Here is a 288,358-nt window from a genome sequence, read left to right on the forward strand (position 1 = left end):
TCAGGTCTGGCCACCATAGCAGTACTCTTGCCTGCATTTGTGGCTTGAGTAACTTTATTTAAGGCTGCATTTGGATAAACACAATAAGATCATTTAAAAATATTTTTGGATCACACATTTTGGTAATTTCTAAAAGTTGCCACTGCTAATAGTAAAAGTATTAATTTCTGAATTAGGAATCAATTATGCTAGACAAAACAATACAGCCTAGTCAGTCTATATTTGTCTTTTGTCACTGTATTGCCCCTTTTTGTATCATTATTAATTTGTATTGTAATAGAGCTTAACAGTCCCAGATAGGAATCAGGATCCACTGTCTTAGGCAATATAGAAACACACAGACAAAGATGGTCTATGTCCCACAGACCCTACAGTCTAAATATAATCGACCAGCAATCTGCATCCTAAACCAGAACTGGAATTACTGAATGCTTTGTGACAGACGGAGGGATGGTCTGTGTGACATGTGATGGCCAGAACCAAAGAAATTAATAAGCAATAAATATATGCTTCTTGGAGGCATTTGGAATTTTTGCCTAATATAAAGCTTGTATTTTTGTAACTTGCAAATGTAACTTGTAACTGTTTGTGGAACTAACTGAGCCTCAAAGAAAAAGCTATAGCTGTCAGATTAGCTGACCTAACGGTTTTTGCTCAGAATTCAGGCTTGATGATAAAAACTGGATTCAACCGCCTGGCATACCTAGCACATTCCAGGAAAGCAAGTCTCAACAAAGCATAGTTAGGGAAATCTAAAGGGGTTGGATTTTGGCTAATGTTAATTTCAAACCTGAAGATGCTGCATTGTAATTGGCTTATTGGATAAACCCAAGTCTGGGTAGTAACCTTTTATGATAATTCTTAACATCTTTTAATCCCATAGGGTAACAGCTATAGGGCAAGATTGTGAGTGGCTCTAAAGTCAACAGATTAGCATAAGACTAGATACAAAAAAAGTGTGCGTCAGGTAACCAGCAGGAAGGAGGGAACAGAACAGCAATTGCTTTTCCAAGGCCGGACCCGAACTCTTGGTGTGAGTGAGTATCAGATCCTGATCAAAGGACCTTCCCTGGTAATCCCTCCAACAGCATTGATGGGGGACACTTGACATCACTGGAAAAACTTGGCATGCACCTGGCATTGAGGGACTATTAATAAGTTGCCAACCCATGTCTGTCAATTTGTTGTATACCCTCGCATTGCCCAGTTAGCCTGTGACAGATTGATCTATCTGTTGTTATTATCTGTTGTTATTATTTACTATTAACTCTTTAATACTGCATTATCTGCTTATGGCATTTTATCTTTCTGTTAACTGTTGTGTGTAAGCTACAATAAATTGCCATTGCTTCACTCCCAACTCTCCGTCTTTGATCCCAAACCAAACAGCTCAGTGGCTGATACAGATGCAGCACCCAGTCAGCTGCAACTAAATTGATACACTCACAGGGCCCATCTGGCCTGTAACAGTGATGTAACCAAAAAAACCTGTCTGACATGGTAAGATCAACAGTAATAGGAAATCTGAAATTAGAAACAATTTTTTGTTGGTTAAATAGTCAAACAACGGCCCTAATTGTTATTAGATGTAGTGCAGCCTTAGGCACTGAAATGACAAAGTCCGGTTAGTTACAGAAAGTTGAGAGGAATGATACATTTCAACAGTACAACTTATGTAGAAATCATGTTTCAGCATTTTACTAAGCTGTTTATAAGAAAAATGTGCATGTAAGCAGAACTATCTGAGGAAAGTGGTCACATTTCTCATATGGGAATCATATGGTTAGGCTGCTCTAAATTAAAGAAATTTGTATTTACCCTGCAATGCTTCTAATGGATCCCTTCGATGTAAGAAATGACACTATATTTTGTTTTCAGAAAGGATCTAGTAATGTCAACAGCAGGGGTAAATTATTTCAATATTAAGCTACATTTTCTGCATTTTAATATCTGAAAAGAAAGTGTGCCTTTTTCAACCAATACAGACAATGCAGAACACATGTCCTATTAAATGTTGAAAATGGAACTTGTCTTGTTGTTCTAATGCTGTTTGGAAACATTCTCTTTGTTTCATTATGGACTCCCTCATGCAGGGCCAATTTTCTGCCTATATTACAATTCCCACACTCCCATTGGGAACAAAGAATAGCTTGTCAGATACCTAGGAAAGCAGACAAATGGAACTGTGCTCCACTCTAATAACCGTCCTGAAGAAGACAGATGTGTGAATTGCAAAAGTTTCACCTCTAAAATCCCTACTGGTGTCCTAATTAAGGACCAAATCTTTCCAAATTCTGCACAACTTGTCTATGGATGAGGGATAGATAAGGGAGATGATGAGAGAGAAATTATAGATGGATTTTATCTTCTAGTATTGCCTCTGGAATATTCTGCTGAGATTATATTTACCTTACAGCGACACCATGCATTTAGTGCTTGGACCGCTCAGATTTTCTGACACCAGTGAAGGTCTTTTAGGCTCTTTTAAAGGCATACTGTCTTCCACAGTCAATCATTGTGGTGTGGCCTACTTCTAGCCCTTCTTCAATTTACAAGATACCCTAGATAGATTCTCCTGCTGGTCAATATTTTTTGCATGAAGTTTATAATTTTGGCTTCAGCTTGGAGGATTTTGCCCATATACACCAGGATTTAAAAGTTAAACAATTAAACTGAAATAGTTGGTATCCAACTCCTTGGACTCTCTGCCATAAAGAGAACCCAGAACAATATAATGTGATTTACGTGACCAGGGATAACCAAGCAGTCCAAATGAAAGTGCAAAGAAGAAATGCTAATAAACTGTTATATAATTTCTGCACTCCATGAAAAAGGAATATTTTCCTAACATTTTCATTAAAAATATTTCCAACTTTGAACCCAATTATTGAAAAATGTACATATATGTATGATATACATTTTCCAATAAATGGGTTCAAAATTGGCACATACACATGTAAGACATACATATTATGTATTAATTTACATTATAATATATACAATAGAATATATTATATACATATTATATATACACATATACACACATATACATATAGATGATATATATATATATGTATATATACACGCACACACAAATACAATACATACATACACAAATATACATAATAGATACATACACACAATACATAATACATACATATATACAAACACATACATATATATTACACACACATATTTGTTCCTATATGAAATAATCTTTATGAATATTTTAGTCACCTCTTATGTGTCATTACACATTTTCATGTCAACTTTAAGTCTGATCCTCCTTAGCAGCTTGTAGACAATGTCCTTTATGATTTTGAATACAGTAAGATTAAACTTCATACATTCCCATGGAATAATTTCCTACCCCAGATGCATATTTTGCTCAGTATATTAAAGTTAATGAATTGTTCCTTTTTAGGACAGTGTCACTGGCACTGCAGTGCACAATATCCCCAAAGAACAGCCAGCTTACATGAATGAATGAAAAACTGCCTAAGATAACCTGTTACCCCAGGTGTGTTTCTCTGTATGGGGTAATAACTTACCTTAAGCCCACGTTAATGCATTGGGGTGAACTTGTTACCGCAATGCTATTTCTGTATGAATGACAGGCCTAGACCTGTTTGCCCACTTTGGGTGGATACTTCTGAAAGGTCAGCATTCATTCATGCCTCATTCACGTCCGCTTCAGGTATTTGTAGTAAGTAGTGGGTGGCCTTCCTCCACTCTGCTTTTGCCTGTGATGGAGAACTCACCCTAGTTTCCTATGTTCCAAAGAAGGCCAAAGGTGTGCTGTTGCTCTCAAGCATGCACCATGACCTGTCAGTGGGTGGAGAGCAAAGAAAGCCAGATATCATCCATGACAACAATGAAAACAAGGGTGGGGTAAATAACCTTGACCACTTAGTCCATATGACCACCTGCAGGCGGAAAATCAATAGGTAGCCAATGACATTATTTGTCAATATGCTGGATGTGTCTGCTATTGCCAGCCTCATCATTCGGTTAAGCCACAATGTAAACTGGAAGCAAAGATCACATTTAAGAAGACAGCACTTTTTTGTGCAGGAGCTTGGAGAACAGTTGATCGATGGACAAATAAAGAATGATGGATACACATAATCTGTCTAAGTCCATCAAGTCTGGTATGACAGCTCTAAATTACAAATTGCCACAACGCACCCCAGTAGAATCTTCTGCAAGCATGAGTGGATGTTGTGCTTTTTGTCGAAAGACAAATGACTGTAAAACCTGGAAACAACGAGAGGATTGTATGCAATTTGCTTGTGTGAACCACAGTACATTACTGCTGCTTTGTGAGGAATGTAATATTTATTTAAAACAGGAAATGTTTTTGGAAGTAACTGTTAGTTTGAAAACTGTGTGAACTTAGCAAATTGTTCATTCACGTTTTGAAACGAAAAAAGGTTAAAAATGTTCATAGTTCTAGCTAAATAACATTTTGGGTTCAAATCATCATACATGTTCTTTCAAACAATCTGCATGTTTAATAAATAATTTTTGGTACATTTATGCTGTTGTCTCTGGTTCCATTTTGTTCATGCAGGTGGGGTATACCCCGTGAGACCAACAACGGTTACAGTTTCATGAGACTGGATGAGGGTCAAGGGCCTTTTGTATCAGCAGTAGGCTCTTCATGAGGATGCTAGATATGACTTCTGAATGTCATAGCTCTATTAAATGAAATGAACAAAAAGATAAATCTGAAAAACTGAAGTAATGGTTGAATGATTTAAAGAGGCTTGATTTGAAATAGGCTCTTTGTAAATGGCATTAAAATTTGAATAGCCATGCCTGGAGTGCATTTTGGAAATATCATTGCATTTGGAAAGCTTTCACATCCTTATATGTCTGAAAATGGATTTCTAAAATTTCTTTTTTAGTCATGAAAAAGAAAGGCAATAAGAGTCCTATACACTATTCATGGACTCTCTAGCAGTACTTACACATCTTTGTTACAATTTATTAAGCTGCTACTTGAGTTTGGCAAATAGAGAAAATTGCTGCTATGTATAGTTGAAAGGAATATCAAGAAGGGTCATATTTTCAATAGATAAAAATCAACTAAGGTGTACACAAGATAGATCAGATGATATACTCTTTGTAAACCTCTTTATAAAGATTGTCATCAATTTCTTCTTAGAAAATTAAGAAATTCAACTGAGAACACTGAGTCCCACTGTAACACTTTGCTGATCTTACTCACAGATATTACGGTGAGTTTATCTCCGATGCACCAAGATTTGCATTGATACGCATTATTAATTCAAAAGCTACTGTGTTGTACCGGGGGTATTAAACACATAGGTACATTGGCCTTCAAATGAGCAGTAAAACAGAAGGTTGATATATCTGGTTTTATTATGCAGTCAGTAGTGAATGATCCCACTGCAGTAATCTACATTATTTTCTCATATTTTCATGCACAACTTGAGATATTTGGCAAGGTTTATATATTTGACTAATTTGTGAAATAACATTTCTGCCTCTGAAAGATGTATATTTTCCTGTAACAAAAGTAAAATTGTGATTATTTATTTTTGTGTCCCCTTTTAAATCCTGCAATTAAAAAAAATTGAAATGTAAGCCCATATTAACCTCACAATTGTATTATTTTTTAATCCATGAGATAGATTCACTTCCATGATTTGCCACAGACTTCTTCTGTGGTGTTCAGCATGCCTAAAAACCTTTACAAATCTAGCTCTCATTCTCTCTGTGCTTCTATTCCCTCTCTTTAAAAAGAAGATACCACGCTTGACAGAGTTGTCATAGGAATAAATAATATTGAGCGAATGAGGCACTCTAGTCTTGTGATGATGGGACCTAAAACAGAGGGCCTATACATTAAATAAACATTTTCTCATAATAAACATTTCTGTGTTTATTAGGAATGGAGCTGGATACATTTATAATTAAAACATTTTTTAATAAAGCTGTGGCTTGATTTTTCTCATAAATAGAGAAACCAGGATATGGACTTGAACATTCATCAACAGATGTAATCAGTTTATCTTAATAATACACCCCTCTAGAAGTGATGATATTCAGAGATTACCTGAGTGGTATAGATGTAAATGGAACATTAACAGTGTCTTTAAAACAAAACAATTTACACTGATTACACACAGGCACTGCTTTATTAGTAGCAATAGCATAGCATTAACATTTGATATTATAATAGTTCCCAGAGCTTCCATCTTTAGCATTCCCCATTGTTTGCCCAAACACAGAAAACAGACCATCCCAAGAAGAAAGGTCTGAAAAGCACTACTGTGTACTGAGCCATTTTCCTCTTATGTGCTTCTATTATTTGTGTGTGTGTTAGTCTGGATATACTCAGGGGCCCCAAATAGGAATGAGATCCCATTGCACAAGTTTTCATATAGACATATAATATGCTCTTTACTCCAAAAGACATACAGTCCAAAATGATTGTTGTATTCATGGCAATAAATAAATAATTTCTGAGGGGGGATCCCAGGATTTTGTCTTTTAGCTCATTCGGCAGCAGATTCATAAAATCTCCATGTGGTCTAGCTACAAAACTCTCTCACTATGAGGGCTGCGAAGCACTAAAACAGGTTACCCAGAGAGGTGGTAGAATCTTCATTCTTGGAGGTTTTAAAGGGCCAGCTCGACAGCCCTGGCTGGGGTGATCTAGTTGGGGCTGGTCCTGCTTTGAGCAGGAGGTTGGAGTAGATGACCTCTTGAGGTCCCTTCCAACCCTAATTCACTAGGATTCTATGAATTGGTCCTTGTTTGAAGCTACTCTCTCATTCTTCAAAATATCAGCTTTAAATTAAGAATAAATAAATAGATATCTCCCAGGTCTTTAACTATTAAAGTTTCAAAGAAAAAGAATGAAAGGAGATATGAGTTTGGAACTGGACCGCTGAGGGATGAGCACAGTCTCATTCATCACAGTGAAGATGTAACCTAGATCCCCAGCAATGTTAATCTAAGTATTGATATATTTTAGTTATTGCTCTTAGGGGGGAACAGAAGGGCCTCAACATATCTGATTTCCTGAGATTAACTTTTGGTGCCAAAAAATAAAAAATGCCACCACTTTTTCCAACAATCAAGAAAAGCTTATCCTAAAGAGTCTTACAGGTTTTTTGGGTATAATTTGCCTCACTGAGGTGAAATCAACTTAAGGGAGCACAATTAAACTTTGATCCCAAAAGCTTGCAGAAAAGGACAATTTTCTTGTGATTTCTCAGTTGGTGTAATAAAAAATATTTTGGAACAAAAATTCTAGTTTTTTGTATGTCTTCTTGTCTCAGACCAACACAGTTACCGAGTACACCCAATGAAACCAGGTGTACATGTGGTTGTATATGGAGCATCTACACGATATTGTACATATGTGTATTAATGAAGCTTCTACAGTGATTTTTGGAATGGGACAGTCTTACCTTGTGGATAGAGCTTAGAAAAGTTATTGCCATTTCCTCCAATTCTGTTCTAATAATGTCTAATTCTTATGTGAATGTGAAGTGGAATGAGGACTTCACAAGTTTGCTCCAATTCAGTTACTTTGGCATCTTATCTAATCACTTACCCACTTCCTTCACCAGTACTGTCAGGTCCTTTTGTCAGTTTGCTTGTTTCTCCCTTAAGTGTTTTCATGTTTTCTTTTTTGCTGACCACTATGCATTAGATATCTCTCTAGACTGACTCATGTAGTCATTAATTTCTTGTTCAAATTCCTGCTTACACTGTACTGCTTATAGGACATTGCTTACTAGAAATGGTTAATCTGAAGGTCAGTGGAGAAGGAATGGAATTTGTTTATTTAAATGTGCACTTTGTCATTTTATGTCCAGCTTGGCAATTTATGGCCTGTAGATTGGATCCAGATGATAGAGATGAGATATCACTCCAGGCCCTCTCCCCATGCTGCTGAGAGGAAAAGTGTTGGCTGTGGGTGCTCTCCCAGTGCCCCTGTGGGGAAAAGCAGAGATGGTGGAGGTGCTTTTCCCATGCTGCCACAGGGACATTGCAGCAACTGGGTCCTGGTATCCACCTGCCTGCCTACCTCCGACCTGAACTGGGTCACTCTGTTCTGCATCCTAAAAAGATTACCAACTAATGTTCTAGGTCAGTATAATCCATGTTAACACACTGGGAACATCTACATAATCATCCTACGATGATGTAGCGATATGCTACATCACCGTATGGCACACTATGGTGATGTACAGATCATCAAGGTCTACACATGATCATTAGCTATGCCACTGAAGCAGTGTGCTCCCCACTTATACCAAGCCACTACGGCAATGTACTTGGGCAATGTAAGTGTCCGCTGCCCATACAGTACGGTACAGGTGGTCACTATGCTGTTTTTTGTACTTCCAACCTAAACCTCTCTTGCTGCAACTTGAGACCATTGCTCCTTGCTCTGTTTTCTGTCACCACTGAGAACAGTTTAGCTCCATCCTCTTTATAATCACCCCTCAGGTAGTAGATCACACTTCAGTCAGTAGCTTTAAATCCTCCCTCAGCCTTCTCTTCTGAAGACTAAGCCCACTTCCTTCAGCCTCTCTTCATAAGTCATGTGCTCCTGCCCCCTAACCATTTTCACTGCACTCCACTGGACTCTCCAATTTGTCTGTATCCTTTCTGTACTGGGGGGCCCAAAACTGGATGCAGTACTCTAGATATTGCCTCACCAATGTCAAATAGAGGGGAATAATAACTTCCCTTGATGTACTAGCAATACTCCTACTAATGCAGTTCAGTATGCTGTTAGCCTTCTTTACACCAAGGGCACACACAGTTGGCTCATATTAAGGTTGTTGTCCCCTTTAAACTCCAAAAAGAGTTCTTTTCTGCAGAGATCCTGCTCAGCCAGTCTTTCCCCAAAAATTCAGCTGCTTTTGAGTCCTATAGTTCTCAATTTGATCACACATGATTAATTTTAAACACAGGTATTGGTGCTTTCTGGAACTGGTCCTTCTTGAGTAGTCCAATTTCAACCAGTGAGACTATATGAGGAGTAACATATTACTTTAATATGAGTAAGGGCATCAAAATCTGACCTTAAATAAACAAATATTACTTGTCTGTAAGGTAATAGGCAGCAGGATGGAAAATAGGTCAAAGATGTCTAATAAAAGAATACAAAAGAGAGAGAGAGTGCAGCCCTCTAGTAATTACATGGTTAGTTCTCAAATCCTTGACTGGAACCTATTTGGAAAGAAGTGGAATTGGGAGGGCAGTAGGGAGGAGCTGCTGAGTAAAAGGAAAAGGTCTAAGATAAACCTTATGTTACCTCATTTGTTTAAAATTTCAATATCTATCTATCTCTTCAAAAGCTCTTATTTATCCATATCCATATTACTGCTCCAGTCTCACTTGTTAGAACAGATACAATGTATTATGGATATGGGTAAATGTGTCCTATTTACAGACCATTAAGAGAGTAGAGGGGAGGGGAGGGACAGAATGCAACTAGATCTAGACAGTCATAGAGGTGGGCACATAAGAATAGGATGGACTTCAATGCAGACAAGTGCAGGGTACTGCATCTAGGGAGAAGGAGCCAGCAACACACCTATAGGTTGGGGAACACCCTTCTCATCAACACAGTGGCTGAAAGGGATCTTGCAATCATTGTTGACTCCAGGATGGACATGAGCTGCCAATGTGAGGAAGCAGTCAGTAAGGCTAGCTGCACCTTGTCATCCATCTACAGATGCATCGTAAGCAGGTCCAGGAAGGTGATTCTTCCCCTCTATGTGGCACTGGTCAGGTTGCAGTTGGAGTACTGCATCCAGTTCTGGGCACTGCATTCAAGAGGGATGTGGCTAACCTTGAGAGGGTCCAAAGGAGGGCCACTCAGAGAGAAGACTGGGAGGGGATCTGGGGGCTGTCTATAAATTCACCAGGAGGGACTAGTGGAAAATAGGTGAGGCTCTGTTCCCCCGGGCACCACCTGGGATAACAAAGAATAACAGCCACAAATTGATTGAGAGCAGGTTCAGGTTTAATATCAGGAGGCATTACTTTATGGTTAGGGCTACCAGGCTCTGGAATGGGCTCCCAAGGGAGCTGGTGCTCTCCCCTACCTTGGGGGGTCTTCAAGAGGAGGTTGGACAGATATCTGGCTGGGGTATTATGATCCCAGCATTCGTTCCTGCCCAGGGCAGGGGGTCAGACTTGATGATCTGTCCAGGTCCCTTCTGACCCTAGAAACTATGAAACTATGGAGGGAGAGATCCACTGTGGACCTTGTTACACATTAATTTTAGGTGATTTTAGTGTCTCTTAACCTTTGGATTGTCTATACATTAAGAACTGAAACTAGTTTTAAGCACACATTAAGTGGCTTAAAGTTATGCTGCTCCAGGCAGGTTTATCTCTCACCCCTGTTACCTAGCTCATGTTCCATTAATGTCTGACCACACCCCAGAAGTGAGCCACCCAAGTTGCAGTCCTCCAGCATCCCAGGGTTCAGTGATCTCTCCCCCACCCTTCTGTTCTGTGTGGACAACTTTCCACCCTGTGAACTTCCCAAGGGGCAATTCAGTTGGTAAGCCATCTCCTAGCCCCTGGAGTGTAACCTTCTGAGCCCCAGGGGTGAAAACCTATTCAAACTCCATGCAGCTGGGAAAGCACATGCCAGGTAGCCAGGCTGCAAGGCACAGATGGATCCAAGAGTGGTGTCTAGGAGAGATACGGGGAGAACAAGGTACAAGGCTGGATTGGGTGCCCATGAGTTGGGGCTTCCTTCCCAGGGCAGAGGCAGTAACTCCCCCAAAATCTCCTTCCCTCACTGCTCCCAGCAACCCAGAGAAGCATGGCCAGCACTCCCCACATTCCAACCCCAAATCCAAAATTATTAAAACATGAGGTATTCTTTATTTCCCTTACCCTCATTTCTTTTTCACCTCCCATTTCATTACCCATCCCAATGCCATTAACACTCTGCCTTCCAGCTTCATATCCCCACCCTCACCATCTCTCCCACACCCCAGTCAAAGCAGGAAAAGAAGCCTGTCCTGGCTCATCAGCTGTACTAGAAGTAAAAATAATAAGTTGGAACCCACTGCCCTCAGCTGGGATCACACCCAGGTCCTTTCAGTTACTAAGGTGACTGGAAGGACCTGGGTTTGATCCCATCTGAGGCCAGTGGGTTTCAACTCATTTTCACTTCTAGTACAGCTGATGAGCTGTACCAGGACAGGCTTCTTACTGACTGAGCTTCACTGCTCCACTTATTATGGTTAAAAAGAGAGAGAGAGAGAAACCAGCAGAAAACATAATTAGAAGTGATTGGCTAAGATGTGGCAGTTAACACTTAAACTTAACGATCTCTGTTCTGGTTAGTTCGGATCTGTGTGTGATGCCATTGGATGGCAGCCATAATTAGTAGACAATTATTTAGTGCATACAGCTGGGCATGAAATTTCATTTTGCTTTCCCATGTGCTACACACTTAACATGTCTATGAATCCGTTTTCTGAGAGACCTGATGCAATTTCTTTCTGAGGGAAAATGTTCTTTGTCTTCTTTTTATGCTCTTTGCCATTAATCTAAATGAAGTATGCAGCACTTCCACAATCGTGAATCCACAAAAGAGCACCTGGGGAACTTTTCTACCAGTATAAATTACTAGTACTTTCATGGTCGGCGTAGACAAGATCCATGACTGCTCTTGTTTATCTGGTTCTTGGGACCAGGGTCAGGAGAGTGTCAGAAAGACGGCAAATAAGCATGCTGTACCCCCTACCCGCTTCTATCCTTGCCTTCTTTCCTGATATGGGTGTGCTGAATGCTGCTTAGATGTAGCTGAGGACCTGTATGCTTGTGTATAGGTGCAATATTTTGTCTGTATAGTATATAGTAGCTGCTTGCTCTTGCAAGAAAGTCTGTGTGACATTTTGTTTCAGAGTGCACTTTGAGGCTGCTGAGAGTTCACTGCTACCTGCCGTTCTTGGAAAGAGCCTATCAGGATGGTGTGCCCTTGGAGAAGTGGTAGAACTCACGTGTGATTGCTCCTGGGAGCTTGTTGGAAGCAACAGCCCATTTAGTTACAGTACCAGTGCTTCCTATAAATATATTTATGAACGCAGCTTGTATGCCTTACTGTAATCTCAGGAGAGTGACTGTTTCAGAGAAAATCATAGCGAGAACTGTAAACTTTTATGTTTGCCCTCCCTAAAAAATGTGCTGAAACTTTTATAACCAACATTTCTCACTTTTCACTTGCTTCTGAAATCTTACTCACAAAGCAGTTCAATAAAGAATGTTAAACCGTGTGATATGTACCCAAGCTGTTTTATTGTCTGCACCTGCTACAACTTGCTGTCTAGACACTTGACTACAACAGCTCAGTTGTCACTGTATAGGAGACATGTTTCTGGTAATAACATTGATGAATAATATTTTTGTCATCCTAATTACTTCCTTTTGTGTAGAATACTGCTTAAGAAATCCTGTCTTTATACAGAGATGTCACGCTTTCTTTACAAATTATCTGAAAAGAAATGAGAGTAAGAGAAAGCAGAAACACTTTAGAGCTATCTGTGCAACTGTTATTTTCTAAGGTTTCTCCTGGTTTTTGGAATGTGAACAATATTTATTATAATGTAAAGCTTCTCTGGTTCCCTTCATGAAAGTTTTGCTGTTAAATGAAATATGTTGCGAACTTTGCTTTTTATGTGGTGTAAAAAGGTCCATTCGTTATCTGTTAACTGGTTGTCTCAGAACTTGGAGAACTTACTGGAGAAGGTATACTTTATTCTGAAAAAGTCATAGATTTCATAGACATTAGGGCTGGAAGGGACCTCGGGAGATCATCGAGTCCAGCCCCCTGCCCAAAGGGCAGGAAGTCAGCTGCGGTCATAGGATCCCAGCAAGATAAGCATCCAATTTACTCTTGAAGGTGTTCAATGTAGGTGCTTGAACCACCTCCGCTGGCAGACTGTTCCAGCCCTTGGGGGCTCGGACAGTAAAGAAATTCTTCCTTATGTCCAGCCTGAAACTGTCTTGCAGGAGTTTGTGACCGTTCGACCTCGTCATCCCTTGGGGCGCTCTGGTGAACAGACGTTCCCCCAGATCCTGGTGGTCACTCCTGATAAACTTATAGGTGGCCATCAGATCACCCCTGAGCCTGCGCTTTTCCAGGCTAAAGAGTCCCATGGCTCTCAGCCTGTCATCGTAAGATCTGTTTTCCTGACCTCTGATCATGCGCATGGCTCTCCTCTGGACTCTCTCAAGCTTCTCCACATCCTTTTTCAATTGTGGAGCCCAAAACTGGACGCAGTACTCCAGCTGCGGCCTCACCAAGGCCGAGTACAAGGGGAGAATGACATCCCGGGATTTGCTCGAGAAGCATCTATGGATGCACGCCAGCATTTTGGTCGCTTTACTAGCCGCAGCATCGCATTGCAGGCTCATGTTCATCTTGTGGTCCATGATGACCCCCAAGTCTCTTTCTTCTGTAGTGCTATCCAATGTAGCACTGCCGAGCCTATAAGGGTGCTGCAGGTTTTTCTTCCCAAGGTGGAGAACCTTGCATTTTTCGGTGTTAAACACCATGAGGTTCTCATCTGCCCATTTGCTGAGCTTGTCCAGGTCAGCCTGGATCACCCGCCTATCTTCTGGTGTGGATGCTTTGCCCCAAAGTTTGGTGTCATCGGCGAACTTGGCCAGTCCACTCCTGACTCCAATGTCCACATCATTAATGAAGATGTTGAACAAGATGGGTCCCAGGACAGAGCCTTGAGGGACCCCACTGGTCACAGGGCACCACGATGAGTGACTGCCATCGATTACAACCCTCTGGGTCTGACCACGGAGCCAGTTTCCCAGCCAGCGGATCGTGGTGGAGCCAAGGCCACAACTGGGCAGTTTGGCCAAGAGGTGATCATGGGATACCAGATCAAAGGCTTTTTTGAAGTTGTCCACGGGTGCACCTGTGCGTCGTCTTGGGGCCTGCCCCGCCCCTTACATGGTCTGGAGTGACTCCCGCTCCCCGTCTGCTCCCGCCAAGTCCGCCTGCCACAACTTTGATGATATTGGTTCAGTAATTCTCCTTGGCGGGTGCACGTCCGAAAGCGGGTCTCCTGTCCAGTCTGGTCTGGGGACTTCGAGGGCTCCTGCCTCCCCTATACCCTCGCCCGAGCCTCCGCACGGTGAGTCCCAATATTGTCCCCCTTTACCTTGGCGAGGGTCGGGGTCTCTTTTCTCCCAAAGAGAAAGTCCTTTTAGCGAACGCCGGGTCGCTCGGTAAGTCCTGGCCGGGTCCCCTATGTATAGCTGGGGTCCGCTGTTCCTACCAGGGGTCCGGCTCCCAACAGTCCTCCCTGGGTCAGCCTGCTGCCGCTGCCTCTGGCCACGGTCCGCCCCAGCCGGGGCTGTGGTGGGGGAGCTTCCCCAATCCCAGGCTCCACCACTTGATCAGTGGCCCTAAGGGCCCTCCGCCCCTCGTGGCTCGCCCCGCGAGGCCCTACCCGGCTCCAGAAGGTCCTTGCCGAGTTCCCTCCTGCAGGCCGCCGGGCTGCTGCTCCCCTGCCGGGAAGCTCCTCCTCCTCTGCCTCCTTCCGGCCCCCGCTGCTCCGTGCCGGCACCGCTTTTGAGGCCACCGGCTCCTCGTGGCACATGGGAGAGTTAATTAAAGCACGTGCCACTGGTCCCTGCTCGGAGATTCGCTCCCGGGCTTCCGCGCTGGCTCCGGGGGTGCCGCGCCTCCCCCGTCCTGAGTTCCCATGCTGCCGCCTATGGCCGGGTGTGCTCCGCCCCGCCCGGTGAGTCCCAGGGCTGCCTGGGGTCGGGGGTCTTCCACAGAAGTCAAGATATATGACATCAATCACTTCTCCCTTGTCCAGGTGATAGGTCACCTGGTCATAGAAGGAAATGAGATTGGTCAAACAAGACCTACCCGCAACAAACCCGTGCTGGCTATCCCTTAGGATGTTAGCCTGGGCCAGTCCATCAAGGATGGCCTCCTTAATAAACTTTTCTAAGATCTTCCCCAGGATAGAAGTCAGGCTAATGGGCCTGTAGTTAGCCAGATCCACTCTCCTCCCTTTCTTGAAGATCGGCACCACATTGGCCTTCTTCCAGTCTTCGGGCACTACACCAGAGCGCCAGGAGTTTTCAAAGATCCATGGCAGGGGCTGGGCTATGATGCTCGCCAGCTCCTTGAGTACCGTGGGGTGCAGATTGTCAGGGCCGGCTGACTTGAAGGTATCCAGCTTCTCAAGGTGTTCCTTCACGAGGTCAGCATTTATGGAGGGTAGGGGATCCCCATCAGCCGGATCTCCCTGTCCCATAGCAGGCATGGGCGTCCCATGCGACTGATGAAAGACTGACGCAAAGTACCTATTTAATAGGTTGGCTTTTTCCTGGGCGTCAGTTGTCAGTTGCACCATCTGGTTTAGCAGGGGTCCAACATTGCCCTTGCTTTTCCTCCGGCTCCCCCATATCTGAAAAAGGACTTTTTGTTGTCCTTGATGCTTGAAGCTAGTTGGAATTCAGTTGCAGCCTTGGCTTTCCTGGTTTGGTCCCTGCAGGACCGGACCAGTGGAGAATAATCCTCCTTGGAGGTGAATCCCATCCTCCATCCTTTTCCCGTCAGTACTTTTCCCATTTGCCAATAGTCATATGATCTTATCTAAGCTACTACAGTAGTTTTTTTCCCCCATTGCCAGCAAGAAGATACTCCTACATTATTGCTTTTTCATAAAAACTGAGTTTTTTTAAAGAACACCCACTATAAACAACTTTATCCTTACTGTACTGATATGTTTTCACTAGATAAAGGGGTGGCAATCCTAGCTGAGGGTTTACATTAAAGCTCAAGCAGAAACTTATGAAAGCTCACTTACATAGATGCAGAACCTTGCTAAGGTTCACGTATACAGAATGTAACGGATGTGTGGGAAAGGAGACTATTTTGTATGTTCCAATTAAATTCTGGAAGCCCACTTCTTTTTTGCTATCTTTCTTTCTTCACTGTCCTCCTATACTGTCCCCGAGAACTGCATCCCAGCAAATGATTCAGGTACTCTTTCCATTTACAAAGGTAATTTCACCTAAGAGAGAACAGCCAGAAGACATGACCCAGGTGAATACTCCTGGGAATAATAATATTTTTGTACATCGCATTTATCTAAGCAGAAGGTGCAGCGGTAAAGGAGACATTGACAGCATAGGCACTTTGGGTATGAAATTAAATATGGTTTCATATGTTATGGTGGCTTACCAGTTGAATAAATATCCTTTACTGAACCTCGAGATTCCCCATTAGCTTGAGAATACTGTATTTCTTTCACACAGATGAATTTCAGAAACCTTGTAATGAGCACTTCAGGCACAACCCACAAAATGAAATTTGTTCCTACAAACATTTGATGAATATACAGGCAGCTATAATAACCAGTTCAGTCAAGCTGTGGACAGAAACAAAGATGGAAAGATGGATATGTTTTATTCCTCTCGAATAAACAGAACTACATTTTTTTAAAATCAAGCAACTAAGCCATGCTGATAAAACAAAAGGAAAAAATATTATACCTTTATTTCCATGTAATAAAAGACATTTCTGGTTTCAAATTAAAGACAATAGATTTTTATCATTCTCTTTCAGGTAAAAATAAACAGTGGTAACATCTGAGCAGTGGTGTAGAGCATCTTAACTTTAAAAGGCATACACATGATCTTTTCTTTCCCCTTTAAGGCTCATGAGAGGACCAAACTCTTGGAGCAGAGCTTGCTTAGTCCTTGCTCTCTCTAGGATGAAAAGGATGAAATGAAGAGGAAAAGCAGGGGCTCTTGCTTCTCCCTGATTCTGTACTGGCACAATGAAGGCCACAATCTGAACCATCATTATATATAGGTCACAGTACTAGTTTCATAGTTTCTAGGGTCGGAAAGGACCTGAGTAGATCATCTAGTCCCACCCCCTACCATGGCAGGAAAAAGTACTGGGGTCAAACGACCCCAGCAAGGTGTACATCTAACCTCCTCTTAAAGACCCCCAGGGTAGGAGCCAGCACCACTTCTCTTGGAAGTTGGTTCCAGATCCTAGCTGTCCTGACCGTGAAGTAGCACCTCCTGATATCTAGCCTGAATCTCCCCTCTGCCAGCTTGTGGTCACTCCTGGCAGTGCTCGGAGGAACAGGGACTTCCCCAGTGCCTGCTGATCCCCCCCTGACTAGTTTGTAACAGGCCACTAGATCCCCCCTCAGCCTTCCCTTCTGGAGGCTGAACAGGTTCAGGTCCCGTAGCCTCTCCTCACAAAGCCTTCCCTGCTGCCGCCTGATCATGCGAGTGGCCCGCCTCTGGACCCTCTCCATGCTGTCCGCATCCCTCTTGAAGTGTGGCGCCCAGAACTGGATACAGTTCAGCTGGTCCAGCTGTGGCCTGGCCAGTGCCGCATAGAGAGGGAGTATCTCCTCCTTGGACCTGCTTGAGATGCATCTGTGGATGCATGCCAAGGTGCAGTTGGCCTCCGTGACTGCCTTCCCACACTGCTGGCCCATGTTCATCTTGGAGTCAATGATGACTCTAAGATCCTTTTCTGCCTCTGTACTGATGCCAAACAGATCAAGAGAAAATAGCTTCTGTGGTTCACAGTCTCTCTCTGTGAACCTCCCAAGGTCATTTGTTTTCTTGTAAAAGATAGAATCTGGCCCAAATGTTTGGAATCTCAATGATATACAAGACAATTCACTTTCTTCATTTCTAGGGTATATAGGCAGAGAACCAAATGTCTCTTTCCCCTGTTGATATTCTGCTCTTTTGCCTGTCTCTCATAAATTAGCTTCATGGACTACAAATCTCTCTCGGCAATCATTATTAATATTTGTCTCAGGTCTGTTTGCTGAAGAGCATTAGATAAAGTTAAGGAAAAGAATCCTACAAGAAAGACTTTCAATAATCAGTCTCAAAGTATTTCATCTATCTTTCCACCATAACTACACTTCTCTTCCTACCTACCAACTCCTGGTTTTTTTACTGTATTGAGCCTTGTCTCTATTCATACCTATTCCAACCTTCTTCTTATTGATTTCTCACAAATATGTCTGTGATTTGTTCAGTACATTCCTAATCTATGGAATGTCCTTCTGAGTCTAATCTGTTAGGCTATTACCCAATACCTCCTTCAGATTCTTTTTTAAAATTTATAATTTGATCAGTGTTAAATAAGTTGCCTTTCACCATTATAGTGTATCAATGTATTATATCCTTGTATTATAAGTAAAGGGTAAGTAGGAGCACATCATTAATATTGTAGATTTGGAATTACCTATCATTTGTATACATTTTACTACATCATTTATCTCTTCTTTACAATAACTAGGGTACATTCTGCTGTGACTTACAACCTGAAGGACTGCTTGATTTCAAATAGGCTGCAGTTTGTAAATCAGAGAAGCTGACCCAATAATCTTCCTGAAAAGGTAGTCTTTCAAAGCCTCTTTCCTTTGTCCTTCTGATACTTACTTTTTGAGATGGAGTGATAAAAGAAAGCACATGGTTCAAGGTGAACTGATACACTGATTTATAGAATAGTTTTATAGGATTTTCAAAACTACTCTCTAGCTTTCTTCTTTAACACAGTGAAACATCTTGTTTGGTTTTTAATCATTGCACAGCATTGAACAAACACTTTCACTGAGCTGTTCACAATAACACCTAGGGCTTTTTTTCTGAGTGGTTATACTTAATTTAGATCCCATCAGTGTATCAATTGTTCATTCCAATGTGCCTTACCTTGCAGCTGTCAAAATGAATTTCACCTCCTATTGTGTTTGTGAAATACATAGCTTTGTTAGGATCTTCTGAAGTACGGCTCAGTCCTAAATTGTTCTCAGTAGTTTTGAGTCATATGAAAATGTTGCACTCTCACAATTTCCCCCCTTTTTCAGAGTCATGTACAAATACCCTAAATGACACCAGCCCCACTACAAAAGGTACACTAAAGTTTAATATAAAGATACACACACATGCACACACCCAGTGTACAACACAGGTAGGTAAACCAGTATGCCAATCAGTTTTGGGCAAGCGTGCCTGGAAATCAGATGAAGACTCAGAAAATAAAGTTTGACAAAAAGGCAGAAATAGAAAATGGCACTAGTAATTTCAACATTCAAAAATACTATAAAAGCATTTGCTTTGGAAACAGGAAGAAAGTCAGATTCTGTAGAACTGGGTAAGATACTCTGAGCTATGAAATTTATGTTTATTGTTGATTATTTAAGAGACAAAGGGAAGAATTTCCTGCCTGAGAAAGGTCTGATTGACTGACCCCTGTGCTCTCTCACCAATTAGTTAATCAATTTAAGGCATGTTATTCCTTCATAAAAATTCTACTTGGTAGTGAGCTGATTATACCAACTTTAACTGCTCCGCTTCCTCACTTGCTCAGCCTTTTTTGCTCTTTAGATCTTTTTCAGGGTTTAAGGTGACCTTGCAACTTATAAAAGAGAATAAAGAATTGTAGTTAAACACATTATAAATGATTGACCTATCTGGATGGTAGAGAAAAAAAAATAAGACGATTGTGTGCTGGTGGCTGTAAAGTTCAGAAATCAGACTTCATTCTGAATGATAGATGCTATAAAATGGAGATAATTCATATTGTATCCATAGAGGTTTCAATGAGATGGAAAGACAATCAGGGGATTGTCTTAGAGCCAGACAGATGGCCTACAATAAACTACTGAAAATGTACAAATTACTCCACAGTTAAACTGCAGTATTTTAAAATGATCTAGTGAGTTCAGGGAACATTCGGACTTTGTCCTGCCCCTCAGGAAGAATGAGTGTAGCAAAAAAGGATTGTCAGGAATAATACATTCTATTATATAGCATGCCCCAGAATATAATATACACCTTGTTTTTGAAAAGCAGAATGAAGGGAAACAATACTTTTCCAGCACTATGAAGGGACCAGCCCTAATCTTCAGCCTCCCTTCCCTATTTAACTAAAGCTGAAACCTGAGCTGCTCCTGAAGACTAGTTTCCATGGTTGGATCTGTGATTTTGAAAAGAGTTAACAAGTTCCTAAGGCTGTGAAATAGGGAGAAAGAAAGACTAGGAGCAGTGAGTAGATAGAACAATTGCCATAAGAAAGAATAACTTCATCAGAGGAAAATCAAGGTCTTTAAAAAGGACAGACAAATGTTAACGCCTCTGGAATGAAGAACAGTGCGACATTAAAGGCAATATCCCAGGCAGAAAGACCAGATTCCCCACATAATATACATGCCCTGATTTTATGGGAGAGAGGAAAGGTGTCTGTTATATGTGAAAAAATATGATTGTGACAGGGGGCCATCACACAGCTAATCATTGGCTCATCCCCCTGTCTAGGGCAGTTCGCCCACCTGACTTGCCTACCATGCTTTTGTTGTAAGCAAAACAGTAGTTGTTTATAAGACAGGAGGGTGCCCATTTACTGCCTGATGCCAAGGGTGTAAAACACAGCTCTGAACCTCCCCATTATACTGTGTTCAATGCCTTGCCGATGTCATCCAGAAATTACTTCCAACTCTCTTGGCTCCATGTTTGGGCCACACTCAGCCTCTGCCCCAAACTTGGTCTCAGGTGTCTATAGACATGTCTGTGCCACATGTCCCCTCACTGGGCCTCAAGTCATGCCCCTTTACTGGGGCACACTGGACTGCTTTACTTCAGCCACCCTATGTGCAGTGGTTCAGGTCCTTCCATACAGACCCTACTGTATGCATCCTACTCACACAATCACTCTTATTTAGGTCAGCCCATGCACAGTCCTTCAGGCACTACACGGGCTCTACTCTACATGGCCCATGCACAGTCCTTCAGGCCTCACATATGGACCCTACTCTATGCAGCCCATTGCTTTCTCACATGCCCCCTGCACTGGAATCACTACATCACTCCCTTACTGCAGCTACTATTCTACCCCCTCCCTGGGGCCACTACTCCACTCCCTCCCTTGGGCTTCTGGCCCTAATGGCCCTTGGTCCTCAGGAATCTGTCAGCCTACCTGGGCCCCCAACCCAGCCTACAGCCTCTTCAGGCCTCAGGTGTCTATTGACATGCCTGGATCCTGACTGTCCCCTCTATTGGGTAACCCACCAGGTTGTGGGGGCTGAGGCTATATGGCACCCCATATTCACCTTTCACTAGAAAGGGACTGGTGTGGCATTTCCTGAGGACCAACCTGCTACAGGCACACCCACCATATCATCCTGCCCTAGTAGGGTATAGTTCAGGTCATTCTCCAGGACCAAAAATTCCCTCCATCCCCATAGTTCCTATTCTTAACCTCCAGGCTGTTCTGGGAGCAGATCTCCAGCTGGGCAATGTTATCTCTCTAGCTCCTTGCAGCAACTGTCAGCTCAGCTCTGAGGGCCTAGGTTTATATTGAGGCTGCTCAGCCCTATCCTCCAATCCAGAATCCCTCCCGCAGTCACATGATTGCTATGCACCTGCCAGCTGCTCCACAGCCTGCTCAAACCTCTTAAAGTAGCAGGCATCAAAGGTTTCCTGCCACAATGAAATTACTTAAACGCACAATCTGAGTACTCGGAGAAAGACTTATGATAAGAGGAAAAGGACTATAGTGAGACAGGCTGCACAATGATATAATGGTTCTCATACATGTGTTTAAGAAAAGTACCTAAGTTCATTTGTTTCTTCTGTCAATGTGCACCGAACCATTGAAGATCATCATGGCCCAGAGAATGGTCTAGGTGGGCTAAGCAGCTTAGAGATGATCAGCTTATTTTCTTATCCTTTGCTGAGAATAATATAATTGCATCAAAATGTAAGCCAGAGTTGGACAGAAATTTTTCAACCATTTCTTCAATGAAATTAAAATATTTTATGTGGCATATCTGATAACATAAACTTTTCAATAGATTAAATGTTCCATATTCAGGAATAATAGCTGGTATGTTTGTGAGAGAGACTTCCATCTTAGTGGTTAGTATACTTACCTGGAATGTGGAAAGATTTTGGTTCAAGTCAGAGTCAGAGGGAACAGAGACTTGACACTGGATAAATCTCACGAAAGTATCCTAACCACTGGTCTTTGGGGTGCTGAGAAGGATATGCTAAGTCAGTAATGTAATGCAACTCCAAAAATGGAAAATGTAATAGTAGGTTGCATCAACAAGAATATTTGGTGAAAGCATGGGAGATGGTGCAACCACTCTACTTGGCACTACTCAGGACTTATCTAGAGTATTGTGGGCAGTTCTGGGCTCTGCATTGGAAAAAGATAGGGTCCAGAGGTGAGTGACAAAAATTATAAAAGGATTGGAAGGCAAACTACAGGCGAAAGGGTTGAACTAAGTTTGTGTAGCTTGGAGAGAAGGTGATTATTTGAACGATTGCCATAAAGAAAAAAAAGATAACAAAACATGAAGAGGGAAAAACATGAAAAAATAGCTTTAAGTTGTAGCAAAATAGGTTCAGAGTATATCTCAGGAAAAAAAAAATCTATGCCTTTTTAGAACTGTGAGGTAGAGGGGTAGGTGTACTGGGGGAGTTATAGAATCTCCTTCATTGGGTTTTTCAATTCAAAGTGGGATAACAATTTAGCACTAGCATTGCTTCATTCATGCAGGACACTGAACCTGATGACATTTGAGGTCCCTTCCAACTTCTTAGATTTTACATCCTGTAGCACATGTCCTCACATTAGAGGTCTTTTTCCCCATGCTTATTTTATTTTATTCATTTTAGGTGAAAACTTGTGAAAGGTCTTAGTTTCATTTCCATGCAATTGCTTTTGGTTTGTCTCCTTTGTTAGGTGTAACTTTGTGACCTCTTCCATACTACCCCTTAGCCCTAGATTGACCCACCCAGTCAATCTATAGCAAACTCCACCCCTTCTTAAAAGGTACAATAGAGCAAAGGCTCTCTTTTTGATTTACAATGCATATCTTGTAAAAGCAAGTCAGGTTTCTTGAAGATTTTGCTCAGCTATAGCAGAATGTCATGCCCCTTTTTCCAGATGTAAGTGACCAGTCATGGCAAAAGATAATGAATTATCAAGCTGAATAAGCTACACTTGATCTAACTTCAGAATTATGTCTTCTTTTGACTCTAAAAATTGTGTTAAACTCCATGTCTTTTCTCCAAGAGCCTAATTTAAGCTCCAGGACTCAGGCTCTGCTCCTTTTTCCTAGCATTTACAGCCAGGTAAGATATTAGCAGAAAGAAAGATTAGCAGTTTCTTGCAACCTAATACTCAGGTCTTCTTTTGGAATGGCACAATTGCTTGGCAAACCCATGAAAAGTTTTAAAACAGCAAATATCTAATATCCGCTACTGAAGAATCAGAAGAAAAATGCTTCCAAATTAGTGGGCCCTTCTGCTGTTTCACAGAGCATGTTGTCTGGCCTCTGTAGAGTTGTTCATTAATCCATCCCAGCATCTACTATTGATGTGGCTTCTATCTCATCTGGAGGTAGACACTACTGCAGTACAAAAATAGAGTTAAATTATATGTAGAAATGTACATTTTTATGATAGGTGGTATTAGGTAGAACTTTGCTAGACTTAATATACTAAAATATCAGAAAAATTCCATTTAGTATTATGAAAGACTAAAACAAATATTCTTTGACTTTAGGGTATACTAACTTCCCCCCCATAGTCGAAGAACAAACACATATTCAAAAGGGCATGTTGGAATAAGTTTACACAGAGTTACCAGTTAACATATGGAATAACAATAGGTACCTTTTTATAATATATCCAGTCTGTATTTCATAAACAGGATGTCTGCACAGTTGCCATATGTTTCTTCATGACTGATAATGTTTCCATTAATGCATTTTTAAAAGCAGAGTAAATGTTTAAAGAACTTTCTTATACCTACACACTAAATATTAACATAGGAAAGCCTCCAAGAAACAATGAATTGAAATTGCAAATATTTTTATCTCAGCTTTCCACCTCATTAACAAAAGAATAGGAGTCCTAAAATTTGGAAAATTGTGCCTTAACAATGTCTGTTCCATGTTTATATTCCTTCAGCAACTTATACATCTAATTTCTCTATGAGGGCTTGAAAGATGATTTTGCTGAGTGTCAATTTAACCTCAGTTTTGTGTCTAAAAAAGTCAAATTATATTTTTCAAACATCAATCTTAGTTGGAAATGTTGATGATGCTTAAAACTGAACAGAACTAAACTGTTAGTCTAATATTCTGCAAGGCCTGAAGCAGTACAGTGTATTAGTCAATAAGATAATACTGGATAATAATAACAATACCAAGGTTGCGCCCACATGAGTGTGGATGCGTGTTTTCTCAGGGATAAAAGAGCAGCAGCACAGGGTGTGCCATTGCTACTTGTTCCTGGGGGAAAGCCTGTGCCACGTACCCTCTGGCATACCTCCTGTTACACTGATTGGGTAAGGGAGGTTGGTGCCAGCACTGGGCTGGCCCTGGGAGCCTCCTAGGGCTGCAGTAGTGGTGATCCTGCTGTTAGAAGCCTGGCCAGCATCCAAAGCATGGCTCCAGCCAGCCAGGCTCTCCTACTGGGTGGCATGTGCTGCCCCACGTGTGCCACTCTGCTCTTTTTCCACAGTTTTTTGTAAACCCAGGATCTACCAGAATGAACCCCTTCCACCATCCTGCTACCTTGCAGGATACAGAACAGCTGAATGTGTGGTACGTGATGCCACAGATGCTTCTGCAGCGCCACATACCTCACAGTCGTGCTCATCTAGATGTGGCCTAATTATATACAATACAAAAACATACGCTGTGGATATAATACAGTAAGAACATGAATTTTAGATTCCCATTGCTAACTGTAAGCAAAGTGTAAGCAAAGTTACCTTGAAAAAAATATGTAAGAGTTGTGTCTGATGAATACACAGTGCCCTTTTTGTTTTACAATCCTTCCCGCCCCCCTCCCCACCCCAGTACAATAAAAGCCATGTTATCCAGCATTTTATTAACTGGCATGCCGGTTGACATGGCAAAAGCAAAACTGAAAGTCCCACTTCTGGTTTTACTTAGTCCTACTCTGCCATGGCCCAGGGCATGCCATGATGCCAGGGAGGGAAAGCATAGTGCATCAGATGCGGAAGTAGGGGCAGTGGCCCGACCAGGCAAAGACTCCTCTCAGGTAACCAGCATATTTGGTTATCTGGCACTCCCCATTCCCCATGGGATAACAGAGTGTATAGGAATTCCTGCATAAGAGACTGGACAGAAGGGTAAGAAAAATGTATAGTTGAAATCCAAGCCCATCAAGTGCATAGGAGATTTACAAATAAATTCAATGGTGACAATATGCATTTGAGTGGCTAACGTTAAAAAAAAAAAATTCGTAGAAAATACTGTATGTGAATTATACAGTACTGTCTGCACATGCACATCAGGTACTGTCAATGTAAGTTAGTTAAGTTAAAAGACCCAATAAATTAATGCTTAATACTTTCTATAGATTCTTTTTTTTAGCTATGTGTTGACCAAAACAAATGAGAATCTTTATTTAACATGTGTCTTCAACATAAGGCAATATTTATTAAAGAAAAAGTGTAATGTTTCCAGATTGTATAATCTTTAGTTATATATAACCTTACTTTTTAAATGAGTCTCCTTGCATGTTGAAATCAAGAAAATGCATACATATTTGAAAGACTGGGTCCTTGTCTAAGAGTACTTGTATTCTTTTCACATTTTCCCTAAAGTGATAAAACATATGGGCATCAGCCATAACAGCTCATTGCACATTCCCCAAAATATTTATCTGTAGTACAGTGGTGTAGGTTGTAGCCATGTCTAAGAACATAGCAGAAAAGGTTCTTCAGGTAAATCTGATATCTTTTTTTGACTAACTAAATAGTTGGAAATGTTTTTCTTAGCAAGCTTTCCGATTTAAAAACCCTTCATCAGGCTACAGAAGAATCTGGAGTTGGTGTGTGTTCTTCCTGGATGGACTTCTTTAATATTCATTCCATCCAGGAAGAGCACACACTAACTGCAGATGCTTCCTCAGCCCGACAGGGTTTTTAAACCCAAAAGCTTGTTAAGAATTTTTCCCTCTCCAACTATTTAGTCCGTCTAATAAAAGATGTCAGATTTACCCCCCCAAAATCTTGTCTGCCTTTATCCATATTATGAATTCAGTGATTTTGAATTGATTGACATGTGAATTCAGCTATTTGTACAATTCCAGTAGTACAAATTTGATCCCCAGAACTGGATAGGAACAATAAACTCCTTAATTAGCAAGAATGTTTCCAGGAATGAGAATATAATTCATTCTCCATGCTTTTGTCTCCATTGTTTCTGCTCTGACACTGTTAAAGAGAAGAGTGATGTCCACCAAGCAGGATTGGAATAAGTTCCTCAACTGATTTAAACTAGGGTAACACAGAGGTATAACTGAGAAATGTTGAACCCTGTTTGAAAGTGGCTTGCAGGACAGTGGCTTCATCCAGGCTGTCAGTGATGGTCAGGAGAGAAGCAGTGCCAGCTGCTATTTTTGTGTCCTCCCTAAGTCAGCATCTAGAGCTAGTGCACTGCTTTATTCCCCCTTTGTTACTCTACTAGGGTATAATAAGCTTTTTGCTTTCCTGCATGGAGCTCTACTGCAGGTGCTCCAGAGGTGAAAGACTTTTCAACCTGCTACTAACCCCCTGAGCTATTCAGTCACATTAATCATCTTATAAGATGTGTTTCCTTTGGTAGAAGGGCACTGGGTTACCTGGAGATCATTTCTTAGCTTAGGGACTAACTGCTTAAAAAGTAATTCCCTTGCTTAATTGTTTATGATGTGTATCATTTCACACAGCTGTGATTTTCTGGCCCCAGCTGAAGGAAAAGCAGCCTTCTGGTGCAGCTGCAAGCACATTGTGCTTCTATGCAAAAGATAAAGTAAAAAAAAACAAACAAACAGGAAAAAGATTTAAAACCCGAGGCTGCAAGCTGGTAGAGGGAAAGTACATCACTCAGGTAAACTGAGTAATGCCTACAGGGAGAGAGTTGACTGAAGTGTACTTACTTCAAGCATTGCCAAAAAAAAAAAAAAAAATATATAAGGATAACTGTAATAGAAAAGAAAAAGGGAACTCAAATTAAGCTTTTGTTTATATTTTCTGGGCCTACTTTTCATAAGGCATTATTATCTCCCTCCTTGATAACACCGATCCCAGGCATAACACATAACAATGTGCAGGCCCCACACCCAAAGCCTGTGCCTTCCCTGCCACATGTCTAGTGCTGCCTACCCAAGAAGCACCTGCCCCTGGCATGCCAGGGCAAACTGGGTCTTTACTGCTGTTGACAGCAGGCATGGGGAAGCTGAGCTTAGAAGACAGTGGCACTCTTGCAGGTGGATCTAGGAGGCAAGCTAAGTACCTGCCACTAGCAGTCTTGAACTGGCTCTGGTGGAGTGCTGGGCCTGGGACTGCCAATCAACAACCAATTGCTGGTCACATTTTCTGCACCATACCAAAATCTTGAACTTGTATTATATACCTGGAACAGTCCAACAACAGCTAAATCTGTGTTACTTAATACGATCTGGAAATACTCCTCTTGTGAAAAGTCGTAACTTTGCTATGATACTACTACAGCACTTAGCATGTGTCTTACTGCTTGAGCATGTGGATGCTTGCAGTTAATGTGTGACATGACCTTTACTTCAACTGGTCTTCACACAGCTCCTAGCATTTGAAGCAGAATTCTGTGGTGACTCCTGGAAGGCAAATGGACCTTTACAGCATGCTTAGATTTCCAGCCACAGGTTTCATTTCTCCCAAGTCTACATGAAAAAAAAAAAATATTGACTCTGCACACTATATAGTATTATCCACAGATGTCCTCATCATTTCTTCTATTTTCATTGCCTTGTACAGGCATCTTTCTTTTTCTCTCAGAAAAAAAAAAAAACCACAGGTGCCTTTTAATATTTTGCCACTATCAAGTAATAGACACTTTCGAATTCCAAAGGTATTCGGTTTACAACTAAGACATTTTCCCCTTTAACAGTTTGGAAGCTACATATACATCCAATACAATCAGGATCACTTCACTCTCAGTGACTACTGATGACACCAACTAATTAAATTTTGCACGGGTAGAAAAAAATGTGATTTTAGAGGACAGAAATTGAACAAGGAAAATACTATAATGCTAGAATTCTACCAACTGCATCAACAAGTACTACAAAAACCAATTATTTTAAAAAAGGGCTTTATTCTTTTCATAGAATAGCTCATTAACCTCCCCTGCTTTTCTTCAAGGAAACTGATATGTAATAGACATATTGGATCCTTTAATAGGTATCATTAACCATTTAAAAATCAGATTACAAATGTGAATGTAGTAAAAGTGATGGACTAAATCAGAGCTGTCCTACATCTAAATGTGATTTGGAGGAAATATGTTTGTCCTAATTGGTATGCGTTTGTGTAGTGTATATAGGGCGATTGCATAATCACTCAAAAATCAAGTTTTACTTTTCTATATTATGCATGTGGGGGTGGTTGGGGGAGTAGGTGCAGGTGTATGGTAAGGTGTGGGGTTTATAAGGGGGCATGGCTGTGTGTGGGGGAGTTGTAGGGTGTGTATATGTGGGAAGCTTGTGGGGGGAGTGTGTGGGCAGGGTATGGGGTTTGTGAGATGTAAGGGAGAAAGGGGGGTGTGGGGACATGCTCCTCCATAAGGCACAGTCCCCACCATCAGCAGCAGCAGCAGCGACTTTGCCAGGAAGCAGGACAGAGGGCTCCCTGCCACTTCTGGCAGGGTCCTGTGAGCTTTATGTGGCAGCAGACAGCATGGCAAGGCTGCTGGGTCTATCATGCAGGGCTTCCTCCTAGTGGTACATGAGTCCTAGGAGCTGAACATGAATCCCACACTATAGATACAGACCAGCCTGGCTTCTGTCATGTGCAGCTTTCTCAACTGAGCTCTGTACTTCCACCATCCTGCTGGCCACAGGCCCTGGGCTCTGTGTTCCTACCAGTCCTAGCCCCACACTCCGTGCTCCCACCCAGGTTTCCTAGCCGCTGCTTAAGTAAGAGCTGCAGCAGGAGCAGGAGGAGAAGCCACTAGAGGCTAGGGCAGCAGTGGAACCAGCAGCCACACCTCGAAGGTATGCATACTGGCTGGAGCTTTCCTGCATATGGGTGTGGGAGCAAAATGAGCAGGCTGGGTAGGGTACAGTTAGTTCATGGGTGCCCAGGGGCTGGGTGAAATCACCCAGCAGGCCAGATCTAGCCTGCAGGACATGTTTATGAGTTTGAAGTGTAATAGTAAAGCTATGGGCTGAGAGATGGGTAAAGTAAAGGAGAAAAAAGCAAAAATTTAGGTACCATATAACTTTGAAAAATATGCTAAAATGCTGTGTCCTTGTAATATGAACTGTTTTGGGCTGATAATACAGGATTCCTGCTTGCCACTGGGCTCCAACCTCCTCACCCATACTTCTGGGCTCCTGGGTCCTGCCCCTTCATGATCGTCTCACCTGCCATGACTTATTACTGTAGCTTTATAGGGAGGCTACCTAGGTGTATGCAGGGTTTGGGGTGGGTCCCTGTCTGAACTCAGGCCCATCTGGGCCTTGGCTCACTTTTATTCTGGCTACTCTCACCCATAGTCTGTGGTCCACTACATGAGGACTCTACGTTCTCAGGCCCCAGCTCCAGCTCAGCCCTCTGTGGGCTCTGGGCCACTCAGCCGCTATGTCCTCTCGCTTTGCAGGCACAGGGTTTACAATACCCTCTTCTCCACCCCTAGTTTTGCAGCCACATATGACATGCCACAGTCCTCTTTCTTGCAACGTATCTGGGCTACTGCTCACACACAGCACTCCCAGAACTCCAACCCCCAGCAGTATTATAAACTGGGTATCTATGTTGCACCCCAGTGGCCTCCAATCCATCCTTTACAGCAGAGGTGGGAAAAATGTCCCACAGGCTGGATCCAGCCTGCCAGGTGGCCATACCTCCTCAGAAACCCCCCACACACTCCAACTCCCCCAACCCCTCCCCCCACATAATATAGAAAAGTAAAAACTTGATTGTTGAGCTATTATGCAATACACTACACAAACATATACAAATCAGGACAAAAAGATTTTTGGAATAAGAGTTAAAATATGTTATAGTAGATGTTTGTCTATTAGTACATGATTTCTATTTTATTCTAGTTCCAAAATGTCACCCCCGCCCCCTCCCCCCCCCCCAAAAGAAGTATTTCTGGGGACAAGGGAAAGGACTTCCAGTGGCAAAGGTCAGGGGTTAAAGGTCAGGACCTGTGGTTCAAAGATGGAAACCAGGGGGTGGGGCACCTATCAAGGGGTGAGACTACCATTGCAGCTCTCAACAGCTCACCAAAACTCATTAAGTGCCCCCTGCCCCCAGCCTAAGTAATTTCTCACCCCTGTTTCACAGCTACTCAGGCTCAAATATAAATCAAAGTATGAACATCAAGTCTGAAACACCAAATACAAGCTCCCATGTCGGAGTCTCACCCCAGCGCAACACAAATGCCAAAAGGTGTAGTACTTACCTCATGTTTGTAAAGTAGGGTCTTTTCCACCCTTCTGTGGTACACAGTCCTTGCCCCCAGCAGTCCTTGCCTCCAGGCTGTCCAGACTGGATCTCCCCAGGAGCTCTGCCTCCCTTGGCTCTGACGGCTAGATGGCTTGTTCTGAGCTAAGCCATGGCTTTTAAGCCTCTCCCTGGGTCACCTGATCTTTTATTTCTGCCTTGGGCCTGCCAATCACTGCTTACACCTGTGGTAGACAGCCATCTTATTTAGATCCCTTTTAGCATTAAACTCTTAACAATTAACAATTACACCTTAGCGTGCTGGATGTACTGCCCCTATAAAGACTTTGGATGATTGACACTCAGTGTGGGTGTGTGGGGCTTGAGAGCATGAGTGGGTCTGTGCACATCAGCATGGGCCTGTTAGTGTGTTGGTGGTGAGAGGATCTTGTGAGACAAAAAGAGACTGTCCGTGTGGTGAATGAATCAAGTGGAAGTAATCTCATGATGTGTTGATATGTTGGTGTGGGTGATTGTTGTGTGGTGTTGCATATTATGTCATGCTATGACCATGGAGGTTCGGTGGGCAGAGCATACCCTTGACAGTGAGGCTGCGGTAGAATTGGCCATCATCCCTCGCAACTATGATTACTGGGGCTCCACTTGTTCCCACCCTCGCTGGTCTCCTGTGTGGGTGGTCAGGGTTGGCTCCCCAGATTCTTCTCCCTGGTATGTATTAAACTTAAGCAGCAAACTTTTTGTCCTGATTTGTATATGTTTGTGTAGTGTATTGCATAATAGCTCAACTGTCAATGCATGGTCCTGGGTGTAATCTATCCATGTGTATTTTGAGCTGAGGTGGCAGAGATCCTGCATTTAATAAAGATTTACTCTTAGTGTAATAAAGGTTGTTAGGTTTCCAGTAGAGGTTAATAGTTGTTGAAGTTGTTGTTTACATTACCTGTTTTCATTGTTACTTACCTGTTGTTAATTAATAAACTGTTATATTTGTGAACTTTAATTCTGTGTGGAATCTCTTTACTTAAAGTATAAATCAATTGCCAGGGTTGTCAGAGTGGTGATAGATACACTCAGTCAGCTCGTTAGCCGGGGAGGGGGAGAGTGGGGGGATAATTTCATTTGGAACTGGACTAGGAGACAGCTGTTATTTGGGCAGTGCTAATTAGGCACTAATAAAATCTGAGTCCAGCAGTCCATTATAACTTCAATACCTTGCAATGCCTTCAAACTGTAGCATTGTTCCCTAAAGTAAGCCAGAAGGGAAATAATCCCAAATAGTATTTGTTTAAAGTTAATGATGTATTTAAATTAATAATTTAGAGATTGATTCTTCACAAGTAGAGCTTAACTCTACTTATGAAACTGCATAATCTGCTTCTGATAAGAATAAATTTGTTTCCAAAGTCTCTATCCTTTACCATTGAAGTAAGTCAATGGTGAATTTTGCCATTAATGAAAGGGAACAGGATCAAACTTTTTGGCCAATTATAATTTTATCAGATTCAACTCTCATTGTCCTATCAAAAATCTCAATTTAAATTGATTCTTTATTACCAGTCAGTCATAGCAGAATTAACTCTACCTTCAGAAAGTTCTTTCTTTTTAGTAACTCAGCCCCTGAGAGAAACACCACCAACACTGCGGGCAGCACCTTCAGGTGGTCAGCGCTCGCTGCGATCACCCCACCACTGACACCACCGCAGCCGCCTGTGGGAGCTCTCTGCTTGGCCCACCCCACCCTCCATACAGTCACAGCTGCCTGTGGGAACTCTGCTTACTGCCGCCATGCTGCTGCCACCACTGCTACCACTGCCGCCTATGGGCAGTCCCCATGCCCCCTAGCCTCTGGGGTAATGCATCATTCATGACAGCAACTGTGGCATCCCTACCACAGGGACCCCTGGACTCCCCCCCCCACAATGGCTGGGAGCCCAGGTCAGCTGAAGGGGATCCTAGCCATGAGAGTGCATAGTGTGCTCCCACAGATAGGAGCCTTGTCAGATGACTGGACTCCCACCTGGAGGAGCTTGCTTCTTGCCAGTACAGGGGGAGCTCAGGCTTCCTCTGCACCAGCAATAAGGTGTGTTGGGATCTAAAGTTCAGTCCACACAATTGTGCTCCTGTTATGTATATATATATGTGGCATGCCAGAAGGTGCTATTATGTAGATCTCACATTAGATCCCATTGCACCTTTATCTGTACATGTAGAAAGGGCCTCAATATGGCATCCTTAAGTTATTTTAAAGATTAATAACGTATGTATTTCCTCTTCACAGCCCGTCTGTATTTATGTAATTCTGTGGCATTTACAACAAGCTTTTATTTAAATTTATACATTTTATGGAATTTTTAAAATCTTGACATCTTCATTTCAATGGTAGAATAGTAAAAAGAAATGATACTGACTTTTTCACAAGTTACTAGCTCTTTTACTTACAGTTTAAGTTCCCACAATGAAACATGTTTTGCCTTTAGTGATTTCCCTGGATATAATATTAAATATTATGCCAAGAAAAATACACATTTGTCCCTCATTTCCATTATTATTTAGCTGTCAGTTTGAAGCATCTGGCTTTGTTGTCACTGTATCTAGATGACCTCTATGTCATTTGCTTTGCTGTTCCTCGAGTACTAAGATATTGTTGGCTGTAACCATGAGATACAATTTTTAAAAAGCTATTTCCCAGCTGCGTATGTGACACCCATCCAAATACTAGGCAATTTTAGAATCCTGTTCTCAACCATATTGTTGTCTGTCAGAAAACTTGCTATTGCTATTTTAATTGTCATTTTGCTTTCTTTTATTATTAGATTTCATTTTTTGAAATGGTGCTCTTTGGGCCAGCTGTTCATTTGGTACTGGGTGATGGAAAATTTGAATCGGCATTTCACAAAAATCACTGACTGTACAAAGTTTTATAGCTCATCATGATTATAGTGTAAGCAGTTTCTTTCAGAATTGTGCTCACACACAGCTCCTAATCCAAGACCCATTGAAGTCACTGGGAACCCTTCTAGTAACTTCAGTAGATTTTGGCTTTGTATTAAGAAGACATAAAATACTAAATCCTCAGGGATGAAGCATGTGCCTAACTTAAAGCATGAGTTCATTAAGACTACACACATAGTTTAACATAAGTATGTTTTCAAGCACATTATTGTATCAAGTACATGTGCTATCTCATCATATTTTCTGATTCATAATTTAAAAAAAGTATTCCAGAATGCTGATGTGCATTGTAAAATTGTTACCATTAAAGAGAAAAACTACTTTAAGATTAAAAGAGCATATGGATTATTTTAATCTATACCAGGCATGCAAATTACATATCCAAAAGTTTTAAGGCATAAAAATCTGATGCTAATATACTTTTATTCATTTCCCATGTTGTGGAGAGGCTAATCAACTGGATGTAGTTCTGACAGTACTGATATGAAGTATGTTGCTGTTGCCAAAGTTGCTTCCTACCAAAAATTTATAGTGCTGAAGAAAAATAAACATTTGGCTACAGTTTAGCAGACCTTGTAAGGCCATCATATTTCCATTGATATATGATTTATGGTATTGATTTTTTTAACCTTGCAGAAGATCTTCTGAAGAAATAGACATAATTTTTGTGGAACAAACTACACCAATTATCTTGTTGTCTACAGGTGACAAATTATGTATTTTTCTTGGTCCAACAAGATGGCCTCTAAAACATAAAAGTGACTAGGACTATAATCAAAGGGTATTTCTGTAAATCACTCAATGACATTCTGGGGCAATTTTCAATTACTCCCAGGACAGATTTTTCCAATTGACTAGACAGAAAGTAGCAAGAAAGATTTAAGAAATGCCTTGTAAGTGCTGAGCTCAGAACTTAGTACTGAATATCATCAATCTGTATCCTACTGAGACCCAAAGCTTTACAAAATAGCTATTCTGAACTTATATAAGCATTCAATTACAGAATTATACATTGCTTAGTTTGATACCTTGGGATTTCTAAATTTACAGGTACTGTCTATTGGCCTCAGGGTTTGACTGTGCTTGTAATAACCATCTGCTTCATCAGATTAGTGATTGATTGTCAGGAAACAGATTACCCCTATCCCTTGTTATCTCATAGAGGCACTAGTACTACCACTAATACTACTACCACCACCACCACCACCACCAAGTGTTTCACTGGATTGTGAGCAGCGATCAGGATTTCTGAACAGTATCACTTTAAGAAAAGCTGTCAAACTGATATTAACAACGTATGTATTTTCTCTGGTCTGTGGAACAGAAAAAAACTAGACACGAAAAGGAGCTATAGTAACAGCCTCTGCATAAAATGCACCTAATAGGTTCATAAATATCTACCAAAAAGTTGTAGAGGAAATGTACCAAAGGAATACAATCCTGGCTAAAATTGAATTTAGCTCTTGTTTTCCAGTCTTTTAAATTCTGCCAGACATATTTTAAAAGCGATTTTATACCTTTAATTTTATTGTTTTTCAATATCAGCATAAAGAGAAAGATACAACATAACAAATAAGTCTGATTTGCAATAAAGTCTCTTTACACTCCTCTGTTAGTATAAAGGGTCTCTACAATATGTGCAATTGTTTTCTTTTTTGGGGAGGGATATTTTGGGGTTTTGGTTGTTGTTTTTAATATAACCAAAGCATTTGAAGGGATGTCAATTTTCGACAACGTACGAAAGGTACAGATGTCTGGCCAACAAGTCTAGAATTCCCTAGGTCCTTCTTTTTGACCTTTTAAAAAACTGATATCATGTTAGCTCTTCTTCAGTTGTTTGGATCCTTTTATTTTCACTGATGTCTTTACCTTTAAGTATGCTAGGGTGAGCTGAATAAGGCCTTGCTGACTTGATTTCATTATAATTAATCAACTGTTCTCTGATACATATTTGATCCATCTTTTGTGTTTATAACAACATTTTGGTATATTTATTTATTTAGAGGAGGGAAGACAGAAGTAAAGTAGGCATTGAAAAGGCATTATCTCTTTTTTGAGATAAGCATTAGTAACTACTACTCTTTTTGCGCAGCAAACCACCTTGTGATTTTTAACAGCTCTTACTAGTGGTAATTTTTTTGTATTTGTTTTCCTGATTTTGTACCTATATGTTCATCCTATTTATTTACATACTTCTTTACTGTTGTGTTTTTCCTTCTACATCTCTTTTCATGCATATCTGTTGATTTTTCACGTACCTGAAAAGATTGCTGTGCAGCTTCATCAGCCCTTCCTTTTGTATTGGACCAGCTTGATTATAAATCTTGAACCATCCTCCTTCCTGCCTGCCTTTCTGCCTGCCTATTTGTTTGTCCATAGGAAGCATATAATTAAACTGAAGTGGTTGTTGCAGTGGTTCCATGATTTTTTTGCTGTTCTCATGTCTTTCTTCTGCATCAGTTGGACTGTTATGGGCAAGACATGGGAGGTGATAGTGCTTCTTTACCCACAACTGATTAAGCCTCATTGGGTGCATCCAGAAAAACCTGCACGTACCTCTTACCATGTCTTAAAGTAGTTTGAGACGTGACAAAAAAGTATTCCCTGCATTGCATATTTGCAGTGTGGGATCAAATTTGATACCTGGGTATCTAGGTATCAATGCCCCCCCCCCCAAGAAAAAAAGTGGGGTAGGACATGGTTCAGGACCATGCCCTGTGACAACTGGAGGCTCAGGTCCTCCAAACAGGTGCTCTGGTAGCCAGCCAGAGCATGTCTATGCCTACCTCTTGCCCTGATGCTGCAGTACACTGCCTGCCCCTGCAGAGCAAACAGTGATGCAGGCTGAAGGGACCTGGACCCAGGCTCCATTCCAGGTAACTAGGGGGTGGCGGGGACTGGAGGGCAGGGCTGTGAGGGTGTGGAGGACCATGGGATGGGGAAGCTTGGGATGGGTGGGTCCCCCGCCTGTCCCCTGCAGGGTCCACATGTCCCCCTGCACAGTCCCAGACCCCTCTCCCACATGGCCCGCAGCTCAATGGCAGTAGCAGTGACCATTGAGGTACTCAGAGCCTCATGGCACAGCCCCCCTGCATGGCGCAGGGCAGCATGGCTCAGCCCTGGCCACCCGGCACCCAGCTCTGCATGTGCCATATTGTACGGGCCCAGCCCATCTCAGGGCAGGGTCATGCCTTTGGGCCCTTCTGTTCAGCTCAGGGTGTCACCCAGGGCCCTGCACCACTCACAGGAACCACTTGTCACACTGGGCTGGGTCATGCATGCATGAGCCCTGTGGGCAGTCAGGCTGGGCCATTTCTGTGCATACAGAACCCATCCTGGTGTGACAGGCAGTCCCCATGAGTGGCCTGAGGCCCTGGATGACAGTTCAAGCACCCCAGAGCTGTCCAAAGGCACATGGCACTGTGCTGCACTGGGCTGGGCCTGCATGATAAGGCACAGTGCTGCCCCATGCCATGCATGAGGCCCTGAGTGCCCTGATGGTCACTGCTGCCATTGAGTTGCAGGCCATGCAGAGAGGCTTGTGGACCATGTGGGGGCTGGGGTTGTGCAGGAGGGCTGGGACCATGCAGGGGGCATGTGGGCCCTATGGAGGGGGCTGTAGCCCTGTGGTGGAGTAGTCCATGTGCTTTGTGGGGGGGGCTGCATCCTGTGAAGGCCAGGGGATCCACCCCTCCTGAGAATCCACCTCCACAGTCCCCCCACACCCACATTCCCCCCATACCTACCCACATGCCCCATGCTCCCCACCCCCCATCACACACTCATTGTGCCCAAATTATGTGCCAAAATTAAACCCCCACTCCTTGCAGCCCTACTGGTGCCCCTCATCACTCACCCTACAGCCTCTCCACCCCTGCTGGTGCCCCTCACTCCCCCCACAATGACTCCCCAGTCTCACAGACACACACACATGCAACCACAAAAACACACACAGGCATAGATATGCAGGCACAGACACACACAGACACACCCCAGCAGGTAAGTGTGTGGTGGGAGAAGAGGCTGGAGGGGCAGATTGAGAATGCAGGGGTGGAGAATGGGGGAGGGGTATGCGTGGGAGTGCATGTGGGTGGGAACAGAGTGTACCCTGGGGCACGGTGGTGTCATCTCCCTTGGTACCTTTGCATACTTTCATCTTTCCTGGGAGAGGGATTTTACCTTTTAGCACAGGAACCCACAGATTTCCTGCTTTTGCAAAGAGCTCTGCAGGAAACCCCCCAGCCTGCCTTTGTCCCTCACTTTTTTTCAGTCCTTCCCCAAAGGTATCTTTTTTGAAATAATGTACAATGCTGCCTCTTGCATTCTCATACATATGCCCAACAGCTATAACCCTCAACTGCTGATATTCTAGTCATAAGAATTACCACAAGTCTTTGACATGCAAATTAAGTCATAATTTTATTTAGGTAGCATATAAATCCAGTTGCCCTTGCTTGCTTCCAATATTCCATGGACTGATACATAGATATGATGCTATTTTGATCTTTTTCGTCTTGCATCATTTAACCCCTTAATAGAAGGAACATATGCTGTAATAAAGACAAGGATTTGGTGAAGCCAGGGGGAAGGAGGTATGAAACGTTGTTAATATTAAAGGAGTACATATAAGCCTTTAGCAAGGCCTTGTTGTACAGAGAGTCCCTGACCCAAAGGCCTTCCAGTAGAAACATACAGCTATGTTTCTTTTCTTCCACTGTATTTTACCATTGTTTTACATAGTGGAGAACTAAGGCACAGACAGATTACATGTGACTTGATCAAGGTCAGAGGAGAAACAAATCTGGGCTACAGCTGAGATTTGAATTCACATCTTTTGAAACCCTGCCCAGTATCTGGACCACAACATCTTATTCATTCTGAAACATTTTACCATTTTAGAATTCCAAAGACATATTCTCCTTTATATATGCTAATAGTAGACATGTGACAAAATGCACAAAAAATAGAATAGGTTGTATTCATTTTGGCATTTGACTACCACATGCAAACAATGCTTGCTGATCTCCATGTGTCACTGCCTTGTGGATGCTGAATGGAGTTTATCATTCTGGGAGTACTCTCTAGAATCCAAAATAATATTCAAAGGAGCCTCAAATTGTTAAGCAATATAAGGAATTATAAGGAATCTACCACTCAGGAATCTTAACTTCAGAAAGGGAGGGTCTTTTTACATCCAGGAAGGGAATGCCTCTTTTATAGAAATCCTTAGCTTCTTAGGAGGGTGAAGCAGTTTCTTAAAACCACTGTTCTTGGAAAAAAATGCCATTGGACCTTAAGGGCTCAGACAGAAATGACATTTTTTGCACAATCAGCCTCTTGAAAGCACTCTAAAGCCATGCCCAAATAGGAGAGCATAACTACAGAGTACTCTGATCAAATTAACCCTTACTTTATGAGTGTGTAAATGAAGAAAACCAGAGTACCTTCATTAACTTCTGTCTGCTCTGGCTGCAGCACAGTTGGCCCCAGCTGCTGTCTCTGGATGGGAGGGGGAGGAGGCAGGGGAAGGAGGTCCATTCTGGGGTTTTCTTAGACCCCCTGGAGTAAGGGGGTGGATTGGACCCCCTCACTTTAGGGGGGGAGGCTCCCATCTACCTAGCCCTCTACTCCAGTGAGGCTGAGAAAACCCTGGAATGCATCTCCTTCCCCTGTCTTCTCCCACCTCTCATCCAGAGACAGCAGTGGAGCTGTGAGAGGTGGGGCAGAACTAGGGGTAGATGCTGTGCAGATGCAGCATCTCTCCCTGGATCAACTCTAAATTGGAGCTGAGCCTCCACCCTCCTGATCCAGAGCGCATGTGGCACAGGCATTCCTGGGGACAAGTAGCAGCAACACAAGCTGTGCCACTGCTACTTGTCCCCAGGGAAAAAAGTATCCACGCGTATCTGAATGCACCCATAAAGTCCTTTCATTCTTGAGTTTTATAAAGGATCATCTAGTGACATAACTTACCTACTGATATCTTAGACGATCACAATTTAAATGGGTGTGTGTATGAGAATGTTCTTATAAAAATTACATAAGAACATAACCCTATACTAATGTAAATTGTTATTATTCTTATACTTTATTTCTTTCAAAAGTAGTTCCTAATATACCAAGATTATTATGAATATTTTCTTTTGAGATAGTATTTTAATAAGATAGCTATAGTTTGCTCCTAAGGCTAACTCTAGAAATCATTAATAAGTCTGTTAAGATTCTACACACATGGGCATTTAGCTCAGTGCACTGAAGCAAATAACGGAATAACTTACAATGCATTGATATGGAGAGGAGAAGAATTTGCCATAGCCAGATACCATGCAGTGTATCAATAATTCTCACTGATTTGTGTTTTTACAAACACACCATACAAAATGAACATTTTAACACACTGTGTGTCATATCTTTAATTATTTCTGCACTGACAAGCTATTTAAAATAGTAATTTGCATTCACATCTCTCACCACTATATGTATATTCAGAACTGCCAAAGATACAATAGGTGTTTCTTAAGTGAAGGGCCTTAAATTTGATCTGAAGCTACGCAGCCCACAGTCATATTCTAATTAATACGATTACCAGTTAATAAACTTGTAACTTGTAAGATTACTTCAACTGTGACACAAAAGAATCTGTATATTTTAAAACAAAGCACAAGTAGTTTACACCCCAATGCTATAAGTCAGGGATTTTTTTGCCTCTTTGAGTAAATTTGGTGGCAGTATCATTTTACCCCCTACATTTTGAAAGTGATGCATGTGGTTATAAACACATGACTTTCATTAAGAAAATAGGCATTTTGTGCCAAATCTGCATGCAATCCTTTAAACGTTTGCACTGCTTCTCTACAGTTAATATGTGTGAAATAATACCAGACAGCTATTAGAGCAAATAGAGTAAATGAGTTCAAGAAAACTGGTTATTTTTATGGCAAAGTTAATTGAAGAATGCATGGAAATTATATGGAGAAGGTTGAGATGAGATAAACACTGGAGAGAACAGGCTGGATAAGCCAAATGGCCTTTTCTCACTTTGCTAATTCTTTAACTCTGTAAACCAATTTGAGTTGTGAATAATTTTACTCTTCAAGATTCTAGTTTAGCCCTGGCATCAGCAATTCTCCTGGGAAACTCTTGTTTCACTTTTTAGCCAGATAATGCATGAAACAAACCAAAGAATTTGTGATAAACAGAACGAATAGAGGAGGAGGAATAGCAGCAGCATTATTCTCTGACAAATGGATAGGATACTTACTTGAATGCCCCTGGGTTTCTTAATTTTGTTGTTGCTTATCAACAAATTAGGACATTTAGCCTGGAGAATAATTACTTTCAAATTAAAGTAACAAAATTGCATAAATGTTTGTGTGAAATTCCTTTCCCTATTCTGCATTACTCATTTCTTATGCTCTGTAAGATCTCTGTGGCATATACAGATATCAGTCATGAATATGAATAGGAGCTTTCCACATGGAATGAAGGTAGAATATGCATGTGTGAGATCACAACACGATTTTCCCTATGGGCTGAGGTTCCTGCATCATAGTGAAAATTATGTGCCTGATGAAAACTGGGAGACAGAGTGTCAAAGGTTTCTCTTCAGACCATTTGATCCATACATTTTTCATACTCACTTACCTTTAAGCACACAGGTAGTATTCTAGTATTAATGCTATTAATGCTAACATTATCCTAGTATTATGCTTAATATTAATCAAAGCTTATGCCTTGAACTTGCTGGGAATTGTTTTGTTATTTTGCTTCTAAATTAACCTTGATTTTTTTTCAAGTCAGTTTAAAGGAAATAAAGCATTGTGATGATGGATTCATTTGTAACAATTATAGTTTTGATCCTTTTTCTCTTTTACAGACTGGGCTTTTTGGAAGTCTGCATCTCCTGGGATGCATTTATTCCATGTTGTGCATCCTAAGTGTGTATATATGTTATGGGGGATGTAGTTCAGCCAGGGATCCTGAACTGCAGCTAGAACTACAGCTTCCATAGTACAATATGTAAAGGAGCTGGATGCTGAAATACAAGTTAACAGCACAAATGAAACATTTATATTTGGGTAAATTCAAAAAGTTATGAACTGATCAACAAAACCTTCAACATTTCCATCGGCATCTGTCTATGTAGATATACAAATGGCAATTTTCAAAATTCAAGTTCTGGTCTCATTTCAGGATAAAAGCATATATCAACATTTTACATTGCAAATTTTACTCAATTCTATTTAAGTATTTTCAAATTTAGGTTTTGATATAGAATTGACAAATTTTGTTTAACTATCTACTTGGACCCACATAGAGTAGACAGAACCCACATGGAGTAGACAGGTTCTCCAGTAGGCAGTACAATCTAGTAGGGATCATGGAGACCTGGTGGGACTACTCAAATGATTGGTGCATAGCCATAGAGGGCTACACCCTGAACAGAAGAGACCAGTTAGGGAAGAAAGGTGGAGGTATTGTTTTCTACGTGAACAAGCAGTATACCTCCTTGGTGGCCAACATCGGCTCCAAAGAAGAACACTTGAAACCCTTTGGGTCAAGCTGTGGGAGGAAGTGGGGGGACCCTGCACACCTACAGGCTTGGCAGCACCAAACTGGTCAGCACCATAAATGAAAGGGACCTGGGGGTTATAATAGAACACAGTATGAATATGAGCTGGCAGTGCATGCTGCAGCCAGCAGGACAAATAAAACACTGGCCTGCATCAATTGATGGATCTCCAGAAAAACCAAGGGAGTGAGTCTTTCACTATACTCAGCACTGGGGAGACCACAGCTGGAGTACTGCATGCAGTTCTGGGTGCCGCACTTTAACAAGGACATTGACAAGCTTGAGAGAGTCCAGAGAAGAGCCATTTGTTAGAGCAAAGACTTGCATGGCAAGCCATGTGAGAAAAGGCTGAGGGACCTGTGACTCTTCAGCTTGAGAAAGATAAGGCTGACAGGGGACTTGGTACCAACTTACCACAACATTAGGGGAGTACATCAACGGCTCAATGAACAGTTGTTCACCAGGGTACCTGAGGGGAAAACCAGGAGTAATGGCTGCAAAACTCCTGGAGGACCATTTCAAACTCAACTTTAGGAAAAAATGTCTTCACAGTGAGGGTGTCCAGACTGTGGAATAAGTTCCCTCCAGAGGTGGTACAATCACTCCAGGGGTGATACAATCCAGAGGTGGTGCAATTGCCTACCTTGGAAATATTCAAGAGACTGGACGGTCACCCCAGTTGTCTTTCCTGTTTTGGGCAGGGGGCTGGACACAATGGTCTTCTGAGGTTCCTTCCAGCCTTACAAGCTAAGAATCTATAATTATACAGAGGATAAGTAAAAATAAAAGTGTTATGCTCATATGTGGTCCAACACATTGAAAAATTCTCTTATATCTGCTGATTCTTATAAGACTCTGGTTAAAACCAGGGCTAAATTTCCATTTGTGTGCATAGCGCTAAAAATAAGTGTCCTTCCATTAAATTAGTTATTAGACACTTAAATACTATTACAGCTAAAATACGAGAAAAAATGCAGTAACAAAAGTCATTCACTGAATGGACAGATACCCATATGTATTTCATCTTTATATTTGCTAAGATAACATCAATAAAAATCAATTTTTACATTAAACCTTTGTTTGAATTAAACTTTCTGGGCATAGAGGAAGGATGGGGAAGTGCTAATATTAGTATTTGATTGCCAGGAGGGTATAAGGAAGCATTATACCATTAAACAATCTCAATGTAAGTTTTGATACAATGTAAGAGCTAAATGGCATAGAAATAAGAATAAGATGACTCATGTTGTAAAGCTGATGATAATGCCAAAGTGATAAACACTTTAAAGAAAAAATACTATAAAAAGTGTAAATTAATGGGAAAGAACTAAGTCAGTAAGAGCTTCTGAACTGACATTTATTTCCAGAAAAACCAAAGAAGATTGTTTTTTCAGAAGAAGGTCATTAATGAGATTGCTTTCCCCAGTGTTGACTGATATGAGCAATATCAATAGCTATGTACAGTGTATCCAATAAAAAGTTTTGTGGTGCCCAAAGTGCATGTTAGCTGGAGTTATATAGTGGCTCATACTTGGTGTTAGGCAAGAAGACCAAAAATTCCTGAACTTCCTCAGGGTATAATATAAATTCACTATAAAGGACAAGCTCATGAGATAATTAGTGAATTACCAGATTAGACTGTTCTTCATTAACTTCTAGAATGTGTCTTTATGTATTGTGAATAAGGACAAGATCTATGGGCTCTGTTGCACATTACACTTTTCACATATTTTATTTATTTATAAACATTACTATGAATTGGGCGCTTGTCCCATATCACACTTAGACTGTGTTAACCATATTTAAAATGCTAGCATTCCAGCAATCAATCAGGAAAATGTGCTAAGTGCCATTATACTGTAGCAAAATTAGAACTTTTTTGGCAAGGATTATCTCTAGGTTATATTATCTATCACATGTTGAGCTAACATCTGACTGTTCCATGGAGGTAATACAATCATCCCCCTCACCACATGGGAGCCATTACAGGTTTCCAGCATGGTGCAGTGGGAGTGACAATTACACATTCAAGGCTCCAGTGGGTGAAGCACCTCTAATGTGGTTCAGGAGCTGGGACCAACAAACAGCTGTTTGTCACTTCCAGTCCCTGCAACACAATGCAGTGCATCAGAGTCTTCAAGGGCTCCAGTGCCTAAGATGTATTTTATTAAGATCACAGTAAATGTTACTATGAGACTACTCAGAAAACTGTACCACATACATATAATGTGATCTTGAAGTCATACGGCCATTCTGTGCCTCTGTTCTTCATTTGTAAAATGGGAGTAATATTTCTTTTCTATTCTTTGCCTTGTCTTGTTAGAATGTAAACTCTTCAGAATTGGTACTGATTCTTATTATATCAGAAGAATGAGGCTCTGATTAGGTTTGATATCTCTGTGCACTACATCAATAGAAATTATTAATAATTGATTTTAAGGCCATAAGTGAATCGTATAAGCATCTTTTCTGAACTTCTCCAAAACCAATGACATATAAGTTTACTTAACAAACTGAGATATTGATTTCAGTTATATTGATCCTAATATTTATACTAGATATGACTATATATGACAAACAGAATTATTTTGCTGTGTACCTTCCAGGCACCACCAGGTCTTTCCCATGAAAGATGACTCTTTTCCTGGTAAGTCTTGGTCCCACCTGCCCCTGCCTAGATCTTACAGCCTAACGAAGTAGAGTACTACCCACTCTGAAGTTTACCAGCATTTGCAAAAGAAAATGAAGATAAATCCCCATCTCCACAGAAATGTTATATCTATTAGAGTCACACAGTCATAGAGAAAGTAGGGCTGGCAGAGACCTTCAGAGATTATCTAGTTAACCTCCTGCCTAATGGAGGATCAACCCTATCCAGACTATTTCACACAGCCATAATCTAAACTTTACATAAGACCATAGGTGGTGGAAGGGTGGGGGCTTACAGGGCTCAGCCCCTTCAAATGTAGGACAGCAGATATAGCTGGAGGGCAGCAGCCACAGACTGCTGCAGCAGGGGGGAAAGGGCTGCACTGGGTTCTGACTCGGGGTTGGCAGGAGGTCCCAGGGGCTCCATCATCTCTGGCCTGGCAGTGTGGCTGAGGCTGGCCCCAGTCTGGGCCCCACTTGGCAGTCCAGAGTAACAGATTCATGGGGGCTGCCAGCACTGGGCAGTGACCCCAGGCATGGGGGAAGGGACAACCTCATGAGCACACCAGGTCCCAATCCCAGTACAGCCTGGCAGCTCCTCCAGAGCCAGCATGGCACCAGGGAGCTAAGGGGGAGGAGCACGTGGGGCCTGATCTTTGCATAGGCTATAGGTGGGTTGCAGCTGGGCTCAGCGTCTGCTCCCTGTGTCTGTGCCCTACTGCCGCAGCCTCCTCCCCTGCCCCTTTCCCTTTCCCCCACCTCTTCCCTCGCAGACTCTCCCACCGGGGGGGCACCTGTGCACAGGTGCCCAGACCCCCCCCCCCCCATTTTTTTACTGTCTATGTCTATGCATAAAACTACCCTCAACCCTGACGCAATATAGACCTAACACCCTAACCTGCCACCAATAAAGCAGGGGAACTATGGCACTCCTGCTTATATAAAATGTTGTCAATATATGCTCAAGAGGTCCCAGGTAGAGGGCCACGTCCCCCACTAAAAAGGAAGGCAAAAACTCCCAAAGTCAACCTCAATCTGACCATAAGGTAAAATTCCTTCCTGGCCCCAAATATGGCTATCTGTCTGACCCTGAGTGGAGGGCCAAGAACCTCTAGTCAGGAACCTCTGACTTTACTTCTAGCAGGAGAATCAGCAGACCTCAGTTGAAGTCTCTGTCCTTAGTTGTGGCCTTATCCTTAGAACAAGCTCCCCAGCCCCCACTCCACCATCACAATTGTGACCACAGAGCAGGGGCAGGGAACTCTCTGCATGGGGACAGTTCCCCACTCAGCCTGGAGCTGGCTGGGATCATTTCCCAGGCAGTCCCAGGCTGCATGGGGAAGCACATTCAGCCTGTAGGTGACTGGGGACTGTCCTGTTTTGGGCAGTCTACAGCCAGCTCTGGCTGGGATCATTTCCCAGGCAGTCCCAGGCTGCATGGGGAAGCACATTCAGCCTGTAGGTGTCTGGGGACTGTCCTGTTTTGGGCAGTCTACAGTCAGCTCTGGCTGGGATCATTTCCCAGGCAGTCCCAGGCTGCATGGGGAAGCACATTCAGCCTGTAGGTGGCTGGGGACTGTCCTGTTTTGAGCAGTCTACAGCCAGCTCTGGGCTGCACATGCAGACTTCTTTATGAAACCCAGGGCTGTCTGGGAACTGCCACTGTTGGGGGCAGGTCCCAGCCCCATGTCCTTATTGGACAGGGCTTAGATAGAGCCATGGGGGTGAGGCATGTCTCAGCCTCACCCCTGGGGCCACAGGGCTTAGAAGGAGCCACAGGGGTGGGGCATGTCTCAGCCCCCTTCCCCAGTCCACCAGTGGGGCAGCTAGCAGTGAGCTAGCTGTTAGCTGACCCACTGTAGATGTGCCCAGAAAATTTAAACTGAGAAAATGCTACAGGAACACTTTCATGTATACTGCAGAAGGAACCAGTAGTGGAAGTAAGGGTGTAAGGGTGTAAGTCACTGTAAGGGTGGCCAGAGCCTGGAATAGGCTTCCCAGAGAGGTGGTGCTCTCATCTTCCCTGGAAATCTTCAAGAGGAGACTGGATAGGCACCTGGCTGGGGTCTTATGACCCCTGCCACCCCCAGTGCTCCTTCCTGCCCATGGCAGGGGATCGGACTAGATGATCTGTCTAGGTCCCTTCCGACTCATTGATTCTATGATTCTATGAAGTGTTAAATTTGCCAATTGTTTTCCTTTTCAATCTGAAAAAAATATTGTAATCCACCAGTTAAGAGTTCACTATACATGTAATGTTTTTTGCCTACACAGAAAAGATGAAAAAATAGAGGGGGGGAGAAGGAAAAAAAAGGAATGATAGTGATAGCCAATGTTTTAGTCAGTATTGCATTAAGCAAGGAAACATAAGAAAAGCTTAGCATTTCAATGAAGTAGGCAGGTCAACTAGAAGCAAACTCATGTAACCACAGAAGCAAGAGAACAGACAGTATTTAGATAAGAAAGTACATGCACAATTGCACTGACAAAACATCAGTAGCAGCAAAAGCAGCACATAAGTCTTTTTGTTCCCCATCAGCATCCAGAGCTTACTCCAAGCATTAGTCACTTATCACCTGAATTGTTCAGCCAGCCAGTCAGCCAGCATAATGATGATGATCCATAAAAAAATTCAGTTTATGAATGCCGATAGGCAGTAGCTGCAGCAGCTTCAGACCTTCTGGCCTGGATCCCAACATAAAAGTGTTTTTTTTCCCTTGCTGTTGTAGATGAAGCATTAAGACAGCTGAATTGTTCATTCACAGGCAATTCATAAGCCACACTGAACACATATTCAGAGCAAGGTTGACATACCCACAATATAGAAATATTGTTACCTTCCATGGGAAGAGCTTTAGGCTCTTTGAAGTCCCAGCCTTCTGGTGTTCTTTATAGGCATATCAAAATCAGAAATAAAAGATGAGTCACAGTTTGCCAGCTCTACATTCGATTTGCCTTCTCCCCCTGCTGGACTATTTAATTGTTTCTCAGGGATTCATTCTAGACCTCAGCATCTCTTTTCCATCCCCTCGGAGAAGAACTTTAAGTGGATTTGAAGCACCTGTGAATGGGACAATTTATTCAGTATTTGAGCACAGAAGAAGCTGTCTCCACTCCAGTCCAGTCCCAGACTTGTCTGACATCCTGCATGCACTCTTAAAAAAGTTGAGAAAATCTGAACACAGATTTTCCACATACAATAAATACACTGAAAATCTCAATTGGAATTTTAGACATAATAACATGAGAACAAACTCTCTTTGTAGCTCCCTCCCTTTTCCATCAGAGAAAATGTAACATCAACATGAGATATTTAACACTAAACAGATACAGTGCTACCTATTGGTAGAGATTCTGCTTCATTCACCATTCCAATATTATTTTCCGTGAGCCCAATTTGCAGAAAGATTTTTAATATTTTATTTTAATAAAATATTAATTGGGATAAAACAGCTACCCCTAAACAACGTCTGCTTTCCTGCCCAATGCCAATATGCTAAACATTTTTGTCTAAATTACTGTTTTTAAGAACCATTGGAATATTATAGGATTTGGCCTTTCCTGAGGCTTCCTTCATAATCGCAGCAGGTGAAAAGTTGTTGCCAATGTACTTTCTTATCCATCCCTGTTTTTCTTCACAGAGGTATGGTACATTGCTCATCATCTTTTTCAAAGGAAAACAGTTTAGGGAGGAAATGCACTATGGCTGCATCCAGACAAACAGGGGCATGTACTTGCAGTGGTACAAATAGTAGTGGTACTAATTTGTGCCGCTGCTTTGTGCCTCAGGGCATGCCTCTGCACATGTATTTTGTTTGTGGGACAAATGGTCCTGCTGTGGACAAACCACCTTTGCCCAGCTCCCGGCATGCTGGGGCTGCTGGGGCACAAAAGGAGCATAGCGACACTCAGGCTGGCTGCCAGAGCACCTTGCTGGAGGACCAAGCTTCCATTTAGTCCAGCACATGCTATCGTAGCATGCTCTGCTTTTGTTTGCTATTGGAAAATCCCTGTAGCAAAATTTGTCCCCATTGGGACAAATTTGCAGAGCTGGGAACCTTTTAACATTCCATATGGGCAGCCTGTGGCACAACAAACCATATGCCCCTACTTGTCTCGATGTGGGCCCTGGGTTTAATAAAGTATTAATTTATTTCTTTCTGTTTGAAGAAAGCCCAGAAAAATATTCCATAATGTAACATGCCTGCCTTTCCCCTACCATGTTGGCCTTTTATTTTCAGGACTTTCATTCACATATATTTAAATGATCTTTTTCCTAATCTGGTAGAAGCCCATATAGGGCTTGCTAAAATGACATTTACATAAAACATGTTTTGCTTCTTCACACATCTGTAATTCACAAAAATCCTGTAAAAACACATTTGTATCATCACTTCCCCCAATAGAAACATTTCTGAAAAGTAACTGAAAAAACAATAAATGCCACTTATATAACAAATGAAATGCATATTTCCATACAATGAATCATGAAATAGATTTTCAATTTATATGTCTACTTATCTTTTCCTTATTTACCTTCTGTTTCTTTAATAACTTGTTCATTGGGCTTTGATCATTCAGTGTACAAAAGGCCATCAGTAAAAGTCAACGACAGGGGAAATTGATTAAGGCTGTGTGATTTTACACACTTGGGTAGCTCACAGTCATATTATTGAGTCCAAAAGTGTGTGTGTGAGTGTGTGTGTGTATGCGTGTAAAGAATTAAAATAGATAAGCAATGTAAGCTCCCATGCTTCTTCATATAAACTATAAATAAAATAAGTTATTTCTCCAATAGGCAGGTTATTATATCTATTATATAGATTTTTGTTTGATGAATTTAGTATTCCCTCCAGTCAGAAACTGTATACTCAACTAGATGGACCAGTTATTTTATCTAGCAAGATAGATCTTAGTTTCAAATATGAGAAGAATTTCCTTGTAATTTACTGTATTTCCTTGTTTATACGGATATATTTTAATTTTTAGAGTCTATACGTGTTAAACTGAGACTTACAATACTATTTAAGGAATGTGTATGGCATCTTTTCATTGAGTATCTAAATTATTTAGATCAGGGGTGTTCAACCTCTGGCCTGTGGACCAAATGTAGCCCACAGAGACACCACATCTGCCTTGTGGTGCTCTCTGCAGGACAGGACATTTGGCACTCAGGGAAGAGTAGTCATTAATATGGCCACCCTGCCCCCTGCCAAATTCCCAAACCCCAAGGCCCATGAGGTTGACCAGGCTGGGCTGTGACTCCTTCCCCCATGGGTCTTGGACATACCACCCACTTCTTCTGGATTGGGTGGGGCCAGGTCATGCCCCCTTCCCTTCCCACAGGGCCAGGTTGGGTTCTGGCCATATCCTCTTCCTCCACAGGGCTGGGCCATGACCTCTTCTTCCTGTTGGGGCCAAGTCATACCCTCTTCCCCCATGGGTCTGTATTGGGGCTTGGCCATACCCCCTTCCCTTTCAGGGCTGGTTCACACCTTGATCCCTCTGTGGGGCTGAGTTGGATCATGGCCACATCCCCACTCCCCGTAAGCCACACCCTCTTACCTCTCTGTGGGGCTGTGTTGAGGCCTAACAATTGCCCCATTCCTCTGCCCTTTTCCCCCTCTCCCCTGCCACAGGGCCATGTGCCCTTCCCTTTCTATGGGGACAGGTCAAGTTCCTTTGACCAGCAGGGCCTGTCCCCCACACTCCTCCATGCAACCATATAATGCCTGCCGTACCTGCCTGGGTGCCAGATCAAGAACACCAGCTGGATCTGGCCTGTGGATGGCCCAAGTGCTGCCAATGCAGCCTGCAGTGCAAAAAGTTTGAGCACCACTGATCATTATGAAATCTCAGCCAGAATTAGTATCTTTCATGAACATTGTACTTTCACTGGAGAATTTCCAAGAAAGCTAGAGCACATTCTCTGTGTCGGAGGCGTTACAAATCTGACCGTTGGCTGCACCTTCACCTTTACTCTTGTGGTGAGTATAAGGGGTTGTAGATCTCTCACTGACTCCTATAATACAAGGGGCATAACTGATGGGCATAGGACAAAGAAAACTGCTTCAATTGCTCTTCATACATTGTACTTTATCAGAAGCTGATCCAGGATTTTAGAAAGGGGGTGTGGGATCAACAGTTGGTACTGCAGGTGTGGCTGCACTAAGCCCCCTCCCCCTTACACTTCCAGCTCCCTCCCTACCCACCCTGCCTCCCCACACTGAGGTGGTCAGAATGCACTAAGGGAGAAGAATCAGGATAACATCTCCAAAGCAGGTAAGACTATATTACCTGCTTCCCTTCCCTTCTTAGAAGCATGAGCCCTTCTCTCCACCCCTTCCCCCCAGATGCTACTGCCACTGTCCCTGCTTTTCCAAGGCTGAGGGGAGTTCAAGAGCTACTCTAGCAGGGCTGCATGGGGGCTGGGCTCAGCCCAGGACAGAGATCATGGCAAGGTGATTACTCAAGGTGAGTAACCCCTACCCATGCCTGCTCCCAGGCTGGTGGGGGACACCTGGAGGGGACCAGGCATGGAGGATCCACCCCTGCACTTATTCCCTGAGAAACATCAGAGTTTTGTATATGGCATATCACCAGAGAAATGCCCCACGATCAGATATCACCAGTGAAATACTTTGGAGCAGGAAGTGTGTGATCTTTGCTACAAGATATTGCATAGTCAGCACTTGGTTAACTCTTCTGTCACATAGCTTGGAACTTTAGCATCAAGTCAAAATCATTCAAGCTTAAAGCAAAGTGGCCCTTCAATACATGCTCAGTGCCACCATATTAACTTGTAGACAATTGACAGTGTAAGAATAAATCATGAATGAAGATGTTATTTTTATAGATAGGTCATTTTTTGACCCAATTTAGTACAGTTATAAAATACATTTTTGAACACACCCATCTACCAAAAAACAATTTTCTAGTGTATGAAAATCAGTGATTTATCTAAGATAAAAATAGAATCTTATTTTACGGTTTCTCTTGCCACTTCAGCTCTAACCTTAGGGTATTTGCACAATGTTGGAAGACTGAAATTTTATACCGTTCAGAATGAGTTATAATGCCATTTTCCCCTCTCTTAAACCTGCCAGTAGAATTTTGTTCTACACATTGCATTTTAATTTAAATCACTTGTCCTTTGCTGTTTGTTCTTTTTTCCCCCAGACATGTTCAATTGATTTCTCAGTTATGTATATATGGGTCAGAGGTAGGGAAAACCTTTTGGCTTTTTGCCAGCTAAGTATCTGGCACCTGATAATGCAAAGTACTTCTTTCTTTTTAGAATGTATTTTAGGAGTAAGCAAATGCCTGATTCCCCAGGGTGTTGTGTGAAGGTGGATCATCTCTCTATGACTTCAGATGGGTTCTGCATAGGTCTTGAATTTCACCGAAAGCAACCAGATTGGAGGATTGAGGCCAGAATTACATTCAAAATCAGAAAAAGAGAACATGTTCCCTCTGTTTGGTTCCCACACTGGAAGATAAAAAGGGATTATTGTGATTTTCTAGTCTGACCACTTGAACAATAGAGCCATAAGACTTCCTTGGATCAATAATTCCTTGTTTTAACTACAACATCTTTTTTTAAAAAACAGAATTAATCCTAACCTGATTTTTAAAAATCCAGTAATGGATAATCTGCTATGACCCATGGCAAATGGTTCTAAACAGTAAGTAATCTCAGTGTTAAAAATGTGCCTGATTACTCATTGGATCTTCTCCATTAACTCGATAAGCCCTTTATAAGGAAATGTCTAGTCCTCATGCAAGTTTTCCTTAACCTTCTTTTTGAAAAGCTAGAGATGGTGCACCTTGAGTTTTGTACTGTAAGGCATGTTTTCCAATCTTTTACTTATTCTTGTGACTTTTCTTTGAACCCCTTGCAAGTTCCCAGCATCCTTTTTCTATTGCCTATTACAACACTGACATAGTATTCCACCAGCAGTTACATATGTAGCAAATGCACAAGTACTATAATCAGCCTAGTCCTACTTGCTCTTTCCCTGTTTATACATTCAAGGATCATATTGCCATATTTACTTGCATACTCCATATGCTTTTTCCCCAAAGGTCAGCCCTTTAAAAGTGGAGTGTATGCCTTAACTAGGGAAACTGATTTTTTTCAGGAATGATGGAATGAAAGCATTGAGATGCTGCAAAATGATTACACTGCTTCTCCCAGTCAGCCTTATGGAAGGTGTGGGGTGAGAGATACAGCACTAACCCCTTTCACATCTGCTGTGGAATTAGCAATAGCTGTTGGCTGAGTAGCCAGCAGCTGCTACCAATTTACCACTGGCTCTGAGAGGATTAACACTTTTATTTTTGCCTGAGCAATGCTGGTCAGGATTTGCCTATGATGCCAAGAGTCCCTGAAGCCAGGATTCAGCTGTGAATCTGGAAAAAAAGTATTTCTTTATTCTGCCTTCCAAAAAAAAAAAAGGTTCAGGCCTTATTTGGAGGTGTGTGGTATATAGGAAAATATGTTAGGTTGGGTTTTCTTTTCTTTGGTTGCTGCAGTGTCATGGTTACAGATTGGAGGCACAATGGATAAGCAGCTATAAACAAAGTCAGTTTCAGAACAACTGCCTCCCAGGATGGAGTCCTTTGCCTTTGCAGCAGTGCTGTAGCAAGGTGGGGCAAGTAGGGTGACCACCCTGGATGCTGAAGCCAAGGGGCACCAACAGGCACTGCCCAGCTTTGGTGGGGTGTGGGACAGAGCTGTGAGTGGACTGTTTGGGGGGGGACACGGGGACAGGGGGAAGGTGGCTCCCACCACTGCATACACTACTAAACAAGCCTGTGCTCCCTGGATCTGTGCACAGTGTGAGGGTATGACTGCTGCTGTGGGCTGTCCCAGGTGCCAAACTTCCTTGCCATAGTATTGCTTTGTAGTATGCAAATATAACTTCAAAGAATTATCCATGGTATGATAGTATAAACAGTTTCAAGAGTTATCAAAGGTCATCTGAAATAAGTAATAAATTGAGTTTTATCCTAGTCTCTGTGCACATACGTAAACCTACCAGGAGATGACCTTTGGAATATATGAATATTTTTGTCCTTATTGAACCCAAACAGATAAGGCAGCTGCTTAGTACCCAGGCAGAAATTAAAATGTGGGTTGGAATCTCAGCAAAAAGAATTTGCAGTCCAAGCAGGAGGCAACATTAGGTAATATGAATGCAAGGCAGAAATCAAATTCAGCAACCAGAGCAAACAAAGCTGCAGGAGAATGTATACATCTAAACTAAAGGGAAAAAATAGTCCCAAAATATCAGGCCTAGTCTAATATGAATTAGCTACAGACAGAACTCTGCACTGATAAATTGTTAATGGCTGAGGTAGGCTACTGATTATTAAGTGTTTCCCAAATCTGTTCATTGCTCCACTTTACTTTGAACCAAGATAATAAATACATATGTGTAAAACCCTTAAACTGAAACCTGCTCTTGTTACTGCTCTCCTGTGCCTGGAAAAATGGTTACATTTTGTTACATTATATTTGACAACTTCCACTCCTCCATCAAACTGACTCCGAAATACTGTTCCCAGCAATTTGTTTCTTGGATACCACTGTGAAAGTTTTCAATGGCCAGCTCACCACCACATTGTATAAGAAATCAACTGATCACTATAGGTATCTGTAAATCAGCAGCTCTCATTTTAAGCACACTACTATATCCACTGTCTACAGTCAAGCTCTATGCTACAGTAGTATCTGCTCTGATCCCATTGATCAGGATGCACTCTTAAAGGATCTTGAGTACAGTACCACCCTAAAACAAGCCACTCAATCACCAGGGCAAGATGCAACCCCCACTCCAATCTACTACAATAGCAATCCCAAGAGAAGAGCCACTGAATACCTTTTGCTGTAACCTCTAGCCCTCAGCCTGAACACCTAAGACACATCAATAATGACTTCCAACCCCTCCTGGAAAACAACAGCCATCTGGGGATGTAGGGGGGCAGTTAGGAAGGCCAAGGCAGAGATGGAACTGGGACTGGCTTCCCAGATTAAGGACAATAAGAAGTCTTTTTTTAAATATGTAGGGGGTAAAAAGAAGGTCCCGGGTAATGTGGGGCCCTTGCAGGATGACATGGGTAACTTGGTCGTCACACCAGATGGCAAAGCTAACATGTTTAACGATTTCTTTGCCTCTGTCTTCCTAAGTAGAGACCAGAACAGCCACCTCCCTGCTGGGCCCCCCTCGGGCCCCAGGGGAGGCACACCTGGGCCACGGGTTAGTGAGGATTTAGTTAGGGAGCTTCTGGAGGGGTTGGACATATTCAAGTCAGCTGGCCCAGATGATCTCCACCCTAGAGTTCTAAAGGAACTGGCCGAGGTCATTGCAAGTCCCCTGGCACAACTTTACGAGCACTCGTGGTGCTCTGGTGAGGTACCGGAGGACTGGAAGAGGGCCAACGTGGTCCCCATCTTCAAAAAAGGCAGGAAAGAGGACCCGGGAAACTATAGGTCAGTTAGTCTCACCTCGATCCTAGGCAAGCTGTTCGAGAAAATTATGCTAGCACACATCCAGGAGGGGCCAGCAGGGGACTGCATGCTTAGGGGCAACCAACATGGGTTCCTCAGTGGAAGGTCCTGTCAGACCAACCTGGTGGCCTTTTACGATCAGATCATCAGATCATTAGACGCAGGGGTAGCAGTGGATATAATCTTCCTAGACATCCGGAAGGCTTTTGACACTGTCTTTCACCCTGTTCTCATCAAGAAACTGGGGGGCTGTGGTGTAGACACCCACACAGTCCAATGGGTCGCCAACTGGCTGGAGGGCTGCACCCAGAGGGTGGTAGTGGATGGGTCCTTCTCAACCTGGAAGGACGTGGGCAGTGGGGTTCCGCAGGGCTCGGTCCTTGGGCCCGCATTGTTCAACATCTTCATCAGCGATTTGGATGAGGGGGTAAAAAGCACCCTGTTCAAATTTGCTGATGACACTAAAATGTGGGGGGACATGGGAACATTGGAAGGATGCAACAGGCTACAATCAGACATAGACAGGTTACAAGGGTGGGCGGACGAGAATAGGATGGGTTTCAACACAGACAAGTGCAAGGTGATGCACCTGGGGAGGAACAACCGGCACCATACCTACAGCTTAGGGAACTCCCCTCTTGTCAGCACGGAGGCGGAAAGGGATCTGGGGGTCATCATTGACTCCAAGATGAACATGGGCCGGCAGTGTGGAGAGGCAGTAAGGAAGGCCAACCGCACCTTGGCATGTATCCACAGATGCATCTAAAGCAGGTCCAAGGAGGTGATCCTCCCGCTCTATGCGGCACTGGTCAGGCCGCAGCTGGAGTATTGCGTCCAATTCTGGGAGCTTCACTTCAAGAGGGATGTCGACAGCGTGGAGAGGGTCCAGAGGAGGGCCACTTATATGATCAGGGGACAACAGGGCAGGCCCTATGAGGAGAGGCTGCGGGACCTGAACCTGTTCAGCCTCCAAAAGAGAAGGCTGAGGGGGGATCTTGTGGCCTGTTATAAACTAGTCAGGGGGGATCAGCAGGCATTGGGGAAGTCACTGTTTCCCCGAGCACCGCCAGGAGTGACCATGAATAACGGTCACAAGCTGGCAGAGGGTAGATTCAGACTAGACATCAGGAGGCGCTGCTTCACAGTCAGGGTGGCTAGGGCCTGGAACCAGCTTCCAAGAGAAGTAGTGCAGGCTTCTACCCTGGGGGTATTTAAGAGGAGGTTAGATGAACATCTTGCTGGGGTCATTTGACCCCAGTACTCTTTCCTGCCATGGCAGGGGGTCGGATTAGATGATCTGCTCAGGTCCCTTCCGACCCTACAAACTATGAAACTATGAAACTATGATAGTAGCCATGGAGAACAACCTTGTCCTGGCTTCTCCTCCCCAACCTCAAGCACCATTTCTCTAGCAATGGATTTCCGAACTCCTATTCCCACCAAGGCATCAGACTTTGCTTTGGACCCAGATGCCAGCTCTGCCCCCTCGTCACCACAGATCACATTATCACTGGCCCAAACAACATGGATTATATCTTTCAAGGTTCATGTACTTGCACCACCACCAAAGTCATTTAGGCCAACATTTGCTTATAGTTTCCCTCTGCTGTCTACATAGGACAGACAAAATGATCCCTACATGTAAGAATGAATGAACACTGATCTGACAACAATACTAGAAAGAAAGACAAGCCAGTGGCAGAAAACTTTAATCTATTTGAACATTTCACTGCTGACCTTAGTGGAAACAGGGAATTGCAGAACAAGAAATCATCCCCAGTCTAAGTTGCGCTATATGAGGTCTAAACCCAAGCTATATATTCTTATTCCATTATTTGGATTAGGTTTTATAAGCCCATGTCACTCAGTGGGTTAACTACTTTGTTTTTCTGTCTCCTACCCACCTTGCCTTTCTCAGTAGCGCCCCCTCCTTTTTACTCCACTTCTTTCTTGTTCTCCACCTTTTGTATTCTGATCAGTGCTTTCTGTTTAGCAGCTCTGCTTCCTGCAATTCCTTCATAGCATCTGATGAAGTAAACCCTCTGCTAAGGAAAGTTTAGGCTATATCTGATTTAGTTCATCTATGAAGTGCAAATCTACCCTGCCTTCTGCTTAATTGTAGAGGACCATGACAGATTTGGAATTGTGTGTAATAATTAATGAATATCCTATGCTCTATATATAGCTAAAGGGAAAATTATTGCTTTATCCTGACTTATTATCATAGTGTTTAGTGCATGCATATATTGACATAATTCAATTGAATCTTCTTACATGACAGGCTTTCGGAGAACACTTGGGACTATTAATTTAATGTTGTTGTCCCAAAGCTCTAGTTAGCTGCCTGAACCAATTTAATCCAGCCCAGAAAATGGAGAAGAACAATAAGATTAAATACATTCTCAGAGAGGGACAGCTAAGGGTTTCAGAGTCTGTAGTATGTGTATTAATATAGACTTATTTAGGTTTCCAGTTAAAATGTTAATATACATTTTTATAAGCTTTTTGGTTATTTAAGCATCCTTTTCATTTAGGCTATGCTTTGTTCTGCTGTTAAGATTAAACTATACTTGGCTTTATGAAGATAGATGTGGTTTACTGTAGTCATAACTGCTTACAAGTTCAAGGGTGGGCGGTAGGACACATTCTTTAACCTGTAAGCCCTTGGGCTAATACAGTTTATCTAAACCATATTGTGGACTAGATTGAATGGCTTCCACCCTGAAAAACTAAGGTTGTAAAGTTTCAGAGAACAACATTTTGACAATATAACAGAAATTTCATCAATACAGTATTTTTTTTTCAGGAAACAGAAGAAGCCATACATTTTGGCCAAATCTCCACTTTGCTGACAGAGGAAAGGTGGAATAATGATGCAGAAATTGTTGCTCAATACAAATGAGAAGTATGAGAAAAATTTTAAGTTTACACACAAAATGAAAACAGAAAGGGTAGATTTAGTATGAAACAGGCTGTTATCAGGAAATTCTGCAGTGTTTAGTAAAAAAGGTCATGCTTCAGGAAAGCACTGAAGCATGCTTTAGTTTCAGCTGATTACCTCCAAAAATGAAGAGGAGGAGCCATAAGGAAACACTATAAGGAGGGAAATATGTGGTAAAGCTGTGAAAGTATTCAAACAGAATAAATCTCAATAAAGAATATTCAAGACTTAAATATGAGCAGGTAAGTAGAGGAGGAGGACACTACATTGTACTTAAATTTCAAATGAACTACAGTCATCTGTATTGCAGCAGGATCAAATACAGACGTAATAGTTGGTTTCACTGACTGTTCTTATTCATTATTTATTTAGCTGCTTCATGTTTACTAAATATGCAATGGTGACAATATACAATTAGTTTAATTTAATTCATCTAATCACATAGCAAAATCAATTGTTTCTGAAGAGATCTTAGAGTTTTTACATTCATTATTTTTCTGTAAATGAAGCAATAATATATTAAACTTTTCAGGTTTTCATATTTATTTATATGGTCTTTGTAACAATACAAAATACTATATTTTAAAGGGAGATACTTTATAGATAATATTATTTACAGACACATACATACATATATATATATATAAAACTCTGTCCTCTTTCCAGTATAGCACATTATTCTTATCTTTCAATGTGTTTTCTGTTATATATTTGAAAGAAAAAAATGATATATAAATCTGTTTAATTAGAAATTATTAATTAGCAGTAAAACCCTGCAATGACTTCATTCAACTTATTTTTCAGCTTAATGTACCGCCAGTTCCAAAGAATTTTCTTAGAAGAAAATTTGCAAACACATTAAGAATTTTATTATGGCTTACTGATGAGTGATGTCTGTATTAATAATAATACAATTATGTCTCATTAAAACACTAAGTAGTAATAAATGGAAAAAATGAAGCTGCCTTTTCTAATCAGAGCTCAGGATTATCATTAGCTGTGTTGGACTGGAAGGCCAATGGTAAAGGCAAATTGCAGCAGGTTTTCACTGCACTACTGAATAAATAAAGAAAACAAAATATGCAAATTCCAGGCATATTTGCATTGGTTCATCTAGTTTAAACTCAATGTATCCTAGAATTACTTTATTTAATATTATTAAAATTAGAATGCCTGAATGAACACACAGAAAAATGCCAATGGCACTGAACAATCTGAGACTCAAGTCTCACCTAATAGATATACAATTATTTTATGAATTTTAATATCAGGAAACCGTTGATTGTATAGTTAGGGATTGAAATTTTTGTTACAGTATTCCCACAAACTTCCTTAGGGTTTGGGTTTGGCTCTTACCTGGTGAACATAAGAATACCCATAATGGCTCAGCTCAAATATCCATGTAACCCTATATCTTTTGTCTGAACAAATGGACAGGCATTATATTTTTATACACACTTGTAATGCCACAATAAGAGAGCGTAAAGTCATTGACGTTTTTCACAGACAGAACTGGTAGTTCCATTAAGAAATATTAGTAATTTAAACCTTCAAATTCATGTCAGCAAGAAAATGTCCAGTGCCTCTTATAAAGTTTGTCTACTTACATGGAGCACCAGAGGACATGCTCCTGTCCTCCAGCACCCCAGCTGTATTCCTAGTTCCTTCTTTCCTCTACGGCTCCAAGTCTGGGTTGCACCCCAAAATATGCTGCTCCAGGGAGGTGGAGCTGGGTTCACAGATTGCCACATAGTCACACTGCTCAGCTCTGTCTTTCTTTGTAGAAAAGATAAAGTACTTCCTGCACAAGAAACAGGGCAAGAATCCACTTCCCAGACCCACCTTGCCACCAAAAATATCTGTTTCTGTTGCATCTCTGGCATTATGTATAATCCAGGGTGGAGGAAGGGCATCACGCAGGGGGTTATTTCGGTCTAGTCTTGAACTAAGGATATTTGTAAGCAAATGCAATAGGTGTTACACTACAGAAAACAAAGGTACTTCAGAAAATGAGGTCATCATTCAAGAACTTGTGGGTGTTGAGCTTGTCTCTGGTCCTTCAAAAGTCAGCTCTCAGCTTCTACAAGTATCAAATGCCAAGGTTTGGCCAAAGCAGAGACCCCTCAACATATCTTTTGAAGTAGAAACAACATCAGAGCCTTGTGGCCTGGTAGCAGAGCTAGGAGATGTGTATGTACTTGGTGTGAAGACTGGTAGCTGTAATTTGTAAAACACATTGCTGGGATGGAAGTGAGTCCTTGCAGCCACCTCTTCTGAGATGGAAGCAGTGCCAAAGCCCTCCCCCTGCAAGTGACATGCTGGGGATTAATGAGGTAGGTGAATCACAGGCACAATCCAGCGCCCACTGTAGAGCCAAGGACACCTCCTGCATTGCCTCTTCCACTGTGGACGTTCTACACCAAACTGATTGGTGAACTGTAGACTGTGTGGTAATGCCCTTTGTCATCTATGAGTCTTACATGGCATTACACATCAGCCTGCACAGAAGCTAAATGAATTCTCTGTAAAAGACAACTTTGATGCTGTGCTGGTAGGACTGTGGCAGGCAGCTGCTACATTGGACTTAAAGAAATCCCAGATACTTTTTTGATTCATTTTCCTAAATTCCTCATTCCTCATGACTTCAGTAACTAGTTCCCTTATTTTGTCAAAATGTATCCTTTGGAGATAGATAGATATATATATATTTGAGAGAGAGAGAGACACACACACACCCACACACATACATACACACACAACAAATAACAACAAATTTAACTACAGGCCTGTTTGTCCCTTCACTTATTTGAGAGTGAATCAATTGATGACTTGGGTTATTCTCCATGGCATCTTATTTATTTTCCTTGGTGGGTGTTGTTCGCCAGGCAGCCATCCAATCAGGGCTTTCCTCAACTGTCCTTGGGAATTTCTGTAGATGGGGACCCTCAAAACACATTGGGATCTCTGCACACTGGCCCTCTGCTGCAGATCATCACCAGTACAGGCTGTTTTTCACCATTCTCTATGACGCTCTGGATGACTTGCACTTCAAATCCTTCATTTCCTGCTATGTTTTATGGTGCTGCATTTTTTAGTGTTACAAGTGATTGTCTGTTCCTACCCCGACAGTGCTAAGTAGCAGATGCTTTAGAAAAAGAATATCCAAAACAGGGCATCTATAGAACCCAATCTCACTTTTCATATAGCTGCATTTATAGGTTGCAGGACATCATGAGCCTGAAATTACATCCTTGGGTTTCAGGCCACTAAGTCGTTATTAATACAGTTAAAAATTAAATCAAAGGCAAGTTACGCTGGAAAGTTGTGGGGTATCACTGAAGCTTGTATATTCATTCAGGCTAAATATAAAAACAGTCAAACTCCTTTCGAGGAACAGATAGTTGAAACAATAGGAGCTAATAACCAAGCAGAAACGTATGACAAGTAGAACATGAAGAGATGAACTATGTGTCTTAACAGGTTGCTATGGAGACGGGCAGAGGAAATTCAGGGTTTGGTGCATGCATTTCTGGGGCCATGGGGAAGAAAAACAGCAGCCACAAACAGAAGGACATGGAGGACCAAAGATGTCCCAGGTAAAAACATAATCTTAAGAATAGGCACTATGGGCGGGGGGATTTGGGGGGTGGAGCAGGAGAGGAAAAGGAAGGGGGATTAAGCAAGTGGTTTGGAGTCAGCTATTTCCGGAAGGATACAGTGTTAAGAATTTTGAACAAACTACTGACCTGTTTGATTCCAGTATTCTTCAGGAAAACAGAACTTTGCATATCCTTTATTCATTAAAACACTATATTGTAGAAATAAGATGCAAATCTACCTTGTCTTCTTATATAAATATTGCACTATTATTATTTAATTTCTCTTCTAAATGGAAACAGTGCATTAGACCCCAAAATAGACTATTGGAAAAAATGGGAAAAAGCTTTGGGCAGATTGGTGCTACAGAGGTAATCCCAATGGCTCCATTCAGATGCGTGGTATGGGCAGTTTTTGGTGCCACAGACCTCTTTGAGGCACCACAAACCACATGATCAGACTGTTAAAACATGCCCCACACTGGAAATTTGCAACAGTGGGACAAATTTTGCTAACAGAAAATCCTGGTTGCAAGAACAACAGCAACAAAAAAGGCACAAAAAACCCAGTGCAATGCACACAAGAGGAGTATGTGCTGGCAGACACGGAGGCTTGGTCCTCCTGGTAGATGCTCTGACTGCTGCCAGAGCATCTTCACAGCTTTAGTTGTCCTCCAGCTCCTCCAGCATGCTGGGAAAAGCAGGGAAAAGGCAGCTTCCCTGAATCAGGGCAATTTGCCTCACACCAAAGTGCACTTGCAGACACGTGCACGGAGGCAAAAAGTAGCAGCAAAAGTTGGGCTGAAGGACATCTACTATTTTTGCTGCTGCAAGCACATGCCCCTGCATGTGGTGATGCTCTCGATTAGTGCATAGGGAAACAATAGTAGCTTGTCCAAGGTCATACAGCAAGTTACTGGCAGAGCTAAGAATAATACTTATACAACAAATGCAGTTCAATGCCTTCTTCCTTATGTCATGCTGCCTTTCATTGAAATGTTTGAATTTTTCCAAGAACATTTTTTCATAAGATGAAAAAAACAATGTTGGGGATTGAAAAGAAGAGAATTAAATTTGTTAAAATAAAATCATTGTTTTTTAAAATAGGTTAACTCTTATTTATGGAAATATATTTAGTCTGACATAAAAAAATGTTTTCTCGCTAAACAGATAATCTCATTTCCAGGAGCTTTATAGAACAGTAGCAATTAAACACAGAATATATTCACAATCTGATGGGGCTGCCAGTGCTAGAGCCTTCACTAATCCTCTTACAAGCATGCTGTACTGCTTGTTGCTCAGTCCTGAAATATGAATTTTCAAAAGGTCAGAACTACTTTACACCATCCAAAAATACATTGAACTACATTAGATAATAGCTTTTAATCATAACTGGCATTTTTGAGCCTAGGGGTGACAGCCAGCTTGCTGAAAAGCAACATACTGCCGATAAGGCAGTTAAATAAAACAGAGAAAACTCTAGGTCTTATGTCACTGTATTGCTTTCTTAAAGAAAAAAAAGGAACCCCAACCCCACAAATATATAATATTGAAGGTATAGCTCAAATCACTTTAATCATTTTAAAATATTGTTATGTACTTTCCACTTACTTTCACACCTGCTTTACTTTATGCATGTGGAGCAGTTCCACTATAGTAGCTGAAGTTTGGTGCTGACACTTGTGCAGGATTATCTCCCTAGTTTCTTTTCTGACCATCCAAACAGCCATTATAGATACTTTTAATGTGTGAGAAACATTTTAGATAAAATAGATTGTATTTTATATGCATACCTTTACAGATTGTAACTCACAGTCTGGACATTTTGGACTCACTGAGTATATCAAGATGAGAGTGGTTGTGTGGTTTGTGGCCACATACCGCACAGTCCAGTGTTCTCCACACTGCAACAGGATGCTACCCCAGTATGCACTATGCCAGGATTTTTTTTTTTTTTGCACAGGTTTTTTTTGGCCCCTGGATATCCAGGAGTCAAAACAAAATGCAGAAAAAAACCCTGGAGCGATGCATGCTTGACTACCACGTACTGCTGAAAAGCAGAGCTGGGTCACCTGGAGCTGCAATCTGCTGGCAGCCAGGCTCCATGCAGCAGAATTGCCAAAACTGCAGCCCCAGGAGGCCCCAAGACCCCAGGTAAGGCTCCTGGGGCCAGCCCAGTGCTGGCCCCAGCTTCCCCTACCTCATCCCGGGCAACTTATTATGTGCCCAAGTGTGCGAGTCACAGGTGTTCCCTGGGGACAAGTAGTGACAGCAGAAATGCACTGCTACTACTTGTCCCCAGGGAACCAAACATTCATCTACGTCTGGATGTGCCCACTCAGCACATCTACATGAGTCACTATGTCACCACAGCAATGAGCTATGGCAATGTACTGTCAGTGGGCACTAACTGTGACACCTCTGCTACTGCACAGTAACAATGAGCTACTGCATAGTAGGGTCAAAAATGACCTATGTGTTGCTGGGACAGCACAGTATAGACACATATAGACACTCCCACTGGGAATAATCCTGAGTTGGGGGGCTGCCTATTCCCATCAAGGTTGCTCTACTACCCCACAGTGGGGCCCAGGCCCTGAGTATAACCACCAGGAATGTAAGAGCACCCCCTTAGACCTCCAGGTGTAGTGATGGATAAGCTGGGGCCAACAGGCCACGCTGCTAGAATCTCCCCCAGTGACTGCCTGAACTGGTGGGCTGGTGGGTTGCACTCTCCTGCACATTCTGAGTGCTTTGGTACCCCTTTGGAACTGGCCTGGGACCATGTGGGGAGTCTGTGCCTACTGGATAACGGCAGTGTATATTAACTCTGTATCCCAGTGATGTGACTCTTTCAGATCTGCTGCACTGCAGGGTGTCTCCCCCAAACAGAAGGTAACCATCTGAAGCCCCATTCATGTGACTCAGAGGACCATGTGTAAATGCCTCTGGGCTGTCCATTTCCCCTGTGCATGGCCTAATTTGTTCCCCCTGACAGTCTTGCAGTCCTGGGTGACACCAAGCCATTGCGTGCAGCCCAAGCTCAGACTCATCATGCCAGCTGCCATGAGCCGGGCTTCTGCACATAGATGTGGACCCTGCAGGCAGAAAGGACTGGTTGCTTAGCTTGAAGAAGTGGTCTAGTTTGGGAGGGAGGGGCAGGTCTGGGGCCAGGATGGGCATATTAAGACTGGAAGGAATTTGGGGAGTACCCTCAGGGGTCAATACAGTGAGTGCCTACTTCATGAAAATTGAAATCCAGTGGTACCCACTGACTTCACCCATGTATCAAATCAGAGGGGAAGGGAAAAAGTGTGGTTGGGCCACTTGCCAGCATGTCCAGGTGAGGAACTCAGGGGTCATCATGGCAATGAGAGCTGAGTGACTGAGATAACAGTTCCCATGTGGTCTTGGTGAGACACTGCTCCTAGTCTCTGTTGTGGCCCATCATCTGCATCTCCTGAGAGATGTGCTTGAAGACATCTGTGTTTTGATGCCCTATCTTGAGCTGGTGCTGGATGTCTGTCACAGGCCAGCTGGGCACTGTGAGTATATCAATTTAGCCACTCGGCTGCTTAGTTCAGGATCGAGGAGGCAGAGTTGGGAGTAAAACAATGGCAAATTTATTATTGCTTATACACACACAACAGTTAACAGAAAGATAAATGCAATAAACAGATAATGCAATATTAAAGAGATAATAGTAAATAATAACTGATAATAACAAGATAAATAGATCAATCTGTCACAGGCCAGCTAGGCACTGCGAGAATATCAGCCCCTGGGCTGTTTAAAACAACAAATAGACAGACATGGGTTGGCAACTTATCCGCAGTCCCTCAATGCCAGGTGCACACCAGGTGATTCCAGCGAAGTCGGGCGTCCCCGATCAATGCTGTCCAAAGGATTACCGGGGAATGTCCCTTGGTCAGGGTCCAATCCTCACTCACACTGGAAGTCTGGGGTCCAGGCTTGGAACAGCAATTTCCATCCTGTTCCCTCTTTTCTTCCCTTTCCTGTTGGTCACCTGACACATGCACTTTTTACACTTAGTCTTACGTTAATCTGCTGGCCTTACAGCCATTCACAATCTTGTTTTATAGCAATTACCCTATGAGATTAAAAGTTGTTAAAATTATTATAAAAGGTTACTACCCAGACTTGGGTTTATTCAATAAGCAAATTGCAACACAGAATCTTCAGGTTTGATATTAACATTACCCCACCTAAATCCAGCCCCTTTAGGACTCTCTGACTAGGCTTTTTTGAGATGTTCTTTCTGGAAATGTGCTGGATAAGCTAGGCAGTTGAATCCAGTTTTTATCATTTTATCATGGATGGATGGATGGAAGCAATGGTAGATTCATGAAGGTGCAGTTTGTAAAACATGGTTCTTGTTCTCACTTCAGAAACTTGGGGCCCCTTGTCCTGCTTCACCTGGGCTCAGCTACTCAGGTCACCTGCAGAATCTCAAATTGTCCAAGGGCTTTCAGTTGAAGCCCCATGATTCTGGCAATGACACATACCCTCTCGGAACTGTAAAATTCAAGGATCCATGGCCAATGTGGTACCTTAGGATCACAGGGTGTCTCTTTATGTGCCCCAGCTTGGCAGTTTAGTGCCCCCCCCCCAACCACATCTTCACACACCAAATTATCTCTCTGATCATCTACTAGCTGTCTGAAGAGGCAGAAAGAAGAAGAGGAATCAATCTACACTAAAAAAGAATGAAGCATGTGGCAGGAGTCTTCACTCCAAAACAAAAAATTAAAAACAAAAGATATACCAAACATTTAGGGAACTTTTACATGTCATCCAGAGGTGGGTAGGATGCCACTTGAATTAGGGTGGCCATGCCATAGCATCTCATGTATCAGAATCCCCACACTTCAAAATGGTGGTGGGGGCACTTGAACTAAAGCTTGTTAAAAAACCTTAGTTCAAGTGCCCCCACTGCTATTTTGAAGCACGGGGATACTGATATATGATCTGCAGGAGGCTGATGGAGCATAGTAGTTGCCATGCTTCAGCAGACTCGATTAATTGAGTCTGTTCCAATGTGCTGTAATTACAGCATGTCAGAGCAGCCTCCGCGCTTATGTACAGGCACCTTTTCGGCTCAGCTCAGCCACCCGTGCTTTACATCCTTATCTTTAACAGGGAGAACTTTAGCATAGTGGATTCTATTAGTTAGATGTTATGAATTTCAAACCCATATAGTGCTTGCCAAATTTTATTAAATTTCATTTTTTTCACTTTTACTTTTTCTTTCCTCATTCCCTAACTGGCACTGTATAAAATCCTGGTTTTGAGGAGATTTCAACATAAATATAGATGTCACAAGTGAGGAAGCACAAGGCACCACAGTAAAGTGGTTGTTTTCCATTATTATGAGTTTATTTCAATATTTATAAAGAAATAAATACATCTAGATTTGTTGTTTATAAACCTGAGCAAGGTAGAAAGTTGGGATGACTCGTGGTGGCAGGTACCATAAAGAAAGGCATGAGATTTTTAACAGAAGAAAATTACAGAGGAAGTCTGAGATAGAAATAAAGAGGAATCATCTCCTCCCATTAGTTTCCATAATCCAGAGCTATAACCCTGCAAGAACAGACATAAGTAGAATTATTCTAGTTTTGGAACTAACCGTATGCCAGATTCAGATCCAAGACTACAATGCAAACACTCCCCTATGCACCTAAATTGAAATTTCATATTTAAGACTTTATCCCTTCTCACCATGAAAGTGATTTTTCAATAGGGTAGGCAAATTCAGAGAGTTTTTGGTTCAGAGTTGGTTCCCTAAGTCTTAGGGAAACACAAACTTGGTTTGACCAAGACACTGTTTGCATCAGGATATTACAAAATACTTCTGAGTGTAAGCAGCTCCTTACTGCATCAGAAGCATCTGAAATCACTTCGGAGAATGCAAGCTAGAGAGACTAGATATTATAGATCGTAGATACTGAAAGTAGGAAATTCAGTTTACTTTTGTGATATTTTTACCCCCACAAAAGCCTTCAGATGAAGTGCTATTAAAATATTTTGTGCAAGGTTTTGCTTTTTGTTTTGCATCCACACACATAACTGGCTCCGACTCTTATTTTCTTTACATAATATAAAGCTCATTGGCTTCTCTTAATTGGCTTCATTCCACGTGAATATGTTGTCTTCTCCTTCTCCTTCCCCCAAAACTGTAGACTTTTTGCATACTTGTAATGACTGTTAATGATTACCCAGCTGGGAAGTGATTTTCCCCAGCTCAGACAATTTCTCTAATTCATTCCAAGGAGACAAAACAAGGGCAGGCTAGAGATGTGCCTTATAAAGTAAACAGTACAGTACGAAGGCCCCAACCTGCTCCATCTGAAACCAAGGGAAAATTACCCCAATTTCAGTTTTAAGTGTTACTACATTAAAAAAAAATTGCATGTGACTGAAAGACTGTGAGCTAACCCCCCACCCCCAATAACTCTCCTCCCTCATCAAAGCCTACTGAACTATTCATCGGATCACTTCAGAAAACACATAATGGGAGTGTAATTGCCCTGAGTGCAAACATTCACTGCCTTTTAAAATCTTTGAACAATTTCTTGGTACAATGTATTCTGGTACTGCAGGGTGTAGCTTCACTGCCCACAAACATACAATGCCTATGATTGTCTGGTAATGTTATGACTCCAGCTAATTAGGTAATTAAAAAAGAACTGGAATACTGACATAGTGGGTGTCTTTACACAGTCATTAGTATGCCATAGTTTCTGTGGATTAAGTTTAGTACTTGCATATCAAATACTAAATCAATGCACAGTAACTGGAGCTACTGTGCAATAACACTAGTGCATGGCTTTTTGGTGACACTAATGTCAGGGAACAGGGCCCCAAGGTCACGGTGGGCCGAGTGGTTTGGATACGGAACAGGCGGGATTACTGGCGAGGAGTCTGAGTGGTACGCGGACTCATGCAGTTTCAAAACAAGATGATTTATTGCTTATGCTTTGGAGCGTAGGCACAGAAGCTTGCTTCAGTTACAGTTACAACAAAAAACAAAGGAAACTGTTGGCCCACGGGGTTCCTGAGTGAGCCCTTGCTTTCTACCCCGAAGGATAGGTGTGGCTGCCCACTCGTTAGTCCCAGGGCTGGTCAACAGCTTATTGAACAGGTGACAAACAGCGAAAACTGTGACATGATGAACGATGTCGTGACGCCAGTCCAAAGTGGACGAACGGGTAGTTGAAGAACAGTGCCGAGGTCGAATGCCGAAATGAGATGAAGATGTCATCAGTCGGATAAGTCAGTCAAGGTCGGAAGCGAGGTCGGAAGCCAGGAGATGAGAACGAGTATCAAATACGAGATCGAAAATGAATCGCAAAACCACACGGTGAGAAGACCGGTGGGCTTTAGGCCCTCCTGAGAAGCAGTCCCTGCAGCCGCAGCCTCTGCTCTCAGGATCAGGTTGATCTCTCCCTGCGAGACAGTCTCTGCTCAAAGCAGTCTCCACTCTCAGGTCAAGTCTCTTCCCTGTCTCTCCGGTCTCTCCCCTTGTAGGGGGCTCACAGGTTTTTTCTGGCAACCAAGCGGCCAATCAGGTTGTTTAGCTGTTAGAATGTTCTGGTTTAATTACCTCATTCTGTTGGTACAACAGAGCATGTGCGTACCAGATGGCTTCATATCTCTGCCAGTACTGAGCATGTGTATGGTGGAAAAGTAGGTCAGGCATGATTGACAAGCCTTCAGGTCATCAAGGGGCACGTGCTGGGCATGCTGTGGAATTTTCCATTAACCTGGCTTGTTCGCGCATGTCAAATCCAACTCTCTGTGTTGTCAGCAGTCAATCAAAAATTTTGCTCTGACAACTAACTGTGTAGTAGCCTAATACTACTGCACAGTAGTGTATTAGCAGGGGTTTTGCCCTGCATGAATCAGGTTACTGTGCAGTTAGCATCTTGTGTAGATGCACCCAGTACCACCAGCTACTTAGTGATCCTAAGTCATCCATTTTGAGGTATGAGTCAGCAAATGGGAACTGACTGCCTCCATTCACTTTAGAACAGGCATCCTGTTTGTCTAGTAGCTTCCAAAACATTATAGATTTTAGGGAATTGACTGGGTTCAGAAGGGAAATTTGAATCACTGCTTCTTTTGCAGGCAGCAGATTGGGAGGGTTGGGAAAAAGTTTTTTCTCCTCCCACTGAAGAATGTTAGGTGTTTCCTAAGGGGAATATCATAGACACTGTGTGTCCCAGGGTTGGGGGGGGGGTTGTTGTTTTTTTCAATAGAGGGTTGCTTTAAGAAGGGAACACTACATTAAGGCTAGCAAAGTGATTGGATATTATTATTCATATATCCAGGAAAAGTGATGACTGTAAAATGGTAATTAATAAAACAAACAGTGTTGCAGCCTGACAAAACCGGAGTTCCTGGAGCTAGCTGCCCTACATGTGTATCTGTGGGACTCCCAGCAGCATACCTCAAACTCTGTAACAGACTGTCTGAACCAGCTTTCTGTCATGTGTCTGTGGTTCCAAACCATTACTCAAGTGACCAGAATAATCAGAAATTGGCTTTAAGACATGAGAAAAAAGAAACACTTTCTGCTTCTGTATGAATGCTATTAAATGTATCCAAGATTGTTGGGATATTTTGTCTGTGAGGTGGATTCATGAGTTTCTGGTCCTGCCTTCTGTAGTGAGCACAGCAGTGTAAATACTTCTCACAGTCTACATTTTGCACATGCATTCAGTTTCCTCAGGCAAGTCAGAAAGTAGTGATGCTACATATTAGTGTGAATAGATTTGCTGATGTACATTTTGGGCCAGTCCTAGTACATTTTTTCTTCTGTTAGGGAACTTGCTAAGTGCCAGGAATAAGTGCAGAATAATCAGTTCTTAAGACAGGTCAACTGTGAGCAGAGGCAAAATAGCAGCAGACCCACATTCAGCACTGGCTTACCTGCACCTGTGACAATATTCAATAAGAGAAATTCATCAATAAGTAGTTTTCTTTGTGGGAATGGATCTGTGCTACCTGGAGGGAGGATGTGGGTGGCCCTGGGGACAGAGGTTTCCCCAACTCTTGTCAGTGGCAGTCTAGTGGTGGGGCTAGCCCGGTACTCAGACAGCTGAGGCTAGAGTGCTGCTCTGAGAGGGACGGCTAGCAGAGTTGGACAAAGCCCTATGAGTCGCCAGTGGAATGCGACCTAATGTGAGTTGGGATGGGTGTCAAGTATTGCAATCCCTTGTGGACCTGAAGGACGCCGCCTGCCGCTCGACTAGGGTGTTATCAGCTCTTATTGAGGATCTTACACACCCATGTTCCCCTGCCATGACTTGATGTTAACCGAGTTGGTTCATATACCTTCACATGTAGTCCAATTAGTAGTCTCTCCAACGTCTCCCGAGGTCCTGAGTTTGAGGGCTCCACCACCCCTACACCCTTGCCCGTTCCACCGGGAGGTGGCCAGCCAGTTGGTCCAGCCACGTGTCCTCAGTTCCTCTCAAGCAATCAACAAAAAGGAAGGGCAAAAGGAAAACACAAAAACAGAGAAGGCTCTCCTGGCCTGTGTCACTGCTCCGGCTGTCTGCAGCCACACTTTGACCCAAAATTGACCTTCGTGGGGTCAGTCCCTCTTTGTTGGTTCTCGCTCTCTTTCTCTGAGAGCCTCTTGTAGAGCTTGCCACGATTTCTTTTAACAGCTTAAGTCCATACTATTAGCGTGCCACTATTACACGTACTACGGTACCCCAAAGTCAAGAGTGCCCCTCTATTAGGGTTATTATGGTACCCTTCTCACACCGGGCTCAGCCAGCTCCTGGCCAGTAAACAAACAGTTCTCCTCCCCCCAGGGGCTGGTAAACTGGCTTCTGACCCCCGGCCCCCCGCTGGGGTTTTGCTCTCTGCCAGAGGCTCCTGCCGGCACTCAACGTCGCTTTTAGAGTTCCCTGCAGTGAGTGCCAGCTTGCTCCACCTCCTCCTCCTCCTCTTTCCGGTTCTGCGTTGTTGCCGCTTGCCTGTCCCTGGCTCTTCTTTATACCGGCGGGGAAATTCTCGGCCCCTCCCTTCCTGACACACCTGGGTGAGGGGAGTTTCTGCCAGGCTCCTTGGGGCTGCGGACCTGGGGCCGCTGACCCTCTGCTTAGCCCTGGAGCCTGGTGGCTCCTTCTCTTTCTCACAATGGGACCTGGTGCAGATGTTCATTATGGCACTTTAACCTACAGTGCTGAAGTCTAATACCACATCCATCCAGGGTTATCGCAGAGTAGGATTCACCATTTTTACAGTGCTGTATGTGCCCTGACCATCTGTTCAGTTCCAGCTGTAGAGCATTTGCTATGTGCTTACCACACAATAAATGTAATTTCTGCACCTGGCCAGAGATACTACCTAAGCCTATGGTTCGGTCTGAACCACTTCAAACTATGGTTCAGTTCCATTGACTTCAAAGACGCTTTTGATATGCGCTAACATGTTTTGCCAAATCTGAACTTTAGAGCAATATATTTGTTAATTCTATCTCTGTTTTACTGGGTAAAGGTTTAATACACAATAGGGTAAAATACTCTGCAGAACTTTTAATTTCACAAATATGTTATAATTCTTGTGTGTTGCTACCCGCTGTATCTCTAAATATATACAAGTATATGAAAGACTTTCTTAGCCTTACACTTGTTTTCCCCCCTCCCAGCACGTAATATTTCAATAAAGTTGTTGTTTAATATATCTGAAATAAAGCTGGAAAGTGATAAGATGAAATATATGTGAATGGAGACTGAGTATGTGTAATTTTCATTACAGAATATGTTAAGTCTAGTAATTGGAAAACATGCAGCTGAGATATTTTCTTCACCAGCACCTTTGACCTACTTTTGTTTATTCAAAACAGCCTGACATCAAGTATCCTCAGCACCAACTGACATTTCATATTTTTAACTCAATTCAACTTTACTGCTCCCTATCCATTTGTCTTTGACAGGGAAATATATGGTCTGCCATTATAAATCCTTTATGATGACCCTGTCTCCCATACCCTTCATCCTAATCGTAGCAGTGCCACTTACGATTCATGTCATTTTGGAAATATATAAGAGCTATAAAAGTAAAACCTCCTCTCCCTCCCATCTTTGAATTATCAGTCAAAGAGCTATAAAAATAAAACTGAACTGGATTCATACAGAAGTTCAAAATACAATGAATCATTTTTTTCTTCCCCTCTCAACGGTGCTTGACTGGACAAGTGGAATGATGCTTTCCAATTTCTGATCAACAACTAAGCAGTTGCCATGTCCAGCTTATAAGATTTATTTAATGCAGTCTTTTAACCAGCCCAGAAAAAAACATTATTTTTTCTTAGCTTTCTGTTACCCTAGTTTTCTTAAACAAACTTTAAAAATCGTGTATCGTATTATGAAAGATATACTATAAAAGGTCAAAATTTGTCTCTACATTTCTAATTTAAACTGGAAGCTCTTCAAATGTGAAAAAGTAAAGTGGCCTTCCTGTAGAAACAGTATACAATACCAGCATAGGTGAACGAATTCTTATATGACATCTCCTTCATAGCCACTTAATCAAACTGAAATTCCTATCAATGTCTTGGTGATAGAGGCAGACAACAGGATCAGGCAGCACTTGACAAGACCCAAGAAACAGATCTTTCAAAGATCACCTTGGGTTTCTGGGATTATGTTGCCCAATGATACCAAAATATGAATGAATTTAAAGGAGGAGAGAGCAAGCGATGTGATGGGGTGATATTTTTTCCTCTTTGATAGTCACACTAGAGAGTAGGAAACAGAATTGAGACTTTAATTACCATAGTATCTGCTAGAACGGCAATACACCAGTGCACTAAAAATTGAGCTAACTTGGATTGTATAAGAGGCAACCAGAAAGTATAGGTGTTGGAGAAACCAACTGAGAGAAAACTCTCAATCTGCTTCTTACTCATAAGGAGGATTTTGCAAAGGATCTGAAGGTGGTAGGCAACTTAGGTAATAGTAGATGCATCTACACATGAAATTAAGGTGAAGCAATAAATTCTGGAGCTGTTAGAGCCACAGTAAACTGTTCCCAAGTGCAGCATTTGTATGTTCACCCAATACATCAGCAAATATGAGCTGGGACAGAGCAGGCCTGAGGTGGTAGGGGACAAGGGGGGGGGGGTCAACTCAGGCTCTGTGTGGTGGCTTGGGGCAGCAGCAGGGCTAGCTGGGGCATGAGGGTGCAGAACCCAGTGAGCCATGTGGCTAGGCAGCAGTCAGGAATCTAGCCTCTGCCTGGTAAATGTCTGCATGTACTTTTCAGTGCAATTAATTGCTCCACCATAAGATACTGGTGTCCCTGACAGTACTATTTTACAGAGAAGGTTTAGTTTAGTTTAGTGCACCCTAATATTGGTGCACATGTAAATACTGATGAGTTACTGTGAAGTTAGTCTACTCTGTAGTGACAAAATCTGGGGATTTGAGGAAAGTAAAGCGGAAGAGTGGCAAAAGAAAAGCTTCAGAGTAAGGGGTTGGGGGGACTGGAGGAGGGGGGAGGGGACTCCCGGTGGCCCTGCCCACTCCCCCAGCCCCCCAATCCCTGACCCACCTGGCAGTCCCCCCAATCCATCCCCCACTTGCTCCCTGAGTCCCCCCAATCCCTTCACTGCCTGGCCCCACCCTCCACCTGCCCCCCAAGCCCTCTGATCCTGCCCCACCTGGACCCAGCCCCTGCCTGTCCTCCAATCCCTTCCCCACCCTGGCAGGGTTATTTTGCTCTAAGTGGCACAACTAGCCGCACATCAAAGTGTTTGTCTGGGCATGCGCACTGAGGCAAAAAGCCCTGGCTCAAATTTGCACCACTTCTATTTGAGCTGCTGCAAACGCATGTGCCTGCATGTGTGGATGTGCCCCCAGAAGTCAGGTGACATCCTAGACTACTGAAAAAGGGAACTATATACTGGCCAGTCTAACTTTACTATCCAGAATGATACTGTAATGTCATAGATAAGTTTTACAAATGCCTAAAAATAACAAGGTGACAATGAAGAACAAAATAATTATATCATGAGCAAAAAGGCAAGGTAGTTACAGTGTATAGACTAACTAAATCAGAGATGCATACGCTTTAATAAGCAACAGTTTATTTTATCAGATGGGACTTCATAGCATCTGATGAAGTAATCTGTTGTTAACAGAGAGCTAATGCATCTCTAATATAATTAGTCTATACACTGCAACTCTACCTGGCCTTCTGCCTGACTTCAGGCTATCATGGCTAATTGCCTCTCTCTTATGCTTAATGAACCTGGTTTCCTTTTATGGCAAGATAGCAGGTTTTGTGGATGGGAAAAAATAAATGTATGTGATAAAACTCATTTTCACAAAGTTTTAGGGTGCCTATAAATGAGCACAGAGGCTACTCCGATGTTCTAGAATTCCTGTGCATTGAAGCAGACTCAATTAATAGTCCAAGTTTAAGAAGTTTAAGAAAACTAGTCTGCTAGACTATGGTAATTACTGCACTCCAGTAAGTCTCCTGTGTCTCATGTATCAGCATCCCTGTGCTTAAAAATGGTGGCACTGGTGCTTGAACTAAAGCTCATCAAATGAGCTTTGGATCAAGCCCCCCTGCTGCCATTTTTCAGTGCAGTGATGCTGATGCAGGAGATGCAGTGACAGTGTAATTAGAGCAGCTCCAAGAGTTTTGAGTCTAACTGTGAGGAGGTTTCAAGTGGGGTTCTTCAGGAGTATGCCCTATATCTAATATTATTCAGTATCCTTATTATTACACTTAGAAAATGTGTACCTAACCCAGATAACATTATTCTGGGTTAGGCATTAGAGACTTTTGAGACTAGGATTAGGATATAAACTGACCTAGATTAATTGGAAAAATGGCCTGAAATAAATTTGATGACGAATGCAAAATGCAACACTTAGAGTTATCAGATATAAAATGCAAGTTGGGGAACAACTGACCAGGCTGAATTATTACAGAAAATAACCTGGAGATTACAATGGACCACAAGATGAATGAATAACAGCACGTTACTGTTACAGAAAAACAGCAATAGCATACTGGGATGTATAAATGGAGTATCGTATACAAGTCATAGGCAGTGATTGCTCCACAATATTCAGCACTAGTGAAGACTCTTTTGGAGAAACATGAACAACTTAGGGCATTGCATGTCAAGAAGCAGGCAGACACATTGACAGAATCTAGAAGGAGGTTGGTAGGGGTGAAGGGGAGGGAAGAAAAGACAAGAGCTCTAGAAAATATGATTTATAAAGAAAGGCTGACATTATTTAAATATGGAGAAGAGAGGAAGAGGGTTGGTAACAGTCAACAGGATAGTTACCATTTTGTCCCATTGGAGACAGGACAAAAATTAAGCAGCCTACATCACAAGAGAAATGTAGGTTATATATTAGGAAGGATTAACTATAAAGTGTGTTTAAACCCTATAACAGATTAGCTAAAGAGATTGTTGGACTTCCCATCATTGGCAGTTTTTAAATTCAGAAATGGATTAGTTGGGGATGTTGCCATGAGCAGAGCACTGAAGTAGAGGAGCTCCTATGGTCCCTTCCAGCCCTATTATTTTGTAATTGTGTGTCTGCTTACTCTTAAAAGTGCTTCGTTTATCATTTATATTGATATATTGCTGTTGATTCTTTCCAATGTTGAGGCGGCCGTTCTTCCTCTGTAAGTGTCTCTTTTCATACACAGGCTAACTGCTGAGGAGTAATTCCAGGGAATTCAGTGTTCTAGGAACACTCAACGTTCATGCCAGTTTTGTCAGATGTAAGGGAAATTGCTAGCTTTTTGAAGGTGGTCCTTGCTGCTGATATCTCCTGGCACAACAGCTACATAAATAATATTGCATAAACAAGTATCACTGGGTGGAACTTCCCTTGACCTTAACAAAAATTGAAACAAGTCATCCTTCTGTTTAAGACCTGCATACAGTAATACTGCATACATTCCTCATTAAGAACTGAGATTATGTTGAGAATGGAGTATTGAAATGTTATGTATGAAAAAAATAAAATCATTTTATAAATCTTTAATCTTGTAAATATATCTGGATTTAATATAGTGATTAATCTGATTTGATAAAGAAAAAAAAGAAGATAATGGATATGAAATTGAAATGGAAACAGGGGCTTCTAGTGGAAGCTGAATTCAACACATACATTTGTGTCTTTTGGAATGGCAACTATAGAAATGTAGTATCAGTGATCCAGATTTTTTTTAGACTTGGCTGAGTCACCTCATTGAAAACAAGAGCAGATGCTATCCTTTGCTAAATTAATTCCTGAAACTAGAAAACAATTTTGTTGGAAACAAGATCTTATTTGCCAAGTTTCAGCATATATTTAGTGCTTCCAATACTATCTAAGGTTTTATACATGCAATCTCTGGCAAACAAAATCTACCTTGAAACTGAAAAAGGATTTAGCAGAAAAAAATTGCCTATCATTCAGGTTTGCTTGGCTCATTATCAGTGTAGCTGATAATGCTGTCTTACACTTTAGGTTACATTATTAGCAACCAAGTAAAATGCAAGAGACTTTGCTTCATAAAGACACTAGAAACCCAAGTTCTACTCCAACAGGTAACATTTCTTGCTCTTCTGTATATGTGAGAAGTAGTTTGTCTCTTACCACCCCTGAAGCAAGACATATAATGGATTTTTCATGTCAGTGAAAATGATAAGGCAATTTTTTTGCTAATGAAACAAGGAAGAAGGAAAACAACATTACTGGTTAATATGTATTATATATGTCATATATGTATCACATTTCACACACATACACATACATATAAGATTCCTTAGTCCTTCCACATTTGAATCTGATATGATCTTTAAGAATGTTTTAAGTGCAAAGAAATCAGATTCATGTTCTGTTTGTCCAAACTTATTGTGCTTTGTTCCCTACTTTGGATATCAAAATACTTATCAGTAACTTTTAATGGGGTAGGCAATATCTATATAGATGAGGCCTAAATAACCTAAAAGGTAGCTTAATCAGATGACCTCCTATTTGATTTACGTATTTAAACATACATTCAAGCTGATACATATCTTGAAGGTAAGGTCCATGGAAATTAGAACCAGGATAGTTTTGGCTATACTTCCAGCAGAAACAGATTTAGATATGACTTTACCAACCTATAAAAATAACTTCTCTTTATGTAGGCTTCCAGGTTTAAAGATTTTATAAATTGATTAATTTTGACATCTAAAAATAAACACATAAAGATACAGAGAAAATAACTTTTTCAGCTCTGTACACACCAAAAGCAATGCACTTACACATTTGCTCACTTTTGCCCAACATTTTGAACTACTAAAGTCATGCCCAGAAACATTGCTACACAATCCAGTGCTTAAACATTACTACACAGTCCAGACTCAAGAAACTGGATCCTTAAAAATCATTATGTTCCCTTCAAAGTCTAGTTCTTTGATTTCCCAGGCCTGGAATATAGTGTTTGTAGTCATGTCTGAAGGTGGTCCCTGATGAAAAGTGGAAAACTGTGTAACTACTTTCAGAAACCCTATGAAAGGAAAGAAAGGAGGATCTTTTTGGTACCTCCTACTCCATGTCTCTGACTGGGAAGAAATGAAAGCTCATTATGTCCAGAGCAATAAATAACATGGAAGTGAGTGAATAACCATTCACATTCCCCTACAGCAAGCTAAGCAGCATGCACTTCATCTAAGACTTTCAAAGAAGCCAGTATATTCAACAGATAGATTTAAAGAACAACATTGCTGTTAGAATACTTCAGCATTTACTGATAACTGTTTTACCACACTGCTGCTTGATAAACTTTGTTAATCTGGAGCTGACAGAGTTACAGAGCAAGCAGTATGCCACCACCAATGATTTCATGTTTTTGTGGAAGGGTTTACAGTTTGGCAGCTATAGAAAATCCAGTACTGCATAACAATTAATTTTTTGAGAACAGAATTGAGTCTGTAAAAATAGTAATATTTTATCAGTGCTTTCCTCCTTTATTGAGAAGAGACATGTCAGTTACAAAATGGAAAGGAGAGAGATTGGACTGGATGCCTTTGAAAATTAAGAGTATAGAAAAGATTCTCTGCCTCTAAATAGTTCAGCCAAGTGGGGACTTTGTTACATTTCACAAAAATGAATATGCTACCATTTTGCAATTATGCATCATTCCCCAAGGCCCCCTGCTCACAAAGTCCAACTCCTGGGAAAATCAGAACTGACATACATTTTCTAGAACAGCGCTTCTCAGCATCTTTAGACTCAAGGCCCACCTTGCTAGATTCAAGGTTCCCTTCAAGAAAAGGCAAGCTTTTAAATTTAACTTATTTCTTGACAGCAACCAAATAGAACAATTCTTCTGTTTCAAATAACTCAGAAAGAACACAAGAGATCAGAATGTTTTTGAACCTATTTGAAATCTCTAGATTTATCTTGTGAATTACATACAGGTATTAACAGACTTAATAGTGATACTATTGTGCAGCACCCTGCATTGCCCTCACAAGGGTTTCAGGGAATTCTCACAGTTAGAATGACTGTTTTCAAGGGAAAGAGAACAGGAATTTATTCTTTTAAATCCTAACTTTTCTTTCTTTAGATACCAAGATCCTAGCGAGCTTCATGGAGTATTTGAAATATTGAGAAAGGGCAGGGTGGCACCTTGTTCTAACTATGGGTGAGTCTACATGTTGCCCCCTGGTTTTTCCAAAAGACATCAGCAAAGTCTCTCACTAGAAGCTTTTATAGTAGCTAAATAGTCATGATGTAAGGAGGGAAGTTTTGCCCTGGATTAGAAACTAGCTAAGAGATGGAAAACAAAGCGCAGGAATAAATGGTCAATCTTCAAGGTGGCAAAAGGTTAACAGTGAGGTTCAGTAAGTCTTGGAGAGAGAGACTTCTAGGACATGACTTACTGAACATGTAATTTACCAACAAACTGAAATAAGCAGGGGAGATTCTAATATAGATGGCATTTGGAGAGTAGCCTTTTCCATATAGACTCTGACTTTTAGGTCAAGACCTCAATTTCTCTCTTCTGTGCTCTCAGGTTTGTAGGCAATACAGACATATGCTTTCTGACTCCTCGCTGATCCACTGTGATTTGACTGTTTGGAAATTCTTGAGGAAAAAGAAAAAAAAACCCAACAGGTTTGCAACATCCCTCTGAGCAAACTTTAAGTGACTCCAGAAGGACTGTCATTTTACGCTACATTGAAAGAACCTACTTATCCTCCTGAACACTTGTGCCACAGACCTGTGATACTCTTTACACTTCTCTTTTCCTACTGTTCCTCAAGATTAGATCATGAAAGGGTCTTCCATGACATAGAAGACAATAGGAATGTTTTCTATGCTTTGATATTTTTATTGGCATGTTTCTGCCTGCAATAGAGTTTAACGTTAATTTTTTTTTTCTTCCCTATAAGATATCCAAAGGGTTGTTTTGAGCATGATTATCTACAATTGTAAATGTGTCACTGCCAAAGTATTTCAGCTTCATTTCCCTAATCCTAAATTGTTCTAGAAACAACAGATCTAGGAACCATTAAGCTATATTTGCCTTTTGCAGAAAATATAGTTCATGTATTGTTATTGTTCATATTTTTATACAAATCTGTTGCAAGACCAACAGATTTTATTATTTATATTTTTAGCTGATGCTTAGTCAAGTTTTTATAGAGAATGTTATATATATATATATATATTTCCTGCAGTATCTATTTCTGCAGTCTTTATTCACAAACTGGAAAATTTTGTACACATATACTTGGACCAGTACAGGCATTACACATAAACTGGTATATGTGTTTGAAACTGCTCTACACCTGTAATCGAACATAGTTCAATGCACATAGACTGGTTTAAAAATGGTATAATCCAGTCTAAGATATATGTGGATCAATTTGGTCTCACATTTAATCAGTTCAGTTTAGACTGGTATATTGAACTTCTGTCGAACAGATCCCCTACCAATTCAAGTTAGGTCAGTGTCCTTTGACATCCCAAGGTTGCTTTGTGGCTCTCTGCTAACCACCCCTTGCAGGGAGCTCAGCTAGCAGCTGGCCTGTGCTTGGCTGCTCCAGCCAAGGACCTATCTGGCCCTGCCCCCAGGGCTCTCACAGAGCTGAGTCAAAACAGCCTCTCTACCCAGCCCCACCTCTGGTTTGCAGCCAGCTGGGGGCAGGTGGAACAAAAGGAAGCATCTATAGCTCAGTATTTTTCTATCTTTATGCAATGTCTCTAGCAGGGGGGAGCAAAGGGGATGCTCAGCAGAAGGAAGGATTGGGTTCCTTGGAGCTCCAGTGAACAGCAGTTGGCAGTAGTGGGCACCAGGCATAAATTGCAGGAACTGCATGTTGTTCACTGGAGCTCCAAGTCCACCTGATCCTTCCTTCTGAGAAGAGCATCACCACTACTGCTGCTACCTAGGCTGCCAGGCATGCCATGATCCATTCTGGGACTTTTCTAGAGACCTAGGGCTTGTTGGAGGATCCATGGTGACAGTGGTTGGGGGCATGCTTGCCCATGCCTGGCAGTCAATCAAGGGTGGCCCAGCCTCTGAGATCCCCTTGGCATTCTCCAGCAACCTGTGGAGTCCAGAAGGCAGGAGGCATCATCCCAAACCTGCTAGCCTCAGCCAGTGCAGACAACTTGCGGCACCTTACCCCCTAACCACCACTACTAAAGGGTGACTGTGTGTTCTGTTTATTCCTGATCTAACCTATGTTGCTTACAGAAACTTGCATGGGTTAGATTGATTCCACCTCAGGCTTTTTAAATCACCTGTACTTAGCCTATATGTGTAAGTGTTGCTGCCACATTAGGGTCAGCTCCTAACACTCATGCTAATTTGTAGAATTTTTCTTCTTAATATTTTGTGTTTTTATATCTGGGTGTAAATGGTGGTTGGAAAACATAGTTAGGTTTGACAAGAGTTTTTGCTTGTGTGAGTGTTTAGGAAGGGAAGGATTAGTTTGAGGTGGAGTGGGAGGGTGGAATTGGAGTTTTCAAGTTTTGAAGGTTTTGTAGGGTGCATCTTTGGGGGGTGGTTCTCAGAGTCCCTGGAGTGTTCCAGTCCCTGGATCCGCATGTGGTGGCAGTGAGCGGGGCCAGCTTCACCCAGCCCCATAGCACATATATTCTTGTGCTCCCATCCTAGTCAGTGGCCTCAGGTGGCAGCAGCGTGCAGGTCTAGTCCCAACAAACCCGGCATGATGAACCTGGTGATGCTGGTCATGAGGCTCAGCCAGGGTGTCAGGGAGAGGGGTGGAGCCAGCACATCTCCATAGCTCAGAGCACCCCGCTATTCTCCATGACCTGTACATAGCAATGAGCAGGGTCTGGCCACCAGCTCCATTGTGTGGAGCTCTCCCTAGAGGCATGTGGCTCAGATGGACTGGATGCAAGCCTTGCATGGAGGAGCCAGGAGGACCCCAGACTTTGTGCTCCTTCAACCCCACCCAGAACCCCTGCTGGCCCTGGCCCTGGGGCACCAGTGCAGGTCCCACGCTCCTGCCCAGCTTCCACTTTACCCCTGCCCACCACCATCACCACTTCTGCACCCGACCCTGCCACTCCCCTGCTACTGGCACTGCCACCGCCCCTGCCACCACTGTCACCGTTCCCCTGCTGCTTCCCTACTTTCCTGCCCATCCACCGCAGTTGTTGCTGCTTTCCACCCACCACTGCTACTCTTCCCTGCTTGCATACCACCGCTACCACCACTGCAATTCCCCCCCCACATGCCACCACTGATGACGCTCTGTCCTGCCCACCCACAACGGTCACTTGCTCCCCCATCTGCCACTGATGACGCTCTCCCCCCTTCACTGCTGCCACTTCCCCACCTGTGGGGCCAGGGTCAGGCCTGTCCTGTGGGTGAGGGTGGAAGTGTAGTGCGCACTGCCCACCTGACAGTATGCAGGGCTCAGCCCCATGCAAGCACAGCAGGGGCAACCTGGCACTGGGCTGGATACAGTGAATTAGTAGGCACTTGCTAGCAGGCCAAATGAAATTGCCTGGTGGGCCAGATCCAGCCCACAGACTGTATTTTGCCTACCCTTAGACTAAATTATACAGAATCAGATATCCTACTAAAGCAGGGGTGGGGGATGGGAAGGGGAAGAGCAATATGTATTCAATAGAAAAGTAAAAAGCGAGCCTTGGCACATTTACTTTCCCTCCCTGTTAGAAGACATCAGCACCCCTTCCTTAAGGAATTTTGATGTTACACTTATATCTTGGCAGAAGAAAACTACATTTATGATTATAAGAAATTAATCCAAAGTAAATACATTTGAACTATTTGAATACACTACAAACTGTAATCTTTTCATTATGAATTCAATTAAACACATTATGAGCCAAATAAAGCAGAATTTACACCTCCAAAGTATCTAACCTTCAGGTTCATTTCATTTAGGTAAATCCATTATTAAGGGCAGTTAGGAGAAATAGAAATTTCAGTATTGCCTGTAAAGGCATTCTGCTTCTGAGCTTCCTGACATATTGAGGGGGAGCATACCCCAAGCAAAACAATATAAGGGAGGAATAATCTTATTGTCTTTCCTCCTCTATTCATTCTTACATGAACAACCTATTATGGCAAAATTAAATTTTTCATTATAAAAACCACAGCACTCAAGACTATACAGATTGCTGGATGAGCTTGGCTAAATTTTGCATAGTTGAAACACCATCAGGAGAGGTAATCTATTCAGAACTCTGATTAAATCATCTTTAATAACTTTACAGCAATGATTAAAATTTGTTAACAACTGGACATAATGTAGGCCAAAATTTAACTGACTTGATTTGTGAAGGATCATCTATAGTACTTTTCCCCCAGTTGTTGATTTTTCACTTCATCTGGCTTCAAATCCTAAAGTAACAAACATTAAAGTCTTAGAGAGAGACAATAAACTAGTAGGCTTATTCCAGATACACCTTTTTCAGAATGAAGGCCAGTCTGCTCTGCATTCACTTCAGGTATTGTCAGGAAAAAATATAATCTATGAATAAATTTGTATAGACTCTTGGAAAGAGGAGTAGACAGGGAATAAATGAGCTGCCAAGATTGTATCGTGCCACTTCTCTGGAGAAATATTTTAGCCCTAAGATCCAATCCCTTAAATATATATATATCCTCCATCTCGGGGGAGACTTTAGTTAATACATACTGTATATAGAGTAATAGACTGCCTGAGCAAGAGAAGGTCATATACCTACAAACTTTCCTCCAGGCATACAAGGTATGACAGAAAAGTGGGTCAAATTTCAAGGTTACCGTATCTGCAGAGTTTGCTTGTTATAAAAGAGAAAAGAAAGAGACAAGAATAGCAGAAAGCAGAATTGAACTCTGTCTAAATGTTCTTTATGGGCAAAGAGTCTAAGATTTTGGAGCTAGATCTAAAGGAGGAGTTATACACCCAAAACAGAACTGAAGAAGACTTGGTGTGATAATGCCCAATTCTGTGATCTAAAAAAAAAAAAAGTTCCTGTTCAGCAGGTGCTTGAGCTCTTTTCACTTCCCTTCTATGATTTAGAAATTCCATAGGTGCCTGCACTCTTCCTTCTGTTCATGCTCAGAAATGTCCCCTTCTTTTTAGCTGGATGCCAACCTCATTCTGAAGATTCGATGAAATGTACAAATTGGATAGATCAGCATCTAGAAAGGCCCAATCTAGTATGCATGCTTTGACCACATTTCACATACACCAGCAATCTGGAGTTCAACAACTAACTTTGGCACTGTGGGGATTATACTCCAAGGGGAAAATCAGTACCTAATTGTCACTCAGTGGAAGATGGACGCTGGACTCCTTTAGGACCTTTTTGAAAATCCAGGTTTATATATTGCTAACAACTTCAATTGCCAAGGCTAATTATTTAGATTCAGATTATCACATGATGACTGGAGTCAGAGCTGACCCAACCAGGGTGCAGGACCTGGGGTAAATCAGCTCATGTGGGCCCTGCACCTGCCCCGATCTTGCGCACCCTGGATGTGAAGAAGCTGCCAGCGGCCAGTGGTGGGGAGGGTGGGGGTAGCGAGTGGCCAGACGCAAAGCTGGTGGTGGCACCGCAGAATCACCATGGCCACTCTGCCCAGCTCTGTGGGAGCCCAAAGCATGGGCCCTGGGGAGGTCACCCCAATTGCCCCCACCCAGGGACAGCCCTGACTGGAACTATGTCAATTTACAACAGCTAAGGATTTTGGTTATTGTTCAGTACTGGGGGATACTGGTACCTAGGAAAACCAAACTTTGTGCTTTCCACTGAGACAGAAGATGTAGGGTATATTTAGGCTCACCTCTCTTTCATCTGGTGAAAAATATTAAAGTATATATCGATGAGGTATCCTCTCCAATGTGGAATAGCAGGAAAAAACCCAATAGATTAGTAAATTTCATGCAGTGGCAGATGTTATCACCTGCTTTATGCCTTGTGATACCTTTCCTTAGACAGGCTCATGAAATCAAAGAGACTTTGAGAAGACACTTTTTTTCCCCTTTGTGGAGGAAGAAAGTCACTTAGAAGTTAAGCTTTCACTTCAGATGTTTTGCTAAATCCTCAGCTGAAGTAAATGGGTATGCAGTTTCATTACCTTCAAATGGAACAGTGCATGTTTACATCTGTAAAGGATTGCCCCTTCTTTTTAATTTAAAATTCTTTAATCTTTTCCATTCTAGTCACAATACAGACAACATCATACTTCTGAGTACATTTTTGTCACTTATGTTTATTATCATTTCAATGATAAATATTGCGTGAATTCTCATTCTGATGGAGAAACATTGCATTAAACACTTTTCTCCCATTAGATTTATAATCGAAAGCACAGAAGTAAACACATTTGTACAGTGTTCTTAGTAATATTTAAGAATTTCACGACATTTAGACTCATGATGATGGTCCTTGTTAAAATATACAGGTGGCTCATTATGTTGTGGAACATGGCAGCATTATTTTAGTCCAGGTTTATTTTTCAAGGTTAGCACACAGCAGACATAATTATATAGAATGCCTGAATACATCTTTTTCTCCAGCCAGCATTTTCATCTAACTTTACTTGGATACTACTTAGTTTTTCCTCATTAAAAACAGTGACACTGATATAAAAGCAAGGAAGTTAAAACAGCCAGATATGACAGACAATGCTAAAACCAGACCAGTCTAACAGTTGCCCTAGTCACCCGTATGCTTGACGGTTACAGCAGAATTTTGGGGGGGTTCTGTTAAAAGATGCTGAATTTTGGGGGTTCTTTTTGGAGTATTCCTAACATTTGCCCACACTGATGAATTATTCCAATGCTGGGAAAAAACTGTCAGTGGCATTAGACATTCTGAAAATAAAATGGGGGGAAAAAAGCCCTGCACAGATTTTGTTTTCAGTTAATTCAGTTGAAAAAAAGACTATTACTTGCACTTCAAATAAACCCCAGTATCTGATATAGGCAAATGTATTTCTTTTATTCCTTTTGTGCATTTCAATCCTCAGAAGAAATAATCAGAGAAGCTATCCATGGGCAAGTGCTGTTGGTAGCAACCAAGGACTGGTTCCAACAGGTAGAGGTTACTCCTAAAACTAGCAAATAGCAATGGTTTCAGCTCCTGATAAGCATTTCTAGATCACTTGATACCTTCCCTGAGTACTGGTTAAGAAGCAATCATTCCAAATTTGCAAACAAGAATGTATTGGGATGAAAAAGATCACAGCAAAAGTATAACTACATCTCTTAAATACCATGCAGGAGTTGATGCAGTCCCAGAACCCCGAGGTCCAGGCAGGCAGGTCTGTGTCCAGTCAAGTCAATGATTCATTATTTCCCTTCTAAGAGCCCTCCCTACAGCATACTTTACTTCCTATGAATTAAGGACCTATCAACAACACGATCCCTGGACAGAATCCTTGCCAGAAAACAGGAATTCTTTACCCTTCTACAGGTTAGTTTCACTATGCAATCAGTCCCAAAATTGTATATGGTGGTATTCAAAGTGTCATTAAGAAATGCTAGATAGAAAATTTAGGCAAATGCAGCTGTCTCTTTATCCAAACTTCCCCTGTTCACCTGCAGATGGATATGGAGAGCCTTTGCCCCTTTGATACTTTTATTCATACTGAGTGGGTAAGTTTCCAAATACTAGAAACAAAGAAGTAGGCTGAAATCCACAGCCTACTTCCTTTAAGATCTTTGCATTAGTTAATGTATGCAGATAAAGCAGCTATGTGCCTCTTCCTTTTCCTGTTCACCAAGAGATGGAAAGAAAGGATTCCTTATTCCTTCAGACAAGGAACATATATACAGTTAGGGGGGCCACTGATGTATCCCCAGATTTGCCTTGGGTGGGGGAGAGGGGGAAATCACCATCTTCTTCAACCAATCAGCAGTGAGGGGTGAGGTTGTCACCTCCTCAGCCAATCAGCAGTGAGGGATAGGGCCACCAGGCATCTTGGCCAATCTTCAGCAAGGGGTGGGGCCACCACAAAAGGCCACCTTTCTCCCTCCCTCCTTTTCTTCCCGGCTGGCTCAGAACCCTGTTTCTCCTACCTGTGCACTACTCTACCTCTAGGTACAATCAGTAGAATCATAAGGACAAATCATTGGCATGTATGTGTACCAATGAAGTGAAAAACAGAATTTTTGCAGTCCAATTCTCATTTAGAAATGGACAGGGAACAAAGGGTTTAAAAACATGATGGTCTGGTATAAAATTAAGCTCAGTACTGTACATGCACAGAGATTAGAACCTAAACAGATAAAGCCAACAAAAAATGTAAAGAAAAAAGAAAAAATGAGGTATAGAAACATGAACTGACAGGACCAGGGCTACTTAAGAAAGTCAGTGACAGAGCAAACTCTCCTGGCAAAACTCTTATCGACATGACAAAGATTTTGCTCATTTGGGGCTAAAATCTGCCTTAAGGTATATGTACATGTTTGCCTTTAATACCAGTGGAAGCCATGCATATGTGACTGAGGAAAGGACTTGGCCTAATAAATACAGAGAAAACATGCACATATTAACATGCCTCTGTACACACATAGCCAGTGCAAATGAATATTCATAAGCATCAATTCATCTAACTCCAATCACATCTCATTTTAAGCTCTGAGGCACTGATAATTTTTGCCTTTATTATGAAGAAAGAGCAATCACATTAGAGAGCCTTGTCATTCTCTTAGTAATGAGTTTAATATGACATTTGGGAAAGTGCTTTTCTGTGTCTTGCATAACAATGTTGTTTGTACATTTTTAATAGAAGCTGCACAAAGACATACTGTACAAGTAGCTTCTTGTGTTGATTTTTTTCTTTAATTTGAATACGAGTTAAATGTTAAATTACAGTAATTGTGAACTGTTTTAGTATTGCTGTAAAGTTGCCTATTATGTACTAAGCTTCATTTCAAAGATAGCTTTCCCTTAACTGAATAGAAACTCTGAAGCTGTTACACTGTATTACATCAGAAGACCAACATATTCAGTAGGGCTCTGCAAAGCTTTGCTGCCTGTTTCATTTCAATGCTGTTTTGACTCATTTCGAGCTTGAAACAGTAAAACCAAAGTAAAACACAGGGCTTTGAAACAGCCTTGAAACAAAACAAGGCTAGTCGAAACATTTTGAAAGTTTCAAAATGTTTCTTATTTTGAAGGAGCCCAGTGGTGGGAGGAAGGCGAGAGCCAGGGCTGAGCTCCACGTGGCTCCTCAGCCCATGTGGCTCAGCCCCACAGGAAGCATAGCCCTGGCTATCCCTGCCTCCTCACCTCCTTGGATCAGCTCAGAGCCAATCCAAGGAGGGTGTGGGGCCCAGGGCAACCCATGCTGGGAAGCTCAGTGCTGCCACTGACCCCAGCCGGGAGCACCGGCTTCCTGTCATCCGGCAGGCAGAATGGGTGCTCACCCACATCCCTGGGAGGGCTGTGGGGGCTGTGCCAGACTGCTCCTGGGGGTGCAGCTCCTGTTCTCCCTGCCAGATGACAGGAAGCTGGTGCTGCCTGCTAGAGCCAGTGGCAGCACCAATCTGCCCAGCACTAGCTATGGGTGAAACATCAAAACAGTCAACGAGTTTCGATGAAACAAAATAAAGAGTGCTTTCAAAATGAAATGAAACTTGAAATGAAACATTGTTCCATCAAAATGTTAAAATAGAAGTCGAAGCAGAACAATGCCGTTTTGCACACCCCTTATGTTCAGAGAACTGCTGAGTTTCCTGGCAAAAAGTTCAATAGAGATCTCCCAGTTATGGATTCAGTAAAACTTCTAAAAATGTTAGACAAATGCTAGAGCTTGGGATGGACTTACCGACACATTCTTTTATTGTCAGAGACAGCCTCCACACTTAATTTACAGCAGGCTCATAGGTGTTCTAAATTACATTACTGGTATAGAATCCAAAATGGACCCTATGCCAGTGACGCACTTGTAATCAATATCCTTATTACTTTTTGTCTGTAGTTCTCAAAACACTTTATAGAGGAAATACGTATCATTAGATTAATTTTACATCTCAGAGAACTGAGGTACCAGAAAGTGACTTGCCCAAGGTCACCAGTCAGCCAGGTGCGGATCAATAAAGCTCTAGAAGCATAGCCCAGAGACCCAGACAACAGTATTTGCCTCTCCAACCACAATTTGTTCATGTACTTAAGAACTAAAAGTTTTCTTACATTCTGGAGCCATCTGGGGGTGGAAAATGCCCAGGATAGATTTCTGGCAAGGGTTTTTTGGCCTGGAATATATCAGGAAATTAAATAATATTGTGTGCCGTGTCCCAAGTACCAGCTGGTTGGGCCCTGGCTCAGCCATAAGAGCCCACTCATGTTTCGCCCACTGTCAGCATACCATTTGAGCAGGTTGGGGCAGACTTGGTGGGACCACTAGAGCACAATATAAGGACATACTGGCTTATTTTTGTTCTGGTAGATTATGCCACCCACTATGCCAAGGTAGTTATGATCTACTTAGCATCAGCACAAATGGTGGCCATGGAGCTACTATGGATTTTTTTCTCAGGTGGGCATCTGTAAAGAAGTTTTAATGGACCAGGGTACAGCCTTTATGTCCCAGTTGCTAGGACTTATTGAAAGTTCATTCACTAAAGACTTCAGTATATCATCCCCAAACAGATGGATTCATCAATAGATTTAATCAAGTACTGAAAGGGATGTTGAGGAAGTTTGTTTCCAAGGAACCGCAATATTGGGATCAATTGCTACCATACCTGTTGTTTGTCATATGAGAGGTTTCACAGGCCTCCATAGGCTTTTTGACCCTTCGAGTTACTATATGGGAGGAAATCCTGTGGTGTGTTAGACCTCCAACAAGCGTCCTGGCAGGCCCAGGGGACAACTACCAAAAACGTAGTTCAGTATGTTTTGAAGCTTCAGAAAAGTTAGGCCAATGGGGCCTCTGTAAAGAAAAATCCCAAGGCCACCCCAAAGGAGCAAGAACAACAATACAATAAAAAATGCTTGGCTCCTGGTCTATCAGTCAGGAGATTTAGTCCTACTGTTATGTCTTTCATCTGAAAGCAAATTACTGGTAAAACGGTAAGGTCTTTTTACATGAGGGTTGCCAAAATATGGAATATGCTTCCAAGTGGGATGGGGCTGTCTCCTTGCTTGGAGATATTTAAGAGGAAGTTGGACAAACACCCGGCTGGGGTCATCTGACCCCAGCACTCTTTCCTGCCCAGGGCAGGGGGTCAGACTCTATGATCCATTCTGACCCTAAAATTTATCTATGAGGGTTGGCCAGATGAATTAGGAGGTTTGCTTAGAGGGGAAATATTGGGTGGCACAGACACATCACTTTAACCTGTTAAACTCTGGAAGGCGCACAAGGCCTGTCTAGATTATATATATTCTGTGGGAGAGAACTAGGGAAGTACAGAACCCATCCCAAATCCAAAAACTGGCCTCATGCTGGCTGAGACTTTGACCCCAACTCAAATGTCTGAAATCCAAAGCTTCTTGGAAGACAGTAAGAAGTGCTTTTAGTGATTCCAGGCCGCACTACATCAATCAAATACCAGATTACCCTCAAACTGGACTGGGCAGTTCAGAAGGGACACTTAAGATATCCAATGTAGTTGAGGGTGAAACAAGAAGTGACTTAGGGGTAATCAAGGAATCAGCCAGAGAGTGGAGTAGCCCAACTGTATTGGTCCCCAAACCTGATCATTCCATCCAGCTTTACGTTGACTTTCACAAAGTCAACATAGTTTCAAAATATGACTAATACTCTACACCAGAATGGATGAGACAGTGGAGAGCATAGGGGATGCAAAATATATAATCACCCTTGACTTGACCAAAGGATACTGGCAGATTCCTTTGGATCCAGTGTCCCAGGAAATCATGGGCTTCACTACACCCTGTGGGCTATATTACACGTTTGATGGATAAAGTACTTCACCAGCACTAGACATATGACACTGCCTATCTAGATGATGTAGTAACATTTAACAACACATGGGCAGACCACTTCCAGTGGGTAAAGAAGACATTGAAATTAATAAAGGCAGTAGGTCTCATGGCTAACCTGGCTAAATGTCACCAGTGTTACACAGAAATTAAGTATCTCGGATATGTATTAACCAATGATAAAATAAAACCATTAGCATACAAAGTGAAGGCCTTGATGGAATTAGCAGTGCCCACAATCAAATGATGAAATAATTTCTGGGCTTAGCAAGTTATTACTGGTGTTCATTCTTCAATTTGCTGTCATCACAGCCCACAAACTGATCTGCTACAGAAGCAAGCACCACAAAAGAACCAGTGGGTGCCCAGGTATGATGCAGTGTTTGGGACATTAAAATGATTACTGTGTAGTGAACTGGTCCTGTGCAGCCCAGACTTAAGAAAATATTGCAGACCAATGCCTCAGAGTGAAGCCTAGGGGTGGTTCTCTCCCAAGAGTTTTAGGATGAAGAACACCACATCCTATACTTCAGTAAGAAGTTAGAATCATAGAAAGTTAGGATTGGAAGGGACCTCAGGAGATCCAACCCGCAGCTCAAAATAGGACAAGCCCCAATTAGATCATCCCAACCAAAGTTTTGTCTAGCTGGATTTTGAAAACCCCCAAGAATGAAGCTTCCATCACCTCTCTGGGTAACCTGTTCCACTGTTTTACCAACCTCCTAGTGAGAAAATTCTTGCTAATATCTAACCTAAACATCCCTTACTGCAACTTAAGACCATTGCTCCATGTTCTGTCATCTGCCACCATTGAAAATTTTCTTTCAAATTCATTCTCTTTCAAACCCCACTTTAGGTAGTTGAAGACAGCTATTAAGTCTCCTCTGCATTTCCTGTTCTCTAGATTAAATAACCCCAGTTCCCTCAGTCTTTCCTCATAAATCATGACCCTCAGCCCTCTCACCATTTTTGTTGCCCTCTGCTGGACTCTCTTCAATTTGTCCATATGCTTTTTGTAGTGAGAGGCCCAAAACTGAATACACTACTCCAGATGTAGACTCACTAGTGCTGAATGGAGTGGAATAATTACTTCCCTTGATCTACTGGCAACACATCTACCAATGCAGCCCAGGGTGCCATTAGCCTTCTTGGCAAGAAGGGCACACTGCTGACTTATATTCAGCTTATTCTCCACTGTAACCCCCAGGTCCTTTTCTACAGAGTTCCTTCCCCAAGAACAGAAGTATGTGATCATCAAAAAGGAGTGCCTAGTGATTAAATGGGAAGTTTAGGCCCTTTGCTACTACCTCATAGGGGACCAGTTTCATGTGGTTACTGCTCATGCCCCTTTGATGTGGCTCAATGCCAGATGGGAGACCACCCGTTGAAAAAGTGGTACCTGTCCCAGTAACCCTTCAATCCTTTCAATTTTACAATAGAGCACCAGCCTGAGTTTGCACACACAGATGTGGTTATCTTATCTTGAGGGGAGGGTGTGGGGATTAAAGAAAGGGAAGACTCTACTCTTGGATGGGAGGATGTGTAATGAAATGCAAGGCTCAGGGATGAGAGAGAAGCTATGGCTGGCTAAACATGATAGCCAGCCTGCTCAGTGTAGTGCCAGCTAACAGCAATCAGTGCCTGCTTGGAGGAAGTTAAAAGCTCTCATGGAGTGGAGCTGTTTGGAGAGATGGAAGAGGACAATGCAGAGAGCCACAGGGTTCCTCTGAACCACCAGGTTCCTCGCTCCAGGTCTGGGAAAAGACCTTTGCTGTGAGTTAACCCTTTGTTGGCTGTATGTTTGTTTGTTTATTAATGAAGCTGTGATCCATGGGGTAAGGCTGCCCAGAGACAAATAAAGTCAAGTGAAAACCCGCTAAAGGTACAAATTATGGATATAAATTGAACTAAATCAGGATAGGCATTTTCAGTATTAGATGGATAAGATTTGTGAACAAAAAACCTGAGCACCCCCGACCCCCAACAGAGCTACTTTTAGGATAGAATGCAACTGTTTTATAGAATTATAGAAAATTTGGACCTCAGGAAGTCATCTAATCTAAAACCCTGGTCAAAGAAGTAACTAGATCACTCTAGCCAAATGCTATGCTGCAGTTTCTCCCTGCAGATTTTCTAACCCTACATCCATAGCAGCAGCAACAGTCCTCTTCTTCATTCCTATTCTGCATTTGTTCCCCTCCCCCAGCATGAATGAGATAATATATTACAGACTAGACTCTGTTATTCAGGATGTCTCTTTCAGTTCCATGTTTGTAACAGCTCTGAACATGACAAAGTCTGTCACTACTATCTTATTTTTTCTTGTCTTGTCAATATGACTTCTCTGCTGTCAAATTTTGACTACTACTGACCTGAAGAAGAATGCTTTGCATTCAAAATCTTGTCTAACTTTTTCCCAACTATATAGTTTCTTCAATAAAAAATATCATCCCCCAAAAGTGTCCTTGCCTCCCAGGTACTACAAACTATTTCTGAAGGCAACATGCAGCAGTATAGCTGGAAGGGGCATTCTTGAGTCATTCTTCAGTTTCTACTCACAAACATCTCTCAATCTACTTCTGGAATTGCCTTCATCATTTTTTGTAGGACCTCTGCTCCCACAATTGTGTAGCTTCTAATATGTCATCTTATTCCATTATAGAAAGATCTCCAGAGAATTTGATTATTGTTTTCCAAATCATATTTTGTCAGTTTACTTCTGTCTTCCACTTTCCCATAATGATTCTATAAGGTATAATTGTGTCAGACACTGCATAATTGTGGTGTGATGTCACACTCACTTATTTCTATTATTTTTTTATTTGCATACGAGTTCTCTTAGCTTGAGAAATCTCAATAGAATTGTGGACATCTTTAATATGTGTTCCCTTGCTATTTTGTTCAATTTTCCAGGTGAAATTTCTGCTGCCTCTTGAAGATGCTAAGGAATATTGGAAACTGCCTTTTGCCACATTCAGAATTGTGCTCCAGGAAGATTATTGCAATCGTCACCCATAAGGGTAATTCTTTTTCCTTTGGTTGCTGAATGATTAATTTCATTTTAGTAATCTTAAGATTAGGCCTAAAACTTTCAGTCCACGCCTAAAACTTGGTAGTCTATGGCCTAAACCTTTCAGGCCATGCCTTTGGACTTGATTTCTCACCATGTCTATTCTTACAATGTTTGTTCTGTGAACAAATAAAGAAAAGGCAGGTTACAGAAAACTACTGCAATGGAAAGAGAGAAGGAGAACTGAAAATTATATTTACCTTCATAGAGTTTACCGTAAGGTCATTCTTGAGTCAGTTTCATCAGCCACCTGCACTGTAAAACCCATCTTTAACTCCTGGCAGCAATCCAGCCTGACAATACTGCACTGTCAGGTATGTGTTTGACATTGCTTCCACTTACCTCCTAGCCGACCCCTTTCTACAGTGTGCTTGGAACTTACCTATATATTTATCCTTTAAGCACAGGCAGTCTATCAGCAGCTATCCCACAATTCCCTGTTCCTCTCTTCTGGCCCTTCCTCATTCTACATTTCCTTCCACTGCCAGTAAGTAGACACAAGTGATCTCAAGGTGCTCCACAAGTAAATCTTGTAGTTGTCTTAATACTGTTCTCAGGAAAAGAGAAACACAATGGGGATGGTTTTCATGGGGGCTAAAAGTGATGCTATAGATATGGTAGGGCAGCTCACCTAGTTTAGGCCAGTTGAAGGCAACCTGAAGTTTTTATGTTCCAAGGCAATCTCCTTGGTCAACTAAATATCCACTGTATCCCAGTCATCATTCCCCTATTATAAAAACCTAATTAATGCAAATTATTTTGAAGAAAAGATAGCTTAATACACTTTATTACAGAAGACTAGCATAAGCTATGGAGTTCATTGAATTATTATACCCAATACTTAGGAGCAATTATAATGCTGAGGTGAGTCACCTGAACTGTAGTTCTGCCCTCGTCTGAAGTGAAAGAGTACTAAGAGTTAATCAATGTACATAATCTAGCATTTTCTTATGCCTCTGCTTATTAATTTAAAATGACTTATTTTGGATCAGTGGACAGGATTGATTACTATTTGCATCTGTTAACTCAGAGTAATCGAGACTTCTCAAAAGAGTGGCAAAACATGCCTTTAAGAATTTGTTTGAGATTTTGAATGAGTATATTTCATTTGGTGTAGAAGAAAGGCAACCATCGTTTCTTTAGAGGACCCAGAAGTTTTCATTTTGTCCCCAAGCATAAGAAAAATTCCCTAGGCTTAAGATGTCAGGGAAAGAGATACATCAGAGAAGCTTTCAGAGGAATATTTGTTCGGTCTCTAAAGACATTCCCAAGAATGGAAAGATTAGAAGAAGCTGTGGCAATGGCTTCCTTAAATCCCCTTTATCCTAAAAGACAAAATGATTTCTATAATGTAGCATGTTTCAAATCAAAGAATGTGCTGGTCTCAGCAGGGCTAAAGACACAGTTCATTTAATACAGTTAAAAGTTATATAAACAGAAGTAAAGGGTAGACTTCAGCACTAGACTTCAGAGGCCTCCAAAGAAATGTCTCTTGATACCAACGTGAGAGTTGTTGTACATCTACTTTTGTAGCAGTCTTTATGCCAGTGCTATTCACACTGACTGTACCAGTAAAGACAAAAATTGTATGATTAAGAAAAAGATCTCCAGCATGTGTCCATTGATTATTTTTTCTTTGCTTAATGAACCCTTGAAGTTTTTTTTTACTTATTTTGGTTTACAACACAGACTATCTTTAGACAGCACTGGTATATATTTGCTAAGATATTAAACAGGCCTTTAAGGGAGAAACAAACTTTTCTGGTCTTTCAGATTACCAGAAATAGGTTCGCTTAATGATGCTAATCATTCCTCCTGTCATGTATTGAAGTTTCTCTTCAGAGTCTTAGTAGAAAGTGCCCTGAATGGAACCAGCTTCATTTCCGTGGAAGCATGACATGGGAAGATTATGGTCAGTAGTTGACTGAGGTGCTTCTACACTGGTGAATCTAACACAGGTTTTATTAAGTCAGCTGTAGACAAAACAGTTCTTGTATATTAGGTCTAATAGGGCCAGTCTTGAAGGGATCCAGGAAAGTCATGAGACATCACAGTCCATGCAGAGGCAAAGGGTAAATTTGAGTATATAGTGGAATACCTGGTCCACAACATTTATAGAGGACTTGCATTTTATGGGATCAATGTGACTATTCTTTCATTAGAGGCAAGGTTAAGGGTAAACACTTGTTCCTCCTGTAAGACTATGTGTTCTTACTAATTCTGTGTTAATCATTAAGTATTCAAAACAGTATGCATTTAATCATAATTTTAAACATATGTACACAGGGCCGTGACATAATGCTAAACGACTTGGAATTTTCTATGGCATAAGCATATTGGATATATGTAGCAAAAACGTCCAGATTACATTAGCATATCATTTTATACATAGTACCCTGTATCTGTTGTGCTCTGATAGAAGTTGCATTTGAAAAACTGAAAATCTGCATGCTATTGCTATTTAATAATCTATTCTTTATTGCGCTATTGTTCTATAAACTTAAAACAATATTTCTGATTAGATTCATCTTTCCTTTTTCTTTAAATAATCATGCATATTATATCTAAAATATTTCCTGAGTTCAGATTTCATATTAGGTTATTTATACTACTTTTCTTTATAACCTGCCTGTCCCAGTTACCCACATGTTTTCATTCACAAAGTAAAGCTGAAAAATTATCAGGGCATGAAAACTGTGTGGGGCTTACTGCTACTGCTGTATATCAAAAAGCAAGCAAATGCAGAGAACTGTACTCAAAATTAATACTGGATGTTGTATTTGATAAGCAGAGATGCTTAAAAGGTTATAAGTGATATATTTCTTCCTATAACAGATAACTTCAGTTTCCTGTAATTTTTTCTTGTGAAGTCTTACCGAGATCACAAAATGGGCTTGATTTTCTACCTTTTTATACTAGTTTTACACCAATTTACCTGTACAGTAATTTTTTTTGGTACAAGAGTTTTAGAAAATAGTTCTTTTTCATTCAATGTGGTCATTAATTCTAAATCTATTGCAATTTCTGTTCTTCAAATTTGCCTCAGTGTTTTCTTAAATTTTTTTCTTATTCCAAAGTTGTGTGTTAATCAGCTGTGTGCTGACTTACAGGCAACCAATCTCATTTTGCTCTGGGGCAAAATTCAAACTCTAATTACAGAGGTTAGGAAGAAACTTTCCCTAGTGACAGGTTATTCCATAATTGCTTACTATAGGTATTTTTACATTTCACATAGATAACACTTGAAGTTAGGCTACTCTATTAGATGGACAAATGATCTCTCCTAACTTACAGATGTTCCAGAATCCTTAAAGTTCAAATGGAATTTTATAGGTATTTCAGGTAGAATACTTTGCAGTTAAAGTGCCTACCAAGTGATTGCTTGTTTTCAGTTGCTTATAACTGCAAATTTAAATGCAGTTTAAATGTCCCTGACTAAGGTGGCACCAGTCGCCCATGCTGGAAACCTTAATGACAGTTTTTTAACTTTTGAATGCTTGATTTCTCCACCTGAGTACAATGCTTAAGAGAGAGAGAGAGAGAGTGGCCTAGTTTATATTGGTAGCAAAAGGTATACATGTTCACCCTTTGATGGGGAGGGCACGCCGGCTGCCTATATTGGCCAAGGCCCACAGTTTGGGGGCACTACTGACTGCTACCCAGTGTGTGGGCTCCCTGGGCTGCCAGCAATTGCTGAGCACAGTTGAGTGCCTGAGATGTCCCTTACTGGCTGTCAAGTATAGGCAAGCACACCCCCAAACCCTGTCACCATGGACCCTCCCCCATGCCAGGCCTAGACTTTCAGAGTCAGAATCTGTGCAGCTGTTCCAGAGAATGGGAACATTGGGTTCCATGGCTAGGTGTGAGGGAGTCAGGTTTGGGCTCCATGGAGCTGTGCCCAAGCATGGGGTAATGGGGGTCCCTGGCTGGATGAGCAGGAGCCAGTGTCTGGCTCTGTTGAGTTGTGCCTGAGCTCAGTGATTCTCCTGGGCTCAGTGTCAGGAATATGTCTACAGCATGGGATGCTTCAGGATAAGGTGGAGAGTCATGGTCTGGGGACATGGGTGCCTAGGTCCTAGGATCTGTGCAAGGGACACAGATGCCTGCCTTCCCCTGCTCCCCTCCACTCCCCACTTCCTACCTGCAGTTAGCAGATGACCAGAGGTGAGAGGTAGGGCAGGGGAGAGGGTCTGTGCTGGCTTAATTCTGGGAAAGCTTGGGGGTGGGGACCACTGGGCACTTGGCCAGAGCAGCCAAGGGTGCTAGCACACCTCCCTGCAAGGGGGGGTGGGGGGACTTTTGAGAGGGCACAAAGGAGGCAAGGATTCCAGAGGACAGTGATCTAACTTGAATCAATAGGGGAACTAGCACAGAATTTTGATTCACCACTCTAACCTGAATCAACTAGATTTGAGTGCACATTGAACGAGGACTATCTTAGACTGCATTCTGCCATTTTCAGACTGGTCTATGTGCCCTGAACTTCTGTGCAGTTATGGGTTTAGGTCTATTTCTTATCACCAGGGATCCCTGGTTTTTCCTGAAACAAACAAAAAAATCACAAATTCTCTAATAACCCCCCTAAATCTGTGATTAAAATTAAAGGCCCCTCACAGCCCCTCTGGCCCTGATGGAGCCCCTCACTTCCCACCCACAGCTCCTTGGCCCCACTCATGCCTCTCACTCCCCCCTGCAGAACCCTCACAGTCTTGCTGGTGCTCCTTGGCCCACCACCCACAGCCCCTGCTCCCCCAGCCCTGGCAGAGGGGACTTCAGCTGCTATTACTGGAGCCCCCTCTGTGGTCTTAGGCAGTGGGGGTGAGGGGCAACTCCCTGCCATGCCGCGCACTCCCAGCAGCAAGGGGGACCCATGCCCCCCTGATCTGTATGCCAGGCAGGCACAGGACATGGGATCAGGTTCCCACCCTGTTTACCTCCCCCAGGGCCTCTGCAGCCCAGTGGGTGTGACTAGGGACAGAAGGGAATAGCATGCAGAGAAGTTTCTCACCACTCTAACCTTTCCACCTGGGGCAAGGAGATCCCCACATGGCTCATGCTTGGTCATGCCCGCTGGGCTACAGAGACCCTGGGGGAGGGAAGCAGGGTGGGAGCCCGAGTGTGCAGCCGTGCCCACCCCATTCACAGATCTAGGGAGTGCAGGTCTCCCTTGACCCTTGAGAGTGCACACAGCATCAGGAAGCCATCCGTCCCCCAGATGAGCCACCCACAGTCCCATCCCGCTCTCCGCTTGGGCCCTGCAACCAAGCATTGTGGTCCCGGCCCCCAAACCACATGCACTGCCCAGGTGGGAAGCAGGCCTAGCCCTGCCAAGCTCCCTCCCTCCCTACAGGGGCCTTAATCTCCCTATTCTCCCCCCCCCCATACACACACACTTACCTGCAGGAGCTACTCTCCAGGCTGCTTGGGGCCATGTGCATGTAGATGCACATGGCACCCCCTACCTGACTGTCCTCCTTCTGCTGTCTCCCAGCTCCCTGCAGGCTGGAACTCTACCATTCTGCAGGGATCTCATTACAAAACTGCAAAATCCATGGGTTTCCCTGGTTAAATGAGAAATCCATGTTTGTCTCCGATAGAAGTTAAAATCCACAGTTTACTCTGTTTTTCCATGGAGAAGGGAAACCCAGATACCTGATGATCACTTAGACTGGCTTATATGTAATATCTGTACCAGGCCAAAAAAATCTGTGGAAGAACTATGCATGGAGCAAGAAGTCAAACTGACATGTAGTGTAAAAGCAACTACAAAATTAAGAACTTTGCAAAAATTGTAATGTATATTTAGGACAAATATATGGACCTGATTCCCCACTAAATTTATACTGGTTTTGTGCTGTTAAATTCAGACCGCCAAATCCTCAGCTGGTAGAAAATAGGCCATAGCTGTATTATATCCATATATCACAACTTAAAATCTGGCCTCTGAAACTTCTGACATTTTAATAGGCAAGGAAGAAAATAGCAAAAGAGAATTTGCATGTTTTCACACAGAAATCTGTTAATTAGGAATATTCCAATAATATTTTTCTTAAACCAAAATGGTATCTGGGTAACTGAATGAACAAGAGACAGATTTCTCAAGAGCTAGTTACTGAAGAAAGACAGGAAAAGAGGCTGATACAGCACTTGTACTATGGATAAAAATTCAAGTCAATAAATAGAGCTTGAGGATTTTTGCTTCAAGGTATGGCTGTTAATGACTATGGAAGAGAAAATGTTTTTGCTTATGACTTAGATTTGGGGTTTTAAAAAGCTTGGGTGCTTTAATTTTTTGAAAGTAAGGAAAGTCAGTTCCATATCAGTGTTCAAAAATCAAAGCCCCTCACATCAAAGTATGGTATGATTTTTCCTGTGTTTATCTCTACCAGAAGTCACAGAACAGAGGAAAGTTATTTCAATTAACTCTCACATTTTCAAAAGAGAGGAACAGAAATACAAATTAAATACTTCAGAGGTTTCTTCAGACATTCTCACACATGCGAACATTTAGATACATAGAACTGGTTTTGTTTGTTTGTTTTTGTTAGGTTTACAGTGATTTCCTAGTTAGGAATTGGATCTAAATTTTTTTTTCTTTCTTTTTTACCTCTGCCATTGGCTACAATATACCACATTGTTTTTAGATTCATGTTTGCTTTTCAGGAAAGACATGGAAACTATTTTACATTATAGTTTAGGCCCAGGTTTGCACAGTATTGCAAAAACTTGACTCCTATTTTTTTTTTAGATATATATTAAGAATATATCTGTTAATGTGATGTGGATCCAGAGCACTACACATTGTGTCCCTGAGGAAGGCAACAAATTAATGACCCAGAACCATCATGATTGGTTTGACACAAATACTAACACCATCCAAAAGCTATTAGATAAAGAGAAGTGATCCACTGAAAACTGTGTGTCTGATTTTCCTATCTATCAGAGGGATTATGGAGAGATTTAACATGAAGTTTCTGGTCAAACCTGACAAATACAGGGCAACCAATGGAATGCCAAGCAGATGAAATGCAGTAGATTGATTTGTGTGACAAAATGGCTATGCTTTGTGGGACTTAAGGTTAGATTTGGTCCTTCTTGTGACATATAGATGCCAATGATGTGCAGTGATGATCAAGAGATGATTACTGATTTTGTCAGCACCCAATGAAAATTAGAACAGAATTTTGTGGAATGAATCTAATGTTACTGGTAATGTGCTGGTTGAGATGATAGAGACAAGAGTTCTGGTGCCTCAGACCTTGAACCTACTCTAGAAATAGTTCTGTATGCCATGCAAATGCTGAAAAATAGAAAGTTTGAAGTCCTGATGATTTTCCAAGGAACATTTATAATTTATGGTGTGTAGCCCTGACTGAGGGTCTGTACAAAATATTTTTACAAATCTAGGAAGAGAAAGTTGTTCTACCCAAGAATTTCCAGATGGGACAATAATTAATATGCTCAAGAAAGATGATTGTAGGGAAGTAAATATTGGGTTATCTCATTGTTAATGACCACTGTAAAATTTTGAATCAATGCTTTTTAACTGACTTCTTTTGCACTTGCTAGTCCCAGGGTAGCTCAAAGCTGGGGGATGATAAATCACATTTTCAAGCAAGAATAATGTGAAAAGAATTGCAATCTCTAATTTTTCTTGACATCACAAAAGCTTTTGGTATGGTCAGTTCATGTGAAATTGGTAGCTTGCTGGGCAAATTCTGGAGTTCTGAAAAAGTTTTCATAGTACTATGCAATTTCTGTGAAAGAATTCATGGCAAAGTAAGGATAGGTACTAATTTCTACTTATGTTCTGCTCTTGCAACTGGTTCATTGCATACAGACCCTATCATGACCTTAAAACTTTATTAAAATCCAGTGCCATAGCAAAGAAGGGTGTGGGGGGGGCAGGAAGTGGGGTGACTGCCCAGAGCACTGAAGAAAAGGGGCACCAACAGACACTACCCAGCTGGGGTGCAGTATAGGATGGAGCCACAAGTGGCTCATCTGTGGGGGTGGGGGGGAAGAAAAGTGGGGGGAGGGCAGCTCGCACTGCTATGTGCACTCCTGGCCAAGCATGGGCCGCTGTGTGCTCCTGGATCTGGGTGTGGGGCAAAGGCAGGCTGCCACTGTGAGCTTTGCTCTGGGCACCAAACTTGGTTGCTATGGCACTGTTTAAATCAGTTATACTCTGTGCAGGAATCCAATGGGTATGGGAAATGTAGCAAAATTGTTACTCTTCATGAATAATTGCACAGAGTGGACAATTGTATGGAGAAAATCATTTGAAAAAGAAGTTTAATAAATACCTATAGATGAATTAAAAGACTAGATTGAAATTTCTTTGAATATTAGAGCCTAAATATTCTCTTTGCCGTGTTGAGACAGAAACATAAAAGTTAAAAAAATTTAAAATCTTGTAAGAAAAAAATCAATTAAAAAATATTTACTATTTCAATGGAAAGGAATCAATTTCATGGATCAAACTGGGCTATCATTGGGCATGTCAACACATGTCCTTGACTGCACATTCAGTAATATACCTATGCACCTTCTCGTCGGCGCTCAGTTATTTTTAGATGCTATATCACTGTAGTGATGAGCTACAGTGACCTAACTCATTGATATGGCAATGTAGCTTCAGCATTACAGTTTGTGCCTGCCAGTGCTATGTCACCACAGTGATGAGCTACATTATCGTAGCTGCTCGCTATGCTAATGTAGCATCTCGTGTAGACATGCTCATTGTCATTAATGTATCATATAACTTACATCTCTTTCTCATCTAGTTTTGAAATATCTTAAAGTTCTGCCCATATTCAAAGATTCTGATGCTATAGTTTTCAGCACTGACTCTGGGATAGCTCCTTAAGCCATCTAGAAAGAGGAATAATTTGTGAATTCATCTACTTCAAATAAGCATATTATTTAATGGAATGCCATCAGCATCCAGTCACAGTCACAGTGCTCATTTTTGTTTATTCTGATTCTGTATCAAATTAATAATTTCTAGTGAGTGCTCATATGGAAGCTGTTAAGGTGGCAGATCCCTTACTTCTGTGAATATGATAACAGCATTTCATGGGGTTAGAAATTACACTGATTTCCCTAAAGTAAATAAAGAGTGTGCATTTCCAGTAAAACATGATTGAGCAGGCAGGATATTAGAAGGCATTTCTACTTCAATTGGAGTAATTAAGAATCAGCTTTGTCTTTGTCTCAGGCTTCTCTCAAAAGAATTTAAAATGGATTTGCAAGGTTACAACAATGGTGGAAAATTTCTCAGCTTTAATCAGACTTAAAGAAACAAAATAACTTAGTCACTGGTGTAAAGAGAAGAGAATTCAATTCTGGTTGTGATTCTATGTTCTTTTTGACAGTACTCAGTTTTAAAACAGTTTACTCTGGGTGATTCATACTAACAAAGTACATCCATAGCAACTGAATCTGATGGTCCATATGGGATCTGATAGTAAGCCACTGTAGCCAATAAGAGTTTTCCCATTGACGTCAGTTGGAGCAAGAATAGGTAGAATTCAAAACATGCAAGAGAAGCATGTAGCAGTGTTGTGTAACCTTGGATGTTTAGTAAAGGTTTCAGATGAAATCTTTTAGCATATTGATTGACATTGACAGAGATAGGTGGTGATGTATTTGGGATACAGATTGACAAAATATAGTGATTTGTGTTTCCCCTTACCTAATCAGGTGCAAATTCTAATATCTTGCCTGCTCAATAAACTTCTACTAGAAATGTAATAGTCCACTCTCCTTATTACTTATGGGAAATCAGTTTGATTACTAAAGCCATGAATTGCTATTACCATAGTCATAGGAGTAAGGGATCTGCCTTCTTAGCAGTTACTATATGAACACTCATTAGAAAATAGTACTTTTTTGTCAAAGAATTTCAGGCTGCAAAAATGAAATAGGTTGGATATGATAATGATTGCATTCCAATTCTCGCTGTCTCTCTCTATACACACACACACACAGACAAAGAGAGAGAGGAGAGGAGAGAAAGAGAGAGAGAGAGAGGAGAGAAACTTTGAAATTTTTTTACTTATTTTGGCTAACAACACAGATTATCTTTTGACTGCACTGGTATATATTTGCTGAGATAGTAAACAGGCTTTTAAAGGGAAAACAAATTTTTCTTGTCTCACAAATTACCAGTAAAGTGTTAGGTTAATGATACTAATCATTCCACCTTTCATATATATAAGTTTCTCTTCTGAGTCTTAGTAGAAAGTGCCCTGAATGGAACTAGCTTAATTTCTATGGAAGCATGGAAAGATTGAAGATAGATAGATAGATAGATAGATAGATAGATAGATAGATAGAGGGAGGAAGAGAGAGAGGGAGGGGACTGGGGAGTTATAAGCTCTCAGAGAATGGGGTAGTAATGGCGCTTTATAACAAGAAGAAAATGCAAATATGAAGGACATTAGAGAATGATTCCCTGTGGGGTTTTGACAATAATATTAAAAATAAAGTCACAAATCCTGCTTGAGCACCCCTTGTCCCTCCATATAGTATTAAACCTAAAAAGTCTTGTTTTAAACAGAAGTAGACTTTTTGAAAGACATTATTTATGAAGAAACCTTACCTCTCCAAGGTAAGGTTTCTTCTATAGACTCTCCAAATCTATAATTTAATAAATGGAAGGGTATGGGGGTTCATTTTACATTCAGGATCAACTTAGATTTGAGTAAATATGGTAATTTTAAGAAAGGTTTTAAAATTTGTTATTGGGATACTTACAGTGAAAATACAATTCAAGAGTATTTTGGTATCCCTGAATTGCTCACTGGTTGCATCTACACATGTGATTAATGTCCATGGATAAACTTGGAGATTATTGTTCCAGAACTTTTTGATCCTGGGCACATTGTTTGAACATGCACCTGGAAGCAAAAAACTCCAGAGCATATTGCTCTGGATTTTATTTGTGCACAGCATGTAGAGCCTGGTCAGAGCAGCCCAGGCTGGTAGGTGACACAGGGAGTCTGCCTGCCAGCCCAGGGCTTCTCCAACAGGACTCCATGTGCTGTGGAGGGGCTGGCTAAAGCACAAGGGTGCTTCAGTGTGGGTCTAGCTGACAGGCAGCCCTTCACTGCCCCAGGCAGCTGCTCTGCAATCCCAGAGCCCAGTCAGAGTAGTCCTGGGATGGCTGTTTTGACCAGGCTTCACGTGCTGAGGAAAAGGTGGCTCCAGTGTGGAGGCTGCCTATTGACTAGCCCCACACTGAAGCACCCTGTGCCTCAGCCAGCTGGGGCAGCATCTACCCACGCATTCTGGGCACTAAAAATTTCTGTATCAGGGTAGTAATTGTATTTTGCAAGTACTACCCAGCTGAGGAGTTTATTAGTTTCATGCAGCCTAATAGAGTTCACGTGTAGATGCTGAGACATTTGCTGCACAATTAATTAGTTATCATCATTCTACCTCAAAATATGAAAATATATCACATAGCTATAGATGAAATAATGGCTATGTAAAGTATACTATGCCATGCTATAAATGCCAGAAATACACTGTGCTTTAGCACTAGTTGACCATTACCCAAGTGGATTTTGTTTGCTCATTTTGACTGGTGAAATCATAAATGTTTTAGGGTACATCTATTTCAAGATTCTGCCTCTCCTAATCCTAATATAAAAGTTATATTAGGGGAGATAGGAGAGACACATCTGCTCTCGCAAGGGAGATCTGCATTCTATAATCTATTCTTCCCATAGGAATGAAATCTCTTGAACCTATTGCCCTTCAGGACAGATTATAAACCCTATCTGTTTTCACAGGCCTATAGTATATGTAAGTGTAAAAGGACAAAAGGGCTGAAGCTATGAAGAAAGGACTTGCCAACACCATTGCTCTTTTTAGGGTCCCAAGTCAACAATATGTTTAAATAACTATTTATTTCTTGGCACAGGTCTTGCTGTACAGGGTTGAAATTATATGCTTTTGTTTTAGGGCTTTGCTGGATCAGGGCCTATAGTATTGTCAATCTCAGCTGAAAATAGCACATAGAAAAAGTTACACAACAACATCTCTTGCTTTTCTTCAAGGTTTTCCTTCTTTAGATTTAGCAGGCATTGACTAGTTTCTTCAATAGCACACTTCTAGTCCAATACCATGAAAGTGACCCATAATTGAATATGTCTGCCTGAATTAAAGAAATGTAGATCAGGGCATCATATCTAAATTAATTTCCTGAGTTTGCAGTTAGTTTTATCTGCATTACCAATTATGAAAATGAAAGATAGTGCACTTGAAAACTGAAAGGGACACTGGTAAGGTTGCAAGTCCTCTAAATTAAGCAGACCTTGACAGTTGTCCTGCCTGATTGCAGTTATACTTCAACAAGTTTCTGTTTGTTGAAGTGAATTCTGGGACAATGCTTTAATCCTGCAATACACTGCTTCCTAAGTAACATTAGCATGCCTAATATGTCAGGATGTGACAGGATCTATAGTTCAATATCAAGGTTAACATGGACCTGGGAGCACCATGCCGAGCTGATTCCTATACCTACCTTTATATTGTTTCTGCCAAGACAGGGAATAATCTTTGAGAGACAATCCTGTCTCTCAAAGGCTGTTTGAGGGACACACCTAGAATGAGAAACACTCTTCACGGCTCCTGTGGAAAGCATTCTTGGGTATAAGACATACATTTTCAGATGAAACCTGGAGAGAAAGAAAAACACAACACAGTTCTATAACCACAGAACAGGTAAAACTGGGTATAAATGAAGCTGAACCTAGTCTCCTAGCATCTTTGTGGGTTTATGCACGTACTCCAGGAGTAGGGGGGGAGAGGGGTGATGCTTTAATTACAGTGGCTCTAATTAAAGCGCCCAGAGCATCATGTATATCAGTGTTCCCATGCTGAAAAATGTGATGGGGGCTCTTCAGCTACAGCTCATTCAGCAATTCAAGTTCCCTTCTCCTCCCTAATTTTCAGACATGTAATAAAATAAGGAAGTGAAACAGAACTCATCAATGAGCTTTAGTTAAAGTGCCCCTGCCACCATTCGTCAGCTCAGGGATGATGATACATGTGTTCTTCCCTTAATGTGACCACACATGACACGAGTCTGCTGGAACACAGAAATTGCCACACTCCAGCAGGCTCAATTCAACACAGTGTAATTACAGTATGTTGGAGCAGCCTCACTGCACATGTATAGGCACCCTTTGTGACTTACTAAACAAAGTTCAATTTGTAAGGCTTTCCTGACATAAGAGACTATTTAAGAACTTTCTACACTGTTTTAGGGGAGCAAGAAGAGTGCTATACTGATATGGTGCATTGGCTTCCTATACACATAAGTTGCTGGAATTCAGCTTTCATGATTTTTCTTAATGCTGTTCATGGTACTGTTGTCACTGTTGAGAGCCACTTTACAGATGAGTAGTGAGATTTTATACAAGCTCCAACTAAGGAGGAAATACAGCTCATTCATCTACTCACCCATACCGTGCTATGTTGAGTTTTTGTCTAGTTGTGGATTTCATCTTCAAATAAATTGATCCTATTTATTTAGCATCACTCTAAAAAAATGTAAATGATCACATTCAGGCAAGAACAGAAGTTGACAATATAAATTTGCAACTCAAACTATTAGTATTTTAAAATAACTGAAGTATTCTTAATAAGTCACCAGAATAGAGGCAGTCCTACCTTCTGTAGAACATTCAGCTTCTAGAGCATTAGGGATAAGAGCTGAATAGAAAGAGACTTTGAACAACACATCAGGACTACTTACACATCAAAGGTAGGGGAGCTACAATAAAAGCTGGAAGAACCAGATTGTAACACTTCTTCTAAGCCATAAAAATGCAGCTTGACTTCCAATTCACATTGGGCTCCTGATATTTTATTTCATCTGTTTTTATGGGGGGGTGGGGTTCCCACCCTCTCCCTAGCCATTTCTTTTGGTCTGAACACCTTAGATCTGTACAAATCATCCAGATGATTCTCCTTCATTTCTCCATGGGAAAATCTCTTGTCTGCCCATGTCAGCTGAACAAGGAAGCAATAGGGGAGAGAGGGAAAGTGGCCAGACCTCCACCCCCCACCCCAGGTGCTACCTGGCTCAGCTGACAGTCCCATGTGGCTCTTAGCCCCGGCTCCTGTCTTCTCATGTCAGTCAAGCTGGGTGGGGGTTGGGGAGCAGATGCCTCTGCCCCATAGGTCTGGCCCTATCACGAAGCAGGCATAGCTGGGGTTGGGGAAGGCTGTGCAGCTGTGGGCCTCTGCTCCCCTACCCTCCTTGCCACTGCATGGCTCTCAGATTGGCTCTTACCATCTGTGAAAGCCTGGGGTGGGGCCAGCCAAGGCTAGGTTGCCTGCCCTATGTGGGGAGGTTGTAGGAACATACAAGGTAGCCTGGGATGCCAGGGAACTGTGACCTAACTTGAGTTGGGAGGGGATCAGGGGCAGAAGTTAAATAGACCAGTCTAACATAAACTAATTAAATCTGATACTATATCCATCTAGGTATATCATAGATTGGGTTCCACCATTTTGAAAAAGGTCAATGTGTGCTGAACTTCTGTTTTGTTATAGGTGTAGACCACCTTCCTATCAATTATACCAGTTTATGTGTAATGTCTGTACTTAGCCGTAAAGCTACTGCCTATGCCCAGAGTTCTTCACTGTTTACCAAAATGAAGTCTAAAACAATATACCATCTTATTAGTACAGACTATTAGTGAAAATGTTTCTGCTCTATTGTTAAAAAAAACCTGGGCCTTACTATGATTAATAGTGTTTCATCTCCAAGGTATAGCTGTAAGGTCAATTTTTGCATAATGACAGTTTGCAGTAATACTCTTTCCAACAACATGATAGAGATTTACTACCCATAGTTAAATCTGAGCCGGGGGTTTATAACTTCCTCCCAGTAGAATCTCTTTTACCATAGTTTTCAAAAATGGCTTTTAATCATGATGTCTCCAAGGTCTTTGTGTAAAATATATAGTTTTAGTAAAACATAAGTTACTTCTAGTCAGTTGTAGTTATTTGGCTTAGAGGGAGAACTAGGTTAAATTTAATTATGAGGGATATGGCCAATCAAGATGTTATAATGAGCTCTTTTGGCCTTCAACTCCATGCATCTTGAATTCCCAGCTTGAAAGACCATCTAAGCATTGCTGCCTTTTAAACAACAGGTATCTAAAAATGTCTCAAATTGGACATGCAACTGTGGTAACAAGGAACTCTTATCCCTGTTTTGAGGATGCTGGCAATGAGTGAGGGTGGAGGGTCAGGCAGATAACAAGCTTACTGGAAACACTGGGCTCTGGTATGAATGAGCCAATCAGATTTGAAGAGGGACACAGACTCATACAAGTTCCCTCCTATGTGAGCAGTGAGGATGGGAGAGCCAGGAGTAGTCTTATGCAGCAGACTGCATTACTGCAGGAGAAAGAAGCTGTTCTGTGCCTGAGGCAGACTGGAAAGTGAGAAGGGCACTACCAGGGGAGTCTGGCAATAAAGTGGGGCAGTTGGCAGCTGTGATTCAGAAGGATTGTGTGTTTCTCTGATCCTGTGGGCTGAAGTTTGTGTGTGGACCTGGTGTGGGAATAGTCTGTGTTGTAGCTGGAAGGCTTGCCCTTTTGTTACAGCTTGGACGGGTGGTTTGTGGAAGGGACTAAGGGGAGGTAAGGAGGTTCCAGCTTGCCTGGATGGAGAGAGGTGCCAGAGGGCTAAAGGGCCCAGAAAGAGAGAGAGAGAGCCAAAGGGCACAGAACAGAGTAGAGTTAGGGAGATCTGAGAGAGACTTCCCTTAGCAAGGGGTTGCAAACCACTTCCCTCTGCAGGGGGTGGTATGAGGAAATAAAGGAGTGGGATGACATAGCATGCATTTCCACTGCTCAGATGAAGGATATTTAGGAAGTAAAAGTGGCAAAGCCTCACATACTGGGGCTTGCTTCATGGATCCAGTCAGAAGGCAGTGCCAGTGGGAAAAAATGGGATTGGACCATAAGCAGGTGAGATTCCAACATGATCCCCATGTGTCTCCTTAAAGAAACATGAGCTTGAAGAGAAAGGGAAGCCCACTGGATAGAAAGATCTCAAAAACCCACAAAGACTTCTACCATGAAAACAAATATCAAAGGTGTGGCAGGAAAGTAAAGAGAGTGAAGGTGAGCAAAAGACCCCTGGAGGACAAACAGATTAATTCCAGATACCCATGTAGGGACTACAGTATCCACAGTTATCACTAGTTATTTTAAAAAATAGGAGGGTGTATATAGCATCTCTTTTTCTTTTTGTGGACTTGCATTTAAATCAAATGAAAGTTTCACTCATTATTAAAGGTAGATTATGTATATCCATGAATATCTCTTCATATCATCAAAATAGTTGACATTCAGTAGCTATTTCATAATACACAGCAAAAGTATATAGCAGTGTAGAACATTTAAGTGAAAAAGTATCCATTTGAAACTGGAGATGTCACTGGAATCCAGAAGCACTAAGCTTCTTATATTCATTTCTATATATACCCAAAAATGTTTTTTTAATTTAATTTAAATGTAAATTGATGTGATGATCTTTCACTGAGCATAATCCATATGGGCACTGACTGCCTTAGACTGTGTGTGGAGGGGTTGCTGTTGATCATCTGTTCTTCAAGCTTCAGACATTATTTGTTCTAGTTAATGTAACATGAAAGCAAAAAAAATTTCATTTACTATTTTCACTGCATTTGTATTCACATTTGTCTGCATCAGCAGTTTCTTTTTCCCCCAAAGATATGGAGATAACTTAGAACTTGCAACTTTGTGGTTTTTCCACTTCAAGTATTTATATGCATAATAACTCTGTAAAAGTATCTCAGTTTTTGATCAATGGTTAATGATTTTGTTTCATGCAATTACATACCTTGCAGCTTGAAACAGAAAAATAACTGTTAAGGCTTCTTTTAATGGAATTTTAAGCTTACATCAGATATTTCAAAACTCCTTTGACAAACAATGGTTTGGTTTTTGTAATTTCTTTGATAGTTCTGAAACTATAACTGTTACTGAAATGCAGAAATGTAAATACTGTGCTCTTTTCACTGTGATCAGCAAACACAGACATTTTTAAAGAAAGAGATGTAGGTCCGTGGTTTAACATGAACAAGAACCTAATTCCACCTCTGTATATGACCCCCCCACCTTTTGTTTTAACCTTTTTTATTGGCATAAGCATGTTTAAAAACAGAAAGAAAGGACATTTCAATTCTTCAATAGTGCTGTTTGTAAATCCAACAAGAAAACTTTGTGTTGAAAATAAAAAGTACTCTTCAGTTGACTTCCATCACACTAAATAATTATCTTGTACTTCATTTAAGATATGTATAATTTTTAATGTAATATGCCTCAATACATGAAATATTTTAAATACTTTTGAAAAGAAAATCTCTAATAGGCCCTGATTTTCTTAAGTATCAATTTTAGTCCCAATCCAGTAAAGCAGTGGTTTTCAACCTGTGGTCTACAGACCCCTGGAGATGTTCAGAATATGTCTAAGGGGTCTGTGAAAGATGACTGTGATCAATCAAAAGCGTGTGAATACCCACACTTACAATCCAAAGGGTTCTGCACCTCTATTCAAAATTTCCAAAGGGGTCTGCACTTCCATTCTAAATTTCTGAGGGGTCCACAAATGAAAAAAGGTTGAAAATCACTACAGTAAAGCATGACTTCAAGGAGGTATCTAACTGGCTGATTATTTTACATTGTTTGACTTCAGTGAGACTATTCATGTATTTAGAGTTCAGTATATATTTAATTGCTTAGTTAGCCTGGAAACATGGTGCTTAGCACCTCGTGGGATCAGGTATTAAGAATAATATTTAAGAACACTTTCAAAGCATTGAGTGGAGCTGATAATTTTTTCAGGCCCTTATTTTTTCACTCTTTTTAAAAATGCCTGAAATGGAATTTTTGTGTCAGGTTAAACAAAACACTTAATTCAAGGCTTAAGCAATTTTTGTGTTGGCTATTTATTTCTGTATGAGAAAATACAAAAGGAAAACAAAAACTAAATCCAATTTAGGTTGAACCTTTTTTTCCCACTGCCACAGTTAGAAATCAGTTATTTGTATACCTTCATGCTGAACACCCTTCATTCCTTTTGTAATGTACTGAATACCTAAGAGAAATATTATTTCCTGTCACTTTACTGTTAGGCAGTGAGACAGACACACGTGCACACACAGATATACACACAAACACGCATCCATCCATCCTCACCTTTTATAATACTTTAAACTTAAGAATCAATCAAACGCACACACTCACTTTAAAAATCAAGGGAAAACAGTCAACTTTGAAATATAATTACTGTGTACATTGGAACTACCATATTAAAATGACTGAAATAAAACAGGCAGACTGTAAAGAAGCTAGACTGTCATTTTGTGTCATTGTTACAATTCTATTTATCAGCTCCATTAATGGTCAAAGAGTGTGACCCTTCGTCCCTGTATCTCCACTAACACACACAAAACACATGCACAGTTATAAGATAGTGCTAACAGAACAAAATGATGTTATCAGCATTATTTTATGGAGCCTTTATTGTTTTCCATCAAATTTTGTCACTGGGATAAAACTAGTGATTTTGTACATCTGGCTTAACCATAGGAACACTTCTTGTTTTACTTATTTTAGTTTCCATTATACTCCTACGTTTGCATCCTTCATAGAATAGTCTAGGTTTCACATGAGTGGTAAGATAACAGATGTGTTAAGAATGTTTGCGATGTAAAACTGGGCTTGTTCCAATTTTGATTATTATTTAGTGGTCCAATTAAATACTCTTTTTTTTCTTTATCCTTTAACACTATAACTCAAATGTTGTGCCATCTATAATATAATCTGAAGGACCACATACTCATATGCCCATAGTAACTGCTATAACTCCATTGATTTGAACTGAACTGTTTTGATTTACATCAGTGGAGAACATGACCTTCATGTCCATCTCACTGGTTCTCCTGTATGTGGTCTGCAACTGAAAAAAATGTCATCCTCTCAGTAGGCAGCTCTAATTCAACCCAGTAACAGGAAGTTAACTGGGAGCTCATCAACTGGGAACTACAGAGGAGGAGAAAGGCCGTCAGTGATGATCATAGGAAAACATGAGCCACCAATATGAGATATCTGTGAAAAAAGGCAAATGTTTTGTGGCATGTATTAGGCAGGGTAATTTCAGTAGAGGCAAGAAGTGTTAATGCTATTCCAAAGGTTTCTGTTGAAAATCTGGATTACTATGTATCATTCCAGTCACCCATTTTCAAAAAAAAAAGAATTCAAAGTGGAATAGTTGCAGAAAATGTCTACTGGGATGATCAGCAGATTGGACAAGCTATCTTATGAGAGAAGAATGAAAGAAAGCAGTTGGTTTAGCTTAGCAGAACAAACAATGAAAAGGAATATGATTATTACCTACAAAAAAAAAATAAGGAGGATAAATATCAGAGAGGGAAGAGAGCCATTTCAGATGAAGGACAATGTTGACACAAGAACAAATGGCTATAAAATGGCCATGAATAAAACCTTTTTTGTGTGAACCAGAAGGTGGTGGGTGTCTAACCATTGGAACAGTGAGCTTTTGGAATATCTTTCCAATTTATAGTACTGAGGCCAAGAAACTAACTAGTCTTAACATGAGGCTTGATCAGTTTATGAACAGGATTATATGATGCAGTCCTCTGTTTCTATGGAATGCTGATGCATCAAGTACTACACTGCAGTCTCCTGTGCAAGCTGATTTGCTTGCAGATGCTTGTAAGAGCTATAGATTTTTCTTCCCTTCAGATAGAATACCTTGTTTTATGTATAAAACACCTCCCACAATGAGAGCATCAATAACTCATCATTTTCTGGCTTTGCCATTTTTCTTTGTATATTGGTTTACAAATACAGGCTTTGACTTTTGATTACTCTGTTATACACTCAAAACCCTGTAAAGAATTTCCCAGGATAGAGCGGTTGTTTGCAGCATATGTGAGTGAAATGTTTAAATTAGTCCTGACATGGAGTTTAAGGTCATAAATCAATATGCCACTCCAGTAGGTACATGACAAAAGGAGTTAACACACCTGTTTTGTAAACACTGGATTACTTTATATACACACTTGTATCCAAATAATTTCATTTGGAACAATTTCCTGAAAAGATCAACTTTCCTACACAAAATTATTTGTATCACATTCCAAAAATCACATTAAAAGTGACTTTTAAATGATACATGCCATATTCCGAGTGGGAAAAACACCCTGTCATTCCTGTAATAAATTCAATTATTACACAAATATTTTCATTGCAATAATATTAATATAATCTTACACCCTTCACAAAACCATGGAATGGTATTGACACAAAAAGCCCTTGTTTATTTATGGCACATGCCTTTCAAATAGATTAGTACTAATTCATGTAGGCATACTATAGCAGAAACAAAATATTATTCTTGAAAGAAAAATGTACTATGATACTGCAGCAAGAAAGTACAGTTTTCTCCAACCTGTGTATGATGTAAGAGTTAAGCTTTCACTGCAGAAGTCATGTACTAATCTAACCCAGTTGATAACAGCAACTGAAAAAGTAAGTTATGAGCCTGTCAAATGCTGTCTTATTGTCTAACTCAGGGATGGGCAAAATGGCAAATCCAGGCTGCAGCTGGACTCCACTTCCCAGAATCCCCTGCCCAAATGGCTGGGGCCAGTCTCCATGAAGACCCCAGATGCAGCTGCACTGTGAAAGCTCAAGGCTGGAGTTTCCATGAAGTGCTAGCAGGACACGCACCAGAGCAGGGCAGGGGGCTGCTCTGGAGCTGTTGGGATCTTGAGACGGGGGCATCTTTCTCCAGACCCAAGGCAGAGCCATGAACTATAGCCAGCATTCTCCAGGTAGGGGCATGCAGGCAGGGGATCACAGCTCTACCCTGGCTCTTTGCCGTGGTTACCGCCTGGTATGGAGCGGGGGCAGAGCTGTGATCCCCTGCCTGCGTGCCCCTTCCCAGAGCATGTGCAGGCTACAGATTGAAGCTCTGCCCTGGCTCCAGAGCAGCTGCCCCTATTGCAAGATCCCAGTGGCTCCAGAGGGACCCCCTGCCCTGCTCTGCCATGTGCCTGGGACTGTCTTTATGGCAACTCTAGCCTTGAGCTTTCACAGTGTAGAGGCTGCTGGGAAATAAAGTCTGACTGCCAGCCGGATCTGGCCTGTATGCCAGACTTTTCTTACTGGAAGAATCAAGTATCACAGCATAGTCTTTGCCATCACGGTGAAGTCAACAGGCTCCTTGAAACAAGAAAATATTCAAGATGTCTTTGATGACAATATTGTATTCCAAATGAAGGCTAGTGATGGGATCTTTTAGTATGCATTTTCAGGCATAGGTTCTTTTAGAATAAAAATGATGACTTCCTATTTTCATGTTGCTCTTGCACCACTAGGATTCGTCAGAGTTGGAACTTGCTAACACTCCAGAAAATATCTAGGGTATTCTGTCTAGAGTGCAAACTGTGAATGGTATGCTAGCTACAAATCATATCTCAAATATAATTCTCATCAGAGTAGGAGAATTCTCATGTAGAAGAATACAGGAGATCTTTTTTTTCCCCACTGATGACCCAAAAGAAGAAAAATTCTCTTTTGTTTCATAACCCTAGATTTTCAGAAACTTAAAAGTGTTGGACTCTTATATGTCCATTTTCCACAAACCAAGTGTCTGCAGGTAATTCAATGTGTACTACATTTTCAAACAGTCACAACTATTAAGATACTTCATAATTCTAGTTGTCTGTTATTTAGCAATCAGATGTAAAAATGCAGGAGAATATTGTACATTTCATTCAAAATCAGTCTTGAACTAAAAATAGAATAGAAAAAAGTGATGTCTAACTAATTTTCCCCCTTTTTAAGCATTTTATTTGCAGTTTTCCATTTTAGAAAGATTTGGGCAAGTTATTTCTGGCATAGATTACAATACTGTGTTAAAAAAACCCATACAAACAAAAAGTTGAGAATACAAAAAAGAAAAGCAAATAGAAAAATGTTACCAGCCCAGAAGTCACTGTAAGTCCCTGGTAAGCTAAAATAGGAGTGGTCAACATTGCGCCTGTGGGCCAAATCCACATGGATAAAAAATTTGGCAGCATGAAACAGGAATGTTCCACATCCTGCCTGGTCCATTGCTGAGCAACAGGATCAGGTCCAGGATCACTCCCCTCCCCAGCACATCTGGATCTGGCTGGATTGTTCCCTCCTCCACCTTGCACATCTGGATCAAGGCCAGGCGGATCCTTGTTCCCCACCCCAGGCAGACAGATTAGGGTCGGGCTTCACATCCCGCCTCCCCACCAACATGGCTGCATCAGGCCTTTGCTGCACCAGCTCAGCATACCAGATTGAATCCACTGTCCACATCCAGTCCAAAGATGAACCTGGCACCACCTATCTGGCCCATGGGGTGAAAAGGTTGGGCACCCCTGAGATAGAAACTAGAGAAAGGAAATCACCATAGACAATCACCTATATTTCCCATTGAAGGTACAAATGAAAGCTTCTATGACTATGATTCTAAATATGCAGTTGTTCACCACTGCTGGAAGTGGTACAGGGAATCTGAGCTAAGTAACTTGAGGTAATGGAAGGGGCTGGTAGGTTGGGGAGGGAGAGGTGGTATGTCTGAAGCAATGTGGGTTACCTGGTTGGGGAAGGTTGGTGGCTAATAGCCAAGTCAGGGGTGGGGGGCTAGGAATAGTATAGCCCTGGGGCTGGGGTAACTAGCTGGGCTTTCCCAGCCCTGGGCTGGGGTGCAGACATGTACAGGAATTTGCTAGATCAGGTTAACCCTTTCTCAGCCTTAGTGCACCTCCTGAGGTCAATTAACTTAAATTGTGTGTACTATTGTTTGGCTGATTTAAACCCTCCTAACACCTGCATGGGTGGGCATTTAAATTGACCTAACTTTGGTTAGTTTGATTTAATATGTAACATATGTATGTACCGTAGGAGCTTAATAGCATACTTGAAACAAGAAATCATCTGAAGCTTTTACATTCAGAAAAAAGCCTTAGGTTTTGGGGCCTTGAAGAAAATGAAAACAACAACAACAACAACAGTGAATTAAATGAACAGAAAATAATGGATCTTGTGGTTATGATGCTATGCTTGGAATTAGGAAATCTATATTTAAATCCCAGTTCTACTACATACTTTTTTCTATGCTATACAAGCCAACTAAGCGTGTCTTTGTTTTCCATTTATAAAATTAATATTTTTACTACCTTTCTTCTTTTGACTGAGAGCCGTTTGGACAGACCTTCACACTGGATGCACCTACACATGATGCTACATCTCTGTAGCGACACATTATGGTGACATAGCTTTTTGCTACAGTGACATAGCATTAGCAGGCACAAACCATGGTGCCAATGCTTTGTCACTGTAGCAATGAGCTACCTGGCTATAGCAGATTTCTATGGTTACATAGCTGCTAAAAATAACCATGCACCTCTCGAAGGGCACAGTAATGGCTGTTACTTTGCCATCATTTAGTACTTCCTAAAGCAAGTACTAAATAACGGCACAGTAACAACTGCACTTTGGGGGGATGTGTAGATGTGCCCACTGTGTAGTAATATGTGTATATTTCACCCATAGCATATGAGGTCCCAGTCTCAGATAAACCCTCCAATTATTACTCCAAAAATAAAAATAAAAATGATATAACTGAGAAACCATTTTTATTTTACTGTTAGTTCATACACTAAATTACAATATTGAATAGTAAGACTTCTCAAGATCAAAAGTATATAACATTCATTAGTTTTTTTGGGAGGTTTTGTTTTTTGGGGGTCTTTTTATTTTTTACTGAGTTTGCAATGAAAGACTCGTGAATTCTAAATACTGGATCAGGAAGTAGAGCAGTTCTCTATTTTGGTTTCAGAAACACTGACTTGATTAGAAATCCATAAAATTTGATGGTAGGACTTACAGTTGTTGAACAAGTATTAAATTTGATAAAATATTTTTCAAATCCTAGCACAAATGGTGAAGATATGACTGAGAAATATGCATCCCTGTGACTCATTGTATAATTGCTTGAATTTTCATTTACTAGATACAAGTACAGCTGGCTGGAGGTTTTGTGGTAAAAGTTTTAGACTGAAAAAAGCTTTTAATGAATACCTTATGATTTTTTTTCCTGCAAAATATTTTACAACTTTTAACTTATTTAAATGAAGATATTATATTTGCATGTTTCACATTGAAAACATTATTCATTTAGCGTCTGAATTTTTTGACAGGAAAAGAGCCGTTGTTTTCCTCCCCCTTCCAACCCCCCCAAATTTTTACATTCAATTTATCTATTGCTTTTGTCTCCTTTTCTCTAATCAGATTCCCCAAACCTTAAAAATAATGAATATTTTTGCTTTGGTCTTCATTTTTTATGAAGCCATCCATGATAGATTTTGAGAACAAATTAAACCTCCTACCAATACTAAGCACCTGCAGCTCAAAATAAAATAAAATAACTGAGAGCAACAGGTTCTCAGTACCTCAGGGTACAAAACCCTTGATGACTAAAATAATAGGTTAACATTATTTTGATATATTTAAAAATGCATTAAAGAAGTTGTCTCTAACTTCTTTCAAATTGGTGCCAGCCTATTAATAGGCCAGAAGGGCCCACTAAATATAATTAATACTTTTTCTCATTTATATTATGCACTATTCTGTCACTAAAATGGCTGATAAAAAGTAATCAATATACTGTTCTTCTTTGGTGAGAAATCCCATGAGCTAAGTGAGTAGCTGTCTTGTATCTTGAAAGATATTCACACAGGGACTTTACATCTAACACAATTAGTTTCCCAAATACAGTAAAATGTGTAGAGCATCATTCAGAAATAAATTATGTATGTATTACTCTAAAGAACATTGGTAATTTATGAATTTCTATTAAGTCTGTTTCACTCAATTTTTATTAAACTTGAGAGCTGTGACCTATCTAGAGATTTCCAGTTAAATTAAGCTAATTAAGGACTGGCAACAGCTAAGATGGGAATGGGATATATGTAAATCAGTTAATGCAAATTTGAATTAATAAGTAAAATGAACTTGGAAGTGTCTTTTCATTCCACTGTATCATTTCCCTGCTTTAGCTATAGTCAGATCACCAATGTCTTTTTATAACAATTTTTTCATGTGTGACACGGCAGTACACTTTTACCAATTGATATGAGAAAATTTTAAAGGATTTTTCATAAAAAAGAATCACAATTTTTCTATTATGATGTTTTTACCCATGGCTCATGTTCATGTCCTTCATTCCACACAGAGGAAAGGATATAGTTGATTTTTTCAGTGCCATAGATATCAGAGAACTCTCCCTGTTCCAGTGACTCCATATATTATAAGGTGATAGGTTTAGGGTTGTGGTGTCTAAGGAGGCACATCATTCTCCTTCAAACCCATTGAGAATATTTTAGTATGATACACAGCTGAATTAACTATATGGTGGAATCTCCCCTCTACCCCCTCAATGGAAATCTTAAGGAGATTCCAGAGAAGCCAAGGTAAACTGAGATACTGTAAAGTTGAGGAAAAGAAACTGTTAAACAGGGTACTGACAGTACTTCATGCACTTACCATAACTTAGTACACATGGATTCAGTTTCTAGCTTACCTTAGACAATTTGCATAAAACTTTGAGTTGTCACTTAAGTTTCCTGTGCTTTAACTCCTCTTCCCTAACATAGGAACAAAATTACTATAGATTTTAGGGTATTTGCAAAGAGAAACTTCACTAATGCTTGTAAAAGTCTGAGCTCTACATTTAATTTGCTGATTTGTATAGTGTTAGGGCATACCATCAGAATCATGAATTTTAGGCAGCAGTAGCCTAAACAACATTACATATATATTGATCAGTCCTGATCATAAAAGATATTTTTTATATATGAAGGCAAGAGTAAAATATCAATGTGCAAAATTTGACATTAGAACATCAACATCACAGATCCTAAACTGCGAGTGAATTCATACATTATTGGAGCCTCAATGGAAGTTATGAAGTGATTTTAGATGAATAGCCTTCACATTTTATTACTTTTCATGATGTGTAACACCCCGTTAACAGTAAGAAGTTTAAAATAAACATTTTAAAAAAATATATTGATTTTTGTCTTTTTTCCACTTGGAAAGCATTCTCCCCAACTGTATTTCTAATGAAATTGAAATCAATAAAACTGTTTACTTCTTTGTTTGGGCACTAGCTTTCAGCCTTGTCACTGACTATCAACCCAACAGGATATGTTGTAGCTATAACGAAAAATATTGAAAATGTTGAAGCTTTACAAAGGAGACATAGGTGTAGTCTTCTCCATTCATGCACCTCACTCCCTACAAGAAAACAAAATAATTTTTTACTGTGTAAACTGGTGTGACTGTGAAATATTTTTCCATCATAGCTTTTACTTTCTTTAAGGAGCAGGGGATAATGGAAAAAGTATGAAACTTCAGCTAAAAATCAAACAAAAGTGAACTTGGGAACTCATAAAAAAGCAAAGTGTTTCAATGGTAGTAAAGCTCTATTTCTTTATTTGAGAATTTGATAGTAATAATAATTTGTAGGATGGAAAGAACAGGCTTTCTATATCAATGAGTTACCTCTGTCTCCCAGCCTTTTAGTTACATGTGTTTTGATACAATGTTTTCCTCCAGAGTTCCCCTTTACCAAACTAAGATAAGAAAAACTCATAGAGCAGTTCATGATATTATTTGCATCCATGGATGCTATTTAATTTGGACTGAAAATGCTGAAGTTATTGTTATAGGACAAAATATCATTGTGTAGAAATATCTGCAATTAACAAAGGAAAACATGCCTTAAGTTACACGACCAAAATAGTTAATAGCACATAATAAAAAATTTAAATGCACATCATTTATGCTACCGTATAACATCAACCTTCCCCTGAGCTCTACTCATGAGGTCAAAGTACCTCTATGAATCTGTACAATGTCTAGTACAAGGGGTTTTACTGTATGATCAGGTGTAATATAAAGAATAAATACTCTATTAGAGAAACTAAAAATTGTATGTATTTCTCCATGAATTTCAGAAAACATCATAAACAGTCATTACTCTTACGCAATTGCAGATTTTTCAACCAAGTTACATGCAAGTAATATATAAAACTATATTGTAAATTAACATATTTCCCAAGAGACTACTGGTGTTCCCATCTAGACTGCTGTGCACACTGAATTAGCTAACAGACTATGTCTTCTCTAGATAGAAGCAGGCTCTGCATAACAAATTATTTAACTATCATTCCAATTTCCTATAAACCAATTTCTGTTTTACAGAGCTAAGCAATATAATTTAAATGCTTTATTTAGAATCCTTTAGAAATAGAACACAGTTTCCAAATATTTCACATTTGTAAAAAAGTTATAGACTGGTAATAGATAATCTACTACTGCTATAGTGCCTCCAAAAAAGATCTATATGTCCAACCTTTCCTTCACTAAATTCACTGGAAGAGTTCTCATGTGGATCCAATCAGCTGAAACATGCATAAGCAATGTCTTATAATTACAGAATTATTATTTTGTATATGAGAAGGATCACGAAGATAAGCGGCTTAAGTATTTACTGGTTTAATGCTAAAATATTTGTATCTTTAGCTAATAGAAGATGAGTAGCCAGCTATCCACTTCCTTTATATATTTTTTTACATTTCTTCTGTTCTATTTGAATTACATTATCTAAACAAGGTGTTTACAATTCTACACCTTTTAAAACAAAAAACCAAAAAAAACCTACTATAGAACCCAACAGAAATACCAGTGAAGACAGACACTATGAGAATTTGCAAAATTTGGTTGGATTTTGCAGTCATATAAATGTGCATTTATTATAAATGAAACAGTTAGCCAGAATTTGGGATTATAGTAGTCAATATTAATGTTTTATTATATATTTACATATACACAGTATAGGTATAGGTATAGGTATAGAAAGAGAGATCCTTGCATTGCAGGTCTGATTTCTATTTCAACACACACACATACACTTATGCACACATATATACATACATATATACACACATACATATGCATTCATATATAAAGATCAGACTCACAATGCAAGGGTATTTCTATTTTTGGGAGGGTGGTGGGGAGCAGGATGGGTTTCAGTAGGTTAGTGCATAAAAACTTATACATCTTTATACTCTCTGCTCTGAACACATATCAAACTCAAATAATCTCAATAGCCAATGTGTACTGACAGCGCTCATTGCTCTCCACAGGTTTTCCAGAATATTTCATACTTGATTCTTAAAGTTGTTTATTGATGTACTTGCACAGCTTCTGTTGCAATTTGTGCAATACTTCATCTAAATTCAGAGCAAAATATGCAGTCAGCTAAACATCATTTCTACAGCGGCATGAACCCATGTATTTTGTATATGTCTATTAATCACTTTCAGAACTATGCACATTAAATCTATCAGGGGAAGAGAACGCAAAGGCACCAACTTTGGTAAAAGATCCCTAAGTTTTATATCCCTGCCAGAAAAACTTTTGTACTTAAGTTTCATGAATAAATTTTACATTATTAATTTATATTACAAGAGATTCTTGATGGCATACATGTAATTAGGTCTTCAATTAAAAATCTGGGTGTATTTTTGTCAGCTTATACATATAAAGTTATAAAGGCAAATTTTGTACTTGGGTAAGTACATTGTCAAAAGAACGTGCTGGTTCATAAGTAGCAGATGTTACCTATCTAAATGATGTATTTCTACTTTTACAGATAACTAGATGCATTATAAAAGATCAGAGTAAAAGTTGCTTGAGCATCACTCTCAGGAGTATAGACTAATAATTATGATGTGGGTAGGTCTTGCCTATCCTTAAAGTCTAATCTTGTCTAATTCTAGCTATGATTTATTCCCATATCTCAGATTTCTTCTACCATACATACTTCAGTATAAGACAAGGTTTTCCACCCCCAGTCAACATGGGTGAAAAAGCCCCTCATCTTACATTCACATACAAGGAAACCTCATTAAATACCTTGTCTATCATTAACCTTCTGCCAAAAGCAACATGTGCTCTGTAATGGAAACCAACAAGGAAGCTGATTAAACACAAGCAAAGTTAAGCATGACTATGAAGCATGTGGCCCATGGGACAAACATAGGAATCTTTTTTTTTTTTAATTCACAAATTGTATTAAAAACACATATCACCCTACATTATAAAGCTACACATATTGAGCATCCTAGTTTTACCAAAACATCACATAGCACAGAAACAACCACATAAAAAAACATTCAATTACATATATTAAAACCTTAGATAACATACACCAACTTCCACAAAAAAATCTTCAAATAGAACCCCATGTAAAAAAAAACAAAAATCAAAAAAACCTATTACCTCATTAACCACTTGAAACTCTCCAACCATCCCATCAGTCCTCTCTGTTGGCTTAGCAAAGCAAGTGTGTCCAATCCTTTTTATTCCACTTTTTCTCTGATCTCTTCCTTGTCCCAGTTGATGCAGAATTTCAGTTCATACAACCCCAGCTTCAGCCACTTTCAGTAAAAGTCAAACCCTTCAATACACAGGGTGCATCCAAATGAGTGTGCATGTGCCTCTCACAGCATCCCAAACTAGTTTGAGATGCTGTAGGAGGCACACTGGGAACAAAAAATGGTCCTCACGCTGCGTATTTGCAGCACAAGCTCAAAGTTTGATACCTGGTGATCCAGGTATCAAAAAATACCCTGGAGGAAAAAAGTGGAGCAAGGAACAGTCCTGGACCATGCCCTGAGACAACCAGAGGCTTGGGTCCTCCCTTAGCCCCTATCACTTCTCCATACCCTGTTGTATAATTTAGAAAGAGACTTTTGATGGGAAGGGTGCATTCATATTACATTTATTTATATTACTATCCATGTATAATATGCATTTTACCTCACTCCTCCCAGTATCTTTATTCTGCTTATGACCTTATATATATATATATATATTCTTTGTGCTAATGGTTCCATGCTGCAACCAAGCAGTAGTGGTGACAGGGGGCAGTCTTGTCTCATCCCTCTATGGATTTTAAAGGCCCCTCTTAGATGCTCGTTAATTTGCACTTGACTCTGCTTCTCTATACAGTAACCTGATCTAACATAAAAATTTATCTGGGAACCCTATTTTTCCTAGTACCAGGAATATGTAATCATGATGCACTCTGTCATATGCTTTTGGTTTGCTAGAACTGTGTTTGTTTTCCTCTTTTGGATGTGGGACAATGCATCTCTGATCAGTCTGATCACTTTGGAGATTCTTCACCTGAAACTGCACATACTTGGTCTATATCTATTATCTTCTTGAGGTTCTTCCTTATCCTCAAAGCCAGCATATTGGCCATTAACGTATAGTCCACATTAAGGAGGGTAATGAGTCTCCAATTTTCCAGGAGTTTCTTCTCCCCTTTCTTGAACAGTAAAATCACAAAACCTCTTATAAAATCTTTCTCTGCCTTTTCTCTTTCCATTATTTCCTCTTACACTTCCATTATATCTGTCCCTATCTATACCCAAAGCTTCTTGTAAAAACCCATAAGCAATCTATCTGCTCCTGGCGATTTCTCTCTTTTAACAGTTTGAAAGCACTCCTCTGCTTCCTTTAATCTTATATTTCTTCTGTCTTCTTTGGTTTCTTCTCCTCTACTTTCTCTTCAATCTTTTCTGAGAAATCCTTCATCTTCTTCCTATTTCCTTCTTCTGCTACAGGTTTTCAAAAAAACTTCTCATCACCTCCAACACCATCTCATGCTTTTCCATCTGGGAACCCCCACCTTTCTGCACTGCCTTAAGATCTCCTTTTGCAGCTTTCATTCTGGCCAAAAAGTATGAGGACCACTCTTCATTTTCTCCTACCCAGGGTTTCATAGATTTCATAGATTTCATAGACATTAGGGCTGGAAGGGACCTCGGGAGATCATCGAGTCCAGCCCCCTGCCCAAGGGGCAGGAAGTCAGCTGGGGTCATAGGATCGCAGCAAGATAAGCATCCAATTTACTCTTTGAAGGTGTTCAATGTAGGTGCTTGAACCACCTCCGCTGGCAGACTGTTCCAGCCCTTGGGGGCTCGGACAGTAAAGAAATTCTTCCTTATGTCCAGCCTGAAACGGTCTTGCAGGAGTTTGTGACCGTTTGACCTCGTCATCCCTTGGGGCGCTCTGGTGAACAAACGTTCCCCCAGATACTGGTGGTCACCCCTGATAAACTTATAGGTGGCCATCAGATCACCCCTGAACCTGCACTTTTCCAGGCTAAAGAGTCCCATGGCTCTCAGCCTGTCATCGTAAGATCTGTTTTCCTGACCTCTGATCATGCACGTGGCTCTCCTCTGGACTCTCTCAAGCTTCTCCACATCCTTTTTGAATTGTGGAGCCCAAAACTGGACGCAGTACTCCAGCTGCGGCCTCACCAAGGCCGAGTACAAGGGGAGAATGATGTCCCGGGATTTGCTCGAGAAGCATCTATGGATGCAAGCCAGCGTTTTGGTTGCTTTACTAGCCGCAGCATCGCATTGCAGGCTCATGTTCATCATGTGGTCAATGATGACCCCCAAGTCTCTTTCTTCTGTAGTGCTATCCAACGTAGCACTGCCGAGCCTATAAGGGTGCTGCAGGTTTTTCCTCCCAAGGTGGAGAACCTTGCTTTTATCGGTGTTAAACACCATGAGGTTCTCATCTGCCCATTAGCTGAGCTTGTCCAGGTCAGCCTGGATCACCCGCCTATCTTCTGGCGTGGATGCTTTGCCCCAAAGTTTGGTGTCATCGGCGAACTTGGCCAGTCCACTCCTGACTCCAATGTCCACATCATTAATGAAGATGTTGAACAGTATGGGCCCAAGGATAGAGCCTTGAGGGACCCCACTGGTCACAGGGCACCACGATGAGTGACTGCCATCAATTACAACCCTCTAGGTCCGACCACAGAGCCAATTTCCCAGCCAGTGGATTGTGGTGGAGCCAAGGCCACAACTGGGCAGTTTGGCCAAGAGGTGATCGTGGGATACCAGATCAAAAGCTTTTTTGAAGTCAAGATATATGACATCGATCTCTTCTCCATCGTCTGGTGATAGGTCACCTGGTCATAGAAGGATATGAGATTGGTCAAACAAGACCTACCCGCAACAAACCCGTGCTGGCTGTCCCTTAGAATGTTAGCCTGGGCCAGTCCCTCAAGGATGGCCTCCTTAATAAACTTTTCTAGGATCTTCCCCAGGATAGAAGTCAGGCTAATGGGCCTGTAGTTAGCCGGATCCACTCTCCTCCCTTTCTTGAAGATCGGCACCACATTGGCCTTCTTCCAGTCTTTGGGCACTACACCAGAGCGCCAAGAACATTTTCTCTCTCGTTTTTCTTTTAAACCAGGTTTCTAACTCTTGCCTTGTTTCTTCTGGGTCTTCTCATACTCATCTTCCTTCTGTGGCTGCTTTTAGTAGCTCTTGCTTCTTTCTGGCTCTCTTAGCACCTTCATTCTTTTTCCCTGTGCATCTTCAGCCCTCCTTCCTGAAGAATTCTCCCGTCCTCCTCTTCACCATCACCCACCATTCTTTGGTACTCCCAAAATATTTATTTCAGTGTTTGCCACCCCATATACTGTCTTGTATAATAAGCCTGACACATCACTTCATCTTGTAACAGCCATACATTTAACTTCCACAGTCCCTTCCCTGTCATGGGGCTCTGACCAAGACTAATTTCCACCTTTAGCATCCAGTAATCACTACAAGTCACATGTATGTTTTCTTTCTTCCTTATCCCTATTTCTGTTGATATCTGCCCAAAGTCAGCTCTTGTTGTTTCTTTCCACTGGGATCTGTTCTAGTTTAAAGCCTTTCCCCCTGCCCACACATCTCTTAGCAACTCTTCTTTTATTATATTTGTTAACAGTCTGGATGAGCTGTCTAAAGCTCTGTTTTCTTCTTCCCCTTTTCCATCACCCACTTCAGTTATACAATTGAGATTCCCAACTACTACTTGCAGCCTCCCTCCAACCATGTAAACTTGTAAGAGTTGCATTCCTTCCCTCCCTCTCCAGTGCCACATATATATTAACAAATTCTAATTCTGTTTCCCCAACTGACAGACACATACATTGCAATCTGCCACGGATGAGTTCTTCTATCCCCTTTGCCCTCAGCTATGGGTTCTTGAATAATATTGCTATTATAATTATTAATACTGCTTTGTTCTCATTTGTCTCTGACCACCAAAATGACTCCCATTTCCATCTTTTCTCAAAGTGTTTATGATCCCTCTCTCCTGGTATACCACATTCTTGTAGGCAGATTATGTTTGCCCTTACTTGGCTCAACACTGGTTCAATCTGTTCTCAACTTTTTCTTGTTGAGATCTCCTGATTGTAAGTGAACCTATAGTCAATGCCATTTACGTTTTGTCTTAAAATGAGGTCTCCTACCCCTTTAAGGTTCATCTGTGCTGCTGCTTGGGATGGTTCACTCCTCCCCCTCCCTCAGCTGAATTCCTGTAGCCTTTAGAAGTTGCTGGATTGCTTTTGTTTTTAGGAAGACTTGCATATTCCTGCTTCCCCACTATGTCTCTACTTCTGGTTTCCACCCCAGGCTGGAGCCCAGAGGCGTTAATGGCAGGAAACTGCTCTCCTATTCTCCCTCCAAATCACCTCCCAGGTTTCTTCTTCCTGGTCTTCAGCCACTGCATTCCCTTTCTTTTCCCAGTCTATCACTCTGGTTCTTGCTCCATCTCCACTTCTGTTGTTTGTAGGGTGTCTTCTTTCTTCCCCACCCCCAACTCCAAGTCTGAGCCATTTGCCATTCCTGTCATCTCTTCCACTCCATCTCTTATCTGTGCCTGCATTACCCCTATCACAGACATTTTGCTCCCTCATTCTGTTTCACTGTCTTGCGGGATTTCTTCTACCATTTCTACCTCAGTTGTCAAAATGCCCAACCTTTCCTTTCCTCCACTGTCTTCCTCCCAGTTTTGCTTTTCCTCAGAGGGTCTGACTATACTAGAAAAGGTTTTTGGGCACCTATGATAAAAGTGCCCATCTCCTTTACAAACAGTGTATTTTAGGGACTCCTGATGCTCTTCTGGTCTATTCCCCAGCCATTCAAATCAGTAGCACACTGTGAGGGGACAGTGTTCAGACAGGTGCCTCACCTTTCTGCATTTGCTGAACCATTTTGATTGCCCATAGTACATTATAAAACCCCAGTATACTCCAATCCAGTGGTGATGCATAGGGGGCGCAAATGAACCCTGTGAGAGTGCCAGTGCACTCCTTGACAGGCTGCATTCACCACTTAGGCAATAGGCAGTGGGGGCAGGTGGGAGCATCAGTGCCCACCCCTGCAAGCACCGGCTGATTGGTGCAGTTACTTCCAGAAGTGGCTACAGCCACTCCCAGAAGCGGCTGCAGTGATTGGCCATGGCGATCAGCCATGGGGGAACTTCTCCTGGGCACCGTTATCAGCCACAGGGGGACCCCACCGATTGACAAGATCAGCCATGGTGGGTACCATCCTCCCATCAGTGGGACTGGTGGTGGGGGGAGGCACATGCTCCCCGACTAAGGTGGCACCAGTCGCCCATGCCCCAGTCTGCATTACTGATGGGAGGTATAGCACCCCACCTGGGCTCCACACTTCTGTTTGCAACACTATTCATGGCCTCCAAGAGCCCATCCAGATACCATTTTTATCCCTTATTTTCTCTACTGACATTACCCTTTGGATATATTCATCCATCCATCCTTCTACATTTTCTGCCTCTAGTAAATTCATGTACATTAGAACTATAATCACCCTTTCTCTTAATTTTTCCCCCTTCTATGAATGTTATCCTTATTAATTCCTCCCTCCCATGTTTCTCTGCATATTTCTTCCAAAAGCTCTCACTCCCTCCTCCATCCCAGTAAGTCCATGTCCACGACCTTTGGTTTGAGAAAACAATCAGGCTGGTGAGATGCTCCACCTGGAGCTCCAAAATCTCATGCAGTACCTTTTTCAGGAAATCATATCTGTTCACCATCAATCCTGTCTGCCTCCTATCACCAGTTAAAGTTGCCTTTATCCACAGCCTCTACTCATCTGTAGCTGGTCTTAGTGCTTGCCCCATCTTTTCTTCTTCATCTTTATTCATTTTCCATCTGTCCTCTGATCTTCATTTTCACTCTTCAACGTTTTCCCCCATCTCATGCTTACTTACCACCACTGCTATTTTTCTGAGTTTTTCTCCCTTTTCCACTTCTCACACTCCAGTGCTAGAATACCTCTGTCACTATCTCTCTCAGCCTGGTGCATATGGTTAGTGTGGCCCTGCCCTCCATGAGATGGAACCAGACTAGGTTGCTCTGTACCTCATCTGTATATAATTTTTTTGGAGGATCCCAGTACTTGTAACAAAAACACCCAGTTCTAGTCATGAGTGGGGGGCCCAAATAATACATGGATCCTTGGGGAGAGAAGGGGTATCAGAAGTATATACACACAGTGAGCAGTTCTGAGCTGTGGGGTCATCATGACTTGAAGCACTGTTGTCTCTGTTGGGGCCTAGGTCAATTAACTATGGTAAATCATGAGCTCTTTGGCTTCAAACTAATGTTATGCATAGGTTATAATATATAGAAGTAGGTAGTTGCTTAAAATAAGTTTATAGTTTACCTGAGCTAAAACTTGCCATGCTTTAAAAAGAGGTAAGCTGAATCAATTCTGGATGGACTAAGGACATACGTACCTATAATAATTGCCTTATATGCAAATTATTGCAGGTATGTTTATTTGCTTCTCACTTCTATGTGCTCAGGAAGAGCAGGGTCTGACAATAAGGAAAGGGGTCACAAGTGAAGAAGCTGAGGAGGTGGCAATAGAGCTACCTGACCCCCCCCGCCACACATTTATCTTCCTTCCTGTAGCAATGGGAAGGAGACAAATTTAAGGCAAGATTCCAAACATTACATTCTCTATCAGGCAAATTATAACAAATTTATACATTTTCCTTATATAGAATCTAATTATTGGAGTGTTGTCGTATAATCAGGGTCATCTTCTATTCAAATAAATATGGCAATTTATACACTAGATCAAAAGTGAATAGTTGTTGTTGTCTGTTGTTCCATCTTTGAAAAGGCTGTAGACCTTTCAGAACATTACAAACAGGTCTATTAATGTATCTAACCATCACTTAGGTGCTCTGAATTTTCAATATATTCCCAGGGAGCAAAAAAACCCAGAGCATTTTGCTCTGGAGTTTCTTTATGCACAGCACATGGAGCCCAGTTGGAGCAGCCTGGTCTGGCAGGAAACCCAAGGGACCAGCCTCCCAACCCAGGGCTGTTCTGACTGGGCTCCCTGTGTTGCAGAGTAGCTGGATGAAGCATGAGGATGCTTCAGCACAGGGGCTACCTGCTGGCTAGCTCTGCACTGAAACACGCTGTATTCCCGCAGCATCTGCACGTGTTCTATTGTGCATGAAAACACTGCACAGCAAAGTAGTATTTCTTTTTCTTAGTTTTAATAGGGGCACGTGTGTAGATTTTGAGATGTTTACTGCACAGTTAATTAATCAACTTCAGAGCAAACGTCTTGTGTAGACACACCTACTGTTCATGAAAATGGGTAAAATGTTTATTGAATTCATTAAATGAATTTTTAGGCATGTTGTTAGTTTCATATCTGCTTTTCTAAGATTGCCAAAGCATTTGTGGCTTTTTTGATTTGGGAGAGGCTTCCTGTGACAGCACTGAAAAATGAGGGCAAACTCTTATCTCATATCTACAGTTATAGTTCCAATATTGTATTTCCTCTACATGGACAGAACATTCAGGTTCCACTGTGCTGATCAGAGAAAAAAAATTGCTTTTTGTACCTAAAGTGACTGTCTATTGCACTGCCTCTAATTGATGATCCTTGATGCTGATTTGCAGGTGGAACACAGCCCTTGCCAGCTGACGGTTCATACATTGCTTCTGTTTTCTTTAATCTGAGTATTCTTATTTTGCAGGAGTTGCAATGTGATTGCTGATTAGTTACAGGTTGATTGGGACTGTGCCAGAAGTGCATGAAACAGCTTGACAGATCCTTTTTATTTTTTATTTTGGCTGATGCTGTAACAAGAAGCCCTGTCTTGCCTGCAAACTCCCTCCTCCATTTTGTGCATTTCTTCTACCTTCTAAGTATTGGCAGAGACCTAGCACACACGTTGCATGGGCATGGCAGGGCTCAGAGCAAGCCAAAATGCTGAAGTGGCTTTCTGTAGGAGAAATATACAATCTACATTTACGTATCAATTGAGCTAAGTGTCACTAAAGAAAACAAAAAACCCTAAAATATGCACTTCAAAGCACAGCTTGTAATAGACAAGAAAAACCAAGATGCATTGAAAATATAACTGTAAATATATCCTGGTGAACACATTCCCCCTTTCATTAAAGCCTATTTCCCAAAGCAAACTTCCCCCATTTGTCTAAAGTTTATGTTAAATCAGTCTACTGCATCTAACCTAACTCACTTAGTGTCCCCAGTGTTTGATCCTCACTACATCAACATCAACATTTGCATTTATTGAAGGTATATTCCTTTTTATATTTCATCTGTCTTATATCTGTCTCATCTATACCCTGGCATTCTGGGTATGCCCCCCTGCATGAGCAGCCCTGGCGGACACTGCTGCACTGGAGGGAACGCCCTCCCCCGGCACCACAGGGGCCCATTGACAGCTTGCCCCCTAGCCCCGGGATGCATGGGGAAGCTCTGCCACCTTCCCGCACTTCCTGCATCCTGGGCCACATTCCCACTGGCTCATGCCATTCTGGGCATCCCTTGCACTGCCACCAAGGCCAGACAGGCCCTTCCCCAGAGGCCCCTAGTCTCTTGGCAGAGGCAGGAACCATGGAATGAAAACATGGCCTTGGACCCAATGCAAGTCTCTGCAACTCTCTGGCCCTGGGCCAGGCTACCAGGCAGACGAGCACTTGCCTGGGCAGTCTGGATCCTGATCCTTTCGCCCAGACAGGGGAACATGAGGCACTTGGGGTCAGGAGTGCTCATGCTGGTCCCTCCCGCCCCACCTCTTATCTGAATTTTCTGCTCCTGTGCAGGCATGAGCAGCCCTACAGTCCCAGGCCAGAAGCCCCTGCTAGGCAGGGGCTTCTGGGTGGTGTGGGTCAGAGCCAAAGCTGGGTGAGCCCTGCTATTCCAGGGGCTTGCTATGGCTTCCCTTGAGTCCTACTGTCCCTGGCAGGAGCCAGGGACAAATAAATATTAATTTTCAAAATTTGGGGGGGAGGGGCATGGGCCAGATAGAATGGTGTGGTGGGCTGGATCTGGCCCACAGGCTGTATTTTGCCCGCCCCTTTTATTTTGTTTGTGATTAGAAGAAGTCCCTCAAAACCACACATACAATACTCTAAGAACACCTTCTCTTTTTTCAAAGGTCATACAAGCTATGTTTTGGTGAGTGATGATTTTACAGCTGCTTGAAGAATTCGAATGTATAACAGGTGAAACAAGAATGTCTGTTTTCCCAGCCCATTTATGCCCCATATGAACCTTTATAAACTGGAACTAGCTGCTTGTTTCTTTGCTCTGGTTTACAACTGATTATTCTTTTTTCTGTTACCACTCGGTTAATAATAACTACAAGAGTAGTGATAGAGAAATAGCTAATATTTTGCCAAAAAAAGATAAATAAAAGATAATAGGATTTTAAAATTTGTAACTCCTATAACAGATAGAAACATATGTCACTACTTAAAAAGAAAGAAATGTAGTCTGAGACTTATAGCATAACATGTCATCTTCACCCTGAAACAGAAATGGATTTGAAGGCTAGAATATAGGATACTTTATTGAAAAATTGTAATTGCTCTACAATAGGATTTAATGATAGGACATTCAACGTACTGATAACAGGAGCATCAGAAAAATGATCAGCTAGTAAGCAACAAAATAAGGGGCCTTAACATCTGTGAAACTTTGTTGAAGCTCTTTAACAGAAAATACAAAAGGAAATTGAATTAATTGCCAAAAAATGTAGCATTGTAAGAAATACTGTGCTTTTTTAAATGTCTAGAAGTGGAAGAAGTTGTCAGCTTGATGCTTCCAAAAAATTTTAAAGCAAACGTCTTCTTTCTTCTGCAATAAGTAACTGTAGCTATGACCAATATGACAGCTTCAGATGGAACATACCAATCAGACAGAGATGCTTTCAAGAACGTTGAAGTTTCTACATCTCTAGCTGTTAACAGACCGTCACTGGAGATGCCTTCTTTCAATAATTTAGGTATGATTTTGGTATGAGCAAATATTATGCTTAGATGCAACTGACTGAAGATTCCAAAACTTTGAACTTCAAGTTCGGTCATTAAATGAAGTTAATGCAGAAGGAAACATAGAACTGCATCTAGTGGATTAGTTGAATAAGAGTCAATGGGGAAAGCAAACTGTAGAAATATACAGTGCCCCTGTCCAGGAGAAACAAATGTGTGAAGTTGCACTATCCATACAGAGATCATGTATGTGTGTGATTTTAGGATAAACTCTGCATCAAATATTCAATATCAATTTAGGAAAAAATCAAATGAAAGAAATATAGATCTACTTTGGAAGGACAGGAATGAGACTTAAAAAGCTTGAATAAAATCTATGAATGGCATCTCCTAGTCCATTTCGCATCCATGAGACAGAACAACCCAGCCTAGGTAAGAAATGAGAAATTTTGAGGGTCATTTAAGACAGTGAATCTTCACAGTAGCTCAGTACAATATGATTTCCAATAACTACAGCTAGATCTTTTTTTTCCTTTGAAAAGGAACTATAACCTCTCATCTGAGAGGGAAAATGTACAAAGCCATTGCATTTAAGTATTTCAGGAGTCCACCTGCTTGACAAAGGCTGCTTTGCCAACTGGTCACTGTTAGAACAGAAATGATCTGACTCTGTAGGGTGATTTTTGCTATGTGTTTTGTTCTTCTTCATTATATTGAATAGAAGCTTTTACTGGAAGGCTATCCTTGAAAGTCAATGAAAATGTCTCTTTTACTTAACATATTATTATGGGGGGCCTTCTATGTTTTAAGTGTGTGCCCATCATTACCTCATACAATTAAACTGCTACTTTAGGCTTGCATTTAAGAACCCAACTATCATTCACTTTCAAGTCTGTTTTAAATTTTAGTTTAAATTTGAATTCCATGGGTTTTTTTAAACCTGGTTTTGTCTTTCACATTCTTGGAAATTTATTTAACCTTTAACTTACTAAAATTTACTCTTGACCTTGATTCAAATTTATTTGTCTAAAAAGATCTATTTATCTGTGAATTGTGTTGGATCCATTCACTACTGTTCTACTTATACTTTTGTCATGAAATTAACATAGGCATTCAAATTCTACCATATGAAATGAATCAAACACACAGTGTGAAAACTTGTAGAGAAAGATATGGGATCTGGTAATTTGGGAATTAAAACTATTCCCTGTTTCAGGAACATCCACCATGCCTACAAAAAAAAAAGAAATTCCAAAGACCTTTCTAGGACTGAAAGAGCTCTTGAAGGAGAATGCTGGTAAGCTTTATTGTCGCCCTAAATTTCTTCCTACCAAGGCTGGTGGAATAGGAAAAATAAGATAAATATGAAGTTACCACAGGAAAGGGAAGCAGGAATTGAAGACTGACAAGAAATTGTATATTTCCTTTGACTGAGCCACGGCTGAAGCAAGCAGTATCTTCCCACTGTGATACTGGACTAAAAGAAAACCTCTCCTTTCCTCTCCCCTTCCTTCTGTGCTTGGAGGGAACTGCATGTGCAAATTCTTTTTATATCATGTGAATACTTACCTTGACTTTATAGCCTAACAATGTGTCATTGGATTACTATGGACGCATAGCAAATCTACTTATTCATTGCTTTTCTCTTTTTCTGGATATACCAAGTGGCTTCTGTGACATGTGAAAATGTTTATATACAGTACACACAAGAATCAAGCTCAACTGGCACATATTAATCTATTATCTTTTACTCATTTTCCACTTTTATTTGAGTCCTCTTTGTGCATTGTGTTAAAGAAGGCTTAACAATCTAGGACTTAAAAGAATGAATCAATGCACTTAAGGGTGTACAGTAGCCTTACTATTTAATATATGCTGCAGGTTTTACCTAGATAAAAATTGGGTTTTAAGGATGTTCTTTGAATGGAGAAGATAGTCTCAATGGGCATGTCTACATCAGATGCTACATCACCATAGGATGAGCGATGTCACCATAGTTCATTGCTACAGCAACGCAGCATTGGTGAGCATGAACTGTGATCCTGTTGCTACTAAACGGTAGCAACAAGCTATTGTGTAGTAGCATGCGGAAAAAACAAACTTGTGTGGCATTGGTACCGCATAATAATGCCAGTTAATGCACAGTCGACTGCGCAGTAACAACTGCACAGTCCAGCCAGCACACATGTAGATGTGGCAAGTATAGCAAAACCCGGAGAAGAACAGTCTTAAGAGAAGTATGATACTTCAGAGAAAAGTCATGCCTGCTTAGTGCAAGTAAGAGTACTGCTTTTCCTTCTTTTACCAAAAATGTAAGAACCAAACTTTTCAAAATTGTACAATGCATTAGCCTTCTAATTTATAATTTCAGATAATGAGTCCCCAACTATATTCCATAGCTAGCAGTTATTAATGACCTTTCTCTCCTCTGAAACAACTGAAGGCTAACTAAAAAATAATTAACACATGCAATTTTCAGATAAGTAAATTAAAAGAAACCCATGAAAAGGTGTTGAAATCAAAAGGGAAATTTATAGGGTAATCCCATGAATTTATGACTGAAAATGGAGTCATGTTGCCATTAACTATAGCACTTCTCAGGTATATAACGGCACTTATACATGCACCTGACATCTGCTCCGATTCATTCTAATCCGAACGTGTCACAGCAGACTGGATTATCGGAGTCTGCTGGAGAGTCCAGCAGCTTTGGCATCACATGCATTCAATGTCCCCACCTTTCAAAATGGTGGCAGAGGTGATTTAACTAAAGCTCATCAAACAAGCTTGAGTTAAAGCTGCTATTTTGAAGCTCAGTACGATGAATATACCAAATGCTGCAGGCATTTTAGAAGAGCTCCTGAGAGCTCCTCTAATTAAGAATGTGCCTCCCCCTCACCCCACCCCTGAGCATGTATAAAGATACCCATTATGGTCAGGTGTACAGAAGAGGTATGATCCATCTATGGAAAATATAATATCATCATTGCTTCAATGATGTATATTATATAGTATATCCAATGGGATCCACCTGGGAAAGAAGACCACCTGGTAGAATTAGCAATGAAAAAAAGAGTAGCTTTGTATTTCAGGTCTATATTCTACTTTAAGTTTTTCATTCTACAGAAGAGGGTGCAGAATTGTGAAGAAACTACATGGGTGATAATCTTATTCTTTGGCTTCTTCACTTTGCATATTCACCAATGAGAAACACATTCAAAAGCAATGAATATTTCACATATCTTAGAACCTTGAGAATGCGGAGATTAGTTTAGGTTCTTCAAGAGTTACTCAAACTCTCTACCATTATGTTTAATTTAATAACAGGTTTTTGACTAGACTTTTTTTTTTCACTTTAATGTTTTAACAATTTTTTAACTATTGAAACTTTTTAAAGAAACATTGACATTTTTGTAAGTATTAAAGGCCCAAATATCTTTTTAATGTTAAATTCCAGACCACATTCCTGTGAGAGAGGAGTACAAACCAAAATGCTCTGGCCAGATATCCTCAAGCTTTACAGTATAAATCATTCAAAATATGAAACCAGATCTGTATTTTATAGCTTACACCTTCTTTTTGCAATTGAGAAAACCTAAACTCTGAAGCTTAAAATTCCTCAAACTCTTTTTTGATGATTTGGCAGATGCAATGAAGGAGGTTGTTGTAATGTGGATCAAGATTATAGACAAGCTGCTCTTAAGCCTATACCACCAAGAAACCTATGTAACATTTTATTGAGATGTCGTAAAAGATGCTCATTCCTTACTTAATACAACATGAACTGCTATCTTCTGCAGAAAACAGATGTAATTGCTATACAAATCATGCACATAATTGGCATGCTGGGGGTAGAAGTCTGACTCATTATTTAAAACACATTATTTAAATCAGTTCAGCTACAGCAACATTCCTTTATCTGGTCACAGTAGCAGGCCCCTTATCTTTTCTGTGGGCCATCTGGTAAAGATCATATATTCACTGATAAAAAGCCTGCACAGCTGGACAACAGCTGCTACTCCAAGCATCTAAAGTTTATGGAAGTTCAAATCCAATGGCAATGTAAGAACCCCTAATAAATTCATGTACAGTACCACAGAAAAAATAATTATATAAATTGCATATATACAAACAGCACTTAGAGTCAAGGACTTGTTCTTCACCTGCCTTTTTGATACAACTGAAGGGGAATGGTAGTATGTTCTCACTAAATTAAATTTCTAAAACAAGTAGCAGAAGTAGTAGCGTACTTGTTTCTACCTCAGCACAAGGTGTTTACTGCAGAGTTGCCCAATTAGCTCTGCAGTAATTGTCTCAGTGTCTACATGTGCAGTCCTATTAGGATGAAGTAAACTAATTAACTCTACTGTAGGTTAGTATTTATAAACAAAAGTACTATCCTGTAGTGGAGTTTTTTACTCAGTGCGTGTGTAGAAGCTGATGGGGCTGGCTGGGGCACATATGCTCATGCCCCAGCCAGCCCTACAGCAGCATGGTGAGCTGGATCAGAGCAGCCCTGGGCTGGCAGGCTGTCTGCTGGGGTGGGTCTGACTTGGTTCAACATGCTGTAGTCCTGGGTGCACATAACAGCATGCCCGGGAACAATAAACTACAGCATGAACTGTGCCAGAATGTAATTGTTTGCCTTAATTGCACCTGTTCGTGTGCTAACTGTCTCCTAGTCGTGGGTGATGGCACACACTCATATAACCTCACAAAGTCAGGACATCGCATATTCTTTCCCCATAGTCACCCTGTTACATAATGTTCATCCCAAATGAGATCCGCAGTTGTTCAAAACAAAAGTCAAGAGTCAATCTATACTCAAAAAACATGCTTGCCAGACAGCAGCAGATGGGATACCGGTACTTCATTAAGACCTTTTGATCTAAGGGAGAATTTGTACTGTGACTGCTCCATCATGGTGTGGAGCATTCATTATTAAATGAAAAACCAGCTTCTGAGTCATATGTCCTAAATTGTTGTGCAATATAATCTGCACTTTCACAGACTACAAGGGTTGCTAGGCATATTCTGCAGTGGGTTATGAAATTTGCTGGACTTAAATGCTATATGAAGAGGACAATGTTATATGAACAAATCTAGTATATTTCCCTTGCATTGTTCTGGATTTTTGGTGGGGTTAACCAGAAAAAGATGTATATCAAAGTACTACAAGGCAAGGAACTAACCGCTGGAAAACAGCATTTCAGATTATAGCATTGTTGAATGAAATCCTCTTGGGCAGTGGCTTTCACCCTGTGGTCTGCAGATCCATGGGGGCCTGCAGACTATGCCTAAGAGGTCTGCAAAAAAATGACTATGATCAATCAAAAGTATGTGAATACCCACACTAATAATTCAGAGTTTCACACCTGCACTCAAAATTTTTTAGCAGTCCACAAATGAAAAAAGGTTGAAAACCACTACTTTTGTGTAGAAAGTTGTAAAAGTAGTGACAATATTTTAAGAAAAGGGGAAAGGCAACTAGTTCAAAGGGAAGACTGCTTTGTACAATTTGTTATTGTTGTTATCAAGCCCTTTATTATCATCCTAAAGTATTTACATATAAAGTGTTTAAAATACTGTATATTTTTAAAAAAACACTTAAGATGCAGGCCCATTCCTAGTTTACTATTTGAGTTTCAGCGAGCCAGGTGCAATAAGATAGCAGACACATTGCTGGTTACCCAGCATAGGAACACAAGAAAGCAATTTCTGATTATGATTACACACTTTCTGTTGTCAGACAAGCCAGGAATCTATGCTGGGATTTTTTTCCACATAACATCTCATAGTATATTCCTGAACCCTAGTGATTTTATGGTGACAGAACAGCACCTTCTGTTTTAATTAATCAACACAATTAAAATGGTAACATTTAAAGCTAAGTAACCAACCATTCACTACTATTTCCTTTTATACTTACTCTTATAATAATATATTATCATTATCCCTTCCAGCCCGACTTTTTAATGATCCTGTTAGTATGGTTAGTCAGGGAGTCAGGGGCTGGATTAGATGGCTTCATGAGTTCTCTTCCAGCCCTACTTTCCTACAGTCCTACTGGGGTTATCTTATGAGTGTATTCATTTAAGGCTGTAGGGCCCCTTTTCTGGTCTGTCCTTATTATACATATCATAAGTATCATGCATGGGTGGAACAAACTCTAAAAAGCTGTTCCTCTCTGATTTAAGGAGATGACTGGAGATTTGGTTCTGTATAGATCCTTCCTACCCACTAGAGAACTGGGCTACAGAGCTAGGCTGTCACTACAGGGAAAATAGAGCTTGAGGAGATAAGAGGTTGGCATACTTTTCTTTCCTCCTCCAGAGCACAGAGAAAAACTGAAAGACTCTTAGTCACAATTTGGATCACTGACAGTTTCAGAGACAGCCCAGAGATGGCCTGCAGCTTGCTAAGAGCTTGTAGCAGAGTCACAATACTGGCTTTGGGAATGTATGTGTTGTCTGACATTTTTGGGATGAGAGGAAGGTATAACATTTATTAAATGTTATTTAAAAAAAGAAATCAAGGTGCTTTAAAAATCATTAGTAAGCAATCACAAAAACACCCTTCTGATGGGACTAGTGGAATATTCATTTTACAGATGGGTTAACAGATGGGTGGAGCAATTTATTTTAAATCATTATTCTAAGACTACATTGCAAGTCATTGGGCATAACTGGAAATATAAGTCGGCAGTCTTGTCCCCCAAGTTCCATTTCAGTGATGTACTTAATTATGTTTAAATCCATCCTTGTTCCATAAACAACTCAGGTGTGTTCTTAATTTCAAAGGGACTCAAATACTTTGCTGATCAGATATGGACTGCAGAATTGGGCCACTACCCAATCCCCTTCCACACTTCCAGAGAAGGCGAGATAGAGTTAGATTGTATAAATTAGCATAGGTTAGTGATTGAAAAGTGTTTTATATCAATAGGGGACCAATATAAATTAAAAACTTAGAACTGAAATTTTTAGCTTGGTTTGCTAATTACTATAAAAAATACAAAAAAGGGTAGTTTTTTGTTAAAAATGTGGATTTTTAATGCCTTTTTTCAGACCAGTCTACTCCTGTAGTAAAATATTATTAAAATCTCATGTTGACACAGTATGTTATTATGCCTGGTCTGGGAGTGGATCCTGTTCTCATTAAGGCATCACAATAGTTATGTTTAGTTTTGCTTTGGCAATAATGAAAATATTTGTTTTTCTACAACAATTCTAATAATTCTGGTTAAAGATACAAATAAACTTGAAGAGGGTAAATATAATTTCCAAAATGGGAAAGGAGGATGAGTTCCTTTACAATACACTGATGCCTTCAGTTTTTGACAGGTTGACTCTATCCAATGTTGTAATATGGCAATCCCACTCCGCATAAAAATATTGAGCTGGCTAACCCTGGACATTCACATTAAGTATTTGTTACATTATTGCAAGGAAAAGTAATGTTTGATCTTATTCAATATCTTTGAAAACTAAGAATGATTGCACCCTGCTTAGTGATGATATATCAGAGAGGGAGACAGAAGGATGAGTGTGGCAGAGAGGAGGTTGAAATTGCTGCCACCTGAAGTTAAAACAACCAGATAGAAACAAAAAACAAAACCCCCCTTCAATATATAAGCAAATTCAATGCCCATTATTAATTAAAAAAATAACACTGATTTCATTTAGCTAATTTCAATTAGCTATACTTAGGCAAGTAATGATTACATTTTCTCTAATAAACTGGAGTAATAGGATACCACTAGTTAAGATAGCATTTTTAATAAGCTATTTAAAGTTCACTTTTGCCCTTCATCTATTTGGCCGTACTTATACAGTTGTAGCTGCATTCTGGTTAGTCATAGTTCTTTAAAAAAGTAGTTTATAGGAGGTTTTCAAAAGGCATCTTGGGTCAACCAAAAGAACTGGGGGAAAAAAATGTCAAAATTCTTAGCCGTGTCCAGGAACCAGAACCATTTTCAAGTCCTATTCTCAAAATTGAAATCAGAATGAACCTTTTGTGCAAGGATATTTATAGCTGGATACCTGACAAGACTGGGATAAAACATGAAAAATTTCCAGCAGTACAGACAGATAGCTAGCAGTTAACATTTAGTACTAAAGCAGTTATACATCCGTTTTAGATATGAAGACCTACATAGTAATGGAAGATAAGCTCTACTTCCTGGGAGTTTAACACGGGAAAATTACTGTTTCATGGGTCAGTAAAGCAGCTGAATGTGTCAGTCTCCATTTCAAGAGACTCACACAGGAGATGATTCCAGCAACATTTTTGGACAAGTAATTATATTAGAAACTTATTATAAAAATTGCGCTGAAGGAAAGGCTCCACCCTTTTGTTTCTAAAACAGATAGCTTGAAAATCTAATTCCAAGAGCGTATTTGATGAGGAATCGTCTAGTTGCCAGTTTTATATGAGGACATTTTAGCCCACTTTTAGCTATATGTTCTAGTAATTATGTAACCTACAGCAATATCAGTGAAGAATGGTATTGTCATCTTACCCACATAGAATGTAATAGCAGATATTTGGATTTTGACACATTGTTAATTAAATATTGATTTGCTGGAAGATGAACTAAACTATCAGTATTTTCTTTCCCAATTAGAATAATGGCTTTTCCACATGCCAGCAGTCATGAATCTACCCCCCAAAAATAATTGTAGAGGTGGAAATGTAAAAACCCCTAAATTATGTAGCAAGCTGCATCTCAGTTATAATTAATAAGTTAGATGTATGATCATAGTTTTAGGCTAATGTTCTCAGTTTCCTTGGATTGTGTTCAAAAAGGATTGTGTACTTCCACCTCGCTTTGGGAATGAATGTTAGCAATCAATTGTTAACTTATGACCATGTATTCTATATCCTAGTCTACCATGAATTAGGATACAGTGGGTGCACCTACACCTTCATTAACATGCTGTAGTTAGTGAGCATTAAGTTTAGTACTTCATTAACCAAGTACCAAATCAATGTACAGTAGTTCTGGTACATGTCTAGTGATGCTTACTGTGCAGTAGCCTAACACTACCATACAGTAGCTTATTAGCACATTTTTTGCTCAGCACACTATTGTGCAGTGTTATTAGGTCACTGCATGGTTACCGTTTCATGTAGGAACACCCAACAAGCAACAGTCCACCTTTCAGCAAAAGGCATGGGGTGCCTCCTAGCCTAGAAGCAATAGAGATACACTCTTACAGAACTTGTGGGCCCTGCAAAGAAATGGCATGAAACAGTTATATTATTTCTAGTATGATGCAGCCAGCTCAGACTAGTGTAATGTGCTTCACAGTACTGATGTTGATATGGTACATTGTAGACACAGCATTTGTTATTTTAAGTGACAAAATTATGCATGGTACTTGGTCATCTGAGCATTGAAGGGACTGCAATATGTGTACCATTATGTCACTAAGCCATATAATTATTATTAATATAATGGATGCAGAAAGACAAAGAACTATTTGCTTTTTCCTTAAACCTTGTTAGAATCTGCCATAAGATTTGCTGAGCTTCTGCTTGTCCAGGGAAATAAAAGTCAAGGCCTGCTGCAAAAATGATACTTTTTTGCATCTCCCACAATTGCATTAGAGAATTAAAAATCATTTTCAAATTACAAATGAGCTGAAATCTGAGGAGTTAACATAAGAGTTATAGAGTACATGTAGATATTACATTTAAATTGACCTAACCTTAAAAGTCAATCTAAGTGCAGATCTGTGCAGATGCTTGGCAAGGTTAAATTGGGTAGAAGTTGGTGGGACCAATCTAAGTTAGCTCACCTAAGAAGGATAACTAATTTACATCAGGAATAGGTTAGCCTTATCTATTGAATATCTGTACACATTCAGAGTGCAGCCCTAGGGCTAGGAAATCCCAGCCACATGCCCCAGCCCTGGGGCTGTTTTCTTCCTGCTCCCTCAAGTCTGAATGGGCTGTTTTCAGATCCCTGACTCTCACCCCAGAACAGACACCCGCCCCATTGCACCAACCCCTGCTCTCAACAATCTGATAGCCCCCCTGAACTCACTCACCCCTTCTCCTAATCCAGGTTACTAACACCAGTTTTCCAGGTGGCTCCCAGCACCAGCAAACATCTGCATACATGGCTTTTGGTCTACAGTCATGTAGCTTAAAGTAAGCCACATGTTTGTAGACCAGGTGTGGTGAAAGTCTGCACATACCCATAATCATTAGGATCCAAATCCTGAAAAAAATTAAAAATGAGTACTTTTACAAGTATTTGTAGGTGAAGGGCCTGTTTCTTGATTATTTGAATGATTGAGTTGTTTAACTGTCTCCTACTGAGTTTATATTTTTATTTATTTCACTTCTTCGTAGTTGAATTTTCTTATACTTCCATTAGTCCTTATGTGTAGGAATAAATGTGTAAACACCATTTTGTCTCTTAAATAGATGTAATGGAAACCAGCAGGGAGCTAAATAACAAAAAACAATCTGCAGAGACAGAGACACTGCTTTAAGCATCACACTGCTAACGTAGGGATCAGTTCATACATACATATTAAGCTATTTGCTTATATTATTGCAAGATCAGAGATGTATTGCCATCTGTAGACTTCTAAACTTTTTTAAAAAATACTTTACATAAATACAAAGTTATTTCCTTATTTTTACTATGTATTGCATATCGTTTCTTTTTTTGCAGTGGGAAACTACATGTTTTCTCCAAACTTTTAATTGTTTGTTCCCATCTGCTTTGTTACACAGTGTGAATACTTATTCTACATTCATTTGTACTTATTCTACATTCATCTCCTATTAATGATAATGAAAATTTTGTATACAGGTAAAGATGAGATGAACGTATGCATTTAAATATTTTGGAGAGTTCAAGGTACTCAAAATTGCATGTACAGTTGTGATTTAGTCCACTTAGAAAATAAAAAACCTCTGCTAATTTATGTCAGGTGAAGGTTTCACCTTTTTTATTATTTTATAAAAAGGAAAGTATATTTGTCTTTGTTTTTTTCTTTTCTTGTGCAGAAAAATAAAAATCACCAGTATATTGGAATATTTCAAAGAAGGAGAAATGCTAAAACGAAACAAAACCACAAAAGCTCCAAGAACTTGTATTGTAATGTGGACAGTGAAAAGAATAATATATTATTGTAATAGAAGCTTTGTCTAGACAAAAGACTCTGGAGGAAAGTGTATTATGGTAGAAAAATATCACGGAGAAAGATCTAGAACATGGTCTTTTCATCCTAAAGAGACATGCTTATTGTCATAACTTTAGGCAAGGAAAGGGAGGTTTTATTTCAGCATAGTAAGGTAGCTCAGCTCCTGTAAATCAGCTGGATCCACTGCAATCAATAGAACTATTCCAAATTAAACAAGCTGGAGATCAACCCCAAGAATGATGCTTCTTTACTCAAGGATCATTGATTGTGCCCTAATCTACAACAAGAAATAGCAAGGGACAATTGTATAAAAGAACAAAATTTAGGCTGTAGACTTATTTGCAGATGTAAGAAGATATGGGTTCACTATAACCTTATATTCCTACCATGAGCTGGTATTTAAAATGCATATAAGCAACCGGTCTTTTAGTGCCTCTAATTTTATGATAATTAAATTACATCTTTAATTTTATTTTTTTCCTTTTTTACCTCTACTGTACGTTGAGGTAATAATTTGATGTAGTTCATTTTCATTTTATTCTGACATAAAACAGCATACTTCCCATCACAACTCTTAAATTCAAGGTAAAGATTTTCTTTCATAAATAGAATGTTCATGAAGGTATTGAACATTTCATTAGTGTTCTTGTGTTTTAAGGTAGTTAGATATATGACTATATATATTACAGAACAAGAGGTATGATTTAATGTTGTGTCACTGGGATTGTTCAGTGATTTCACTGGCATTTTACAGGTATTAAATTGGAGCAGTACAGTGGTGAATAAGGCTTAATATGTATATTACATTAAAGTGGAATGTTGTTCACTTAACCTTTTTTCCCTAGGAGTTTTCAATAAAATTAATTTCTCTCTCCTAGAGGATCAAAAAAAAAAATCTTTTGAATGAGTTTCTTTGTAATATAGTGTAATATATAAGTACCTTAATTAGTACCCATCTAGCTAACCGTAGAGTGATATCACAGATCTGAACTGATGGGATTAACACAGAAAATGCTGTATTATGCCAAATTGGCAAATAAATGCCTAATATGAATCCATTTTGAAATGCTGGACAAAATTGAGGTGGTCAGTGACTCTCTTGACTGTGATGTCTAATGAATTCATGAAGCTAAGTGCTTCTATATTTCCATATAGTTCTTTTGACTACATCTGCAAACTCTTTGGGATTTTGCATTACTATAAGGGGTTCGTTGTCCTACTTTTGCCTCCCTTCCTTAAATATATTTCCATAACTAGGAGATTTTGCGTACCCTAGATTCTCCTGGTATATGATGAGGTAGCTGCTGTTCATATTCACTGCTAAAGCATGAGCTCCCCTGGAGGTGGGGGGAAGAGTCACTAAAGTGAGGAAATTGATCCAATTTCATTTGTACACTGAAGTGGAGTACCCTTCAGGGGTGGCCATGAACCTCTGGAGTCCCCTCAGCCCTTAGCCTCTTTGTTGTCTTTGGGTAGTCGCAACTTCATTCAACCACAACACCTTGATATTTTGCTTTTAGATATAAATGATGCTTTCCAGGCCTGATCTTGCTCAAATGACTACCAGGTGTCTGTGGTCACTGTCTTCAAGGATAATTGCATGGCTCAACCTACCCTATGCCACACCCCAAGGCTCATAGGTGTTATCACTTTTGATGTTTGTTCCACTCATTCCGTCTCCAGGCTCTTGGATTCCCTGGCACCATGCTAAGCCCCCTCACTGAGCTCACAGACCCCCTGGTCACCCATGCAGCTCCCCTGGGCTCATAGACCTTCCCATTCCCCTTGAAACTTCATTTAAGTGCTTTTCTGTCAGTGTGTGCTCCCCTAGCCTTTCCCTGCCAAAGGGTAACATATAGGCAGTAGGAGTTGGGACTTTCAGGCATCCCATACTCACCTTTCTCTTTTTAGGGGCTATCCCTCCATAAGCAGCTCCGCCACTGTGACCCCCAGCCCCAGTAGGGTACAGTTTCTGGTCTTACCCAAGACCATGGACTTGGGCCCTAGTCTCCATCCCTAGAGCTAAGCTGCCCTGCACAGGCACTTTGCCTCTCTCAGCTACTCTTGAGCACAACAGCTTTGCCTTTACTCCCCACCCTGGCACTTAGTCTACATGGGCTACTTCCAGGCACTTCATTCTATCCTACCAGGATCTATCTCTACCCCATCCTGGGCTTCAGGGCCCTGGTCCTGTTGGTCTCCAGCAGTGGCCCTTTCCAGATCATTGGCCCCTTTTGGGCCTTGGCCCCACCCTCAGGGCAACTGTGATCTCCAGGCTTCCCAGTCCTGGTAGTCTCTAGCTCTGGTCCCTCATCAACCTTCGGCTCTTCCTGAACCCTGGCCCCGCCTTAGGCCAGTTGAGACCTTCCAGGCTCCCAACCCTACCTGCCCCTCTGGACTACAAGTTTCTGTGCCCAGCTCTCACCCCTGTTGTAGGCTATGAGCTTTCTCTGATTCCCCAGTCTTCAGCCTTTCCCTGGGGCCCTTAATAAAGTTTAGGTCAGACACTTGCATAAACAACTCTGTCCACCCAGGTACTACACACTCACTCACCCCCCAATGCCATAGCAATTTCAGGCATCTGGTAACAATCCTACTACCAGGAGCTCCTGTGCTCAGGGTAAAATTACCTGACTAGCTCAGGCCGTGGGCTTGTATGACTCAAGCCCAACCCTCTCCTGATCAGGTGACCTTCTCATTAGCCCACTTTGCCACCTGCGGGCTGCTTCTCAAGCAGCCTCTCCTTTTAAAATGACAGGTGTGCTAAGCATCCTGTCACATACACCCTTAACAATCTTGGCTGTGCCAGTGATTTCACCATCTTCCTTACCTGTGGAAATCTTCCTTACTACTTTTCACAGTCACTACTCTGCAAAATTGGTGATTGCTGCTGGTCTCAAAGCAAAACAGTGTTCAGGTAGTATATTATATGCAACTGTAATAGAACCAGATGCGTGAAGGGAAAGGCAGCACTGCCTGCACTTTCCTTTGTCATTAGAGAGAGATTTTTTAGATGAACATTTTCCTCTTGTGTTTCACTTTCATGTAGATACAGGGTGCATCTACATGCAATATTTACTGCAGAGTTGCCTAATCAGCTCCACAATAAAGTCTTAACATTTATATGTGGCCCTTTTAGTCCACAGTAAACTAATAAATGCCGCTGTAGGTTAGTACTTCTAACACAAAGTACTATCCTGTGGCAGAGTTATTTAGAGTGCAGGAATGCACATGTAGATGCTGAAGGGGCTTGCTGAGACACATGAGTGTGTCAGTGTAGGGACTGTCTGCCTGCTAGCCCCATATTGGAGTACCCTTGTGCCCCAGCCAGCCCTTCCACAGCACATTGAACAGGCTGGAGCAGCTCTGGAATGGCAGGATGACACCCCTGGGCTCACTGCCATCTGGGGCTGCTCCAACCTGGCTCAGTGTGTTGCCATCCTGGACACATGTGTAAACATGGTACCTGGGAGTAATAAACTTTGGCACAAACTGAGCCAGAGTTTATTCAATTGTATTAATTGCATATGTAGATGCACCCACAGTTGTTAAATAACTACACCTGTGAAGGTTTCTATAAGTGTAGCTTGAGTTCTGTCATTTTATTTTATTGAGGGTGTACTATGAGACATTGAAAAGCAAATACTTTGGGATCATTGTGGCTTTGCTTCTGGTTGTTGAAGCAATAGTTTAAGTATGGGTGCTGCCAATGCAAGAACCTGCTGGCTGAGAGTGGAAAACTCCATACAGGGTCAAAGCTGCCCTTTTCATGACCTTTGGGCTTGTCAATCAAGCATGACCCAGTTTCTGTGTTACTCATGCGCAGAAACAATCAAGCCCCAATCTGACGCATGCTCAGTTTCCTTGAAACATGACATAATCTGGCTAGAACATTCTGTCAGAGGATTGATTTGATTGGTTAAAGAAATTCATATTTAAGGCTAGTGAGCCCCTCCCCTGGAGCTGAAGACATCATTTTCCTACGCACCTAAGCATAAGTCAAATAAATTCCACCTTGTTTAAGAAACCGCTACGCTTCCCGTGCCTCAGTTCTCCATAGCCAAAAGAACCCGGCCTGTTTCCGTGCCTAACTGCCACCCCGGCCCACCGTGACACTGGGGTTTGGTTCATCCCCACGGGGACACTGGTCAGTGTAGCACTGAGACTCTTTAGCCATAGCAGATCAATCAAAACATTAGTATGTAAAATCCTAATAGCAAAGACAGAGGTTTTTTTTTCAAGGTATCTAGTTACTGGCTGTGGAACAAATGACATAAACATTTGGTACTGCAAAAAATTAAATTCCTTTGTCTTTGATCTCTCATCAACCACGAAGGCACAATCTTTATAAAAACGAGGTGAATTCCTAGTCTAGAATCTCATTTTAGATAATAGTTATAGAAGGTGAAGCTACGACCATTGAGTCAGTGGGAAGTTATGTTATTAATTCATGTGGAATCAGGTTTTATACAGTTCCATAACAGTATTTAAGTGGAGGAACTAAAAAAAGTCACATAAAATGGCAAAGAATAATTCTGTTGTAATAATAATCAACAGATATAGAATACAGGAAAAGAAATTTAGAAAATGCAAGATGGTTGAGAGCAGGAAATGGCAGCAGACAGCTGAGTTTGGCATTTTGAGCCCCAGGATCATGTAGAAAATGATGAATGTGTATTCCCTTTTTGCTCCCCTATTGTGCAGGGATATAGAACTGTTGTTAGTAAGGGAGGGACAAAGAGGCTGTTTATATAGCCACCCAGTGTGGTAATGAAATAACACAGCTGGAGGGGTTCAGCCGACAGTTGAAACTGTGGAAAACTGTAGGAAGGAAGGAAGGGAGGGTTGAGCCTGAAGCGGAAGACTCTTTTGGGGTTTTTTATTTGAATTTGTTTGGAATCTGAGATCTCAAAAGGGCTGGACTTCATGCCTAGAATGGAGAGATTAATCATGTGTGAACTAAAGAATGATTCTGAATGATACAGGAGGAAACTGAAGCAGTGAGAAGGCATGATGCCATACTGGATAGGTCCTCATTACAAGTGTAATTTCTAATTCTGTATCAAATATTCAAATATTATCAAACTTCGTTTGGTCTTCCTTCTTGTTGTCATCACAATCTGATTTTATAGGAAAGATAGAACAAACATATAACATGAAGGAAGCCCAGATGATAAATTAAACAGTAGTATTAGGCTGATGTTGTGGCTGTGATGGTCTAGGAATTATGCAAGAAGCAAGGATTTGTTGGGGGTGATGCCTTTTTTTGGACTAACAGCATGGCTGGGATAGAGTCAAATAAATTTTCAAATGCAAGGCATTCTTCATCATATCATCAAACGATCAGGGCCTGATGAAGAATATATTGCATTCAAAACCTTGTCTATCTTTATCTATTGTCTATCACTATCCCATTTATGCCATTGGTTCATAAAAGATAACACCCTAAGAAATCCTTACTTATTTAAATTAAACTGTACTCAATTTTAGTTATTGTTCTTGATTTTCCAGTCTTTTAATTTCATTTTAAATTGGTGACATTTCTAGCACTTACCTATGGAAAAAATTCAATGACTTCATTTTAAATTAATCCAGTGGAGAATTTGGTGCATACTATCTTAAAGTGTTATCACAGGGAACAGAACCAACCCATGGGTTTGGAACTTGTCTATTTAAGTCTTTTATCTTATAGCCTAGGGCCTAGTTTTTAATGCCCCCTTAAGGAAGTTCTTTTTTGCTGACTATCTGACTGAACACATGAATCAGAAAGAGCAGGGAGAATGGTAAAGGCAAGGAAGTTAATGGTTTCCCTTTGTTGATACTATAGAGATAAACCATCTATATGAAGTACAGGCATTCAAGAGTCTAGCACTCTGTTTCTGTTTGTTTTATGAATCTAGTAGGAAAGTGGAATTTTGCTAGGATTCTCTCAATGGGAGTTAGGTATGAAGTATTTGTCAGATTCTACATTTTCTCTTCATAGTCTAATATTAAATTAGGAATGATCTTTGGAGTCTATGATAACCCATGCTTGGTTAGCTCATTACTGAAACAGATCTGAGAGAAACTAAACAAGCCTATAGTAGACATTCATTTCTTTAAGTACAAATTTGAACATTAAAATACTTTTTCCTAAAACATGGCTCGTTTTATTAAGCAGATTTGTTTTTTTGCTTAAATACCTTGGCAACAGCTTCTGAGTAGACACTTTTTGAAAATTTAAAAAAACCAAGGCCAAAAACAGATAACAACGAAACAGTTTAATAGATGTACACAAGGAAATTAATTGCTGCTGAAATGTAGAGAGTAGCTATAGTGAAGAGAGTAGCTTCACAGGGACTAGTGTTATTATGTAAATCAAGTATGTAGATATTTAGGATAAGCACATAATTTATGAGTAGGTTGTTTTAAGAATATTCTAAAGCCTTAGACAATGCAGTTTGGAAAATAATTTAATAAGATGGAAGTAGAAGGAAGACATTCAGTGAATTTTGTTTATTTGTCATCATATATTGGTACTAAAACAGATGACTACTATGAACAGTTTAGAGGATCAGATCCTAAATATATGTCTAGAAACATGACCAACAGTTATCAGACAAAATATTTTTTTAAATGGAAAAAAGACATGTCTGTAAAATTGTAGCAATCTTTACATGCTAACCTACTAAAACATAATATCTTAAAACTTTCATTTCAAGGAATAGAATATTATAATGTATGTGAATTACTCAGTAAAAGGTGTACTTATATAAATGCTTATCTTTTTTATTTTTCAGTTTAAAGTGATTTTAAAAGAAATGAAGATATCAAGAAATGAAAATGACTATCCTATATTTCCATTGCAGAACTAAGATGAGGGCTTTCTTTATTTCACATATTACCTGAGAAGCAATACAGATATATGCTATTCATTGATGTATAGGCTTTATGCAAGATAGTGTATAATGAGATTTAAAGTTAGATTTCACTCATGACAATCATGAATTTAATGACCTTCATACTAAAAAATGCTTTAAAATAATTGCATACTCTGACTTCATGTAGTTCAATGTAGTTTTGCATTTTGCTAGTTAATTTGAGAAATTTCTCTTAAATTAAGTGAAATTATGTGTCTACTAAGCCATTAATGTAATGGCTTAGTAGACACAGAGTGTTGATAGTTTTCACTTGGGAGTAGGTAGCTGAGGTCAAACCAGGTGGGGAGTACAGCTAAGACCTGTAAGAGCTACCCAGATTTTGGATGAAGTTAAAACTTACACTTAGACCATACTAAATCTGTGGAATGTTAAGCAGTGTTGAAGTTAAAAGGTGCTGTGAGCAATTGCATGTTAAGGGTTAATACAATTTCTTGCCTGCACAACTCTGACTTGCCACTAGCAACTAAGGGCATGGCTAGGAGCCAAGACAATTAGGCTCTATCCTTGTTCGGCAGGTAAGAGAAGAGTGGGACCAGTGTATCCTGAGATACTGGAGGAAGACCAGTTATTTATTTTATCACTGTGGAGCGGCTTAACACTAAGAGGGTAGCACAACCCAGAGTTAACCCTTACTTGAAGTAGTGTAACTTACTGTAAATTCAGAGGACACTTAACCTCTGAGTTAATGAGCTTTAATATATGAACATTTGTGTTTTAAGTGCTCTTAGGATGGTCTAAGTCAGGGTTGGGCAAAGTCCAGCCTGTGAGCCTGATCTGGCCAGCAGTGGACTCTATTCCCCACCAGACTCCATTTCCCAGAAGCCCCTGCCCACATGTCTGAGGCCAGTCTCCATGGAGACCCCAGCTGCAGCTGCACAGTGATAGCACAAGGCTGGGGTTGCCATGGAGACAGGCCCCAGCCACACTGGCAGGGTGCACGGCAGGGCAGGGGGATGCTCCAGAGATGCTGGGTTCTTGTGGCAGGGACACCTTGGTTGGGGCCAGGGCAGAGCCATGAACAACAGCCTGTATGCTCCAGGCAGGGGTGCAGCTCTGCCCCAGCTCAGGACCACACTATCACTGCTGCAAGGAGCCAAGACGGAATTGCAATCTGCTCTCTGTGCGCCCCTGCCCAGAGTATACAGACTGCAGGTCATGGCTCTGTCCTGGCCCCAACCAAGCTGTCCCTACCGCAAGATCCCAGCAGCTCTGAAGCAGCACCCTCTGCCCTGCTCCATTGCCCACCCTGCCAGCATGGCTGGGGCCAGTCTCTATGGCAACCCCAGCCTTGTGCTATCACAGTGCAGCTGCAGCTGGGGTCTCCATGGAGACTGGCCTCAGACATGTGGGCAGGGGCTTCTGGGAAATGGAGTCCAGCTGATGGCAGAATCCACCATTTTGCCCACCCCTGGTCAAATCTGGAAATAAATGTTGCATTTGTCCTGGGACCAGTTGCACCTGTGTTTGTCCTGGAACAAAAAGTCCCAGGATCAGCATGTACACTTTTCCAATCAGTGTTTAGAGAGTGGCTGACTGCATTGCAACATTTCTGTCATTGATTCGATGGTGCAATCCCAGAAGAACCATTCAGATGAATTTTGCAGTGTTCTGGAACATGCTTCTTATTCCATGGACTTTTGGGGGCTTTATCCTGGGACAACAGATGAGGATGTCTGAATGTTTGCACTTTGTCCTTGGAGAAAATAGTTTCTCCTGCATCAAATATGATGCCCATTTGCAACCTAAATGATTTGGAATATAAATTTAAGGTGGTAAATGCTAATAAAAATTCGAAATAGTGCCAGGGTGTCCCGCTGAAAGCTCACAAAACCCCATTCACAAACACATACAATTAAGATAGATGAAAAAGCCATCCTTCTTCCACTCCCTCCCATTCCCCAAATCCCCAAAGGGAATGTAGGAAAGCTAATAATGTGAAAAACACCCATATATAAATATGCGGGGGGAATGGAAAGTAAATTGAAATGAATAAGTGTTATAATTTTAAAATGTATGCAATTGATACCTGAAATGAAGGGAAACCATGCAATATTGGAGACAGTCAGACAGTGTCCATATACAAGTATTCATTTTCAGCAATGGAAAATTATGACCACTAAACATTATTCCAGGAGATAGAGCACTACAGGTGATCAGGCTGCAACCACCCTTTCTGAGGTTTCCAAGGACAGATCCTGGTCTTGGAAACATGTGGACTGTTCCAGTCTCTCCCTTTTCAAGTGGATGGAGTAGCACGGAAAGCCCCCTACCTCTTCTCACACTGGGGACTCCCATGGGTGGCTGTTTCTCCCTTCCCATCCCAGTCTATGGAAAGCAGCTGCCCCTCTTGCCTTCTACAGACTAGGACGATCCCAGTCTCTGGAAGGTATAGGAGTCTTTCTCCACAGCTCTACTCCTACTGGTTCCCATGAGAAGTTAAGCCATTAGGAGGTATACAGAGGCTATTTTTCCCAGGATAAACTCTTTTTTTGCCTTGATGGTCTTCCCTAGCTGCTGACAGATGTGGTGGGGGGAAGAGAAGGGGTGGGATAAAAAAAGGACTAAAAGAGGCAGTGCATTAGTTTGATCCAGCTTCACAGAATCTGTATAGATTGTGTACCTCAGCAGGGCTTTTTGGCATTTATATCTAATAGCTGATTCAATCAACTATTAGATAAAAGTACCAAAAAAGCCCCACTGAAGTGTCCTATCTATAGATCTATAGATGTTAGGTGAACCAGGTCAAACTAATATTATACCTTGTCTGGGAATGTGCTGGACTTGGTGTGGGGGCATGCCAAATGTAAAGTAAAGCACCATTTTGGAGGGTTTTTTATGTCAGTAAGCAACAAGAAGACTGTGAGAACATGGGCTTAAAAAAAAATGAACCCTGTCTTTTCTGAGAGGCTTCAAAATGGGTAATGAGAGAAAAGTTTCCCCATCACATTTGCTGATTGTTGCAATCTGATTTTCAGCATGTTCCTACCTGATTAAAATGGCAGCAAAATCTGTTCCTTGGAATTCGTTGTAAAACTTTACTTCCAAATGCCCACCTTTACCTTTGAAAATCTTCATCAACATCTTTAAACATCACTGAAACTACCAGAGTAAGTTTTCCTTTCAGGCCTCTGAAAGGTCTTAATTCTTTCTCACCTAAGACATGACAAAGTCACAGCTTGTTACATGTCTATGATCTTCCAATAATAGGATGTTTAAGAGCAGTGAAACCTTCTGTGGACAGAATAAGGTTCACATTCAGTCTCTGCAAAAAATCTGTATAGCACCCTGCAAGGTGTCCCTGCTGTCACAGGAGGCCCAAGTATCAATTTTTTATGCTGTCTTCACACTTCATACTTATTTTAAATGTAGTATAGAAATTAAAAATAATGTTTTTCAGCATAGTTTGTAAAGTTTTTTAAAGTCTGAACTGGATCTTTGTACATGATGGATGCCAAAGCTTGAAGTTTCATAGATTTCATAGACATTAGGACTGGAAGGGACCTCGGGAAATGATCGAGTCCAGCCGCCTGCCCAAAGGGCAGGAAGTCAGCTGGGGTCATAGGATCCCAGCAAGATAAGCATCCAATTTACTTTTGAAGGTGTTCAGTGTAGGTGCTTGAACCACCTCCGCTGGCAGACTGTTCCAGACCTTTGGGGCTCGGACAGTAAAGAAATTCTTCCTTAAGTCCAGCCTGAAACGGTCTTGCAGGACTTTGTGACCGTTCGACCTCGTCATCCCTTGGGGTGCTCTGGTGAACAGACGTTCCCCCAGATCCTGGTGGTCACCCCTGATAAACTTATAGGTGGCCATCAGATCACCCCTGAGCCTGCGCTTATCCAGGCTAAAGAGTCCCATGGCTCTCAGCCTGTCATCGTAAGATCTGTTTTCCTGACCTCTGATCATGCGCATGGCTCTCCTCTGGACTCTCTCAAGCTTCTCCACCTCCTTTTTGAATTGTGGAGCCCAAAACTGGACGCAGTACTCCAGCTGCGGCCTCATGAAGGCCGAGTACAAGGGGAGAATGATGTCCTGGGATTTGCTCGAGAAGCATCTATGGATGCACGCCAGCATTTTGGTCGCTTTACTAGCTGCAGCATCGCATTGCAGGCTCATGTTCATCTTGTGGTCAATGATGACCCCCAAGTCTCTTTCTTCTGTAGTGCTATCCAACGTAGCACTGCCGAGCCTATAAGGATGCTGCAGGTTTTTCCTCCCAAGGTGGAGAACCTTGCATTTATCGGTGTTAAACACCATCAGTTTCTCGTCTGCCCATTAGCTGAGCTTGTCCAGGTCAGCCTGGATCACCCACCTATCTTCTGGTGTGGATGCTTTGCCCCAAAGTTTGGTGTCATCGACGAACTTGGCCAGTCCACTCCTGACTCCAATGTCCACATCATTAATGAAGATGTTGAACAGTATGGGTCCCAGGACAGAGCCTTGAGGGACCCCACTGGTCACGGGGCACCATGATGAGTGGCTGCCATCGATTACAACCCTCTGGGTCCGACCACGAAGCCAATTTCCCAGCCAGCAGATCGTGGTGGAGCCAAGGCCACAACTGGGCAGTTTGGCCAAGAGGTGATCATGGGATACCAGATCAAAAGCTTTTTTGAAGTCAAGATATATGACATCGATCTCTTCTCCCTTGTCCAGGTGACAGGTCACCTGGTCATAGAAGGAAATGAGATTGGTCAAACAAGACCTACCCGCAACAAACCCATGCTGGCTATCCCTTAGAATGTTAGCCTGGGCCAGTCCCTCAAGGATGGCCTCCTTAATAAACTTTTCTAGGATCTTCCCCAGGATAGAAGTCAGGCTAATGGGCCTGTAGTTAGCCGGATCCACTCTCCTCCCTTTCTTGAAGATCGGCACCACATTGGCCTTCTTCCAGTCTTCGGGCACTACACCAGAGCACCAGGAGTTTTCAAAGATCCATGCCAGGGGCTGGGCTATGAAGCTCGCCAGCTCCTTGAGTACCCTGGGGTGCAGATTGTCTGGGCCAGCTGTCTTGAAGGTATCCAGCTTCTCAAGGCGTTCCTTCATGAGGTCAGCATTTATGGAGGGTAGGGGATCCCCCTCACCCAGATTTCCCTGTCCCATAGCAGGCATGGGCGTCCCATGGGACTGATGAAAGACTGACGCAAAGTACCTATTTAATAGGTTGGCTTTTTCCTGGGCGTCAGTTGTCAGTTGCCCCATCTGGTTTAGCAGGGGTCCAACATTGCCCTTGCTTTTCCTCCGGCTCCCCACATATCTGAAAAAGGACTTTTTGTTGTCTTTGATGCCTGAAGCTAGTTGGAGTTCAGTTGCCGCCTTGGCCTTCCTGGTTTGGTCCCTGCAGGACCGGACCAGCGCGGAGTAGTCCTCCTTGGAGGTGAATCCCATCCTTCATCCTTTGTAGGCTTTCCTTTTTATCCACAGTAGGTCCACTAGGTCTCTGGAGAGCCAGGGGGGCTGCTGTGCCTTCTTGCTGCCTTTCCTCTGTGGTGGGATATATTTAGCTTGTGCACGGAGGATCGCTTCCTTGAGAAGCAACCACTCTTCTTGAACTCCCATCTCCCTGGGGTCACGGTCCCTGAGGGCCTGACCGACTAGCCTCTTGAACTTATCAAAGTCGGCTTTTCTGAAGTCAAGGACTTCTGTGTTGCTGACTGACTTGCCAGCTTTACGGCGGATGGTGAAGGTGATCAGCTCGTGGTCGCTGTCACCCAACTTCCCATCAACCACTAGGTCGCCGATTAGGTCATCCCCCGTAGCCAGTACCAGGTCAAGCAGCGCTTGAAGTGGCAAAAAGAGTCCATAACAGATCTATAAAACAAACGGTAGAGGAAATATAGGGAAAGTCTAAAGAGGATTAAAAAAACCAAAACCAAAATAAAACATAAAACAAAGAAACCAAGAAACAAAACACACTACTATGTGTGCCTTCCTACCAGTCCGAAATTGAGAAAAAAAATGGTTTATGTGATCAGTAATTGAAATCTGTCTTGTCTGCTAAGTTCAGAATCTGCCACTTTAATAAAAAGAAGATGCATAAATACTTCCTTTGCTTTACAGAGGAAAGAGAAGAAGTTATTAGGAATGATCACTCCACACACATTATTTCATGGCATGACATTTCTTTCTTATAATATTTCTCATTTCATTATATTCTCAGTGTATCAACTATGCAAATTATAAAGTTTTCATTTGAAAGGATTTTTAGATTATGGTCCATACCGACTAAATAATCTTGCAATGTTTAGCATTCAGACAGTTCTCAGCATGATGTTTTCACTACTGTAGTTATACACTCTTCATAATTTATTAATATTTCTAATTAGAAATCTAACCAAATAACAATGTTGAAGACAGGCAGGAGGACTGAAATCTTCCACCAAGGTGAACATATACTACTACACTGTCCAAGTAAATGCACAACGTAAACTATTTTTGGTTTTATAAACCTGTTGTTTCTTATTTTTATATTAGTGTAAATTGTAAAGCTATGATAAATCTGTCCTTTTTCAGTTTGGCAAGGCTAAAAGGCATGGCAGAAAAGAAAAGGTGGCAAGACTGTAACTCTTTCCCTTTTTTTTGTTCACCATTATTGTCGACCTGTGCCATTCAGGTCTTGGGGTTTAGTCCATGTAATTGCTTGGGAGGAATATGTAGTTTCAAAGGACATAATGAATATTATGCAATATTGGCACAATGTCAGATGTGTCATTTCAATCCTCACATAGCTCTCTTCAGAACTTTACAGCATACACACAATATATCCATAATTATAATTAAATCTATTAAATATATAAGCTTGGCTTTTGCAATAGGGACATTAGTTATTAAAGACAAGCCACTCTGATAGAAGGCCAAAGTTTCCTTTTTTTTTGTTTTTCCTACTTTTTTGTTTTTGAAAGACAATGTGAACAAAAAATTGCCTTTGGGCTAAAACATCTTGTGCTTTGATTGCTGGAAAGCAGTTTTAGAACAAAATCTATTTCATTAATTTTAAGTTGTCATAGATTTCTTCAGAATTTTTACTTGATTGTTACTTGTTACTATGCCCAGGGGATAAAATCACTACAACATACCAAACCCAATTACAGTAAAAGCTCTGTTATCCAGCATCCCCCAGGAATGAGAGGATGCTGGATAACAATATATGCCGGTTAATTGAGCGGGTTGGACCACTGCTTCTCCTGCCATGTCTGGGGCATCCCGCCACCCTACCTGCCGCATCGCCGCCCCTCTTGCGGGTCCTGTGGGCCCCATGGGACAGGGAGGCGGGTCCCGCACAGCCCCACACAGTCTGTTATACCCCGGGCCGTGGAGACTTGGCAATGCAGGCTGCTTTGCCCCGGGCACTTCCAGTTTTATCTTAGATGCTGGCATGCTGGTTAATTGAGCATGCTGGCTTGTAAGATGCCAGTTAATAGAACTTTTACAGTACATTATCTTTTTGATTGGCAACCAAACCTTATATTGTGTTAAAAACATGTCTGTTCTGAAACAAAAAAGAAAAAAAATATACATTTGATTGAATTCATGTTTCCATTTTCTCACCAAAAGGAAAAGACAATCCAAAACAAAATTATTTCCATTTTGGGCATTTTAATAAATTGTGAAAATAAAGAATTATTATTCACAGAAACACCCTGTTATTTAATAATAGTTACTCAACCAGGGTATGGAAAAATTTGGTTCAATTTCTTACTCTCTCCAAGGGAACTTGAATTGTATTAAACCACAGGATTATAGATAGTTCTGGCATCAATTTCTCTGAGTCTTGAAGTTATTATACTTTGTTTAAAACACTTAGACATTTAGTCATACAAAAAACTAGATCTCTTGGTTCCAAAATGATACCTTTTATTAGACCAACTGGAAAATAGCAAGAAAATTGTCATTTTCTGGAAGCTTTTGAGATCCAAGTCCCTTTGTCAGACCTTGGGAAAAGTATAGATGGTACAAGATGGTAAAAAGTCTCCATAGGTTAGACATAAACTTAATTTTCGCACAGAGGAAGCTGAAGATGGAAGGCTGTCCCTCTGGGTCCATGAAAGTGTCTTTGTGAGCTGTGTTGAGTAAGTCTTTCATGTATTGATCATGTAGAATTCCTTCTGTGGAGGTGTCAGATGGCAGGCAGGGAGGTAAAAAACTTCCTTGTTGTTCTGCAATGAAGTTTAAAATCCAAAATCAACTAAAACTGAGCATCTCCCATGTTCTAGGGGTGTACTTGGTAGCTGTGTTGGTCTGAGACAAAAAGACATACAAAAAACTAAAACTCTTGGTTACAAAATGAAACTGGAAAACTTTATTTTCAAGAGTTTTTAACCGAGCTATGAAAATATGATTCAGGCTTTAACTTGTCAAGTATATTTTTATTATTATTACCTAAAAAAAAAAAGGCATTAAGTCACAATTAAGATACAAAAAATGTCATACATAAAAGCACATTTTCCAACATTTATTTTTTCATATTTGTAATTCCAAAACTACAAACTGGTCCTGTCCCTAATACAAATAATGTATTTTCTCAAGAATTATTTTTAATACAGTAAAAAAGAGGATATCTTTTTTTTTTAAGTGAAAAATATTCATTCCTAAAAAAAACTTTTGAAACTTTGCATTTCTAAAACTCTCATTCCAAAGGAGAAAAAGGACATGCATTTTAAAAATGCAACACAAATAGTTAACTAAAAACTGGAGTTTGGGCTTTATATTATTGGGCATGTTATCTATGTGACTAAGATGCTTTTAGCTTTCAGTTATGACCTATGCAATAGTCTTTCCAAGCAAAATGAAAGCACCCTCCTTATGATGTCCTTGGAAAAAATGGTATGTTCTCATGCATCAGAACTTCTCTACTTTAAAGGTTTTTTTTTCCATTTCACAACTTTTCTTAATTGTTCTTTAATTGTATTTTAACAGTATATATGATTAGAAAATACTATAATTTCTCCCATTTAAAAATAGTATTGTTCATTAAAAATTCCTGGCTTTCAACCTTTAGCAGTTTATGCTTTATTGTGCATAAAAATTCTAAAGAGTATTTTTAAACTTTATTATGAATCTTTGGCTTAATGACAGTAAAATAGACAGGATGATTAGGTAACCTGAAGAGAGAAAGAACAAAAAGGAGAAATATAGAGAAAGAGGCTACATTGCAGAGACATTTTGAGGTTTCTTTTCTTTCATTCTTTTGATAAAATTAGTCAGATATTCTAAATTACTAACCAAAGAATAAATGCAAATATGACTTAAATATGTCTGCATTGTATCATTTAACTCTTTTAAAAAAAAGAATGTAGGGTGGCATTCTATTTCCCAGTCATTGTTGACTAAGGTAAAAGACTTGCTGGTTGTCAACATGGCTTTTTAGACTGAGGTAGCAATTATTTTCCTGGACTTACAATTCTATCTGCATAAATTATTGTGTACTGCCTCCCATAACCACCTTGGGAGGGGCTGACAGGTCTATAGTGGGGGAGGAGGAGGACGGTTGTTCATTCAGGGGTGGGAAGATCAGGGGAATAAAGATAGCTTGGTCAGGGTACAATCAGGGTAGGAAGAGCACAAAACAAGGGCTGGGGCAAGTAGCATGGCTTTACTATCTCTGGGGCTGTGCTCCAAATGTGTAGAGGTGTTCATCTCCACAGGTGAATTGACTTAGATGAGGGCTACCATTTCGGGTGCTTTAACTGCCTCCCCCCACCCCGAACATCTGTACAGATGTACATTTAAATTGATCTAACTCTAGTTAGGTAGACCTGAACATAACTGCTTTACATGACCTAAAAAACTAGACAATTGCAGGGGAACAGAATGCCACCTGTAAGTCCACATTTTAAAATGTAAGGCAGTGACTATTCACATAACTGGACTGAGTCTTTTGCAGAGGGGATTACTTGCATGCCTTTTGGATTATAGAAACAAGTTTCAAATGCATAATGTAAGTAAATTATATTAAAAAAGTCACTATTTCTTTAATAGCAGAAATCATTCATTGCTAAGCTCTGAAACTGGGAATAGCTCTGCCAAGATGCAACAACATCATAAAGGTTCAATACTGAGAGGCTAAGCTATCTTCTCAGTGTAATCCTATTGTTCCAGCACAATATTTTTCTTCCTTATGACACTATTCATTAAGAAAGCATCTCTCCATTTCAAAGTCTGAGCACAATATTTAAAAATATAATATCCCTTTGAATCATCAAATGTGCAAGAGACCACAAACAACAAGACCACATTTTTTTCACAACAAAATCAAAATCATATTAGTAAATCTTGGTGGTTGAACAACATTAACATTACTCAACCCAAGGACACTGGCTGGGTTCGATAAAACCAGCCAAAACTAGGTTTTTCAAAGATCTGGAGAGCTTTGAATTGATTTGGACCTTTTAATTGGTCTCCTGAGTCGATTTGGATTCAGAGATTCGGCCACCGAATCGGGCCAAATCTCCAAATTGAATCACCAACCAAAGCTTCATACAGCCCTAATAAATATCAAATGCTATCATATAATCTACATTTTAATAATTGTACACCCAGTATGCTTTGTGTCTGATTACCTATATTGTAATGTGACTATAGAGAAGCATTTTTAATTTATGATTCCATATCGTAAATCTTGTGCAGAAACTATTAGCTGTACTTCTGAAATGGTATATGTTTAAAGGATTTCTGTTTTATTTCTCTGCATCTCAAGAAACAAAGTAATATTCATATTCCCCCATCTAATTTGATGGATCATGAAAATAGAAATAGGTACCATCCTCTATTTATCATCAGTACAGAGTATAATTTACAAATGTGAGAAAAGGAATAATTAATGCTAAAGTGAAGATGAAGTGGAAATTAAAGGTCAGCACAACTGATCGACATGTTTTTGAAGCCTAATGATTTCAGAAATGTTATTAAACTTCTGCAGGTTACACATTGTTCAAAATGCCACGGATCTGCTTGTGGTGGAGCTTCAGTATTAGTTATGAAGTTATACAGGTTAAGATCAATCATGCACATAAAAGAATGGCAATTTGCATTGGGGGGTATGTTTAATTTGATATATTTTGATAATATTTCAAAGCTTTAATTGGGTAGTCAGGATTTTGAATCTTTCTAAGTCAGTGATGATTGAAAGTTATAACCACAGGTATTCTTCTGGTTGTCTAGTAGAAAGTCTAGTTATTAGGGAGTGAATAACTTCATTACAAACATTACCTTAAATATTAGTCTCAAATGATGCCTTGGTAACATCTTCAAAATAAATTTTCAAGACACATTTGTCATGGTGGCTTAAAACCCCTTCATATTAATAGGGCTTTTTCCCAGGTTAGATTTGAAATACGTTATCAGAGTAAAAAATTCTTCTACCTGTCTTATTCTGCATTGAGGATGAGTTTAGATTATTAGTTTCGACTGCTGCCAATATTGTACATTTCATCAGCAACAGATTTAATGGAAATGTAAATACTTCAATAAAACAAAAATCACAAATAATTTATTATGTCTGTACTGATTTATCATCATTGCAATTTTTACTGACAATATCTGAACTGTAAACTATTACGTGCACAAATGAATGTTAAAAATAAGAAAGCTGCATAATTAAACACTTTCAAAACATGAAATGCCAGTATTGATTTGAGCATGCCATATTAATGAGAGCTTGTAAAAAATTGATAGGTCATTTTTTTTTCCCATTGAAAAATAACAATTCAACAAATTCAAACTTTAATGGAAAGGCATACTGAATAAAATAGTTCTGAAAATAATTGACAAAAAAGGATTTTGATACAATGAAACTCTTCATTTTGACCTTACTGAAATTGAATGTTTAGATTTTTTATTTTTGAAAAGACATTGTTTCAAAATGCATTAATATTCTAAATTATAATACAGTCCTTCTATAACTCAGTCAAATTAATTAACCCCTCCAGCTTCTCATCAAATAGGTTCAAAATAAGAACATTCAGTTTAAGACTGTCCCTTTCGCACCAAATTAATTCAACCCCTATCTGCATCCCACACTACTGAATACCACCTATGCCAGGTTGTAGCCCTCAGATATACAACTGCACTACTTTCACTTCTTTAACATTTAACAATGGCTTCCACTTGATTTTATTCTGGAACACCTACAATCAAGTTTATTAATGGTGGCTGAGTCTACACAAGATGCTGACAAATGGTTTAGTTTGTATCTACATAGCAAATACTCCATTTAAGTATCTCTTTATATAAGAATTGCCATGTCCTCATTCTATATTTGGCAAGGAAATATAGAATGCTAAATAATTTACTGTTCATTAGGATATGCTTTACCAAAACTTTCACTGAAACAACTGGCTATTATTGATTTCTGTACCTGATGGTAGTTAGCCATCCCAGCAGAATTTAGTTATAATTTGTTCTTTCAATGGAAAAAAAGGCATGTACATAACCATACAAGACATGGCATATTGCTCATGCCCCTCTACTTTTTTTTTGCAAACAGATGTTTATTATACTGACATATTTCTAAACAAGTTATGTTGTGGATAACCAGAAAAGTATAGAGAGATGTCTATTATAATTGCTGTGATCTAAGAAGAATCTGTTAGTGGAACCAAAATTGGAAAAACAAGCAGTGTGATTTCAAATCTTATAATGTTTTAAATAGATTTGTGTTTAACAAATTTGGCAACCTCAAAATCGGGAATGAGGAAATCAGAAAGTGAAAAATTCCTTGAAAACCAAAGTTAAGGGAAATAATACTTTCTTGAAGTGGAAGATTAATTTTGCTGTTCTCATTAAAATGTAAAGGATCACATATCAAATCTGAATTTTATGTTTGTTGTTGGTCCTATATCTATATCTAGCAGTAACATACTGCATGATGAATCTAGAATTCAGTATATAAAGGTCAGAGCACCCTTTCTGATGTGACAAAATTCAGTGCTGATTTTATAGGAAGAGCTTCATTACTTTTACCTGTGTTTTTTTTCCTTGCTATTAGAATGAATGCTTTTGATGTAACGCAAATATATACATATAGGTTTTGTATTGTGCTCATTTAGACATTGCAACTAGTCTGCTGTCTCTTAAAGATAGCAGAGCTACAGTAAGAAAGAAACAGTTCAGACTATTTCACATATTTGTTTGTTGATAAAACTGCCACAATTTTCTCATATTCGTATTGTAACAAACCAGGCTTTGCTACACTTTTATATGTGCCACAATTAATTAACTAGTTGTCTGCTAAGGTGTACAAAATGCTTTCTGATTGTGCTATAAAGCTGATTTTTTTTTCTTTTTTATGCCGCAGCTGTTATTTTTGGTTAAAAATCAAAGCCAGAGGAATTTTGCATCTGTCATTCTTTAAAGCTCTACCAAAAGGGTCTAGTAAAGCTTTTGAATGCATACAAAAGAGACCCATTCTCATTTGAGAAAGGGTGAGTAGCTCTTGGAAATGTGATGTGCACAGAGAATGCAAGAAAAAGATGAAGACAATGTTCTTTTAAAAGAAGCCAAGAAATTAAAAATAAAAAATCCTGTCAAACAGAATGTTTATGGTTGGATCATATGGGGACTTCTTCAGTTGTTACAATAATCAAGATTGCTTTTTTCAGATTTGAAGTTAGTCATCGTGACTCATGGAATACAACAGGGAGAGAGACAATTAAATTAAATGCTATTTTAGTCCTTTACAAAAATGAAGCATTTGACCATATTTCTCCCTGAGGTAATGGCATTAAATCAGAATTACTGCATGAGGCTCTGGGAAGACGGAATATCTGAAGTACTTTGAAGGGGAAGTGGACAAACGTACATGTCTTGTGAAGCTCTCCAGGAAAGGAAACAGCAACTGTTGAGAAGCACTTGATTTTTGAAGCACTTCCAGTTACGTCTGTGTAATCTAAAGAGTGCAATGAAACCCAAGTTTGTTTCACAAGCCCTAGTATCACATGGTGCTCTGCTCTACCTATACACTCATTGGGAATATGTGTGGAAAGAGATAGGAGGATGACAATGAGTGGGTACTCTCCTGTACACCCAGCCATCCCCAAGCCTGGAGAGCAGGAATCTTTACTTGTGCCCCTACCTCCAATTTCCCAGATCCTCGGAGGACGGCTGCAGGGGAGAAACACCCAGCAATCTTGCACATTTCTCCACCTCTGGAATACAAGAGGTGAAGCACAGAAATGCACTCATTGATTGTTGGCTCTGCTCTTCTACTTGCTCCCTGTGGAGGTGAAAGTGAAGCTGCAGGACCAAGGAACACTCTGAAGAGCTCCAAGTGTACATCTTTGCAAATTTAGTTTGCCAAGTGAAGAGTCTGTCTCAGCTTGTGCCCTTTTTCATACTTGTTCTCTTTCAACAAAGCCCCTCGTGTCCAGTGAGCAGGATTCCTTTGTGGATAAGAAATAGTGAATCCATGCCTATTAAGTCCCTTTGCTATTACACTGATGTCAGCAGAAAAGATTCTCTGTTGCCAAAGTGATATCAAACCCTGATGATTCAGGTTACATGTCATGTTTCAGGAGTTGGCTAGTAATAACTTCTATTTTTAACAGTTTAGGGTAGCGTTATCAAATTTTGCTAAAAAGTTGACATCAAATTCTCAGTGCAAATTTGTCGGACTGAACACAGGTATCGCACCATGATATTAAAATCAATTTGTGAAATTTGTTTTTGATTTTTCTGTTAATTTTGGGAGGGGGACTGGGGGAAGTATGTTTACTATTAACAATTAAAGGATTAAGTATAAATAATGCTTAAGAAAATGCTGGCAAAAAGCTGCAAGAATGTGATTTTGAGGCTTGTAATATAAATGGATATTTCCTGCTCCCTGCTTTCACAATAACTTCCCTCCCCCATACTCATTAATTCCAACTTCTCAGAGAAAACTTCACAGTTAAACATTCTTCATTCCATGTTCAAAGATTGTGCAGGCTTTCTAGGGCTCTTTTTTAGATTTCCTTATCACTAGGCTTGCACAGCTATAACTTAAAGGGCCAGATTAATTCCTGGCTTTCGTCTCTACCTACCTTTAATAGCATGACACCAAGGAAGAATTTGGTCTGCTATATTTTAATATAAGCAAATTGTACAAAAATAAGAAAAAATGCTTATTTCTCAACATTCATCTTTGTTTAATGAAAGCAGGCATTCCCCACTGATTGGAAAGTCTTTGAGGCTATGAAATGTATATGAAAACTGTGCTTGTTAGTATTATCTATAAATAAGAAAATGTGAAATAGGAGCTCTCTCATAGCATCTCTATTATATTCTTTTACTTACAGAGCCTGATGGATTGTATTAATGCTAACTTCTATCCATACAGACCCAACTGACATGGCATTGATGTACTGAAGTCAATGCTGAGTTATAGCAGCTGAGGATCTACCCCATATTTTTTAAAATAAATCCTGATTCCATTAAAAATGGTATATTATACTATTTATCCTGCACAGACATTCTTTGCTAATTTCTTTTTATGGCCATTCTGGTTTTGTTTATTTTTTATATATTTATTTATCACCTATTTTGTTTTATTCTCCATTTGTCTGTAAATTGTTTTCCAAAGTGATTACCTCTGAGGAGTTTTCTATTGGTTTTGGCTGGATTGGAAGAAATAGATTAAACTTTAATTCAATCCCATTTACAATAAAATGAAACATGTGAAAGTAGTAGTGACATATAAGTCTCTTCTCCAGAGATATAGGAGGAATTTAGCTGCTATATCACTACCTGTGATAGAGCAAAAAGAAAAAAGAAAATTCTGTACGACAATACTAATTTGAGCTTTCCTTTCAGGTTGAAATGTAATACAGTAAAATATGATTAATAACAACGCATCAGCGATATCTTGTGCAGAGAATATATATCCAGCAGATTTGTGGTTCTATTGTGACGCTCTTTACATGTTCTCCCCTGGAATAATTTTTTTACCTCTGTACAGATTTATTAAGTCTCCAGGGCTAGACACAACACTGGTTTCAGAGTAGGACCTCTCATGTGCTTCCAAAATAGTTGCCATTCAGAAATGCAGTGTGTAATAATCAATCAATTAGTCCATACCAGCTGCACATAATGAAATAACTGAAAATACTAATATTGCCTCATGTTTGTTTCTTAATTCAAAACAAACTAATGATAAGAATTATATATCAAATATACTGACCAAAACTATCCAAAATGATACTAATATGGGATATTATCAGAAAATGGTGAAATTCCTTTAATTTGAAAAGCAGAACTGATTGTGGTTTCTCAGCTTGAGCATTAAAAAGTCAGGCATCCAGAAAAACAAACTACATTTAACAAAATTGTGTATGTTAGTCATTTCCTGGTCAAACTGGAAGATCATTATACTGTTTGCAGAAACTTGTGAAGTCTTGAAATTTGGTTCTGATTCAAACATAACAAAAAGGCCTTTAAAAAAAAATCCAAAAAAAAATTAATCCAAGAGATATTTGAGCAAGAATGAGAATTTGTAGTTTGAGGTGTGGACAGGTGAGAGTCAAGTACCTATTTTGCCTGATTTTAAGGTAGGATTTTTATTGTAGAACAGTGATTCAGCCTAGGTTTTCTTCTCCTTAATTAGTCCATCTTCAGCAGGTTAAAGAGGGGCAAGGAGAGATGGCGCTTTCTCTCTCTCTTTCTTCCTTTCTCTCTCTCTCTTCCCCCTGCCTTTCCCAAACCACCATTTCTGATTAATACTCTACTGAACCCAAATATCTCCACAAAAAGTTAAGGAATTAGTGTATTGTCAGAAATGTTTTGACAAACACTAGGACTCATTTCTCGGAATATTTTTTTTAGCTTTTTTCAGCAGGAGATAATTACTTTTGCTTTCTGTCTTCCCTTGAAATGAGCCTTTAAGCAATACATTAGGTGGGGGAAAAACCAAGGAAAACTACTTCAGCATTACTTTCATGTCAAGAGGTGAAATGGTTATTATTTTAGTCTTCTTGGCAGTTTGTGGATAAAATAATGCAGAAAAATCAATCTGTACTTCATAAATCTTCGTTTAAACCAACTAAATGCCTCCATTTCACAGAGGAATCATGTAGGCTAATGTAATCAATATTTTAAACATTAAGAAACATTTTAGTTTTTAGTGACCCTTTCTTGAAAATTTTAAATGGTGCATGTTATTCAAACACTGTAATTTATTCACCATCTCTTTCATCTTGACAGTTTCTGTGTCAGTATCTCACTAAGGGTCTGTCTGCTATATACACTCTTAAATATTACATAATCCAGTACAGTAATTTAAAGAATATAAGTGATATATTTATATACATAGCAATGAGTGTCATGCGGTACCATCTCCAGGGGTGACTGTGAAGCACCGGGAGGCTAAAAAAATGTCCTTTTACCCTGTTCTGGGGGTAGTCCATCCTTCTTACCTGCCATGTCTTAATATAAAATAGTTATTGAAAATGCAGGAGGTTGTCCTGGTCTTAATTTAATGACTACTACGTGTTTGTGATCTGTGCTTTATGGGCTAATTGCATGGCTCTGATCCCCCCTGCTATACCACGCCCCAAATCTCACAGATGTCATCCTAACTGATGTTCTTTCTTTATACACACATCCCCTCCCCAGGCTGCCAGATCTTCTAGTCTCACACTCAGCCCTCCCCATCCTACCATACTCCTGAGTTTCCCACTGAGCCCCTTCTTTGGCTTCTCAGACCCCGGTGTAATTTTCTCCCAGCTACTCTCTGGATCATTGGACTCCTTTTGGTCACAATCTCACTGGGCCATTCTCTGGACCTCTGGACCCTTCTGATCCCACTCTGTCCCAGCTGCTTTCTGGGCCTCTGGACAATGCTGGTTCCACTCTCTCTCTCCCTTTTCTGTGAGGGTGTTGTCCCTTAACTTCCCCACTCCACAGGGTGACACACAAGGCAGTGGGAGCTGAGGCTTGCAGGCACCCTATACTTGTCTTTGCTTGGGGTTGCAACAAGTAGCATTTTGTGGAGACTGCCCCAGCACAGGCAACCCTACCTTACTGACAAGCCCCAGTAGGGTGCAGTTTCAGATCTTACCAAGGAACAGTCTCTAGGCCATCCTACTCTAACTGTCCTGGCCCCTCCTCTCCTGCCCCCTGATGTCACATGACCCTCTTGGGCTGCAGGCTTCCAGCTCCATTCTTTGCCACTCTTAGGCTACAGACCTCTGGGACTCCTGGCCCTGGCTCAATCCCACCTCCAGCCCCTTGGTTATAGCTTTCTGTCTTGGACCCTTTTTTTGGAATCCTCCTATTCAGATGGCCCTGCATCAGCCATCTTCATCCTAGGCCACCTGCCCCTCATTCAAAAATTGTTAGGGCTGGAAGCGACCTCACATATCATTGTGTCCAGCCCCCCCCCCCCCCCCACTCTAGGCAGGAAGAAAACAGGGGTCAAATGACCCCAGCAAAGTGACCATCCAGTCTCCTCTTGAGAACCTCAAGGGTAGGTGACTGCACTACGTCTGGAGGAAGTTTATTCCACAGTCTAGACATCCTGACTGTGAAGGAGATTTTTCTGGTATTAAGCCTGAAGCGGCCTTCCAGAAGTTTGTAACCACTGATCCTTGTCTTCCCCAGGGGTCCCCAATGAACAGTTGTTCACCAAGGTCCTAAAATGTTGCCATGTGGGGTCAGGCCTGTAACTGTTTTATATTATTTTCTTTTTATATTATTTTCCTTTCTCTTTTCTGTATAACTGCTGCACGGCACAATCACATTTATGTAACCTCAAAGCCTTCACTGTTAACCAAAGCAAGTACCTGGTACTATTCTCTATTGGCAGTAAGCCACACACCTGTATTCTGTAACTTTTATTTCTTATCTAAAAATTGTTAATTTTGCAGAAACCAAACTTATGTAGAGAATCTGCCTAGTAACTATTATGTAGAAGAAATTATCCTATCCCTGTATACTTAGCTTATATCATAGTTAGTGTCATAGAGGCAGTCCAACCAAAATCTATAAAAAAGGCAAAGAAGCAGGAAGTGGCAGAGACAACAACTGGAAAACTCGGTAGGCCCGATCACCCTGCAGACCGGTTCTCAGCCTCCCCGCCTGGGCGTATCCCAGTGAAGACAAAGGCCTTGAAAACCTGACAATTGACAACGACTCACCGTGTTACAGTTTTGTACTCTACATCCCATTCATGAGCTGTTGACCAGTTCTGGGACTTAAGGAGCTGGCAGCCGCACCTAGCATTGGACTAGCTCCAGTGTTGGAATGCAAGGGCTGGCTCTGGAACCCCGTGAACCAACAGACCCCCTTTGTATCCAGCATACTGTAACTGAAGAAACATCGGAGACTCCACTTCTCGACTGCCTCTCATCATAGCTTAGACAGCATATCTACGCTCGCTATATTTGTATTTACTGCAGCTTCGTTCCAACCGGCCTCCCCTCTTACTCGTAAGAGGGTGAGGCCAGGTGAGTGAATAAAACCTTTTTGCTTTACCTTATATCTACCCTGTAATAACTTCTACTACTAACATCCCATCTCAATGAGCCGTTGACCAGTTCTGGGACTTAAGGAGTCGGCAGCCGCACCTAGCATTGGACTAGTTCCAGTGTTGGAATGCAAGGGCTGGCTCTGGAACCTCGTGAACCAACGGACATCCTATAGACTTATTACAAAGAAAACTAACAACTTACTCTAAGCCGTCTACTTGTGCCAACTCAGCGAACCTCAAGGGTGGCTATAAAGCTAGCTCCAATCCCGCTCCACAAGCTGTGGGCTCGCACAGCTTCGCAAAGCCCACGGCTCCCCTAAGCGGTGCTGGAACTGCTAGCCCAGCATTCTGCCACAAGGCCAACTCTTAGAATCTCAAAACTGTGCTGTTAAATGGGAGGGTGTGACACAATTGAACATATACAAACACACAAATCAATTAGATGCATACAAACACACTACCAACTCAGGAAAATACACATCCAAGGTTACCAGCCTAGGCACATGCATCCCTGTCACCAATTCAAGCACATACATGCTCTAATGGTAATGTCATGAAATCATACACAATATACACATATACGCACAGGTTAAACATTGAGTCAGGTGACAGTGTGCATGTGTTGGTGCCTGTAGTACCTATCCTTGCAGCACTTGGTAACTAAAAAGCAAGTGGCAGAGATCAGGGGAAAAGGCAGAGGGGACAAGGCAATAACAGTTGCATGGATCAGGGGAAAAGGCCACGTGGATAAAGCAATAGTAAAGAAACAGGGGTTTGCAGGCAGAAAGGTGTTCAGGATGGCTGGAGCCACAGAAGCATGGGACAGATGTTGGAGGTGGTGGTGAGCCAGAAGCAGGACAGGGAGAAATGAGACGGAAGTTAGAGGGGCGAGGAGCATAGATTGGAGCAGGGCCAGAACAGTAGTAAAGCAAAACCCAACTCAGGGGTCCAAATAACAGTTTCATTAAATGAACACAGTACTGCAGAGCTTAGTTCCTACACACTCACGCAAGCACTCCCACACACATTCACATAATGGTAGCAGGAGAAAGAGAATCAGTGGAAGGGTTGGAGTTCAGGTAAGAAAGAGAAACAGAGTCCAAGTTTTTGGTTGAAGAGAAGGTGGGGATGAAATCTGCCTCTCCAGGCTGGGAGGGGGTCCTCGACAGCCAGTCAGGGGTCTTTCTCCAGCAGGTGTTGTCCAAAGGAGGGTCCCCAGCAGGGCCTCTGTGCTGACAGGCTGTGTGACGTGGGAAGGTCTGGTCCAGGTGAAGATGGCATCCCAAGGAGTCAGTCTTCACTACCCCTTTTTATGGGGCAGACTACTTAAGAGCTCCTAGGGGGAGGGCATGTCCAGGGAAGGTCAGTCCTGTTGCAGAGGGCTCCAGATGTTCATACTGAGCATGTGCAGACTTGGCACAATGGTGGATTGCTTCATCTTTTGTTTCTTGAATGCTTAGGGTGGTTCCAATGGCTGGTCCAGGTATTGGTTTTGATGGAGGCTGATTTAGTAGGGGGTCCTGCTATCATTGTGTTTCACTCATCCAGTCACTCTTTTGTTTCAGGCATTCAAGGAAAACCAATTTGCATGGGAGAGGTTACAGAATTGCAACATACTTACACAACAGGGCATGGAAACAAGATAGGAACAAGATGAGAATGGATACTTGACATTACTTTACAGACACAGGCCTAAACCATACAATATTAATATGAAACAATAAAAATCAATGCACAAATTATAGTAATAAAATATAATACAATATAAAACAGTACAAATTAATACAAGCATAACAGAACACTATTTACAGTATATAAAAAGGGGCTTATTACAATAAAAGTATACAAGAACTTAGTTTACCTAGTACTACTTGTAATAACTTACAAGGGATAGAGAGGGCAGAGATAATGTCAGAAATGGTTGGGGAAGGGGAGGGAATGCATTTTCCAAAAATAACAAAAACAAAAACTGGGGTTTTTGCTACAGATGTACTCCTCTAATATAGTAGTAAACCACTATCAAGTCCCCTCTCAACCTTCTCTTCTTGAGGCTAAAGAGGCCCAAGTCTTCAGCCTTTCCTTATATAGCTTGCCTTGCTCTTATATAGCTTGCTCCCCTGCTCTTTTCTGGACCCTCTCAAGTTTTTCCACATACTTATTGAAGTGTGGTGCCCAGAACTGGACACGGTACTCCAACTGCAGTCTCACCAGTGTTGAGTACATTGGGAGTATGATTTCCTTGACCCCCTTTCCTCTGTGGCTGTGGTCCTCTTTAACCTTTGGCCTACCCTAGGCCTTTGCCCCACCTTGGCCAATAAGATTTCTGGGCTCCCTTGGCTCCATCAGTCCCTGGCCTACCCTCTTGAGCCTTTGGCCCACCTTAGGCCTTGGTGCTGCCCAGGCCATCAAGATTCCATGGGTCAGTCCTCTGACTTTCAGGCATCTCTCATCTATGGATCCACCCTCTCAGGACCCTCCATAGGTCTCTCACACTCAGCCCTTGTCTCAAGGCTCTGGACCACTTGTACTCATCAGGTCCCATGTACTCAGCCCCACTTTCTGGGCTTAGCCAGACACCTCAATAAGTCCCACACTCTCAGACCCTCATTCAGGGATCCAGACTCCACACTAGGTCTCCAGAAACTTCTTCCACCCCTTCTGTTTCTTCTCAAACCTCTGGACTACCATAGACATTATTCTCCATACTGACCTTTCAAAGCTGCAGCCATCCTGTTGAGATGATGCTTAGATCCTGCCCAAGCTCAGCCCTACTCCTGGGTCAGATGACTCCATAATTAACCTTGACCTTACTTGCAGGCTGCTTTGCAGGCTGCCTGACCACTTAAAGTGGCAGATGCCCTCAGTGTCCTGTCACAGTTAGGTGTTGGGATTTCTTAATTCTGTTTTGAATGTTACTACTTGACTTTCAACAAGCAGCATGACTTCAACAAGACTTCTGAAAGTCATCTAAACCACCTGTTCCTTATTTCATCCATCTGTGCAATACTTTGTGCTGTTCTTACCAAGACTGTGGTAGATAGTAATGCTCTTTCCAAACATCCAGTACTTAAGTCAGCATTGATCAGGGACATCTAATCTTGCAAGCTAGAATAGCAAAGGGCCTGAGCTAATCTAACTGAAGATAATGGGACCTTTTCCACTTGGTTTCTCCACTTGGTTCAGGTCATTCTTTACTCTTATTGAAAGGCACTACATGGGCCTTGTCCAAATCCCATCAGGACTCATTGTTTCAATAAATGACAAAGTAATATAATAATTAGGATTTGCTAAAGCACAAACTATTGCCATTCTCTAAATTCATGGATTCAAACCCTTCCATATTTTTAGGACTGGAACAAGGACAGCATATGTAACTCCTTGTCTACATACATATTTGTCAACAGTAGAGACATGGCTGGGCACCCAGGGCAAAGTAGACCCAGTTGCCACCATGATGTTGACTATAAACACAAAGCTGCCAGCAGCAGCCACTTTTTGCTCCCCTCTCCTTCCCACTTCAAATCAGTATTCGGGGCACCTATCGCTATCTCTGCATACTGCCCCCACCCCACTGCTTCCAGTTTTGTCACTGGTAGTTATTCTCTGAAATAAATATGCTCTTTCTGGCACCTTTAGAGGCATTATGCAAAATTCTCGCACCACAAACTTAATATAAAAGATTCTGAAGATACTACATGGGCCTTCTTTCTCATGGTTATTTCCCACACAGCTCCATGCTGTAATTCTGACTGTTTGAAACCTTATTGTAAGAAACAAAGGGCATTTGTAGATGTGCTTTGGGAAGCAGCAGGGGGGAGAGGGAGGTGTGCTTTAATTAGGGCAGCGCCGAGAGCTGCGCTAATTAAAAGTGCCCAAAGCATCATGTGTATGAGCATTCCTGTGATGAAAAATGGCAGTGAGATGCTTTGAACTAAAGTTTGTCAATCAAGCTCTAGTTTAAAGTACTCCACCACTATTGTTCAGTGTGGAGATGCTGATACACATGACACTGGAATCTGCTGGAGCAGTTATTAATGTGCTCCAGCAGACTCGATTAATCAAGTCTTCTCTGAAGTGCTAGAATTATAGCACATTGAAGCAACCACCCTGCACATGTATAGGAGCCCAGGGGCTGCATCTATGGAAGATGCTAACTGTGCAGTAGCCCAATACTACTGCATAGTATTGTTGTATAGCAAAAAACATGATGTGATGCTACTCCACAGCAGTATTAGACTACTGCGCAGTAGTGTCACTGTAACAGGATGGCGTCCTAGGGGTAGCTGTGATCTCCCTTAATGCCCCCTTACCATGCCCAGTTAGTCTAAAAAGCTTCCTCAATTCTCTCCTGCCAGATCTTTGATGTTAAATATATAACAGGGAGGCTGCCTTTTCATCCTCTTGGACACGGTTTTCCTGCTGTATGCTGTCCCCATTTCTGTAATGTGCATTTCAGTGCACCCCAGCCTTATGGGCTATGCATGGCTCCAACCACCCCTTTACCACACCCCAAGCCTCGCTGATGGAACTGACGTTCTTTGGTCTCACACTGTCTCACTCGCACTTGGGCTCTCTGCAGCCCTGTCTTGCACTTGTCTCACACGGCGCCTCATGGGCGCTTGGGCTCACTGCAACCCTGTCTCATACTGCACCTCTCTGGGCGCTTGGGCTCTCTGTAGCCTTGTCTCACTCTGTGCCTCACTGGCTCTCGGGCTCTGCACAGCCCTGTCTTGCTCTGCACCCCACTGGCACTCGGGCTCTGCACAGCCTTCTAGCACTGTGCCTTGCTGGTGCTCAGGCTCTCCACAGCCCTGTCTCACACTGTGCCTTCTCTGGCACTCGGGTTGGCTCACCCCCAATGCTGCACCCTCTCTGGTGCTCAGAGTCGGCTCACTCCCAATGCTGCACCCATTCTGAGGCTGGGGTCTCCACGCTGCTGTGGATCCCTTATGAGGCCTCCTCCATCCCTTTATAGCCTCACCCAAGCCACCAGTTTAAAACAACAAACAAAACACAAGCCCCTGGGCTATCACATAAATCCTAGCCACCCAGCTGTAACCTTATTCCAGCCACACAAGGGGTGCTCCATCCTTCCCCCAGCCTCAGAGCTGTACCTGCAGTCTGATCTCTCCCTTCTGCTTGTTCTGGGAGAGCTCCTTCTCCTATGGCTGCTGGCAGGGAACTGCTCACCTCGCCTCAGCCCTGGGGTTTAAACATGAACCAGGCCCTGCTCCTTCTGGTCAGCTGACCGCTGGCAGGTGTGGGTCACTAGCTCCCTCTGGTTGCCTTGGCAACCTGCACCTTGGGGCTTATCTCTGCTCTACAAGTAGCAGGTACCTTAGTGCCTTGCTACAGTCACAAAAAGGTGTTCATCAGCACTACTCTGCAGTAACTCAGGTTACTGTGCAATCATTTAGTACTTGTTTAGTACTTGTTTATGCAAGTACTAAATGACTGCATAGTAATGACAGTGCAGTCAGCATGTCATGTAGACATGGCCTAAGAGACACACACAGCCATATGACTCCCTTCTAGGGGCAGTCCAACCTTTGTTGTTGTCCTCCTAGCACATCTCTCTAGTCTTCTCTGGTGGGCGTGAAAGACCAGAATTCTTTCATCACATGCAACATATCCCTTTCTTTATAAAAAAAAGTGGAAGGAGAGACCCTGGAAAGGGGAGGTGGGGAAGAGAAGCCCAAGATTGACCCTTCTATGCAACTTATGTCAGGCAGAGCCAGGAATGTGCCCGGGGACTGGAGCACCACACCACACTTCTGGAGTTAGTGTTAACTCCAAATTGATGGTGACTGAGCCTGAAAAAGTACTTCTGGTCCTAGAGAGGGGAAGCTGGGGAGAGACTGCAGTGTCACAATGGAGAACATGCTGGAGGACTTTCCCACTTGTTTCAGTCTGAAGGGAGTGGCAGACAAGTACAAACAGCTGGCATGGGCAATCTGAGAATCACCAGCTAAGGAAGGTACTGGTGGAGAGGACACTAGAGATGTGGCCCCAACCATGGTGGACTGCTCAGGCTGAGGAGGAGCCAGATCAGGAGCAGCATATGGTAAGCTGAGAACTGGGAGAAGGCCTGCTGAGCATGGACATTTCCAGGAGATGACCATTTTTGTTGTTTTTAAAGAACTTGAAAGTAAATCAAGAAAAAATGACTCAGAGTGCCTTGAGAGGCTTTGCAGCTCAACTTGCATTATAGATGTGGGTGGAATTGATTAAAGTACTTGTGTTTTTGGGGGGATCACAAATGATTGAAGCCTAAGTTGATTTAAGTTTGCCCCTCTGCAGAATTGTTACAAGGGCAACTGATAGGGGGCATTGACTCGAAAGACAATATATCCCCTTGTTGAATTAATTTTGGTTTGGTTTGGGAAAATTAAAAGGAATTGATTATGAGTTCATGTGGGCACCTTGTTAGTAGACCCACAAAAGGGTAGGACCTTATTATTATTATTTTTTTTTTTGCTGTTACACCTTCAATCAATAACCTAACGCCTCACTGAAAGGTTTTGTTGCACCGCATATAAGGACCAAACATGAATCCCTGGCAGGCTGGATAGGCTTGCTGTACATGGCCCAAAGTAGGGTGTCTCTCCATGATAAGACCATCCCATAACAAAGAGGTAGAGGTGGGGTGTAGGGGAGGTGGAGCCCCACAAAGAAACTCCTCCAACAGGCCGTAAGGTATCACCCAGCAAAACTAGTTCTCTAACAGAAGTCAAAGTCATGGAGGGAAAGAGAAGTGGCTGGGGAATAGCGTGGCCCCTTCCACGTCCTGTCATCATTTTGCCATGAAGATGCAAGGCTGGAAGAGACGTAAATCTTATAGCACCTCCTCCCAAGTAGAAAATGATGAACTTATTTACTCAAATATAAGATGACCTTGCCCAAATAATTAGATTTCATATCTGGAAAATGTTTGGTTTTTTTTACAATTTTCCAGATATAGAATCTAATTACTGCAGGTTTGCCTTGAATTTGTCCTCCTCCCACTGCTGCAGCAGGGAACATAAACCTGGGGGGTCAGATAGCCCTCTTCCCCCACCCCATAATTTCTTTCCCATGCAGTTCCTCCTCTGTTCACTGCCAGATCCTCCTTTGCCTGAGCACATGAAAGTGAGGAGCAAATATGAAAATACTGACCCTGAAATAAACTTACTTATAGTAATTTGCATATGGTGCCCATAGACTTGCTTCATCCAGAATTAATATATTTTACCTTTAATTATCTGAGACTGCTGGAGCACAGAAATTGACACACTCCAGCAGCCTTCTGCATCACATGTATCAGCATCCCCATGCACCCCATGTGGAAAAAATGATGGCAGGCACTTTGAACTAAAGTTCATCAAATGTATTTTATTTCAAAGCACCCTGCCAGTATTTTTTCCACACAGGGTGTATGGGGATGCTGATACATATGATGCAGAAGCCTGCTGGAGTGTGTCAATTTCTGTGCTCCAGCAATCTCAATTAATTGAGTCTGCTGTGATGCGCTGGATTTCCAGTGTGTCAGAACAGGCTCCCCACAAGTCTGTAGGAGCCATGGCCACTGGACAAGGAAGCTCCATGTGTTTTAGGTTTTAGAAACTCCACAGGCATAAGCACTGAGGATTTTGGAGAAGGTGCCAATGGTGATGACCCAGTGCCCATGGGGGAAGACCTGGGATAAGAGGTCAGACTAGGTCACAGCAGGAGAGGCAAACCCCAAGGGGTTGCTATCCCATGAGAGTTATGAACAATGGAGGAAAGACACTGCCAATGACAGTCTGACGTAAAGGTTGGAAAGCTGTTAAAGGGATAGCACTCATTTTTTCCCCCAAAATCATGCCTAACCAACCACTGCAGTGAGGGATAGAACAAGTACAAGAGGAAGTTGCCTATATTTCTTTTGATTTTATTTGTTACATTTAAGAATTGTAACACTGGGACCTGAAGGCTAGACCCCAGAGGGGTCCTGAGCGGAGTTCCCTGTAGACTGTGTGGCGTTCATGGCTATGCAGGCATGCAGCTTAGAGGGAACATTGGTCCTGAGCTGAGAACCTAGCCATAACAAAGTGGAAAACCAAAGTATTTGGGAAGGGGGACACTGAAGCTTTGTAGGAGGAGCAACCCTGTGCCTGCATACCCCTTTAAACTCAACAATTCTTATTCACCATCAATTCGTGGCAGGAATGAGCATAGAAACATTGTAGAGAAAACAGAGTGAAGCTATGATTCCTCTCACCTGCCAGAACCCAGATTCCAGTTGCTTGGGCAGGGGAGAATTCATGATGGGTATGAGAGGGGGGCACTCACCTTGTATTTGAGTAAATATGGTAGGTTGCAGTTCATTAAAAATTATTAACAATAAACTGTAACGCTTAAAACTAGATGAATTGCAATACTTGTATCTAACTACATAAAAATACAATTATAAATGAATGCTTAAAGGTCAAGTCTGAGAAGGCCTGTTCAGTCTTCTTGATTGTATTCTCACTTCTATAGAGCTTCCCTGTGTGAGCTTTCTTGAAGATTTCCTTGAGGAGGGGATTCATTTTCATTTTTCTGACACTGTGGGCACATCTACACAAGATGCTTTGCTGCGCAGCAGACTAATTTGCTTGCAGAAAAGCATCACCATCCACACGTGTAGGGTGCAGTAAAATAATTTACTGCACTGCTGGTTACTCCTGTCAGATGCAAGTGGTATCTGGTAGCACAGTAAATTACTGTGCTTAAACTCATATGTAGATGGAGACTTTGGGATTTTCTTAGTCTGGATCAAATTGAGCCAGAATATATTCATTCACTCTGAGCACCTATACACGTACAGCTGCTCTGACACTCTGAAATTACAATGCTTTGGAGAAGAGTTGATTAGTTGAGTCTCCTGGAGCATAGTAATTACTGCATTGCAGCAGACTCCAGCATCACATGTATCAACTTCCCTGCACTGAAAAATGGTGGTTGGGGTGCTTGAAACTAAAGCTCATGGAGACCCAGATGTGAATCTCTGGATTTATGCAGAAGTTATTTCAAAGTCTGGAGTACTCTCTCAGCTTCTTAACTGATCTGAAGACAGTGAGGACTTCTCATATGGTTTTGAAAATTAAAGTTGTCACAAACAGTAGGAATATATTAGAGGCAAGGTGAGGTCTATTACCTGATATGAGACCTTCAAAAATTTCAGGTCATGGAAATGTGTGTTCTTTCTAGAAGAAAAACACAAATACATTTCTACCTGCTGTCAAGGTCTAGATGGTATGGATATAGAAATCAGTGGTTTTAGGGACAGTCTTTTCTGTGTTACATTCCTCATAAGCTTCTACTAGATCTTGCTGTTTTATATTCAGCCCAGGTCACCATATAAATTGTTATGTCCTTGCCTTGCATTTGCCCTGGTATCCCTCATAGATCTTTGAGAATGTTTCTTCCTAAGCACCTAGGAGATCACAATAAATCTTCCTTTAAAAAGCAGACCATCTGCCATAGGGAAGTCATTTCAGCTCTGCTAATATGATTGTAGGCCTTTTTGAAGTTGCCTTCTGTGACCCCAACCACTTTGACAAAAGGTGAACTAGTTCCTGACAAAGTAATCCTTTAGTTGTTCATTTTTAATTTGCTGAAATCAAGTGAAAGAGGCCGACATTTCTGTCAGAACATAGTCAATATGCATTTTAATATCTTTCTCCAATATTATTTCTTCTTCTGATGGCAATTACCTGACTATCCACATCTATGAGCATTTTTCCTTGCATATGTTCAATGTCAAATGAAAATGGCAAAACCTCTGAATCCTTGGGGGAAGATCACCCTAGGGTTGGGGGCCAAACAATACCACCAGAGATTTGTAGCATCTTCCTTTTTGAAGATGTAGGCCAAGCAAGTAAGAACTGAGCTGTTCATATGCCAAAGTGATTACTAAAGTTTCTTTTTCCACTTGTGTATAGCTTGGCTCACCTTCTATAAGCCATTTTTTCTGTAAATGCAATAGGCTTCTGGTGTGTTTCTGGCTGTGTTGGAATGAGCATTGTTTATAGCCCATATGAAGATCCATCGACTGTGGATGCTACTGCATAGTTTACTAAATACTATGCCAGACCATGGTAGAAAGACTATGCTGGACACGTTCAAGTCATCTGGTAATGACAGATTGCACCTCATAATACTTAAGGAACTGTCAGGCATCATAGCCCAGCCTCTGGCAAGGACATTTGAGAACTCGTGGTGCTCAGTTGAAGTTCCTGAAGATTGGAAGAAGTCCAATGTGGTGTCTATTTTCAGGAAAGTAGATCCAGGGAAATACAGACCAATCAGCTTGACCTCAATCCCTGGAAAGATTCTGAAAAAAAATATCAAAGAGACCATGCTAGACAAGCTGGCTGATGGCAACATCCTGCAGGACAGCCAGCATAGGTTTGTTGTGAGTAGGTCTTGCCTGACCAATCTCACCTCCTATAACCAGGTCACATATCACCTGCACAAGGGAGAAAAGACTGACATCATATATCCAGACTTTAAAAAAGCCTTTAACTTGGTGTCCCATGATCTTCTCATGGAAAAATTGGCCAACTGCAGCCTCGGCTACAACACAGTCCGATGGCTGGGAAGTTGACTCTGAAGTCAGACCTAGAGAATGGTAGTTGATGGAAGTAAATCATCATGGTGCTCTGTGACCAGCAATGTACCCCGAGGCTCCATCCTTGGACCTGTTCTCTTTAATGTCTTTATTAACAATGTGGATACTGATGTCAGAAGCAGACTGGTCAAGTTCACTGATGACACTAAAATTTGGGGTATAGCTTCTATACCTGAGCATAGGCTGGTGACCCAGGCTGACCATAATAGGCTTAGTAAATTGGTGGATATAAACCTGATGTCATTCAATACAGAAAAATGCTAGATACTCCACCTTGGGGGGAAATCAAAATGCAGTACACTTATAGGCTCAGCATGCTTATAGGCTGAAAGGGACCTGGGGGTCATGATTGACCACAAGATGAACATGAGCCACCAATGTGATATTGGAGCTGATAAAGTGAACAAAACTGGCTTGCATCCATAGATGCTTCTCAAGTAAATCTCAGGATGTCATCCTCCCACTGTACTCAGCCTTGGTGAGGCCACAGCTGGAGTACTGCAGCCAATTCTGGACTCCATAATTCAAGAAGGATGAGGAGATGCTTGAAAGAGTCCAGAGGAGAGCCACATGCATGATCAGAGGGGCAAGAGAAGAGGCCCTATGAAAAGAGGCTGAGACCCATGGGACTCTTCAGCCTGGAGAAACACAGGCTTAGGGGTGACCTGTTGGCAGCTCAGGGGTGTGCATCAGGATGTGTGGTGTCAGCTCAGGGGTGTTCATCAAGATCTGTGGGAATGCCTGTTCACCAGAGCACCCCAAGGGATGACAAGGTTCAATGGTTACAAACTCCTCCAAGACCATTTTAGGCTGGGCATAAGGAAAAACTTCTTTACTGTTCAAGGCCCCAAGGCCTAGAATAGACTGTGTCCAGAGGTGGTTCAAGCACCTACTCTGGACTCCTTCAAGAAATGTTTGGACACTTATCTTGCTCAGACCCTTTGACCCTAGCTGACTTCCTGCCCCTGGGGCATGGGGCTGGACCCAGTGAGGTCCCTTCCAGCACTAGTGTCTATGAAATCTATGAAACATGTAGTAATTCAGGTTGTTCCTTGACTGTATGCAATGCCTTTGTTATTCATTCTGCCAGACCCAGATATTATGTCCATTAAGGGAATCTTGTAATTGTTTTGTTAGCTGAGTTCTCAGTCTGTCTCCTCCTTGTTATAATTCACAAATTCTGCCCCCATGACTTTAGTTGACTATGGCAGTTTGAGGATTCTTCTTTATTTTTCTTTTAAAATTAGGGCAGTGGCATGAAACTCACCCAGCTAGGGGCTGGATGAGGGGCATAGGGATCATCTACAGGTCAGATCAGGACCACAGACCAGTCCCGTACATGAAAACTAGCACAAAGGACTAGTCTGGCTGTGGGTGCCGTGTGCAGCCTAAACCCCAGACTGGCCCCATGCTCCGCATGCAGTACATGCCAAACTAGCTCCACATGCTGTATGCAGGTCCAGTCCAAGATGCAAAGGTAGTACAGGGTCTGGATAGTAGGTCCCTAGGGGCCATATCAGACTCACTTGTGACACCATGTAATGTAAATTGTAATCTAGCTCCCTTACAGAGGATTCCTGACCTTTATTGTTGCCTCCCTCTTCTTCTCCAGTGGGTGTGAAGGAACAGGATTATATGATCACTCCATAGACCATGCATCTTAAAACAATTTATAACCTCATTGCCTTCCTCTCTTTAAAAATTATCTTAATTTTAGATTCTTTATCATATTAATGTACTTTATTTTCAAAATCTAATATTGATTTTGTAACACAAATAGGTAAACAGTGAGGGAAGAAATAAGGCACTTAATACCACGTAGGACACAGTGATAAGTCTTTCCATTTTCTATATAGAAAAAACAGAGATAGTTAAGCTGGAGAAAAAGAAAAAATAGTTTTCCTATACCTTTTCATCTGCCTGTAAAATTTACTGCTGCTGGAGGTCACAGTGTCAAATATTGTAGCTGGATTTCTAAAATGGCTGGATAACTTTATGACCAGTCATATAATTTTTGTAGTTATGGACAATAAAACCATATGCTTTAGGGTGTTAACTGATCATCACAGGGTCAGGGAGGACATTTTTTCTTCCCTGTAGCAATTCTGCAATTGGCTAAATATATTATATGATTATACACACTTTCCCCCTTTCTACAAGCACTGGTCATTACAAAAAGAGAGATACTAAACGTGAACAAAAAAATCTGATCCTACGGGACAAACACTACATTCTTTAACCATAAAAATAGAAAAAGAGGACTACTAAATGACATAACCTAAGAATGGAGATCTTGGCTTGATCCCTGAACTTTGTTTTTCTTCCCCTTTTTTGGTTATAGATTGGTATTTAAATAAAATGTTTAGAATCCAAAATACCAACATGTGCATTAAAATATGAGTTTAACCTCTTATGTTTGATCATAGCTAAGCAGCATCAGTGGAATAACCAGATTTAGGAGCAAATGTTCACTGAATTCTGATCAGTTTGTGAACAGAATTTGCAAATTTCACTCAATTTTTGTCATAGTCATAGTCATAAGGTAAACACAAATTAAATTATCAAAGATTGAGAGAGGGAGAAAAAATAATACTGCTATCTTATTTGAAATTAGTGGGACTGCTAGAAAGGTTCTTCTCTGGCTTTATTATAGGTTAGATTGTACATCTCTTCCTAGTACAGATGAATATTTATGCTTGTGATTCTGAGAGACTGTTTTACACATATAACTCTTCACTGGTGTGAACAATCTAGCTTTAAATAAGCAAGTGCAGCATAATCAGATTGTGTAGTCCTATATTGTAAAGTCTTTATGATGGGGAGAGGGTGAAGTCCCCCTTCACAATATATTCCTGCTTGCTCTCTATTTCCTCAGTACATATAGACCTTAACCTAGTGATTTGCAACCTGGAGTTTCTTGAAATCCTTTCAAGGGTGCCATGGGATGTCATGAAATTCAATTTGTCTACACATGAATTACAAGAGAAAACCAGAGGCCATGTCCACATGTGGTGTGGATATTTGATTCCCCAGGGGACAACTAGTAGTGGTGCATCTTGTGCTGCTGCTAGTTATCCCCAAGGAATGCCCATGCCACATATGTGCTGTGGTGTGTGGCAGGTTATCCCAGCCAGGATAGGGCAGGCTGGGGACAGCACTGGGCTGGCCCCAGAAGTCTTACCTGGAGCAGTGTGATTATGCTGAGCAGAGCCTGGCCAGCAGCTGCAGAGTGGCTCCAGTTCTGACTGGTGAGCACTGCCCATGGTGGCGATTGCTGCTCCACTTTTATTTTCTGGATATCCAGGGGTCAAAAAACCACTCCACACCGATCCATTGCAGCACGGAGAATAACTAAACATGCAGTATGGGGTGCCACAAATGTATCTGTGCCACCACAAACCACATGGCCACACTCCTCTGGATGCGCCCAGAGATTTCAAATAGGAGTTTATAGTGTTAAAACATTCTGATCTATTCAGAACTTTTTCTGAGTTCCTTGCAACAGAATAGCTGTTTTATTATTTTTTCTGTAGTTAAAAAAGGAGAGGAAAAATGAAAAGCTGGCATTTTTCAAGAGGTGCCTTTCCTTTAAAAGGCAGTGCCTTGAGGCTAACAAGGGGCGAGTCTAAAAAGGTTGAGAACCACTGCTCTAAACAAACAAAAAAAATAATTCCAACAATCCTAGGATAGGCTGAGGGGCTGGGGGCTATGTAAGAAAGTATCAAATTCTGATTTTGTTCAGAACAGAACATTTCTATGCAAGGGGGAAAAAAGACGAATGTAAATCCAACACCTCGCAGTTAAGGTACATGTAATAATCCAGATCATGCCTTAAGATATGCATGAGAGTAGACTCTTAACTGTGAAACACTAAGCATGTACAGGTTTCCCTCGCTTTATGCAGGTTCTGTAGGTATGAATTCCTTCTTATGAGATGACACTTTTTATACCAAAAAATTGTTATATGTGGTGGAACCCCGCAGTCAGCTGCTTTGTACAGTGCATTGTGGGAGTGATATGCACCAAAATATAGTCTCCTGTGTGGATCTGTGCTCCTTGTCTATGACACGTGTTTCTGTAGTTGCCATCTGCATTATGATAGTGCCCTGTGCTTGTGTGTACTGTCTGTTGTTGGTGAGTACCAAAATTGTCTTGTAAAAGTGATAGAAATGGGTCAGTACAGTTGAGGTTTTGGAACACATACCTGTCTGTTACATTGTAAAATGGGTTCTCTTTATAAGAATTTGAGTTATGCACCATTTTCCAGGAATGTATGTACAGTATAAAGCAAGGAAACGATTTCTTTGCCTCCGTCTTCCTAAGTAGAGACCAGAACAGCCACCTCCCTGCTGGGCCCCCCTTGGGCCCTGGGGGAGGCACACCTGGGACACGGGTTAGCAGGGATTTAGTTAGGGAGCTTCTGGAGGGGTTGGACATATTCAAGTCAGCTGGCCCGGATGATCTCCGGAAGATCTTAGAAAAGTTTATTAAGGAGGCCATCCTTGAGGGACTGGCCCAGGCTAACATTCCAAGGGACAGCCAGCACGGGTTTGTTGCGGGTAGGTCTTGTTTGACCAATCTCATTTCCTTCTATGACCAGGTGACCTATCACCTGGACAAGGGAGAAGAGATCGATGTCATATATCTTGACTTCAAAAAAGCTTTTGATCTGGTATCCCATGATCACCTCTTGGCGAAACTGCCCAGTTGTGGCCTTGGCTCCACCACGATCCGCTGGCTGGGAAATTGGCTCCGTGGTCAGACCCAGAGGGGTGTGATTGATGGCAGTCACTCATCATGGTGCCCCGTGACCAGTGGGGTCCCTCAAGGCTCTGTCCTGGGACCCATACTGTTCAACATCTTCATTAACGATGTGGACATTGGAGTCAGGAGTGGACTGGCCAAGTTCGCTGATGACACCAAACTCTGGGGCAAAGCATCCACGCCAGAAGATAGGCGGGTGATCCAGGCTGACCTGGACAAGCTCAGCAAATGGGCAAATGAGAACCTGATGGTGTTTAACACCGATAAATGCAAGGTTCTCCACCTTGGGAGGAAAAACCTGCAGCACCCTTATAGGCTCGGCAGTGCTACGTTGGTTAGCACTACAGAAGAAAGAGACTTGGGGGTCATCATTGACCACAAGATGAACATGAGCCTGCAAGGCGATGCTGCGGCTAGTAAAGCGACCAAAATGCTGGCGTGCATCCATAGATGCTTCTCGAGCAAATCCCGGGACTTCATTCTCCCCTTGTACTCGGCCTTGGTGAGGCCGCAGCTGGAGTACTGCGTCCAGTTTTGGGCTCCACAATTCAAAAAGGATGTGGAGAAGCTTGAGAGAGTCCAGAGGAGAGCCACGCACATGATAAGAGGTCAGGAAAACAGATCTTACGATGACAGGCTGAGAGCCACGGGACTCTTTAGCCTGGATAAGCGCAGGCTCAGGGGTTATCTGATGGCCACCTATTAAGTTTATCAGGGTGACCACCAGAATCTGGGGGAACGTCTGTTCACCAGAGCGCCCCAAGGGATGACGAGGTTGAACGGTCACAAACTCCTGCAAGACCGTTTCAGGCTGGACATAAGGAAGAATTTCTTTACTGTCTGAGCCCCCAAGGTCTGGAACAGTCTGCCAGCGGAGGTGATTCAAGCACCTACATTGAAAACCTTCAAGAGTAAATTGAATGCTTATCTTGCTGGGATCCTATGACCCCAGCTGACTTCCTGCCCTTTGGGCAGGGGGCTGGACTTGATGATCTCCCGAGGTCCCTTCCAGTCCTAATGTCTATGAAATCTATGAAATCTCCACCCTAGAGTTCTAAAGGAACTGGCCGAAGTCATTGGAAGTCCCCTGGCACGGCTTTACGAGCACTCGTGTTGCTCTGGTGAGGTACCGGGGGACTGAAAGAGGGCCAACGTGGTCCCCATCTTCAAAAAAGGGAGGAAAGAGGACCCGGGAAACTATGGGCCGGTTAGTCTCACCTCGATCCTAGGCAAGCTGTTCTAGAAAATTATGCTGGCACACATCCAGAAGCGGCCAGCAGGAGACTGTATGCTTAGGGGCAACCAACATTGGGTTCATCGGTGGAAGGTCCTGTCAGACCAACCTGGTGGCCTTTTACAATCAGATCACCAGATAATTAGACGCAGGGGTAGCACTGGATATAGTCTTCCTGGACTTCCAGAAGGCTTTTGACACTGTCTCTCACGCTGTTCTCATCAAGAAACTGGGGGGCTGTGGTGTAGACACCCACACATTCAAATGGGTCACCAACTGGCTGGAGGACCACACCCAGAGGGTGGTAGTAGATGGGTCCTCCTCAACCTGGAAGGACGTGGGCAGTGGGGTTCCGCAGCGCTCGGTCCTCGGGCCCGCACTGTTCAACATCTTCTTCAGCGATTTGGATGAGGGGGTAAAAAGCACCCTGTTCAAATTTGCTGATGACACTAAGATGTGGGGGGACATGGGAACATTGGAAAGATGCAACAGGCTACAATCAGACCTAGACAGGTTACAAGGGTGGGCGGACGAGAATAGGATGGGTTTCAACACAGACAAGTGCAAGGTGATGCACCTGGGGAGGAACAACCGGCACCATACCTACAGCTTAGGGAACTCCCCTCTTGTCAGCATGGAGGCAGAAAGGGATCTGGGGGTCATCATTGACTCCAAGATGAACATGGGCCGGCAGTGTGGGGAGGCAGTTAGGGAGGCCAACCGCACCTTGGCATGTATCCACAGATGCATCTAAAGCAGGTCCAAGGAGGTGATCCTCCCGCTCTATGCAGCACTGGTCAGGCCGCAGCTGGAGTATTGCGTCCAATTCTGGGCGCCGCACTTCAAGAGGGATGTTGACAGCATGGAGAGGGTCCAGAGGAGGGCCACTTGTATGATATGGGGACAACAGGGCAGGCCCTATGAGGACAGGCTGCGGGACCTGAACCTGTTCAGCCTCCAAAAGAGAAGGCTGAGGGGGGATCTTGTGGCCTGTTATAAACTAGTCAGGGGGGATCAGCAGGCATTGGGGAAGTCACTGTTTCCCCGAGCACTACCAGGAGTGACCAGGAATAACGGTCACAAGCTGGCAGAGGGTAGGTTTAGGTTAGATATCAGGAGGCGCTACTTCAGGGTCAGGGCGACTAGGGTCTGGAACCAGCTTCCAAGAGAATTGGTGCAGGCTCCTACCCTGGGGGTGTTTAAGAGGAGGTTAGATTCTTTCCTGCCATGGCAGGGGGTCGGACTAGATCATCTGCTCAGGTCCCTTCTGACCCTACAAACTATGAAACTATGAAATCTGTATTAGTTTTTGTGTATGTATTTTCTCAATTCTTGCCAAAGTTCTTTGTGAACATCCTTCCTCAAATTAAGAGAAAAAAAATGATGTAAAGTATTACTTAGCAATGATATTACTACATTACAACATGAACAATAAAAGTCCAAAATAACCTACCCCAATATCTCTATGAGCTCGTGTGTTACTTTAAAAAAAAACAAAACTATTTTGCAATCAAATAAGGCAACTAATAGTGATATTTAAATTTGATATTTTCTTTCCCATAAATCAATTAATTAGTCACTATTATATGGCACAACATCAGAAAGTAGCAAACCTCATTCAAACATAATGAATACCTATTTCAGAGTTACTCTACTTTGAGTAGAAGAAAAGTCAGAATTACTTTGAGTCAAACTGCTGAAATTCTAGAATGCAAACTTTTTCTTTTAGTGTACATAAGAATGAGCTTGATCTTTCAGTTCCTTTATTATATGCACTGAAACTCCACTGGGAGTTTGGAGGCTCCAAGTCTTTCATATTTTAGTTTTTCTAACCTAGGAATTGCCATAATTTATCAATCAAATATCTGTCTAGGCTGGTGTCTCTTGACTGTCACTGATGAATGCAAGATACTTCAGAGGAAAGTTGAAAATTTCCATAAATTCCTCTCACCCTGGTACTCTCAAGTTGTTAGTAGCTCACTCATATCGCAAAACATAAGGGCTTTTTTCTTAGACATACTATTCTAGCAAAATCCAATCATTCTTATTCTGCATATAAATATCTAATCCTGTTGGTAATCCAAGGGTTTGGTTTTTTACCTCATTACCTTTTTAATGTTTCTGATTGCCTATATTCTGAGAAGAAATAAGCAGGATGCTTAACTTATCTTCTTTATATCATTCTTCATTTTAATTTTGATAATATTCCCATCATCTTTATTTCCCTCTTTATATAGTTGTAGAATCCAAATTTGCAGTTCTTTACATGTTGGCAGACTGTGGCTCCTGTTCAATTACTGAAATTCATGGGACCCTACACAAGAGCAACATTTAACCATCATGCAGGTATATACAGGTTCAGGGCCCTCAGCTCTTTAAGCACTTTCATGTGGGTTTTTCCATTAGTTCATTCCTGAAATGCGTTGACCAAACTCAAGATAGCCATCAAGATGAAAAACATACTACCTATTTCCAGTATTGAAATATTTTGTCTAATAATCTTTATCGTTTTACTTATTATTAGTATTCATGTTTTTTAATTAATTAAATACAACTTGTTTGCATTTTTTCCACTGTTGCACATTGAATAGCTGTTCCTATTGATTTGGAGAGTATTGTAACATTACAAAAGTCATGATAAGATTTAACCTCACTTGTCATCCATTCTAGTCATCTTACCTAGAGGTAACCACACATAAAAGGAACTATTTTCCCATCCCTTAATGTAAAAATTGAGATGCAGTGGGACATGGTAGAGAAACTTGCTCTGCTATTCTTTGAACTTCATTTTTCCATTCAAAAACAAGAAAAGAAAGAAAAAGAGTATTTTTGTTTTGCCAATAACTTTCTTAATGGTCTTATACACTGTCATAATTATGTGCTGCTGTTTAATTTTTCCCCTCCTTCCCCACTTTGTTAAAAGTATTTAGGTCAAACCTCTCTAGTACAAGTAAATTTTCAGCTAGTGGTTGTAAGGATAGTACCTTGCTTTTAATATGCATAATGTATAAATAATTTACAAAACTTTGCTGGATTAAATATTTATGTGCCAAGATGACCAAGATGCCATGCTTAGTGTGTTGCATGGTTTTACCTTAGCAAAGTTCTAAGACATATTGACTAAAATGTAATGTTTTTAAAGTGATATTTTAGCAGCACAACTCATTATTAAAGTCAATGTGAGCCTTACAGACAGTTGAAGGTGACTAGGAAAATTTAGTGGTTTCTGTTTCATGAGTAGAAATATTTTTTGTGTGCTATTCTTTAATCAGACTTGTGGTAGTGACTTTCTTTTATAATGTACAAAAAAAATATGGATAACATTCCCTCCTCTGTCCAAAATGAACAAATGATATGGTTGATTTAAGAAAAGTTACTAACCACACAAATTCTTGTCTCTCACAAAATGAGAAAAATACTTAAACATATAGTTTATGTTAAAACCCATACTAAAGTACTATGTGGCTTTGAAAGCAAGGTGAAGTGATTTGTTGAGTTGGAACCTAAATGATTTGTGAATATGAACAGAAAGCTATCCATAACACTGGAGATCACTGTGACATTGTATTGCTCCACATGATAATAGAAACATATATAGTATGTTTATTAGGTTATCAGTATTAGTACTAAAGGGGTTTTAAGGAAGTTTTGCACAAAGGGACCAGTTTTACTTTTAAAACGTAGCCACAGTATGAAAACCTAAAATAATACTAGTCCTTCAAGCCAAAACACCAACAATCTATGATCTTCATTTCTGAAGAGAAAATGCATTTCTTTTTTAATCAAGAAGACATTTTAATGATAGTGATTTGTAAGAGCTAGTCAGCACTGATGAATTATTATCTTTTATGATTCTTAAATTCTGCATTGAATGCTAAATGCTAATAGTTACATTGGAACCAATCAGGAATAAATATAAGTCAACAGCTGAAAATGCTTCACTGACTAATAATGCACCAGAAAGGGCAGTACCATGGCTTGTGATTTTTTCCCTAGTAAGACTATCAAAGATTAATACCATTGTCCTTGAAACAATTAGCTGTTCTTTATGAAAGGTCAAAATAAAAATCCCTATATTATTTAATAGAACTTTCAGTAGAAGTATGAAAGAATATCTATTAACCTCACTTTAAATGTATTCCTTTAATCTCCAAATAATTATGCTATGTTGTAAGGAGAAACACTGGCATTGAGTGTCACCAATGATTTGAGCAATAAAAGTATTGATTCATTTGTTTTCTCTGTATTATTGGCTGCAGTGCACAGACTTGAAAGGATGATAAACCACTCAGCAGGGCTTATCTGCCATCTGCCCTTGTTTCTTCTTGTGATTTTAAAGGATATTTTGTTAGCCTTCTTTTTTTGTTTTTAAATACAACCAAAAAGCCAAGGTATTAAAAAAGAGACTAGTTATTTTAGGAGCCCATTTTTTGTGCATTCAACAAAAATTATATAATCAGAGAAGCTAGACACTTAGCTGTTTCTGGAATTCAAGAGTCTTTAACATGTTAGGTCTTCAAAAAACAAGAATCTCAAAATGATTATTATTTTTTTTTAATCTAGCCGTATATATACACATAATGCAGGTACAATATTCATTGTTGTTGCTACAACCGGGACACATTTCAGCATAAAACAATTCTATCTAGTAAGTGTTGTAAAGTTTTGACACATTAGGGTGCTGTTAAGAGACTGAACTTTACTTCTTGTCCCCAGACACATGATTTTTATCAGGCTTACAAAAGTTAATATCTTTTTCAGATGACAGAGTTTGTCACTGATTCCAGTGGTTACTGTTACAATAGAAAATATTTTGGACTTATTATGAAGAAAGTATAGTCTATCCTAAAACTTTAGAGCTTTCAGTTGTTTGACATTTAAGCTTAGCAAACTCTATACATGTAACAGTATTTTTACTTTAGCAAATACTTCTACCCACAGTGGATGTGAGAGAACTGGTAAAATAAAGATATAAACAGTCAAGAAACTTGTAGATTTTCAATGATTGGAACACAATGATTGTGAAGATCTATATTGAAATCATCTTATGCAAATGCACTAGCTATCCATTGGAGATGCACATTTTAAGAACATTTTTAATTCATAGTGAAAGGAAATGGAAATTCATAGCAAATATTAAAATGATACTCAAGCATATAATCAAAACTTGCTTGTCAGCTTAAGTAAACTGAAAAGTTAAAAAAAGGTTTGTATTCTATTTTTAAGAATTAAGTGGATGATAGTATGTATGTTAGGTATGTAAATAGCCTGAGGTCCCTAAATAAGATTCAATTTTGTACTGTTCAAGTCCTGAAAATTCATGACTGCATATACTTTCATGACACAATTTTTTTCTCTCTCATAATCTTGAACTTTTGAATCAGAAAAAGGGGCAAGGAGAAGGAGGACTCAGCCATCTTCTGCATTAACTGTTTTTCAGAGATTTGAGAAAGGTGAGGGAGAACTTCAGATGGTAGGTTCAAAGTCAATATATTCCATCTTCTTTCCCAGGATTATTTTCACTTTTTAACCCATAACTGCTTTATGTAAAATACTTAAAGAATGAGGGTATCTTCCATGTTTCAGGGGTATAGGCTGTAGCTGTGTTGGTCTAAAGACATAGGCAGACAAACAATAACTGTGTACCAGAATGAATGCACATCTGGAATCTATCAAAGACAAGAATACCCAATTAACTGTGGGGGCACAAAAAAAGCACTCTCTCTTCAATCTTTAAGTTCTAATGCTCAAAGGGAATTTTAAAAAACCTTTCACAGACAAGTTTATGAACTTCACATCATTAACCTACTGGATACAAAAATCATGGACTAAATATAGACATTGGATTTATGACACATTGTTAACTGCCTAACATCTGACTCCCCAGCTACCTCTCCACCATTTACCAGCTACATTCATTCCTGCCTCCCCCACCCCAACTTGTCTCTCACCCACTGAGTCCTCAAGTGACAACTTCACTGACTCTCTTTCTTGCATGCGTGCCAGCCTCTGCCTTCTTTAAACTAGCCTCAGTGGAAGAAGGGGCTGCAGAAAGATGAGGAGATGCCATCCGAGCAAGACAGGTGACAAAGGCAAGGAGTGCTATGGTAAGAAACAGGAGTCCAGACAGTCTCCCTAAATGGGGGGTGGCACACCCAGTCTTGCAAGGCCTTAAATGCCTATATACCAATGTTCACAGTATAGGGAATAAACAAGAGGAATCGCCCTTGGAATAGCTAGTTCAAACCCAGATGTCATAGGGCTAACAGAAACGTGGTGGGATTCGTCCAATGGCTGGGCAGTTAGCATTAGGGGCTATAGGCTTTACAGGCGGGATAGAGAAGGAAGGAAAGGTGGGGGTGTGGTGCTCTATGTCAAGGAGCACTACACATCCTCTGCCAGCAGAATGGGGTCAGAGAAAGGGCAGGCTGAAGTGCTCTGGGTCAAGATTCAAGGGGGCCGTGGGGAGAGCAATTTGACAGTGGGGGTCTACTACAGACCCCCCAACCAAGGGGAGGAACTGGACCAGGAATTTTTGGGCCAGCTTGCAGAGGCACTTAAGGCAAGGGATGTAGTTGTCATGGGTGATTTTAATTACCTGGACATCTTCTGGGAGGAACAGTCAGCCAGGACGGACCATTCCAGAAGGTTCCTGGCTGAGATACAGGACCTCCACTTAATTCAGGAGGTGCATGGTCCCACTAGAGGAAACGCCCTGTTGGACCTGGTCCTGACCACAGGCGATGACCTGGTAAGGGGCCTCCAGGTTCTTGACCACCTGGGCGATAGTGATCATCGCTTGCTGGAATTCACCATCCAATGCAGGGCGTCAAGGGCCTGCAGCAAGACGGTAGCCCTAGACATTAGGAAGGCCAACTTCAACAAGTTGAGGAGACTAGTTGGTGAGGTGCTGGGGCCCTTGAGAGCGGGGGAACTCAGTGTCCAGGATGAGTGGTTGTTCCTTAAGGAAACGATACTCAGGGCCCAAGAGGAGTCCATCCCAACAAGATGCAAGAGTGCCCGAAAAACCCCCTGGCTCACCAAGGGCATCCAGGAATGCCTGCTTACCAAAAAGGCAGCATACACCCAGTGGAAGGGGGGTGCTATCTCCAAAGAGGAGTATACCTCCTCTGCTCGGACCTGTAGGGGGCTGTCAGGAAAGCTAAGGCAGACATAGAGCTAGGACTAGCGTCCAAGATCAAGGATAATAAAAAGTCCTTTTTCAAATATATAGGGAGGATGAAGAAGGCACTGGGTAATGTGGGGCCCTGCAAAGTACGCTGGGCAATCTGGTGGTTGCGCTAGAGGAGAAAGCGGAACTCTTTAACCAATTCTTTACCTGTTTTCTTGTGCAGGGACTGGGACTTCCCTGCTGCGATGCCAGACGGACTTGAGGGGAATGCTCCAGACCTCAGGTTGGGGAAGACTGGGTTAGAGAGCTTCTGGAGGGGCTGGACATGTTCAAGTCAGTGGGTCCAGATGCTTTCCACCCCAGGGTGTTGAGGGAGCTAGCTGGGGTTATTGCAGGGCCCTTGGCATGGCTTTACGAGCACACATGGTGCTCAGGACAGGTGCCGGATGACTGGAAGATAGCTAACATGGTCCCCATCTTCAAAAAAGGGAAGAGAGAGGACCCTGGCAACTATAGGTCTGTCAGTCTTATCTCAATCCTAGGGAAACTCTTTGAGAAGATCCTCAAGGAGCACATCTGTGATGGGCTGGCTTCAGGGATGATGCTCAAGGGCAACCAGCATGGTTTCATTAGGGGCAGGTCATGTCGGACCAACCTGATTGCCTTTTATGATCAGGTCACAAAGGCAATGGATGCAGGTGTCACCATGAACATAGTCTTTCTAGACTTTAGCAAGGCCTTTGACATCGTCTCCCACCCCATCCTTATTAAAAAAACTAGGCGACTGTGGCATTGATGCCTACACAGTCAGATGGATTGCAGATTGGCTCAAGGGTCGTACTCAAAGGGTGGTGGTGGATGGGTCATATTCAACCTTGGGGGGAAGTGGGCAGCGGAGTCCCCCAGGGCTTGGTCCTTGGGCCTGCGCTGTTCAATTTCTTCATCAGTGATTTGGACGATGGGGTGAAATGCAACCTGTTTAAATTCACTGATGATACAAAAATTTGGGGTGAGGTGAGCATGCTAGTAGGGAGGGAAAGATTGCAGCAAGATCTGGATAGGCTAGAGGAGTGGGCTAACATAAACAGGATTTATTTCAATACTGACAAGTGCAGGGTGCTGCACTTAGGCAGTAGAAACCAGCAGCACACTTATAGAATAGGAAACTCCCTTCTTGAGAGCATGGAAGCAGAAAGGGATCTTGGAGTCATTATTGACTCTAAGATGAACATGGGCCGACAATGCAAGGTCACGGTTGGCAGGGCTAACCGGACCTTGTCGTGCATCCACAGGTACATCTCAAGTAGAGCCAGGGAGGTGATCCTCCACCTCTATGTGATGCTGGTCAGGCCACAGCTGGAGTACTGCGTCCAGTTCTGTGCTCCCCATTTCAGGAGGGATGTGGACAACATTGAAAGGGTCCAGAGGAGGGCCACCCGCATGATCCTGGGACTACAGGGCTGACCCTACAATGAAAGACTGCAGGACCTAAACCTGTTCAGCCTTCAGAAGAGAAGGCTGAGGGGGGGACCTGGTGACTGTCTATAAACTCACTAGGGGTGACCAGAAGGGTTTGGGGGAGACACTGTTTCCCCTAGCGCCCCCTGGCATGACAAGGAACAATAGACACAAATTATTGGAGAGTAGGTTTAGATTAGACATCTGCAAGAACTACTTCACAGTTAGGGTGGCTAGGAGCTGGAACCAACTTCCAAGGGAAGTGGTGCTGGCTCCTACCCTGGGGATCTTTAAGAAGAGGCTTGATGCCTACCTGACTGGACTCATCTGAGTCCAGTTTTTCTCCCGCCCAGGCCGGGTCAGACCTGAAGATCTACAAGGTTCCTTCCAACCCTACTTCTATGATTCTATGATTCTTTACTATCCGTTCCATCCAGGAAGAGCACAGACCAACTGCAGATGCATCCGCAGTGTGATGAAAAGTATTTGTACCCAGAAGCTTGCAAAGAAGAATTTTTCCAACTATTTGAGTTGCTTTAATAAAAGATATCAGATTTACCCAAAGAAACTTGCCTGCCTAAAGAATGAAGAAAGCAAGACGTAAAATACAAAACCTCCCTGCCTCTCAGCTGAGGGCCATTAGTATTAGACTATAGTCATGTTCCATCTTGCACTCTCTTCCTGGCCCCATGATTCTTGAATTATTTTCTGTACAAGAGGGCTGAATGTATAGACCCCCCCCACCCTCAACCTAGGCAATAAGTAATTTAAGATGTTTTCCTTGGAGGTATAATATTCAGGTTTAAACTCTTTTAGGCTGAGATGCAGGCATCAAACCAAGTATATATCACCTTTGGGAGAGAGATTTCACCACCAAATTATTATATAATAAGATGGTCAGTACCCTATAGGTTGGGGGGAAACGGACTTGGTAGTGGGGGTCTACTACAAGCCCCACATCCGGAGGAGGAGTTGGACCTGGAATTCTCTAGACAGCTCTCAGAGACTGCACAGTCAAGGGACATGATTGTCATGGGTGACCTGAGCTACCCAGACATCTGCTGGGAGGAGAAGTCATCTACATCCAGCCATTCATGTAGGTTCTTAACCTACATACGGGACCTTCACCTAACACAGGAGATATATGGTTCCATTAGGGGAAATACCTTACTGGACTTGGTCCTGGTTACAGGGGATGATTTCATGGGGGATCTACTGGCACAAGGTAATCTAGGGGACAGTGACCATCACTTCATTGAATTCACTATCTGGCACAGAGTGGGAAAGATAACCACTAGGGCAGAAGTGCTAGATTTCAGAAAGGCTAACTTCAGCATGCTCAGGAGATTAGTTAGAGAGGCACTGAAGAACAAGAGAATTAGTGAAATAGGAGTCCAGGAAGAGAGGTTGTTTTTAAAGGGAGCAATCCTAGGGGTGGAAGGAGGATCCAGGTAACTATAGACCTGTTAGTCTCACCTCTATCCTTGGGAAAACCTTTGAAAAAAAATTATTAAGGCTCATATTTGTGGTAATCCAACAGAGAAAGCAATGCTAAAGGGCAACCAGCATGGATTCATAGCAGGTAGATTCTGCCTAACCCTGTTTATTTTTATGAGTAGGTCACAAAATGCTTAGATGCAGGAATCAAGGTGGATTTAATCTACTTGGATTTTAAGAAAGGCTTTGATATTGTATCTCATTATAGTCTAATAGATAAACTGAGGGACTGTGACATAGATGATTATATGACCAGATGGGTGGGAAAATGGCTTAGAGATCTCACCCAGAGAGTGGTGGTAGATGAGTCAGGATAGATCTGGAAAGATGTGGGCAGTGGAGTCCCCCAAGGCTTGGTCCTTGGACTGGTGCTGTTCAATGTCTTCATTAGTGACCTGCTTGAAGGTGTGGAAAGCACTCTATCCAAATTTGCAGATGATACCAAATTATGGGGTAAAGTTTGCTAAGAGGGTAGAGAATGAATCCACTGGATCTAGACAGGTTGAAAAAATGGAACAGATTAGGATGCAATTCAATAAGGAGAAATGCAAGATGCTGCACATAGGAACAAGAAATCATAAGCATGCTTACAGGATGGGGGAGGACCTTCTAAGTAGCTCAGCAGTAGAAAGGGATCTTGAGTCACTGTTGACTCCAAGATGAGCATGAGTCGTCAATGTGAACAAGTGATAATACACTTTATCATGCATTAGCAGGTGCATGACAAACGGGTTCAAGGAGGTGATACTTCCCCTTTATGAGGCATTGGTCAGACTGCAGTTGGAGTACTGCATCCAGTTTTGGACACTACACTTCAAATGGAATGTGGACAACCTTGAGAGAGTTCAGAGGAGGGCCACTCGTATTGCTAGGGGCCTGCAGGCAAAACCCTATGAGGAGAGATTGAGGGTTCTGAATCTCTTCAGACTCCACAAGAGAAGGCTGAAAGGTGATCTTGTGGATGCCTACAAATTCATTGGGGGGGTGGTGGGGGACAGCAAGAACTAAGAGATGCTCTGTTTGCCAGGGCACCTCTTGAAGTAACTAGGAATAATGGCCTCAAACTGACGGAGAGCAGATTTAGGTTAGACATCAGCAAGAACTTTATGGTAAGCGTTGCCAAAATCTGGAATGCGCTTCCAAGGGAGGTAGTGCTCTCCCTTATCTTGGGGACCTTTAAGAGGGTGCTAGATATGCACCTGACTGGGATCATCTGACCCCAGTGCTCTTTCCTGCCCCGGGCAGGGGTCAGACTCAATGATCTGCTAAGGTCCCTTCCAACCCGAACACCTATAAATCTATCACCCCTCTGGCAGGCACATTTTAAAAACACAGAAGAGATGGATTAATTTTGGGTCACCCTTTGAGAGCTGAACACCTATGGGGTAACTCCTAGATACCTCAAGAACTTTCAGAAGAATTGGAAGATGCCTAAGAGAAATAAATTTTCTAGTAAAGTTTCATATCCCAGGAGCTTTGCATTGTGGATAAAATTATAGACGTGCAGAGAAAATAGAAAACAATGAAATGATTTTTTTTTTTTTTTTTAAACCAAAATGTGAACTTAAGCCCTGGCCATTCAGAGATCCCAGCCAAGAGCACCCTAAGGCAGCTTTCATCTTCCCTCTTATACTTCTCTGTACCTTGGAGGAAAGAACTATTGGCTTTCTTAGCAAACTTGTATTTTCAGGCCTCAAGGAGTTGAGTACCCTTATTTCATAGATTTATTTCATAGACATTAGGGCTGGAAGGGACCTCGGGAGATCATCGAGTCCAGCCCCCTGCCCAAAGGGCAGGAAGTCAGCTGGGGTCATAGGATCCCAGCAAGATAAGCATCCAATTTACTCTTGAAGGTGTTCAATGTAGGTGCTTGAACCACCTCCGCTGGCAGACTGTTCCAGACCTTGGGGGCTCAGACAGTAGAGAAATTCTTCCTTATGTCCAGCCTGAAATGGTCTTGCAGGAGTTTGTGACCGTTCGACCTCGTCATCCCTTGGGGCACTCTGGTGAACAGACGTTCCCCCAGATCCTGGTGCTCACCCCGATAAACTTATAGGTGGCCATCAGATCACCCCTGAGCCTGTGCTTTTCAAGGCTAAAGAGTCCCATGGCTGTCAGCCTGTCATCGTAAGATCTGTTTTCCTGACCTCTGATCATGTGCGTGGCTCTCCTCTGGACTCTCTCAAGCTTCTCCACATCCTTTTTGAATTGTGGAGCCCAAAACTGGACGCAGTACTCTAGCTGTGGCCTCACCAAGGCCGAGTACAAGGGGAGAATGACGTCCCGGGATTTGCTCGAGAAGCATCTATGGATGCACACCAGCATTTTGGTCGCTTTACTAGCCGCAGCATCGCCCTGCAGGCTCACGTTCATCTTGTGGTCAATGATGACCCCCAAGTCTCTTTCTTCTGCAGTGCTATCCAACGTAGCACTGCCGAGCCTATAAGGGTGCTGCAGGTTTTTCCTCCCAAAGTGGAGCACCTTGCATTTATCGGTGTTAAACACCATGAGGTTCTCGTCTGCCCATTTGCTGAGCTTGTCCAGGTCAGCCTGGATCACCCGCCTATCTTCCGGCGTGGATGCTTTGCCCCAAAGTTTGGTGTCAGTAATACCTTCAGAAGTCAAAACATCTGAATTACATTCTAAATTTGTTAACTTGAACATTTTAGCTAAATCTAATATCTACATATGCTTGCTAACTAGCAGAGTTGCCATTTCCAACAACAGGAACCAAAGATAGCTTCAAAATATCTATCTGTAGGGTAAAAAGGTAAAATTGTTATATTTCAAGACTTTATTCCTTCACATTTCGTTCAAGTTCTAGATGTATGATGCATTTGTCAGTTACATTCAGCACTTAAGCACACAACACAAGTATACTGATTAAAGGTTAAGGTGCTACCTTTAACTTAAGACAAATGCAACCTGAGATCCTCCTAAAGATCTTTCATAATGTAACATTTCAAAGCTATGCATAAAACATATTTGAAAGAGTTGAGAATAGATCTCATGGTTTCCTTTCTATTCTCAGAAAGAAAAAAATCATTCTTTAAATATGTATCTGAAATTTTTAGATATTCTCAGTTCTCAAAGCCAGAAGAGGCCATTTAGATAGTCTAATCTGATATCCTCCAAAACGCTTGCCATAGGTCTTTCCTGAATTAATTTACCAAATAACATTTTTTTCATTTTTTTTATGTGTAAACTGTGATCAAGTCACCCATTAACTTTATCTTTCATAATCAAAACAGACTGAATTTCTTGAGTCTTTCACTGTACACCATGTATTCCAGTTCTGTGGTTCTTTTCCGTATTATCTGTATTTCAACATAGATCATCATTATTCTTATTTTACAGTTGGGGAAACTAAGACACCAGGAAGTGGAGTGACTTGCTCAACATCCTTCAACAGGCCGTTGTTCTATTAAATACATCACAGTCCCTCATCTTCAGATCATAAAATTGTCAACAAAATAATAGCTCTGATACTTAATAAGTAAAAGTTAATAAATAGGAATGAAATTATTATTGCTCCATGGAAGTATCTGTATAATGGATTTATCACATTTGTAGTCAAAAGTTTTCTTATTCCAAAAGCATAATGGTATTAACGTAATATATGCTCTAGGTAGTCATTAAAAATGAACAGTAAAAGAGTAAACTTCCTAAGATATCATCCAAATACATGCAACCTTAAGTCCTAAAACCAGATTTCATTATAGTTAAGAACAAAATATTATTAGCTTAATGACTTCTGGGAGACCATGTAGCACGTATTGACCCTTTCCTCTTGAGTTATGGTATCTCTATAAAATACAGGCTGTACAGAATTATCTGCCCCTGCCTATATCATTTTCTTGGCAAAATTCACTAGTATTTTCGTACGTGGAGTTGTTTCATAGGTAGACTCACTCATGTATTTCCATGTGATGATGACAAATGCCTATGCAGATAGTTGACTAGTCTGACAGATATTGTCTCTTGAATTATCATTTATTAAATTTAAATTTATATTGAAAATTATGAAACCTTCTAATATCTGTGCTTTCCTAGAGTGATAAGACCAAAAGGTATAAACAAGCATTTCAACATATAAGGCAATATATATAATATAGGTAATTAGTTTTATTTATATTTTATCCTATTTATAATGTATTTCTGCAAGCACATTACAAAATGTTCCTTTTGGTAGGCAAGGCACTGAAACATATAACCTACTAACACAGAAGATTTCATAAATACTTACTGAAAACAAAGGCTAATTTTTTTCCAGTTTCCTTTTTCTTTTGTATTGTCTATCACCCAAACATTAATACTCTAGGAAAATATGCATACAAAACCTTTGCTGTAAAGGTTGCAAAGTCAAGGATTCCTCAGTTACAGGTATTTTTTAGTTTGTAAAAAGGCTCTCTCTCTGAACTGAAGGGGCCATCACAGATTTAAAAAGGATGCAGAATGTAAATTTTGGATATAGAACTGAGGGCAGTAGTAATCACCCCAAAATACTCTTCCCAGATGCATGAATAAATAAGTGAAGGATCTTAAAGAACATCTTGCACTCCACTAACTTTTGAATGGCAAATGTCAATTCTGGCTAAGGTAGGAGAAGGTTAAGGAGGTAAAAAGACTGTATGGGGACACAAATAGGGCATGCATCCAGAGTAACATGTGGGAGAACTGCAATATGAACCTTAGCAAGAGGTTCTGGAGCAGGCAGAAAGATGGTTACAACCTGTCCCAAAGCAAAAATAAATGCACAAGGGTCATCTTTCTGCTAGAGAAGGAACACATTCCAAGAGACTCCATAAGCAATGTAAAAAAATACCATAATTATTCTAATGATATCATGAGGGAGCCACAAAGTTACATAGCTGGCAGGCCCATGAAAATAAGATTGAGTAAAGACTGGCCACCACAAATTCTCAACTACCATAGGTGATAATGGGTCCGTCTTACAATTAGGGTGCAGCATGAAAGCGAAAAAATTAATGAGCACTGTGCTGGAAGAAGCGGTGGGAGACCAGACTGAGCGTCACAAGAGTTCGAGGACTAAGGCTTGAATCAAGCTGAAGAAACTAGGAATATAGGAAAGATGAGAAGGTCCTACTAAAGGAGGAAAAGAGGCAAGAGTTAGAATGGTCTTTTCATTTGGGAGTACGTGATAGGGAGAGAAGCACCCCTTAAACCACTTAGTCCCAAATAAAAAAAAATCCAGAAAATTTCCTATTCTTATGACATACTTACAAAAAAACAACTTTCTCTATAATCTGTCTGAGAGAGAACCTCTTAGAATAAAATCTTGTAGCAGAAAAATGTAATTTGAAACAAATGTGAAACTTACCTGAGGTTCAGTTAACATTAATGAAAATTACAAATAAATAAAGACTTGGCTGACCAAGATCTTTGTATTGACCAAGTTTGTTTTCCCCACAGCATGATATATTGCCAGCATTTGCCATGTGTTATGTGCTACACAAAGGAATGACATGCTGTCAGCAGGAATCCCAAGAGGGAAACCTTGCAAAATGTAAGAATTGAGTAATCTGACTTTTGTTTATATCTCTGCTCTTATATTAGTACATGCTACTTTCAAAATAAGAACGTCATTGAAAGGTCAATTAAAACCCTCTTGCAATGCATGCAAAAAACTTGTCTGAATGACACCAGAGACTTTTATATGCCTGATCCCCCCAAAAGAGTGAAACAACTGGCTATAACCTCCCAATTTCCACCCTCCCCTTAGACAGTATTTGCTAACTCTAATCACATCTCCAATACAATTTCAAACTCATTCAGCTCTGAAGTACATGCCTGCATGTTTACCTTGAACACACTATACATAGGTCAGTCTTTCCTACTGTATGATCTGCCCTTTTAACAGGCTGAGTTCCACTTGAGCAGCCTGTTCAATTACATTGCTCAAAACAGACTCAATTTGTCATGCAAGATTTCACTTTTCTCAGAAGTGCAGAATAGTTCCTCTCAATTTTGATAAATTTCTTTGCCCTTTTATGAGTAACCCCAGAGGCATTTACGTGCACAGTTTCTTTTTGACTGTTGTTATCTCATGGGGTAGAGAAGTGTGCCCATGCATTAGGGGCAGCACTTTAACATTTTCACATAAGTCAAGCTGACTTTCAAGTGAATTGTACTGTATTGATATTGCAAATGTTCATCTAAAAATCAGTTATATTATACTACTCTTCCCTGCTTCCATAGGAACAATGAAACTCTCTTTTAGTATCACTTGCTTTTTAATAAAAAAAAAAAACCACATTGCAATGCACAGAGACAAAATACTGTAACTGGACCAGAAATATGATTTCCACATTATTTGTTTGCAACAATCTCTTATTGTAACGGACACAGTAAACCATATGCCTTTTGCTCATCTTATCACATTGACAAATGTTCTCATCTAATATGACCCAGTGTGAATTAATATTTGTGTATAATATAACTTCATAAAATCATAAACAACAATTTGGAAAATTCCCAATAGATACTTGGAGCATTTATTTGCAGTAATAATGGATGAATGAACAGCTGCTGAGTTTCATCTCAGGGGCATCTGCCTGATGCAGTTCTTGATTGATATAGTGCTACATTTAGTGCTGGTGTACACTGGTTTCTGCTAGTATAAACAAGGTGTTAAAGTCTTCTTAAAGTACAGTGGCAACAGCATAAAGCAGTCAGGCAGAACAGTGCTATGACTGCTAGCATTGTTATGGTAAGAGACAGGCTTATTCAGCCTTGCTTAGTACAACTACTGGGAAGATAAAGCTTCCCTTTCACCATATTTAAACAAGGTGAAGCGTCCTTTGGAGCCTTGCCTCACATACTGTGCATCTGCATGTATACAAAGGATTACCTGTGTGACATCCATAGAATAATTTAAGGATAAAGGATTTTACATCCATGCATGCATTCCATACATGTAGGTTTCCATACCAGAACCCACTTGGAACCCTCCCCAAACCTAACTCCTATTTAACTTCAGTGGCTATTTTATCAAAATATAACTTTTTGACAATGTTTCCAGATTTGTACTATGTCAGTTTTGGGGATATACCAAGTAAAGCCTTTTAAAAAAATCATTCATCAACCTAAGTATTTGTGATTTTAGTTGATAAAAACAGAAAAGCTGCAGTTCCTTTATGAAAATTCCCAATATTTTTGTAGAAAATTCAATGTGTGTAACATATTTTCTTTGTGTCGATTATTAATGGAGGGGAAAACATTTCCTAAGCAGTTCCAATTACTTAAAAATTTCCTATGAAAAATTTCAGAAATTTCAGAAAGCAAACTGTTTGTTTTGGTGAATGATGAAAACGGTAATCCTAAACAAATTAAGCCAGTCTATAAGGGACGAGGCTTTCTCCTTCATTTGGAACATATTTGTTATTCTATCATATTATGCTACATTCAGGCTTTCCCAGTAAGTGTATGAAATACAACATCACTTATTGATTAAACCTTTTTATACCTGTTCATAAAATTAAATACATAAAACCAAACTGTATTTGATCCAAATAATCACTTGCCCTAAGTATTTTTCAAAAAATGATTAGTTAAAATGCAAAATAAATTTAAGAAGCTTGTCTTTTCATAGATCACTCTAAATTTAAATTTAAAATAAATACTCTCTGTAAGAAATCGAATGGCATTTGAAAAACCACTTGTGTAAATACTATACAAATTACTACTTTTCTGTTCAATTTTGAAACTCTTTCCAGTAATGATTCAAAACTTTTGTGGACACTGTTAAGACATTTAGAACCAGACTCTTACCACCTCCCACATTTGCTTTCTGTCAGGAAAATGGAAGGCCTGTCATCACAAATTCTGCACTGCGACCCTCTTTCCACTCATCCTGTTCAGAGCTATGCTGCTCATCACTTGACAGGATGCAAAATATAATGGCCATAAAAGTAAAGTCTGCTAGCTTTCTTTCTTGACAATTTGTCAAAAGGCACATTAAAAAATAATTGGAGAGAAACCGCACAGATTTTTAAAATGTATTGAGTCATTTTTCTTCAGTGCTTGACTGGGCAGGTTACAAGACACTATTCTCTCTGTTATTAACAAGCCACAACTGCTGCTTTAACAAAAGAAATATCACTGTATTCCACACACCAGACTTGTGGGATTTGCTATTGTAGGTCCTTGATTTAACAGCAAAGTTAACAGGTAAAATAACTGGCACTTTCAGTTCATGCCTGTTGTTTTATTTGCCTTCTTAAAAATAAAACTTTAACATTGCTGTCAGGCCAAACAACAAGAAGACCCCCCCCAAAAAAACCAAATGCCTTGAAAATCTACTTTTGCTTAAAAATATTTGTAGATAGCTTTAGTGTGATGCTAGAGCACTTTTGCTGAGAAACAAATAGAATGTTGGCATAAAAATGAGGACAAATGAATTCAATATTTTAGTGATTAAAAAAAATCTTTATCCTTACATACAGAATATCCTACAATAAAAAATAGAGAAAAGCTAAAAACTGAGGTCAGTTGAGCTATGCTGATTTAAACCAACAGAAAATCTGCTTCACTATAGATTTCAAACATAAGACCCTTGACACACATGATTTGATTAATCATAAAATATGTTTAATAACCAGGGATCCTGTTTTTTTCTCATTCAAAAAAATCCCCAATTTTTGGTTAAAAAGGTAACCCCCAAACCCCAATGATTTAACTGAGACACCACTAACACACACACACACACACACACACACACAGAGGAAAAGCTCTGTTATCCAGCACCCATGAGAAATGGGGAGTGCCAGATAACCAAATGTGCTGGTTATCTGAGAGGTGTCTTTGCCGAGTCTGGCGTGTTCACATCTCAGATTAACTGTGCCACCCCTCCTGCCCCTCCCCTGGTGTCAGTGTGCCAGGGGGGCTCCACACAAGCTGCTTTACTCCATACAGTCTGCTTTCCCCCGGGTTGTGGGATTTGAGAAAACCGGAAGTCCCACTTCCGGTTTTGCTTTTGCTGTGTTGACCATAGCATGCTGGTTAATAGAGCATGCTGGTTAATGAAGTGCCGGTTAATGTGGTTTTTACAGTATATTAGTGATATTTCATATTAATCATGGAAAAATGTGGATTTGGGGCTCCTTTATTTAAACTGAAAATTGGGGATTTTTTTTTAAATCAGAAAATAACAGGATCCCTGGTAATAACTGCATTGCTGGTTCTAGAGCATTCCTGCCAGCCACTGCCCAAAGGAGGGAAGAGAGATGCCCTCCAAAGCATGGCCAGGAACCAGCCAGGACTAATAGGACACACAGGATGCCAGACATCAGCCAGGGAGGGGGGTTGGGGAGGAGCTGCTGCCAGACTGAGGAGTAGGGATGGGGAAAAAGTCCTTTTTCTGAAGCAAGCATAAATTGAACACAATTTGCCAAGCATACAACAGGGAACTACCAAAGATGTTTGCCTAAGCTAAGATATAGCCCAGTAAAACACAGCATACACAACTTAGTTCAACTTAAAATATAAATCAGGAAGACAAGAGAAAGCCTTGCATAAATCTTACTAATCCTAAGGCAGAGCATCTCCTTACCGCCAGGCATTCAGAAAGGCTTTTTTTAGGTTTTACATGTTCTGCTTTATAATGTAAGTGTAGCTCTCTGCATTCTTTGGACTGCAGCTTCCCTTAACTCCATCTCCAGCACATGTGTGTGATGATTGTCAGGTCTTAGCCAACACTTTCCACCTCTCAGTCTGATCCTTCAAGTTTTAGCTCGGGGCGTATAGGTATAGTCTTGCCTCTCTCCCCCTGCTCTGGGACCGCTGTGGAATTAATCCCCCCCCCCCCCGGATGCAAGCAAGCTGGACAGAGGGAGGAATTAACTCTGTTTCTGCCTGGCTTCAGGAAAGCCGTGGAGGTATACAGGGTTTGCCAGTTGGGGGAGAGGGGATGGAGGGAGGAATTTGTCTTAGGGGCCATGGCAGGCCAACATTTGGCCATGCCTCATCCCTGCTCTGGCTAGAAAGTGGAAGGGAGGGTACAGCCCAGCTTTCTGGAGCAAAGCCCAGCCCAGAGAGCATGCCAGGATCATTGGGAGTCTCTGATTTAACTTAAACCAGCAAGCAGTGTGGGACAGACATTGCATAAACCAGTTCGACCCAAATCAGTTAAGTATGATACTACATTCAACCACTTCTATCTCAAACCAATTTTGACCATTTTCAAACAGTTTATGTGCACTGAATGTCTGTTCTGTTACAGGTTTAAATGAGTTTCTAATCACTTAAACTGATTGATATGTAATGTCTGTCTCTAGCTGGGGAGGCCAGGATCATTATTTGGATCTTAGGTGACAGTATTTGGATCTTAGAAAGCATTGGATTTGCAGCTGAATAAAAGGCTATAACCCATAGCCTAGCAAAGCTGCTAACCACAAGGCAGAATGATATATTAAAAGTAACATTGCAAGATGCTGAGGCAATCATTTTCCTAGCAATGTAATAGTGCTGTAAGATATATAGACCATTGTGTAAGGAGAACAGGATGCAGACCACCAGCTATTGTTAGGAGATAAGCAGAAGCAAGACCTTGGAGATGGTGAAAAAAACAGCAAGAAACCACAAATGCCCAAAAGAAGCTGGGGTCATGGTTTTAGACATGCACTCATAGCAAAAAGACATGTAAATAAGTGAAATGCATAGGTAATTGAATGTTAATGAGAATGAACCAAGGTGTATAAATGTGGAAAGAACTAATGTTCTGGGCAGCTCCTCGGTTTGTTGGAGCTTTGCCCAAAGCTGTCTCCATTTTGAATAAAGCTGTTGATGAGCAATGTGTGCAGGTGATGCATGATGACATTGATCTGTTGTCTCCCTAGTCATTGGGCGTTGCATGGACTCAGGGTTTAAGAAACAGGTTCATCATAATGCAGTTACTTAAAGCACACTGCAGTTATTTCTTGACTTAGGAAATTATGCATTATATTCAGATGGCCAGTTTTCTGTAGCTGAGATTTCATCCTTTAGTAAAATTAATCTGTCAATAACATGCAGGACTCTGGAATATCTGAGGCAAAACTGACCTCTGGGGGAGTTGTAACTGAGTAAAGGCTTTAAGCATCAGATCCAATATACAATAAAAATGCTTGTTTCTTATTTGTGAGGACCTGATTATATATTACTTATAGTACTAATGGAGGTTAGAAAACCCTCCTGGAGCCAGGTTATCCTCTGAAGCATGTGTTAGAAGTGACTGTTGTTGACAGAACAATGAAGTGGACCTGTGATCCTGGTAATTCCTGTATTTCAGGTATGTAGTCTGTTTTGTGGATTGTCACAGGGGAACTGCAGAGAACAGACCCCGAGAGGCCAAGGGGGAGTCCCTGGACCCAAAACATGACAGGGAAGATGAGGGAAGCAAGAAAGAAATGGTGATTCCCTTACCTGCAGCTGACGCCACGGCAGGACCCACGTGGCTGATTAGCTTCGTCTTTTTGAAACTGCAGCCAGCTGCAGTTAATTACGAATGGAGCCGGCATGGGACAATAAAAAGCAATCAAAGGGAAGAAGAAGGGGGGAAGAGCCGGAGCCGCCTGTTGTGGAGGCGAGGTGGATCCGGACGACTCTCCACGAGGCAAGAAGGTACCCCAAGACTGCCGAAGGGAGGACGCCAGCGGTGAGGCCCTAGTTTGCAGCAACAGAGCCAAGGGCAGAAATCCCAAGACTCTGGAAGAAGAAGCTGACAGCGGGGATGGCCCTGAAGAGAGAGTGACAAGAGGCAATCCTGCAATCCAGGTGGGATTGGCACAGGTTTGGGAAGACTCCTGGAGTCTACCCAGCTGGGGAGCAGAGGACTTAAGCAGTGAGAGGGGCTGCAGGAAGCAAGCTCCCACCAGGCTGAGTTGCTCGGCGAGGGACTGAATGGGGTTGAATTGGAGGGACCAGTAGTAGTCCCATGTGGCACTCAGGAAGGATATCAGCGGGACAGAGGGGTGCCTTAGACGGGGTTAATAGGGAGAGGAATTCTCTGGGCCAGGGGGCCCAATCTTTGTTTGAAGCCAGGGATTTTTGCTGGTAGTGGGTTTTTAAAAATTTTTCGTAGTTCTGTTTCCCACTTTTGGAGGGGTAGGGTGGTAGGCCATGGAGGGTCTCATAATCAGCTTGATCCAGGGTCAGGATAGATCTCTATATTTGGGGCAGAGTGCCCCTCATACCACAAGACAAGGGTCAGGCCCGGAAACAACAGGAGCTCAGTGAGGCTGAGTATTAGGGCGAGGTGTAGGGGAGGTTGGAGGCTCGCAGAAGACCATCGCCCCAAGATTCCCGACTCCGGATATGCCCTAGTAGTCGACCCCACCACTGAAAGAATGAGCAAAGTTGTGGCAAGTGAGATTGGGGTGAAGGCTACCCCAGGGCAACACATCCGGGCTATACTATATCATGGATGAAGCGACTGGCAAGCTTACACACTCAAAACCAGGCAGCATGAGACCAGATGTTTGAAGCCTGCCTGGTGCATGGATGAAGATTCTTGTCCTAGGTTGATGTGAAGGGAATATAATAATTTTTTTTCAGGTTCCGCTACATGTGAAAATAAAAGAGTGATGGGTGTAATGTGTGATCCACACCATTGCTCTTTCTGCCATACCATACATACATGATGGGAAGTGCAATCGTGTGCATTGTGCTTTAGATCCCATTGCACCTTACTGCCAGTGCAGGGGGAGGACAATCTCAAGCAAGCTGCTGGAATCATGGATCAGCTGGTGGGACTCCCAGCTATGGGGCTGCACCACAGATCCCTGCAGCAATAAGACCTTAGCTGCTGAGATCTCATGCAGCTCTGTAGTATGTGGGGCTTCTTCCCTCCCCATCCCTAGGCAAATTGAATGAGAAGTTTCCCAGCTGAAGGAACAAGTGGGGCACCCCACAACTAGGACATTACAGTGGCTGTGGTCTTCCAGCCTAGAGGGTGCATGGGGTCCTCCTGAAGCTGGGAAACCTGTCATCTGGGAGACCCAGGCTCTGAGGGGCTACTCATACCCCCCTCCCAACCCCCAAGCTTGGATTTCTGATTAGCTGACAGGGCTCCAAACCACACAGGCCTCTGGCCATGTGCTCAATTAATCGTATGATAGGAAAGAGCTTCAAATTTATTCCATCTATTTTGTGGAATAACTCTGTAGTTTTATTCCTGTTTTTATCATGCCATTAAATTGATTGAATGCGTGTCCTGGTGACCACTTAAGGAGTGATTAAATAGTTAATCATGCCTCAAGTGTAACATGTAAAATGGGGTCATAGTAAAAAATAGGAATATTTTGCTTGTATGGTGTGGAAGCACCTAGGCATGACGTACCGAGTACTATTCAATCCATCTCGACTGAGGACCCCCTTCCACCAACTCTCCTGCCACAACTTGGCGTTACTGGATGAAAAGGAGTGGTTCAGTGGTGATCCTCTTCCTAGAGACCCCAGGGATGAAGGTACTCCTGGTTTTGATGTCATGTTCCACAGGGCTTCACCTCCCCTACACCGCATTCCCTCGCCAACCAATTGGTGCAGCCTACATTGTCCAGCCATGCCCGGTAGGCCCCAATTTTCTGAGTGCTAAGCAGTGTCAGCATAAATTCCTGTGGGCTAGCCCAGCTTTTATGGCATCTGGAATCCCAACCTCAATTGCGGCTAGGCTAGGCTTCTATCTCCTTTTCTTTTCTGGCGTCTTCCTTCTCAATTCTGGGAGGAACACCTCTAATTAATTTTCTTAGAAATTAGTTGCTGGGGTGGGGGATGGAACTGGATCCTCCCTGACAGTCTAATGCAGGGGGCACAGCTTCCCCTGCTCTGGATGCTGGCCCCGAGCCGGCTGCAGTGCTCCTGCCAGCCACCGGAGCTTCACCACGCCAGGTGTGCTCCCCACCTGCGTGCTCCTTCTCCTCCCCACTGCCAGGTTCCAGTGAGGCTTTTCAATCTTCCTGTGGCAGCATCTCTGACTGCAGCAATTGGCCCAGGGTTTCCCCACCCTGGGAACAGCTGTTTGAAGAGCTGGCGTAGTGCCGACTTGCAAGGCTGTGGCTCCTACTCTGGTTCCGGTTGTGCTCCCGGAGCTAAGTTTCCCCAGGGGGGTTGGTCAGGTGGCAATGGGACTCATGGGGAATCTCCCAACCCCTTCTGGTGCCTGTGGGGTTTTCTTGCCACCACATATGTTTACTGTCATCACTAGCTCATGGATTACAAAAGCTGATTACAATTGATCACACATATGCAGACTTGTTACACATTAGTTCTAGGCAGCTTCTGGAGCTCTTAACCCCTTGATTGTCCATGCATTAACACCTGAAACTAGTTTTAAGCACATGTGAGGTGGTTTAACAATATACCACTCCAGGGCAGGTTTATCTCTAATCCATGTTACTCATGTTCCGTTAATTTGTGGCCACTTCACAGAGATGAGCTGCCCAAGTTGACAGTCCTTCAGTATCCCAGGATGCAGTTTCCTCTCCCACATCCTTCTGTTCTGTGTGGACAAACTTTCTACCACTTGAAGTCTACTGCCCAGGGAGCACTTCTGCCACTCTTTCTCCTGCCCTGGGAGTTTGACTTTCCCACCCCCAGGGGTGCAAACAGCCTGTAGATGACATACCAGCTAGCCAGGTTGCAGGGCACAGATGGGTCCAGGACTGAGGTTTAAGGGAAGTGAGAGAGTAACTAGCTAGGATCGGGCTCTCATGAGCTGGGGCTTCCTTCATAGGGCACAGGCAATATCTCCCTCAAAAGCACCTTCCATTACTGGTCCAACTGACCAGCCATCCCAGAAAGCATGATCAGCATCTGCCACACCCCAGTCCCAAATCCCAATTTATTAAAACATGAGATCTTCCTTAATTTACTTCTTTGATTTCTTCTAATGTTATTTTTTTACCTGTTTTTAGTTTATTTTTCAGTGGCTGAGTTCCTTCATTTCACCACCCTTCCCTCATTTAACTTCCATTCTACCCCTCATTTTATTAACTCGCTGCCCCCCCAGCTTCACATTTGCGCCCCCCCAACCCATCTCACATTCATTCCCAACTACAGCAGGGAAAGAAGTCTGTCCTGGATCACCATCCCTGTAGTGCAGATGTTCAAAAAAGCCCCATGGCAGAAGCTGTATATAGGCAATTCCCAGTTAATGTGGTTTTGCATAACACTATTTCACTATAGTGTTCATTTAAAATGCATACCTGATTCCACTGACTGCTCAGCCAGTTTCATTATAGCACTCAGGAAAATCAGAGAGTTTCCATGGGCCAGGGGAAGGGGGAGAGAAGTGAAGGTGGTGTCAAGAATCAGTGAGGGGCAGCAAGTGGGCAGGCAGGCATGAGCATGGGGCCCACGCTGGTGCCCTGGGGCCAGGGCTGGTGGAGGTCCAGGGTGGGTCACAATGAATATTTATTTACATTAATTTCTATGGGAAACTGGGTTTCACTTAGCGTGGTTCTGCTTAACACTCAGTTTTTCTGGATCTAATTAAGAGTGCTAAGCAGGGGAGTGCCTGTATAGCACTTTAAAGTGCTATAAGTTAGAAAAAGAGTCAATGAAACAGATGTTTTCTTTTTGGTGGTGGGAGATCAGACTTCCCACATTGGCCACTGTAGGTACTTCTGCATGCCTCCCAAGGGGTTGCCAGAGTGGTCCCTCTCCTTGGCCATGCCACCCCTGCCAGCTGATGACTGTCCCTGGATCCCTTCACCCACAGAAACTTTGGCCAGGCAGTGGTGTACCATGGGGCCTGGGGTTGCCACATCGCTAAAGACTCCAGACCCTTCCCCCATAGCACCCCTAGATGGCAACCTTCTTGGCCAGTCCAGGGGAGCTGCAGGGGAAAGTGGTCTGGGCTCTGTGCTCCTGCAGCATCCCCAGTCCTGGAGTGCACAATTGCCTTCCATGGAAGCTGAAGGGGAATGCCATGGGGCTAGAGCTGCTGAGGGGATAGAGAACCTAGACCTCTTTGCCCCAGTTTACTGTGCCGGGCAACCCTCCTGGCTAGCTTGAGGAGTTGTGGGGGAAAGGGGTGCCCCCACAGCAGCTCCCACAGAAACTTTGGCCAGGCAGGGCAGCTGCAGTGAGAGATCTCACCTTTTCCCCATGAGTTGGCTGTGGCTCAAGACTGGCTGGAAGAAGGAGTGACAGCTGAGGAGGTGAGGCAGGGAAGGTTCAGCAGTTGGGCAAATGGGGCCCTCCTCAGGCTAGTGTCCAACCCTGCAGAACACCACTTGGGATGGTGGTGATAACACACTAAGTTAACCCTCTATGGGCTCTGGCACAGTGGTTTGATAAAGTGCTTTAACAGAAAACACTTCAGTCTAATACCTCATCCATTGAGGGTTAACTTAAAGTGTGATCCACCATTTTTAGAAGCTAAGATCCATGAATCTTTAAGTTCATTGTTCAGTTATGTCTTTAGAGCATCCTACACACTTAAGCCCAATGAGTATAACATCTGTACCTAGCCCAGTGGCAAGTCACAGCTGTGCAGGTCAGTCAGAGGTTTTTAGCCTTAAGGTGCGACTCCTCCATACTCAAGCCAGCACTAACACTGACCAACATTTGAACAACTCAGAGTGCAGTGTATAACAAGGCCATAAGATAAAGTGCAGTAAATAAATAACTGTTGGCATCAGGTGGGACTAGATTTATCATGTTTTTCCTTGAAAATCTGTCTTGCCCATCCTTCCAAAAGCCATATGCAGTTATGTGCTTAGAACAGTTGGGTACTTTTATATTTGTAAACCTTCTGTCACTGGAAAAATAACAGAGGATTGCATTATGATGAATGTGAGAAACTCTTGGGTCTTTTGGCAGACAAGTAGGAAGAGCTTATTTAATTCATTTTTTCACCTACTGCTAGGTTCCATTGGCATCTGCTGCAGCTTTCAGATGCACATTTGCAGGCTTATCTATATACTTATACTCTAAGGAGTAAATGGTCTAAGAATTCTACAGCAAATTGGTAGCCAGGGTTCAGATGCAGTCCTCACATGAATCATATCTCAGCCTGTTTTTCACCTGACCTGCTAACACCAGATACTTAGAAAAAGTGTCACGTTGTGCACCTTTTAAATGCCTTTAATTTTAATTTCCTTGTTTTTTTCATGTTTTTCCTTTTGCTTTTTAACAATTTAAGCTATAACTACCTGATCTAGATACTACATTTTTATTTCTAAACTGTAAATAACTATATACTTTACTACATATTAACATTTCTAATGCCAGATAATTAACCAGCTAGCGGAAATTGGGTTGCATATTACATGCAAGTAATATACCATTGTCAGTGTGTAGGGGGTGCACACAGATGCACATGCACCTCCTGAGCCTGGCAGTGCACCCTCTGCAAAAAGCACCACTGACACAGGTGGTGGCACCTGTGGGTGGTTGCTGCTCGCCACCTCCCCACCCGCACTGCCAATACCACCAATGACATCTTCAGGTAGTCCCCAATCACCACTGGCCACTTCCAGCAGCATCTGTTGGGGGTTCCCACCCCCCGCCTCTGACAGTGCCGCCACCACCATAGATGCTACTACTCAGTTACTTACCTGTACTAAAAAGTTAAGAATTTATATGGTCAATACTATCTGCGTGTCTGTGTTAATTGGGCCTCAAGCCCCAGGTACCATATGGCTGGGCAGCACCTGCAGCCCCAGCTCCAACCCCAGCCATTACCAACACCCTCCCTCCCTCGGGGGCCTCAATTCCCTCCCCCACTTACCTAAGGGAGCTGTTGCTCTTGACCGTGTCCATATACATGCACATGACCCCCTGCCTGACCACAGTCCTCCTGCTCCCTCCAAGTCACTCGCAGGATTGAACTCTGCCAGACTGCAGAGAGCTCTTTGCAAAATAGCAAAACCTATGGGTTTCTCTGTTAACATGAGAAATCCTTGCTTTCCTTTGGTAAAGAGGAAAATATGCATATTTTCTGTTTTTCCATGGGAAATGGAAAACTTGGATCCCGGGTTATAATGATTTCACAACAAAATTGTGTCCTGAGATTATCAATTTCTTCCATTACACTTCAGCCTGAATTGAACATTATAGCATTTGACATAAGTCTTTAGTCTGCCAGTACTGTGAGGCAAGATGCTTTATTAGAGAGAAATTTGGTGACTGCATCAAAGTGTGCTGCTTATAGATGTAGTTTGCTCTGATTTCCTCAGGATACCAGAATACAGAATACATTTTAAAAGCAGGTAACTTAATTGAGTGGGCCTATGGAAGCTACTTTTAAGAGGATGCCTTTCACTGTATTGCAAATGCTGTGATTCTTTGCCCCCAAAATGAACAATGCAATAAATGAGGACATAATTGCCCAAATTATTACAGAATAAAAAGTATATTTAAGCATAAGTAGCATAGATAAGCATGGCAACAAGGATATCTGATAGTCAACTGAGTTTCTCAATTTTTTATCACTAAGCCTATCCACAGGCTGATGCTTCAGGTAAGACTGTGATCTATTGTGAAATATGAAGCCAAAAATTGGCTTAATCAATGGAATACAACTATAGTGTATTCCATCTATAGAAACTATAGTGACTTAGAAGCAATAACAAGAGAGGCTACTAGAAAATGTATTCTTTTGCTAAGTAACATTATGCCCCTCAGATGCAGCTATACTTTTAAGGATAAAAAACTGCTTCCTGTAGCTTGTTTTAGTGATTATCAACAACAGCCGAACTCAAACAATTGATACAGTAGGGGTTTACCTACCACAGCCTGCATTTGGGTACGGCCAGCTACATGTTGCAGTGTCAAATGAAATAATTTGATAACCTGAAGATAGAAAATATTCAGGCAAATGATAAAAGAATATTCATAGATTTAGAGATTTTAAGGCTGGAAGGGACCTCAGAAGATCATCAGATCCAGCCCCCTGTACCAACCAGGGAAAATAACGGGTCAGGTGACTCCTAGCAAGGTGACTGTCTAACCTCCTCTTGAAGATTTTCAGGGTAGGTGATTGCACCACCTCTGGAGGGAGCTTATTCCACAGTCTGGTCACCCTGACTGTGAAGAAGTTTTTCTCAATGTTGAGCCTGAATCGATCTTCCAGGAGTTTGTGGCCATTACTCCTGGTTTTCCCTTTGGGTGCCTTGGTGAACAATTGTTCACCAAGTCCTTGATGTACTCCCCTACTATAGTGGTAAGCTGCTACCAGGTCGCCTCTCAACCTTCTTTTCCTCAGGCTGAAGAGTCCCAGATCCTTCAGCCTTTCCTCGTATGGTTTGCCTTTTAAGACTCTGATCATACAGGTGGTTCTTCTTTCGACTCTCTCAAACTTGTCCGCATCCTTGTTAAAGTGTGGTGCCCAGAACTGGATGAAGTAGTCCATCTGTGGTCTCACAAGTGCTGAGCAGAGTGGAAGAATCACCTCCTTGGTTTTCCTGGAGATGCATTGATTGATGCATGCCAGGGTATTATTTGCCCTGCTGGATAAAGCATTGCACTACCAACTTATATTCATATTGTGGTCTGTTATGACTCCCAAGTCTCTTTAATTCATTGTGCTAACCAGTTTTGTGCCACAAAACCTGTGTTGGAGGTTGCTTCTCCCGAGGTGAAGCACTTTACATTTCTTGACGTTGAACTTCATTAGGTTCTGATCTTCCCAACTTGCCAGCCTGTCTAGGTCTGCCTGTATCTGTAGCCTATCTTCAAGGGAGGAACACTCAGCAAAATCTGAGTGGTTACAAAGCTTTCTATCATGCATGGATGACCTCCACCTGACTCAAGAAGTCTACGGGTCAATGAGAGGTAAAGCACTGCTCAACCTAGTACTGGCTGCTGGGGATGACCTAATTGGAGACCTAGTGATTGATGGGAAACTGGGTGATAGCAACCATGAGCTGATCATCTTCACCATCTTCTATAAAGCTTGCAAGTCAGTCAGCAACACTGAAGTCCTTGACTTGAGGAAAGCTAACTTTGACGAGCTCAGGAGGCTTATCAGTGAGGCCCTAAGGGACCACAACCCCAGGGGGAGGGGAGTTCAGGAAGAGTGGTTGCTCCTCAAGGGAGTGATCCTCAACGCACAAGCTAATTCTATTCCATCTCAGAGGAAAGGCAGCAAAAGGGCACAGCAGCTCCCCTGGCTCTCCAGGGATCTAGCAGACCTCCTGAGGCTAAAAAGAAAGGCCTACAAAGGATGAAGGATGGGATTCACCTCCAAGGAAGAATATTCTGCACTGGTTCAGTCCTGCAGGAAGCAAACCAGGAAAGCCAAGGCCGCAACTGAACTCCAACTAGCTTTGAGCATCAAGGACAATAAAAAGTCCTTTTTCAGATATGTGGGGAGCCAAAGGAAAAGCAAGGGCAACACTGGACCCCTGCTGAACCAGATGAGGCAACTGACGCCCAGGAAAAAAAGCAACCTATTAAATGGATACTTTGCGTTGGTCTTTCATCAGTCCCATGGGATGCCCATGCCCACTACGGGACAGGGAGGTCCAAGTGAGGGAGATCCCCTGCCCTCCATCCACTGTGACCTCATGAACAAACACCTTGAGAGGTGGGATACCTTCAAGTCAGCTGGCCCTGACAATCTACACCCCAGGTATTCAAGGAGCTGCCAAGCATCATAGCCCAGCCTCTGGCATGGATCTTTGAGAACTCCTAGCACTCTTGTGTAGTGCCTGAAGATTGGAAGAAGACCAATGCAGTGCCTATCTTCAAGAAAGGGAGTAAAGTGGATCCAGCTAACTATAGACCCATCAGCCTGACTTGTATCCCAGGGAAGGTCTTAGAAAAGTTTATTAAAGAGGCCATCCTTAAATGGATAGGCTGACGCCAACATCCTGAGAGTTAGCCAGCATGGGTTTGTTGCAGGTAGGTCTTGCTTAACCAATCTCATTTCGTTTTATGACCAGGTGACCTATCACCTGGAAAAGGGAGAACAGAGTGATGTCATATATTTTGACTTCAAAAAAGCCTTCCATCTGATATCCCATAATCACCTCTTGGCAAACTGGCCAGTTATGGCTTTGGATCCACCACGATACGCTGGCTAGGAAATTGGCTCTGTGGTCAGACCCAAAGGGTAGTAATTGATGCAAGTCAAATGTCATGGTGCCCTGTGACCAGTGGGGTCCCCCCAAAGCTATGTCCTTGGACCCATATTGTTCAATATCTCCATTAATGATGTGGACATTGAAGTCAGAGGCAGACTGGCCAAGTTCACCGAAGACACCAAACTTTGGGGCAAAGCATCCACACCTGAATACAGGCAGGCGATCCAGGCTGATATGGACAGGCTCAGGAAATGGGCAGATGAGAACCTGATGGCATTTAACAGTGAAAAATGCAAGGTTCTCCACCTTGGGAGGAAAAACCTGCAGCCTCCTTATAGGCTCGGCAGTGCTATGCTGGCTAGCACTATGGAAGAAAGAGACTTGGGGGTCATCATTGACCACAAGATGAACATGAGCCTGCAATGCGATGCTGCGGCTAGTAAAGTGACCAAAACGCTGGCTTGCATCCATAGATGCTTCTCAAGAAAATCCCGGGATGTCGTTCTCCCTTTCTACTCGGCCTTGATGAGGCCGCAGCTGGAGTACTGCGTCCAGTTTTGGGCCCCACAATTGAAAAAGGGTGTGGAGAAGCTTGAGAGAGTCCAGAGAAGAGCCACGCTCATGATTAGAGGTCAGGAAAACAGACCTTACGATGACAGGCTGAGAGCTATGGGGCTCTTTAGCTTCGAAAAGCGCAGGCTCAGGGGTGATCTGATGGCCACCTATAAGTTTATCAGGGTGACCACCAGGATCTGGGGGAACGTTTGTTCACCAGAGCGCCCCAAGAGATGACGAGGTTGAACAGTTATAAACTACTGCAAGACCATTTCAGGCTGGACATAAGGAAGACTTTCTTTACTGTCCGAGCCCCCAAGGTCTGGAACAGTCTGCCTTCGGACGTGGTTCAAGCTCCTACATTGAACACCTTCAAGAGTAAATTGGATGCTTATCTTTCTGGGATCCTATGACTCCAGCTGACTTCCTGCCCCTTGTTGAGTCCAGCCCCCCCCCCCCAATCTGCGAAGGTCCCTTCCAGCCCTAATGTCTATGAAATCTCTGAAATGTAACCATGGTTCCCCATAACTTGGTTCATATACCAGTTCTATGACAATAGTAGAAACGCAATTATTTCTGCTGTGCTCATCCTCTGTTCTAAGTGGGGTGGTTTCTCCCTTGGTCTGGTGAAAGACTGAGGTGAAGTAGTCATTCAGGAGTTCAGCTTTCTCCTGGGTACCAGTAACCAGCTCTCCTGAGTTTTTGAGTAATGGCCCCACACTCGCATTTGTTTTCCTCCTGTTCCCCAGGTACCTAAAGAAGGACTTATTTTATTACCAAACATGGAAGGTGTTCACATGAAAAATGTGGTGTTCTGTGAAATCCCCCAATGAAATTTTTAATTACAATTACAATATACTTCCCTTAAGATTGCTTGCTTTTTATCTTCCCTTCATGATTTGTAAAGTAATTGAACTTGCTTACGTTTGTTTAAACTATGCATTTATATGCCCTTCTGAAGCAACTGTGGGTTCACCTTGTGATTTAAAATGTTCAATAGCCTATTTCATTATATTTTTAACTCCCGTTTTCTCTCAGGATACTGTGGAAATCATTTTAAAAGAACAACTTTTAAGTCTCTCAATTAGTCACATGAAAGAGAGTTAAAAAGCTGCTACAGACTGTCATTTTTTGACAAAATTGATACATAGCTCTTTGCTTAAGATTTTAAGGGTTTTCGCACAAGCTTCATGCAAATGTATCTCAGAATTTGGCTGAAAATCAACAAGAAAGAGAAAGAGAGAAAGGAACCAAATATTAGAAATAAAAACTCAGGCACAGTGGAAGGAAGAAAAGAAGATGCAAAAAACAAATGAAACAAACTTGAGTTGATTAATGGCCTGTGTATTTTACTGCATGTTACAACCTGAAGCATCTTTTAGCTTTAGGCCTTCAGAGAGCTTACGATTGGTGAAGAAATTCAATGTGAAGACCCATTTGAAAAAATTCTCTTATGTATAAGTTCACAACAAACATTTTCAGTCAAAAAACAAAAAAACAAACCTACAAAAAAAAACTGGATACTTGCTTGTTTTAACTAATTCTGTTTTTTAAGGATGGCACAGAGGTTTCCAGAGCAGAAGAATGTTTTTTCCTGTTTAAGAGCTGAAGTCAATAAAGTGACATTGAATTATATCAGCTGGGGATGGATCCTTAATTTTTTCATGCCATTTCTATTATTTCTTAGTTTAGACATTTCTGCATGTTTTCTTGCTACCTAGAGTGTGGAGAGAGATGTTATTTTATTACTATTTGAATTATTAATCTGGCAACTGTTTATCTGGATGACTATCAAGCCAGGGACTTAATATTTAGTGGTTCCAATAAAGTCTTAAAGAGAGAGCATTTCTTTATATCTATTGGAGTCTCAGAATATAATAGTTATTAGTGGATACTTTATGATTTTATTTATTTTTTTTGCTAAAGCTTCAGCTGATATTTTAAAGGTAAAATAATGATGTAGTCTGAAATCTGTTTCTGTAACCAAGTAGTCTATGAAAAGGCAAAACTTACTGATACCTGCTTAATTTCTGTACTTTTATATGTACATTACAATCTCCACTTTGGATCATTTCTCAGTTCCCAGGGTACTTCCATTTTGCTTCAAAAGCCATATCAAGATATATGTCTTGGTCTTAGTTGAGATGTCCACAACTCTTTTTAAATACTAGCTTCTCCACCATCCAAAGCCATTGTTTATATAAAAGACTTCCATATCTCCCGATTACACTTCTTACACATCCAATGTGCATACATTTTCACACAAAAAATGCATTTAGTCCAGACACAGGATTCGCAGCCATGTCAAGAGTCCTTGAATGGGAATTAGAAACTTCATACAGGCAAAAGTAAATGCTGCATACTGTATTTTATTTCACCCATTCATAAAGCACAAGAAAATCATTCTTTGATATTTCTATGCAAGGAAAAGCACTGCATGAAAACAGATGCAAGTGTCAATATTTCAGCTTTGTAACATAAGAAATGACACCAACATTGATGATAGTACTTTTAGAATAAACACCGTTACTACTTACACGATGCATTAATATTTTTGATGAAGTTTGTGGAAAATTAAGACAAAAAGCATGCGTCTTTAAGCAAGAGCAGAGAGCAACAAAAATATTCAATTTGTACTGGAATTACAGGTTTACCAACAATTTTGAGACTTGTCAACAACAACAAAAAAAGTTTCATTTTCCAGAGGCCTGAACTCAATAAGTAACATGAGAATTAAGACAAAATTCAAAGAGAATAGTTTTCATCTGTCCCCATAAACCTTAATTTCTGTAGATCCTTTATCGATTCAGTTTTTTTCTAGATGCCTATATCATACCAAACATGTTAGCGTTCAAGTGTTTGGCATAACCACTTTCATTAGACTTCTTATCCACTTGTCATTTATGTCCTTTCTATTACATGATTACTGGACTCATTAACCCATTTACCTAAAGTACAATTCACATAAAAAAGCAGACCGACTCTGGAGACTCTCTCCTTCGACTTAATGAAATTAGCAAAATGTTTCATCTAAAAGGCTGTACTCACAAGGATATCTTTTTATTAAGTATTTCTCAAGACAAAACTGGTGGGGTGTACAATCTCGTTTAAAAATGCTTAAAGAACTCTCCCCCTCACAAGTTAATCTAAAAGAATTCATCTTCTTACAAACTTTGGATCTGTAAAAAAGTATTGTAAAAAGAGGTTCCATAAGCAATACAAATAGTGACATGGCACTGAAAAATGAAAAAAAAAAGAAAGAAAGAAAGAAAACAGGATACTTATACAAAACAAAAGCTCCTATGCAGACTGTCTGATGGGACAAAGAGTAGGTACCCAGTCCTTTGATACATAATTAATGACAGGAGCATGTCTACATCAAAGAACAACAATAGGAAGTGCTGCTATGCATGCTTGCCCCAAAATTGTACTAAGGCACCTACGCTACGTCTGTTTTCAGGTGTAGTACATATGAAGTCAGCACGGTCCTTGGACTGTATGGATATATCTTAGTACAGGAATTAGACAAGATGTTGAACATATTCCAGCAGTGTTGGGCTCAGCTGATAATTCTTAGAGAATCACTTATTTAAGGGGAACAGAAAAAAAGCAGGTTCCAAATAAGTGAGTGGATTCAGACTAGTATTTCTGAGATGCATAAGCAACAATAGCTGTTAGAAGCTCTTTGTTCCTCAATTATTTGTTCTCCGCAGGTGTAACTTCAATGAAAAAATATATTACATATTTATCATTTCTCTCTCATTATTTTTGTTTTGGGTTTGTTTATCTTTGGGGGGGGCAGGGGGCATCTTGTGGGATCACGTTATAAGGAAGTCTCAGAACCACGCAAATAGTCACAGTATGGTAGTGGACTTCCCAGCATTCAGCAGAGTTTAAGGATGGATTTCCTTGCTGGTTTTATAGAGGGACAAACTTCAGCTGGGGGAACTTCATAGACTTATCGCTGTGCCTGTCCATGTCCAACAGGCGTACTGTGAAGGAAGTTTGTTACTGAGGCTTGAACCTGCATTCTAGAGATGCTAGCATGAAATAATAAATCATAAAGCATAAATCTATATGCCAAAATGCTAGTCTATAGCATTTTGCCATTCTATAGCAAATTTATAGTGAATTTGCTATTCTATAGCAAACTGCTATTCCATAGCAGATAGAAAATTCTATATGCTAAAATATTTTCTGTAAGAATACGAATTTCTTACCACAAAGCTAATTAAGAGAAATGCAATTCTCTCAGTTTTGGTTTCCTTTTATTACATTTTTTTCAAATGTCTTTAGTTAACATATTGAGCTTGTGATAGAGACAATGCCAGAAAAAATTGTTTGCTTCAAAAATGGCAAATTCCAAAGGGGAAGAATGCAATCTATAATCCATTGATGTGGAACTCATTTGTAGCAAGATTAATTAGGGATTTTTTTCTTTCTAATTCTAACACATAGTAAAAGGTCGACTTCATGAGGAAATAAAGGTTCTCTGCTCCCCCCCCCATTGTTTTTGGGTTTTTTTAAAGAACTATCCTTGAGGCATCAGATTGGCAGAATTGTTAGTCTAAAACAGAATTAGAAATAATAACCTGAAAAATTATAAAAACTTGATGCTCAACTGCTCACTGAAGAATGTGTACAGAGTCAGTGTAAGTCCACTGGAAATTCTTACCTGCAGTTACAAGAAGGTAAGTAATTCCAGGGAAACCCAGCAAGAAAAAAACCTTAGGGAACTGTTTAATCAGAAGTCTGTATCACTAAGTGAATCTGCATTTCTCTGTATTCAGAGATTTCAAATTATTCAGCATCTGTGGGCTGAGGAGAGTTCTGGAGTTTGAAGGACTCCAGGCACAGATAGGCTTATACTGTTAAAGCTGGAAAGGGAACTTTTAAAAGTGCGGGAATTAGAATGACAGCAATTGTGTCGTGTCCTGATTTGGCATCAGGGAATTAAGAGCCAAGTCTTTCCTAAAGTGCTGAGATTGGAATTGTGGAAACTTTACGAGTATCAAGGGGAAGGCTTGCTATTATCTCTCTCTACACTGGGAAGTTTATTATGCCTACACAAGACTAAAGTATCTGCAATTCTTCCCTTTGGAATTTATTAGTCTGGAATTCAGGAACTGCAGATGGCTACTTCCAAGTATTTTAAAGCGACTGTTGCTCAAATTTAAAATATATTATTTGTGTATTTGTTTTTAATTCAAGCATTATAGTATGTGTGTATACTACTTAAAGCAAGCCCTTACGCTTAGCAAAAACAGCTTACAGAAAGACAAGAAATATTTTATGTTTAAGTCATTGGTCTGGACCTAATCCAGGTTGGTAATAGCTAAAAATATTTTACCATTCATGGGATGTTTAATAGGCTTTATGAACTGAATCAATGGCTTCATCTTACCACAACTGCAGCTGGTGACAAGGATACTAATCTTTTCTTCTTTTTAGTCATAGAAACAACATCTTTATGGACCCATTAAAGGTGATTCCTTTCAAAAAGGTTCAGGCAAATTGATATGGATGTTTGCTTGGCTGCTAACTTTTTATCTACTGAGCCAGTAAACAAAGGGCTTACTTTTTAAAAGCTGTTATCTGGAAGGTTTTGCAAGCAATACATTCAAAGAAGTCAGTCTTAAGCTTTCTATTGATGTCTTCATGCCCTCCTTTACTTCCCATGGAGACAGTATTCCACGGTAGAAAATAACTGATATATCACAAAATCCCACTCTTTTCTTGTTTATTTCATTTTTCCTTAATCAAACTATCTTTTTTGAGGGAGAAGGGAGGATTTTTGTAAGTGTACACCATTGGCCTTACCTTGTTGCAGTAGAAGAAGAGCTGAGTCAACTTTGGGTAGTTTAACAGTTTGCTTAGCTATGTTTGGTATTTCTCAGTTGCACCTTACAATCTGTTCCAAAGTTTTCTGCTGACAACAATTTAAAGGTGTCTATTTTTTTTTTTTTTGCATTGATGTTACCTTCAGACAACTGAAAGGTCACTTAAGTTTATAAAAATAAACTGAACAGCTCTTTAAATCAGATTGATAGACATAAGAATACAATTTCCATTTAGGGCGAGCAAAAAAGCAAGATTTTAAACTAAACTACACTAAACTTGTTAGTCTCCCTGGAAGATTTAAGGAGGAAAAAAAAAAGTTGGAGGTGGAACGCAAAATGCAAGCATTCCCATAGTTAGACATTGGCCTAGGTCAGTACCAACTAAAAATCATCTTAGCATGATTTCTATCAAGACTCATGTGGACTGGACCTTAAACTTTTAGTTCAGATGTTAGAGTGTAGATTAGGAAAAGAAAAGGAACAATACTAGATTTGATACAAGCAGCCTCAAATAGGGAAGCCAAACACTAAATAGACATAGAAACTAAGCAACTCCTACATTCCTAAAGATGGGCACTCTGGCTTAATTTTAAGATATATTAAGTTGATATTTTGCACTCTACTGTTCCTAATGGTGTACTTATGGATTAATTTATCGCCGTTGAAGATGTTGCAATGTACATTGAATTCACTTACAGTGAAATGTGCCATTTTGTGAAGGGCCCCAGAGAGACCTAATATTGAATCTCATTATATTTAGTGGTTTTTAAAACTCTTGGCTTTTGAATCATGTGATTATATGAGCAGGTCCTGGCTCATTTATCTTAAGAAGAATCATTTCTAGTCCCCAAGTTAAGAATTTATGAAGAGAAACTTCAAAATGTGACCAGAAAAGCCCTATGATTTATCATAAACTTGCTCATATATTTTAAAATTAAGGTTAACAATTCTGCAGGGCTTTGTCAAATCCAGAGAGAATATCACAGAACAGAGTAAACACATTGTGTGATGCAGTCAAAGCCTGACTCATGGAATCATATAGCAGGTGAGGACTAGCTAGGGTAAAATGGGTAGTGATGGTGAACACTAATAGGTCACCGTGCAAGTCAGCAAAATTGGGAAGAGGTTGCTGAATGTTATGATAACAAAGTAAATCACTTGATGCATAATAAATTGCATTATACAAACAGAAGATGAACAGAACAAAGGAGAAGAGACATAAAAAGGCTGTTCACATGTATTCAATGGAGATCACTAGTTTCCCCAAAATCTGCACTTCAGCTTGCATTGAATGTTACTGTTGTTGACATCAGGGATATGTCTTTAGTTTGCAAAGATTGCAGTGCAAGGCAATTCTTTAGTGAGAAATTTGATGATCATGTCAAAAGTGTTGTCTATATATGGAGATTTCTCTGATCTTATCTGAATATCAGAAAACAGAATATTTAAAGAAGTTAACTTACTTCAGCGGCTCTATGTAACAGAGCACAGGATGTGCTCTGTTACTCACAGGGACACGAACAAATAGCACAGCAGTCTGCAGCTGGCTACATTCCCAGTGCCTGATTGGGAACAGGGCCTAGCTATTCCCTATAATAACAGGGCCCTGAGCAGTGTAGCCAAGAGTGTGGGGCATATGGAGACTGAGGCCCAGTGTTGGGCAAATAGGGACTAGACTCAGAGCCCTGAGTGGAGCCAAGCCAAGGGAAGGGCTGGGAGCCCAAGTGGCTGGGTGTTAGGTCAGACAAGTCATAGGCCAGGTGTTAGGCCATGGATCTGCTGTGTATATAAGCCATTGGCATCAGGGCAAGTAAATGGGCAGCCTGCTGCCTTGTTATTATCTCTTAATTAATATAATCAAAGGAGTGGCAGGCAAGGTAGGCAGGAAGTTAGCTCAAAGACAAGTGGGTGAGCCAATGATTTGACCAGCTCTGGGACACCCATTTGTTACACTTTATGGCAGTGACTTAGGAAAATGTCATGTACCCTCTTCAAATTCTATGCTTCCTTGCTCCAGTAAGAAACAATGTCCTACAAATTGGGACATAATTGCCAGATTATTAGAGAAGAGTAAGAGTATACTTGGGAATAGGCAATGTAGATAACTAACATGGTAACAAGAATACTTGATAACCTTGTCATGAAGCAGTTTGCTTCTCCACAGGCTCATGATTTTAGGTGGGAATGATTGTGCTTCTGTTGTAAAATATGAACTTAAATCAGTGGGGCGAGACTTATCATTAAGAGACTTTAGAGCAACAATACACTTGGATTAGAAATGATAACAAGAGAAGTTACTGGACAATGCATTCTTTGGCCAAGAGTTTCATTATGCCCACAAGACACATCTCTTCTTTTAAGATGGGCAGAAGACAACTTCCTGTCAGAATAGCTTTTGCAATGACTATCAACATGAGCCAAGGTCAAACATATTATAGAATATGTATTTGCCTACCACAACCTGTGTTTGGACATGGCCAGCTCCATGTTATTCATGACCTGAAGATACAAATCCACAGAGAAATGATAGAGGAATATTTTTGTGACAGGAAGCCATCTCGCAGCTGATCCAATCATCGGTCTGACCACCTGTTAAGGCAGTCTGCCCACCTAACTCACTTGCTATGCCTTTGATGCAACTGAGGAGAAGTTGTTTCTAGGCAAGAGGCTGCACATTTAATTCCATGATGCCAAGGGCACAATACATGGCTCCAAACCACCCCTAAACTGTGTCTCATGCCTCGCAGGTGGCATCACTTTATGGTTCCAGCCCCACACTGGACTTTACTATACTCCCACCTGACATTCAGACCCTGGATCTGTCCTACTCAGGTGGCCTAACCTCCACCATCATGCTGGGCTGTAAACTCCCTAGATCCCTTTCCCTATTGGCAGTAGCCTCCTCCAAGACCTTTGGCCTCCCAGGTCCTGGCCTCACTTTAGGCCAGTTAGGACTCCAGGTTTCTGGCTCTGTCCAACCCTCATGGTGGGTGTTCTTGCCCTTTGACCCTCCTGGTCCTGGTCCTAGCATAGGCCAGTTGATGTTCTTTGGGTTGGCTGTTGAGCAACTAGCCCTCTATTGCATGTGGGTCTGCCTTCTTGGGCCCCTCCAAACACCACCCTCACTCGCTGTGCTTGTGGACCACATAGTTACTCTGGACCCCTCTGTTCCACCCTCACTGGGTTCATTCACTCTCTGCCCCTCACTGGACCACTACTCCACCCTAGCACTAGGGCCACTGGGCCTTATGCCCTTTGGGCTTCAGGTCTTCTATGATGTGCCCAGACCTCTAGAACCTGTCCCCTCTCCAGGGTTACCTACCAGGTAATGGGGGATAAGGCTATATGGCACCCTATCCTCACTTTTCACAGGTTTAGAATTTCCTGGAGACTGTCCTGCCACACACAGCCACACCGCACCATCCAGCCCCAGCAGGGTGCAGTTTCAGGTTATGCCCCATGAACAAGGAACTTCCTTCATCCCCATAGATCCTACTCTTGACTTCCAAGTGTTCTGGAAGTAGCAGATCTCTGTCTGGGCAACCTTCATCCTTCAGCTTCCCAAAGGAACTGCCAGCTCAGCTCCTAGGGCCTGGGCTTATACTGAGGCTTCTCAGCCCTCCTCCAAACCAGGAGCCCTCTTGTGGTCATGTGACTGCCTAATTAGGTGTACCCAGACCTCCCGAATGCTCCACAACCTGCTCAGGCCTCTTAAAATGGCAGGCACAACCTATGCTCTGCCACAATTACCAAACATGGACAACATTCACATGAAAAAATGTGGAATTCCATGAAATCCCCTAAGGATGCCTTTAATTACAATGTGCCTCCCTCAAGATTACATGCTTTTTATTTCCCTTTCATGGAGTTGTTAAATAATGGAAAGTGCTTATGTTTGCTGACATTGTGCACTTGTGTACCCCTTCTAAAGCTACTCTGAGTTCATTAAATCATGTCAAAAGTGGACATGATTTTCATATATATATTTTAACCCCAATTTTGTCCCAGGAATTTGTGAAAATGTGATACTTTGTTCGCCCAATCTTTTTGGTCAGTTAGTCCCCATTTTCCACTTTAGTACCTTCTCCATTTCTCTTTCCCTTCTCTATCAGCAATCTGCCACCCTCCTTGCCCCTCTCCCCTCCACAAACACTAGTTCCTTGTCCCAGACCCCTCAATTTAGTTCCTGGTTTTTCCTCTTTTGTACAATACCAATGGCCTTGTTTTTACAAGATTTGCACAAGGTGCAGCATTATTCTTTTTAAATCAAATTAAAAGCAGATATCAAGTTGGAACATGGGTTTAATCCTTTATTAGGTGATGAAAAATAAAATGCTTGTATACATATGATAGTGGAACATATTGCATTGCCCTTGCTAAATTAAAACCAAATATACAATTTACTCGGTATTGCAATTCATTAAAATGACTTATAACCTTTGTTTTATTATTCATTTTTTACTTAATATTAGGAAATAAAGTGATTTTAACAAAGTTACATTTATTATACTCAAAGGACAAGGTATTGTGAATATTGTATAGCACTCTCATATCTAGCATTTAGAAGGTGGGTGGGTAATTATTTTTAATGTAATATTCCAAATTTTAAAAAAAACAAAAACACAAGAATTTTGGAATGACATTTACTTTCCAGAACATTGCAGCAAATGCCAAATTGTACTGTTTGATTTTTCAGATATTAAGTTATTGTGATATCAAAGTATTTTTCAACCTGGTTCCAAATCTTCATGTTCAATTTGTAATGTATTTTGTGAAAACGAGAATGTTCAAAATAACAACAGCAACAGCTCACATTGCTGTGAAAACTGATAGGTCAGCTACTCTCTCTCTTTTTAATGATGGGAACACACTTAAAAAAAAATGAACTAACAGATAACAGAATAAACTGAAATTAAAGTAACCATCAAAAAGCCTTATTAATGCCAGGTGATGATAATGACATACTCTGAAAACTACATTTTTTTTACCCTAAAATTCTTCATTTGCCAAGTTTTATTTGAAAATGTAATTAATGTGACAGAAGTTTTGAAATATTCAGTATGTTTATTTGACATTCAGTGACAGTTATTATAAATGTAATGGCATTAAAGCAGAATACAAATGTGTTAAACATTTTGTTAAGACAGACTATGCGCAACATTAAAAAAAAAAACATACTGTATATATTTACACTTTAAAGTATGGAAGTATAGGTAAAAATATTACCACTCAGACCCAAAATGTTTCATAAATATAAGAAACTGTTAAATAGGTGTCATGGTGCAGGGACCCAGGAGCGGCCGTGATCTCCCTAGCGCCCCCTGCCATGCCAAGTAGGTGATTCAGCACCCTCTATCTCGCCCACCACGTCTTGGTGTCATATAGTTTTATAATGGAGGCTGCCTTGTTGTCCCCTTGGACACAGTGCTCAAGTATATCCTGTCCCCTATCCTGGTTGTACTGACCTAGTGCACCCCAGCCTTATGGGCTACATGTGCCTCCAACCTCCCCTTTAGCATGTAGATGTTCCAGACATTCTCGTGTCTGTATGCTCGCCCCTTCCTGCGGTCTCTCAATACGCGCACCCCCTCTCTCTGGGGTCCCTCAGTATGCGTGCCCAATATACTCACCCCTCCCGGGCTTCTGTTCACGCTCTCGCCCTTTTCCGGGCTTCTCTCCTGTAAAAGCCCTCTCCGGGGTCTTTCCCATATAAGCGCCCCTCTCCCAGGTCCTCTCCAGTATGCACGCCCTTCACGCCCTTAATGTATACGCGCCCTCTCCGGGCCTGTCAAATGTACATGCAGCCCTGTCCGGGCTCTTACTCTCACACTCGGCCCTGTCCGGGCTCCTGCCCACATGCTCAGCCCTCTCCGGCTTCTATTCTGTACGCGCCTCGTCTCCGTTGGGCCCCTATCTGCACGTCCGCCCCTCCCCAGGCTTGTTCTCATGTGCCTGCCTCTCTCCGGGACTTTAATTGCACACTCGCCTTTCTCCAGGACTTTGTGCCAGCAGGGTGCCAATAGCTCACCCTGGAGCCTCCTATTCTAATCTGCCCTTCCTGGGGCTTCCTATTCCCATGTGCCTCCCCACTCTGGGCCTTGTCTTACACTTCTCATGCTCCTCACCCTCTCTGGGGCCTATACGGTGCTTCTCATGTTCCTCGCCCTCCCTAGGGCCTATGCTGCACTTCTCGCACCCCTCTCCCTCTCTGGGGCCTATGCCCCACTGGGCAGAATACTGCCCCCCCCACGGGGCCAGGGTCACGACACCCCACAACATCGCACCTCTCTCTGGCACTCACCTGCAGTGCCAGCTCTGGCACCAATTGCTGTGCCCTTCCAGGGCACCCAGGAACCCCACACTACACCACTGGGGAGCTCCTAATGAGGCCTCCTCTGTCCCCTACAGCCTCTCCTGGTCCTCCGGACTTTACACAAATAACACCACAGAACCATAAGCCAAATTGGCTGTAACAGAACAATAAGCCTACCGGCTATAACGTACAACCCAGTCCCACCAGTCTGTCCTGCCAAGCCTCCCAGGGAGGGTTCTCTCTACCCTGCAACATGATGCAGCTACTCGTTCTGTCAGTAAGCTCGACTCAGCCCGACTCCACTGCAGAACTCTTGCTCCTTTGGCTGCCAGAAAGGAACTGCCAGCTAGGCTTCGGCCTGGGATGCTTAATAATGCCAGGCCCCGCCCCCTTCTGGTCAGGTGACCTGCTGCGGTTGCCCCAGCAACTGACACCTGGGCTGGCCTAAAGAGTGGCAGCTGCCCTTATTTCTTCCTAAGAACGGGGCACCCAAGTTTCCCCATGACAATAGGGCTCTGTGAAGCTTTGGGTGCTGATTTGATTTGGAGGAAGGGATTCGGTGACCGAATCTCCAAATCTGAGTTCAATCAGAGGACCAATTAAAAGGTCCAAACTGATTCGAAGCTCTCTGAATTGATTCAGAAAAGATTCAGAGAACTTCAGTATTTCAGACAGTCCCTGCTGACTACAGCAGGGAGCTGGACCCAGACTCTGCGCTGGTAAGTAGGGGCTTGGAGAGGGGAACTGCAGGAAGAGAAAAGGGACCTGCCAGGCCCCATTCCCTGCCCACTCTCCCAGACCTTCCCCCCCCCATGGCTGCCTTACCTGCCCCAGCTCCTGCCACTTTAAAAAACAAACAAACCTTCATTCACCAGCTGCTACAGCAGTCTTGGGGGTTTGTGGCAGAGCCTCCCACACAGCTTGGGGCAGTGGGATGCAGTGGGGATTGCCCCCCTGCCAGACAGAAGCCAGTTAGTTTCATAGACATTATGACTGGAAGGGATCTCAGAAGATCTTCAAGTCTAGCCCCCTGCCCCAGGAGCAGGAAGTCAGCAGAGGTCATAGGATTTTGCTACAGGGGCATCCCTTGGGACTGGTCAAAAACCGAGGCAAAGTACCCATTTAGGAAGCCGGCTTTTCCCTGGGTGTTGGTTGTCAGTTATCCCATCCGGTTTAGCAGGAGTCCAATCTTACCCTTGCTTTTCTTCTAGGTCCCCACATATCTAAAAAAGGACTGTTTATTGTCCTTGATGCTTGTAGGTAGTTAGAGTTCAGTCACAGTCTTGGCTTTCCTGGTTCACTCCCTGAGGGTCCAGACCAGTGCAGAATATTCCTCCTTGGAGGTGGATCCAGTCCTTCATCCTTTGTAGGTCTTTCTTTTTAGATGCAGGATGTCTGGTAGTTCTCTGCAGAGCCAAGGGGGCTTTTGCTGCCTTTCCTCTGAGACGGGATAGACTTTGCTTGTGCACCTAGGATCGCTCCTTTGATGATCAACCACTCATCCTGAACTCCCCTCCCCTTTGGTTCATGGTCCCTCAGGGCGTCACTGGAAAACCTCCTGAGTTTGTCAAAGTCAGCTTTCCTGAAGTTGAGGACTTCTGTATTGCTGACTGATTTGCCAGCTTTATGGCAGATGGTGAAGGTGATCAGCTCATGGTCACTGTCCCCCAGCTTCCCTTCAATCATTAGGTCACTGATTAGGTCATCCCCTGTTGCCAGTACAAGGTTGAGCAGTGTTTTACCTCTTGTCAGCCCATAGACTTCTTGTGGTGGCTTTTATTTTTTTTTTTTAAAGGGCCGGGAGCTGGGGTTGGGTGGGGTCACAATGTGGGGGGGGGGGGCCAGGAGAGTGAGCAGGGGTCAGGAGGCTCAAGCAGTGAGCACCTATGTGGTGTGGGGCAGTGAGGGGCAGCAGGGATTGCCCCTCCACCTGGCAGCAGACAGTGAGTGGGAGCTTTTTTCCCCCCACCAAAGAGTCAGGAGCTGGGGCCGGGTGGGGGATGGCTTCTGTGTGATTCAGAGATTCGGCTGATTCAGCAGCAGCTGAATTTCTGAATCAGATTTGGCCAAATAGATTCAGGACAGTAACTCAAATCACTGAATCAAATCTCTGTCCCGAGAATCGGCCAAATCTGAATCTGAAGCAAATACTAGCTGCTTCTCACAGGACTACTGTTACATGCTTCATAAAGTATTAATTATGGATACAATTTCTTTTTTAAAGAACCCTATGAGCCTAAAGACACCCCAAGAATATAGTAACTAAGCATCTTTTGCTTTTTTAAGGGGATATTTAATAGGACTGTGCAAAGCTTCAGTCCCTGATTCAATTCAGCAGACTTTCAGCCTGATTCAGTGGCCAAATCTCCAAAACCAAACTGAATCAGAGGACCCTTTAATCTCTCCAAATTGATTTAAGAGAGATTCCAACAGACTCAACAATTCAGATGTAGATACAGCTTTAAATGTTTTTTCTATATATCTCTATGTAGCAGGGGCTTTGAATGCTGTGGTGCTGGGGCAGATGCAGTGTCCCACAGAAACACTGAGGGCTCCCCAGCATGCTTGGCATCAGACCCAGAATGGCTTTTGGTTCATTTCCTGGTCCACTAGAGAGCACGTGGGGGAGACCCTCATTACCCCCATCTCAGCAACCGGTGCCTCATGGGTCTGTGGGGGGGCTGGGGTCCCCCAGTGGCTGATCGCCAAGTCAGGGGGACACAGGAAAGCCCCCAGTGTGCTCCCTGGCAGACCTGAAGGTGGACCAGAAGTACATTTGGTCCACTTCCAGATTTGCTGCTGAGCACACTGGAAAGCCCCCTGTGCTTCTGTGGGACACTGCATGCACTTCAGCATGGCAGCAATCATAAGCTGCACTGCTACCTCAAGGTTTGTAGAAAAAACACTTTTAAAGCTGTGCCTGTGTCCAAATCGCTGATTTGCCAAACCAGCATCAAATCTTCAGATTTGGCCAAATTGAATCAGGGCCAGTGATCTGAATCAACAGATTGAATCACTGTCCCTGATTTGGGCTGAATCCAAATTGAATAGGGCCTGTTTCATACAGCCCTAGTATTTAAGCTGTCCCACATTAAAAAATTCTCTTGGAAACAACCACATTGCCACATAAAGGAGGGCTACTGAAGTGGAAACCTTAGCTTTACTCTAAATAGTTATTCACTTTTTACATAGGCTTGATTTGATAAGTAGATTTTCAAGTCATAACACCCACAAGCCATACTGACTATTGATAATGGGTAAGATATTCTCTTGAAAAACATGACCAAGAAACATGCCTATACACTCATTCCCACTGTAAAACCACCACAGCCAGAAATAAGATGAGAATGTTTTGTGGGAAACTCCTGCTGTTAAACTTTAAATCTCTCTTCCCCAAGGTGATTGGGAACAGCATCAGGGGATCTTCAGCAGTGGGAGAGACAGAACCTTATAGACACAACAGAAAATTTAGATTGCAGGGAGAGGAATTAAGGTAGCTTGTAAGACCAAAGATGCTCATATGAAACCTAAATGCAGAATGACCACTCTATTTTCAAGTAACATTGAAATTCTTATATTTTGCCTTTAATTTAAATGAGATGATTTTGGTCTGAAAATAGCAACTTCAGAATTTTTTGAGCACTGGCATTTTATAATTCTGAATATGCAGTTCTGGCTATTTTATTTTACTGGCCACTTTCTCTCAACAATAGCCATTTCATTTAGAAATAGACTAATGTCTTCGTATAAAATGTAACATACATGATAACAAAAAAGAAAGATAATCACTAATTTTAACAATATATATACTTTTTCTTTTTTGTATCTGTTAAATAAATGCAAGGGGGAAAAGAGAAGTTTCACCTTTTTACACTATTCTTGAACAGGGGGGTGGCAACCTTTTTAGCGATGTGGACCAAGTGTTTGTAATGCAGCTGCTGCCCCTATTGACCCCTACTGCTCCAATCCCTTCCTTGTTTTGTGCCCTCAAAAGCCATGGCAAATAATTTTGAGGAACCGCAAATTTGGTTGGGAGAACATAGCAAAAGAGGCTGTAAGTGTCTATGCTACACATGGTTCCTGTAAATTGCACTTTAAATGCAACTCCTTTAAAATGCTGCTTCAGCCCTCAACTAAACCAAGGCTTCACAGGCCAGATCTAAGATCTTCACCCTTAGGCTGCAGGTAGCTGACCTTGTATCTTGTACACCTTTGGGCATATCTACACGTTGCACTACATTGCCATAGCAGTGCATTACATCACCATAGTGATGTGCTATGGCAACATAGTGACCACATGGTTCTACACATGGCCTGCAGCTACTTCGCTGTAGCGACGTGCTTCCCCATTTCAGTGTGCCACTATGGTGAAGTACTGGCTAAAACTAACCGTCTGCTGCATACACGGTGCACTACGGGTAGTTACCGTGCCGTGCTTTTCTACTTCCCTTGGGATGCTCTCTTTAAGAACCAAGTGACTACAGCTGTCTGAATTAAGGAGCTGATAAATCTGTTGATGTCCTGATTCTGGGACAGACTAACTTTCTCTTTTGTATAATGCTGTGAGAGAAGATATCCATAGTGCTTTGTTGAGATATCCAACATTGTTCTACAGGGGAGGGCAGGTATTGCTTCTTCCTTTGGTGTAATTATCTTCAAATTTAACTCACTGAATTTTTGGATCCATGGGAAGGTGAAAATTTGGGGCCTGGGAACCTCCAACTCTGGAATTCCACCTCTATTTGGGACTGTATTACCAGAGACTGGGACTCCTTTTGGTCATAAACTTGGAGGTAATACATCTTGGGTTTATAATTCATTGTTATAAAGAATCTATTGGTAAGAGAGAAAGTATGGTCCCTTGTCCCTGAGGAAACCATTCTCTACCCCTCATCACGGAGTCTTGACAACATGGAAAGCCTTCTTCATGGTTTAGAACAGGGGCCCTCAAGCCCCACCTTGAATCCAAAAAAAAGGGGAAGGGAGGGAAGTGTCAAGTGAGGCAAACAAGTGATAAAACCATAGGGAAAAAGAGGTCCCAGGTGATGATAATCCAGGTAATGTCCATGTTTAGACCATACTTGACATAATCCAACCTGTAGATGATTTCTTGTTCTAAAATTTCAGACTTAAAATTGACTTGTAAAAATGTAGCTATATAAGAAGAGGTACTCTGAAACCAGCACTGGAATGTCCAGGAAAGTTAAAGTATCCTGCTGCAGGCTTTTTTTGTGTTTGGGGGCTTGATGTCAGATCAGTGTCCCATCATTCTCTCATATAGGGATTCTCCCATCTGTCCAGTATAAACAATGGGAAATCACATATATGACACTGATAGAGATGGAGATGAATGAACTTTGTATGTTATAAATCTCATTATTTGATCTAGTTATGATGTGGTCTATGCTGATGGGGAACACAGCTTGTATCTGGGCCTGTTGAAGGCCTGTTGCCCCAGTGAAAATAGGAGTTAGGCAACCTGTTGCCTCAGAGATGCCATTTGAAGCTGGGTGGCTGTCAGTAAGTGAGGACAGGTTATCCCTAGAATTTTCCAGGAGGGGTTTGAGTTTTTAATGATGTGTTCAAGCAAAGAGATGCAGTTGATAAGCAGATGGATTGTATTGCCCTTGTACTAGGGTAGGTATTATTGCAGGGTCTGAAATAGGCTTTTTTGGATGTGAATGGCTAGCTAAAGTTTTAAGGTTGTATTATAATTGTAGGAGATGCTCCAGATCTTCAGGTGTGCATCCCAGTGGGAAGGATCAGACAAGATATTAGTTGTGTATGTAAAGCTTGGCTGTGGGTGATGCATCTAGTAGTGTGCTCAGGATGAAAGCTGTTGGAATGAAGGTATCTGTGACAGTTAGTAGGTTTCTAATATGATGTGGTGGCAATATGACCTTTGCAAGCCTTCTCTAGGGTGTTTAAGAAATCATATTGCTGTGTGTAATATTCTAGAGTCAGTTTGAGAGAGGGATGGAAATTTTAAAATTCCTGGTTGAATTTCTCTAGTAATTCCTTCCCATGTGTCCATACAATGAAGATGTCATTGATATACGTTAGGTATGTCAAAAGTGTAAGAAGAAAGCTGTGGAGGAAACAGAATTAAAGGTATGTCATGAAGTCTAGTGGGCGGTGGAGGGCATATATCTATTATCCATGGCAGTGCCATTCATTTCTAGGTAGGGAGTCCCCACATCTGATACTGTCCTACGGAAGGACAAAGAGGGCGTGATGGAAACAGAACAGTGTCCTCTTCAGGGGTAACATACTTTATGGCCCGTATTTCATCCACATGGGGGATATTGGTATACAGAGATGCAATGTCCAAGGTAGTTAACATGGTGTTTGCTAGAGGCCTTTCCATGCAGCCCACTTTCTTCAAGAAATCTGTGGTGTTCTTCCATTAGGTGGCAGTTCCAGTGGCATATAGGAAAAGGGTAGAGTCAATATAGCCAGACAGTCCCTCCATGATGGTGCCAATACCAGAGACAACGGGGCAACCTGGGTTACCAGTTAGGATCACTGTGCTTCTTTTAAATTGCCGTAATCCTTCTATGTTTTTCTAATGTACAATTCCATTTCATTAAAATTAAAAAAGTTATTTTTAATCTCTACATTTGTGAAGCTGTTCTGTTCATATCATATTCTTTTCTGGTACATTTTTAATAGACCTTTGAATAGCAGCTGTCTCTTTCTACAATTGGCACTTCAGTTTATATGGGAAGCTTAGAGAATTGTCAAAGGTAGGAAAAATTATTAGATATATTCTGACGGGGCTGAAAACAATTAATCATTCTCAAACCAAGAAATTATAGTGCTTGCAAACCTCAAATGAAATAAGGCATCTGTTTGAATTGTTTTCCTCCCTCATTTTGGTTATTGTTCTAACAATTATGGGAATGAACAGAAGCCTACCAAGAGGAAGGACAGAAATCAAATATACTGCACCCAGTCATATGCAGGTATGAGGTAACAATTAAGAGAGTTTCTAAATAAATCTGTAGGAAATCTATGCGGGAGTCTTGTTTAGTAGAAAGTATTTGTATTGAACAAGAAATACATCTGGCAAGGGAGATATGTTTTTTGATTCTCTCTCATAGATATACAAATATTTACAGTAATTTGAAGTGATCTAGGTGCATTTCCCCCCAACATGCACATCAGATAAAGCAACACTGGGCACATGTACATGAGACATTTACTGCAGAGTAGATTAATTAGCTCCACAGCAAACATTGTGCATCTACGTGTTTTTTACTCGACAAAAGTGTATGTGTACATGGTGATAGGGCTGGCTGGGGCATAAGGGTGCTTCAGTTCAGGGGCTGCCTGCCAACTGGCCTCACACTGGAACATCCTTGTGCCCCAGCCAGCCCCTCTGCAGCATGTTGAGCTGGGGAGCAGGCCTGGGCTAGCAAACTAACCCCTGGGGCTCCCAGTTAGCCACAGCTGCTCCAACCTGGCTCAACAAGCTGCAGTCCTGGGCACGCATTCAAACAGTGTCCCTGGGAGCAATAAACTCCAGAGCTTATTGCTTATTGCTCTGGAGTTTATTGCTTCACATTAATTGCACATATGGACATGCCCACTGACATTCATCCTAATGCTAAGTCACATCACATCATGGGATTGGGATACAGAGGCATGTTGGGTGAAAGCTTAAAAGAGCTTCAGCCAGAAATCAGGGGGGAGAGGAGCAGCAGTGACTGGGGAGCAAAAAGGTAAAGGAATTATCTGTGAAGATGCATTAATTTACTGTAAACCTTCAGAGTGAAAATTAAAACAGTCTTAGAAAGAAACCAAATAGTGACATAGATCTTCTTCATACTCTCCTTCTCTCAACCCAGAGGAGTGGAGCAGTCTTTTTGCCCTGGGCAACAGTGGTGCAATAGTGGTACTGGGTCATCAGCATTAACAGATACAATTTCTGCATTTCTCCCCACCCCCCGATGGTGGCATCTGTATTTGGCACCCTACTTACACTGCCTTAGTCATTCGGTTTCTACCTGTTGAAAAACTTATTTGGGGCTTTTTTAGGAAGTGAGCCTTTATTTGAAAATTTTGGCTTGTAGCTTATGAATTCTCTTAAAGGACTTGAAGGAACATCAGAATCTCTGAAGGAATAGTAAAAAGGGGGAACTTTAATTTTATATAGGATTCTAAAGTCTCTACCTTGACAGTTAAAGTTTGTCTACCATGGAGAAAATATCTTTGTTTAATTAATGGAGTTAAAACCCTCTTCGAGGCATAAATTCATAACATAATTAGGCACTATTTAATTAAACCTTATTCAAGAAAGCACTTCAGCTCCAATTCAACAAATCATTGGTGTGGAGTGGGCAAAATATTGTAATTGGAAATAACTTGCCTTCTTGTAAGATATGTACAACAAACAGACACATTTCTTCCTGAAACAATACTGACTTCCATTTCAAATCAGAAGCATATACTGGAACTATGCAAGGGTAAAAAGCTAGCTAATTTTAGTAGATGCAACTATTAAATAAATATGAGTATGTGAAACTGTGTGAGTCTACCATCCAGTTTCTTCTCCTAATAGCAACGGTACAGAAACCAGAACTAGATCCTGAATGCTGGGACAGAATATTGGAGGATATAGTTAATTTTAAATCATACAAGTAACCAGAAGATGAGTCACATGCTAAAAGTTAAGCAGATGCTTAAGTGCATAGCTGAATAGACAGTCAATGAAATTTAAATGTGTTTGAATTTACTAAACCAGGCTCAAAGTATCAAAACTTGAGGTAGCCTTAATTATGGAGCTATGATAGGAAATTTCCTGAAGGAGAAACCAATAATTACTAAATAATAATGTTTCTGCTGTAATAATGCAGTTGAAATCAATTTCAATTACATAAGTAGTCAGAACTAACAGATCAAGTAGCATAGTAGATGTAAACAAAAGTTACAGCAGTACAGTCTCAAAACAATCCAGATACCAAATCTAGCTAGTTCAGTTATTGGTAGTAGTGTGGGTACAGCAGCACCATGGTCAGCACTGATAACTAGAGAATAATTTTTAAAAATGTGCTTTTAGAAATTGGCTTGCATTAGAAAGATGGCCCAGGGGAACAGTAAGGGTTAATTGGTTTCTAAAGTCTGTTAATGGTGAAGATTCATATTCTCATCATTTTAGCATCCAAGGGACCAAAGTTAGAAGACAGACAGGCAAATATATCCTGGGAAATTGAAAACATGCAGCAGCAAAACAGCCACTATGTTCTCCAAAAACCAATAAGAAGATAGGAACATACAGAATTAATATCAGGTTACACTGATCAGCTGTAACCTGAAGAAATGTTACCAGTTTTGGTGGAATGACTAAATTAAGGTACTGGCAAAGAAGCAAATTAAGATATAAATACATCATCTGTTTAAGGAAACAAAGGATTAGGCTGACAGGACAGAACATGGACAGCATGATGACTGCAGGAAAACCAATCAATGTTACATGGAAGTAAAGAGGCATAAGGAGAAAAAAAGGATAAAAAAAAAGGAGGGATCTTCAGGGCAGCAGTTTGATATTGGCCCCCAAACTCCAAGGTTGCTGATGTGCTCACCAAGAGATTGAAGAAAGAACCACAACAAGGTGGCGTTCAGGCACCAGCCAGACATGCCTTTTCTTTGTGAAACACTAGGACAGCTAAATAAGTAGGATTGCGTAGTCATTTTGTTTGCTTTGCTTGCATTAGTCTTAGTCGTATTTGCTATCACTGTTTGTAAATAAAATTCTCTTATTAGCAACAGAAGGGTTGTGGCCAGTCATTTAGAAACTTTGTGCCCTGCCTGCATCGAGCTAATCAGAACTGGTTCATAAATCCAGTGCCAACAAGCATAGGCAACTTGACCTTACTTGGTGGTGATAGCTTACTTGGCAGCACATTGCCATGGGTTCACTACTACTATTGCATATCATTTAGGGTAGGGAAATTACAGATAGCAGGTCATCCAATAAACACAAAGCACAAAGATGTGAAAATACATTTTAGAAACTTAAAACTGTTTTGTGAATCCTGTGGCCCTCAACATCTGCTCAGATACTTTAAGATTGAAATATTTCATACTCCATAAATGTTAAATAATACTTCCAACTTTTTATGAGTACTGAACATCCTTCAGCCCTTGACTGTTGTAACCTTGCAACCTAGATCTCTGTCTTGAAGGTCACCTTATATTTTATATATACACAATACATCTGTTTATTCAAGTAAGCACAATTGTATATTACAATGCAATACACTATACACAGATATACACTATATCTAAATGAAGTACGTCTAAGTAATGCAGGTTCTCTTTTCCTTACAATTCCAGGAATAATGTAAAAAATCAGTATGTATTTTGAATTTGAGATTTCTCAAAATCAACTGCAATGTCATCTACATACTTACAATGAGTAGCTGTTCATATTGGATTTAAAACAACTCTAGATTTCTCATACAGTCCTTTGATAATATTTTGTCCTAACAGTAAGATTTTATTCCTATTATGATGGATCAAGCTGGAAAATGGCTACAAGTTATTAAACATTCTATGGAATCATACTTCATTTTATCAGGTGTACTTTTACTTTATCTCTGAAGCCAAATCACAGCATATTCCCTTTTTTTTAAAAAACAAACAAACAAGGGAAATCATTACTGATTAATTATGCCAACTGGTGCAGGAAATAAGCAATTAGAACTTGCACACAGGAAAACCAATGATCCCAGTCAACTTTCTAAAGCAATTAATATTTAAAAAAATAGGAGTACAAACATATGATGTTAATATGCAGCTGTCAAAACCAAATTGTGTATTGGAACAATAAGACAGTGATGCCGTTTGTTTTGTTAGTCTATAAAAGAAGAAAATAAAAACATATGTAGACAGACAGTGCAGAGAAAGTTAGTGAAAGGCCTTTAGAAATTGACAGCATAGAGTCTTCCTAAAATGGAATTTTATGCTACAGGAAGAGGTAAGATAATGGTCTTACAGCCCTGCATTCATCATTCCCCATGTGAAAATTAAAAATGGAAGAAGATACACAAGCCTAAAATATAAAATCAGTCTTGTGTTTTTTCATTCCTTTTTTCTTAGTTGACCGTAATGGCTAAATTAAAGTGTCCTGAGTGTTCATTGTATTTTGGTGGGGTGGTTTATGCATTTTACATACAACAAGCACCAGTACCACCAAGACAAGAATAATACGAGAGCTTGGGGGGGCGGGGTGTGAGTGTGTTGGAATTTGCTAATTTTTTTTAAGATCCTTGCTGAATCAGGGCATATATTGTTATTATTTCACATTACGTCTCTTTTCTCCCATTATTTTACTAATGATACCCTTCACACATGTCACTATAATTTTTTTTCTCCTACCCATCCCCTCATATCTTTTTATATACCACTTCTTCCTGAATATACTTAATCTCTCTAGTTGATATTCTTCATAATTTTGATCCCTTTCATCAGCTGCCTATAGCCTATGGGTAAATTCAAGCAATCAGGAGGTCCCAGATGGGAGGTGTTTTAGTAGATGTGTTTTTCAGCTCTGCCTTTTATCCTTCAGTGATTCTCTCCATAGCATGGGCTATATTTTGCCTAGTTTTGGGGTGAGAACTATACACATATCCCATTAAGTTGCCTTTAGACTCCATATATTCAGTAAACTGAAACTTGCATTCTGTAGGCAACAGATTAAAATTGAGTGTGCTTGTTCAGCATTAATTAACACACCCCCACAGCCTACCCCTACCCCCACACCTTTACCTACATCTGCATAATAGAAGAAAATACATACACCTCTTTCATACTTCTTTTATAGATATCTGGAAAAAAATGTTAATTTCTTGAGCTATAATTGCATTGTATTAATTTGGTTGAGGGAGGTTTTTTGTTGTTGCATTTATTAAACAAATTTGCAAAATATTAAAACTCGTCTGTAATTATGATGCATGAGCACATCTGAGGAACAAAATGCATAAATAACCCTACTTGTTATATGCACAAACAAATGCCGACTTAAATATACAAACACTTTCAAAGAATACTCATGCAGTATAAACAAGTAAGTAATGGGTTTTCATGGAACTACATTAAATACCATCATGATGATACTTAAGTTAGTGAATAATTAAGGCTTAGTGTAGTAAGAATTGGCAAACATAGCATTCTCTCAATCTATAAAACAACAATAAATTTACATTTCTAAGAAAGTTGTAGTATAGGGTTAATTCCTACTTTAAAAAATAGCATTATGGTTATTTCTGTACTTTCTTCATAAATTTTGATAGAATTGAATTGTGAGATTTACATATGTATACCAAGAAACTGGCAAGAAAAATACACTGTTTGTCCTTTCGGATTTATTTCTTTTATTAAGCTTTTATCAAAATTCACAAAAACAGTTTGAGAAATAAGGCATAGAATAGGGGTGAATCTTAGACTCACTGAAGCCAATAAAAATATCATATAGTGCATCTACAATTGCATATTAATGCACAGCAATAGACTCCAGTGCATAGCACACCAGAGTTTATTGTTCCTGGGCATGTGTTTGCACGTGCACCCAAGACTGCAGCCCATTGACTTGGGTTAGAGAATCAGCGAGAATCACCTAGAATGACAGAGCCTGGAGGGTCAGCCTGCCATTCTGGGGTTGTGCCAACCTGGCTCAACATGCTGTGGAAGTGCTGCCTGAGGCATGAGGGTGGGATAGCTTACATGACAGGAACACTGTCATGGATGGGTATAAAACTGTTTAGGAAGGATAGGCAGGGGAGGAGTGAGGGTTCACTTTTTATTAAAAAGCTGTATGATTTCTCAGAGCTCTAGCATGAAACTGAAGATAGGCCTGTTGAAAGTCTCTGGGGTAGGGTCAGAGAGGAGTGCAACAAGGATGGTGGATGTCTGCTATCAATTACCACCAGACTAGGAAGATGAGGTGGATAAGGCTTTCTTTTAAAAAGCTAGAAAAAAAGTTTCCTGATCACAGACCCTGGTTCCCACGGGATACGTCAAATCACCCTGACATCTGCTATGAGGGCAACACATCAGTGCACAGGAAATCCAAAAAGTTTTTGGAAAATGTTTAGGACAACTCCCTGGTTCAGGTGTTGGGAAGGCCAACTGGGGCTGTGCTTTTCTTCACCTGCTACTCGCAAACAGGGAGGAATTGGTGGGGAATGTAGTAGTGGATGGTGACTGGGCAGCAGTGACTGCAAGATGACTGAGTTTATGATCCTGAGGAAAGGAAGGAAGGACTTGACTTTGACTTTTTAATTACTTTATTCAGGGGTTCAGGGATACAACAATGGTGACTGCTTACAAAGCGAAAGCACAAACAATCCCCGGAACAACCAAACCACCAACACATCACACCGTGACACACCTCTTCGCTGCATTTCCCGTTGTGTCTCACATGCTACGCGGTCGGCGTGCCGGCCACACAATCCTAAACAATTCCAACCCTGCTCCATCCCATCATACACGTCACACAACCTTCAACTTCCACACAACAAAGAGTAAAAAAGCAGCCTGGTGAGGGCCCAGGATGTGGCAGAGCTGGAAGTCGCAGTTCGACACCGAGCCAGCCCGGTTGCCCAGACCAGTCATGACATCAGAGCGCATATTTGAGACGGCCATCCTCCACCCGGCACAGTGCGCCCTCAAGGGCCCAGCGCGCCTCAAAGGCGGTCACCGCGTGCTCAAACTCCAGCGAGAGGCACGCCTGCACCAGGAGGCAGAAAAGCCACAGGGCATCATCTGAGCCGGTCCCGGCAAGCCGGTTCCAGTGGCTCTTGAGGACGGCCAACTTGGCCTGACCCAGCATGAAGTTGGCCAGGCAGACAGGGCCCCTCTCAGCCACCCGGTACGGGCAGGAGCACACGTAGGTGGTCTCCAAAAAGCTCCTGCCCAGAGCCCGCAGCAGCAGGCTGAGGTTGACAAAGAGCGGCTGCAGGCGGGGGCAGTCAAGGAAATCGTGAAAAAGGGTCTCCTTGACATCCCCCGGGCAGAAAGGGCAGGCTGTCAAGGCGGCTGGGTCCAAGTGGGATGCAAATGTGCCGGTGGCTAGGATGCCGTGCAGCCACCGCAGGTCGCCAGTCTTCTTGGCGATTGGCGGCTTATACAATGCCTCGCTCGGGGCATCCTCAGTGCAGGGGACCTGGCCCGCCCGGAGATGGTCCTCCACGGCGGCTGCCGCCTCCAAAGGGAGGGCAGCCCGGATGTCGCACAGGAGATGGCCCACACTGCGAACGGAGCGCATGCCCAGCCGGCTGCTCAAGGCCTTGGGCAAGAGCCAGGCCGACCGAGCGGGGTCCAGGAGGTGGCCCAGGCGGAGAACACGCGCCTGAATGAGAGCGGCCGTGAGACTGGCAGAGGCCAGGCTCGGCACGGGGCGCCTCAGCGCCGGGTTGTGCACCAGGGGTTCCCCCAGCAACCGCGGGAACTGAAGGCGATGGGCCTGGGACTGGAGGTGGAACGTGGCTTGCCAGGCTCGTACCACGCTACGGTAAAAGGCTGGAAGCATGGCCCAGTTCAAAAGCGTGAGGTCCAGCAGGAAGAGCTCCCGGTCAAAGCCGAGGGCCCCCACCCTCTGCAGAAACCGGCATGCCAGGTGTTGCCAAGCTGGGCGCTCCTCGCTGTACAGGAGTCGCTGGAGGGCCTGGAGGCAGAAGGAGACCACCCTGCTCGCCAGGTCCACCAAACTCTGGCCCCCCTCAGTCACAGGTAGGTAAAGGACAGGTTGTGGGAGCCAGTGGCGCCCGTCCCAGAAAAAGTCAACCAGGAGGCGCTGGAGTCTCTTGAGCAGGTCCTCCGGCGGATCGAGTACGGCACACCGATGCCACAGGCTCGCCGCCACTAGGTTGTTCACGATGAGGACGTGTCCATGGTAGGAGAGGCTGGGCAGGCGCCAATGCCACCTTTGCAGGCGGGCCTTCACTCCTTCCTCGAGGCCGTCCCAGTTGTGTGCCATGAAGGCCGGTGGCGCCAGGAACACGCCCAGGATCTTAAGGCCCTCGCGGCGCCAGCTGAGGCCCCCGGGCAAGGCCGGGGGGGTCGTGGCGATCCACTCTCCAAGCAGCAGGGTATCGCTCTTGGCCCAGTTGATACGGGCCAAAGAGGCGCGCTCATAGGCTCACTCGCAGGCTGTCAGGGCCTCCACGTCCTCCTAGGTGTTAAGGAAGATGGTCACGTCATCTGCGTATGCTGAGAGCCGCAGCGGAGGGGCAAGGGATGGGCCCATGGCTGGTGGCAAGGCCACACCGCTCAGGCGGTGCCGCAGCGCATGCAACAGTGGCTCAATGGCCAGGGCATAGAGCATGCCCGACAGGGGGCAGCCCTGACGGATGCCTCTGCGTGCGGGGAATGGGACACAGACCACGCCATTCACCTTGAGCAGGCTGGAAGTGTCTCGATACCCGGAGGGCGCCGACGAAAAGGGGCCCAAAGCCAAAGGCCTCCAGGGTCCAAAAGAGGTAGGTGTGGTCCACCCGGTCAAAGGCTTTCTCCTGGTCCAGGGAGAGAAGGCCAAAGAGGTTGCTGGCTGTAAGTAGGTCGCGCAGCAGAAACAGGTTGTCTTGGATGGTTCTGCCCGGCACGCAGTAGCTCTGCTCAGGCCCAGTGATGGGGGCCATGACAGTGCGGAGGCGGGTGGCCAGCACCTTGGCCAGGATCTTGTAATCTACACACAGCAGGGAGACCGGCCGCCAGTTCTTAATGCAGCCAAGGTCTCCTTTCTTGGGCAGCAGCGTGAGCACTGCACGGCTACAACTGATCGGCAAGACCTTGTCGGCAAGACTCTCCTGGAAAACACGCAGGAGGCCGGGGCCGAGAAGAGGCCAGAAAGCCTTGTAGAACTCCGCAGGTAGCCCGTCAAGGCCTGGGGCCCTGCCGGAGGCGAGGCCAGCGGCGGCCGCCGCCAGCTCTGCCAGAGACAACTCTTGCTCAAGCTCACCAGCCTCCAAGGCACCAAGGCACGGCAGGCCCGCATGGAGTTCCTGCGCGGCATCAGGGCAGGATGGCTCAGCCGCAAACAGGTCACGATAGAAAGCCACAGCATGCTCACATACTTCACGTGGGTCAGTGATGATCTGGCCCTCAGAGGTCTTGAGGTGATCTAAGACTTTGCTCGCTGCCCGCCGTCGCTCCAGGTTGAAAAAGAAGCGGGTCGGGGCGTCCGTTTCGGCCAGCTCTTGGCAGCGGGCTCGGATCCTCGCTCCACGGGCCGCACTCTCCGCCAAGTCATGCAGGCACTTCTTCTGGAACCGGAGGCTCTCGCGCAGCACCGCAACACTGCCGGCTGCCAACAGGGCAGCCTCGAGCTTCACCACATCCTCCTCCAGCTCTCTGATACGGCGGCGCAGTTCATTGGTAGCCAGCTGCGTGTACTGCTGGCAAAAGGCCCAAATCTGTACCTTGCCCACATCCCAGCACAGCTTCCAGGAGGAATAATTCAGTCTTGTGGCCTCCCAGCCCCGCCAAAAATTGGCAAAGCAGTCCCGGAAGTAAGAGTCTTGAAGCAGGCTGACGTTGAAGCACCAATAAGGCGCTCGTGCACAGGTTCTCCCTGGCAGGCTCAGTTCACAAAAAGCCAGGCTGTGGTCTGACAGGCCCGAGGGAACGATGTGGCCGCTGCGTAGGAGTGGCAGGTGGTGCCTGGTGACATAAATGCGGTCGAGGCGGGCCATAGTGAGACCCCCGCACTCATCCTGGCCCAGGTGTACTGGCGCGCGTCGGGGTACAGGGCTCACCAGACGTCGACGAGGCCTGCAGTCTCCAAGATGGACTGCAGCTTGCGGGCTGAGGGCAGGTGAGGCTCGGGCCTCGTACAGTCGAGCAGGGTATCGGTGGTACAATTAAAGTCCCCACCTACAAAAACCAGGTCATCGTCCTCGCCGACCTGGCGCAAAAGGCTGGCTAAGGTCTCAAAGAAAGTGACCCTCTCCTGCCCATCAGAAGGTGCATAGATGTTAACGAGCAGCAGATGGTGTTGCGCTAGGGTGACGCGAACCGTCAAACAGGCGGCCAGGGACAACCTCTATTGCCACCGCTGTATCATGCTGCAGTTGTGATGATAGGAGAGTCGCGACCCCGGCACTAAGGTTGGTGCCGTGACTCAAGAACACCTGGCCTTGCTAGGCAGCGCGCCAGGCCAACTGGTTGTGCCTGTCGGAGTGCGTCTCCTGGAGGAAGGCGACAGCCAGCCACTTCTGACGCAGGAGCTCCAGCATGGCCTCTTGCTTCACTGGGTCTCGACAGCCGTTGATGTTAAAAGTGCCAATGGTTGTGGCTGCCATGGGTGTGAGTTTGGGAGAAGAAGAGTGAGGCAAGGCGTAGATAAAAAGCCCCCAAGAGCCAAGCAAAGGCAGAGACAGGTCGAAAAGAAAAGGCCTATTGTGCCCTACTCTAGTCCAGGGACCCCGCCAGGCCCCACTCATCTCTCACCCGCTGGGTGAGCTTCTCCAGACGATAGGCCATCTGCCTAGTGCCCAGATCCCGCTGCATGAGCTTGGCCGCCGCCCTGGCAGCCTTGATGAACACTTTAGGGTCCGCACACCACTGGGTGATGCACGCCCCTATGTTCTTTTGTCCTTTCATTTGCTTGAGAAAGGTCAGGAGCCCCCCATAGTCAGGAGAGACCCGGGGGGGGGCTGCCAACATGGGCTGCACATTTCCCACAGAGGAGCGGCGAGGGCGCACACTGGCTGGGAGCGCTACATCCACACCCTCAATATCCAAGCCCATCAACCTCCTCTGATCATCCAGGTCGAGGTCTGGCTCCTGAGGAGCAAGCCCGGCCTTCTTGTGGGGGGAGAGGTCATCTCGTTCTCGAGGTCGCTTGTGACACTCAGAAAGCTGGATCTCCGTCTCACAAGCTTCCTCACCCAATTCAGTGGCCTGGGACATGACCAAGAGGTCAGCAGACTCTTCTGCTGCTCCCTGGGTCAGACCTCCAGAGGCGACGCATTGTGCATACGTCTTCTTGCCCCCCCGTCTCCAAGAGCTGGGACACGGGTGAGGCGTTAATGACCCCTGTCTCCCCCACCTCCAAAATGCCCTCATCCCCAGTCAGCAGGGTTGCTGACGTGACAGCCGGGGCAGGGCCGGGCTCTCCAGCAGAGGCCTCCCCAGCACCAGCTGAGGAAGGTCTCAGTGGGGATGGGGCATCCTGAGGGGTCCCTTTCACTTTCTTCTCCTTGTTGCCCTTCTTCTTCTTCTGCTTTGTGGCAGATGACCCCTCCTTCACAGAGGATGGGCCAGACTGCCTGGCCTGTCTCCTCAGAGCCAGCCACCTCAGCCAAAGCCGTGGTGGAGAGCAACTTGCAGGGGGGCTGAGCCCCGTCGTCCGATGGGGCCTCGGTGCCACAATCGCTGACCACCCCGGCCTCAAATCGGGGAGGTCAGAGCAGCCAGGGCGGAAGCGGAAGCATCCGCCTCTCCCCCCGGTGCCGTCTGTGCACTGGTGGGAGTGGGCACCGTAGGTGGAATGAGGGGGGAGGGCTGGGGCTAGGCCAGACGACACTCCCACGCCAGAGACTTGAGGCCCCTCAGATGGAACAGGGGCAAGAGGAGGTCAGGAAAGACTCCCGGCCTTACTGGGTGGGGCCTGCATCCTGGAAGTGGAGGGCCGCCGTCGGCATCGCTGTAGTCGCCGACGTTTTGGCCGATCCCCCCCGTGGGCACTGAGCCGCTAGGTGGGACAAGATCCCACACTGAAAGCACGTGGTCTCCCCACAAGAAAAATAAATCACATACCTCCGCCCGTTGGCCAAGAGGCTCAAGGACTGAGGCAGAGACCGTGAGCCCTCCCTAAAGAGCATGAACACCTGCCTTCGAAAAGACAGGACATGCCTCAGTTTGGGGTTTTTGCTCCCTATGGTCAACCGGCGAAAGGGACTCGTAAGCACCCCATAGGGCTCGAGTACCCCAGCCAGGTCTCGGTCGGTCACGTGCGGGGGCACTTTGGAGATCACCACCCTCACCGCTAGGGTATCTAGGGGGGTGACAAAATAATGCGCACCTGCAATGTCCAGGCCCTCTACGCACACCCTATGGACTAGGGTGGGGTCGCTCAGGTAGATCATCGGGACCGTGTTGACACGACCTGTGTAACGGATGGTCTGCTGTCCCAAGAGACTAGCCAGAGCATCCATTCAGACCTGAACCCCAACAAAGGGAGGGGTGTGCACCCTCAACCCACAGGTAATGGGAAGGTTCTGGGAGGCATCCTCGTGCCAGCTGCTGGCTGTAGGAGCAGCCATTCCTGAAAGGACAGGGTTAATTCCCAACTCTAAGCAAAGCAACAACAAAAAAAGTTTATAGTGACTAAAAAAGATAAGTGTCCGGGAAAGCGGCCACAAAAACTCCAGATGGGAGGGGGGAAGGGGGTGGGGGAAAAAAAAAAAGTGGCTGGGGTTTGAAAAAGCGAGGAAAAAAAAAAAGGGAAGGGGGAAAACGGGTAATTTAGAGCACCCCGCGGAAGGCAAGCTAATGGAAAATAACTTCCCGCTACAAGCAAACAGAAAAGAAAGAAAAGAGAGAGAAAGAGCGAGAAAGAGACAATAAGAAGGAAGGCTGCGAAGACAAAGAGACCGGAAGTACGGGGGGGATGGGACAAAGAGGAGAGAAAAGGGGGGGGAAAAAAGCTGCAAAACAGCAAGAAAAGAAAGAGAGAGAAAGCGAGATAAACAGAGGCTAGAGACCTTTAGACAGGTGGCAGTGGGAAAAGAAAAGAGATAGGAAGCCAGGGAGTCTTACGTTCGGGATCGCCCCACGCAGCTCCAAGCGAGCCTGGTCCGGTGCGTCCAAAGCGGAAGGAAGAAAGGATTTGATTTTTAAAATACTTTATTCAGGGGTTCAGGGGTACAACAATGGTGGCCGCTTGCAAGCGAAAGCACCAACAACTTACTACCAACCCAAAAACGAGATCGGACAAGTCTCTTTATCCTCGGATCCAGAACCCAAATTGGGCAAGGGAGTTAATGCCCACCCAAGTATTACAAAGAGATCCGAGCCACAGCCCGTCCGCAAAAGGTGTGTCCCACGCACCCCAAATCCCGGGCCAAAAGACAAAACCCCGGGCCAACCAAACCACCCACACATCACACCGTGACAGACACCTTCGCTGCATTTCACGTCGTGTCTCACATGCTACGCGGTCGGCGTGCCGGCCACACAGTCCTAACCGATTCAGACCCTGCTCCATCCCCTCATCCACGTCACAAAGCCTTCAACCTCCACCCAAAAGAGAGCAAAAAGGCAGCCTGGCGAGGGCCCAGGATGCGGCAGCGCTGGAAGTCGTAGTTCAACCCCGAGCCAGCCCGGTCGCCCAGACCGGTCATGACATCAGAGCGCGTATTTGAGACGGCCGTCCTCCACCCGGCACAGCGCGCCCTCCAGGGCCCAGCGCGCCTCAAAGGCGGGCACCGCCCGCCGGAGCACAGCGTGCTCGAACTCCAGCGAGAGGCACGCCCGCACCAGGAGGCGGAAGAGCCGCAGGCGTCATCTGAGCCGGTCCCGGCCAGCCGGTTCCGGCGGCTCTTGAGGACGGCCAACTTGGCCTGACCCAGCACGAAGTTGGCCAGGCATACGGGGCCCCTCTCGGCCGCCCGGTACGGGCAGGAGCACGCGTAGGTGGTCTCCGAAAAGCTCCTGCCCAGATCCCGCAGCAGCAGGCTGAGGGTGACAAAGAGCGGCTGCAGGCAGGGGCAGTCCAGGAAAGCGTGAAAAAGGGTCTCCTCGACATCCCCCGGGCAGAAAGGGCAGGCTGTCGAGGCGGCTGGGTCCACGTGGGACGCAAACGTGCCGGTGGCTAGGATGCCGTGCAGCAACCGCCATGGCAGGTCGCCAGTCTTCTTGGCGCTTGGCGGCTTATACAATGTGCGCCACGCCGGGTGGGCCGGTGGGGAACCTGGCGGCCCCAGGCGCCGTCGCCACGGTGTGTCGGGGCGGCCCGCCAGCACTTGGGCGTGGCGGACGTGGATCACCCAGGCGTATAAACCTCTACGCGACAGAGAAGCAAAAGAACAACCCGTGTCACTGTCAGGAGGCAAAGGGAGCGTCAGCAGGGTGCCAGGGCCGCCGGCCAGATGGTCGGCCACGGCTGGGGTGACTGGTAACGCAGGGAACGCCTCGCTCGGGGCGTCTTCAGTGCAGGGGGCCTGGCCCGCCAGGAGATGGGCCTCCAGGGCGGCTGCCGCCTCCAAAGGGAGGGCGGCCCGGATGTCGCACAGGAAACGGCCCACGCTGCGAACGGAGCGCCTGCCCAGCCGGCTGCTCAAGGCCTCGGGCGAGAGCCAGGCCGACCGAGCAGGGTCCAGGAGGTGGCCCAGGCGGAGAACACGCGCCTGAATGAGAGTGGCCGTGAGACTGGCAGAGGCCAGGCTCGGCACGGGGCGCCTCAGCGCCGGGTTGTGCACCAGGGGTTCCCCCAGCACCCGCGGGAACTGAAGGCGACGGGCCTGGGACTGGAGGTGGAACGTGGCTTGCCAGGCTCGCACCACGCTACGGTAAAAGGCTGGCAGCACGGCCCAGTTCAAGAGCGTGAGGTCCAGCAGGAAGAGCTCCCGGTCAAAGCCGAGGGCCCCCACCCTCTGCAGAAACCAGCATGCCAGGTGTTGCCAAGCTGGGCGCTCCTCGCTGTACAGGAGTCGCTGGAGGGCCTGGAGGCGGAAGGAGACCACCCTGCTCGCCAGGTCCACCAAACTCTGGCCCCCCTCAGTCACAGGGAGGTAAAGGACAGGTTGTGGGAGCCAGTGGCGCCCGTCCCAGAAGAAGTCAACCAGGAGGCGCTGGAGTCTCTCGAGCAGGTCCTCCGGCGGGTCGAGTACGGCGCACCGATGCCACAGGCTCGCCGCCACTAGGTTGTTCACGATGAGGACGCGTCCACGGTAGGAGAGGCTGGGCAGGCGCCAGTGCCACCTTTGCAGGCGGGCCTTCACTCCTTCCTCGAGGCCATCCCAGTTGTGCGCCATGAAGGCCGGTGGCCCCAGGAACACGCCCAGGATCTTGAGGCCCTCGCGGCGCCAGCTGAGGCCCCCGGGCAAGGCCGGGGGGGTCGTGGCGATCCACTCTCCAAGCAGCAGGGTATCGCTCTTGGCCCAGTTGATACGGGCCGAAGAGGCGCGCTCATAGGCCTGCTGGCAGGCTGTCAGGGCCTCCACGTCCTCCTGGGTGTTAAGGAAGACGGTCACGTCATCTGCATATGCCGAGAGCCGCAGCGGAGGGGCAAGGGACGGGCCCACGGCTGGTGGCAGGGCCACACCGCTCAGGCGGCGCCGCAGCGCATGCAACAGCGGCTCAATGGCCAGGGCATAGAGCATGCCCGACAGGGGGCAGCCCTGACGGATGCCTCTGCGCGCGGGGAACGGGGCACAGAGCACGCTGTTCACCCTGAGCAGGCTGGAAGTGTCTCGATACAAGACCCGGAGGGCGCCGACGAACAGCGGCCCAAAGCCAAAGGCCTCCAGGGTCCGAAAGAGGTAGGTGTGGTCCACCTGGTCAAAGGCTTTCTCCTGGTCCAGGGAGAGAAGGCCAACATCCAGGCCAAAGAGGTCGCTGGCTGTGAGTAGGTCGCGCAGCAGAAACAAGTTGTCTTGGATGGTTCTGCCCGGCACGCAGTAGCTCTGCTCAGGCCCAGTGATGGGGGCCATGACAGTGCGGAGGCGGGTGGCCAGCACCTTGGCCAGGATCTTGTAATCCGCGCACAGCAGGGAGACCGGCCGCCAGTTCTTAATGCAGCCAAGGTCTCCTTTCTTGGGCAGCAGTATGAGTACTGCACGGCGGCAACTGATCGGCAAGACCTTGTCGGCAAGACTCTCCTGGAAAACGCGCAGGAGGCCGGGGCCAAGAAGAGGCCAGAAAGCCTTGTAGAACTCCGCAGGCAGCCCGTCGAGGCCCGGGGCCCTGCCGGAGGCGAGGCCAGCGGCGGCCGCCGCCAGCTCCACCAGAGACAACTCCCGCTCAAGCTCGCCAGCCTCCGAGGCACCAAGGCGCGGCAGGCCCGCATGGAGTTCCCGCGCGGCGTCGGGGCAGGACGGCTCAGCCGCAAACAGGTCGCGATAGAAAGCCACAGCATGCTCGCATACTTCTCCTGGGTCAGTGATGACCTGGCCCTCAGAGGTCTTGAGGTGATCTAAGACTTTGCTCGCTGCCCGCCGTCGCTCCAGGTTGAAAAAGAAGCGGGTCGGGGCATCCGTTTCGGCCAGCTCCTGGCAGCGGGCGCGGATCCGCGCTCCACGGGCCGCGCTCTCCGCCAAGTCACGCAGGCACTTCTTCCGGAACCGGAGGCTCTCGCGCAGCACCGCATCACTGCCGGCTGCCAACAGGGCAGCCTCGAGCTTCACCACGTCCTCCTCCAGCTCTCTGACACGGCGGCGCAGTTCGTTGGTGGCCAGCTGCGTGTACTGCTGGCAAAAGGCCCGAATCTGTACCTTGCCCACATCCCACCACAGCTTCCAGGAGGAATAGTTTGGCCTTATGGCCTCCCAGCCCCGCCAAAAGTTGGCAAAGCAGTCCCGGAAGTACGAGTCTTGAAGCAGGCTGACGTTGAAGCACCAATAAGGCGCTCGTGCACAGGTTCTCCCTGGCAGGCTCAGTTCACAAAAAGCTAGGCCGTGGTCTGACAGGCCCGAGGGAACGATGCGGCCGCTGCGTAGGAGTGGCAGGTGGTGCCTGGTGACATAGATGCGGTCGAGGCGAGCCATAGTGAGACCCCCGGCACTCATCCTGGCCCAGGTGTACTGGCGCGCGTGGGGGTGCAGGACTCGCCAGATGTCGACGAGGCCTGCGGTCTCCAAGACGGACTGCAGCCTGCGGGCGGAGGGCAGGTGAGGCTCGGGCCCCGTACGGTCGAGCAGGGTATCGGTGGTACAATTAAAGTCCCCGCCTACAAGAAGCAGGTCATCGTCCTTGCCGACCTGGCGCAAGAGACCGGCCAAGGTCTCAAAGAAAGTGACCCTCTCCTGGCCATCGGAAGGTGCATAGATGTTAACGAGCAGCAGATGGTGTTGCGCTAGGGTGACGCGAACCGTCAGCAGGCGGCCGGGGACCACCTCTCGTGCCACCGCCGTGTCAGGCTGCAGCTGTGATGATAGGAGAGTTGCGACCCCGGCACTAAGGTTGGTGCCGTGACTCAAGAACACCTGGCCTTGCCAGGCGGCACGCCAGGCCAACTGATTGTGCCTGTCGGAGTGCGTCTCCTGGAGGAAGGCGACAGCCAGCCGCTTCTGGCGCAGGAGCTCCAGCACGGCCTCTCGTTTCACCGGGTCTCGACAGCCGTTGATGTTAAAAGTGCCAATGGTTGTGGCTGCCATGGGTGTGAGTTTGGGAGAAGAAGAGTGAGGCAAGGCGTAGATAAAGAGCCCCCAAGAGCCGAGCAAAGGCAGAGACAGGTCGTAGAGAAAAGGCCTATCGTGCCCTACTCTAGTCCAGGGACCCCACCAGGCCCCATTCATCTCTCACCCGCTGGGCGAGCTTCTCCAGACGATAGGCCATCTGCCTAGTGCCCAGATCCCGCTGCATGAGCTTGGCCACCGCCCTGGCAGCCTTGACGAACACTTTAGGGTCCTCACACCACTGGGTGATGCGCGCCGCTATGTTCTTTTGCCCTTTCGTCTGCTTGAGAAAGGTCAGGAGCCCCCCATAGTCAGGAGAGACCCGGGGGGGGGTGCCAACATGGGCTGCACATTTCCCACAGAGGAGCGGCGAGGGCGCACACTGGCTGGGAGCGCTACATCCACACCCTCGATATCCAAGCCCATCAACCTCCTCTGATCATCCAGGTCGAGGTCTGGCTCTTGAGGAGCAAGCCCCGCCTTCTTGGGGGGGGAGAGGTCATCTCGCTCTCGAGGTCGCTTGTGACACTCAGAAAGCTGGATCTCCATCTCACAAGCTTCCTCACCCGATTCAGTGGCCTGGGACGTGACCAAGAGGTCAGCAGACTCTTCTGCTGCTCCCTGGGTCAGAGCCCCAGAGGCGACGCATTGTGCATACGTGTTCTTGCCCCCCATCTCCAAGAGCTGGGAGACGGGCGAGGCGTTAATGACCCCTGTCTCCCCTACCTCCAAACCGCCCTCCCCCCCAGTCAGCGGAGCTGCTGACGTGACGGCCAGAGCAGGGCCAGGCTCCCCATCGGGGGCCTCCCCAGCACCAGCTGCGGAAGGCCTCAGTGGGGACGGGACGTCCTGAGGGGTCCCTTTCACTTTCTTCTCCTTGTTGCCCTTCTTCTTCTTCTGCTTTGTGGCAGATGACCCCTCCTTCACAGAGGATGGGCCAGACTGCCTGGCCTGTCTCCTCAGAGCCAGCCACCTCAGCCAAAGCCGTGGTGGAGAGCAACTTGCAGGGGGGCTGAGCCCCATCGTCCGATGGGGCCTCGGTGCCACAATCGCTGACCGCCCCGGCCTCGATCGGGGGGGTCAGAGCAGGCGGGGCGGAAGCGGAGGCATCCGCCTCTCCCCCCGGTGCCGTCTCTGCGCTGGTGGGAGTGGGCACAGTAGGTGGAATGGGGGGGGGGGGCTGGGGCCTAGCCCCAGCCCCTCCGCCGGACGACGCTCCCATGCCAGAGACTTGAGCCCCCTCAGACGGAACAGGGGCAGGAGGAGGTCGGGAAAGACTCCCGGCCTCACTGGGTGGGGCCTGCGTCCCGGAAGTGGATGGGCCGTCTGTCGGCGTCGCTGTAGTTGCCGACGCTTTGGCCGATCCCCCCCGTGGGCACTGAGCCGCTAGGTGGGACAAGATCCCACACTGAAAGCACGTGGTCTCCCACAAGAAAAATAAATCACATACCTCCGCCCGTTGGCCGAGAGGCTCAAGGACTGAGGCAGAGACCGTGAGCCCTCCCTAAAGAGCATGAACACCTGCCTTCGAAAAGACAGGACATGCCTCAGTTTGGGGTTTTTGCTCCCTATGGTCAACCGGCGAAAGGGACTCGTAAGCACCCCATAGGGCTCGAGTACCCCGGCCAGGTCTCGGTCGGTCACGTGCGGGGGCACATTGGAGATCACCACCCTCACCGCTAGGGTATCCAGGGGGGTGACAAAGTAATGCGCGCCCGCAATGTCCAGGCCCTCTACGCACACCCTATGGACTAGGGTAGGGTCGCTCAGGTAGATCATCGGGACCGTGTTGACACGACCTGCGTAACGGATGGTCTGCTGTCCCAAGAGACTAGCCAGAGCGTCCACGCAGACCTCAACCCCAACAAAGGGAGGGGTGTGCACCCTCAACCCACAGGTAATGGGAAGGTTCTGGAAGGCATCCTCGTGCCAGCTGCTGGCTGTAGGAGCAGCCATTCCTGACAGGACAGGGTTAATCCCCAACTCTAACTAAGCAAGGCAACAACAAAAAAAGTTTATAGTAACTAAAAAAGATAAGTGTCCGGGAAAGCGGCCACAAAAACTCCAGATGGGAGGGGGGAAAGGGGTGGAGAAAAAAAAAGCGGCTGGGGTTTGAAAAAGCGAGAAAAAAAAAAGGACAAAAACAAAAGGGAGGGGGGAAAAGGGGTAATTTAGAGCACCCCGCGGAAGGCAAGCTAGTGGAAGGTAACTCCCTGCTACAAGCAAGCAGAAAAGAAGAAAAGAGAGAAAGAGCGAGAAAGAGACAATAAGAAGGAAGGCTGCAAAGATAAAGAGACCGGAAGTACGGGGGGATGGGACAAAGAGGAGAGAAAAGGGGGAAAAAAAAGCTGCAAAAAAGCAAGAAAAGAGAGAGAAAGCGAGATAAACAGAGGCTAGAGACCTTTAGGCAGGTGGGAGTGGGAAAAGAAAAGAGATAGGAAGCCGGGGAGTCTTACGCTCGGGATCGCTCCACGCAGCTCCAAGCGAGCCTGGTCCGGTGCGTCCAAAGCGGAAGGAAGGAAGGAAGCAGAGTGGCAAAACAAGGACCCTGGCCTGCAGAAAAGCAGACTTCAACTCACTCAGGGAACTGATGGGCAGGATCCCCTGAGAGGGCAGTCTGAGGGTGAAAGGAGCCCAAGAGAGCCCTGTGCTTTAAAGAAACCTAAATGAGGGCACAGGAACAAATCATACTGATGTGCAGGAAGACTAGCAAGTATGGCAGAAAATCAACTTAGCTTCAGTTAGCAAAACCACAAGGAAGCATATAAGTGGAAACGTGGACAAACAGCTAGGGAGGAATATGAGAGTATTGCTCAGCATGCAGGTATGAAATCAGGAAGGTCAAAGCACAATTGGAGTTGCAGTTAGCAAGGGACATAAAGGGTAACAAGAAAGGTTTCTACAAGTATGGCAGTAACAAGGGGAAGATTAGAGAAATCGTGGGTCCTTTACTAAATGAGGGAGCCAACCTAGTGACAGAGGATGCAGAAAAGATTAAGTACCCAGTACCTTTTTTACTTTAGTCTTCACAGGCAAGGTCAGCTCCCATACTGCACCTGGCAGCATAGTTTGGTGATGAGAAGAGCCGTGGTGAAGTAATAGGTTAGGAACTATTTTAAAAAGCTGGATGTGTACAAGTTAATGGGGCCACATAGGATGCACCCAAGGGTGCTGAGGGAGTTGACTGAATTAATTGTAGAGCAACTTGCCATTATTTTGAAAAATCATTGCTACGGGCAGAGGTCACAGATGATTTGAAAAAGGAAAATATAATGCCCATCTTTAAGAAAAGGAAGAAGGAGAATCCAGGGAACTAGAGACTGGTCAGTCTCACTGCAGTCCCTGGAAAAATCATGAAGCAGATTCTCAAGGAATCCATTACTAAGCACTTGGAGGAGGAGAAGGCGATTAGCAACAGTCAGTATGGATTCACCAAGGAAAAGTCATACCTGACCAATCTGATTGCCTTCTAGGATGAGAAAACTGAGTTAATGTATGTGGGGAGACCACTTGATGTGATATACCTTGACTCTAGCAAAGCTTTTAATACTGTCTGTCACAACATTTTCACAAGCAAAGTAAGGAAGTAAAGGTTGGATTAATGGTCTATAAGGTGGATAGAAGGCTCAGAGTATCAAGCACAGTGCCCCAGGGACTGGTCTTGGGGTCAGTTTTGTTCAGTATCTTCATCAATGACCTGGAATGCACTCTCAACACGTTTGCAGATGACACCAAGCTGGGGAGGGCAAGGCTAGGATGCAGAGAGAGACCTTAACAGATTGGAGGATTGGACAAAAAAAAAAATCTCATGAGATTCAATAAGAACAAGTTCAAAGTTCTGCACCTTGGATGAAACAATCCCATGAACCAGTACAGGCTTGGGATTGCCAAGCTAAGCAGCATCTCTGCAGGAAAAGACCTGGAAGTTACAGTGGAAAGTAAGCTGTGTATGAGCCAAAAGTGTGCCCTTGTTGCAAACAAGGCTACCAGTATGCTGAGCACTGGTAGTGGAAGTGATTAATTCTCCTCTATTTGGCACTGGTGAGACCACATCTGAAGTACTGTGTCAAGTTTTGGGTCCCACAATACAGAAAGGATGTTGACCAATTTGAGAGTCCAGTGGAGGGCCAAAAACTGGTTAAGGGTCTGGGGCACATGACTTCTGAGGAGAGACTAAGGAAACTGGGAATATTTAGCCTGGAGCAGAGAAGACTGAGAATGGATTGAATAGGAGGCTTCAACTACCTGAGGGGTACTATCAAAGAGGATGGACCTGGACTCTTCCCAGTAGTGGCAGATGACAGAACAAGGAGCAATGCTGCAGCAAGGGAAATTTAGGTTAGATATTAGGAAAAACTTTCCAAGAAGGAGTGAAGTAAAGCACTAGAACAGGTTACCTAGAGAGGTGATGGAATCTCCTTTTTTGGAGGTTTTTAAGACTTGGCTAGACAAAGCTTTGGCTGGAATGATATTGTTGGGGATGGTCCTGCTTTGAGCAGGGTGTTGGACTAGATGACTTCCTGAGGTCCCTTCAAACCCTAATTTTCTATGGACATCTGCCATGTGCTCAAAGATGGGGGGGTGGGACTTTAATAAGAGCAGCTCAGAGAGCCGCTTTAAGTAAAGCGCCCACAGCATGACATGTAATCAGTGTCCCATGCTTCAGAATGGCATCAGGGAAGCTTTAACACTGAATGAGTTTTAATTGAAGCATGCCTGACAACATTTTGAAATGTTGGGACCCTTAATAAACATGATGTGGAGGCTGCTGGAGCATGCTAATTAGCACACTGCAGCAGACTTATAGTAGACTGATTTAATTGAGTCTGCTCTGATGTGCTAATTAGCATGTGTCAGAGCAGAGGTCCATCATGTGTATAGATGCCCTAAGGTTCTGTGATTCAGTTTGGGGCTAACCAGCAGGCAGCCCTGACACTGAAGCACCTCTTGCCCCAGCCAACCAGGTCAGCTTCTACACATGTGTTGCTGTGCTTGAAAAAAAGTCCACAACAAGATATTACTTGTATTTACAAGTACTAACCTTTCTGTGAAGTGTATTTGTTATCTGTGGCCTAATAAGGCCTCATGTATAGCTGCTGAACTGTTTATTGTGGAGCTAATTAGGCAACTCAGCAATAAAATAACTTGTGTGGCCACAGCAACACACGTTAATATCATCACATTAGTGCCACAAAAATAGGTTTTGGATTGCTGGCAAAAAAAAGATGAGGAGAAAGGAAGGGAGAAAAAATATGTTACCATTTTGCTTTCCAGAATTGCAATAAATGGCAGAAAGATTTCAATATTTATCTACAACTCCAGTTGTGGTTCTTTGATCCTGGAACTGCTCAGTACCAATTCCAGCCCTGGCAAATATTTAAACAGTGTAAGACTGCTATAGATTATGTTGCTGAGTTATAGTCCTTGAAGATTTTATATCAGTGGAGGATCCACAAAGCATAGCTTAGATGCACATCTCCTATGGTGAAGTATGGCAGTGAAGGAGCTGGTGCAAGATCCTGTATTGCAAGTACTTCTCTCACAAGCAAATTTTCCATTGTCTATTTGCATATGGAATCTGTTTCCTTTATGCTACCTGAGCAGCACAAGCTGAACAGATCACAGGAGGTCATTTTAGGTTAAGTAGTGGAGAAGAGGTTTAAATTTATGAAAATAGGCAAAACTAAAGAAAAATCGATTACAAACATGGAAGCAAGTGGCAGTTCATCTTGTTTGCAGTTCAGTTAGTCTGCTGAGTAAATGAAAGAAGAAATTGTCACGGAGAACATATTTTTGCTTAGTTTTAGTACATTTTTGATCACAGAATGGTTGCTACATTTTCTTATAAATATGCTATCTGAAGAATGCCATAGAATATTTTCTATGCTTCTACAGAAGGAGCATATGGAAGCTAAAGTGAAAATTCTCTCTCACTGGTATACACACATGCTCCAGTTGTCACTTGAATGACTTTTTTTTTCTTAGAATTTGTTGTAAGAATCTAATTAAAGCAAGGCGTAATTGAGATCTAAGCCCTGATCCCCAAAATCACATGCCCTTTCATGTATGTTTGTGCAATTGCTGCAAACAATGATTAGATCCCATGGGGCACATCTACACATGCATTAACATACTTCAGTTAATGTGTATTAAGTCTAGTAGCTCCAGGTATTTGTACACATGCTTACCCCACAGCTCACAACACCGCATCGCATGCAATTGTAGAAGTGGCAAAATGCTCATCAGCACACAGAAAATGGCGGTGGCACACTTTTGAACTAAAACAAAGGTGTTTTAGTTCAAAAAAATGCATTGCCACCATTTTCTGCATACCAATGTGCCTTTTACCACTTATACAACTGGAAGCAGCACAGCACAGAGTTGCACACTGCTCATGTTATTCAAGACTCAGTTAAGCAAGTCTGCTCCAACACACTGGAATTTGGTGGGTTGGGGCATGAAAATGTATGTGTATAAATGCCCTTCCTTATTAAGCTTAAAAAAAAAAAAAAAAGAGGCTTATATACAGTGGAAACAAGGAGTAGTCAGTGACACCAAGGAGGAATACATTAGTATAGCCCATATTTGTAGGGAGAGGATAAGAAAGGCAAGGGTGGTGACAGATCAGATTGGTGACTAAAAATCAAGGACAATAAGAAGTTCTTTAGTTATATAGAGAGCAGAAAGAAGACCAAAGGAAATATGGGGCCCTTGCAGAATGGGACAGGATAGCTGATAACAGACAGGAGAAAGCTGAACTCTTTAATGAATACTTTGTGCTGGTGTTCCTGCATACAAATTGTGGTTGCCCACCTGGTTGGATACTGGATGGAGGTGGGGTGAGAGGGCAATTGCTAACCAATTGTCAGTGTTGAACTGGTGAGGGATCACTTAGAGTGGCTGAATTCCTTCAAGTCAGCAAGACTGAATGAACTACACCCATGGAGTGCCGAGGAAACTTGCTGGAGTAATTGCAGGGCCATTGGTGACAGTATTTGAAGACTTGTGGTGCTTGGGAGAGATCCCAGAAGACTGGAAAAGGGCCAATGTGGTACCGGTCTTTAAAGAAAGGGAAGAGAGAGGATCCAGGAAACTATTGGCTGGTCAGCTGACCAAGTAAAAAAAGTTTGGGAAAAAATATCAAGAAGTCCATTTGTAAGAGACTGCTGGAAGGCATGATGCTGAAGCATAGCTAACATGGCTTAATTGCAGAAAGGTCATGTCTGACCAACCTTGTCTCCTTCTATGATCAAGTAACAAACCACTTAGATGTTGATGTTATATACTTGGATTTTAAAAAGGCCCTTGATATGGTCTCCCATGACACTTTTATATAAAAAATAAAAACAAACAAACAACTGGGGGACTGTGGGCTGATGGAGTCCACAGTTAGGTGGGTTGGGATCTGGCTACAAGGTTGAACCCAGAGAGTGTTAGTGGATGGGTCTGTATCATCTTGGTGGGAGGCAGCCATTGGTGTTCTGCAGGATTCAGGTCTTGGCTCTATACTTTTCAACATCTGTATCAATGATTTAGATGAGGATGTGGAAAGCACGCTGGCCAAGTTTGCAGATGATACAAAATTATGGGGCAAAGCTGTCATGCTAGGAGATAGGATGTGGAACCAAGTGGGCCGGGATGAGCTGGAAAGTTAGGAGAAGTGGAACCGAATGTGGCTCAATAAGGATAAATGCTTCATCAGAGTGCTTCATCTGGGGAGTAGTAACTGGTGACATGAATATTAATTAGGGGGAGATGTCCTGGCCAGCATGATGGCTGAAAGGGACCTTGGGATTATGGTTGATCACAGGATGAACATGAGCCCCTACTGCAACACTGTGGTCAGTAAAGCTAATAGCATGGTATGCATTAGCTGATGCATCACAAGCAGGGCTAAAGAAGTGATACTTCCTCTATACTCAGCACTGGTAAAATCACAGCTGAAGTACTGTGTCCAGTTCTGGACACTGCACTACAAAAGACCATGGAGAATTTTGAAAGGGTCCAGAGAAGGGCCACAAAAATGATTAAAGGCCTGGAGGAAAAACCTTATGAGGAAAGATTAAGGGATCTGGGATTGTTCAGCCTGGGGAAGAAAAGACTGAGCTGGGGACTCGGTGGCCATCTGTAAATATGTCAGGGATGAATATCGGGAGCTGGGAGAAAAACTGTTCACTAGGGCACTACAGGGGAAGACAAGGAGCCATGGCCATAAACTGTTAGAAGATGGTTTCATCTTGGATGCAAGGAAGAACTTCTCGATGGTAAGGGTGACCAGAATCTGGAATAGGCTTCCTAAGGCGGTACAGTTCCCAACCTTGGAAGTCTTTAGGAGGAGATTGGACAGGCACCTTGCTGAAATCATTTAATCTCATCAGTATTCTTGCCCATAGCAGGGGGGTTGGACTCAATGATCCTTTTGAGGTTTCTTTCTTCCCTTAGTTTCTATGATTCTATAAATTTTAAGGTACGAGAAAAATGCTCATTAGTCTGTCTTAATGCATATTAAACTAAAGAGCATGGTTTTTAAGTGATGTTTAATGCCAATTAAAAAAAGCTAATGCATGTTAAAGTACATGTATAGATACACCCATCATGTCTTAAAATGAATGCCTTTCAGGGGTCTATGTTACCCACAGTAGTAATAAACTCCTTTCTGAACTTAAACTATACTGTTACAACAAACCCTGATGCAGCAGATTCTGATTGCAATTACACTGGGATATATAATCCTTTGGAAATCATCATACAGGCAGTTTCAAGTTACAACATTTAGCACTTACAATGTTTCTAAATTGACACCGTTTCAACTTTCTGATGTTAGATTTGATTTTACAACACTTGATCTTACAGCACTCCATGCCAGTGAACAAGTTCGCTGAGTAGCCCATTTCCCTGGAGAACATCTGTCCAAACTTCCTTGGACACCGTCTTTAAGAAAGCAGACAAGACTCCAGAAAAACCTGCAGCCAGGACTCCTGAGAAGACTCCAGCCAAGAACCTTTCAAAAAGTCCAGCAAAGTCACTTCAAAGAAGTCCTTCCAAATCAACGTGATGGCTATTTACAATATAAATATATTAATGTAGCTATATTATTCCTGTATAATTAATTGAGTACAAAATTCTGGGTTATTTTTGGTAAAAATTGGATATCAGGCCTTGGTTCAATCCCCCATTTAAAACATTATTTCCTATGGGAAAATCAGTTCCAACTTACAACGTTTCGATTTAAGACAGTTTTCAGGAACCCATTGTGTCGTAAGTCTGAGGGTGGCCTTTATATTTATGTTCACAGCTCTTTGAAATCCTTGTGCTGCTAATATTGTATGAGAGGAAAGAAGGAAGATTTGGATTCATATATTCAGTTTGCCTTCCCCTTCAAGTCATTGTAATTTAGTACAAATATGATCTTGATCTAGTAAGAAAAGCCATTGCAGATCTTAATATTCATTTACATCAAGCAATAGGTGATGTATTTTTTAAATAGATGAAGAAAAATTTGGATTGTTATAAGGTGAGTGTTTTGGGGTAGTAGCCACTGATAGAAAAGACAGGAGGATTAGTCTCAAAAGGGATTCCTAGCATCATCTGCTCCAATTTCCTTCACTCTTCCTGTCTAGCTTCTTTATAAAAACTTCCAGATGTGAAGATTCCATACTTTCCTTATGGATCTTGTTCTTCTGTCTTACCAGTTTTTTGTTTCCCCCCACCCCCAGAGGTTTAATACAGTAATTGGACTCTTGATACACAGTCCAATTTATATAAATCAGGGTGTTACCACCCCTTCAAAGATTTGCTAGATGTAACAAGGGGGTATTCCCCTTCAACAATTGCTAGATGTAGCAATTATGGTATCTGTTGAACAAGTAGTGAGGAGTCCACGTATGTATTATTCCCAAAATAAGTCCTCTGAATGAAGCAAGCACTATCTAAAACACTTTTAGGTCAGAAATCCAGCCAATCCTTGGTACTGGATGTTGCATAATAATGTTTTATTGAACTTATATGTATATTAATACATTCAGTTTATCAGGTTAAATATTTAAAAACACATTTTATGCTAATGTTATTATGACTCTTCCAAATTAATTTTGAATGCAAACAACGCAAGTGAAAACTTGGCCAAAGTTTTAACAGATGATGGAATGCAGGTAAATAAAGATAAGAGATGAAAAATGATCTGGTGAATTACAAGGAAGAATTTCAAGGTGGCAGAAGTAGCTTCAAGATAGAAAGAAATGAAGGGAAGTGTGACTGTCTCTACCCTGAAGAACAATACACTTGGCATATGATGATGTCATTTAGGCATGGTTTGAAGCTACGGTAGACAGAAAAAAGTTCTGCCTCTCCAAATGGTCTGGTAAACAGAAGCATTGCACAGCCTGCTCCTTTCTTCAGACTCACCTCAGCCTGTGGACTGAGTAGTAGGCAATAACCATGGTCAAGCTTTCTCATCCCAGAATGTTAAGCATCCCAGAACCCCTGTGGAAGCAATCTTTATTCTGATGGTGGGGACTCCAATAGCCTTTGCAGAGGTGACATGATTGAAAGGAGTGGGAGGTTCTCACCTTAGCTCTAGCATCTTGAATCTAGAATGGTCTACCCTGAAATATTCACACTCTGAAAGCAGACAGTACCAAAAGCTTACATTGCTTTATGGAATTTTGCATGGAAAAAATGCAGAGTACTATGGTGGACCATGGACACTGGTAAAATAATTTGCAGTATTGTCCAAAACTTTCTAAAGCATAAAGACATTCTGATTAAGATCTCAGTCTGCTTCTGAGATCCGTTTGTAGTAAAATGCCTGGACATCGAAAACTACAGGCATTTTTACACGTGCTATAGGATGCAGCGCTAGGTACTTTAATTAGCTAGCCATGCTAATTAAAAGTGTCCATTCATCGCATGTATCAGTGTCACTGCACATCCCCTCACTGAAAAAAAATGGCAGCAGGGCACTTGTTCAATGAGCTTTAGTTCATGTTTTATTTCAAAGTACCCCGTTGCCATTTTTTCAGCATGGAGATGCACAGCAGCTCTGATACATGTGACATCAAAAGCTGTGAGTGCGTCAAATTTTGTGCTCCGGCACAAAATCTGATGTGCTGGATTTCCAGTAAGTCAGAGCAGGCTCCACATGTGTATAGGCATCCTATGAGTCTACTTACTGCCTCTCAAACTCAGAACTTGAACTGTTACTGAGCTTGCTGCACTTGAAAAAAACGTAAGAGGTATAAAAGTTTCTTGCATTATACTTCTAATGTTCATTGAAATAATTCGCCTTTTTTCTTATAAATGCTCTAGTTCACCACATTACAATCCATGAGGGAATGCCAGGAGTCTGAATATGATGAGCATAAGTAACAAATCAAAATTATCCTTGGTGCAACTCTACTACAGTCAAAGAAAGTTAATAAAAAATAATTATGTCTTTGAATGTCTATTCTCAAGTTACGGCAGGTATTGGTTATATAAATTGGGAAAAGGTTTTACTCTGAAACTGTTAAGGGGTGGGTATTATTTTAGACAACTAACAGACTTTCATTTATTATTATTTTTCAAGTATGGTGGAATCTCACATAGGACTAACAAGACATAATGAAGCATACAACAGTTGCTTAGTATTAGTGAAATAACACACAACAGGTACTGCAACCCGTTTGTGAAAACATAGGTCCTTGGAGATTTTTTATTTTCTGTTTATTGTTGCTATCATGTTCACTGCCTGACAGAACAGCTAGTTCCTCAGAAGTATAATACAAGAGATTTTATTTCTGACATTGGATTTTTTTTAACAAGTACTGCTGCTACAATGTAGTCTCTTGAGAAGAAGTTCACATTGACTTGAACTTTATTCTAAGGAGAATTGATTCCAAAAATGCCACCACATAACATTAACACCGTCCAGTTTATCTGCTGGAACTAGTTCAGCCAAATGTCTCCGATCTCTATCTACAAGTAATAGTGTACAACAGATGCATAATTACAATATGAGAAAATAAACCTCTTAATAGGAAATGATTAATGCAGAGTTCTGTTAAAGAAAATACAAATTTGTATAGATTATGGGTGGACAGACCTCCAAAATTTTGCTTCAGGAAGATGGGTAGGCAGAACACAGAATCATGATGCAAAACCTAAGGTTTCATACAAGTGTTACATATCTACTGGTGGAACTGACTCTATGATTCAGCCACACTCCACTGCTCCAATTACAGAGGAAACTCCTACCCCATCAACTTCTGAGCCAGGAAAGCCCAGCCTCTCTCCACAGCCCCGGGGCTGTGCACCTGACAACCTCCTACACTCCTCCCCAAAATTTGAATCAGGCAGTAGAAACTGGCCCACTAGTACTGCACCCCAACCTGTCAGCAGACTCCTGGACCTGGTCCAGCCTGTCCCCACCAGGAATGGAGCCCACCAGAACCAAGTCCCCAACATCTTGCACCCTACAGCAGCACCCAACTAAGCAGCACTCAACCCCAACCTGCCAGCACCTGAAATGCACTGGAACTGGGTCCATCACTTGGTGCCAGAAGAACAAAGATCCACTGCAGGCTGCTGGAAGGGAAACCAACAGGCTTGAAAAGATAGTAGGCACTCTCCAGAAATGCTTTTACAAAGCTGGGAGGAAGCAAGGGTGTGTTGTGGGAAGGATGTGGTCCCCAACCAGTCAGTGATTGCTAATCTATGCCCCTGGTTGCTCTTAGCCGTCTCTGGAAGACAAGGAAGCCTGCAAAGCACTGTGATACATGAACAAGGGCCCCCTGGGTGAGTGCCCACAGGAGTGCATGCTGTCTGAAGATCACCCTGGGAGGCCGGTAACATCTGTACAATATGCTATTGATTGGTTTTTCCACCTGGAAAACCTAACTGGTAGAGCTCTCAGATCTTTTGAATGTCTAGAGACACCCTAAAGTAAACTTTCAAACTCTTTCTGAAATTGAATGTTTCCCACTTCACTCCTTCCTTTCCTTCTATTTATTCACAATGCCATCAATTAACATCCACAAATCCTTCAGTTAGACCCTGTTTTGCTTCATGTTGCAAATAGCATATTTTCATATCAGTTATGTGACATTTCATCTCAGTTTTTCAGTTCAAAGCATCAATAATATTTTTTTCTACTAAGGAATAGATGCTTAAAACTGAAGCCTGACCTGAACAAGCATATTTCAAATTTGAAAGGAATCTTCCTTCCTTTGGTTTTTCAATCTTTGCTTTTTTTTTTTTAATAGTAGTTTCACATCCCCCTAAGGTGGGGATCTTTCACAATGCTCTGCTTAGGAGACTACTTGGTTTGTGGTTCTGAGTGGGAATTCTGTAGCTGTTACTCCCATTTGCAGCATTTTAAAAGTTTGCTGAAGTCTTAAAAAATGATCAAACTGACTTCAAGGTATATCTATTTATAGATTTCTCAGTTCCCCTATATTACAAATAGCGCATTTTAGAAATCTCTCCTATTCCAAAAAGAGAATTTAATTCATTCATTTGCAATAAGATGACAGATTTACAATTTCCATACACAGGACTAAGTGCTGTTCAGACTCTGCAGAACTGTATCTAAACTGTGGCAGAATGTAGGCTGTAATTTTATTGCATGTAAAAAAAAAAAGGAATGACTGACATTTAATATGTTAAAGGAGCTATTACATTAGAAGGAATAGTTCAATGAATAATAAGAGAAGATTGATAATACTACTTTAAGTCTAATGCCATGTGTCCATCATTTAAAAAAAATTAATACGTAAATATAAATACAATATACTTCAATTGGTTGTTTAATCTGTTGGCATGCAAATATTGGACAACTTCTATTTCAACATAAAAAAAACAAAACCTTATACCTTCAGGATATTTGATGAGGAACAATTTCTAGTGATAGGGAAGCTTAAAGAGTGCAGCCTAGTAGAACAGTGGAAAAGGTGATAGAAGCTAAAGAATGCGATTCATCATAACGTAATAATTGGTATGGCATTATTCTGGGGGTCATGGAACTACAGGGAAAATAGATACTGAATCGCATGGAAAGTATTCAAGCTTGCTGAAGGAAAGAAAAGGAGAAAGGTAAAATAAGTCTATGTATTTTTTCAAGTGTGCTCCAATAGAGAAAAGCAACCTACCACTACCCACATAATGATTAAGAGGAAAAACTATCTGAATTTTAAAAAAGCATTTAATCTTGAATTGTATCATTCAGACATTGCATAGCCCTTTCTAAGCTTCTGGAAAAACAGAAGAGCAGCCTGCAATTCTGCAAATGAAGTTAGTTTGAAAAATGGAATCTTTCTACTAAATGGATACAGAAGTTATTGAGTCTTAGTCTGAAAAACTACCAGATGAGCCTCCATATAGAGCATGTACTTTGTAAACTGATCCTGTTCTTCAGCTTATTAAATCATCCCCAATTTTAAACCTATAACCAAGAATCCTTCACTGAATGTCATGTTCTTACTTTCACCTTGCTAAAGCATGATTTTATAAAACAATTTTCTCAGTGTAAAGCTTCTAAAATCAATTAAAGCAGCAAGAATTTTAAAACCAGTCAACTATGTGAGAGGAAATGGACAAAGGTCAAGACAGAAGGTGAAATGTATCATTCTAATGAAAATTTCAGGGAGTCTCAGTTCATAAAAACAGTAAAAATCCATGCCAAACAAAATCATGAGCTTTTCACCTTAGCTTGGACAGGAGCCAGCAACAAAGGAGACACTGACCTGGATTTAGCATTGATTGTGCAAGAAAAAACTTGATTTTTTCTCTTCTAGTTCTTTTAAATTTAACACTTTTATTTTTGGCCCTGACAAACAAAAAGTAAGCAAAAATATGTTCTTACTACAATCTGTTATTATAAAGAAATCCCTACATTAAAAGACAAAACAAAACACTGAAGGTCTAATTTAAATTGACAAAAATCAATGGCTCATTAATATTTTAAAACGTGCTCTTGGGCTTTATTGGGATACAGACAAAGAACAATAATATATGCTAAGCCCGATACAAAGCTAACACTTTAGAAAGACTGCATTGGGTAGACTGCTACATGGTGTGAAGCACTTACATGATGAGCACCCCACTGATGTCAACAGTGAGTATGTAATGTAATGTAATGTGAATGAGTAATGTAGGGTGCATCCAGATGAGCCCACACATGCCTCTTGGCACGTCTCAAAGCAGTTTGAGAAACAGCAAAGATGCACACCAGGAACAAAAAAAAATGTTCCCCATTCTGCATATTTGCAGTGCAGGCTCAAAATTTGGTACCTGGAAATCCAGGAGGAACCCACCTCTCCTAAGCAGCCTCCCCATATGGTCCCCCCCACACCCACAGTGCCCCCACAATCCACCCACAAACCCCACATCCCCAAGCCAACCCCACAAACCCCTCGCCCATGTACCTGACCCTGTAGGTTAGGAGTGAGGGGCTGTGGGTTAAGAGTAAGGGGCAATGGCAGGGGCAGGGCACTGGTATATCAGTGCTGCTCAGCACTACACATCCTAGTGAGCAAAGGGGTAAGTGGATAGCTCCCGCAGATGCCGCCGGGGGCAGGGTGAACACCGATCAGGGGTTGGCGACCATCCGCAGATGCTTCCAGCAGTGTTGGCTGCAGCCAGCAGTGATAGCTGACCACCCACACATGCTGCCAGCAGTGTCAGCAGCTGGGGATGGGGAGGTTGGCAAGCATCTGCGTAAGGTGGCTGCCATGCTTGGGGATGCACGTACACCCTTGTGCACCTCCTATGCATTGCCAATGGTGAGACGTGGTGAGCCCTGGACAGAAGAGCCTGTCCTGGGCCAGCACTGATGACCCAGATGGAGGACAGATGAGGTGGCTGACCTCTTGGCCATTTGGGGCCAAGAGGATACACTTGGAAAATTCAGAGTGGGCCACCTCAAAAAGCTCATCTTCTGGGTCATATGGCAGAGAGGAGGCACCCTATCCAGATCTGGCAGGGGCACAGCCATGGGGCAGCAGGTCTGCATCAGCAACCCAACTGGCACAAGGGGTAGTGTCCTCATATACCAAATGGCTGGGCCTCAGAAGCTCCTGAGGACAAGTAGCCATGAACTCCTCACCAGGGCAGATTTTTGTACTGCTGGGGCGAGTAAAAGCAGGTTTTCATACTGCTGGGGACAACACAGGTACTATCCCCAGACTCTAGCTTCTCCTGACTGCAGATAAGGAGCTGGACAGGGTTATTTTTCCCCAAGTGGCACAACTTGCCCCACACCAAAGTGCATGTCTGAGCACATGTGCTGAGGCAAAAATCCCTGGCTCAAGTTTGTGACAGTCATATTTGAGCTATTACAAGCGCACATGCCTGCATGTGTGGATGCGCTCACAAAGTCAAAGCTGATTAAAGTGTCTTATCGTAATTAGTAATCTTTCTCCACCCCCACCTTCTTAGATTGTTAGAAATATTTGTAGTATTATTCCAGTTTCCATATTAAAAAACAAACCAGAACTCTCCTCAAAAAAAAGAGGAAACATGCAGCTCTGAGACCTCTCATATACCCAGGGCACATCTACACGAAATGCTACAGTGCCGTAGCAATGACCTATGGTGACGCAAGATCAGTAGGCACAAACCGTGATCCCAGCACTACTGCTCAGCAGCAATGAACTACTGTGAACTAGCTTGTTGCTACTGTGCAGTAGCATTGGAAATGCTCTATGTGGCATAAGGACTGTGAATTAACAGCAGTTACTGCACAGTCATTTAGTACTTGCATAAACACTGCAGGCATTTGTACACATATTTGCACTGCAGCACTTTTGTATAAGCAGCCAAATGCACATCAGTGCTGAGAAAATGGCGGCGGCATGCTTTTGAACAAAAACATATCAGGCATGTTTTAGTTCAAAAGTGGACCGTCACCATTTTCTGCACACTGACAGACATTTTGTTGCTTATACAACTGCGTGAGAAGCGGCGCATTGCACATCAGCTCATATGTGGAACAGGCTAAATTAATCAAGTCTGCTCTGACCTGCTGGATCATCATGCAACGCGCCAGAGAAAAGGTGTGTGTATAAATGTCCTAAATGCTTAAGCAAGTACTAAAACTTAAACAAATACTAAAATGGCCCATGCGGCACCAGGGCTGTGCAAGAAGGATGGAGCAGTCTGGTGCATGTGTAGATGCACCCCCAGTTACATAAACAAAGTCACGCAAGTGATTTTCTTCAGACACCTTGTTCACGATTTTAAAGTTAGTAAGATGTAAGAAAATTCTCTTTTCTCCAAATTATGCATCCAATATAAAATGATATAGTTATTAATTAACATTTTCAAAGATCTGTGAATCATGAACAGCAGCAACAAGAACAACAACTACTCAATAGAAATTCTAAAAAAAATTAAGTTACAAAAATCAGTCAAACTCCTGCATTTTTCCCCCCATTAAAATCAGCAGAACTTTCTGGACTGGAAACCCCTATGCGATTGTGTTACTGCTTTCACTTTTCATAACAAGCACATTTAAGATCAACTTTTTGTATTTCAATCTTTTTGTGTTATTAGATACATTTCAGTTTCTTCACTGCAAACTGAGTGACTTATTGAGGAAATACTCATAGTCCTGAACATACCAAACAAGGTTTGCAAAATTAATTTGCAATAAAAAAAGCCTTAATCTCTTGAGAAGCTGGTCCCCTTTTCTTAGTAAAAGTGTTACCTGAATCAAAGTAATCCCAAAATTTCTAAGCAGATTCCTAGTACTTTGAAGTCCTGCTAGAACATATTGTAGATTTCGAGTGTATAATACTGAGGAAAATTCAGTCTCTTTTCATAATACTTGCTTTGGGGAAAATTCACCATTCCCCTTCACTGTATAGTTGTTTTCCACAATAGGTTCTAGGTGGTTTTGCTTGCTTTGTTTTAAGATGCTGTCTGTGTAAAAGGATTTGTTGATTCATTACAACTGTGAGTGGAAATCTCTGAGGTTACATTAGCCTACAAAACAAAGGCAACTAGTACTGATCCAAAGCAATATATTTTTTTATATCAGGCTGCCAATTGTCTGGGGCTTCAGAATTAAAGGCTTGAAATACAGAGACTTCTTTCAGCTGGGAGAAATTCAGGAAGCATATTCCCTATAGTACCAGGATTTGAAGATTTTCCCAGGAGGGCATGCTAAACTACCAGGATTTCAAGCTTGCCCCAGGAGGACATGCTATAACATGAAGCTGAATATAAACCATCACAACACCTCAATTTTCTTTTAAAACATTGCATCCTATATCCAGAAAGAAGTAAAGTTACATCATCCTAAAAAGAAGGATATACAAAAATTAAAGCTGAGAATCCAACTTTTATTTTCTCTCTCCTTTTTGGCATTATAGTATAACATCATCATTAATTGCAGGATCAGAACACTATTCATAACCTAGAACAATAATCACCATCAGCATACTATAAATTCATGTTCCAATCCTGCAATTACCCTTCTTCTAACAGACTCTCAGAATGTCAGGCTTTAAATATTAGAACATTAAGGAAACATCAAACATTGTTTGTGATACAAATTACTTGACACAGTACTGTAGTCTAATTCAACACCATCTAGAGAAGTTACATCATGCAGAGCTGGTTGCAAGGCATTGTGCATGGCTTTCTATAGTAGCAAAAATGGCCTTTTTGGCACAGTCATAGTTAAATTCTTTATATTTCCTAAAAGAGACTTAGTTTTTTGTCATACACTGCCCTCAGATAGTTTCAGTTTCACTGGAGCAATAGATACCTTGCCTATGGCTGCAGCGGAGAAGTAACACAGTGCTTACGTCCACTATGGCATACATAGCCTCACCTCTAATCTAACAGAGTTATGCTATTTGTGCCCTTCAAACATAGCCAAAGAGCTGGATGATGAATTGCAGGTGTGTAACTTGTATTCTGTACTTACTTTCTTGTCTGTAAAATAAAGATAATACCAGTATTTTCTTGCAGACCACACTCCTCTGAATAAAACACACCTTATTTTTAAGGCAAATGAAGAAAAAAAGATCTTACCTTGAAAATACCAGCAAATATTTTTTGCAAAGAAAACACAGGTATATCTAGTAGAAGTAGAGCAAACACATAGAACTACTTTATTCACTTACTAACTACAGGGTTTAGCTGGTGACTGCCCACCCACCTTGAGAAGAAGAAACAGACAGCTTATCTTTAGCAGGATTAGTCCTCATCAGCAGACACGGCCAGCTGAGCCAAACTGCATGACCCCTTGTCTTGAGCCACATGGGCAGCCAACAGTGCCTGTCAGGTAAGATCATAGTCTGACCCTCCTGGAGCAGAAGTGCATTAATCCCTTTTCTTGAACCAGAAGGGCAGTCAGTAGTGCCTCCTGACCCATCTCAAGGCATACCCAGCTTGAGATGAGGGGCTGGGCAGCTTGGCTCCAGCTGAGGGAGCAATCCTAACTGGCTGGAGAAAAGGGGTTAGGCAGCTTGGCTCCCACATGATCAGGCCCTCTTCTCTCTGCATTTCCTGATTAAACACTTGCATGCCAATTTCTAGTAGCTACTTGGGACAGGGAGGAGAATGTGTATTATATGCAAGTATATATGTCAATATATAAGTGTTTAACAGTTCTATTTTGAGGTATCAATACATGTGAAATATGTATTTTGGATGAAAGGATTTAAAACTGTAAGTCAATGTATTTTTCAATAAAATATGAATGAAAAACAAACAATAATGATTAAAAACAATTGAAGATTTTACTAAAGGAAAATCTGAATTATTGGAGGAAAGTGAAATTGCCATTCCATCTTAACTGCAAAAGTAGTGGTATTTTTTCATCCTGTGCATGCATATTGTGTAATAAAGATCATTCCAGTAAGCCCTAAACTGATTTCATAAATTAATTTATTGACTTATAATGTATTTCTCGGCAAAATGGTGCTTGCACTCCTCAAAACTTTCAGCAGAGATTTGCTTTTTGATCATTTTGCCATATCAAATAATTTTGTTGACAAAGGATGTCATATAATTTATGATATAACTACCTGAAATCTGTAAATGATGAAGTGCTAGTCCCTTTTGAAAATAAAGCCATACCCAATTATTTTTAAATTGCTATGAATTCACATAATGACTTTCATGGCACAGAACTGATGGCAAATTAATGTCTCTCACAAAATCCTTTCTTTTTCCATTCAAGCTTTCATTTCATGTTAGTTATGTAGATGTGTACATAGCATTATATGATTTTTTTGCCTTTAAATTGCCAAGTAGAAATACTAGAACTATCTTTGCAAAAGGTGTGGGTGCTGCAAAAAAATCAGTTTTCCTATTCATTCCAAAGAAGATTAGTGACTTTTTTGTAAACTTAAACCTTTTAACTAACCTATGTCATGCCTTGCAAAGCCTTTTAGCTCTTCAGTTTATGTGATATTTGCTTTGGACTTGACACACATTGGGGATCATGACTTAAGAGGACAGACTGAGAGATCTAGGCTTATTTAGTCTAGAGAAGAGAAGACTGAGGGGGGATTTAATAGCAGCCTTCAACTACCTGAAGTGGGGTTCTAAAGAGGATGGAGCTGGACTGTTCTGTCATTTGCCACCAATGAGAATAAAGAAAAATGGTCTCAAGTTGCAGCAAGGGAAATTAAGGTTAGCTATTAGGAAAAACTTTCAAAGAAGGAGAATAGCAAAGCACTGGAACAGGTTACATAGAGAAGCTGTGGAGTCTTAAAAAACCTCCAAGAATGGAGATTCCACAAGACAAATTATTGGCTGGGTTGATACTGTTGTAGCTAGCCCTGCTTTGAGTAGGGGGGGTTGAACTAGATGACCTGCTGAAAACCCTTCCAATCCTTATTTTCTATGATTCTACCTCATTGGGAACAGACTTTTTTTTTCTGCTCGTTACCCAAGTCTGTGAACCTGTAAATAAAAAATAACCTATTTGCATAATATGTTTATATTCCTACACTACTCCTTATGAGTAGGGACTGACTCAAACTGCAATTTCCCAAACTTTGTGGAAACCATGAAATCAGGCAATGTCCACAAAACACACAAGGGGGAAAAAACCCTAGCTAAAAATAAATTTTTGGCTCCCTAGTGGGATCCATCAGTCCTCACAGCCACTGTAGCCCATCCACAAAGCCCTCCAAGGACAGAAGGATATTACCAACACAAAAGGAAGGAAGCAAGATAGCTGCAACCCTCACTGCTAATTAGCTGAGAGGACTGCCTGTTGTGCAGCCCTTTCCCTCTTCAGGAATCATCAGTGGGGGGTGGGGCCACATGATCAACAGCCCTCTCAGCCAATCAGCAGCAAAGAGATGTGTCCACTAGGGTCCTTCAGCCAATTAGAGGCATGGGGATCCCTGCCAAGATAAGCCCATGAAAATGATGGCCAGCCCTGTGATATGCCCATGAAATTGGCTACCTTCCTCCTCAGTTTGAATGGGCCCCTACTCATGAGTCAAATGGGCAGGTATTTAAGCACAAATATGAATGTAAAAAGTGTAAAGTGAGGAAATTATACATCATTAAAGCAATCCAGTCAGCTTTCAGTAATGTTATCACTTTTACCTTGTTTAGGACTTTCTTTCTAAGTATCACCATATGGACCTGTTTGTATACTTAAACATTCTCTTCCTTCCCCCAATCTTCCTGTTTCCAAACCTGGTAAGTCAAAAAAGCCTGGAGGTTTTCAATTTCTTTATAATTGATAGTGATCAATTTCTGGTGTGGCCAATTTTTCATTTCTGTGAAAGCTAATATATCCCTTCCTTATAAGTCTGCTTGGTTTCATTCTCTACCAAACACAGAAAACTCAAACAAGACCTTTTTATTTTATTTTTAATACAAATTCTCTCAGCATAAACTATAAATCAACAGATCCTAGATCCTCTGCCACAATAATTGATGTACTTAAAGAGAGATGCTAGATTGTCTATAAGGAAAGATTTTTTTTCTTGAAAGTCAGCTAACTTTTTTATTTCAATTGAATCACACTATTTTATACTCTCTACGGATCTGGCCCCAAAAGCCTGGCTCCTTCAATGCTATACTTGTCAATATGTCAATTATGCTGGACGATTCATGGGGTTAAGGGTTGTTTGCAAGCTTTAGTTCAAATGTTTCCACCCCAATCATCATTTCAACTTGGTCTAACTGAATGGAAATTTCCACTGTCAAAATCCATGGGAATTTCCACTGGTCCATAGGTTCAGATCCTATTCTGCCTTTAAGTATGTGTGCAACACTTAGTTTTTTGGCCCCTAATTCACAAAATACCAACCTATTTTGTCTTGTGCAAAAGCCACTAACATACCTAAGCCACAGACAGAAGTGACAATTTTTGTCTGATCTGGCCACAGAACATGGTCTATAGCTGTGAGCAAACAGAAGTGCACAGCTACAGGCAGCTTAAAAAATAGCAGTTCCAGTGAAAATCTGAACTCTCATTGCACGAGGGGTCAGATGAAAACATTTCAAAACAAAGCATCTTCCGTAACTTCTGTCTGCACTGCCTCCAAGCCTGTTTTCGGAATGGCAGGGGAAAAAGAAAGAGGAGGGAGTTCAGTCTGGGGGAGTTTTAGCCCCCTTGAGGTTGGGAAGGGTATATTGGATCCCCCACTTAGGGGCGCAGGGCTCCAATTCACCCACCCCACCCTCCATCACTGGCTGGGGAACCCCTAAAATGCACTCCCTCTGTTCTCTTTCCCCCCTCCTATTCTGAAAATTTTGAAGCTTCACAAGGAAGAGGGATCATTGCTAGGGGAAACTGGTTGCAGGCTTTGAGCCAGAAACTAGATTCCCCTCCCCCCTGGAAGCAACAGTGAATTTCCATTTGTTTCAGGGGATTGTTATAACCCAGAACACTTCCTGCACAGCGTTTTCAGTTATAGTGGGGAGCTGCACTTCTGTCTGCATCCTTAGAGTTCTTACTCTTTTCCACCTTGACCTGAGAAAGTGCCTGTGATTCACCTTGTTTGGAATACAATTTTGTGGTACAGAAGACCTCTATCTTTTTAGAAGTATTTTTAGGTCATTTATTTGGCACATATCTTTCAAACCATCTCAGTTGCCCACCTGAAGCTTAAGCCATGTGTCCATGCTACCTCTAATTTATCTTATATCTGAGATCTTATCTATATATCAGTGATACCTTCAGATCTTCTGGGATTATTTACTGATTACTTCCTCCTTTTAAGGTTGGAATTAACCACAACAGTGCCTTAGGGTTTGTCACTAAATTATCACTTACTGGTAGCAATACATATTCTAATAATTAAATTTATACAAATAATGTAGCCTTTACTTTTTCAGAGTGGATAAAATAAATGATGTTAAACATGTCTTGATTATTAAAATCAGATTGTTTGTTTTGTAAATCAAAATATGTATTTAAAAATAAGCACTTAAAATAATAATTTTGTAATTATTCATTGAAATAAAGAATTGAAATACAAAACAACCCCTCTGTTGTGGCTTAAAATCACTAAAATAGCTTTATAAATATGTCATAACACCATGTTCTGCATTAAGTATCTGTATTCTTTCTATTCTTTAACATAGAATCAAACCTGGCTTTTATGTTTTCCAAATGTTAGTATATTCTGTTTCTTTTGTGTACAAATGCTTTTGATTTAATTAATGTTAGTTTTGGTTTAGCTAGCAGGAGCAAAGAGAAAATTGCCTTTATCTAGACTATTCATAGTTGAGAAATTGATTGGCATTTAAAAGGCAGAAATAAATTGTCATCTTCTATCTTCTAAATTAAACGTAAGTACAAGAGAATACAATTTACTAATTTTAAAAACTTTTAACACCTGATGTCAGATCCTTAAATGCACATTTGGAGATCTATAGAGGCGGATTGGCTGGAACCAGATATGCAAGCACGTGCAATTTGTAGCACCACAAGCCCCTTTGTGAGGTCACAAACCGCACATGTTGCATGTTAAAACATGCATGGCACTACTAATTTGCATCACCATACATGCTAAACCAGGCATAGCAGTGCTAATTTGCAGTGCTAGGGCAAAAATTGCTACCCAGTCACAAGAAAAAACCCAGGAAAAAAAATAAAGTGGCACATAGCATGCCAAAGTGCCCTGTGCTGGGACAAATGCAGGGACCAGGGAGCCCAGGGCTGCCTGCTCCCACATCTTGAGGCACCCTGTGCCCTAGCCAGTTGTGGAGATGGGGGAGCTGGATTGTGTGCTTCCCTGTCTCCTTATGCCACTCCCCAGCTGGCTGGGGCACAGGGTGCCTTAGTGTGGGGGCTGCCTGCTGGCTAGCCCCACACTGAGGACCCTGTACACCAGCCAGCTCCCACTGCCACACATGGAACAGCAGGGCACTGTGTCCCACTGCAAACTGCACAAGCAGGGGTGTTCACTGCAGCATAAAGTAGTAGCACAAATGTGTGCTGCTGCAAATGAACATCCCTGCTCATATGGACATGGCCTTAGTGAGATTTCAAAAAAAACAAGTGGTTTAGGTACCATTGAAATGCATGTGATTTCAATGGAGTAAATTATCTCATGGGGCAAATTTAACATTTAGAACATAAGTAGTGCATTGTTCACTATGTTCACATAAGCAGGAAAATGTACACATATATTTATATTAAACTATATAACTACTTAAATAAAACTGTATAGGTATAGTGCTTCCCTATTGGCCAAAAAATAAAAATAATAAAAAAAATATATAGTGGAAAAGCTACATTTTCTTATAAATCAATGTGCTTCAAAGACTATAACATATACTGAAGAAAAAATATTCTTTAGAAAAATAACAAAATTCAAATGCCAAACAGCATTTAACACATTGATTTAAATCAAGACATTCTGCTTCCTGCCTTAAATCATAATTTACATCAGTGATTTATCAAACCTCCCTTCTCCATTCTCTAGTAAAATTCACCATTAAAGAATTCTTTATTCAGCTGTCTTCACTAAGGTTCTTATCCTTTATACCTCATCTTCTTTTCTCGTCTATCATTCAAACTGTAATACTTAAAGAAACATTTATTTTGTTAGGTGTTTCTTTAAGTAATTTCTTACATTCATACTAGTTTATGTAAGAAAATGCAATGACACATTGTTTAAGATTCTTTCAAATCATTCTTCCTATTCACTCCTTATACTATCTGGCCTGGTTTCTCTGAATTAAATATAGAAGCAGTGTCCTGTCTTAATTAATAGTCATATGATCTGTCATTTAACTGAATACTTTAAGCCAAACCAGTGTTTTATAAATATTTTGTTAATACATTATTCCAGATGACATGAAAATTACAGTGTCAAAAATACCAGGGTTGCAAAACTTATAAAAAGTCATTGATTGTTCTCATAGTTCATTAACACAATTGAACTGATAGTTCAATGACTCCAAAATGATAACACAAGATGTGGCAGAGAGAATCATCTGGGGAAAACAAAACAAAACAAAAAACAAAGAGAAATTCTTCAAGGTGTTAAAAAGCCCAAGGTTATACTTTTTTTAAAACTGCTACTTAACCTCTGGGACCTGATGTTGAAAATAACTTTGTTTTGAAGTGAGTATGTTCTATTCTGGATAGTTACAGACAATTATGTTTATGAAACAGGATCAGGCAATAGGGTCTTAAACTGTAAAATAACAAGTTACAGAACTGATTGAGTTTCCACTTTCAAGGCTGATTTTAGATGTTAAACCAAAGGAGATATTTTTTTAAATGGATTGAAAATCAGATACAGAACTCTTCTGGTGTTGTACTTGTGGTGGACTTACTGATACAGCCTGGCACGAGTGGGCTTGGAAAATCTTGACTGTGACTGGTGGAGCATGTCTACCAATCAGGTAATGCTGGAAAGGGACTTGCTCCACCCTTGCCCGGGGGAAGGGGGAGAGCAGAGAGACCCCCAGACCTTGTAGCCTGCTTTTTGTGGGTCTGATAACAGTCTAGGATGGAGCCTCTGGAGTGAATAAAAGGAGCTGCAGGCCCAGCACACAACACATACATCAAAGGATGGAGAAAAGGATCCTCACAAGGAAGAGTGGGTTTGAGCTGGCTAGTTGGCAGAACCAGTTCCCTGAAAAGCCTGACGGGACCTCTTCATTAGCTGGAATGGCAAGCAGCTGCATTCCTGGCTCCACTGCAGGGAAAGCAGTGTCAGTGCATGGTTTGGTGTACAAGGCACAGACCCTGAGAGTTGTTCAAGGCAGCTCGAGTCTGCAACCCGTGGCATGAGGTCAGGGACCCAGTGCATGGAGCCCAGACCCTGGGAGTGGCATGAGGCAACTCGGGTCTGCAACCCTCAGTGTGTGGCTGGCACCCCAGTGCAGGCAGCAGTACATGGAGCCCCAGACCCTGGGGGCTGCATGAGGCAGCTTGGGTCTGCAACCTCCAGCATGAGACCAGAAACCCAGAGCCAGCAGTGTGGTGTGGCATGGTCTGGTGGGACCCCAAACCTGGGAGCTACTTGAGGCAGCTTCGGTCCACCTTTTTCTGGCACAGGGCCAGGACTCCCATGCACGCTCGGTGTGTGGCTGATCCCAGGTGGGGACCAAGGCCTCAGAGCCACAGAGGGCAGCCCAAGTCCCTAAACATGAGCAGAAGCAAGAGCCCTCAGTGCATGTGACGTGGGGCCACCTGCAGGTGTTGGTCCAAGGACAGCCCATGGCCTGGGAGGCCCTACATGGTCAAGGGGATGAGGACCACCCATTCATGCCAATGGAATCATGAGTTGTTGGGGAAGGGATTCCCACAGGGGAGGGGAGCTACCACAGCAGTGAAGCAGTTGGTCCTCAGGGAAGCTTGAGCTGAAAAGAGCTCCCAAGATCTAGAGTCACCTTAGGGAGGCGTCCCTGGGGCCCGCCACAGTCTTGGAGAGCACTGAGGGTTTCTCCTCTCCCTGCAGGCAGGAGTGCGGCTCGGGTCAGCCTGGGCCGTGGGGTAATTATAGAATTGAGATTGACCTGTTGTTGAAGTGCCTTAAAATTTTTACGAGATCACCTTATATGTTATGAACATTTCTATCTATGTATATTGATAGTTCAATAGAGAGTTAAGTATACACTTGTAAAGGGACTCTGTTGGGACTCCTTCCCTTTTGGTTATATATACTTACCTATATGTTCCTGTGTATACTTGTGTTTTGACTGTTGTTTAAAAGTATTTCTATGAGCTCACCTGTACTTACCTACTGTTTGCCTATTTTAAATCAACTGATTATCAACACATTGCTTGGGGCTACCTGAAGGGGTATAATCTTTCAGCCTTTATCTGTAGGACCATAATATTATATTATAATTGTATATTCCTTCTATCTGGAGAGGGGAGAATATTACTTGGGTGCACACAGGTTACATACTCATCAAATTATGCTCCATAAATCTGAGATATACATGTGTATAAATATAAACACATACCTGCATACATACATATATATATGAAGCATAACTTGCTGAATACAACACAAGAAAGGTTTTGGATCTGAATTCCAATCCAGTCTTTTATTATTTTTGTGTGTGTGTGTGTGTGTGTGTGTGTGTGTGTACACGCCTTATATAAGGTAATAGACATAAAAGAGGCAGTTTTAATTTTTATGCAGAATAATTTGATGCATATTTCTAAATGATTTCTAAAACCATTCTTTTCCATAATCAAATTAGTGGTCCTACCTTCAATGAAGCATCATTCTTTGATAAGGGGGTTTGTTGTTTTGACTAAGTAAGGATTTGCAGGTGTTTTTTATTTTTTGTTTTTTAACAATTCTGTAATGTCTAGAGACTATCCTTAACTGCATAGGAGGGCAGCTGCTCAGAGAGAATTAGAAACATAAGTTTTTAATACCAAATTCCCTCAATTGTAACCACATCCTGAAGAGTACATAAGTTCATTGGAAAGTAGGGTTAGAAGTGACCTCACAAGGGCATCTAGTTCAGTACCCTGCTCAAGGCAGAATCATCCCTGCCCTAAATCATGCCATTCAAATGTCTGTGCAACTTGTTTTTTTTTCCAGGAATGGAGACTGTACTTCTCTAGGTAGCCTGTTTGAATACTTGACTGCCCTCATAGTAAAAAAGTTTCTCTTAAACCTAGAAGGAGGAACATGAAGTCACCCTGTCATCTGTCCAGGACCCTGAGCATTTATAGTAACATAGCTCATAAAGGTGCCCTTCATACTTTATAGACTAACAAAAAAGGCTGGTGCCTTGATCCTGAACCAGAGTCCACTCTAGTTATTGGAGGCCAGCTTGTGAAGGTATTAGTTTCATAGATGCAGACAGACATTTTCAAAAGTGCCTATGTTCACATTTAACACTAAATACCTTTAAAAAACTGAGGCTCTTTCCATTGACTTGCATAGTTTCAGGGCCAAGGCTTTAAAAGTAAAGAATCCATAAGAGAGATTTTAGTAATTTATGTTCTTCATTAGTTGGTCTTTAGTCCAGGTGGCATGAGGAAAAGACTGTATCTGGTGATTCAGAGCTCTAAGGTTTTCATTATGAGTCACAAAAGAAAGAATGTCATACAAGAACACATGATAGAGAAGCAAGAATACAATGTCATGGCAACAGGCTGTATCTTTTATCCAAATGCTTGTATTCTTGGAGACTTTGTTATCTCAACTTGGTAATATTTCTAAAATGTTTCAGCTATCTTCCAAGGTAAGGGTTTCTTAGTTGACACATCTTGAAATATGGATGCAATTCAGGAAAAGAGTGAAGAATTCAAGTAACTATGAGGTATTTTGAGTTATTCCAAATAAGAGGAATTTTAATCCAATTGTCCAAGTATAAGGCATTCCAAACAGGAAACAACACAATATTTCTCATGTGTTGTACATTAAAAAAATACAATTTCTTTTTGTTTCTGAGTGAGTTTTGTTCAAATGAAAGGTGCTACATGAAAAGTGTTATTAAGAGTTAGACCTTATTTATCTACAGACCTGATAACCACGGGCAGTGGTAGAAGAGATCTTCCCATTCTATTTTGGTAAGGGAAAACACCTTAGCATTGCCCATGAAAACTTCCTGGACAAATGAGAGGGCAGTTTCTAATTTTACATTTAGACCTTGATCTCTCGGTTAGAACTTTCAGCAATACCAAATGTTGCCCTGAGGGGTCAGGCCAAGACTCAGGATCTCAATATTGCACTGTTAGACAGGAGGGCATGGTGTACAATTGCACATGCACACATAAAAATAAATTAAGCACACATACACTCAGTAGGTGCATACACCCCTACCAGGCATACACACTCACACTAGCAACTCAGATACACACAGGTTCAAAATAACCAGTCTAGGTTCATGTACACCTATCACTAGTTTAAGCCCATACACACTACACACACCAAATTTAGACAGAGTCAGTTACCAACACCTGCACATCCAATACACATATGTGGATTAGTAATTCATATACCATACACACAATGATATTTATATATGCATATTCACTAAGGTGCATACATACCACCCACCTATGCATACACATAGGTGAGTTCTTAAGTTGGGTGTTGTGATGTGTGTGTGTGTATGTATGTATGTATGTATGTATGTATGTATGTATGTATGTGCTTGGTATACTAGGGATACCTGGGAAAAGGTTAAGGTAAGAAAGTAGAAGTGTCAGATGTAAAAGTTTCTGGGAGCGAAAGTCACTGGGACTGGGATTAGAACGGGTAGACTAGAGGGGCCTGGGCTGAAGAACTGAGGCTCAGGGGAAACTTTAGGTTAATTGATCTTAATTGATTAAAAGACAATGCCCAAAGGCTACAGAACATGGGAGTGTTAGTGTGACTAATTGTCCTGGACTTTGAATACACTGTAATTATCTCAGCTGTGCTGGACTTAGCTCACCATGCAGTGAAGACTTTAAAACATCATTATACAATAATTTTCAATTGTGGGACTAATATCATCATAGATTAAGACAACTTGTTACTTCTTCCATGAATATTTCTGCAAAAAGAAGACAGATCAATATGTGTGTAACAGGGGCTCAGGCAGGAGCCCTGTTACTGAAGCAGTTTTGGGCAAGAGTGACCTGACAATTAACTCCGCCACGTGAAGGTAATCACACACATAGGGCAAGGCATGGTGATTAGCCCACCATGACTGGTATATATCCGGTGATGGGACATGCGCATTTTGCCTTCAGGCACGAGAAGGCAAGATGCAGGGCTATCAAAACCCCAGAGGAGGAAGATAAGGAGTCTTCCCCTGTGATCAAGGAGGGCACTGAGACCATGAGACTTAGGATGGCACAATCATTCAACCCAGGTGGGGTTCATACCTGGGAGACTCAGCAGCTCTGGTGAGTGTGGGGATGAATTGAGGCTTCCTGGAGTGGCTCGGTGAGGGAATTCCCAGCAAAGAGAATCACACGGCAATGAAACGTGGGCAGGTGGAGCTCTTATAAGCCTCAGCTCTCCCCCCCCCCCCCCAAGACAGCTATGACCCTGAGAGTAGCAGTGCAGGAGGCAGTGGAGTAACTGGGACTGCTCCTGGCACAAGGCAGATGTGAAAGACATGGGGAATGCATCTCACTAACAAGGCAATCAACAACAGAAGCGATAACTGCTACAACGTATCTGTAAAATGGCCAGTGCTCTAATTAGTGAGGTTATTGTCACTGTTCAATACTCCACAGGGAAATAAAGCAACACTGTGAAAAGTTACCCTCTGGGTGGTGGTAGTGTTTTGTAGCCCACTGATACACTCTTCTTTTCCTTTCCATCTAAGTTGTGGCAGGTGAGTCCAGATGGAGACTGGGCTAGGATCTTTCACCTGCTCACAATGTACATGAAAAGAATATTTAAATACAATGGTTTAAAAAAACAGAACAGGAAAACTATAATTGTTAATCATGCTTTAGTTTACTACTCACACTTCCAATTGCAGGCCCCAAATAGTCTTCAAACATGCAAAACTCAACACTCCAAGGGCTCTTTTTTCTTTTTAAAGCATGGCACTGCACAGTGCATTGTGTTGTTACATTTCTAGGTAGCAGTCTCTGTAGCTTTGAAGAGACACTTGGAAGGCTGCCAGTTAGCAGGATTCTGGTTTGTTTTTTGTTATGCATTTGAAATGACAGCATATTTCACAATTGTGAATATCTGTTTATATCTTTTATTGTACTTTAGAGATAAAAACAAGAATTCATTTGTATCTTTTAATTTACAGATGTAACATACACATATCTTTGATTTATTACCTCTCAAAAGGGAGCTTCAGATATTTGGATACTATGCCTTTAGCCAGGGCTAGATCAGTAAATAGACTTAGGTGTCTAAATCCACACTAACTTCTCTCCAGATACCTAAATTTAAACTTGAGATTCTCAGCACTGCTACGTGCACTGCAGAAACATGGCGGAAAGGCTACTGACAAAGTAGTGGAAGGCTTCATTTTGACCTTTCCTGTATTGCCCCCAAAGCACTTACTGTGTATCTGGATGTTCCAGGAGCAGAAGTTCACTGTTGTTTTTGGGCAATACCAGAAGGAAGTTCCTGGGAAGTTTAGCATCAGCAATAGGTTGCCAGGGCTCTCACTACTCTCTAAACTTGCCTCAAATTAATCATGCATATATGCCATTTGTTTTTCAAACTTCTCCTTATTTGTTTATATGACTGTCTTTGTTCACAAGGAAACCATTGTGAACCAATTCTCCAAAGCTCCTGGGAAAATGGTAACTCATCTGATTTTTATTCCCTTGGGAGTTTGCATGTTTGGGGGAGGAGACCTCTCCCTATATTCTCTGCCACCCTGGGCTGCTATCTTCCCAGCCTTCACTTGTTTTCTTTAATTTATGGTTACAGTAACAAGTCAGGTTTTACTAACTACTGACTCTAGCTGCTAACCATTTGGTTGAAAACAGCACAGACTTACAGTTATAATGTGCACACTATAAAAACACATACATAAACTATTACTTGTTAGAAGCAAAAATGTTTCCTTCTCTCTCTTTTTTTTGGTTATCTTTCATTTAAACCAGCTGAAGAGTTGGGAGAAATGTTAGCTTTGGGGTAGAAAATGCCCTTCTTCAGGTCTTGGAAAGAAGCAAGTGGTATGTGCCTGAAACCGTAAGTGTGAAAAGAGGCATCACCTTTTGTTACCTTTGTACTATCATAAACAATTTTAGGGAAGAATAAACACCAAGCAAATAGATATCCATACCTGTTGTAATTCCACAAATGCCCACAATTTGCGGTCGTGGTGAAGGTGGTATCAATTTATGTCACTATTTAGCACTGGACATCTGTTGGCTTTATGGTGTGAGAGCATGGGCAGCCCAGAGCTGCTGCTGCTCTCTAACTACTCCTGTCAGGTGCTCAGGGATTTGCAGAGTCCAATCCTGTGCACACAGGGAATTCCAGTGAAGGACTGGGCTCCTCAAGCCCTGAGACCATCTGCCCAGCTTTCACCACTTACAGA

The sequence above is a fragment of the Crocodylus siamensis genome, chromosome 5 (assembly GCF_052110815.1).
Source record: "Crocodylus siamensis isolate JL-2025a chromosome 5, ASM5211081v1, whole genome shotgun sequence".
Taxonomy (NCBI): Eukaryota; Metazoa; Chordata; order Crocodylia; family Crocodylidae; genus Crocodylus; species Crocodylus siamensis.